This window comes from Lacerta agilis, chromosome 10 (genome assembly GCF_009819535.1).
Source record: "Lacerta agilis isolate rLacAgi1 chromosome 10, rLacAgi1.pri, whole genome shotgun sequence".
NCBI lineage: Eukaryota > Metazoa > Chordata > Lepidosauria > Squamata > Lacertidae > Lacerta > Lacerta agilis.
In genome coordinates this window covers 14597493-14885850 of record NC_046321.1, presented here as the reverse complement: position 1 = coordinate 14885850, position 288358 = coordinate 14597493, and the positions used below count along the sequence as shown (strand labels likewise).

At 45.0% G+C, this 288358-nt stretch overlaps 6 protein-coding genes across 22 annotated transcripts in view; 3 read left to right on the top strand and 3 right to left on the bottom strand.

Annotated features, from left to right (window-relative positions):
* Positions 1–53537: 53537 nt before the first annotated feature.
* CALD1 (caldesmon 1) lies at positions 53538–158705 on the top strand. 13 transcript variants are annotated; one of them, XM_033162832.1, is made up of 15 exons: positions 53538–53580; positions 74787–74901; positions 130201–130347; positions 132152–133331; positions 134081–134164; positions 139688–139848; positions 143064–143325; positions 145659–145799; positions 151028–151071; positions 151164–151242; positions 152399–152536; positions 153787–153882; positions 156186–156266; positions 156718–156751; positions 158563–158705. In XM_033162832.1, the coding sequence occupies exons 2-15, from the start codon at positions 74831–74833 to the stop codon at positions 158592–158594; spliced, it is 2550 nt and encodes an 849-aa protein (XP_033018723.1). In that variant the 5' UTR covers positions 53538–53580; positions 74787–74830; the 3' UTR covers positions 158595–158705. The 13 variants fall into 13 exon arrangements, 12 of the variants coding, with proteins under 12 accessions (XP_033018723.1, XP_033018725.1, XP_033018724.1 ...); XM_033162834.1 differs by having other exon boundaries at positions 53544–53580; positions 74792–74901; XR_004427466.1 differs by lacking the exons at positions 53538–53580; positions 158563–158705 and adding exons at positions 73720–73898; positions 155080–155134 and having other exon boundaries at positions 156718–156731.
* A 2515-nt stretch (positions 158706–161220) lies between these two features.
* On the bottom strand, positions 161221–177928 carry LOC117054222 (aldo-keto reductase family 1 member B7-like). Its single transcript, XM_033162830.1, has 10 exons — positions 177791–177928; positions 171614–171781; positions 170658–170774; positions 170472–170549; positions 167981–168103; positions 167373–167470; positions 166201–166282; positions 165030–165113; positions 163159–163241; positions 161221–162014 (listed from the first exon to the last, which is right to left on the bottom strand). The coding sequence occupies exons 1-10, from the start codon at positions 177854–177856 to the stop codon at positions 161972–161974; spliced, it is 942 nt and encodes a 313-aa protein (XP_033018721.1). The 5' UTR covers positions 177857–177928; the 3' UTR covers positions 161221–161971.
* Positions 177929–180446: 2518 nt separating this feature from the next.
* Positions 180447–197694, bottom strand: LOC117054441 (perilipin-3-like). Of its 4 annotated transcripts, XM_033163264.1 has the most exons (9): positions 197636–197651; positions 197011–197012; positions 196736–196819; positions 192639–192724; positions 191430–191625; positions 189531–189613; positions 187634–187898; positions 185857–186053; positions 180447–181020 (listed from the first exon to the last, which is right to left on the bottom strand). In XM_033163264.1, exons 3-9 carry the CDS (start codon positions 196782–196784, stop codon positions 180586–180588), a joined length of 1311 nt encoding a protein of 436 aa, XP_033019155.1. In that variant the 5' UTR covers positions 196785–196819; positions 197011–197012; positions 197636–197651; the 3' UTR covers positions 180447–180585. The 4 variants fall into 4 exon arrangements, with proteins under 4 accessions (XP_033019155.1, XP_033019153.1, XP_033019154.1 ...); XM_033163262.1 differs by lacking the exon at positions 197011–197012 and having other exon boundaries at positions 197636–197694; XM_033163263.1 differs by lacking the exons at positions 197011–197012; positions 197636–197651 and adding an exon at positions 197590–197633.
* An 11747-nt stretch (positions 197695–209441) lies between these two features.
* Positions 209442–213179, top strand: LOC117054101 (perilipin-3-like). Its single transcript, XM_033162563.1, has 5 exons — positions 209442–209536; positions 210477–210546; positions 211156–211351; positions 212146–212228; positions 213141–213179. Exons 2-5 carry the CDS (start codon positions 210487–210489, stop codon positions 213177–213179), a joined length of 378 nt encoding a protein of 125 aa, XP_033018454.1. The 5' UTR covers positions 209442–209536; positions 210477–210486.
* A 74-nt stretch (positions 213180–213253) lies between these two features.
* LOC117054100 (perilipin-3-like) lies at positions 213254–216228 on the top strand. Its single transcript, XM_033162561.1, has 4 exons — positions 213254–213338; positions 214039–214067; positions 215015–215077; positions 215562–216228. The coding sequence occupies exons 1-4, from the start codon at positions 213254–213256 to the stop codon at positions 215958–215960; spliced, it is 576 nt and encodes a 191-aa protein (XP_033018452.1). The 3' UTR covers positions 215961–216228.
* A 31164-nt stretch (positions 216229–247392) lies between these two features.
* The window catches only part of RERG (RAS like estrogen regulated growth inhibitor), a 96395-nt gene continuing 55429 nt past the window's right edge, over positions 247393–288358 (bottom strand). Inside the window, exons 3-5 of one of the 2 annotated variants that reach the window (XM_033162523.1) lie at positions 257231–257287; positions 250737–250810; positions 247393–247983 (exon numbers count right to left, since the gene is read on the bottom strand). In XM_033162523.1, coding sequence (XP_033018414.1) covers positions 247576–247983; positions 250737–250810; positions 257231–257287 — 539 coding nt within the window. In that variant the 3' untranslated portion in view covers positions 247393–247575. The remainder of the gene's footprint in view (positions 247984–250736; positions 250811–257230; positions 257288–288358) is intronic. The other variant, XM_033162524.1, reaches the window with a different exon arrangement.

The following is a 288358-nucleotide window of genomic DNA, read 5'->3' as shown; positions in this document are numbered from 1 at the left end:
GGGACAGAGTGATGGGGGCGCCTGGGCTGGGCACAGTCTGGTTAGGAGTGCTAGCTAAATGTACTAAAGCTCATGTAATACGTTGACAGTTATTGCATAAATTAACTTCACTAGCAGATTCTGTAATTTTTTTTATTTTTTATTTGTATGGAACATGTTTTCAAGATGGCAGATGAGAAGGGAGAGACCAGCTTCCTCAGAGGTTTAGTGAGGCCAGCAGGCCTCTTCTCAGTGGTGTTTGCTGCCTAGCAAATCCTCCCATTTTAATACTGCTGCTGGGAGAGAAGAAGATTGGAGACACCAGCTGGGTTCACACGTAGCACTAAGTCAAACTGTGGCTTAGTGCAAAGGCAAATTCATGCAGGTTTCAGAGAGGAGACAGTCTCCGCTTAATCTGGTCCTCCTTCTGGCTTGATGCTGCGAGCTAAGACACACTTTGCTTATCTTAGCATTCAAACACTAGGCTCAAGGTTTGTCTGGAAGAGAGAAACCATGAGATCAGATCTGGACGACAAACCATGGGTTACCTCACAACGGTGCTGCAGCATCAGCAGCAAGACTGCAGGAGAGGCAAAGTGGCTGTCATTTCCTCTCTGGAAACCTGCTTGTTTGCCTGCTCATGCGAAGCCACCGTTTGGCTTAGTGGGGTGTTTGGACTGAACCACTGAAAACTAGTAAAGTAGCCAGCAAATATTTTGCAGAAGAGCTGGTGGTGAACGGGAGCAGGATGCTGGGAGGCCATTTCTTCCTATGGTTCTGGGATGTAAAGATCCACAAACATTATTAACTCACTCTGGCGTTTGTTCCTAGCGGTGTTGGGAAATGGAATTTTGAATCTGACATGGGACAGTTCTGGTGCCGTTGGAAGCAACATGCTTTAAATAATAATATAGAGCCTCTTGGGCTTGCTAATCGGAAGGTCGGCGGTTCGAATCCCCGCGACGGGCTGAGCTCCCGTTGCTCTGTCCTGCCAAGCTAGCAGTTCAAAAGCATGCCGGTGCAAGTAGATAAATAGGTACCGCTGTGGCGGGAAGGTAAACGAGATGAGTGCTTTTGACTGTACTTAACCGTCCAGGAGTCCTTTACATTTTTTAATAATAATAATAATAATAATAATAATAATAATAATACCCTGCCCATCTGCCACTTCATATCAGACAAGCACAATCTCTACTGGCTTTTCAGTGCCCATTGAAAGCCTCCCCTTTTCAGCAAACTTTCCAAGTGGAAATTTTAATCCTAGTCCGTCTGCATTAAATTTAATACTGCTTTCATATCTGCTGATATTTCTGTGATTTTTTTTAAATTTGGGTTTAATTGCTTCATAGGAATTTAGGGAGCTGCCTTATACTGAGTCAAACCATTGCTCCATCTAGACCAGCATTGCTTACACTGACTGGCAACAGCTCTCCAAGGTTCCAGGCAGGGGTCTCTCTCAGCCCTCCCTAAGGAACTTGGCACTTTCTGTACACAAAGCAGATGCTTTACCACTGAGCTACATCGGGGTGCTTTTCATAAATAAGATAAATAACCAGAATAAAGCAGTAGTGTTGTTGGCTGTATATTAGAATCATAGAATTGTAGAGTGGGGAGGGACCTCAAGGGTCATTTAGCCCAACCCCCTGCAATGCATGAATCCTTTTTGTCTGAGATGGGGCTCAAACCCATGACCCTGGGATTAAGAGTCTCATGCTCTACCAACTGAGCATTAAAAAAAAATCTACCTGCAACTCTGTGGCGGGGGACCTAGGTTTCTTAGAGAAAATTCAGGATACAAATGTCATGGATGGATAGATGGATGGATGGATGGATGGATGGATAAATAAATAAATAAATAAAAACAGCTGGAGCCTCACAGCTGAACCCTCTGAATGCATCCATCTGAGAATCTTCAAAGCTGTGGTGACAAGAAATGTTTCCATTTCACTCTTAACTTCTGAAGTACTTGCTGGCCTTGGTGAATTACAAAAAAAAAGCAGTCAGTAAGGTAACTTCTTGACTGGTTTCTCTCTTTCGGTTCTAAATAATTGTTTTCACACTATCCTGGCAAAACCCCACTATGAATAATTCTTGCTCTCCCGGAGAAATTTGTCCATCTTGTCATTCAACCCCTACCTGCACTGATACATGCCTTTCAGAGCAAATTTTATAGCTAAGGGTGAAGACATGGAAAAAAGCAGGAAAAACAGGGAGCTGAAATGTAATCGGAAAAATATTTGTGCTTCAAGGCCCACCACAGTTTTCTTGCTAATGCCAGCTTCCCTGAGGATTCCCAGATGCAGGCATCAGTACACAGCCACGCCTCGAGGATACAGCTCTGATAATCTTGGGAAAACTGACTTAAAAGAGACGTGGGTATTGTGTTTTTGTTTTTTAAGCTACAGATCTATGGCTGCCTCAGTACTAAGCTATGCTCATGCTGTGGGGAAAGAAAAAGAAATAGGTGAGCTTGAGCTGCAAATTAGATGTTAGTTAGATGCTGTTATCTGTACTAAATGATGGTCAGATAGAAGAGAGGAATTTGCTCCCTTTGGATTGCTTCATGGCTTCCAAGCAGTGGACATCGCCCTCCGTTAGAAAGGAGTCGTGAATTTCACTGGCCAAAACTGAAACGCTGGACACTCTCTAGACCAGCATCAAAGTGAAACCTGAACTCATGTCATTTGCCAAAGTGAATGCAGATACTTGACAAATGTGTGCCAGCTGTCCAGGTTTCGTGCCAACATACCTGTTTGCTAAGAACCAATTAATGGCAGGCGGCAGTATTCTGGAATCGGTGGTGGGAGACGAGAAGCAGTGGTAACGTACCAGGTAATTGAAATGCAAGGTTTTGAGGGTCAGTTCCTGCTGGGTGCAGCCCATGGGATTATCACAACGAAAGGTACCTGGATATAACCTGTTTTCGCATGATTTCTCCATATGTGCATACCCTTTTTGCAAAGTGAACCTTGTCAGCATCAGATTTAACATTTGAAACAGCCCTAAGGGGTGGAACTGGCAAGGGGACCTTGAAGCTGGTGAGCAACCACAGTCTGTGTGAGCTTGGACCTCACAACCCTCTTCAGGCACAGGAGGACATGTCGTGTCACCCAGTCCAACTGGCAGATGGTATGAAGCCCCTTAGTTGTTCCCGGAGCCCGGGACTTCACAATGACAGCTTCTTGCTACACTTCAGTTTTAGCGTATGTTATCACCCTCTGGCACCCTGAGCTGGGAAGATGTGTTCAGATGTGGTCAACCACAGTCCTGGTTGGGTCTTGAAACTACCCCACTGCTAGCTTGAAACAGAGATTTTGCAGGGTTAGGAAACGTCCATGCACCATTGTATACCTTTGAATACCAGGTGCTGAGAATCACAATTGGGGAGAGTGGCTGCTGGGTTGCGGGCTTCCCATGGGCCTCTGGCTGGCCACTGTGTGAACAGGATGCTGCACTGGTCCAGTGCGGCCAGTCTTATGCACTCAGAGAAGGAGTGGCTCAAACCTCATCTCTTCCTGTCTCCTCCCAGCTCTATCCCCTGCATTGCTAATAGACATGTGGGGCTTTTGGTTTTAACTGGAAAAGCCTTAAAACCAGTTTAGCACTTGGAGTGGTGTCCAGCAATGCTTCCTCTGCATTCCCCTGCTTCTCCAATGCTTTTGCAGAGTTTTTTCAAACTTCTTACTTCTTCTTGCGCAACGGTGAGTGTACCTTTCGTGCCAGCAATTAAACTCCCACAACGTCTGGGTTGTTTGAAAGCAAGTATGCTTTATTACAAGCATATAAATCATAGAGCTTTGTCCGGAGATTGAGAAGACATCTCCGGTTCCTCCAAAAGTGAAAGGAAGACTGACCAGGGAAAAAACGGTGCGTCACATAAATCACAAAGACATTGCATACAGCAGATAACCCGGATGTTGTGACACATCCTCCCTGTGGGAGGAGCGAACTGTTGAGCTTCTTTAACTCTGAAAGCTCCAAACCTCACAAGACATTTCTCCAGGTGCGGAATGGGAGGGAAGGTTTCAATACCTTCTCTCTGATAACTGTGTCTGATCTTCAAACCAGCCCCAAGGGGCTGCTAATTTGCGGAACAAAAAAAGCACAGGGAGGTCCTAATTTTAGATTTCCCAGAGCCTTTTTTTTTGGTGTGGTGCTGGCAGCCACTGGGCAAGCATAGAAAACTGTACTTTGCAGATTGTAGGCCACCTAAGAAGGAGAGGCCACTGAAGCAAGACTTGTCAAATGGCATTAACATCCTCTCCTTTGGCTTCTTGAGTGCTGTCTTGCATTCCTGATTTGTTTGATAAAGCACATACCAGAAATGCAAAGAACCTCCTGTGCAGTGATGACCATAATCCCCCACCTCCGCGATCACTTCCTGTGGTAGCAGCATGAGGGCTCTGGATGGCCTGACCTGGTTTAGGGCATCTATTCTTCGGATGGGAGTTTGGTTTTGGTCATCTGCTGGGTATAGTTGTCTAGGGATGGAGGAGGAATTCTGTTTGCATTTCAGTACAGACCTACCTAATTCACGAGAACTGAAACACAGATATTCTTCAACATCCACCGATCTCTGAATTGTGTGATGCAATTCTTCAAAAAAAAAAAAAAAAGTGTACAACAGCACACATATGAGGGGAAATTTTGTGTGAAAATGAATATATTAGTGAATGTTACAGAAATTTATAAAATTGCATAGAAAAATGCCAACAAATTTTTATGAGGTCTTCCCCCCCCCCTCAAAAAAACCCGCAAGCTGATTAGGCATTTGGATATGCAGACTTCACACTGGAAAAATGAAAAGCTGAGAGAGGCTGAAATTGATCCATCCATTCATAGTTTTGTCTCAGAGGCCAGTTGTGCCTTTTTCCTTGTTTTGGCCTTTTTTGAGTGCAGAGGGATGCAACTGTTTCCTTCTAAGGTACACAAAGAGGGGAAGTAAAATACTGGGTTTTCTGTTAAATACTTGCACGAGGAAAGAAAGAATTCCCTTTTGTTAGTTGAGAGGAAGATCAGAAGAACAAAGACATGTTCTTTGACGTGTGAATTTGTTATCCAGGAATGTTTTGGCTGAGTTGGGGTGGACAGATTTTGGGAATATGGAAGCTGTTGTCATGTCTCCTCTGCCTGCTGTCCAACCATCACACTCAAAACCTGGCAGTATGAAACAGACTACAACTCCACTTTTTATTTTTAATATACTAGATAAACATTGTTCTGTGGTGACCATGGCATCAGTCCAACAGGCCTTATTAAGTCAAAACTCCCCTTGGAGATTTCACTGGGTATATCAAACTCCAAGACTCTTGACAGACTAACATCCCCCCCCCTTTCTGTAATGCAAACAGAAATTTCACACGTTATTCTCACGACAGGATATATGGCAGAAAACTGCACAAAGAACCTCAGCATTCTGTATCCTGTATCAATTCACGGGTAATAATATTTAGAAGTCTTAAAGCCCTCTCTGGGAGGGAGAAAAAAGTAAAATAATTTTGGCTGCCTCTCAGTAAAGTGTAAGTTGATAAAATGCTCAGAAAATATTGTATGTCCGCACATGTATTTTATCTTGACAGGCTCTGTGCAGTGGAGAGTCACACAGCAAAGTCTTGCAGCCAAGTTGGAAGAAAAGAATGTTTTTCTTACAAGATTGTATTTGAGGTGGACTCTGGGGTTCTCCTGGAGAATGCCAGGTTCTGGAATCTTCTTTTCTAGCCCAGACTTTCTGGTGACTTACGTTAGCATAGTATTACAGTGGTTGGTGGAATGAACTTCAGCCTAACCACAATGAAAACGAAATCTTATAGAAATAGCACTTATGGAGACATTTATCACAATTTTTTAAAAGGATGCTCTTGTTCTATCACCCCTTGTGGCTGCTCTGGAGGGGAAGGAAGAGATTGCCCTCCCTTCCCCTCTGAAGTGATGGGACGTCCCTCATGAGAAGGGACGTGCCATTCCTCACATCAGACATCCCCTCACAGGAGAGGACAATGTGTTTGTCCAACGCTGACTGGCTTGGTTTTTGTAGTTTGAGGAAGGTGCGAGGATTGTTATGATCCAGACCAGTATTTACCAATAAGACGAGTGTAGCCTATCTCAGCCACGTGTAGAAACCTTTTCCTATCCGCTTCTGCCCTAACCCCACTGGCCTCTCACAGTGTCTGTAGAGTGAAGACTACTTTAATGATGATAATGAACATAGATGTATGATGAGAAGATATGCATGATTATGAAGAGTGAGATGGAGAAGAACTGGGAAAAACCAGCATCTATGGCAGGTTCTTGGGAGAGATCCACATGCATCTCTGCATTCTGTGTGATCCATGGGGTCCTGTTAACAGAGGCTACCGTTGCCCTCATTTCAGAGACAGGGTCACTTTTGCCCTCTGTAATAGTGATCAAACATGTTGTAGTTTGCCGATGGTAGGTGTTTGCTTGCACGCAGGAAAGCAAAGTTACGTTATCAGGGTCACATGATTGGAATGGGGCCAGAGTTGCCGCTGATTGCCTCGGTTTCTCCCCCCTTTCTCATCAGTGTTCCTATTTGCCAGCCTACCCCATGGCTCAGTGGGACAAACACTGACAACCAAGTCCACTTCCGTTTGCATGGTCCTCCCCAGGGCATTGGTAAGAATGTGAGGATATTGGAGATTGGCATACATATTTATATACCGCTGTCTTACAAAGCATCAGAGTGGTGTAAAGTAGCATAAAAATCCATGGATGGATGGATAGATAGATAGATTGATAGATAAGAGGAGCTTGGATTTGATATCCCGCTTTATCACTACCCGAAGGAGTCTCAAAGCAGCTAACATTCTCCTTTCCCTTCCTCCCCCACAACAAACACTCTGTGAGGTGAGTGGGGCTGAGAGACTTCAGAGAAGTGTGACTAGCCCAAGGTCACCCAGCAGCTGCATGTGGAGGAGCGGAGACGCGAACCCGGTTCACCAGATTACGAGTCTACCGCTCTTAACCACTACACCACACTGGCTAGATAGATGATAGATCCCCTCCTTTGCAAAGGCCACAAAACATAATGTAGGACTGGGTATCCTCTGTATTGCTCTCAGATTCATACACTTTTGTGATCTGTAATGAGGCATGTTCTTTGTGGATGGGAAGAATAGCTTTTCTTCTTTGGTGAGTGTTTTTGGGGTGTGTGTGTAAGAATCTGCCCAGTAGGCCCAGAACTGACTTAACTAATGCAATTCTGTTTCTGAGCTGTCAGTATCAATATAGACTGGATCAGATGTTGTGTGTTATTCCCCCTCCCCATTTGTCTTTTTATTTTTTTTAAAGTGTTCAATAAAACCTGACTTTTGAAATTTGCTTTTTAAGAGATGTTGTTTTCGAATAGCGTAACACTGACTCCCTTTCCCTGTGTCCCTCACCCCACCCTGCCTTTGACAGATGGGGGAAGGAGGCAGCCAGAAGGAGTGAGACATACTGGGCCCAGTTCCAGCAGTTGAAAAGATACCCTGGAACAGGATGTATGTGCAAATACCCACTCAGCAAACATGTAACATATTGATATATTTAAGAGGCTGAAGATTAGGACTGTCCAGCCACCACTGGGAGTGGCTCTGTTTCCCTTTGTTTACAGTTTCAGTCCTATGAGTTGAAAGCTTTAAGGAAAAGTTTATTAGAATTTATGAGCTCTCTCTCTCTCTCTCTCTCTTTGGCTGAAGTACTTTTGGAGGAGTTGACATCTTGAAGTTTGCATGTTTGCTTGTTTGTGTTAGCTTAACAGTTGTCAAAATTATCAAGTGGTCTTATCTGGTACTTTGTCTACTGCTTTTCTTGCTTCCTTAATTTTGCTTCCTAGGAGAATTTATAACAACAAAGTGTCCATCAGGAAATATTTTTTTTTGGTTAGTGGTCTCAAGCCCCATCACTGAATGACATTTCCTGAGGTTTCCTTGCCTGGGAGCCATGGCACAGGCTTGAAATTAGTTTGAATTTATAATGCCGATCTGGTCAGATGATGCTTTTGTGTGAATCCCCACCCATGGTGAAACATTTCCGCTGTGGTGACTTCACAAGCTTTGCCATTTGGTGATTTGCACACTGCACCAGGAACAGTGCTTATGTTGTGTTTAAACTAGGGGCAGGCCCTCTAGAATTTGTGGGATTACAAATCCCATCATCCCCAAGCATTCATCATGCTGGCTTGGACTGATGGGAATGGGAGTCCAACAAGTTTCCCATCATTGATTTAAAGGAGAAGCCTTTAAACTTTAAAGGGTATGAGGGTTTAGTCAAATGATTTGCCTGTTCCCATGAGTCAAAGAGATATCTAAGACACAATTATCCAGAAAGTGATTGGAGCAGCAAGGGAGGTATGTAAAACTTGGAGATGCTGTAAATGTAAACTTGAACTTTGATGGGAAATGGTGGCCATCAACCTTGAGCACTATATATTCCCATATTCCATTGTGCCTCAAAATGCATTTACCGTATTTTTCGCTCCATAGGGCGCACCGGACCATAGGGCACACCTTGTTTTTAGAGGAGGAAACAAGGGAAAAAATATTTTTCTGGTTTTCCTCCTCTATAAGCCCTGTTTTTTTGAGGATCAGCTCAAATTTGTCCAGCTTTTTTGCAAAGGGAAAAGCCCTGTTTTTTGAGGATCAGCTCAAAATTTTGCAGCTTTTTAAAAAGAAAAGGGGAAAAAGCAAAGAGGAAAAGCCCCGTTTTTATGGGGTTCAACTCACATTTCTGCAGCTTCTAAAGGAAAGGGGGCCTCTTCTACAGTTTCCAGACAGATAATCTAATCAGCCAGTCACATGTGGCTGGGGAAACAAACAACCTCCCTCTGCAGCACATTCAACAAAGGAGGGTGGGGCTGAAAGGGAGCCGGGACTCTTATCTCTCTCCCCATCTCTTGCTGATCAGCTGCTGAGCTGGGTCCTTTCAACACCCCCTTTTCTCTTTGTAAAATAAAAAGCATGATCCTCTTTTGGCCCCTGGGCAATTCAGCTCCAGGGACCACCATTCGCTCCATAAGACACACAGATATTTCCCCATACTTTTTAGGAGGAAAAAAGTGCGTCTTATGGAGCGAAAAATACGGTACATTTTAAAAGAAGGATTGCTGTGATTGGCCACTTCTTATTCTAAGCCCCTTTCGTCTGTAAAGCTTGTAGAACTTTAATTAGAATGGACATTTTCAAAAATGTTGATGCAACACCAGCATATTCAGTATGTTGCTAGTTACTAATCTACTGCTTTTGCCAGAGAACCACATTCATTTTACTCCAAACAGATATTTGTGTAGATGTTATGTTTATTACTGAATATCCGGTCTCTCTCTATTACATCTGTTATTGATAAATTGCTTTATGAATGTCCTATATATATAAAACAAAACTGGCCAATTGGCCAAACAGTATAACTGAGGCCTCGTTTTCATAGATAGCAGATTAAATTATAAATCTGGAATGTACTACTTCAGTGGGAATCACATGACTGAATATCATTTGTACAAAATAAAATATATAATATTATATTTAATAGACTATATCTGTGGCAAATGAATACCGTACTTTAAGAACAAAAAGAAAGCAAAAACATTCCAAAACAGTTAAAACATTCTAAGAACAGTTAAAATTAAAAACATCTAAAAGCAGTTACAGTTAAAAACATTGTTGCATGCACTGATATTGAGTATTCTTAAGCCACTTGATGCCTGGGTAAACAGGAATGTTTTCTAATTCCTCCCAAAAGTTAACAATGATGAGGACAGGCACATCTCCCTTGAGAGGGCACTCCACAACTGGGGAACCATCACTGAAAAGGCCGTGTCATGGGTCAGTTCCAACTGGGCAGCCCCTGGTGGTTGTGCCACCAACAAGGCCTCATGTGGCTTAGCTTGGAATAGAGGAGACTGAGAGGAGATATGATAGTCATCTTCAAATATCTAAGTGGCTGTCACATGGAGGATGGAGCAAGCTTCTTTTTTCCTGCTCTGAAGGCTAGGACCCGAACCAATGGATTCAAGTTACAAGAAAGGAGATTCCGACTAAACACGAGGAAGAACTTTCTGACAGTAAGAGCTGTTTGACAATGGAACTGACCCCCTCAGGAAGTTGTGGACTCTCCTACCTTGGAGGTTTTTAAGCAGAGGTTGGATGGCCATCTGTCATAGATGCTTTAATTGATAGTCCTGCATTGCAGGGGGTTGAATTAGGGGACACTCGAGGTCCTTTCCAACTCTACAATTGTAGAATTGTAGAATTCTATGACTCTGTATAAGGCAGCTTCCTAGTATGATAAAAAAAAATGTGGAAAAACTCAGCAAACAATGAAAAAGTGAATACAACCATGGCACTATGTTCCTCGTTCATAGTGGTTATAGAAAGCTGGTACCCATGGTGTATATTGCATTAGATCAGCGTTTTGTTCATAATTATGCCCATTTTTTGTTGATTATAGCTTCAGCTGATGTCCTTGGTAGGGTTGCCATATTTTGAAAAGCAAAGAAGAGGACACATTTGTCGACTTCTACTTTTAACTATGGATCACGATGACGACTCTCATTTTACATATCCATGAAAAAGAGGGCATGTCCTGGAAAAAGAGGACATATGGCAACCCTATATAGCCCACGTATTATATCACCACACCAACGGAGGGAAATAGCAGAACCAAGGTATCCAGGATAGATTCGACTCAAAGTACTCCTGCTAGGTTCTGCTCTAGGGAAAAGTTGTATGCTGCTTTAAGAGATGCCAAGAGTCAGGTTCAAACTGCTATGCAATGTTTTTCAACCCCTTTTAATGCCTTGATGCTGGGTTGATAACACAAAAGGAAAATTCCTGCCAAATACCTGATTTTTCACAGAATGGTATTTCATGGAAGGGAGACCTCTCGGTTGCATTCTGCAAAGTTCACAGACCTCTGCAGTTTATTTTAAGAGATCGGCATTTGTTTGGCCTAGTTTAATGTCAATTATCTAATCAGAAGCAGACACACAACATCTTAGGCTGTGAAAGATACCAAGGAATGTACTAAGAACTTCAAAGGGGAAAGTAAGAGTTCAGTACCCATCTTAACCGTGAGACCCCTTACAACCCATCTCCCCCTTCCCTACTTAATTGGGTTTTGATTTTTTTTAAAATCAGTTTAGCAGCAGCAATATTTCTTCTGAGAGAATAATATGGAGCGGCACGGCTAACAGAATTGCAGTAAAACCAGCTTTGCTTATACCAAGAGAATCAACGTTAAGAGGTATTGCCATCCCCTCCGTTTCTGATGTTTAGCAGTCAGTGCTGATGCATACGTAGTGAATAATGTCTGTGCACAAGAGGGAGATATCAGCAGGCACGGACAAAACCTCTTTAGGAGAAAACCCTAAAGTGGTTGGGAAAGCAATCCAACGAGGACCGAGCATGCTCAGTGGCCATGGGGCAGAGGCAGGGGATCCCAGGATACTGAGTGGGAGGGGCAATGCAATGGAGCACCTGGAGGAGGGTGTGTCTGGCCAATGGAGACAGTGGACAGGTGCATTCTGCATGACAACCTGTTGCTGCAGGTCCCACTTTTATTCACAGGCATTGGACGAAGCAGCATTGGTTATGCTGGACAGAAACCAACCACCATTCCCCCCCCCCCCTAGTCTCAGACTGAGGACTCTAGGACACTGGGGTTTCAGACACATCATGCACCTGCCGTTATGTAACCCTGCCACCCAGTGAGCTTTGTGGTTGATTTCAACATGGATCTTACCAGTCTGACAGTCCAACCCAGTGTTTCCCAAACTTGGGTTTCCAGCTGTTTTTGGACTACAATTTCCACCATCCCTGACCACTGGTTTTGCTAGGGATGATGGGAGTTGTAGTCCCCCCCCCAAAAAAAAACAGCCGGAGACCCAAGTCTAACCTCACTGACCTTATCTATTTAAAAAGCTGGCCCAGTCTGAACATGAAAACTCTGGATCTGGCCAAAGGCCATCTAGTCCGGCATCTTGTTCTTGCAGTGGCCGGCCAGATGCCTATAGGAAGCCCACAAGCATGACTTGCCTGCAGCAATGCTCTCTCTCCCCACTTGTGATTCCCAGCAGCAGGTATTTAGAGGTATACTGCCTCTGACCATGGAGATATATCTTGACTAGTAACGTGCTTTTGGAAAGTGATTGGCTTTGATGTGCCTTTGGAATGGTGGGGCTGGAGTGCTCTGGATTACAAAAAACAAAATCAGTGAAATGTGCCAAAACAAAACCACACACACACACCTTAATTTCTGTTTGGGTGTCTCGGATAGAAGGTTGCCCTGTGCTTTCTAAGTTCCACCACATCTGCAGGATCCAGATCAGCACCTATTGAAGTTGCCTTGGGAATTCCAGACATTTCCTGTGCACCTGCCAAGTTCTCTATACATTCATTGTATTATTTTCACTGGGACAGACACATTCACACTGAGCGGAAAGTGCCTGCTGTCCTGGAATTCTGTTTGTTACCCTGCAAGGTAAATTTTACTGAAATAATATGATGTTCTCTTGAGGAGAGAACACACACACACACACACACACACACACACTTCCTCCCTCCCTTAAGAGGCAAGAGGAGCCCTTGTGATCTAGGATTGTATTTCTTTCTTTTGGTGGAATATCTCAGAAATCAGCAGGACAGGACTGTAGTAGTGTTACGAAAGAAGAAAAATAAGACAAAGTCGTCATGGCGCCCTGGAATATGGAAAATTCCGATAATAGTTTGGCTTCCATGTTGACAAAGAGGGTTGCTGTTGGCTTGAAAACGACCCTCTATAAACCAAGGAATTGTCTACATCTCCTCTTTAAAGACATTAAGGAGATCAAAATCCTGCCTTTTATTGGACCACATTGTGAGTAAGTATTTGACACGATAAGGAAGGTTTCACGTCATGCAGAGTCCTCCGTTGGGCTAATGCCGAGACAGATAATTTATTAACTCAGCTTGTAGCTGGGCTGTATCCTTGGACACTGGATTGGACAGGGAGAAGATTTGACTGCCATAAAAAAGGAAATGGTTGGGAAACCAAAGCCTATAGCCTGTAGTGATGAGATTGTGCTGTGCAAGGTATAGAATTCACTAGCATTTCAAAGGACTGACCCTGGCAGCTTGGAAAGGAGAAAATGATAGATCCAGGGGGAGAGTGGATGGGAAAAGTCATGTTTGCCCTGTCACTAGGAATGGACTGAAATATTCAGCTCGGTAATTTGGGGAGGTGCTAAAAAATAAAAAAGACCCCGAAGACTAGCTTGATTTTCAGGAGGCAGGCAAATTCTAAGGAACTTTGGGTAATGGGGAACTTACCTTAAATGGTGTTTCCATGTGCTGTGGCACCTGTCACGGTGTCCTGTGTGCCAGAGGCGGTTTAGTCATGGTGGCCACATGACCAGGAAAAGCTGTTCGCGGACAAAGGCTAGCTCCCTCGGCCTGAAAGTGGAAATGAGTGCCACATCCCATATTCGACTGGACTTAAAAAATGAGGTTCCTATGTTCTCTTGAAGAGAAGAGCACAACTGGATTGAGCCAATGGCTCATCTAGACCAGCATTGTGTTTGCATGATAGCCACCCAGATGCAAGTGGGAAGCTGTAAGCAGGAAGCTTGGGGTGGGTCAACTGCAGCTCTTTTGGGGGGACAGGGGTTCTTAAAAGTAGATTATCCTACCACACAAATTCCCCACCAGACACCGCCCCCTCCACAAAAAGCTGAACAAAGTGTGCTTTGCTCCTTGCTGATGCTTACAAATGATGATGATGATGATGATGATGATGATGATATTTGTATCCCACCCATCTGACTGGGTTGCCCCAGCCATTCTGGCAGTTTTTCCATAGGAGTCAGCCTTATTTAATATCTGCTATATAGCAATGATTCATGTAGCAATATGCTTCATTAACTAGCAGACACAAAAAGGGAGTATTTGAAGGGTATTTACTATTTAAGGGTGTGCTGAAGCTTAACCTGTCCGAAGAGGAAGGTGAAGTAGAGGAGGTTTCGGCCCCAAAAGGGAAGTGTTTTCTTTCTTTCTTTCTTTCTTTCTTTCTTTCTTTCTTTCTTTCTTTCTTTCTTTCTTTCTTGGAAACTGAACTCATTCTACCCTGATATAATTTGTGTACATACTGTCCCTTACATTGCCTGTCATTTAAGTGCTTAATAGACGCATATGCCTTATGTGTCTTATTCCTCCTCCACTTTTCAAACTGCACATTATCATGTTTCCAAATGCAAATACTTTTTACTGCTCTGTGTTTTGTGTCCAACTGCACACACAAAAATAATACCTTGCTTCGGGAAAGGGTTCTCTTTGGGGGAAAAGCTGTAGCTCAGTGGTAGAGCACACAAGTTCCATGAAAAAGGTCCCAGGTTGCACCCCAAACATCTCTAAGTTGGACTGTGAGTGTCTCCTGGCTGTGTCTTCTGTTTGAAGCCCTAGGCAGCTGCTACCAGTCACTGTTGACAGTACTGAACTAGGCAGATCAACGATCTGACTGGGTATATATATATAAGACAGTTCCCTGTTTTCCTAGGTTGTTTCTTTCTTTTTCTTTTTGCCGAAAACAGAATTCAAAAGCCACATTGCACATGAACAACAGTACATATAATGTTGTTCTCAGGCGTGTTCCGGTGGAGAGGGGAGATGGGTGCCTCACTGGTAGTTTTTGCAGCAACAATGAATAGGTTGGATGCAGAGGAAGTTAGTTATAACTTAGACCCACTGGAATCAATGGGACGTATCATCATAGCTGTGTGACTAACTTGCCCCATGGATTTCAGTAAGGATGTCCAACTTGCTATGTATTCAATTCAGCTTGTTTTGTACTCCTTCCCCCATCCAACTGAGCACCTGTAATTAGCTACTCTTGGGCTTGGGGTAGCCTTTGCCAACCTGGTGCCCTCCAGATGTTTAAGACAATGGCTCCCCTTGGGCTGAACATCTGGAGGGCACCAGGTTGAAGATGGATGGCATAAGGAGAAGAAGGATTACCATTTCACAGAAACCAGACAAGCTTAACCCTTGGAATTTCTCGTTATGGAACATAAAACACAGCACACCAGGCAAATGCACTCAGAAGTTTTGGTTAGGCTTATTTCTGTAACATTTTCATCTATCAGCAGAAGCACACCTCAGTGGAGCGTAACCCTTTTTTTGCCCGAGACTTATACATTTCATTTTATAGCCTTTGCCAAACTTTTAAAATCTCTTTTTCTAAAGTGGAACAACCCCTGCCCCCCCTTTTTATGAAGTACAAGCACATATTTTACATTTATTTTCATAACTTCCACTTGAAAACAATCCTTTGGGGGGCTGTAGTTGGGTTAATAAAGCTGAGCAGTTACAGAGTGTGGAAGGAGCCTTCGAGGCCTGTTCTGCACCAGGAGACAATGTTGGCTGAGGGACAGAAATTAAAGATGCAAGGACACGGTCTGGCAGCCTTTCTCCAAAGCAGGACTCAGATCCAAGGGCTTCGTCCCAAGTGCACAGAAGTTAAAGGAACGATTCCGACAGTGCTTTCCACAAGATCACTTTAATGCAGATTAGCTGTTCTTTAACACCATTGCTGTGGGTTTCTTGGCAAACACAGGGGGAAAGCCAACACACAGGACCGGTGCTAGGGCTTCTTGTGCCCTAGGCAAACCACCTTCTGGCGCCCCCCGCCTGCCCCCCGCCCAAGCCTGCTTTAGCGGGAGGTGGGGTGTGTGTGGAGAGGCAGCAGTTTCTCCGCTGTAGGGGAGAAGCTGATGCTCGCCCGCCCCGCCCCCCGCCAAAGCCTGCTTTAGCGGGAGCCGGGGTGGTGGTGTAGGGGGCAAGCAGCACCTCTCCGCTACAGCGGAGAAGCTGCTGCTAGCCTGTCCAGCCCCCCTGCCCAAGCCTGGCCAGCGCCCCCCCCTCCATTTTGGCGCCCTAGGCAATTGCCTAGTTCACCTAAATGGACGCGCCGGCCCTGCCAACACAGTACTAAGTGAAATTTTTGCCAGCATGAGCGATCTTGCTTGCGCTACAGAATCTTCTCCCCCTACACCCCACTAAAACTGTGATAAGGGTTCCCCCAATTCTCTAGAACAGATTTGGGGAGGGTGGAGGGAAATCCTTGCACAGGTAGGATGGGTAGGTTGAATACTGCCCAGGAATTTCCCACATTCTTCTGGAACATTTTACAGGCTGGAGGGTGTTGACCCATCCTAACCACTGTTTTTTTTTTTAGCCCCATGGGCACATTTGAGTTTTTGAGTAAGGGCCATGGCGATGATGGAAGCAATCGCATGTGCTCCGGTAGAGTAAGCAAGGAAGTTTGCTTCAAGCAAAATTTGAGAGCAAACTGGAGGTTTCTGCTTGGACAAAGCATCTGAGGAATTTTGATGGAAGTTATGCACTTTGGTGAAATGTGTACATAAGTGACAACTTTTTTTTTAAAAAAAAGAACTTACCACTTAAAAAAATTGAAATTAGCACACAGGGTGCATGTGTGTGTGTGGCATTAAAAGGTAGGGGGTAAACTCCAGCAGGAAACGGGTATGGGACTCTCACCCAGATTGGGAACATGATCAAGAATGGGTCCCCACAGCTGTTTTTCTTCAAAATAAGAGTGGCAACTTGAATCACGTGGCTCCCCCTCCCCCACCTCCACAAAGTGTTTGGGCCAAAGTCAGGCTTGAAAAGAACAAAACATCGAGTTTTCTATTTTGCAGCTTGATAAAAGCCAAGTTCTAATTAGTGCTTGTACAAGCAGAACCTGGAACAAAGTATTGTAGCTCCCGTTCAAAGTAGTAGCCAGCCAGCTAGCTGTGTCCTCCCCCAGGATACTCCATTGCATCCCCCCATCTAGTTTCCCCCCTTCCCTCAACAGCCGGTCAGCAAATCAGTGACCACTGAGCATGTGCAGTCCTCATTGATTTGCTTTCACCACCCTACAATAAAGGTTTTTTGTTGTCGCAGTTTTGCAAACCTCCAAGTTCCCCTATGTATGCTGATATATCTCTCTTATGCGTGGAGGGTGCTGTTTCAATATCCAGTGGTCCTTCCCCCCCCCCCCCGGACAACAACACACTTTCTGTATAATAAGTAGATTTATAATCCACCCTACCGCCCACTTCCCCCCCCCCTTTTAACTGGATTTTCATTATGAGACGTTAGTGATATAAAACAAAATGTATGGAATGCTGAACACGTCCTTGGGATGGCTGCAGAGCAAATCTGCCTTCTGCAAAAGCCAAAGGCACAGTGGGAACCAATAATGTGGCATCTCCCCTCCGCCTCCCTCCGCACAATGATTCATTTCATTTTTCATAATTCCTCTGAAACGTTTCGGCTGGAGATTTGCAAAACAAACATGGCGTGATATCTACCCCTTTGATATCTTGCCTTCTAGCCAATCTATCACCCTTCCCACCCGCAAGACACACTCTTTAAAGTCCCCCCCCCCCGATCTTTCCAACTTTTACGTACATCCTACAGGTCGCACTCTGGTTTACTGTAGATCTTTTAGCAATACAACAAGTCTCAGTCTTCAGTATGCCACATTGCCACATGAAAAAATAAAAATAAACACAAGAAGCTGCTCACCAATTCAGTCAAGTCGCCAGTGTTCCTAAGGGCCATGGCCCGTGAAAGTGTGAGGGGAAGAGGACTGCTATTATTATGATTATTTTACTATTAGTCTGTCGGTCAGTATGCTTTCTACTAGGTTTTTGTTATGTTTTTGTCCTCGATGTTTCGTAATGCATTACTAATGTTGTGCACCGCCCTGACATCTTTTGATAAAGGGCAGTATATAAAATGAATTAATAATACTAATACTAATACTGTTTGGGACGCGGGTGGCGCTGTGGTCTAAACCACAGAGCCTAGGGCTTGCCGATCAGAAGGTCGGCAGTTCGAATCCCTGCAACGGGGTGAGCTCCTGTGGTTCAGTCCCTGCTCCTGCCAACCTAGCAGTTCGAAAGCACGTCAAGTGCAAGTAGATAAATAGGTACCGCTCCGGCGGGAAGATAAATACGGCATTTCCGTGTGCTGCTCTGGTTTCGCCAGAAGCGGCTTAGCCATGGGGACCTTTATATGTCCAGCTGTCCTTTGTCAACAACAAATTGTCGCTGCTTTTTGTGTTGAATATATGCTATATGGTCATTTATGGACCTAATAGTTATCTATAATAGTTTAATTTGGGGGGGGGCAAGAGAGTGGGGCCCTAAACTATAGCTTGTTTAGCTTATACGTCAATCCGGCACTGGGTCAGTATTGTCTACGCTGATTGGCAGTCGGAGGTGGATTTTTAGGGGAGCGCAACCAATTCTGTCACACTGGGTGCGGGGGCCCTGCAACTATGTTGTAAGGCAAAAGGCAAGGAGGGCATCGGATTTTGGAATTTCACAGGGCACCGCTGTAGTTTGAGACCCCAAGGTCTCATGGTTTGTAACAGAGGATCTCCAAGAGGACACCCCCAGCCCTAGTTGGAAGTGCTGAGGACTGAACTTTGGACCTCCTGCATGGAAAGCAGATGCTCTGCCACTGAGCTATGGCCCTCTGTGCTCAACTCCCTAAATTATGTGTTGTGCAAAGTACTTCCGTTTCATAGGTCTTGAATCTGCTACTAATCCGTTTCCTTGGATCATGCTAAGTTCTACTAAGAGAGGGAGACATGCTCCTCTCTGTTCACTTTCTCCACACCAAACATCATTTTACGAACTTTGATCATGCTGCCCTTAACCGAAAGAGACCCAAACATTGTTGTATTTTCCCATAGGATCATGCACACCTGAGACACGCAGAATGATAGCTCATGGTGCAGAATCTCCAGCTTGGAATGGCAATTCAGTGCTGATTCAGTGGTGTAGAAGCAGTGGTTTTTGAACTCCAGAAGGCAGGTGTGAACATAGGTTAAACATCAGAGGGAATTACCTGGCGGTAAGACCAATTCTGCTTCCCAACGCTATAGCAGAATATCCTAACCTTGATAGGTTTCCAAGGAATAGATGCTTTTGGTATGAAGACACAGCTTTTGGTACTTAGACAAAGGGTCCAGGGGAAAAATATATGCAAGTAACGAACAATCCTATAGCATGTAAGTGTCCTAAAGAGGCAGAGACTAACATTGACAGACCTGCAAAAGTGGAAAGGTGTGACTGAGACTGTTTCCAGGCTATTGGTATTTTGCAAGTGGGGTTCAAACATATACCTGCACAATTAAAATGGATTTGGGGCTCTTGCACAAGCAAGCAACCTGCCTCCCACAACCAAATTAGAGTTTTTGCAGTAAGGAAAGTGAAAGGAAAATGAACTGAAAAGTATAGGTAACCATCACTTCATGTAACCTCTGTACAGAATAAGAATGAATGCTCAATAAACAGCAGATGTCATTTGATTTCAGTGCAAATATTGTGAACACAAATCAGGATGAATGCTCAATAAACAGGCCATATGGAAATCCTCTAAGTCTCAACCTATGCTATGGGCACACCGTTAATCAAATTTTTCCTCAAAAGATCTGAAAGGGGGGGCAGTTTTTGTTGCTATGGAATGCTTTTGAGAAAAAAACACACCCACCCCTTTTGATTCAACCCTATTCTAGCACCATCACTGAGGTAACTTTGCAAGTGATTAGTGTAACTGTCAAAGAGTAACGAAATAAGCATTGATCCTGAAGCAAGTTAGCGAAGTCAGTGGGATGACACTTGTATAGCTTGTTTCAGGATTGGTGCTAATGCTTTACACTTCAACGATTATGTTGATAGGTCACAAATTTACCTCAGTCTCACCTGATGCCCTTTCACCCTTGGTTCAAGCCTATGACTTGCCTGTCTTTCCCAATCTCTTCATGGATGTCCAGTTCCCTCACTTAGGAAAACATGAAACTTTTGATCTCTTTAACCTTGCTCTCCTAGTCCCATTGAAGCGTGTACACACACACACACCCTTCAGTATATTTAAGCTTTATTATTATTATTATTATTATTATTATTATTTTATTTTATTTTATTTTATTTTAAAAAGGTTGTGTGAACCTTTCATGAACCCGGGCTTAACTTTTTAAAAGATTGGTTATGCAGCTTGGACCCAGGAGATTTTCACATGTTTTGGATTTTATTCTGAGCATTAGAGCTTTTCTGGGCTGTCCGTCTCCCAAGTGTTAAATGAAGAAAACCCAACACCGATTAAGAACTTGTATTTTCAACTATAATATTTTAATGGGCAGCTGAAATGCAGAGCCAGTCCTGTTGGGACTTGTAAGTATGTACTGAAAAAGGATAGTTATTCAAAACTAGAGTGCCACATGCATCCCTGTGGCACGGGAATTTAAACAGATGATGTTTATGGGAAAGAGTTAGTGAGTTCCACAATGGATATGTATGTTTCTTATAATTTTTTTTGGCTGCGGCCTGCACTTCTTCCTGAGTGTGAGCAACAGAAGCATTGGCCCTCCCTTTGAAGGAAACTATATACCGGTAGTTCTGTGGTGAAAAAACAGCAATACATGGTGGATGGTAGACGAGGGAATGAAATACCTAAATGGGTGACTTGGCATCTTCTGCATAGGACCAGCCCAAGACATTTTGACACCTGAAGCGGATCCCAAAATGGCAGCCTGCTCCCCACAAGAAAAGAAGGAATAAGGGAAGATCTACATCAGGACCAAGGGGGAAAAGAAAGGTCAACATTTGATCTGCTGTCCTGGTGGATCTTGTGGCAACTTTGCCTTGCCTCATGGGTGGGCCTGCCCTGAATAAAGATCTACATTGGGATCTGCTGCCCATGAGGATTTTGCCACCTGAGGCAGTCACCTCACCACCTCATGAGTGGGCCAGCCCTGAATTACAACTCCTGTTGGCCATGGTGACACAACAGCATCTGGAGGGCCACAGGTTCCCCTTTCCTGACCTAGAGCTTGGGTGTGTGGCTTAGGTTCATCCTGGTCGCAGCCTATGAGGAAGAGGCATGAGAGAAGCCCTTGGATGGGGGGAAGTCCTCAATGAAACAATCTCAATCTGAGCGCCATAGAGCAAGAGAAAGATTTGTCAACTCCCCCCAAGGAGTCAGATCAGTTGGTCCATCTAGCTCAGTATTGCCAGTGCTGACTGGTAGCCACTGCAGGATTTCAGACAGGGAGTCTCTCCCAGCCCTGTCTGGAGATGCCTGGGATTGAGCTTGGGATCTTCTGCATGTAAGGCAAATGCTCTTTCACTTAACAGTGGTCTTTCCCCCGTGCAAGAAAAGAGCAAATACATGCATTGCCAAAACAGAGGACACAGGTTGGCTTCAGATTTGCATATGCTAATTTGTATGCATAGGCTCAGATTTAGATTTCTGTCACCAGATTCTTCTGTTTTCAAAAGTTATAAATGCACTGTTTATGTTGGCTCGTGGGCTAGATGTTTGCCGCAGGCTGTTGTCCCACAAAAATGTATTGGAAGCCTTGCCAATGAAACTATGTAAAAATAGGCCTAAAGTATTAAAATAACTCCTAAAGAGGTTCTCCCCCCCCCCACCCTGCAAAAACAACAACATGCCAGGTTTTTGATGTCACTCTGGTTAAGACTGCAGTCATACAGGATTATTTGAGAGCAAGCTCTACCTAATGCTGTGAGACATATGTGCAAGGGGGCAGCCAGTTGAGAGGTTCAGTGTAGGCAAATGGTAGGCTGGTTGGCCTAATAATGTCTAGTTTGGGCCTCCAGATTCCTATCTAACTGTTATGAAACATCTGTAGTTGTAGGAGTTGTAGTTCAGCAACATCTGGAAGGCCACAGTTTCCCCGCCGCTGGCATACACAAGTCCTCTCAGTGTGACAGATTCCCCCCACCCCTTCTAAAAGCTGTGCTAAGAAAACGAACCACCCTATGGAAGATTTTTGATTTAAAAATAAATCAAAGTATTCCCTCCTCCCGTAGTCCTCCTCTGTCTCTTTTTCATTCAACTGCTGTTTTTCCTCTCTCCTCCAAACTGGCACAGCTACTTACCTCCAGCAGATATTTCCTGTTCAAAACCTGCTCCAGACAGGATGCACGAACCATAATGCAACCCAGGAGACAGTATGGTGAGCCCTGCAGTGAATAGCAACAGAAAAGAGTGTGGTTGTCTTAACCACATGAGCTTTCATGCGTAAGCAGACTCTGAGAAGTAATAGCTGATGAAGCAATCCATTTGCTTGGAAAAGTGAGGTGTTACCGTTAAGGGTGTTATGACCCAGGAGACTATGGTTTCAATTCCCACTCAGCCATGAAGTTCTTCTCTAGGCGCCCTTGAGCCAGTCACTGACTAACCTACCTCACAGGGTTGTTGTGAGGGTAAAATGGGGAGGGAAGAACTGTGTACAATACCATGAGTATTTTTGGGGGGAGGGGGAGGAAATGGCAGATTATGAGAGATTGCTGTATTTGGTTGCTTCCTTTCTTGGGGGGTACAAATTAGGTGGGGTCATATTAAAATGCAAATGTAACAGATATTCCCCTATTGCTGACATCACCCACCCTCCTCACTCTTGCTACTCATTGGCGGGTTTGCTGGCCAGCAGTGGCACTGTAATGGGCCAGAAACCAAGTGAGAGCCAGTGTGGTGTAGTGGTTATGAGCGGTAGACTCATAATCTGGGGAACCGGGTTCGCGTCTCCGCTCCTCCACATGCAGCTGCTGGGTGACCTTGGGCTAGTCACACTTCTTTGAAGTCTCTCAGCCCCACTCACCTCACAGAGTGTTTGTTGTGGGGGAGGAAGGGAAAGGAGAATGTTAGCTGCTTTGAGACTCCTTCGGGTAGTGAAAAGCAGGATATCAAATCCAAACTCCTCCTCCTCCTCCTCCTCCTCCTCCTCCTCCTCCTCCTCCTCCTCTTCTTCTTCTTCTGCTCAGATTCTGGCTCATTGCCCTTCTGTTACCAGGTAAACTCTCAAGAAAGTGTGAGTGGTAGGGTAAGGCCGGCCACTGCAGAGAGGTTACTACCCGGGGGCCCAGATGGCACAGGATCTTGGAGGTCATAGAATTGTAGACCCCAAGGTTCGTCGAGTCCAAGCCCCTGCACTGCAGAAATCTCAGCTAAAGCATCCATGACAGATGACCATCCAACCTGTGCTTAAAAACCTCCAAGGAAGGAGAGTCCACAACCTCAAACAGCTCTTCCTGTCACAAAAGTTCTTCCTGATGTCTAATCAAAATCTCATTTCTTGTAACTTGAAGCCATTGAGTCAAGCCCTGCCCCCCAGAGCAGGAGAAAACAAGCTTGCACCATCTTCCATGTGACGGCACTTGAAATATTTGAAGATGGCTATCATATCTCCTGTTGTCTTTGTCCATGGAGTTTTCTTGGCAGGGATACTGGAGTGGCTTGCCAGTTCCTTCTCCAGGTGGATCACATTTAGTCTAAACTCTCAGCTGTGACCTGTCCATCTTGGGTGGCCCTGCATGGCATAGCTCATAGCTTCCCCTTCGCCACGACAAGGCAGTGATCCATGAAGGAGACTCTTGAGAGTCCCATGGACTGCAAAAAGATCAAACTTATCCATCCTTAAAGAAATCAGCCCTGAGTGCTCACTGGAAGGGCAGATCCTGAAGTTGAGGCTCCAATACTTTGGCCACCTCATGAGAAGAGAAGACTCCCTGGAAAAGACCCTGATGTTGGGAAAGATGGAGGGCACAAGGAGAAGGGAGCGACCGAGGACGAGATGGTTGGACAGTGTCCTCGAAGCGACTGGTATGAGTTTGGCCAAACTGCGAGAGGCAGTGGAGGATAGGGGTGCCTGGCGTGCTCTGGTCCATGGGGTCACGAAGAGTCGGACACGACTGAACAACAACAACAACAAATCATATCTCCTCTCACTCTCCTTTTATTCAGGTCCTGGTCAGTTCTGGCTTGGTAAGCTGTGGGGAAACAGCCTATCGTCCACCCCTGCCCCAATCTGGAGCCATGTCTTCCAACAAGAAGCAAAGGCAGTGGGGGTTTCCTCCCATCCTTTCATGACCGTAGCCAGCCTTGAATCCTTTGAGATTGGAAGGAGTTCCAGGTCTTGCTTCTACGCAGCTCCTTTCATTTAATGTATTTCTGTTGCCTAGTAATCCATGTCTGCAACCACACAGAAGATTTCTCCTGCTTCAGTCAAATAGGAACTCCATCACACTGCCCATGTGGGCATGTGGGCAGAGATTTTGGTGGTGGTGGGGATCACTGGTAGCCCCCTGAACATTTTCTAGGCCCTGGCAAATTTCTTGACTTTGCCCACTGCTGATGCCAGCCATACCTCAGCTGCTACACTGAGTGGGGGGAAATGTTCCATGTCTGCCCCACAAGCCCCAGCTACTTATACTACTGGGTAAGAGCTCTTGATGGTTTTGAACCTGGATAGGCACATCCCAGAACAAAAGTGAATTGGATTCTCCCTTCATGCATGGGTATACATACATCTTCCAATAAATAATTAGTTTAATTAAGCCCCAATTCCCTTTGGCCCAAGACATTGGTTCACAACAAAGAACCAAACTTGGACATTCTCTCTCCACTCCTTGCCTTCAATGTCTTTGTTCCAAGCCTGCTTTTTCTGTACATACGGTAAGGAGCAAAATGACCAATTTTCAGAAAACAATCAATCCACAATGCATTAGTATGACATTTCTGAGCAATTCCTTGCGTTTCATGTAACTTGACCGCTACGGTACGCATGCCGAGCGCTGTGGGTTATTATTTTGGCACGCAATGGAAAGCTTTGTTGAAATGGTGTGTGTGGGTGTGTGGGTGGCCATTGTCTCTCATCTGTGTTGCTTCTTGGCATAAAAGAATGTGGTTGAAAAATCTGCTTTCTATGACGGGGGGTGGGGGGTGGAATTGGGCACAGATGAGAAACTTGGAGCTAATTTCTGCAATTGTGGAATCCTTTTCCCATGAGGCTTTAGAAGATCCTGGAAATGTATTGTAAACAAATGTTGTAAGCAAAGGATGGATTCGGAGGTGTGTGAGCCACATCCCGTTGGCTCATGAAGCTCTTTTAGATGGCAGGCTGCGAGGTTCCGGAATATTTCTGCTTCCATCTACTTTCCCCCCTTCCATTTTCTTTCCTTCCTTTCCAAATGTCACACTGGGCTTGAGCAGGAGAAAGTCTCAGGAAAAACCCATCCGGCTTCAATTGCCTTAGTTGCTCTGGCGTGAGCAGGGAAGTATTTTGCTCAGGACTTCAGCAAGGGAGAAGAGGATTAAATCTCTGCTCTGTGTCTGATTCTGTTCATCGGGGTGGCTAACCCTTTGCAGCCCAGGGGCCACATATTCCGGGGTCACATTTCGGGAGTGGGAGGGGCCTGAGGCAAAAGTTGGTAGAGCAGTAAAATGTAATTGTTACCTTTGGACATTTTGCATGTTTCTGCACACACTCAAACATCCTTCTCCATTCAGGAAAACATCCTTCTCCAAACATTCTTCTCCATTCAGGAAAACAAGCAGGAGGTGAAAAAATCCAGCCAGGCATAAAAATTCATGGGTGCAACTAGAAAGGAGCTGTGGCCTGGGGAGAGTTCTGTGGGCCAGACACTTCTGGGGGCCGCATTTCCACTTCCTCATCCTGAGGTTTCTCACCCCTGCTGGAAATGACCAGCCTCACCCCTATTGGTGCAAATTAATTCTTCTTTTCAAGTGCATTAAATCGAAACACGTTTTAATATCATGTACCGCTGGGCTTTTATTCCTTTTGAACTCTGTGTTTGACCATGTGAGCAGAGGTGGAGCTAGCTGCTCCGCCACCTGGAGTAGCACACATGCTGTGCACCCAGGGGCGGGGCCATTGGGGCAGGGTGAGCGTCCCAGGGGGCGAGACGAGCATCCCAGGGGGTGAGACACCCATGGGGGCAGAGTGAGCTGCCCATGGGGATTGGAGCCAGCTGCCCATGGCAGGCTGCTTTCTGGGCGGCGGAGGGGGGGGGGAGGGAGGGAGCCACTCCGCTTTGCCAGCAGCCTTCCTCCCTTCCCTCTTCCTTTTGACAGCTTAGGTGAGGCTCCCCCCCCCCAGAAACAGCCCGGGAGCACAGGGCAACAACGCGCCGCCTGCCCATGACTCCCAAGCCTCCCCATAGCTGTCAAAATGAAGGAGGAAGGGGGGAAGGCCGCCAGCAGCTCTGCTCCTTTCCCCGACGGCTCTGGGGTAGGCTTCGGAGTCGCGGGCAGGCAGTGCGCCGAATGTCACCCCCCTCAGTGATGACACCAAGGTGAACTGCCCCCACCGCCCCCTTCCTCTGTCCCTGCATGTGACCACCCACACTTGAATTCTTGCGCACAGAACTGAGGCTGGGCAGACATGCAAACAGACTCTCATGCCTCAGTTCTGCTCAATTCTGTTTACAGTCTCTTTTTCATCAACTGGCAGGCTCCAAAGTGGCTGGGTGGGGGACCACTTCTCCTTTGGGGACAGGAATGTAGGAACAGTTGATAGCAAGCTCCCTTGAAGGCAAGAAGAGACCCTTCCCCAACTTCAGGCTAAGTGCTGGAACCACAGCAATACTTCCAGTGGGGAAAACGGGGGGGGGGGGAGGAGCTCAGTGAGTCTCTCCCATTGCTTCCTCTGCTGACTGCTACCCTGCCCAGTAAATACAAAAAAGGGAAATATTTTATCCTTCACAAATTATTATGACGTCTTTATTCCACCTAGTAGTGGCTGATGTCTATTGGAACTGGCAGGGGTGTAAGGTAGGAGGCCAACAGTAGGTGGAGCTAAAGGTGTCAAGCACATCTTCCTTTTGTGTTCTGCAAAGGCAACACTTGAGGCTAAGGAGGAGGTAGCTGATAGCCCGTGCAACCCCCTGGACTGGTTGTAAGGAGATAGGCAGGTGGAGGCTATACCGGCATTGGTAGACCAGTTGCCCATCAACCCAAGTGGACCAGGCTCTGCTGATTCCATCCTCCAAACAAATTCACACAGTGGTGCACATGGCATTTCTCCCCATGCCCACAACAACTCTGTAAGGTTTGGGCTGAGAGGTGTTTATTGGCCCCAACAGGCTTCCTGATGGGGGCGGAGGGGAAGGTTTGAACCCGGGCCTTCCTGGTCATAGCCCTGCATTCTCGCCGCTGCCACAGGCTGGCTGTCTTTTAAGTCAAGCTGTGTTGACATCTCCCTTTCCTCCGAAACGTGTCTTGGCTCCACTCTTCCTCCTCCTCCTCCTCCTCTCTTGCTTCCCCCCCTGTCCCTTTTTGACCTCCTCTAGTTACACACAGGCAGGCAGGCAAGCGCAGAGGCAGTAATTAGAGTTCAATAGTCACCATTGTTTCTCTGCGGAAAGTTATGACTATGACGGCTGCTGCCACAGACCATTATAATAATGATATTGTTGGGCATGTAGCAAAGCCAGCAATTCTCAGTTTTCTACGCCCTCGGGCTAGCCTGAGTTGGCTGCGGAAAGCAGAAGGAATCCTTTCCAAGGCTTTTTCTCTCAGCTGCCAGGTGGAAGAGTTTGCCACAACAGTGAGTGACTTCCAGCAGGTTGCTGTGTCAGCACTTGATGCAAATCTCCCCTCCCTTCCTCTCTCTTAAATAGCTACTAGGGTTCCTCCCCCCCCCCGGTCACCCCTTTTCATTTCACGATTGCACTTTGGCAGCAACCCTTTAGAATTGAGGGATGTCACGATGACATGTACCTGCTTTGGAGACAGGCGCAGATTAAACAAACGTGTGGGATTTGCATTACTGCAGATGTTCAGAAAGGGAGGCAGCAGCTGGGGAGGGAGATCAATGATACATACAGGGATGCAACATGCACTCCAGCTATCCCTGTTTACTAGGGGTGTGGCTTATTTCCATGGACCTTGTTAAATCAGTTTCCTATTTCATCCTTGGTTGTTGTTGTTGTTTTTATTTGTGGGTTGGGGGACGACGATAACGACGCTTTGCTAGGCTGCTTCCAGACAGTTGCTATTTTGTAGGTTGGAGAGATTTCACTTTCTTGGGTTCCATGATCACTGCAGATGGTGACAGCAGTCACGAAATTAGAAGACGTCTGCTTCTTGGGAGAAAAGCAATGACAAACCTAGACAGCATCTTAAAAAGCAAAGACATCACCTTGCCGACCAAGGTCCGTATAGTTAAAGCTATGGTTTTCCCAGTAGTAATGTACGGAAGTGAGAGCTGGACCATCAAGAAGGCTGATCTCCGAAGAATTGATGCTTTTGAATTATGGTGCTGGAGGAGACTCTTGAGAGTCCCATGGACTGCAAGAAGATCAAACCTATCCATTCTTAAAGAAATCAGCCCTGAGTGCTCACTAGAAGGACAGATCCTGAAGTTGAGGCTCCAGTACTTTGGCCACCTCATGAGAAGAGAAGACTCCCTAGAAAAGACCCTGATGTTGGGAAAGATGGAGGGCACAAGGAGAAGGGGACGACAGAGGACGAGATGGTTGGACAGTGTTCTCGAAGCTACTAACATGAGTTTGGCCAAACTACGAGAGGCAGTGAAGGATAGGCGTGCCTGGCGTGCTCTGGTCCATGGGGTCACGAAGAGTCGGACACGACTGAACGACTGAACAAGGTTGGATTAAACTGCATACCAGCAAATTTAGGCGGCCCAGTTAAAGTGGTCCTGGTGCTCTTACACAAAAACAACCCACTTCCAAACAAACAGCAAAGAGAGTGTTGGGAAAATGCACTGGAAAGTTTGTTAGCAAATCAGGGAGAATGCTTAGTATACAGGTTGTCTGGAAGCAGCTCTAGTCTGATTTGCTGCAAATGTCAGCCTTCAGATATGACGGACTGGTTGATTTCATTTTTACCCTGCTGTTCCTCTGAAATCTTTAACAATCCTATGTGCGCTGATCTGGGAATAAGTCCTGGTTGCTTATCTCCGAGCAGACAGGTGTAGACTTGCACTGTTCACCTCCTACCCCAGGGCTGTGGAAATCAGGGCGGTTCACACCATGAAAATGAAACGAGAATCAAGACAAGTTAGTGAAGGAAAGCACAAAGCAGTGGGTGAAAAGCAGCAAAAGCAACACCCTTAAATTACAAAAGCCTGCCTCCGAAAACTGGGTAAAATAGGTGCCAGGCAAGGCTTCCCGGATTAAAATGTTCCAGAAACATGGTGCCACCCCTGAGAAGGCCCCCTCCTCAGTCACCCTTACCATGCTCCTCATGGTAGGGGCACTCCCTTGATCTCAGCACACAGACTGGCTGATGTGGAGGCAGGTGTTCCTTCTGCTATCCCGCTCCCAGACTATTTACTCAAATGCAGACACATGTCAACACACACCCATGAACATTAGAGCTGCTTTCTCTTTCACTCACTTGCCAGAGAACCCCATTCTGATAAGATTGCAGGACACTTTCAGCTGTATTCCTCCTTTTGTGGTTCCCATCACAAGAGGGAGAGTGTGTACGCCAGCCAGCCAGCCAGCCTCCTTCCCCCCTCTCTCACATTTCTTGAGACCTTGTCATGTGTTGGGGCTGAATATCTGCAGCGCAGAATGAACCCCACACCTGGAGGCTCCCTGCACCAGCATTGGGAACCATGCAAGGATCATCCACAAGTACAGCTGCCTTTCCACTGCAGATGTTTGCCCTCCAGGGCAAGGAAGGCAATGGAGTCAGCAAAGGCACTGTGACATGAGGCAGGGCTAACAAGCATGGTCCTGCCTGGAAGTGCATTATTGTGTGTGTGTGAGAGAGAGAGGGGGGGGGAAGAGAGAGAGAGAGAGAGAGAGAGAGAGAGAGAGAGAGAGAGAGAGAGAATAGGGCTAATGTTTTTCTGGCATAATTTTTTTTTAAACCACATTGGCTTTTGAAACAGCACAGAACAGGCAACTGCAAAGGGAATGTAGTGGGTGGCTTGGAGCCTTCAGTAGGGCATAATGCAGGAGGTGAAGCTTGGGGGCAGTGATGCTTTGTGTTAGAAGTGTGTCCCTGTTTTCATCTGTGAAATGCTAGTGTCCCACAAGACAGAAGGCATCAGGTCTGCACTGCAGAAAAGAAGGCTGTGTATCAGCCTTCCATCGCCTTTTCTGTAATCTTCGGTTCCAAGGAGCTGCCCATTTCCCTGGACTAGGGGTGGACTGGAGGAAGCGCACTGCGCTAGCTTAGCAAATGCATGACATGCTTCCTGATGCCAACCCAACCATTAAGCAGATGCAGGTGATCACCCCAGGAAATGGATGCTGGGGCCCGGTGAATGGCAGATAAATGTTGGAGTTCTCTGTGTGTGCATGCCCTCTAAGCAAGCTTGCTACCCGCAGATGTGGTTTTTGGATGTTGTCCCAGCATTGAAATAAGCTTCACCTGCCAGTCAGGTCCACTTCTGCCCATGGAATGATAGAGGGCGCCATCTTTTCCTTTGCCTCAGGTAGAGAAATGTCTTGGGTTGGCCCTGATGCTTCTGTGGCCACTGTTTTCATGGCCATCCAAAAGAGGCTGGGGAATGCACATACATCGAGACTGATAGGCCATTGTTGTCAAGTGCTTTCTTCATTACTTCCTGTGAACTGAATAAAAACAGCCCTGGCCCAACAATGTGATGTACCGTATTTTTCGCTCCATAAGACACACTTTTTTCCTCCTAAAAAGTAAGGGGAAATACCTGTGTGTCTTATGGAGCGAATGGTGGTCCCTGGAGCTGAATTGCCCAGGGGCCAAAAGAGGATCATGCTTTTTATTTTACAAAGAGAAAAGGGGGTGTTGAAAGGACCCCGCTCAGCAGCTGATCAGCAAGAGATGGGGAGAGAGATAAGAGTCCAGGCTCCCTTTCAGCCCCGCCCTCCTTTGTTGAATGTGCTGCAGAGGGAGGTTGTTTGTTTCCCCAGCCACATGTGACTGGCTGATTAGCTTATCTGTCTGGAAACTGTAGAAGAGGCTCCCTTTCCTTTAGAAGCTGCAGAAATGTGAGTTGAACCCCATAAAAATGGGGCTTTTCCTCTTTGCTTTTCCCCCTTTGCAAAAGAAGCTTTGCTTTTTCCCCTTTGCAAAAAAAAGCTGCAACATTTTGAGCTGATCCTCAAAAAACCAGGGCTTTTCCCTTTGCAAAAAAGCTGCAAAACTTTTAGCTGATCCTCAAAAAAACAGGGTTTTTCCCTTTGCAAAAAAAGTTGCTAAACTTTTAGCTGATCCTCAAAAAACAGGGGTTTTAGAGGAGGGCAAACCAGGGAAAAAAGATTCTGGGTTTCCTCCTCTAAAAACGAGGTGCGCCCTATGGAGCGAAAAATACAGTAATGATAAAAGAAAAGAATGAACATATGACCACTCTTGATACTCTCAAGGTGGGAAACATGTGACCCTCCAGATGTTGTCGGGCTCCAACAGCCCAATGAGCATGCTCATTGACCAGGGATGATGGGAGCTGTAGTCCTGCAACATCTGGGGGCCATGGGCTCCCCATTCAGATCTACTCTGACAGACAGTAGCATCAAGTTTCCCACGGTGTCTAGCCAGATGCCTCTGAGAAGACCACAAGCTGGACATGAAGGCAATTCTCCCCTCCCATCATTTCTCCCCAGCAGCTGATGCTGCTGCTGGCACTAGAAGAGACCCACACATAGGGGCGACAAAAATTCTGGTATCCTAGGCCGGTGGGAATTTTTGACATACTTAAAATTTGCTGGGACTTCTGAGCATTCCAGCCATTTCAGAATGTTATTTCCAAAGCAGATTATTGCAATGCTTCCCATGGAACAGATAAGAGGAGAAACATTCTGAATGTCAAGGTATTTGCATGGTCTGTTGTTTTTATAGGGGGGGTGTCAAGAGTCAGCTAGTCCAAAGGGAAATTCCCAACTATCAGAACTAATTTTGCACTGTGATCTTCGCAGTTCATACAGTAGGGATGCTTGGGCATTCAATAGGAACTTCGGAAGCTGCCCTATACTGAGTTAGAGCACCGATCCATCTCACTCAGTATTGTCTACACTGCCTGGCAGCCGTGGTTCAGGATTTCAGGCAAGGGACACTCCCAGCCCTCCCTAGTGTGGGACCAGGGATGGAACCAGGGGAAACTTCTGCACGCAGAGCAGATGCTCTGTCAGGGAGTTATAGCCCTTCTTCAGCAAATTACAAAGACGTGGGTCATGCGAGACTATTTTCATCTTTTATAACTTGAAAACCGTTTCCCCATCCTTCTGCTGAGTAAAGGCTGAGCAAAAATGGCCTCTCAGAATTCTTGGGGGAGGAATGAAGAGATCTTGCTGAATATTCTCAGGGGCAGAGGACAAAATTCTCCCGTAGTTTCTTAAAAGTGGCAAGAAGCAGCACAGCTTCTTTCTTCTCCTCTCTGCCCCCCACCCCCACCCCACTGCTGGAAGTAAGACGTGCGGAGTACCTGGGTTGGCATGGTCACCATTTCATATTCCCTGTCATCCTGGGCATTAGTGGTGGTAATGGTGGCAAGCTGCTGAGAATAACCAGCAAATATTCTGCAGAAGTGTCCTCTTTTTCAGAAGGGTTCTTTAAAAAAAAACAACCCAAAACCAAAGATGTCTCAGAGAATTCTTTTCGTGATAATTTTATTTGCTTGTCTCAAAGTGAAATAGTTTACTATCTACTCTCCTTTTTGACCAAAGCTGCAGGCAGGCATTTTACTGCATTTTGGTTCAATGTGGCCCCATAAAACTCCCGTGGGGGCTAAATTTGGCCCGAGAGCCACCTGATCTCAGGAGCACCCTAGATGTCCTTCCTTTCTTTATATAGTCCAAGGCAGTCAAGCAGCTTTTAACTCTGCACTCCTTCTATGGTAAATGATGTTTACTGTTGCATTTCACTGATGGCAGGGAGAATACCAAGCTATCTGCTTTCTGTAACGCAGAACCACTGGCGGGCTTCGGTCAAGTTATCTGCTCCGTGCTGCAATTTCCCTGAGCCTAAGCAGAGGGCTCCTTGGCATTCTGCTTAGTTGTTAAATTTGGCCCTTGCCCGTGCACTCGCTTCCAGTCAAACATTTTGCTAACCATATTAGGCAATATGGACACCAGCCAGCCAGCAAAGAGCTGGTTGAGTTGCTTACTTTTCGTGAAGCGCTTCTTAACATTTCCTAAACTCCCTCGTTTTCGTTCAGCACATCTATGGGTTCCTTCTGAGAAATAAAAAGGAAAGCGCTAGTTTACTGTGTTACATGGCGGGTGGGGTGGGGGGTGGGGAGCCATGAAGCGGAGGCAGATATTTTAGATGACAAGTCTCAAGCCTGTTTGGAACTCTTTTGGTCCCTAATTGCGGATGTGGTTACAGTCGCTCATGGATAAGGAAAGGGCATTCTGCACATGGTCAGAAAAACACTTTGCATCCCTTATTTCCATGTTACTCATACTGAATTTTTAAAGCAAAATATTCTAGATCAGGGGTTCCCAAGCTGTGGGCTGCGAGCTTCATTCAGCTGGTCCATGGCATGTCCACATTTAACGCTCATATTGATTTTTTAATTTTTGTTGCTTGTTATTTCTTATATTGTATTTAAACTCTCGATTTTAATTGCTTTTTATGCCCTTTATTGAATTTAGATTCGAATTCCATAGGATGCCATTTGTGATACAATATGAGAAATAAATGAAGCACTAAGAATACTATTAAAAATTGTGCAGCATCTAGCACAGTGCATTGATAATTGCTATTACAGGCAGAAAAAATAAATAGATGGTGTACCAAGACCACCAGTGATTTGCAAGTGGTCCATGGGGGGGGGAGAATCTGAAAATAACTGGTCTACATCTCAAATTGGCCTAGACGCCCTAGACAAACATCTTTCCCCTAATCAGATACAGGGGTTGGGTGGGTTGTTAATGAATGGTGAACAGAAGGCACGGCACTCTGTCATGACGAAAGGCTAATTCTTCTGCATAGGAGTAAAACACACATATTTCTGAGCGTTAATATCGTGTGTCTTAAATGACAAGCATTTCACATGCTGAAACCTGTTGATTTATGCTGCTTGGTTTTGTAGCTGTGTGCTTAACTTGCAATATTATGCTAATATTAGGCAAATCTGTCTCCTCTTTGTTCTCAGTATTTGGTAATGCATTTCCCACCCACCCACCCACAAAACAATGCATAAGTGGCCAACCTATAAGCAAACTGATTACATTTTGCACCATTTCTCTACAAAATTGGCATTGAACATCGCGTGCATGGCACACCACAGAACATCGCATTGTCTGGAGGAAGCTGAGTGCTCTTTCAGAGCCAGTCACTGAACCTGACAGCATGCAAGACATGTTTTGTGCGTGATGTTACATGCACATGATGTGCACCAGGCCCCTCAACATGGAGGTCTCTCGGCCCCCTTCCAACAAATATTGAGGGGGCCAAGGTGTCTTTGGGCCCCCTAGAATTGGCACATCTAGGTAGGGTAGAGCTGTCTATCTTGGGAAGCAGATTTTGGAGGGTTGGAGATGTCATCTGGATTTTCTGCCTCGTGCACCAAAAAGTCTTGGGCGCTCTCTGTGCTACAGGTAAAAAATGACCACTGTGGAAAGAGGTCCCCCTTCCTAGGAAAGGGTTTGCAAAGTAAAAATACCCATGTACATGCACTTGTGAATGGACCTGTGATTTATATTTCTGTTAAACAAGATTCTCTTTGGGAGTGAGAGGCTGGAGCTTCTCAAAGATAAGTTTGGTCAAAGAAAGGAATTCCCCTATAAGATATTTCTCATGTTTCCTGCATGCAGTCACTGATACGGTGCTTCTGAGAGATTAGATTGCACGGGCATCAGAATGAGGAGGGGATTAAGCCTTTGGAGGGGTAGGGGAAGTTTACACAAAGACATTGCTCAAGATGAAGCATTCTGCCATGTGATGGATGCACATTATGAAGAATGCAAGGAAGGAGTGGACTAGATCAGAAGGGATCAAGGAAGATAATTTATGGCCTTCAGCAATGTGAAGAACCAATCTTAAGTCTCTAGGTGAAACACATGAGTGATTCCCCATGGTGATTGTTTTTTACCTTCTTGTGTTCATTGTCGATGAAAGCCAGCTCATATCAAATTGGGCCATTATTCTGTCTAGCTCACTACTGTTTACTCTGACTGGAAGCAGCTTCACAGATTCTACTTAATAACGTAAGAGTCAGGGCCACAAAATGATGCAGGCATGCCCCACATCAGCTCTTCCATCAAGGGGGAAAGGGCACCCGCAGTAGCCACCACTTCGTTCACTCATGGAGAGAGGTTCTTTGCATATCTCCTCTGTTCAGAGGAGAAGTGTCCAGTCCTGGCATCCAGTGAGCTGTGGGTTTGTTTAAGGGTGCATCTTGAATGTAGGAGAGGCTGAGGCAGTGGAAACAAGAACTGAGTAGGAAGAGCCAACATTGTGCATTGTGGATTTTCGAAGGGATATTTGGTGAGACCTTTTGTGGGCACCTGAGTAGATGCTGATAGACAGGCTGGTCCCATAATGTCTATTTACAGTATCTCCACAAGACAAGCTTTGGCAATCCCCTTGTGGCTATGAGAAGCAGAAGCTTGCACGAACAGAAGACTGCACCCAAAGCCCTAAGAAGGACCACTTAAAACACATGCAAACATGTGGAGTGGAAGCTGCATCTTGTCATCATTTCCCCCCTATGCTACATCCGTGTGTGTGTGTGTGTGTGTGTGTGTGTGTGTGAAACAAACAACTCTGGTGAAAGACCTGGTAATTCTGTTTTATAGCTTCAGAGGACTTCACTGTAATTTATGAATGGTTCTACCATCCAAAGCTACTACCCAACTCACCCCCGGTGGAGAGCAAAATGTGCTCTTTGTACTGTTGTGCTTTCTGCCGTTCCAATCTTTTTAGCAAATCAAATCAAATCCTTGGCAAGGCACTAAGATAATTTAGGTACGAAGGAAGATTTGGTTTTACAGCTATTAATTGAGCGTGCAGCTACACATGGGGAGATAACGGTAATTGAATCTCATGCTCTAAAGAAAAGGCAGATTTGCTGATGGCTTAGAATGTCAGTCTGCTAACCGACCCTGCTTTTTGCTGGCCACAGTCATCTGTGTATGATAAGGAGCCTGCAGCAAAAGCCCAGGTGGTGATATGGAGACTCAAGTTTGCCCTGCACCTGAGATCCCCTCTTGACCTTATAGGTTGAATCAAAAGGAAGCCCTAGATCTCAGCACTCTCATTTGCAAAATGCAAATATTAGTGTTTCACGAGTTTGTTTCAAGGATGAACGGAACACTTACATTAAAAAACATCATATTTAAAATTAATGGTTGAAGGTCATAGCATGAGATTCATGTGGGACAAAAGGACAGTGTGGGGTGGTGGTGGTGCAAGGGAGCAGCATTGCAGTGGCAAACTCTGACACAAAGAACTTATTTAGAGTTTCCATAGAACTTATTTAGAGTTTTGAAGCATCAAAAGTAGTTTTAAAAGAATAAATTAACAAGGTAAAATGAAGCAACTTCAAAAACAAAACAAAAACCACCTGATTCTGCTGAGTGAAAGGGCATTAAAATGGTGTTATGGGACTCCTGTTGCAATACGTAGAGTTACTATTTGCTTTGCTTTGTGTGGGATGGAGGGAGAGAACTCCCACTTAGATTTTCAGTGAAATCACAGTTTGCTAAATAAAAGGGTGCGCGCGCAGAAAAGGATTGGAATTAACATAAACATAAAAAACCTTAATATAAAACATAAGCGCATAACAAGAGTATGAAATGCTGGCATATCTTCCCCTCGTTGTTGTTGTTCAGTCGTTCAGTCGTGTCCGACTCTTCGTGACCCCATGGACCAGAGCACGCCAGGCACGCCTATCTTTCACTGCCACCCGCAGTTTGGCCAAACTCATGCTAGTCGCTTTGAGAACACTGCCCAACCATCTCATCCTCTGTCGTCCCCTCCTCCTTGTGCCATCCATCTTTCCCAACATCAGGGTCTTTTGCAGGGAGTCTTCTCTTCTCATGAGGTGGCCAAAATACTGGAGCCTCAACTTCAGGATCTGTCCTTCTAGTGAGCATTCAGGGCTGATTTCCTTAAGAATGTATAGGTTTGATCTTTTTGCAGTCCATGGGACTCTCAAGAGTCTCCTCCAGCACCATAATTCAAAAGCACCAATTCTTCGGCAACCTTCCTTCCTTATGGTCCAGCTCTCACTTCCATACATTACTACTGGGAAAACCATAGCTTTAACTATACGGACCTTTGTCGGCAAGGTGATGGCTCTGCTTTTTAAGATGCTGTCTAGGTTTGTCATTGCTTTCCTCCCAAGAAGCAGGCGTCTTCTAATTTCGTGACTGCTGTCACCATCTGCAGTGATCATGGAGCCCAAGAAAGTAAAATCTTTCACTGCCTCCATTTCTTCCCCTTCTGTTTGCTAGGAGGTGATGGGACCAGTGGCCATGACCTTAGTTTTTTTGATGTTGAGCTTCAGACCATATTTTGCGCTCTCCTCTTTCACCCTCGTTAAAAGGTTCTTTAATTCCTCCTCACTTTCTGCCATCAGCATATCTGAGGTTGTTGATATTTCTTCCAGCAATCTTAATTCCGGCTTGGGATTCATCCAGTCCAGCCTTTCGCATGATGAATTCTGCATATAAGTTAAATATGGTTCTTGAGGATGTGGTGGCCAAGTTAGTGAACAACAGGCTGGATGGCTGTGTGGATGAATGGGGCAACTGTCCATGGTGCCAGCACAGAGAACATGTTCAGCAGAAAGTGGCTGTGTGCAGCCTCCCTTTACCATAGGGGACAAATCATAGCTCAGTGGTAGAGTAAATGCTTTGCATGTGGAAGGTTCGATCCCTAGTATTTCCAGTTTAAAGGGCTAGGTAGCAGATGATGGGAAAGACCCTTTGCCGGGGTCTTGGAGAATTACTGTCAGCCAGGGTAGACAATACTGGGCTAGAAAAGGACAGTTTTAGGGCGGCCTCCTGCAGTTCATGATGCAGACACAGAACCAAGCTAAACGCTGGTGAAAATGAGGAAGCTCTGAGTATATATTGGAGCTGCAAGGAGCACTGGATCATAGTATTTTACTGGCTCCAAAGCTGTCATCCTCCTCGCCATATCCTCATTGCAAGGACACTAATTACCAAGGACTCCATACTTTTTCATTAGCTCATGCCTCACGCTTGATCTTTGTCAGTCAGATCTGGATCAGCCCTGCCACCTCTCTGTGGCTTGCCCCAGTGAATCTGGTCAAGAAGGAGCCCAGACCTTTTGCTCTTGTTATGCAGAAAATATGTGGTGCGGTGTGGTATGCCACAAAAGGGGAGGAATGCTTAGGTTGCAGACAATGCCTGTCTTTCACAGGGCAGGCCTAAGCAAAGTTTTCAGAAGGGATGGGGAGGAGGCATCTGCCTCAGCTGCCAAAATGACTTGACTGACCTTGGGTACAATCTAGCATAACAAGAGCCCTGCTAGATCAGACCAAACGCCCATCTAGACATGAATGCAACCGTCCTCTACCCAGTTGTGATTCCCAGCAATTGGTATTCACTCAGAGGCATTCCCACACAGCCATCGTGGCTACTATTCATTGATAGCCTTTTCTTCCATGTTGAAAGCTTTCCATGTTGGTGGCTATTACTATGTCCTGTGGGAACAAGTTCCAAAACTATGGGCTATGTGGTGTTTAACTTTGCACTGTGTGAAGACGCACCACAACCACTGCCTCCTCTTACCAGGCTATCTAGATGATGTGTGACATCTGCAACCTTTGCACCATGCAGGCAAATCACCATGTGGTCTGCTTACTCATCATTAACCCACCTATATATGTCCCTAATGATTGAGGAGCATCCTTGGTGTGAGAGGATATCTCTTCATCTCCCAAGGAATGGGTACCTTTCTTACTAGGAGCCCCAATTTCAAATCCAAAAATGAAAAGAAAAACTATATAAACACATAAAAAACAAAGCTCCACCTCGAAAATCGTCACAAAGAGTGTGTGTTGTCCCACACTCTGCATTTTCCCATCAGTTTCCTTATTGGGAAAAAGTGGGGTTCCCGGGCAAAACCTCCCCATCAGCTTTAACTGCACAGCCTGAATTTGCTGGTATGTAATTGAATCCCTCCCCACAAAAAGTGTCTGTCTGGAAGCACCCAATAAGTGAACCCCATGGAGACATATCTCCTCATTTCCTGAGGCATGTGGAATGTGGAATTTCCAGGGTTTGCTTGTGGCTTGTAGAAGTGGGGGTGCTGAATTCATTCCATTCCTCCACTGCCCAAATGAAAGCATATCTGCACTCTCCGAGGACCTGGCCACCCTTCAAGGATTCCAAGCTCCGCCTGCCTACAGATGGAACTTGGAAAGCAAAAAACAAAAAAACCCATAGGCTTACAGAGTGTGTGTAGATACCCTGTGGTTCTTTATAGTTTACATAACAACAAATATTTAACTATTCAGGAAAATTCAAAACCCTAGGAAAGAAAAGTCATGTCCAAAACCCCAAGGGCAATCCAGAGTGAACGAACCAAGTAGAAACATGTGGAGCACGTCTCGTCTCTATGTGTGCAAGAACAAAGCTAGTGACCACAGCAAATCCTGCTATGTCTGTCAACCCCCCCCCCATGGCCATGTTTTCAGGCCGCGTGTATTATTTTACTTATCAATTTAAAGTTTGCTTTATATTTACTCCAGGAATGCAGTGCTCACAGGAATGTAGGAAGTTGCCCTAGGCCAGAAGTAGCCAATGTGGTGCCCTCCAGACAATGATGGACTACAATTCCCATCAGCACTGACCATCAGCCATGGGGGATGGAGCTGATAGGAGCTGTAGTCCAACATCGGCCCCAACCAGTATGGCCAAATGTTGGGAAGGGTGCAAGTGGTAGCCCAACAGCATTTACAAGGCACCACAGAAGCTACTCCTACCAAAGTATTGTCCACTCAACCTAGTATTATCTACTCTGATAGGCAGAAGCTTTCCAGGGTCTCAGGCACGGATTGTTTTCCCCTTCCCCTCCCACCCAATCCTTTTTATCTGGAGAACCAGGGGTTGAACCTAGGAGCCTTCATGAAAAGGGTGCATCTAACACCTAAGTATGGGGTTGCCTACCAGCACAATGGTGTCCTTGAGAACTTCCCCTGGTATCTGCAGAGCCTCTACATCCCTGCACAAGCTTCCTTCATTGTGGTGGTTTCCTCTCCCGCACCCCAAAATGGCATAGAGCTGAGGGAGGAAATTGGAACAGTGGCAGTCTTCCAGCTCGGTGTGATTTTCAAGGTACAGGTTGGTACAGCTGAGAAGGTGAGGAACACAGGGAGATCAACAGGATGGAGGGGGAAAGAGGAGTGACCCTGAATATTGGGGGAAGGGAAACAGAAGTTATCAGGGAGAGGTGGGGCGAGGGGAGAAAGTGAGGGTGCTAGAGGTCTCAGAAGGGAAAGAGAAAAAGAGCATTTACACACAAGTTGGATCAAAGAAAAGAGAACCTATTGAAATTGCATGTTTTTTTCATTCGTTCCCCCTCAAATCACAGATCACATGTGTCTCCATTGACGGAACTCTAAAAATCATGGATCCTGCACTTTTTAACATTGCCATGGCAAAAAGACATGGATCCAAGGCATGGGCCCTTATGAGGCCGCATAATTTTCACAAGAATATCCTGAAAACCACCATGAAACCTCTCTGTCTGCAGATGTCTTCTGTTGGTCTTGTTGTCATCTCATGCCTTGGCTCAATAGTTTTATGGTGCTGGCAAGCCCTAGTTATGTGGGTTTTTTTTTGGTTTTTTTTTTTAGTGCAGTCACCAATTAAAGTTTCAGTTTGATTTGGCGAGTGTGAAGGTTGCATGGAAAAATCATGCAAATCCATTTTAATTCTACTGGATTTGAGTCTAACCTTGACCCCCCCCCCCCGGAAAAGCAAAGTGTTGAATCCAACTATAGGCACTATCTAGAGCAGAACCATTGAAATGGAGCAAATTTAGTAACGTCGATTGATTTCAATGAATCTGCTTTGAGCATGGCTAACATGGGACAGAACCCTGTGTGTGTGTGTGTGTATGTGCGCGCGCGCAACGGCAAAAGTTTTCTTTCTGTCTGGGGTAGGTGGGGAGGGTGGGAATGTGGTGCAGGGAAGGGAGAAGGAGAAGGAAACCCATAAGTGCCCATGGGTCCAGAGACTGGCAACCCCTGCACTAAGTCTTGGCCTCTCCCCCAGAAGTACTAGAAGAGTTCAACAACTTATTGTGAAGTACTGAGCACCTTGTCCAGCCAGGACTCTGGCTTCTAAATATAAACTGCTAAATGTCCATATGTGGTGGGCTGTTCTGGGCAATCTTGATTCATTCTGAAGGTATGTCCCAATGAGGCAATCCTTTGGCTGTTTACTTGGGCACCAACAAAACCCATAATGATCGAAACCCATTTTTATGGACCGTAGCAGAAGCCAGGTAGTTTCTCAAGGGAAATTTATGGGTTTGAACGAACAGCAAGATTCATGGGGCAAACTAGCAGCGTTATTTATAGCATAGGATAAAATTTAGGTTTACCACTAATTGCAGTTTTTTTTTTAATTTAAAAAAATTTAATACTTGCAAAAAAGAGACATGCGTGATTTATATGGAAATATGTTACGAAGTTTCCATAGTGAAACAGAGTGGGATAGAAAAAGGGTTGTCTGTGTCTTATTATTTTCTAATGGCTGTCACAAGCAATTAATTCATTGGGCTCGTTCATTAATTTGAGTTTGTTGCAAAATAATGTATGGATTTTAATTCGTGTTTTTGCTTGCGTATTTATTTTTAAGAACTGAGTTTAAGTGCTCTTCTGAAACTGAAACCTTAATAGGCTCCTCGCATAACACATTCTTTCAGTTTCAGTCCATTGGTCCAAGGAGAAGCAGGAAATCCCAGGCCAATAGCTTGAAATGGCAGGCTTTACCTACGATGCAAATATTTATTTACTTATTTTACACAAAATATTTATAGACATTTTTTAAAATTAACGTAACATTGAAAGTGAGCACTTCAAAAAGAGGAAAATGTATGGGAGCTTTCTTGTTAGCATGAGAGCTCAGAGATTAATGCAGAAATCTCCTTTGTTCAGTTTCCCTCCTGTTCATGTTAATGGAGGAAGGGCTAGGCTACTAGAAACCTTGGCAATCCCAGTGCCATCAAAGATGAGGATATGCTGGGGATTGATCTGCTGGGCCTTCTTCATGTGATCAAAAGAACATATGGAAGCATAAAGTGGATGTTGAGGCCTTCGGTCTCAACTCCAAGTAGGGATGGACTTGTTTGTTTGTTTCCAATCTTGAGTTCTGTGTCAGCTTGCAAACTTACCCCTCCAAACATCGTCTTGAAAACTGGTGCTCATTTTTTGGTGTGGTTTAATTGCCGGAAAAAATATCAACAACCTCAGATATGCTGATGATACTACCTTGATGGCAGAAAGTGAGGAAGAATTAAAGAACCTTTTAATGAGGGTGAAAGAAGAGAGCGCAAAATATGGTCTGAAGCTCAACATCAAAAAAACTAAGATCATGGCCACTGGTCCCATCACCTCCTGGCAAATAGAAGGGGAAGAAATGGAGGCAGTGAGAGATTTCACTTTCTTGGGTTCCATGATCACTGCAGATGGTGACAGCAGTCACGAAATTAGAAGACGCCTGCTTCTTGGGAGAAAAGCAATGACAAACCTAGACAGCATCTTAAAAAGCAAAGACATCACCTTGCCGACAAAGGTCCGTATAGTTAAAGCGATGGTTTTCCCAGTAGTAATGTACGGAAGTGAGAGCTGGACCATAAAGAAGGCTGATCGCCGAAGAATTGATGCTTTTGAATTATGGTGCTGGAGGAGACTCTTGAGAGTCCCATGGACTGCAAGAAGATCAAACCTATCCATTCTCAAAGAAATCAGCCCTGAGTGCTCACTAGAAGGACAGATCCTGAAGTTGAGGCTCCAGTACTTTGGCCACCTCATGAGAAGAGAAGACTCTCTAGAAAAGACCCTGATGCTGGGAAAGATGGAGGGCACAAGGAGAAGGGGACGACAGAGGATGAGATGGTTGGACAGTGTTCTCGAAGCTACTAACATGAGTTTGGTCAAACTGCGAGAGGCAGTGAAGGATAGGCGTGCCTGGCGTGCTCTGGTCCATGGGGTCACGAAGAGTCGGACACGACTGAACGACTGAACAACAACAAATCCTAACATACACATATTTTTTTTGCACATTGTTTTCACATGTCCTACTTTACAAAGGGCAATCGTCTTCTTGAAATTGCCCTCTGCTTGAAGGGCAGGGCTGCCCCTATCATTCGCTGGAGTGAGGCAGCTGCCTTAGACGGCAGGTGCTGTGGGACAAGGGGTGGCAGCCAGGTTTTAGAGGACAGAGATCTATGTGCCATGCAGTCTGCTCCCTCCATGCTAACCTTGTGCCTCTGGGAGTACCGTCCCATCACCAGTGTTGGAAGTGAGACTCAACTTCCAGTCCAGTTGGCTTCTGTAAATGGATTGGGCTGCGAAGTGCCATCTTGCTTTTTGACCCAGGGACTGAACAGTCTTGAACTGGCCCAGTTGAAGGGCTGTCTAGTCCGAATCCAGTTTGAAGCTAAAGAACTTTAAAAGAGGAGAGCAGGAAGGACCATGAAGTTGCCCACCAGCAACTTCACCAACCACCAGTTAGCATCACCTGGGCAGCAAACTGGGCAGACACACCACTCCCTGGATCATAGCATTTATCTCCCCATATGGTGAAAGGTATCCTGTTTCTGTTTAATAATATAATTATTTCTAAATGTGTAATCCAATTGCAGTGATTGTTTCTAAATCTGTGTATGTAAACGTTAGCATAATGCACATTTGATGCAAATTGCTGCCCTCTCTTTTTTGGGGTGGTGTATTCCAACTTTTGGGGTGACACGTAAATGGCCACCTTATCAAGCAGCAGAACCAGGAGCCCCCTGAAAGCAGCAGTGGGGTCCACAGGTTGTTGGGGGGGGTGCCTAATGTTGCCAACCTCTGACCTTGGCCCTGCATGGGTTCCTTCCTGATGCTCGGTTGTTTAGCAAAAGCAGCAAGAAGTACTGCCGTGCTTTCCCTCGCCCCTCCTCTGTTCCAGAGACGAAAGCTTAAAAGACAACCAGCAGTGGATCTTCGTAGGAAGAAAGAACTATGAGCAGCACCCTGTTCCCAAATTCTAAGCATGTGCCTGTGCTGGTGGCATTTGGCACCTGCTCTGGTTGGTGGATCTTGGTGGGTCTGCCCAACCCTAGCTTAGAGAAGTCTGTGCAAGGTCTGTCTCAGAATATGTTAGCCTCTCCCATATATACTACGGTCTCTCTCTCTCTCTAGCCCTGTGTTGCTAGCTTCCTTGCTTGGATCAGGGGTTACAGTGAGAGGCAGGCCATATCTGTTGTTTTGCATCTTCCCCATTTGTCCTTGGAATGCGTTTGCTATTCTTGGCATATCGAGAGATGTTGTTGGGAATTGACTAAGCTGCTTCAAGGTCTCTTGGCTCAGTTGGCGCTTTTACTTTCTTGACATTCCATTTTGTTGAGGGGTTTTTGTTTTGCTCCCCCTCCCCCCCAATGCAAAAAAAGGGGGCTAGCGATTCAGAGGCCTTCAAGGCTGATTGCACCAGAGGAATAAATTTCCGATGAGGGTTGTTAATGCTCTTGCCTTCCCAGGGCATATTTATAAGGCAACGGTTGGAGAGGGGAAGGGACTGCAGGTTGCTGAGGAGAGAAGACTGCATAGAGGCTTCACCTGCTCTGTTTGCAGCTGACTGAGGGCCATGAACATGAGATTCTTAATCTGAGAGTTGTAGGTTCAAGCCTCACCTTGGGCACAAGATTCCTGCATTGCAGGGGGTTGGACTAGATGGCCCCTGTGGTCCCTTCCAACTCTACAATTCTGTGATTTTGTGAAAACTAGGTTGAGCAATGACAAACACAGACACTTGATCCATACTCCCCATTTCCTGGAGAAGTAGAGAGTTCTAGGAGCAGCTGTTTACAGAAGGGGTGGGGAACCTTTTCTAGTCAGTGGGCCAGATCCTTATTTCCTCACTTCTAGGAGACCAAATTTGACACCAAAGGTGTCAATCACCTGATGTCATCACTTGAAGCTGCGCTTTGAAGCCCCAGTGGTTGGAACATCAAAGCACAGAGTGAAGCTGTTTGAAAGCCCTTTTCCAAACAACGGTATGCTGGTCTTTGAAGCTCTGAAAACCATAGCTTTGGAGAGCAGTGTGGATCTGTTTGCAAAAGGGCTTTCAAACAGACCCACACTATGCTTTGGCCGCATGCAATCAAATGGAGCAGGGTTGAAGCCTCTGCTCAACAGCTGATGAGCAAAGGGTTCAATTTTGTTGGTAGCAGTGGCCTACTTCACCAGCACATTCCCTGCCCCACTCATATCACCCAGTGATTTCAGCTGATTGACAGATGTGTGTGGTTTGGGGGAAATGGCTTCAGGGGTTGGAGATTGCTTACCCCGGGTTTACTGGGTCATTTCCAGTACTGTATTGAGACATAGCAAATTAACTATGCTCTTCCTCCTCAAACCCAATCCAGCCTGCAAACTGACTCCTTTTCTTCTGTGAGAAAACCGCTGGTCCCTCTTTGATTAATACATCTGTACCCTGCTGCCTGCACAGGAACTGCACCACCATGAAAGAAATGCAAACTCTTGATTTATTTTTGCTCGTAGTTTCAAGTTGTATTGCTGTAAAAATGATGAATGAATCTCCTTTCAAGGTTCATGGCTATGACCTGTGTCAGATGTGCAAGAATCTCAGTCTTCCCTAACGGCAGTAGAAAGTTTTTTAGTTTTGCTCATCCAAAAATGGAACAAATGCTCTCTATGCCAAAAAAAAGGCAGAGATATTGGACTCACTCCAGCCAAAATAGCTTCGTTCCAGTGAAAACAGGAATCAGATGTACAGTCCTTATGATAGACTAATAGCACAGTGCTATTTGCCATATGTTAATTGCAGTGACATTAGACCCATATTTTCTCATATGCAATTGCCTTAATTGTTACCATCAGTGGCCTGCAATGTCAGGCAGGAATGTCATTTGAAGAAATTGCTATTGCAGAAGACATTTTGGTTCAGCTTGGGCATTCCTGAAAGTCGTTTGAAAAGAGGGAAGCCGTGTTTGCATCTGTACAGTCAATCCGGCAGGTAGCGAAAACAGATGTGACTCTATTTGGTGTCTCTGTCGGGTGGGAAAACCTGTGATGTTCCAGATGTGTACTTATTTCTTATATTTATATCCCACCATTTCTCCAAGGAACTCAAGGTGACGTGCAGACTTTGCTGCCTCTCCATTTTATCCCCCTTCACTGTCAGGAGCTGGAGTCAGGTGCAGGTCAGATATAAAAAAAAACATGGTGCCAGTGAAGTCCACTCTTCATACAAAGAAACAAAAACAGCTCAGGCCTCGTGATTCCAGCAACTCTTCCCAGTAGGTCTTGCCCCAGTGAGGCAGTTGTGAGGACTGATGGTCCTTCCTACAGCTGCCTAAGTCCCCTCCTCTCCAGGGTTCCCCCCCCAAGCAATTGGAGACTGTGCCTGTGTGCAACCAATCTCTCCTCTGCCCTTTTCATTTCTCTGTGTGTTCTTGGAGACCGGTTGTGGGGTGGGTAGAGATGGTTGCAACAGGAGGGGGAGACTCCCTGGATTCTTCAGCAGCCGGCCTAATCTCTGTCTCCTGACCCTTCTCCTCCTCTCCAGCCTTTGAATTAGGAATTCTCTCTGCCATAGCTCCTTCCTGCTAACTAAACCCTGTTGCCTCTTCTACTTCTGACACATCCTCCTCCTCCCAGTCTGGAGGTGCTGTTGGTAAAGCAGGAGGTAGCTTGATTGCAGGCAAGTAGGCAGCTTGTATGATGCAACTGGATTTCTATATACAAACAAGTTGCTCAGACTGCAGAGGTAGGCTAAGGTCTGTGGATTTATGCAACACCGCTAGAGGCTTAGGTCACCCAAAAGTGCCAAGTCAGCATACTGCAGTACCTCCTTCTGGCCATCTGGCTGGGTAGTGCCCAAGAGCAATTTTCAGTAGCTCCCTCTTCTGGCAAAACTGCTACTGTGATACAGGACTGACTCCTAGAGTTCCTGGTGCTAGATACTGCTGCTTGCATGTTGTGGCCAAAGGGGGCTTGTGGAAGTAGTATATAATCTCAATTTCTTGCTCCCAAATTAACATGCAAATAGAAGTGGAGTCAAGGTTGTTTTTGTTCTTCTAGAACATTCATAGGAAACCCATGGCCTTTCAGATGTCGACTCCAGGAGAGACAGACAATTATGGAGGTTGGATTCTAATAACGTCTGGAGGGCCATGGGCTCTCCCATCTGTTGCCTAGAGGGTGCCTGTTTGCATGAACCCAGGCCGAGATTTAGGGAAAGGAAACCTTCAGTGCAGGGCTGGTCCACCCACGAGGCGAGGGGAGGCAACTGCCTCAGGCAGTAGATCCACCAGGGCAGCAGAACCTGATGTCAATCTCCCCCCCCCCATTCCTAATGTAGATTCTCCCTCACCCCTTCTTCCTTGACAAGGTGGGGGGGGAATATGTCATTTTGGGATGTGCCTCAGATGCCAAAATGTCTTGGACCAGCTCTGCTGCAGTGTAATAAACAAGCATTCATTGCTCTAGCTCTTGTAAATGAACAGAAAGCGTATGTGTTTGATTCAACTCCGGTATTAATTTCAAGCCAAATAAATCTGTAACTGGAGATCCAGTTGACGCCGAGGCACCATTAAAAGCGAGAAAAGAAGGGGAGGAGCAGCCTTTTATCTCCGCCGTATCCCTTGCCAGGCGAGTGGATGTGACACATTGTCACATACAGACATCATTTCTGCAGTTCAGAGGAAGAATTCAAAGCATTTTGCTGCGCTATTGAAGTGGATGGGAAAAAGTCAAAGGGGGACTATTTGGAAACTTTCAGTCAGGCATTCCAAATTCCTGCGAAGGCATCCCAGAGCGATCATCATTCTGGAGAACTTCTGCTGAACAGCACTCGCGAGACAGAGAGAAATATGAGAGAGAGGGTGTGTGTGTGTGGCTTGCCTTGAGAATAATAATGCCATTGTTTGCCTGATGATAACTTTGAGACTTCATTCAGTGGTGTGTGTTGGCATTCAAGAAATAGACGCTGCATAGGTCCGGAGCTTAGAATCCCAGCTCCTGAACTACTTCCTGCTATAGGTTTTTGAAAGGGCAGAAGGGTACCCAGGGGAGGAGCCATAGCTCAGCAGTATGGCTGAAGGTCCCAGGTTTAATCTCTGTCACCTCCAGGTAGGGCTGGGAGAGACCACCTGCCTGCCGGTCAGTGTGGGCAATACTGAGTTAGATAGCTCAATGGCCTGGCTCGATATAAAGCGGCATCTTTCAATCTTCCTATGCTCCTAATCCATTCCTGTGAGTTTGGGAACATAGCGCCTGGGTTTCAAGGGATGTTTGGGTGTGCTGAACTCAGCCAAAGAAGTGATAATGGTGGTGTAATATCTGCCGATGTGAAACTGGGGGGGGGGATCTAAATTAGGGATGGGGAACTTATTGGGACTCTAACTCACATCAGCCCCAGCCAGCCTGGCCTGTTGGAGCCCAATGACCTCTGAAGGGCCACTGGTTCCTCATCCTGACCTATTTAGTAGTAATTTAAATTAGGTTGGTTTTTTATTATTTTACATTGCCTAGTGCCTTCATATAAAGCAAGAACACACCTGCGAGTTTCTAGGAATGCCCCCCCCCCCAAGTAATAAGTTTTATTTATTTGTTTACTTTTTAAAACCACAACAGCAACACATAAAAGAATAGCAGTGGGGAACCTGTGGCCCCCTGGATACTGCTGGGCTGCATCTGCCCCAGCCCCCATAGCCAGGGATGCTGGGAACTGTAGTCCAGCAACACCACAGGTTCTTTGTTCCTCCTGTAAAGGGTCAGGCAAGACTCAACTCTGTGCTAATTGGGGCGGATGGGGCACAGTCCAGCACAAGCTGGCAAAGAGTGTTCTAACCACCACACCACACTGTCTCCCAGGCATTAAAAGGTGTTTGGCATCCTTCACTTATGAACTTGAGTATGAGCATATCCTGGGAAGCAGAGAAGAGATGTCTAGCTCTCCCCCCCCCCCCCCCGTCCACACTCCCCACTTCCGTTCTTCTTCCTTCCTTGCATTTTTCTCCCCAAGGAGCAATGGAAAGACATTTCGGTGGACGGCAGCGGGCTGTGCAGTTCATAGACTTGAGTGCAGTCTTGAGAACGTTTAAGAGCTAACAGTCAGTAACGAGTAAGTTTCCCATGAGAAGCGCAAAAATAATGGAATGCCATAAATAGCTAATACTATTTGTGTTTCCTGCAGACAAAGAGGGGGGAAATCGGCTGGTTTTAAGCATCTGTCACAGTCATATTGAGGCATCTGGCTATGTTTTCGCAGTGCCCATCTCACAGTCCTTTGCCCTGCGAGGCAGAGGGACAAAGGCCCCATCTGCGCTACACATTTAAAGCAGTGTATCATACCACTTTAAATGGTTGTGTCTTTCCCCCCAAAGAATCCTGGGAAATGTGGTTAGTTAAGGGGGCTGAGAGTTGCTTGCTAGGAGACCCCTATTCCCATCCCAGGACCCTAATTCCTAGAGAGGTTTAACAATCAGTGGCTCTTCCCAGGGAATGCTGGGAACTGTAGCTCTGTGATGGGGAATAAGGGGCCTTCTAGCAACTCACAGCACCCTTAACAAACTACCATTCCCAGGACCCTTGGGGGGGGGAAGACACGGCTGTTTAAAGTGGTGTGATACTGATTTAAATGTATAGTGCAGATGGAGCCAAAGAACCCTTTGCCACTCATTCAGTTTGATGAAAAGAGTCTATTTCCTGATTATTATTTCCTGAGATAATCAATCAAAGGCCGACAAACAGAAGGGAAAAACAAGCGAAAATTCACATCATAAGTAAACTACTTGTGGGTATAGAGGAATGCAGCATTGATTGGAAGTATTATGTATTGTCCACAGGAGGGAAATGGACTCCCGTGCAGTGGTGTTTCTGAAGTGCCCTGCATGAAAGGAGTCTGTTGTATGTTATATTGCATGCTCACCTAGCTTTATGAGTGTGGGGTGCACTCTGCACAATTTTCGATAAGAAGAATATGAAACAAAAAAACACACACAAAACCCTCACCCTTCCCTTCCCTCTAAGATGGAATGCTAACCAATCCCCTTATGGCAAATGCAGTGTTTATTTTTAATTAAAAAATAACAGAGCTGAGTTGACCTCAGTTTTCCCAGCTGCTATTCTTCCATCATAGCAGCTCATTGGTTGGTTTTCCCTTGCTGATTTCTGTCATTATTTGCACTGAGCCTGTATGTGATATATATATATATTCACATTGCCTCCCATTTATTTAGCAGTACAGCTGGCCAATTGTTCACTAAGGGGTAATGCAATATTCAATGTTTTGGGTCATGCAGGCTGGCATCAGCTGTTGCATCCCTAGGCAGCTCTTGAGGACTCCAGGACCTTAGTGGAGCCCACCTATGAATGCCTGCCAGCTTACCCATTAGGTGGCTAGGTCTGAGCTGCCCGTTTAGTTTCCCTCAATGCCCTGGAGCAGTGCTAAGTATGGGGCATTGTGGGGAATTAAAATGGTGGCTCCATAGTCCCTGGCATGGACTGCAGTGCAGCGGCTGCCACTAGGGCACTCTTAGGGGCCCCTCAAACCTGGAGGTAACCCTGAGGCTACCTGTGGCTATATTTTGTCTGTGTTGCAAAGATTTTAGGTTGCATTACCACAGCATTTGTGGCTATATCTCTACCCAGCCCCAGTACAGCGAAACTTTGGTTCCCGAACGGCTTAGCTGCCGGACAAATCGGCTCCTGAACGCCACAAACCTGGAAGTAAGTGTTCCGGTTTGTGAACGTTTTTTGGACGCCAAATGTCCAAAGCTTGAGTGCAGCCAATTGGAAGCCGTGCCTTTGTTTTCGAATGGTTTCAGGAGTCGAACAGACTTCCAGAATGGATTAAGTTTGAGAAACAAGGTACTACTGTACTCAAATAACAATGGCCCAGAGAGATGCTGCTCTGGGGCTGGAGCCTATTGAGAAGTTAAAATGGCAGCTGTAAGGCATGCAGTATGAGGGATTCAGGAAACTAACTGGCACCAAAGAGGGCTACGCTGGGATGCTGGAGCTTGGACAACTTTCCCAAAGATTTCACATACTGATCCTGTGTTTGTCCATTCAAGGAGCAGACTGTTCAACCAGGCTGGGAACATTAAATCTGCCATGTGGCAATCCCTTGCAGACAGCTGCAGCACCTGGAGGCAGTCAAGTCAGATCATGTATCCACAGCAGTGACCAGAGGAGGAATGACTGCCAGGAGGAAGGCAGAAAGCATAAATGCCATAGTACACCTGCATCAGCACAACCAGATGCCTTCATCTGCCCCAGCTGTAACGAAACATGTCTCTCTTGTATTTGTCTCTAAAGCCATAGCAGGTGCTGTAACTCTCCAAAAATTTTGACCCACCCTCAAAGGCGCACTCTTCCTTTGTCTCCTGAGACAGGTGGATGCCAGCAATTAGCAGGATGAGTGTGTTTTAGGGGTGTTGGAGAATTCCAAGGAAAGCTGAAACGGGAGCAGAAATTGCCGGTGTCTGCTTATTTGCTCCATGACCAAAATGGAAATCAATTCAGCAAATAAGATTGGTATTTGCTGCAGCTGTTGTTTTCAGTCTGAAAATACGCAATTGATTATGTGACCCTCCCTGCTTTTGCATTGTGTTTCCTTCACATTGAAATGAATGGAATGGAATAACGTAATGACAACGCGAATCACACAATTTATGTAATTAATTGTGTGATTTATGCAATTTCGCTACAGCAGAGAGTGAAACGAATAATGTAGAAGGCGAACTGCAGCCTGTTGGAAACAGTGCTGCAACACACTGTGAAATGGAAAGCAGTGCTCCCAGAGATATATCACAGCCCATGCTAACACTGTTAACACTTCCTATATAACACCCAACCAATTCCACACTCCTTTTTGGTCAAGTATAAGAACAAAAACAAAACAAAATGTCTTGGGTTGCTGCTCTGCCTCTCCATTTTGAAGTAATTCTGCTCTCTGCCAGCTAGGGTAGTGTGAGCGGCTGCCAAGCGATGCTTCGAATGAGTCAGTTTCTATTTGCCTCTTGTCCCAACAGCTATTTCCTGTCTCCTTATGGCGCTAATTCTGTGCGCATATTAAAACTTGGATAGGAAAAACCCAGAAAAAGCACTTCTTCAGCTTTTCCAGAAAGGCACAATGAACTCCACATCCTGCTGTCATTAGAGCTCTTGGTAGCAGAGCTTTTGAAGCTAGACGGCAAACGGAATGTCTAGGGAAATGCAGAGGAGTAAGTAATTTTTATTAACAGCAGTAAACAGATCGCTCCGGCAGGGGTATTCTGTTGCAGAAACGCCTCTCTCCAATGGCCTGTGTCGTTCCTACATGCGAATATTTGCAAAGAGATGCATGGGCTGTTTTGACTAAGACTCGATTTGGACAATATGCCTTTCATGTGGAGCTCACTGGAAGCTGCCTCCATGGAACCACTGCTCCCTGTGGCAAGCTGCACACTTTAGGCTTTTTGTTAAATGCACATAGGGCTGGAATCATACCAGACAACTTTATGCAGGCATGGGGTATGTGTGTGTGTGCAAGCCTAAGACCGAGTTCCACAATGTTTTAAAGTTAAAAGTGCACACAGAAAAAGCTGCTCAGTTTTAACTGTGGTGGGATCCCAAGTCAGTAGCCATAATTCCGTTAATTATTTTTCTTCAAATTACCCATGACCATAAACAGCTCCTAATCTTTCTGGCTGAGAGGAAATAGCAATATCTTTTAATGAAAGTAAGATGACTTGAATAAGTGACATCCTCGACAAAGCAGTAGCTGCGCTCCTTTGGCTGTTGGAGCCGATGAGATGAAAGGGATGGGGAAGATGCTCAAGCTGATATTGTGCAGAGGTTTGGCAGGAAAGGTGAGCACTTTCTTCCAGAAAGGCTAGCTGCCAATATCAGGTAGTTTAAGGCCTCTGGGTTATCTTCTTCCTGTTCTCTTCAGAGCTTGCAGGACATGTGGAGGTGATCGGGTTAAGGGATCACAAGTCCTGCCATCCTTCACAGCCCAGATTTTCTGTCAGGGACCTGGATCATGGCCATTCTAGTCACTGGAGGTTGGATTAATTTGACATCAGCAGAAATGAAGATCTTGGTTTGGACCAATGTGGCCACTTATACCTTGTAAAAAAGAGAGATATGGCCACCCTATTTTGGAAGAGGGTTTTGGGTGACGGGAAAATTGTTTCTCACCTGACTTTGGTGGTTTTTGTAGTGGTTTCCACTTTGTCTATGAGTACTAGAAACTGTGTTTTGAATTAAATTCGAGATTTATTTGAGTTTGTTATTGGTATGAGCTTTTGTGTGCATGCACATGAAAGCTCATATCAATAACAAACTTAGTTGGTCTCTAAGGTGCTACTGGAAGTATTTTTTAAAATATTGTTTTGACTACAGCAGACCAACACGGCTACCTACCTGTAACTAATAAAATGACAGTGTTATGGTGTTTTCGTCCCTCTTCAACGGAGTTGTGCAATAACACAGATATGCTCTGTGTGGACTGTATCCCTCACCTCTTGAATTCTTTTCTTTCCACAGCAATAGTCTACTCAGGCTGCAGAGCCATCTCTGTCATCTAACCTCAAGCCACACGACTGACCAGCTTTGACGTGCTTACCCAGCTGAGTCGATGTGAGTATGATGGATGACCTTTTGAAATTTATGCCATTTGTGCACTGGTTTTTTTTTTTGGGGGGGGGACACACATTCTCACTTACTTAAAAACACAACACAGCAGCAACAAACCATTGTAGGAAAACTGACCTTTCATGGGTATTTGTACTCTGCTTGGTAAGAAGATAAATTCAAATTCTGTGCTGAGAAAACCTCCATTTCCCCTTCCTCTAGGATAAATGATGGAAATCCAGGGGCTTTGAATGGTAGAATCAGAATAATTCTAATACAGGTGAAACTCGAAAAATTAGAATATCGTGGAAAAGTTCATTTATGTAAGGAATTGTTTTCATTAGCTACTGGAATTTAATATATGAGATAGACTCATGACATGCAAAGCGAGATATGTCAAGCCTTTGTTTGTTATAATTGTGATGATTATGGTGTACAGCTGATGAAAACCCCAAAGTTGAGATGTTAATTTGGGGTTCTCATCAGCTGTACACCATAATCATCACAATTATAACAAATAAAGGCTTGACATATCTCGCTTTGCATGTCATGAGTCTATCTCATATATTAGTTTCACCTTTTAAGTTGAATTACTGAAAGAAACGAACCTTTCCACGATATTCTAATTTTTCGAGTTTCACCTATATATTACATTGGGCTCTTGACATAGGTGCAAAACCTTTGCTCTATTAGCAGAATTAGCTTCTTGAATGACAAAGGGTCTCCAAATGCAGCTTTCATCAACCTGGTGCTCTCCAGATATTTTGGACTACAAATCAGGAGAAATTTTTATTTAGTTTGCATTTAAAGGTGAACCTACCTAATTTGCTTTTTCCATAACAATAGATCAACTGGAAACAGTCTTCAAAATCCACAATTCCCTGAATTTTGCAGTGCTGTTCTCCAACCAAGTAACGTGTAACAAAATGCAAATACTATGCATAAATATACATATATTAGTGAAATTAGCATGTAAAATTGTCTATAAACGTGTATATTAGTAGAAATCTGCACTAAAATGCTGATGAATTTACATGAGGACTTTTTTAAATAATTGCAAACTGTTGTGGAAATGTGAAAACCCGAACTTAAGATTGGAAAAGTCAGCATTATAATCAAAAGAGAACAGAGGATTTTCACCACATTATTAAGATTCCCACTTCATTATTATAAAAGATTCCCTTGTTGGGTCTTTTGAAGCTGTTTTCTGGGGATGAGAAAAGCTGTCATGCATCACCCACCATTAAGCTAACCTTGAGAAGTTTGATTCAAAGCAAGACTGACTCTTGGAACAGGCATGATTCAAATGAAATGTGACGTTACAATACCAGCTGCTCCGCTGTCAGGCAAAAGAGGCACATAGCTTGAATAGCACCTTTCGCTGAAGATGGTCTAAGCTTTTTTCAAATATCTGAGCCTTGGGCGAAACATTTTAGCCTTCCTTGGGAATGTTAAGTTTGTAGTCAGGTGCAGAATTGTGGGGTCTGGAATCTAAGGTTTGATCATAAGACAGGGATGGTCAATGTGGTGCCCTCTAGATTTTGTGGGACTCCAGCTCCAATCAGCTGCAGCCAACATGGCCAAACCAATGGCATGAGCACTACTCAAAAGTGCTCCTTGCTTTGGTAAAGCCTGGGAAATGGGGTTCCCAGTGCTCCATCTAGTACACAGACTGATACCTTCCCTGCCTGCAGACTGTCTCACCTGAGTAGTGCATGCTCTAGTTATCTCCCACTTGGACTACTGCAATGCGCTCTACATGGAGCTACCTTTGAAGGTGACTCGGAAACTGCAATTAATCCAGAATGCTGCAGCAAGACTGGTGACTGGGAGTGGCCGCCGAGACCACATAACACCGGTCCTGAAAGACCTACATTGGCTCCCAGAACGTTTCCGAGCACAATTCAAAGTGTTGGTGCTGACTTTTAAAGCCCTCAATGGCCTTGGCCCAGTATACCTGAAGGAGCATCTCCACCTCCATTGTTCAGCCTGGACACTGAGGTCCAGCTCCAAGGGCCTTCTGCGAGATGTGAGGTTACGGGGAACCAGGCAGATGGCCTTCTTGGTAGTGGTGCCCGCCCTGTGGAACATCCTCCCATCATATGTCAAGGAAATAAACTTTTAGAAGATATCTGAAGGAAGCCCTATTTAGGGAAGGTTTTATTGTTTGGTGTTTTATCGTGTTTTTAATATTTTGTTGGGAACCGCCAAAAGCGACTGGGGGAAATCAGCCAGATGGGCGGGGTATAAATAATAAATTATCATCATCATCATCATCATCGACTTGAATTGGGAGAAAATAGGAAATTCTTTCCAGTATCTGAAGAAGTGTGCATGCACACGAAAGTTCATACCAAGAACAAACTCAGTTGGTCTCTAAGGTGCTACTGGAAAGAATTTCCTATTTTGTTTCGACTATGGCAGACCAACACGGCTACCCACCTGTAACTTGAATTGGGAGAGGTGCCAAAAACCTCCACTGCCCATGTTTCCTCTCCTCCCCAGAAACCACTTCATTTCAGCTCCACTTTTTATCCCAGTGGGGTACTGAGCCTAGCAGTAACCCCCAGTGGGAGATGGCTGAGGGGGGAGTTTTTTTTGGGGGGGGGACATCATTTGCAGAGGAAGGTTGATTGCCCCCACTTCGCTTCCCTTGTGCTACGCCTTAAATTGACCCCCACCCTTCCACATTGTGGGAAATTGGGACAACCTGCATTATGACACATGGGGGTCATGCCTCCTTTGCCCCTGACATCTGCTTCTGAAATTATGTGATACGCTTATTTAAATGAGTTTTGCCAAGAAATCCAGAATGCCTCAACATCTTGTTTTCATAAATGGTTCAGGACGGGGAGCGGGGCGGCGTATGTCAACAAACAAAAGATCTGTGTACAACATCCAGAGCATGCAAACTGACCACAAATCCACATTTTGAATGGATTTTAAAAACGTGACGTAAACGCTCCAAGCTTGGTTGGTCCTGCCGGTCACAGGAATTAAGAGGCGGGGAGCAGAATGCCATAGTGGTCAGGATTTGCCTGTATTCTTTCTTAGCACAGAGCAGGAAGAGTTGGTGGCAGGAATTCTGTCGTACGTGTGCTTTTGGAACTCTGCATTTATTAATCTTCTTTAAAATAACATTTATTCTAAATGAAGAACAACTTCATGGAATGAGAATACAGTGAGATAGTAGACAACATTGCCAGAAAACCTGCCAGGGCCATCAGGGCCGTCTTAAGCATATGCAGCACTGGGGTGCAAAGATCCGCCCGGCACCCCTAGGTTGCCCAGAGTTCTTGACGACCTTTTTTTAGTCAGAATCTCCTTTCTTCTGACTTGAAGCCATTGGTTCGAATCCTACCCTCCAGAACAGGAGAAAACAAGCTGGTTCCCTCCTCCATGTGATAGCCCTTGAGATATTTGAACATCATATCTCCTCTCAGTCTCCTCTTTTGCAGGCTAAACATACCCACCTCCTTCAACCGCTCCTCATAAGGGCTTGGTTTCCAGACCCTTGATCATCTTGGTTGACCTCCCCTGCACACGTTCCAACTTGCCAACATCTTTCTTAAATTGTGGTGCCCAGAACTGGACACGGTATTCCAGGTGTGGTCTGACCAAGGCAGAATAGAGTGGGACTATTATTTCCCTTGATCTGGACATTATACTTTTGTCAGGGGTGTAGCATGTGTGTGTGTGTGTGTGTGTGTGTGTGTGTGTCTTCTGGGGCAATTGCCCCAGCCTCAGGGGGGGGGGCTCTGCTCATGCTGCCCTCCCCGAGCCAGGCAGCAAAATGTCCTGAAGTCAGGTGAAGAGTTTAACCCAGCATTTAAAGCATTCCATAGCCTTTGATGGCTAAGTTTTGGAATGCCTTAATTATTATTTCAGCTCTGCTTCCTTTGCTAGTCGCTACTATAGTAGTACTCAGTCGCAGCCTTGGAAGGAGTTACAAAGGAATAAGGCACTGTTGCTTTACAAACAGGGAAACTGAAACTGAGGAGAGTGGAAGACATACAATGAAATTCTGAGTTCTCGTGTCCCAGAACCAATGTAGCTGTGACAGTGACGAAGTTTCCGCCATCCTGTCTAGTTTGGCTCTTTGTCTAATGCTGCAGCCACTAATCCACATCACCCTTTATCTAGGGTTCATCTCAGTTTTTGCAGAGTGCATTCCAACAAGAAACAAAGGCAATGGAGGGGCTGCTTCAAAGCAAATGCCCTGTTTAAGGAGATAAAGGTTGCATTTTTTCCTCGGCAAAGTTAGTCCTCTCATGATAGGCCTATAATCAGCGGTTCGGCTCACAAGTGATAAGCGTGTGGGAGAACTGAGCAGCAAACCTTGCCTTGCTTTGCTTTTAAGGCTTTGCTAGAGGGAGTTGAAATCCCTCTACTTAAATGTTCTCTATTTCCAAGCAGGATGAACCATGCAGCACAACGACTGCACAGCTGCTGGGATGTTGTGTTTGGAATACATACACACATACATGTGTTTGCTCTTCTTTGTTGAGGAAAATGCCACAGGTCAGCTCTGTTCTCTGCAGATATAATTCAGACAGGTCCGTTGTTATATGCAAATAGGATTAGAAGGACCCCTAAATGGACCGATTTTGCTCATCCAAGAGTGGAGCCTCGTTCTAAATTAAGTCAAAATATTTTAATCCCCCCAGAGTTCCTTTATCCTCTGCATCTGTCTTACACTGGAGATACATTTTTAAGATTTCTTTGTGAAAATTACTTTTCTCTCTCTCCCCCCCCCTCTCCAACCCCCATCCACCTCCCGCTTCCTCCAACTGTACTGCGGTGGGGTCAACAGAGTATGGTTTTACTCAGGCTGAGAAACATCTGAGATTAATCACGTACCCGCAAGCCGGAGAAAACCATCACAGAGGGTCTAATGAATCTTGACTGTTAGTCAGGCTGGAGAATCCCCTTACAGACAGTGCGTGCGTTCAAAATTAAAACAAAGCAAAATACCTCTTGCACACTCTGGCTCTGGTTCCATTTCACGACCGTTCAAAACATGGAGGGGTTAAAAGGGAGCCGGTCCCTGCTGGTGGCCAGGATTTTCAAGGTCCAGCCCTTCACAACACTTGCTCTCTGGTGGGCAAAGATGCCGTTGGCTCCTTCCATGCTGAGCATTGTGGCTCTGCAACTTATAAATGCTAAGAGTCTGTGCAGCCACCATGGAGCAAGGAGCCTGTGTCTTCCTGTGTTTCAGGGCCCAGGCTAGAGCTGAGGGCAACCTAGATCAAGGTTTTGAGGTCGTGCTCTGCAGCTCAGGCTCCCTGAGGGCTGGGATTGCCCGATTCAAAGCAGGAGAGAACATTCAGTATATACGTTTTGCACGGTATGGGAAAAGCTAAGGCTGCAGCAACTTCTCCTGGCAGTTCCTTCCTTGTCCCTGTCTTCCATTCCTCCCCCAACGCTGCTGTGATTGACCAGGGCTCCATGCGTGCCACACAGCAAGCAGGAGCGAGGAAGTGAAGGACAGAGCCAGGGAGAGAATGGGAAGGGGGCACCGTGGCTGCCTCAACTCCTGTTATAGCGTGAGATTTAAAAGTCTATGTGTGTTCTGTGGCATTGGGCAACCCCGCTGAGGTCAGTTGCTAGAATCGGAAACTCCATTGGTAACTTTATCCTCCACGAATAGGTCTAATCCCCATTCAAAGCCATCCAAGTTGGTAACATCACTGCATCTTGTGGGAGCAAATTCCATTTGCTGCATGAGGAAGTATTTTCTTTTGTCTGTCATGAATCATCCATAATTCATCTTCATTTGATGTCCCTGAGTTCTAGGGGATTTTTTTTTGGGGGGGGGAGGAGACTTTTTCCCCCTACCCACTTTCTCTATATCATGCATAATTTTATACATGTCTATCATGTCACCTCTTACTTGAATTTTCAAAAAGCCTCAAATGCTGTAACTTTTCCTTACAGGGCAGTTGCTCCATCCCCTTGATTGTTTTGGCTGCCCTGAACCTTTTCCAACTCTACAGTATCCCTCATGAGGGGAGGCGACCAGAATTGTGTACCTAGCGTTCCAACTGAGGTTGCGCCATAGACATGGCAATGTCAGAGTTTATATCTTAGAGGTATCCAGACCACTAAGTATTAAGAAGTTGGTAATGTGAGGACTTGCCCTAAGGTCACATGATGCAGACAGTTCCAGTGACCTATCCATTGCTGCATGTTTATCTTGGGGAAGGGCTGCAGCTCAGAGGTAGACAATGCTGGGTAGACAAAGCTGAGCTAGATGGGCCAGAGGCCTGACTCCATATAAGGCAGATTCCTGTGTTCCTGGATCCTGGATGCTCTAGAGTCAAGCTGTTTCAAGCCGTTCCCCCTTCTTCTAATCTGCCTCTGAAGCATCACAGGCATGGTACAGTCACCTCAGAATGCATGTAGTGTGTGCAAGCAGAACAAAAGAGAACCAAACTCCCCAAAACGATTTCAACTTGGCTATGCCATGCTAAAACCTCTCTCCTTAGCAGGCAAAGTTTCCGCAGGCAGAGATTCTGGGATTCCTTTCATTGGCCTTCTGATCTTTAGTCTTTAGTGTACACACAGGCTATGCTTTTGATCTTTCCTCCAGAAAAAAGAAACCACGAGACTCAGAAACTTCTTGTGTGTGTGCATATTTATTTTTTAAACAAAAGTTGGGGTTTCTGACCATGAATGCTGAAGCTTCAAGCAAACCTACCAATACCATGAGGCCTGCAATAAAACAGCTCAGGTTGGCAAAATGACTGATGTAATAAACAGAAGCGGGCTTGTTTATTCAGACTGTTGGGCATCAGCTGAGGGTAATTTGCTGTCATGCCTGAAGAGCACAGCCTTTGCTGAACAGAAACTTGTGGGAAAGGCTGTCGTTTGCTCCTGAAAAGTCTCATTTAATTCATACTTTAGACAATTTTCGGTGGTACGTGCCTCATTGTTAGTCCTCGAAATTTTGCAGTGCAATTCTCCAACCAAAAAAATGTGTACAAAACTGCATATCGGAGGAAAAAGAGTGTCAAAATGCATGTATTTGTGAAAACAACAAACAAAATGTATTATGTTAGGGTGAATTGTTTGCAGTCGTATCTTGGATCCCAAACGCCCTGGAACACGGACGTTTGGGCTCCTGAATGCCGCAAACCCAGAAGTGATTGTTCCAGTTTGCAAATGTTCTTTGGGAACCCGAACGTCTGACGGGGCTTCCATGGGGCTTCCGACTGGCTGCAGGAACTTCCTGCAGCCAATCGGAAGCCGCAACTTGGTTTTTGAATGTTTTGGAAATCGAACAGACTTCCGGAACGGATTCCATTCAACTTACAAGGTACGACTGTGTGTTAATCAAAATGCCTGGCAAAAAGTTTTTTATTAGGAGAATTTTGCACAGAAAGGCTTATGGGTTTTCTTTAAAATTGGGAATTGATTTGGAAATGTGGAGAACTGAATTTAAGATTGGAAAAACAAGAAAGGGACTGATCTGAACACAATAATATTCTAAGGGAGCAGTTCCCCGGGGGTGTGGCAGCTGTCACGTGCTTACAGCTTCTAGGAGCCACAGATGAGAGCTGAATGCAAGGTGGAGATCAAAGGTGCACAAACGACCCCAGAAGGAGCAGGATATGTCCCTCACCAGAGGTACTACGCTGTCCCTAACACCTGGAGTGGAGTCCCTAAGGCCTTGCACACCTCTTCCTAGCAACTCCTGCAGCCAAGCTGGTGCCAAACATCTTGCTCTGCTTATCTTTGCACACATCAACAAGGTTCAGAGGGGTGGGTGTGTGTCTGGTCATCTGGGCAGCCCAGGACCTCCATTCATCCTGTCCGGGCTTGTGCCTCAGAGAGGTCACTTCGGTGCTGCTAACACAGCAGTTTGACTTCACCCCTGAATGCGCAGAAAGACGGATGCCAACAATTCTCAGAGGAATACACCTATATGAAGGAAGTTGTGGCAAAAAAAAAATGTGTGAATTTTCAAAATGGGCCTCTCAATGGTCCCTTTCCCACTTTAATTGTGTGAATGGGACACCATGCAGGTTCTGGGAGTAGGGCATTGTTGGATGTTGGGAAGTTCTGAGGTAGTTTCCTTAGAAGGTGGATGTTATTATTATTTTATTGGGGGAACATTCACCCTTACCTCCCCATCAGCAACCTGTCATTTTTGTTTTCTAGGCCATGGTCTCCTAATGAAACCATGTGTTTATGCTCAGTTTCCCTTGCTATAAATGAATGTCAAGTTTGCTGCTTTGGTCTGCCCATATTCTTGAGTTATTTCTAAAGTTGCTATTAAAACTGAAAGAATGCCTAAACCAAACACAATTTCTTCTAGTATGGGAAGTTATTTTTGAACCATTACTGTCCTTGGAGCCATGGAAATAAATTCCATTGCCAGTGGGGTGACCAACAGTGATGGGGGGAAGAGACATTAGACATTGAAGACATTTCTCTTAACCTCTTTCTCTAGTTTCTGTGCGACCATAAAATAATACCTCTGATTCTAATGCTACAGAGGAGGGGTTCACAAACTTTCTATTCCCATGATCCACTTGAGAGGGCTGAAAATTACTGAGGGCTGCCCATCGCAACATGGGTTGGATATACACACAGGAAAAACCCACTATAAGTAAGTCATAAATTAAGTTGTTATAACAAAGGAGGGAAACCCTATGTGTTGCATGTTTACAGTGCATTTAAAACGCTGTTTTCTGACTAATGTAGCTGAGTCCATGGAGCCAATTACAAAAAGGTGGAAGGTGGAGGTGGAGATCGGCACAATCAGCTCACAACTACAGATATCATTTTCTATTGATATCTATTCCCTCTTCAGAAACTGCTAAATTCTTTACCATAGTGATTTCCTTGTTGCAAAGCGTCCAACAACTTTAGCTTTCCTCAGGCTAAGTACAGATACTGGCTCTGGAGGTTTTGTGACTTATCCTGTTTTAGGCAGAATTTGCTGATCCAGAGGCTCTAAAGTGAAGAAGTCCTTTTACTTTATTTTTTGCCCTCCCTCCCTCCCTCCCTCCCTCCCTCCCTCCCTCCCTTCCTCCTCCTCCTCCTCCTCCTCCTCCTCCTCCTCCTCCTCCTCCTCCTCCTCCTCCTTCTTCTTCTTCTTCTTCTTCTTCTTCTTCAAAACAACAACAACAACAACAACAACTAATCTCCTAATGTCTTCTCCTATTCTCTTATCCCCAGTATATTATTATTTTAAACAAACATCACATTTATCTCTCTTTCTAATTTATTCTCATCATAATTTCCCTCAACACTTCCTTTGCTCCTTTCCCCTCAGAGGAGGGACACCACCTCCTTTCCATCTGCTTCCTTCCTGAACTACCCTTTCTCCTTTGGCACCTTTACTTAGTGTGTGGGGAATTGCTGGAGCTGTCCTTGGTCCATGCAAAAGGCTAAGGTTCACCCAGGGGACAGGGCTGGTGAGCAAGGAGGCGCTGAGCAGGATGTGACTCCGAGGCACACCTGAAAGTGGCCTGAGATGACATACACACACAGAGTGCTTGTTTTTCCCTAGAAAAAGAGGTGAAGGAACTCCCACCTTTTTGGGATAGACAACCCTAAGTTGTTGAGCTTCTTGGAAGCAAAGCTGATGCTAAACTGTAGAAACTTTTAATAATAACCCTCAGAATGCTTAGTCATCTCCACAATCATTTTCGTCTGCTTTAACATTTTGCAATGTGCAAAGGGGGAACCATATGTTCTCTGAGCAACAAGATGGATGGTATCCATTCAGACTTCCGGGTAAGTCTGCATTCGATATGTATGCATGTGTGTGTGTGTGTGTGTGTGTGTCTATGCTCTGATTAGCAGCACCTGTTTCATCCCCTAACCCCCCCCCATGGTCTTCCCCGTAAAATAGTTTACTTTCGGAACAAGTCTCCCGAACGCCCCTTAGATGAAAAAGCTTGCCATGAGCCATGAATGATCCACAAAGCTCCAGAGGGTGGTTTCATTTGAAAGCAGGTGGAATCCCAAATTGTTGAGATGATTTGGTTGTTGTTGTTGTTGTTGTTGTTGTTGTTGTTGTTGTTGTTTTTAATGTCTGTCTTGGTGGAGGAGAAAACCAGGTTTTCCAGTTGCACAGAAGCATTTGTGAGGCAGAGGATCAATCAATCAATCAATCAATCAGAGCATAAGAACAAGAAGAGCCTGCTGGGAAAATGGCCCATCTAGTCCAGCATCCTGTTTTCAGAGTGGCCAGCCAGATTCCTGTGACAAACCCACAAGCAGGATCTGAGCCCAAGAGCACACACCCCCCCCCCCGTGCAGTTTCCAGCGACTGGTACTGTATTTCAAAGCATTTCTGCCCCCATGGCCGGTAGCCATTGAAAAGCCTGGCCCACTATGAATTCATCTAATCTTCTTTGAAAACCATCCAAGTTGGTCCTCACTGCTTCCTGTGGGAGGGAGTTCCACCGTTTAACTACGTGCTGCGTGATATCTGTCCCGAATCTTCCAACATACAGCTTCATTGGAGGTCCACGAGTTCTGTTGTTATGAGAGAGGGAGAAAAAACCTGAATTGGAGTGGAGGTTGGGTAAATATTTTGGAGAAGGGTGAATCTCGAAAGATGACTGCGCAGTCCAGGAAGGGCGAAGTGCATAGGTTTGCCTCTAAATGAGAACGGAACCAATCCCCCCCCCATTCCTGCGCCATGCCTTCTGGCGCATTAGAGGATACTCTCTAGGTAGGTTCCCAGCCGCTGCTGTGACCATCACCACTACCAGGTAAGCGCTTCTGGATCCCTGAGACTGCCACCAACCTGTGCTCCAGAGCTTCAAGTCCATACCTTTGAGGTTGTCCTCCAGTTGGCTTTCTGGAGAATTCTAAAAGAGTAAAAACTATACGTGTGGTTGGGAGTGTCTGAAGCGGTGAGCCTGCTCTCTGCCGGCTCCTTGTGCGATGTAGGACCCTGCACAATGCCCTTTCTAAATCACAGGGGGAGCCTCTGCGTGTAGAGCAGGATCTATGCTTCAGACCTCGTCCTCAAGAATGCAAGTGGTGGAGATGCTTGGTGGTGGCGCAGCTACACACTCCCACTGAAGGCCCAAATAAGGCTCACGCTGCTGTCTTTCCCATTCCACATGAAGGCATTATTAATTCATTTTAAACAAAGGCATTATTAGTCCCCACCCCACCCCCCAAAAATTAAATATCTGATGAGATTTTAGTATTGATTTTTGTATCCTGGTTTGATCATGTTCCCCACCCCAGCCATTTTAACTTTAAAAAACGTATTTTTAAAACTGTAAACTGCCCTAATGTTTTCTGCAGAAGGGTAGCATATATGTTTAACAACAACTTTGATTTGTTTAGCCTCACGTTGGGCCAAAGGGAGGGGGGTGGACTCTATGTCCCTCATGGTCCCTTCCAATTCTATGAGAGAGAGAGAGAGAGAGAGAGAGAGAGAGAGAGAGAACTAACTGAAGCCTCACTGAACCCAGTGGCACTTACATACAACAAGATTGTACTGGTGAACTCTTTAAATGTTAGTTATTAAATAGGAATTCTGTCCCTGTTTGTATCTGGCCACCCTAACTCTGAACAATCCCCGCACCCGTCCTCAAAGATATTGTAGGCTGCTGACTGCGTCGCATGGAATTACTATTTTCCAGAACCTCCCCCCCCCCCCGAGTGAAAGGTTAGCTCAGAGGATCATTGTTTGTCTTGTAAAATATACTGCTGAAAGCATGCAGCTAGCTGAATTAATTAGTGTTCCTGCTGGAATTTTACCTTTTGCATTTCCTGGCTTCTCGTGACTGTCCTTGCGCGTGACCTTAATGTTTTGTTTAGTGCGGAGTTCTGCAAGATGCGAGCAAAAAGAGAGGGAAAGAAGGAGGGGAGGGTGTTGGCTGAGTGATAAAAGCATTCATAAAACAAGCTCATTCACAGGTGATTAAGGCTTTTATATAGCATTTTAATTAAAAACCCAGAAGCGGGTTTAGTACTGCCATGGGAGAGGGCCATTAAAACAAGCTGTCAAGTGCAGTATACATAGGGTATGTTCAGACACAACACCTATCCATGGATTTTTGTTACATGAATGTACACTGAGGGGCCTGTGTCCTGTGGCTCTTTCTTTTCCCCAGCATGGCAAGATACCTTCTTTCCAATCCTTACTTGTCGCAAACCATAGTTTACAGTTTTGTCCAAATGGGCAGAATATGGTCAGGGCTTGCTTATGAACCAGGAGGGAATCTTGATGAACGTGGGGAGGGAGGTGAGGGGTGTGTGTGCCATGAGCCCAAGGTTCCTGAGTGCTTGCTCACAGAATGCCAAACCACGGCTTGGTGTTGCGTCCAAACATCTCCACAGATATGCACAAATTTATGTCTGTTTCAGAGTGGGAAGCCCGTTCGGGCAATCACTTGAAAGCTTATTTATAATTTCAATTAAGAAAGCCGGACTGAATTTTCTGGAAACAGTCAGGAAAGAGTGGGGGAGGGGGTAGATGCAAGGCAGGCCTCCTGCACCTTTAATAGCTGGATAGAAGAAGGATTTCAGCAATTACTCAAGGTGCAGGGGTCCTTTTTTTTTTGCATCTGGCTGCTGTGCAATATTCTGGATTTGCTGCATTGATCTGTTCTCAACAGAGCAGAAAAGGAATCTTAAAGGCCACCGGGGTTGAAAGTGGTTTCTCTCTTATAAGATGTGAAGGTTGGAGTGAGTATGAGTTTGTATCTTACCAGCTTTGCCCAATGCACAGTGAGTTCGCTCCACAGCCCTGGTTTTCCAGCAAACAGGCCCATGTAAAACTATATCGAGTTGAATGGCATTTAGGGTTGTTGGGGTTTTTTTTTTTTGCCTGGGATTGCCATGCCTTGAAAGTCTTTAAGAACGAAGGGATGGGCTGAATTCAAACAAAACTTGTATGTTCACATGAGCTAATGTGTTTATTTTATTTTTTTTTTTATAAGAATTTATTGACATTTTTACTTATAACAACATACAACCTTAACCACACCTACATTTATACACATACAAAACAAATACAATTACACATCTTATACAAACATTGCCATGATTTTTCTTCTTAATTAGACATCTACAAAAAAAAAATTTCTTTTTCCAATCTTGACAGTTGACTTCCCCTGCCTTTTCACCTTCGAGTTTATATCCATAATCTACTTTTTAACCTCTTCCTTTAAAAAACATTAAACTTAATTATATATATAAAGTAAAACATTCATCTTAATCTTCATCTTAGTCTTAATCATCTTAATCTATAAACTTAAACCACTTAAAATGACTTCTTTTATACTAAATCCTCATAAATCCTCACAAATCATCCTCATCAAATCTATCTCTTCTATCCTTTGAACTGCTGCTAATAACATAAAAACTTGCAATATCTCTTTTCATGTTCAAACAAATAATAAAACAAACTATTGTTGACAGTGTTCACCCTCCGATTTCAAAATACCATAACAGATTGCTTTAGATTTTACTTAATACTTCACCCCACACCCCCTCTGTCCATTCTTCTTCTCCTGGTGGCATCAGCACTGAACTTCCATGCAACTTCCCTCTCCCAACGTCCACAGATCCAGGCACAGTCCAAAGCTCTCCTTGCCACGAGCTCCGAGGTGTCCAACTCTCCCTCTCTCAGCTTCTCCGGTTCTTTGTAGCATTCCTTTTCTTCTTGTAAATACCTTAATTCTCTGTCCCTGGCCCCCGAGCTCACACCTCGGGGACTGGATATAGCAAATCTTAACATCGCCTTGGGGCTGCCACCCCCAACAAGCGAATTTCTTCTCCGAAGAAGCTCATTCATTTCTTCCCATCTTTCCATCCATCCTCTCAGCTCTTTGACAAGATTTCCTTCCAAAGTGTCAAAAGTTTTGTTAGCCTCCTCTGTGGGCAGTTGGTTCCATTTCAGACCCCCACACAAGACTTTGACTTTTCTGTAAATTAGTTCCACCTTCAAGGCAGTGAGCCTTTGTTCATCTGTTAGTCCAGAGTTCAATACCAGTTCAAGGACGAAACCCAGCATACTGGCAGAGGAGGAGGAAGTGGGTATCATATTTCTTCTCCTGTCTCTTTGTTCGTCGCCATTTTCCTAAGCTGGAGCGCAGACACCGCAACTTTAAATAGAGATATTTTCCGCTAGTTAGCTTCCCAAGAAAAAAGTTTGCCAGTCTCATGTATCGATTTTAGATACTTTATAACCAGTTCTGTGGCAGCAATCCCTCAAATTGGTTAATTTCTTAGGCTCGAAGGGAGGGAGGCAGGCTGCCTTTCTCCTTCCCCCCGGATCGTTCCAAAAACACGATTTCTGCCAAGATTATTTACTCACGACCACCGGGTTCCTTTAGCTCCATTCTTCACAGGTAGAACTTGGACGCTCACCGCGGGCTTTGCCGCCGCATTTGCATCCCGGTTGGGGCATATCCCCGTAAGCCCGGCTCCGTTGTCCCTTCACCCCCACTCCCCCTTTACAGGGGGGTAGGGGAAGGGTTCGGAGCCTCCGCGGGCACAGCCGGGGAGCCCAGGGTGCGGGACGCTCTTCCCGCACCCCAACCGGAGCCGCGCGCTGCGGTAGCGCGGCTCCTAACCCCCGGGATGGATCGGGCGCCTCGCAGCCGAAGCAGCCCCGACCACCCGCTATGGCGTCGCCAGCCGGAAGTCCTAATGTGTTTATTTTAACTGGCGTCCCAAATGAGCTGTTCTGTTTGGGAAGAAGCAAGCTGCTGGATACATATTCTTTTTTCTTTTCTTTTTTAAATGTGGTGTACAAGTTCAGTATCTTCAATGAACATGGAAACACAGTCAGGTTTACAGTAAGGACTGCATACATGGTTACATGAAAGGAACACGGAGGGAGAAGTCAGTCCAGAACAACCTTAAATGGAGGGGTTTCTCCAGATAGAATCATAGATGCTGCCATTTTGTCTTGATTCCGAATGTCCCTTTTGCAATGCAGTTGTGGGTTTTTGACTGATAAACCACCACGTCACAGTCAATTTCATTCATGAAAGTGGGTGTGGTATGACACAACAAGGATTGTCAATGGACGTGTTATCACTCCCCTACCCTTTTCCAACCATGCATGCTTCTGTTCCCCTATGATTCACTGTGTGGTATGCCAAAATACTGCCGAATATTTCATTATGTGAGCAAAGCACCCACAGTATGGGTTTCTAGGGCTGCAAATGGTTTTGTTTTTTTTGTGTGTGTGTTTTATGGGAATGATTAGCACAGAAACGAGCACTAAACTTCCACTACATTCTGCAAGATTTCCAGAGGCACATTTTTGTGTGTGCTATTTTACCTAATATATTCATTTTTGTAAGCAATTTCCCTTGTTTGGGGGTGCTTTTTGTGTTATTTTCAGTAATATATGCATTTTTGTTCCTGCTTGAGTCTAAAATGCGCAGTCTGTATGCATTTTCTGACTGGAGGACTGCATCACAAAATGAGGAGAGCTGTGAGTTTTGAAGGACAGCTGAATTTCAGCTTGTGCGTAGGTCTCAAAAGTGTGAGCTGGGTAGGTTTTCATTAACATTTAGACCAAGCTAATATCTCCCCCCTGGTTTACATGTAGCATGCCAGTGGGTTAAACAGGTGCCTCTGAGTGGTTTCAGCCTCTTCTCAGTTTCTGCAAAACTTGTCCCTGTTTATAGCAGGTCTGAACAATGGCCAATGACCCTCCCTCCCTTGTAGTCTTTTGGAGAATTTTTCACTTCCAAATATTTCTGAACAGGTTTTGATAGAAAACAGATTTATTTGTTTTCCTTCCAGACGGACTAAGAATATCTAATTCTTTTAGATATTGCAGAAGAATGCTTGACATAGCTATAAATTCAGGGTGCCAGTTTAAACAACCTAAGCTCGAGTCAGGATTGCTGCTAGTTTGCTAGACTTTTCAGATGGTGGAGGGGGGTGGGGAGGGGAGAATTGGAATTGCTCGCCTGTCTTCTTCCCTGGGGTCGCTTGCTTGTGGTTCAGCAGATGCCGTAGCATACACGCAACTGGAGCAATACATTTTATACCCTCAAAGCCCAGAATGTACAGTGCGCTTGGAATTAGCCATTTCACATCCTAGACGAGGCTATGCATACGAACAGACCCAGCCAGTCTCATGCCTCCACTAATAGCAGCTGCTAAAAGAGTTGGTGACCTTCAGCTGTGGCCACTTTAACCTCCATCATCATCCCTCAATTTTTCTAAGCTGTTTTTGGGCACTGTGAATTGTTTACAATATGTGTCCACTTCCTCCAGATCTTTTCTGCAGCCTCCTTAAGCTTTGCGTATCGAGGACCTCAAGTCACCCCCCCCCCCAATGAATTGACACAGGAGACATAATTTTTGTTTGGGTTTTTGGCAATAATTTAGGCCACAACTTTATTTAAATACAAATTTGGTGAGTGGTTGCATAGGCATTGGTTCAGACTACTGTCCTACCGGGACAGAGGCTGGCCTAAAACCAGCAATTGGGAGAATGCCGCTGAGGAGAGTTAAGGAGCGGGGGGTATACATGCTTCCCTCTCCCCATGGTCCCGGGGACTCGGCCACGGCCCTAACCCCTACCGGGGGCTCGGACGAAGCATAAGAGTCGCCGGATTCCTTTAACGGAATTCCCAGCATCATCATTGTTATGTATTGAAGTTCTCACCCTAGGCCACTAGGGGTGTGTATATATAGTTCATTCTGCTGCAGTTTTCACTCAGGTCCGCATATGCAAATGAAGGATTGTAAACTGACGTTCAGGGATTGGGTAACTACAGAAAGTTGTTACTGTTGCATTGTAGCTGAGTTCTATATAAGCAGGTTGCTGAGCCCTTCAGCTCACTTCTGTTCCAGCCTGAGAATAAACAAGAGCTGTTTGGAAATCACTGTGTCGTCTGCTGTGTCCACCCACAACTTAACAATCATGATTCTGGATGGGTACCACCCATACCAGCAATCCACACGGGAACCAATGCCTAACCGCCAACCTTACAAGTTGTGACAAGTTGCTACTGCAGTAGGCAAAACCAAATGGCAACAGCCAATCAGCCAGATGGACAAATTCCTACTGGGCCTCTGCCCCAAAAGCAGACGACCCCATGACAGGCAGTTGCAAGGTCAAGCGCAGAGGCCTAATAAAAAGAGGGGGGGCGGGATGGGTGATCAGAAGCTTGAAGCCAAGAGAAATATCACCCTGCGTGCAGAGGAATATATAGGACGCTAAGCTGTCCATCACAAATTGCTACCTCTAGCTTTGCCCAGCAACACCTCTCTGCCCTATAGCTGCTAAGGCCGGCTGCCGGCCCCACCCCCACAGGAAGGGATGTGTCTTGCCAGGTCCCAATCGCAACACGTGCTCTTACTCAAGGTAGAACCCGATTTGTAGTATTGCAGACCACAACTCTAGCTTGTATCACCTTAATGAAATGTTGCATGCTCTTACATTACAACTTTTGGGGGGGGGTGAGCAGCATGCCTTCCCTGTGCGCTGATTTCATTATTTCCAATAAGCATTTAAGGCTACTGTAGAGACTAGAATTCTGTTTAAAAAAAAAAAAAAAACACATCTTGTTTCCCCCCCCTCCCTGTTTTGTACCTTTCATATTAAAATTTTGCTACTTAAAAAGAAGCCCAGTAAAAGAAAATGAGTGGTGTGGTGTCATTCCACTCCACTCTGCTGTATCCTCCACTCAGAATCATCAATTTGGCTTTCGGGGGGCAAGGGGAAGGTTGACTGAGATGTCTTCCATACTGTATATTATGCTGGAAGTTACCAAGTCTATGGCGGGTGGGGGGATTGGGACATGAGTCAGCAGCCTGCATTCGGGATGGGGGGAGACATTTGATGCAGTTCACATTTAATGGTGAGCTGCCCCAATCTGCACTTTGTGAAAAAGATACACAAGCCAAAATGCAGTCATACTCTGAGATTTGCACACTTCTTTGCAGAATAAACCAATTGCTATACATTTGGTAAGATTGCTTGTTCACTATGCATTTGGATGCCTCTTAATTGATCAAAAAGAAATGTTACTTTCCAAGATCAAGGCGAAGGCTTTTGTCTATGTTTGGATACAACTGGGCCCCATTTTGAATCAAGATGGTGGACCGAGCCTTTCAAAACCGCACTGATTTTAATCACTGATTTCATAACTGTGCCAATGTTTTGGTTTCTTAGAATCCCCAAGCAATGCTAGGCATGAGGCTGCTTGTATAGTATATAGCAGAACAGACCCTTAAACAATGAATAATGGGGGGTGGGCGGGCGATGTGGACTGTGATCCTTGAATGAGCATTGAAAGTGCTGCAAGCATATACAGTGGTACCTCGCAAGACGAATGCCTCGCTAGACGAAAAACTCGCTAGACGAAAGGCATTCGCTAACGAAAGGGTGACTCGCAAGACGAATTTCCCTATGGGCGCGACTCGCAAGACGAAAAGTTTTCGCGTTTTTTTTCTTTTCGTCAAACCGCGCTTCCCCCGTCCGTGCTTCGCAAGACGAAATTTTCGCTAGACGACAGCATTCGCAGAACGAATTAATTTAGTCTTGCGAGGCACCACTGTATCTATTTTCATGTGTACAACATGACAGCGCATGGGTGCTTGGATGCTGGTAGGTTGGCACAGCTCCACATCACTGATATGTTGGCCGTAGAACGCTGCTTTGAAGGAAAGGAAGGCATCTAGTCCACCCACCCTGCTCCTAGCAGCTTCTGCGGCGTAGAGAGCAGCTACAACATCCTGAAAGAACGGACCCTTAGCCTCTGCTTAAATAACCCCAGTCAGAGTTGATTGTTTTCCTCCCATGCCTGCATTCAGTGTCTCTGCATCTGAGTGCCAGAAACTGAGTTTTCCTCCTGCATTTGTCATCATTTGGCCATTAGGAACTTTCAGCATTTGTCTCCATCGTTTGCCGCTCCTTACTTTGGCTGAAACAAGCTCAAAACGGTTGCTGCTGTTTCCAGATCTAGCTGAGCACAATAGGTTTGCCAAATGCTGAGATAGTGTGTGATTTTTTTGTACTGGGTGAGAGCTTTGGGGGGTGGAGCTCTCCGCCAGAGGGCAGAGCCTACAGCAGTCTTTGCCAACCTGGTGCTCTTCTGGTATTTTGGACCGCAACTGCAGCCAGAGAGTTACAGTTCCCAGAACTCCCTTGCGAAGAAGAGTGATTAGTTGTTAAACCACTCGGGGAATTGTAGTTCCAGGAATGGAATAGGAACCTCATAATTACTCTCAGCACCCTTAAGAAACTACAGCTCCCATAATTCTTTGGGGAAAGCCGTGACTGTTTAAAGGGGTATCATGGTGCTTTAAATGCCTTGTGTGCAGACTGCCAGGCCCAAACAGAGGGGGGGGGGTCATATTTGGGGTCTGATTCCAAAGGGGTCCTCGGTCAGCATATTCACAATCGCTCACCATTATTTAAATGTAAATACTTAAAATAATCCTTTTCCCTATGTATTTTTTTTAAAAAAGCACTATTGTATATCTATATTTTCCATTTTTTCTTTATATGCAGATACAGTTCAAGCCTTGAAATAAAATTTTAAAAAGGGCCACATTATCAACCTGGCCCAGGCCTCTGCCTGGCTCTGCAAGGGTCTGCAGACTGCAATTGTTTTTCTGTAACAGGAAAATATTTGATGGTTGTCCAGCTCCCCTCCTCCACCTTCGTGAGATGTGCCCTTCAACTCGATAAGCGTGGCAACAGTCTTCCTGTTCAAATATTAAGGAAGGCATCTGCAAAGGTCTCCCCTCCTCCTCTGTCTCACTTCCACCAAGTAATCATACGTGAGCAAGCCCTATATATACATATAATCAGCAGGCAAGCTTTAACTAATTCCAGTTTTCTTTCGGTCTCCTTAAAAGTGCACTGTGCATCAACCCCGTGTGTGTGTGTGTGTGTGTGTGTGTGTCCCTTCTCTTTCCTTTTTCCTTCATTGCAAATGCCTGAACTTGGAGTAAAGGGTTGGAAATTTTGCACGAAGGAGGGGGGGGGAGGACTCTTTTTCCCTCTCTCCCTTTTAAATAAAAAAAAGCACCCTGAGTGCAGAGTCTAGGCTAGAATTCCAGAGGAAGTTGAGGGCCTCCTGTTCTGCACAGGAAGCAATCTTGGAGCAGGCCTTAAATGCCAGATTCCAGGCAGAGTTTAACTACCCACTGACAGCTCTGTAAACAAAGCCGAAACAAAAAAAAAAAAACGAGAGCAGCTTTCCCTTTTCTGGTAGTCATTTTTTAGTTTGGGGCCTGCAGGAGAATTCTCCTATATTTGTCTCGATAGGATATAAACCAAAGGCTGAGAGGGCTTTGCATATGAAGGAGCTATAGGAGAGAGCAAATATTTCATGGAGTAAACCCTCAGGAGGAAGGTAGGTGCCTGTTTAAATCGCAGGGATCAAGCTCTGTCTCTTTCTCCCCTCCCCGCCCTTCTTCCCCAAAACCCAGCAAAAATGTGCCAACCTCCAGCTTTGCTTTCTGCAAGAAGGATTTATACCAAAATTGTCTTTGACTGGATGATGTTTTAAAACACTAGGTTCTCTCTCTCCACCCCCTCCTATCCACCCCTTAATGCCACCTTTAATCTTCCCCAAATTCCTCCTTTTAGTAGTGCGGCTAGCAAGGCAAAACATCTTTCAAGTTCAGGGTAGCGTTTTGCTGGGAAAAAGTTGGTTGATTTCTTTAGTTACAGTTCCCCCCCTCCTCTTTCTCTCTCCCCCCCCAAAGTCTGTGATTGTATAATTGTGATGTTACAAATTAACTAACGTTTCATTCACAGTTCCAGTAACCAAGCTAATGTTAAAATGCATACATTGCTCGTGTTTATTATACCCAGACTGTGGTTAAATAATATATACTGTGCAGTAGTTGTTTTGTCAACTGTTGTGCAATATTAAGGAATAATAAAATTGTTTATATTTTTTGTTTTTTTGTTTTAAAAAAGACTGTTCCCTCGGCACAAAAAAGCCTTCTTACAACAAATAGAAAGTGTTCTTGTTTACTTTTAAAACATCTTAATTTCTAGTTAGGGAGCTGAATTCCAAAATGTGTTGCATCTAAATTTTTTAAATTTTTATCTCGGTGACTCTTTGGGGATCCGGTTTACCCTGAAGGGGAATGTGACAGAGAACTGAATTTGGAGCTGAATTTAAAAGGCGAACAAAAATTTAATGTAACCCAGTTAATTAAAGGCATCCTTTCATTTCCATGTGTTGTTCTAAGCAACTTTCGCCTCTCTCTCTCTCTCTTTCTCCCTGAAGTTCAGTCTGATTTGGGGGGGTTTATCCAAGTCTGAGTGCACGCCATGGACGACTTTGAGCGTCGCAGAGAGCTCAGGAGGCAAAAACGAGAGGAGATGCGCCTGGAAGCAGAGAGGTGAGTAATTAAATTTTATTTGGAAATGCTGTCTGCAGTTTTATTTACTTTTTTTTAAAAAAGCATTGTCTCTGAGACTTCCTCCCATTAAAATGAACCAAAGAGACATGGTTCAACAGACCGTGCTGCCTGGAAGTTTAAGAAAAGCAAACTTTCTTTCTTTCTTTCTTTCTTTCTTTCTTTCTTTCTTTCTTTCTTTGCATAGTATGAACGCAGCAGTTCCTCAACCACTAGGCCCTTCTGTGAATTCCATTTGCCACCTTTTGTGCCCTGGGAGGGGATTACCTGAAGGAGAGGGGAGGCAGAAGACAGTTTATAGGCCTTATTAGAAGGGAGCAGAAGAAGCTGGTAATAGCCATGTTTAAAGTGCCTAATTACTGTCAAGTCGGCGCAGTCCTGTTTGAGAGCCTACAATGAAATTACAGGGTGTTTGAGTAGAAGCTGGTAGGGAACATTTTTAATGTGTCCTATAACAGTATAACAGTAAATACCGTTGCTTATTAATAGTGGACAGAGTGTCTAATTCTAACGCATCCTTTTGGACTATATCCTCTGGAACGATTTCTTGGCTTGTTCCCTTTGTATGGTGCTGATGGAGAACAAAGCTTGGGTCTAAGGTATTCAAGCCCAGGATAGGGAACCAGTAGCCCGTGGGCCAAATTCACCACCTTCTGGCCCTTAGATAAGCACCTAATCCCAAGTGCTCAACCACTGTTCCCTGAGCTCAGACCCAGGCAAAGGGCTCTTTAACCACTTATCTGCCTAGTATGAACTGCAACAGAAGTTATTCTGCGTGCTTCCTTTTACACCCTACTGGCGTGTGAGCCAAATGAGAGCTGAGGTGTATACGGCAAGAAGTCTAAACACACACAAACATCAGCAGCCCCCCAACGGACTGCTGTTATTAGTTCTGCGAAAGAGGGCTTAGTGGAGCTATTTGCATACCGTCCTTTTTAAAAAAAATATTGTGAGAGAAGGCGGCCATTTTGATTGCTGTGATCTCACTCCGTTTCGTGTTTCCCCCCGAAGAAGCACTTTTTGCATGGCTGCAATCTCATGCAGCACCCCAAAATGTGTGTTTCTGGGCGTGAAGCCCTAATAATTGCTTTTTGGAGGGGGGGTGGTGGAACCGCAGCGTGAAATCATGCAAGATCACAGCAACCAAAATGGCTGCTGTGCTCTAGTGATAAAAACCAGGAAGATGGCGTCCCAAATATTGGCTTCAAACTGTTGGAGGGTATGCATTTTCGCGTGTTTTAGTTGGCATGGGAATAAGCCAAGTGGGAGGAGCAAAAGCAGTTCGCCTTTCATCCTCATTCAGTTCAGAATATGAGTCTTGTCGAAGAAGACTTGGTGTCCAGGGATTTTCACTGTAAGGAGCTGTTTTGAAACGCTACATGTAACGCCCGTTCCACTGTTCACATGTATGAGACTGCCGACTCCTCATTTAGGCCAGCTTGTGTGTGAATGCAAAATGGAGGGTGCACGAAAACTCCCAGCTACTTTTGGGAAGGTCCTTGGGCAAGATGATCTCTGTGATTTGGGCTTCCCACTCTGAGCAGGCACACTGCTGTTGCCATTGCCTCTCCCTCTGGACCCAGTTGGCACCACCTCCCAGGGAGACAGGACAAAGCCATTGGAGATTACTGCTGCTTCTCCCCACTCTCCTCAGTTCTTCTGAGATGGTATGTGAACCGGAAGCCACACCAAGCAAGAAGGTTAGGGGGCTCCAAGGAGTGAGGCCATGACTATAGGGTGGGACTCAGCTAGTGCCCAACCATGCCTGCCTTGACGTTGACCTTGCTTCCAGTATTGAGCTGGTTCTCCCTAATCCCAGTTATTGAAGGTGGCACGATAGGACACTGTTGCCTCCTACTATATGTGTGTATTCATCTCCCTACAGGTCTGCAGGCAGAGTTTTGTGGGTTTCTATACCCAGAGGTGTAGCAAGGTCAGGTGGTACCCAGTGCGATTTTTTTTTTGTCGACCCCCCCCCCCATCAATGGTTCAGGGTAGGCTTGGGAGTTGCAGGCGGGCGGCACGCTGAATGTCACCCCCAGGCGCACTGCCCGCCTGTGCCACCCAAGCCTCCCCTGAGCTGTCAAAATGAAGGCAAAGTGGCACAGCTCCTCCCTTCCCCCGACGGCTCAGGGTAGGCTTGGGAGTTGTGGGCAGGCGGTGCGCTGAATGTCACCCCCCAGGCGTGCCGCCCACCCGCAACTCCCAAGTCTCCCCTGAGCTGTTGAAACGAAGGGGGAAGGCCGCCGGCAAAGCTGCGCCACTTTGCCGGCACCACTTTGCTGCGCCGCTTTGCCAGCGGCCTTCCCCCTTCATTTTGACAGATTGGGGGAAGCTCGGGAATCGCAGGCACGCGGTGTGCTGAATGTCACCCCCCTCAGTGATGACACCCGGTGCTGTCCGCCCCTGCCCCCTTCCTACGCCTCTGTCTATACCGCTTTAAAATCAGCAGAATTTTCACAATTGGGAAAACATTGGAGAGAAATGGCCCTAGGGTGATGTTATGTCAGGGCATAGCATTGTTTGAAGTGAGGCATTATGGGAGAACATGGCAGCCCTTCAGGCCACTGAGAGAAAAATTACTCCTGCTGTTTGCACACTGAATTTTTAACAACGAAAAGAAGCGGGGGGGAGCTGCTACTTGTTCCCAGTAAGCTCCTTGCCTCTGTCAATGTGGAAATATTTTTGTCCACCCTACCTAGAAATTGGGTGGGTGGGAGATCCATCCCATTTTCACAGCTGCCAGAAGGGCTGGGGGAGTGCAGCAGCAGTTTTGGCTCGGCTTCTTTCTGGTACAGCTGGGCTAGAACATCTCTCCTAATGTTACTGTTACCTTTTCACCCCCATCTCCATGGTAATATGGGATATAATACAACTGCATGGCATGACCTCATGGTGTCTCTGCTCCTGTCCCACCTCACTGGCTGACTGTGGAAAGGAGATGCACCATGCCACATCGGATGCTGTGCTCTGCTCTACACCAGAGAGTGAAGGAAACCGTGACGCTCCAAATGTGGCTGAACTCCAACTCCCATAAGTCCAAGCCAGCATGGCCAGTGGTCAGGGATGATGGGAGTAGTAGTCCAATGACATTTGGAGGACGACTGCTTCCTTACGCTGTTCCAGATGTTACCACATTGCAGTGGTGGTAGCCCTATTTGCCCTGCAATGCCTAGTTATTCAATATACTTTAGATTTGAGCTTTAGAAATAAAGTAAAGCATCTATTTAGGTTAGAGGTTTTAAAAAGTGCATTCTGTTTGCATTTCTGCAAAACGTCTGAAAGAAATTTGCTGAGCCTTCCGAGGAATATATCCGTGGAGAAGTCAAGCATGAAGTCTGTGACCTGAAATGGCGTATGGATGGGGAAATGTGTATGTTAAATCCATCAACTGATTGAAGATTGATTAGCTGTGCTGTTGTAACTAATTAAACAAAAGGCCTAAAACCCACAGTATTTCCAGGTTTTAAAACACTCTAGGGATATCACCGAACACTTGCACCATTCAGATCTGGGTTGAATTATACTGGTATCAGTATTTCTCTCTTCCTTCCCCCATATATCCAGCTGAATCCACCTGATTTGGCAGGGACTTGGGGCAAGCTCATGGAACTTTTGAATTCCTCTCTATACGTGTGGCCAACATCCAAGGTGGCTGTCTGGGTAACAGTCTGTGGATGTGGGCATCTTGCTAGGGTGGCTGTTGGGTTGGAGGATTTCATCTTAGGTGCATTGTCTAGGAGAACTCCTAGATTCATCTTTGTCACTGGAGGCCCAAGTGGCCTTGGGGGCATGGAGTCTTTGGACCAGCTTCAACCATTCCCAGACAAGGATAGCTTGACCTCAGTCATCCATGATCTGCTAAGTTATCGGCTGGGTGACTACAATCCTTAAACATGACAGGGAGGCTGCAACTTGCTGCATAATGTGGTGGCAAATATGCTGGGCAGAACATCTTATAGGAACCACATAACACTGGTCCTCAAATAAGTCCACCAGCTGCCATTATGCTCTGAACTGATTTCAAGGCACTAGATATGCTCTGAGTGGTTTGAGACTTGGCTACTTGGAATAATGTCTTTCCCCATATTGCCGTGCCTGACCTTTAAGACCCACCTTGGGGAGCAGGGCACTCCTTGACACCACCCTTTTGGGAGCTATACATTATGTGGGGTGTGAGACAGGTCTTCTGCACTGCAGCAGCTTGATTACGTAATGCCAATGGAGGTTACTTTTTGGTGCTAAAATAAAACCTCTTTCTGTAAGCATTTGGGTTGGGCTCTTGGGACTGTTTCAGTATGACTTGTCTGCTGGTTTCTTCCTATTGATTAGGAGTGGGTGATTTTGTCAACTGCAACTTCTCATTTTTTGAGTCTTCAGTTTAGTTCTCCACATTAGCTTGCATTTAAAAAGAAACCCTCATGAATATTCTCCAGCATTTTAGAGTGAATTTCTCCTGATGGACACATTTTGGCAAAGTGGTCTTCCCTAATATAACACATTTGTGCATGCTACTTTCACTAAAATGTCACATTTTTGCACCCTAGTATATGCATTTTTGTAAACATTACTCGGCTGGAGGACTGTAATGGGAGAAGTGTGACTTTCAAAGGGTGGCCGTGTTTCGGTTTTTCATATTGTTTCAGAAAGTGTGAATTACCGTAAGTACTGTAGATTCTTTAAATAGAAACTGAACCAAATTTCTCCCCTATCCCTACTATTGATGGATCATGTTTCTCTGCTCTCACCTTTTAGTATATGTGTTATAACTGTTAGGAAGTTGTGCTCCAGCCTAAAATATTCATTGAAATAAACTTAAATGAATAAAACTGGCCTTCCCAACTAAAGTTATGGGTATGAAGCATAGCTTGAACTTGGGCTTACTGCACCCTCTATGGTTAACCACCATTTTGTGGTGGGGATGGATTGAGGAAATATTGTGCTGCGCTGGACTTTCAGAAATAGTAATGTTTGTTCAAGGACTGTGTTGTTGCTTAGTGCTTTTTAAAAAGAAGTCTCTTGTGTTCTTGTCTTTTGAACAAAACCAAATCCCAGAAGCTAGCACGTTCTCCTGCTTTCCCAACTTCCCTGAGCGATGAGGTGTTACAGAGCTAGGGCTGCCATACATCTGGGTTTGCCCGGGCATATCCGGGATTGGGCCCTCAGAAATTGCATCCGGGGGGAATTTCTGGTAAGTGGTGAAATACCCGGGAAAACCCAGACGTATGGCAACCCAGTGCAGCCTCCCCAACAGCTCCAGTCATAGATGCAGCAGCAAAAGGGAGGCAGAAAAGGAAGCAAATGGCGGACAGGCCTTCCTTGCCAGCTGCCTCACTGGCCCAGGAGCAGGCAGCCCGAGAGGCCCATTGACCCTCCCTGTGGGGCCACTGAGAGCACCCCAGCTGCCCTTCCTGTGTCCGGTGCACTGCCTGTTGTGCGCCAGACTCAGCCACGCACCTGGCGGGAAGCACAGCGAGGCAACTCGGGGAGGAGCACAGAGGCCTGTGATTGGCTGGAAATGGCGTCCCCTGCCTCCCCAAACAGCTGGAGGCTCCGGTGAGCTGTGGTCACCCCACGCCGTGCATGTGCCGGCAGCTCTGGAGCAAAGAGGGCACTGCAGCCTTGACACCTCGGATTGCCTCTGCACAGGACGCAAGTCAAAAGCTAGATTTTCATCTTTTGAAACATGGCAACCCTATCTAGAGCCAGAGATTTTGGTTTCCATTGCCTAAGAGAACCTGGGAGAGTTGGTAATTTTTGCTTTATACATACAGGTAGAGCACAGGTGGGCATAGACAGCAGGTACTCATATCCATTGCACTTTTTAAATCTACATTGATAGGCATAGTTCTCTTGGGATCCAGATGAAGGTCTTTTCCAGGTCTACCTGAAGCCGATGGTCTTAGTATGAATTCCCATCCATTTGCAAAGCTTGGGGCATGGCCCTTCCTCCAGTATTGTCCATCTAGTCCAGGGGTCAGCAAACCTTTTCAGCAGGGGGCTGGTCCACTGTCCCTCAGACCTTGTCGGGGGCCAGACTATATTTTTTGGGGGGGAGGGAATGAACGGATTCCTATGCCCCACAATAAGCCAGAGATGCATTTTAAATAAAAGCACACATGAGACACCAGGCAGCTCCACAAATACCCCAGAGATGCATTTTAAGTAAAAGGACACATTCTACTCATGTAAAAACACGCTGATTCCCGGACCGTCCGTGGGCCGGATTTAGAAGGCAATTGGGCCGGATCCGGCCCCCAGGCCTTAGTTTGCCTACCCATGAATTCTAGTCCAATATTGTCTACTCTGACTGAACAGCAGTTCGTCGGGGTCTCCTATAGAGTTCTTTACCCTCATCGCATCGTGTAAGTGGAGATGTCTAGGACTGAACCTAGGACCTTCTTCGTGCAAATTACGGCCTTTACCATTGAGCTGTGTCCCTCCCTGTGGGTTCAAAACGAGAGAACGACTCAGAATGAAATGTCTTTGCGAGAACCTCCTCGGGGCATACGTAAACCACACAACTTTACAGCTATGAGATTTATTTTCCATGTTACAGCTGTGGGCTCCCAATGCTGCTGTTATAGCTGAAAAAGGCATTTTCATTAAAGGACTTTGTTGTTTATGACCGTAATTTTCATCTGCTGATTTACAACAGCAATGTAAAGAGACCCTTAAGTGAGTGTAAGTAGTGTAACTATTTAAGAAAATATTTACACTCTCTTAAAAAGCTACTTTTTGAAGCTATTTTCCTCCGGGCTAAAAGTCCAAGGACCCAGGGAGACTGTGTTCTTGCACCTATGTGCTTGTGGGACGACTCTCCTTCGTTATTCTGAAGATGCTGAAGTTTCTTAAAACCTTATATTCATTCCCTTTTTAAATTCTGAAGGTATCTCACACTTCATAGATGACAGGGATGTTTGTAAAGTGTTTTGTTTCCTAAATAGAAACTTTGGTGTGCTTGTGCTGTGAGTCTATTTTCTGAATTCACTAGGGTATAAAAGAATACATCAGAACTGCTTTGGGCTAATAATGAAATACGGTCATTAGTTTTCCTAAGTGAAGACTATGGTGTCATTAAAAAGAAAAAGCCAAATATTGTAGCAACAACAAAACAATAGAATAGCCTCCTTCAGCAGTTCCCCTGCCTATATAATAGCACAGATTAGACAAAACAAAATAAAATCTGTTACAGGTAGGTAGCCGTGTTGGTCTGCCATAGTCAAAACAAAACAAAATAAAAAATTCCTTCCAGTAGCACCTTAGGGACCAGCTAAGTTTGTTCTTGGTATGAGCTTTCGTGTGCATGCACACTTCTTCAGATACGAAAGCTCATACCAATAACAAACTTAGCTGGTCTCTAAGGTGCTACTGGAAGGAATTTTTTATTTTATTTTGTTTTGACTATGGCAGACCAACACGGCTACCTACCTGTAACACAGATTAGAGTTCATGTCAAAGAACTGCATGCAATTCAAAGGAAGCTAAGTAAATGTTTCGGTAGCAGATTTTGCTTAATGTGATCATATCAGAGTATTGTTCCAAAATTGCAGGCAAATGTACTAAAACCTGCAGCTTTTACATTGTAACCTGTTGTGGGGAGAACTATTGGCCACACAGCGTCCCATGGGGAAGAAGGATTGATGATTAAAAACTGTAGATCTTTGTGGGGAACTGGGGTCTCCTAAAAACTCACAACACCCAAGACAAACTGCAATTCCCAGCATACCTTGGAGGAAGCCTAAGCTGTTTTAAAGTGGTATGATACTGCTTTAAATGTATAGTGCAGATGGGGCCGAAGTTGCTGCCCTTTAAAATAAAGGCCGGCATCTCTTACGGGAGCACTAGTCGTGAGCTAGGGAAGATATTCTTCCTTAAGTCTGTCTGCAAGAGACTTTGCTATCATTTTTCAATGGCTACTGCTCCATGGCAGCAAACGGAGACAAAAACGGAAAGCGTGCTCGCTAAGACTCCACTCTTGGTTTTTGTGCGTGAAATCTCAATGAAGGCAATGTGGTTACGTGCGTGCAACTATGGGTTGCGGGGTTTGGCGTACCATCCCTTATTACGGCCAAACGCTGTGCAATTTGTGTGGCATTTCAGATCTTCGTGGAGATGGCTCTGTTTGCAAATATAGGGGCTGCAAATGCTGCAGATGCGGTGACGTGTCTAATCCAAATGTTCCTAAAAGGAATCTCCGTATCTGTAAGCAAAGAGGCCCTTCCACAAACAAACCAAGTTTTGTTATCTCAGCTGCTTCTTGAAGCCGAATATTCAGCAGCTGGAGACGTGGGGACCAAATCCAGCCCTACTGAGGGGTGGGTATCCCCAAAAAACCAATTACCGTACTTTTCCGTGTATAATACCACCCCCCCATGTATAAGACACCCCCTATTTTGGGGGGCTAAAATTTAAGAAAATGGGGGGAGGTGGCACATACAGTGGTACCCCGTGTTACGCATGCGATCCGTTCCGGATCGTGCTACGTATCACGGGGGTGCTTAACACGAACGCCCCCCCAAACCCAGAAGTTCACATGTTTTTGTGCTTCTGCGCATGCACGAAGTGTGCAGAACGCATTTGCGCACCTGCACATTACGCGTGCTCCGGGAAGGACTTTCGGGTCGTGGAGGTCCGTAATTTGAACGTACGCAACATGGAGCGTACGCAACTCGAGGTATGACTGTACTTGTTGAGCTTTTTTGGGGGAGGTTGCCCAGAGTTGTTGAGCTTTTTGGGGAGGGGGATGCAGACAATTACTCACCTCCATGTGCCGCTAGATCTGCCTCTCGTATGTCACCCTCGCCAACAGAAGCTGCCAATTGCCCGCCCAATTGCTGCAGCGTCCGCCAATCAACACCCACCCATTGACGCAGAGACCAATAACACACACAATGGCAGCAACCAATCAAATGTCCACTCTATAAGATGATCCCCACTTTTTAGCATGATTTTTAAAGGAAAAAACCTAGTCTTATACACGGAAAAGTACGGTATTTTATTTCTTTATTACAAGTGTTTATATTCTGTGAGTTGTGCCCAATATAACTATAAATAATGCAAAAAACCATCACAAGGTATGTGGTGTTTCTGGGGAAATTTTGGTTTCATTTGGCGAACTTTGCATAGGAAAAAAAAATCATTTTGCGTTGAAAATTTTTCTGCCGCCTTACAGAGTGATCTATTTTAGCACATTTATTTTACTTGAAGGTTTATGTTTGTTAAATTTATATATCACTTCACAGTAAAAAAAAAAGGTAACTTATAAGTATTTATTTATTTATTTATTTTACAAAAAATGAAATTACAAAAGAAGATTTAACAATATAATATAATATCATTGCTGTCCAAAAGCCTGGGAAAACAAAAATCCTTTCCTGACTTGGAAACAATGCCAAGGTTGGTGACATGCAGCCTCCCTAGGAAGAGCACTCCAGAAATAGTTAGGCTTACCTGCATTTAGTACAAGGGTGGGCGTTTGCTTAGGCCTGTACATAAATGTTTGTAACATCTGCATAAGTGATTACTAATAAAAACGATCACATTGGACATATATTCTGTTCTGTATTAATGCCAAATGTGCTAATAAAACCCAAGGACCTTAGGAAGTAACCTCATGCCAAATATCATATTTATTGCTCATTTGCTTTGAATGATATTTCATGCAAACAAAAAGGTTCCTGTAAATGCTGATATCCTGTCCATTTCTGTTTTGGTTCCAACAATCCTGGATACCAGTCATATTTCCGATCCTGTCCTCAAACGAACATGCAGACTGTGGCAATTTCTGCTCCTGTTTCCAATGGAATTCTCCAGAATTCCTTCCCGTAGCCAAAACGCTTCTACTGCAAGGATGTTGAAAGTGTGGTGCTCTGAATTTTGTTGGACCCCCCTAGTCCCGCCATCCCTGAATATTCTCCATGCTGGCTGGAGCTAATGGAAATCTGTAGTGCTGCGGGTTCTCTGCCCCTGCAGAATAACTTTCCTTTGCGAAGGAGCAGTTTCTCCTCCTGTTTAGAGGCTGCTTAGATGTAGCACCTGCGGCCTGTTCCTCACCTTCAGCCTACCTGCTCAGGTGGTAATGGTACACTGTAGATGTTGCAGTACCAGAGGAGAGGCCTGAGTTGAGACATCAGGCAGTGGCTGTACTACAAATGCAGCTTCATCCCGAGTGAATGCCTCAATATGCAGGCAGGGCTACGACATCCAAAACATGTGCAGTGAGAGAGTTGGATTCTACGGTGGCCCGTGCAAGGCCAAAATTTGGCAGCCCCTCCCCAGACCTCACACTACCTTCCCAAAGGCAGATAAGGAGGCATCTGACTTTGGGAAGGAGGCGTGAGGGCACTGACAGGTCCAAGAGTCCTCCTACCTCCTTCCTGAAGCTGGCAAAGCACTGACTAGTTTTTGGGAAAGAGGAGAGAGGACTTTAGGACCCTGCCTCCATCCCAAAGCCCAGTGCCTCACCTACCAGGCTTTGAGACAGCACCACCTCGGCTCAGTGCCCATTGCATGCTCACTTGCTTGCACAGCCCAAAATCCACTCCTGATGTGTGAACTAAGAAGCAATAGTAAATCTGCTCTTTTCAGTTTTTTTTAGGGTGTTTTTTTTTGTTTTGTTTTTTGCTTTGCTTTGTTTATCTCTGGCAACTGTGGAAGCGGATAAAATATTTGCTTGTCCAGTAAAAATCTACCTGGGTGGCAACTCTGCTCAGGTCCATATTTGTAGAAGCCACTAAAACGTCTGTTTCAAGATGTCAGGTCCCTCCAGTTCCCCACCCCCCACTCCCCAGCAATAATCTATGCTAGCAAATTAATGGGCAGGACTGCACACTTGGTCTGTGAATAGTTCATTTGCAGCCCATGTGACATGACCGCTTCTTCTGGTCTCGGTTAGTGAGAACATTCCAAAGATTCTCCCTCTGAACTGTCACTTGAATGTCTTAATAAGGCAGCAGCGTGTAGCTGTAAAACAGATGGGTGTTGCCCTTTTCTAAATACTGGTTGCCTGCAGATTCCATTTATGGCAAGGCTCGCAAACCTGGTATTCCATTGAAGGTCAGCAACACAGATAACAGTGCATTTCTCGCTGCAGTGCTGAGTTGGGTCTGATTGCAGGCGCCACGCCTTCGAACGAAGGATTGCCTTAGGGCAGAGAAATAGGGTGAAAAAAGCAGAAAGATATGGGGCAGTTTGTGATGCCTCTGGGTTAAGGCGCCAGAATGTGGGGGCTGCCAAAACGCACGATATTCATATGTTTTTACATGTGGGGAGATGGGAGAAGGTGCTTGGGGAATTCGTTCTTTGCAAATTCTGATTGAACTTATCCGATCAAAACCTCCCAGGCTATTTTGCATATTTTAGGATAAGATGCACTTAGAAATGTGTATTTCATAAGAAACATCATTCAAAATCCGTATTTAAAATATGTATTTAAATTTAGATTTTCATGCTCTTTTTTTAAAAAAATAAAAAATAAACAAAGAGCTGGGGTTTTATACTAGATGCTGTTCACTTCTTACCATGATGGTGAAGAGAAGCAACAGCTAGGATCCGAACAACCGTGCAGGAAGTCCTGTGTGCCCTCAAGACCTTTAGGGGGCAAAACTAGAATTAACTGGCTCTACCCATCATTGGTTCTGGGTCCCCCTATTGTTGACCTCCCTGCCTTCTGCCTTACCACTTCCAAAGAGCACAAGCCACCACTGTTTGCAGTCAGTTGAGCTTTGTCATCTATGGCTATATGAGATACTGGTGCAGATTGGTTGAGTGGTTTCGGATAGAGAAATTGTGGGCAGGGATATTGGAGGGATGAAGGGAAATCTCTCAATAGTTTCTTGTTTGTTTGTGTTTGTGTGTGTGTGTGGTGTTGGGGGGACACTTTGCATCCTCCACTCTTCCTTGGACTTACTGTTGTTCCAGGACAGTGTGGGAGGACAGGTGGTGGAGCATATATGGGGAGAATTCTGCAAAGTGGACTTCTTTTTCTGAATCCCTCGCCCCCCCACTGAAAAAAATATCTTCTGGGAAAATTTGGCTCTACTCTAGCCTCAGATTTCTTTCCCAGAAATAAATGAGGTGCTTATTTAGATAGAACACAAGTGTGTCTTCTCTCATTCTCATGCACGTACACAGGCATACAAAGTCCTTGCCTTTGGACGGGCTGTATTTGGGGCAGATGTTCCCAGATGCTAGAAAAGGCTTCCTCAAACTCAGCCCTCCAGATGTTTTGGGCCTACAACTCCCATGATCCCTAGCTAGCAGGACCAGTGGTCAGGGATGATGGGAATTGTAGTCTCAAAACATCTGGAGGGCCGAGTTTGAGGAAGCCTGTGCTAGAACATAAGTCCATCAGAACAGCCCTGCTGGATCAGGCCAATGCCTCATCTCGTCCAGCATCCTGTTCTAACAGTGGCCAACTAGATGCCCATGAAAAACCTGAGGCATTCAGTGCAAGTAGTGCTTCTCAACTTAAACTGAACACCATCAAAGGCAAATCAGAGATGCAGAAGATGAAAGAAGTTATATCTATTAAATAGTGGGTGGACATAGCAGAAGACACAGCGATTTTCAAGCAGCTCTTTTTATTCTCAGGCTGGAACAGAACTGAACTGAAGGGCTGAGCCAGCCTGCTTATATAGTATTCAGTAACATGCAACAGTAACGACTCTCTCTCTAGCTACCCAATCCATGAGCGGCAATCTCAATCCTTCATTTGCATGTGCGGACCTGAGTGAGAGCTGCAGCCACGGTAGGCAGAGTGAAACTATATACACAACACCCCTAGTGGCCTAGGGTGAGAACTTCAATACATAACAATATCTGCAGAAATTAAGCTCAATTTATTTATTTAAGATTTATAGCCAGCCCCATTTTCTTACTTCATTCATCCTCAGCCCAGTGACCCAGGTCACCAAATTTTAATGATAGGGTATTGAGGCCTGGGGGTAGTGAATTGCAGAAGGCCACCCAGCAGGTTTTTGTAGCTGAGATTTGCACTTTCACCTCTCAGGTAGAAGACCAACAATCATAGAATCATAGAGTTGGAAGAGACCACAGGGGCCATCCAGTCCAACCCCCTGCCAAGCAGGAAACACCATCAAAGCATTCCTGACAGATGGCTGTCAAGCCTCCGCTTAAAGACCTCCAAAGAAGGAGACTCCACCACACTCCTTGGCAGCAAATTCCTGCCTCTTACTGTCAGGAAGTTCTTCCTAATGTTTAGGTGGAATCTTCTTTCTTGTAGTTTGAATCAATGATCAAATGCCCTTGTGTTTTCCCTTGCTCTAAGGAGGTTCTGCATGTTCACAAAATCCACAAACAAAACAAAACGTGATCACGCCTGTCTCCACATTTTCAAGGCATGTGCAGTTTGTGTGAATCAGGGTGGACATTTCAGGAGGACCTCTCTAGAACATTTGGAACGGCATGTTTCTAAATCCACAGTATCTGGGAAGCCCTTGGTCTTCCAAGGGTGGTGCTGACTGAACCAAAGCAGATGACAGCAGTGGTGGTGTCTCCATTTTCTGTAGTGGTTGTTGTATTCACAATTTTATTTGTTTAGCTGCAAGCCAAGAAAGACGTTCAGAGTTGAGTTGAAAATCTGGTTATTAATTTCCTGACAACCAATGCAAACAGAGAAACATGCAGGCATTCAGGTGGTCTGTTTTTTTCTTTTTTTCTTTCTTCCATAGTGGTAATTTTTCTTCATTGACAATGTTTATTTTTTGACCATAAAAAATGTTACTTGACAAAATGTTTAAAAAGCAAACCAACAAAACCAGACAACCAAAACATGGATGAAGCCTAGAAAATATCAAGGAATGGATAGTTAACATATCAGTCAAAGAAACACTGTCCCATTATAAACCTGCTTGCTTTATATATTGCATCTATAAAAAGCAAACCAACAAAACCAGACAACCAAAACATGGATGAAGCCTAGAAAATATAAAGGAATGGATAGTTAACATATCAGTCAAAGAAACGCTGTCCCATTATAAACCTGCTTGCTTTATATATTGCATCTATAGTTTGTATTTAGCCCAGCTAAACTAAATGAGACTTTGTCTCAAATAAATGTGTACAGTCGTAATGTCTGAATATTACAACTCTTTTAATAGGGCCCTGTTCTTTCTGCTCTGTATACTGGGGAACTACTAAGGCCAATTCAGCTTCTCGCTCAAGGCAACCCCACAAAGTTCACGATGGGGGAGGGCGATAGACACTTGAGCTGAGATTTCCTGGATTCAAGGGCAGCGCCGCATTCACAGGAGGGGACACTGACTTTCCTTGAAGCCTCCAGGGCATGTACATAAAAAGAAGATAAAGAGGGAAGGAGAATCTGAAGAATGTACAGCAGGAAATGGCACAAAGCGTGAGCAAACTTGTTTGTTTACAGTGTTCTGTGCCTGCAAACAAAGAAAATGTAACATTTTCATTAGCAAAAGGAAGAATCGGGTCCAGATAGCTCCCCAGCCATTCATCGCTGAGTGCCAGACGCTTGGCGATTTCCCACCCTGTTTGTGTGTGTTTGTGGAAGGGGTGTCAGTCCCTGGAGGAAGGCAGAAAAACCAGGAGGTTTATTCAGCCATGGATGTTGAGCTGTGATGAGCTACAAGCCGAAGTGCAATATAAGCTGCCTGGCTAGTTTTTTGTTCTTTGGCTAGTTATCAGAATGACATGTGGAGGTTACCAGTCGGTTGGCTGGGTGTCTTGGTGGCAGACCTAAATGGAAGGAAGAACTATTGCTCTCATCCAAAGAGCCCAATAAAAGAATGAATATCAGATGTACGAAAGCCTGTTGAGCCACCAAGGGGAGAACAGGATGTCACAGCCTTAACCAGCCACAGCCCTCTGCGTATCCCATACCTAATAAATCCATATACTGTGACTGAAATATGGATGTCAGAGTGTTAAACTACTGGTGTGGTCTCTTGCAGCCTACTTTGCTTCGTGTGGAATATATTAAACCACCGGTTAGACTTAAGCCATCTAACTCTGCTGTATTAACTCACTTCTCCCTCTAGAGAAATGGGAAGGAAGTCTTAATGACACCCATGGAAAACCAGCTATTTATTTATCCTAGTGATATGAGTCCCATCACTGAAGGGACTGAACAATGAATAGCACTCAGGTGCTGGAAATAGGTCCATAGGGTACATGTTGTAACATGGGACTCTCTCTTACACCAGGAAATGCTCTAGTGCAGTGGTTTCCAGAGCTTATTTGTCCATGCCCCACCTAAGCACCTCTAAAATCCTGGTGTCCCCCCCCCCCCCCGTGACATATAAGTCTTATTATTCAAAAAGTGAACTCCTATTCACATGGAGGAAGCCTAAAAGGCCATTAACTTGGTCTAACTCATTCTTGAATTGCCCCCCCCCTTAAAAATCAAATTGTCCCCCCATGGGGCGTGTGCCCCATGTTGTGGACCACGGGTCTAGTGGCTGAACTTCATTGGACTTCAGATCTGGGTGACCTAAATTCAAATCTCTGCTGAGTCCAAAAGCTTAGGTGATGCTGGGCCATTCACATTCTTCCAACCTAACTTATCTCACCGGTTGTTTAGAGGGAGAAAATGTTGGGTGGATGTGTGTCACGAATAAAGGGAGGGTATTAAAAATGTAATAGTTGTTTTAGGATTATAGTGCTTGGAGGCTTTTTGCCTTGGATAGGCCCATTGTGAGTAAATGCTGTGCATGCAAGCCACACGAGAGGAGTTTTTGGTGTACAGCCTTTACCCATGAGCTTTTGTGTACGTCCCGTGTGACTAGATGCGATAGCCCAGATGGATTTAGATTTAGACGGAGCCAGTAATTTAGTGTTCTTTCCCAAGTCCGTGTTTCAACAGATGGAAGGCTGGCCTCAAGGCGTAGAGCCGCATTTGGTGCGCATGGTGGAACGGCAAAGATCTGTCTTAGAAATTTTGATTGGACCATTTCCAGGATGCTACACTGATTCCCCGTCCAAATTGGAGCCCCGTAGAGTAATTGCGCCAGAGGTTTTGCTTGGAATACCTCTAAGGCTGCTGGGATATACCTGCCTCCCTTTGTATAGAAAAAGCGCGACAGAATCTTAGCGCTTTGGAATGCTTTTTCACTGACATATTTTTGATGTGCCACCCACGACCCTGTTGACTGGAAGACGATTCCCAGGTATTTGAAGACCTTGACCTGCTCTATTATCTGATCATCCATTGGAGTGCTTGGAGAAGGATACACATTAGGGCTGGAAGATATATTGTCCAAAACTGGTTTGAAGCCCATATCATGATATCGGTTTCATAATTTTTGACCTGGCACTGTATCACGAATCATGGTGTGTGTGTGCTATGCAAAAATCACAATGTGGGAAAAACCATGAAGCCAACCAATGTTTCTCTCGATTCCTGCAGTCCCTGTTAACTCTGCTGGCTCAGCTCTCCCCAGCCTCCTACACAGGACAGCGAATCACAAGAGCAGGCTTCTGCAAAAATGAAGATGCAGGGAAAACCATGAAACAAGTCAGCGCCACTACATAGCTCCATCCTTATTTCAGACGTCACAATATATCAATATATCGTGATGTTTAACTGGTGATTTATCGTGATGTTGAAAACCAGATATTAATCTGCCCTGTTAGACATTTTCCCCTCTTTAACCTTGTGTTTTTCCTAGTACAGTGGTACCTCGAGTTAAGAACTTAATTCGTTCTGGAGGTCCGTTCTTAACCTGAAACTGTTCTTAACCTGAGGTACCACTTTAGCTAATGGGGCCTCCCTCTGCCGCCGCGCTGCTGCTGCACGATTTCTGCTCTCATCCTGAAGCAAAGTTCTTAATTGAGGTACTATTTCTGGGTTAGTGGAGTCTGTAACCTGAAGTGTCTATAACCTGAAGCATCTGTAACCCGAGGTACCACTGTACCTTGACCGACAGAAATTAAATAGGCAAAGCTTTCTCATCTCTTCATCTACATGTCAGAAAATGCTTCCTTTAGCAATGGAGTAGGGTTCCATATCTTGCCAGAACTTGGACTAGAATTCTAGTGCTCCCCCCTGGGGAAAACCGCTCAGTCGGAGCAAATGGCAAGAGGCTTTCCTGCAGATCATCGTTTGTTCTGATTTAGAGCTAAAGAGCGGGTTTTCCTGGGGAGGGAGTGGTTCAAGCAGAAAACTGCTCAGACGCCATGGGAGAAGTGGAAGTGTGTATGAGCCTTTAATTTCCATTTTAGAAAAAAGAGTTATTAAAGCTTCATACAGCAGCTATTGTTGCTGTAAAAATATTTGACATTGCTACCTAATACTGGACCATAAAGAAGGCTGATCGCCGAAGAGTTGATGCTTTTGAATTATGGTGCTGGAGGAGACTCTTGAGAGTCCCATGGACTGCAAGAAGATCAAACCTATCCATTCTGAAGGAAATCAGCCCTAAGTGCTCACTGGAAGGACTGATCCTGAAGCTGAGGCTCCAGTACTTTGGCCACCTCATGAGAAGAGAAGACTCCCTGGAAAAGACCCTGATGCTGGGAAAGATGGAGGGCACAAGGAGAAGGGGACGACAGAGAACAAGATGGTTGGACAGTGTTCTCGAGGCTACCAACATGAGTCTGACCAAACTGCGGGAGGCAGTGAAAGATAGGCGTGCCTGGCGTGCTCTGGTCCATGGGGTCACGAAGAGTCGGACATGACTGAACAACAACACCCAATACATACAAATAATATGTGTTTAGTTCCAGGGTAGATTTCAAGCAAAAGTATTTTAAACCACAAACATGGTTTAGAGTAGGAAACTCTTCTCTGTTTTCCATTCTGTGTTGTTGGCTCTCCCCCCCCCCCACTTCACTTTCAGCCTCTCCCTGCAAGATTCAAGATAATAGCTGACCTGCTATTATGAGAGGCAGACTTGAATGTGTGTCTGTGCGCCTGCAATCCAGACTTGCTAATTTTGGCTCTTTGCAACCCTGTGGGAATTTAGAACAATTTCTGGAGTTTATTGGAATGTGAACAAGATCTCTTGCAGTGTCTCACTATGGGTCAGATAAGTTGGCTCAGGACAATTTGATTTGCAAAATGGTCTATGGCAATAGCCTTCAACCTTTCCAGACCCAGGACCGAAACATAGCTTTGGGGACCCATTTCTTAATCTTTCACCATATATTACCATGATGGTAGTTCTCAAGTTGCAGCCCACCTCACGACTCACCAGTTGAAGACTAGTGACATTGAGATGGTTTACTTGCTGCTGCTTTGAGATAATTTCATGGTTTTGTTACGCTCTGTTATGTACTTGGCAGTGTGATTTGTGAACTGCCCCAGGTTTTTGAAATTAAGAGTGGTATATGAATGAATTTAATAAATGAGTACAGAATGAATGCTCTATAAGTGCATAGATCATCAGATGAAAGAATGTGCCCCTTAGAATAACGGTACCTATTTTATACAGGCTCAGAAAATATTCTTCTTTTTTTCCCTTCTGACAACTTTGTGTGAACTGCTGATGGGGCTAAACATTTGCCGCTGCACCATCCTGCTGGAATGTACTTTCACACTGAAGCAAAAAGCAAGAACCCAAATTCGGAGAGATAAGTTGACATCTGACGGGAAGGCATTCCACAGGGCGGGCGTGACTACTGAGAAGGCCCTCTGCCTGGTTCAGTATAGCTTCACATCTCGCAGTGAGGGAACTGCCAGAGGGCCCCTAGAGCTGGACCTCAGTGTCCGGGCTAAACAATGGGGGTGGAGAAGCTCCTTTGGGTATACAGGGTGCAGGTCGTTTAAGATCAACACTAACACTTTGAATTGAAGCCTGTATATATAACGACTGTTGCAGATACCTTTAGCTCTCATGGCAGAAGCCTGCAGATATTGGTAGGAGGGCATAAGACAGCCTTGAAATTGTGCAAGTGGGAATTCGCTTCCAAGGAAGCATTGATTTCCTCTTCCTGTTTTTCAAGAACTTTATGTGGGGTAAGGGGGGGGAAGACTTCTGCTGCATACACATTGTAGGGAACACAGTTGGGACTCTGAACACAAACGCTTTGTCAGTCCTTAAAGGATCTGTGTTAAGCTTTCGCTTCCTTTTGGGGGGGGGGGCTCCCATTAGAAGAATCTGTACTTAGACCAAGGCCACATTCATTTTAGTGGAGGATACAGTCAGAAAGATTATGGTATAATCTCATCTTTCCTTTTCAACACATGTGCACCATATGTCCTTGCGCACGCCTCCTATGGCAAATAGCATTCCTGAATGCCTCTAGTCGCATGGAAGTGTCTTGCAGAGCTAGTTTCCATTCTGCACGGCTGAGAGAATTGCCAGCTGAGTTTCTGTCGCATAATCGCTGGTCTGGTTCCGAAATCCATTTGCTAACAACTGTCTTCAAGCTCAGCCGTGGTTTGAATGCTCTTCTGAGACAGAAGCATGATGCACAAATCTGCCCAGGTGTGATCTGGACTCTTGGGTTGTGTCAGCTGCACCATCCATTGAAGCAACTAGGATCATGGCAGAAGCCACTTTGAACAGCATCTGGTCAGCAGTGGACTGTGAGCAAGTCCTGTAACCAAGGGGAGAAATTTGATATGCAGTAGTTGAAAGTTCAAGGTGAACCTGCCCAGTTTGAATCTTCCAAAACAATACAATAACCCATTTATTGGGCTATTTTTTTCTAGAAAAAGAGGTGCTGGAACTCCTTTGTCCTCTTATAATGGCAATGACAACCACCTGAGAGGTGCCGGCCCTGCAATAACCAAAACACAGTCCCTTGAAAACTTCTCTGATTTTTGTATTGCAGCTCTCTACCCAAGTAATGTGTACAGAAATGTATATGCTACTGCAAAAGGGTACATACAAATGCACAGATTAGCAAAAACAACATTAAAATGCATTGTATCGGGCAGAATTGCTTTGCAAAAAATATGTATGTTAGGCGGAATTGCATACAAAAGTGTATGCATTTGGAGAAATTCACACCGAAGTGATGGTGAATTTTCACGAGGACTTTGCAAGTTGATGTGGAAATGTGGGAAAGTGAACTTCAAAAAGACTGGAGAAATTAGAAACAGAGAATAACTAAAATGGACAGATTCACCAATCGCCACTGTTATCACAACTACCAGGCTTTCCACTCACTGCTCTTGCCTCAGGGTGGGCAACTGAAAGGTGACACAAGCTGGCATTTCCCTCTGGGATCTCCAGTTGCTGACCCCTCATTTAAATGAGTGGGGCAGATCTTTTGTTGTTCAGTCATTCAGTCGTGTCCGACTCTTCGTGACCCCATGGACCAGAGCACACCAGGCACGCCTATCCTTCACCACCTCTCGCAGTTTGGCCAAACTCATGTTAGTAGCTTCGAGAACACTGTCCAACCATCTCATCCTCTGTCGTCCCCTTCTCCTTGTGCCCTCCATCTTTCCCAACATCAGGGTCTTTTCCAGGGAGTCTTTTCTTCTCATGAGGTGGCCAAAGTACTGGAGCCTGAACTTCAGGATCTGTCTTTCTAGTGAGCACTCAGGGCTGATTTCTTTAAGAATGGATAGGTTTGATCTTCTTGCAGTCCATGGGACTCTCAAGAGTCTCCTCCAGCACCATAATTCAAAAGCATCAATTCTTCGGCGATCAGCCTTCTTTATGGTCCACTTCCATACATTACTACTGGGAAAACCATAGCTTTAACTATACGGACCTTTGTCGGCAAGGTGATGTCTTTGCTTTTTAAGATGCTGTCTAGGTTTGTCATTGCTTTTCTCCCAAGAAGCAGGCGTCTTCTAATTTCGTGACTGCTGTCACCATCTGCAGTGATCATGGAGCCCAAGAAAGTGAAATCTCTCACTGCCTCCATTTCTTCCCCTTCTATTTGCCAGGAGGTGATGGGACCAGTGGCCATGATCTTAGTTTTTTTTTGAAGTTGAGCTTCAGACCATATTTTGCGCTCTCTTCTTTCACCCTCATTAAAAGGTTCTTTAATTCCTCCTCACTTTCTGCCATCAAGGTTGTATCATCAGCATACCTGAGGTTGTTGATATTTTTTCCTGCAATCTTAATTCCGGTTTGGGATTCATCCAGCCCAGCCTTCCGCATGATGAATTCTGCATATAAGTTAAATAAGCAGGGAGACAATATACAGCCTTGTCGTACTCCTTTCCCAATTTTCTCAACCTGGAGAAGGAACTGGCAAGCCACTCCAGTATCCCTGCCAAGAAAACTCCATGGACAAAGACAACAGGCAGATCTTTTAGGCGTAGGCAAACTTGATAGATTATAGATAATTGATTGCCACCCTGAGGTGTGTGCATGCACCAAACCTGATCACACACCCAAGCTTTCTCATGCATAGCACAGTCAACCCTCTCTTATATTTATCAAGGCTTCAACAAGGGTTGGATCTGCTGTAGGTATATTCAAAAAGCCTTGAGGAAGCTCTGAATAGAAACTATTTTTAAATTTTCTACCGGCTTTCAAAAGGAAAGGAAAGCATCATCTCCTGTCTTCAATTAACTCTGTTAATGATTCCCAGAGCCTTACAGTATGTGTGGTGGTATTTAATTAAATCAGAGGAGACATGATTTGAACAAGACTTTAGTTTCACTTTGAAAGTTATTAAATAAACTGATATGGTTTTGTTCCACTAAGGTTCCTGGGAGCATCCGGCTAAATTTTAATCATGAGCAGCTAGTCAAATAGTGGCCCTCCCAAAAAAAACCTGAGGATAATAACTAGATATTTAAAAAAGATGGTATGTAAGATCATATCTAGCAACTTTAAACCCGGCACCCATCTGAACAGAGTGTACAACTTTTGCCCAACTAAACGAAGCTAACGATCATCTCACAGAGGCCGGCTTCATGTGTTAGGTTGCAATCCCAAACATGTCTACTCAGCAGTTAAGTCCCATTGAATTCAGTGGGGCTTACTCCCAGAGAAGTGGGGTTGAGACTGAAGCTGTAGATGCTTGCTAACATTCCATTGACAAAATAGTGGCTGGATATTGAGTGGGCAGAGCTGGTGATTCTAGAAGGTTCTGCTCCACATGCAGCTGCTGGGTGACCTTGGGCTAGTCACACTTCTCTGAAGTCTCTCAGCCCCACTCACCTCACAGAGTGTTTGTTGTGGGGGAGGAAGGGAAGGGAGATTGTTAGCCGCTTTGAGACTCCTTCGGGTAGTGAAAAGCGGGATATCAAATCCAAACTCTTCTTCTTCTTCTTCTTCTGCTATGATCATTCCACTGCATAGTACTGTACAGTAGTTTCCAAACTGTTTGTGCTTTAGGAACATTTTTCACCTTGAACAGGCAGCTGAGAGACTCTCCTTGCATCTGCTATGCAATCCCATATGCACCACAGGAAATTTTGCATGCATTCTAGTAATAATATTGTGGCAGGTAGAGAGTAGCTAGCCTGTCTTTCTTTGTCTGACTTTTCCTACGGCATCTAGTCTGTTTCACCCTTGTATACAAGGCAATAGAGAGGGTGTTAAATCACCCTGAGTGACGCTTTTCTAGTTACAGGCTTGACAGGAAGACTATCCCCTGACCACACTCCCGGGCACACCCATGCTTCCTTGCAACACAAGCGTTTGCAACCCTGCAGCAGGTCCAGAGGGTGGCAACTCGAGAACGGGGCCTTTTCTGCAGTGACTCCCCAGTTGTGGAATGCTCTTCCCAGGGAGGTTTGGTTGGCACCTTAGAATCATAGAATCATAGAATTGTAGAGTTGGGTGGGACCCCAAGGGCTATCGAGTCCAACCTCCTGAAATGGAAAAATCTTAAGTAAGGCATCCATGACAGATGGCCATCCAACCTCTGCTTAATGACCTCCGATGATGGAGAGTCCACAACCTTCAGAAGGAGCCCATTCCACTGTCAAACATCTCTAGCCTTCATTATGTACACCTTTAGGTGCCAGGCAGAAACGTTCTTCTTCTACCAAGCCTTTGACTAGTTAACATCCTTTACCCTTTTAAATGTGTTTGTGGGAGGGGATAGAGGTGGGGGGGGTATTGGTTTGCATTGTCCCTGTTTTTATTATGTATTTTGTGTTGTTCATCTGGAATTTTAAGTTGTGAGGTCTGTGGATGAAAGAAGGTATACAGATTTAAACTACAACACAGTTTATTTCCACGCACTTTAATTTTACTATTCATCTCCAAACCCAAGGTCTCCAGGATATTTTTAGAAGGAGGGTTTTTGTTCTACCTGTTAAGCCAAAGTGACTTCGTACAGTGCTTTTTTCTGGGGGGATGCAGGGGTATGCATACCCCTAAACATTTTGTGAATCTAAGTTTGGCCTCATTGAGGAGCAGTATTTCAATTTCAGTTGGAAAATGAGAATACCCCTAAACATTTTTTAAGAAAAAAAGCACTGACCACTTATATTCAAGCAGCAGAATCAGCAAACCTTACGAGTTTTGCAAAGGGTGCAAAATTGTATTGGCAATTCATTCCACTCCATGAAGAGTGGGCTTTGGTTTCACATGGTGAAATGCTCCTGTTATTCTTAGCTCTGCTCATTTTTTTTATCTTTTAATAACAATCATGCTATCAAAATGCCTTTATAGAAGCAACATGTTGTCAGAAACAAAGGAAATTTCTCTTTCTCTGATAATACTCAGCTACATCTTAGACACCAGAATCCTTTCCCCTCTGTGATGTCTGTGTAAAATTGGTATATTTTTGGTGTGTGGGAACATTTTAAGAAAAACAGACAAATGTATCCACCCAAACAGACTGTGGTATTTATGCTGGAGCTCTCTGCGCAGATCTGTTTCATATGTACTTAAGTTGGCAGAGTTGATCCTGACCTGGTTAATGAGGCTGGAGCTAGACATTAGGGCAGATGCATGATGGCTGTTGCCAAGATCAGCAGTCCTGTGTCTCATTCTTCTCTCCTTGGTAACATCAAGCAATGCAAAATTTATCAGTTTCATTTTTATCCCTCCCAAGAAGGTCAGTGCAGTGCAAGGATGGGCAAATATGTCAATCTGCCGCTATTTTACCAGGTACTTTCACTGGAGTGATGATGTGCTAGGCTATGGAAATGCTGGTTTCAGTTTCTCTTTAATTATCATTTTCCTAATGTTAACATTTGGCTCTCCTCATTTCCACATTCGTTTGCAATTTATTGTTGTTGTTGTTGTTGTTGTTGTTGTTGTTGTTGTTATTGTTATTGTTATTGTTATTATTATTATTATTATTATTTTAAAGGACGAATTGACATTTATCAGCATTTTGGTGCAAATTTCTCCTAACATACACATTTTTGTATGCAATCTTTCCTAATACGAACATTTATGCAAAGCATTTTCCCAGGATATAAGGCATTTTGGATGTTACTTTCACTATGAGATGCATTTATCTGCACACTTTACTCTAGTACAGTGGTACCTTGGTTTTTGAACGTCTCTGTTGACGAACATTTTGTTTTTCGAACGTTGTAAACCCAGAAGTAAATGCTTTGGTTTTTGAACAAGCCTCAGAAGTTGAACATGCCATGCAGCTCCCGTATTGAGGTTTCCATTTTGAGGCTTCTGTTTTGAGTTTTTTGTTTTGGAATGTTTTGGAACTCGAACGGTCTTCCGGAATGGATTACGTTCAAAAACCGAGGTACCACTGTATACCTATTTTTGTATGCATTACTTTGCTGGAGGACAGCATTGCAAAATTTGTAGAAGGGGGAATTTTGAAGGATGGCAGTGTTTTGATTTGTGTGTTGTGTCAGAAAAGATGAATTCAGAAATTTTGCCTTTGAATGCGAGCTGAATTGAATTTTCTCCCCATCCCCAACATAGTTGTCAGGAAACCCCCCTCACCGCAGCAGGTAGCATTCCCGGGTCATTTGCAGTACAGGGAACCACCCTCTCCAGTTCGTAGTTCGTCCTCCTCCTCCCCGAGCGGAGGAAGCGATCAATCCTCCAGTGGGGAGGGGGAGATGGAAGCAGGAAGTCGGGGCAGGGGCTGTGACAGGATCAGAGAGCCTCAGCACCAAGCAGGAAGCGGGGAACAGGGACCTTTTCCCGCGCCCCGATTTCTCAGGGAGGAAGGACATGGAAGGGGGAGGCGGGGGTTCAGGATCCCGCGCCTCTTATGCTGGACCAAGAACCGGAAGCGGACATTCCTGGACTCTGCAGAGGAATGAGCTGGACGTTTTTACTGTAACTCCACTGTAAATATCTGCACAATAAAGAACTTAGTTTGTAGAAGCTCGGAGTCAGCCTGCTTCCTCATGAGCCACCACTGAGAGTCCTTACAATAGTGTACACAATTCTCTTCCCTAACCCATTTTATCAACCCTGTTAAGTAAGCTAGGCTCAGAGAGAGCAGCTGGCCCAAGATCATTACTAAACAGGGATTTGAACCCAACGTCCTTGTCCACCGTCCCTCCCTCCTTTGAACTGTAACTTGCATGAGCACCAGCCAGCAAGTCCAATGGTCAGGGGTAATGGGAGTTGTAGTCCAAAAACCTATGGAGGGCAACAGGTTGGAGAAAGCTGCTCTAGTCACTATACCATGCTAGACCTTGATGTACGTGTCGTGAAGTCTGCACACTCTGCAACAAGTGGTGGGCTGCATGCACAAGTGTTGTGCATGCAGTGCAGTAGAGCAGTGTTTTTCAACCACTGTTCTGTGGCACACTAGTGTGCCGCGAGATGTTGCCTGGTGTGCCGTGGGAAAAATTGAAAAATTACTTTATATATAGTCAATATAGGCACAGAGTTAATTTTTTTTAACATTTTCTAATGGTGGTGTGCCTCGTGATTTTTTTCATGAAACAAGTGTGCCTTTGCCCAAAAAAGGTTGAAAAACACTGCAGTAGAGTGTCATATCGCATGTTTTTGAAACACAAGGCATTAGAGGAAGGAGAGTCAGAGAGTCGGGGCTATTGTCTTCAAGACCACCATGCATCTGCTGCAGTATCTGCTTCCAGTCTGAGGATGCAACTAGCCAAGTGTGATTGCATCATGACTGCCATTTTGTTTACTATTTGTTTGCATATGAATATGGCAAATTGCTTTTTTCCCCTACAGTGCATTTAGTGCGAGTTATAGTGTAAAATGCAAACCGAAGATAAAATTCCTATCATAATAACACTAAAGCGAAGCGAGACATTAGACATGATCCAGCCAAGTCAAACACTTTTTAAGTCCCATTAATTTCGCTGACAGAGTTAAACATTATTTTAAATTTCTCTCAGTGAGAAGCATTTGAACTTTAAAAGTACTTAATTTGGACTGGATTGTTCCCATAATAGACAGCAGCAGCAAAAGCACTTTTAAAAAATCCAGCTGCCAGAAGATTCAAAATGCCACAGCAGCTAAAAATAACCCAAGAGAGAAAGCTTAAAAAAAAAAAAAGTACACAGGACAGGTCTGTTGGCAGGGAGCTTTGTCACATAGATGCCACTTGTAAAAAATAAAAAATAAAATAAAAAGGCTTGCCAATATGACCCAACAGTGTCTGCTTCCAGGTGAAGTATATATTGAAGCACCAATTGCCCTGATTTGCTTTCACAAAAATTGCATGTAGGTCATATTACAGTGGTACCTCAGGTTACATACGCTTCAGGTTACAAACTCCGCTAACCCAGAAATAACGCTTCAGGTTAAGAACTTTGCTTCAGGATAGGAACAGAAATTGTGCTTTGGCAGCACAGCGGCAGTGGGAGGCCCCATTAGCTAATGTGGTGCTTCAGGTTAAGAACAGTTTCAGGTTAAGAACAAATTAAGTACTTAACCAGAGGTACCACTGTACTTCTCTCTCAAGTATTGTGCACTCTTGGCCAATTTTCTTTCACTTTTCTCATTGCATAAAGTCTTTTTTTTTCTTTTCTTGAGTGGATTTATTGTGCAAGGGCTCTGCTTAGCTATTGCTTTTTTATTGCACTGTATCCACTTCCTTTGTGGGATATGAAGGTACATTCTTACTGCGCAAAGGGAAACGCATTTGCGTTGAGAGTTGGTGTGCAGTGGCGGTTAAGAGTGTTGGGCCAGGACCTTGAGGCTGCAGTTCAAATCCTCGCTCAGCCATCAAGTTCACTGGTTGACCTTGGGCCAGCCACCATCCCTCATCCCTCAACCTAATCTACCTCGCAGGGCTGTTGTGAGGGTAAAATTGAGAGGGTGGAGAACCATGTATCCCACCTTGAGCTCCTTGGAGGAAAGGTACAATAGAAATGTAGTAATAAATAAACAAATGTTTACTTAAGCCACCTGGAGACCTTTTAGGTAAGAAGTGACTAATCAGTTTACAGAATAATAAAAAATATACCTGCACCCAAACATGGGAGAGATTTATGCAAACTGTGACAGTCTGGAAGCTCCCCAGAAAAAAATATATTTCAAGGCGGATTCTGTCCCCATCCTGAAGATACTATTCATTTGCTTATTTTGAATACTTAAGGAAATCATAGAATCATAGGGCTGGAACGGGCCCTGAGGATAATCTATTCCAACCCCATGCCATGCAGGAATATGCAGTTGCGTGTCGAGGTCCCCAAACCACCCCTCAAATGAAACACACTTCACACAGAAATTTAAGTTTAAGGTTTTTGGCCACAACTTTATTAAAATACAAAATATGTGAGTGGTTGCTTAGGCATTGGTTCAGACTATCTGTCCCGCTGGGGACAGAACTGACATCCACCTGCCTGTGGAGTCAGTAAAGGGGAAAACAGTTTGGGGAGAGAATGTGCGCCCGTTCTCCCCTAATGCTCCCAGGGGCTCTTGCGTGGGCCCTGGCCCCCGACCGGGGGATACGGACAAGCATGGTGAGCCCCTGGATTCCTTTAACGGAATTCCCCGTGCAGCAGCAGCATTGAAGGGGCAACCACAGCCAACCTGCCCCTTTGCAGCATAGGAGGGGCAACCACAGCCAACTCTGCCCCTCCACCAACCAATTAATAACCAATGCCTAACCGCCAACCTTACAAGTTGTGACTAATTGCTACGCAGTACGCGAAAACCAGATGGCACCAGCCAATCAGCCAAATGGAAAAATTCCTACCAGGCCCCTGCCCCAAAAGCAGACGACCCCATGACAGGCATATCAAGGTTATACACAGAGGCCTAATAATAGGGAGGGGCGGTGATCCGATGAACGCAGCAAAGAGATATATCACACTGCAAGCCAAGCAATATATAGTCACTGGGCTGTCCATCAACAATTGCAACATAGAAATCTCCCCAACGACACCCAGAGCCCAATCACAGCAGTGGCCATCTATACAATCCCGCCCAGCATCAGAGGGGTGACTTGCTGGCCCCCACCGCAACACGTGCTCTCCATGAAGGAGAACCTGCTCTGCCCCATACAGGAATTGATCCTGCAGCACTGGGCATCATCAGCACCATGCAACCAACTGAGCTGCATCAAAGAAGCATTGTTATATCACCGTAGCCCTAAGAAGCTCTCAAAGATTAGAAAAGATCCTCAGAATAAAACCATGCTCAAACCTAATACAGGAGCAGAAATGGCGCGGTATCCATATGGAACCAGCTCTTCCTGTCCCTCCTCCTGGTGTCATAGATTGAGAAGCCAAGCAGCTGGGTCCTGCTCAACCATACATTTATAGTCTTGTGGTGCCACTTCAAACAGCGATGTCTTCCCCAAAGAATTATGGGAGGCTGTGTTTTGTTAACGGTGCTGAGAGTTGTCAGGCAATCCCTATTCCCCTCCCAGAGCTACGGATCCCAGAGTTTCCTGTGAAGAGGGGTTGACTGTTAAACCACTCTGGGAATTGTAGCTCTGGGAGTGGTGTTGGGGTTTTCTAATAGCCCCCGTAACGAACTCAGCTTCCATCAGCACTAGCTAGCATGGCCAGGAATAATGAAAGTTTCACAACATCCAGAGGGCCACCAGTTCCCCATCCTTTCCACCACATGGGATCTGGATGTGGAAGCTACAGTATTTCTTGAGGGATGCTTCAGGCCACCACTCATTGTAATAAGCTTTGATTTCACCCAATGGCTTCCACTTACTGATTTTAAAATCAGTATCTCTATGCTGTATTGATATAGCTCTGGTAAAGGAGCATGGCTCTATAGTACATTGTTGGAAGGCCTCTGAATTAACTGACCGCCAGACATGACAAGGAGATCATTGTTCTAGGCTTTGTATAATGTACCCCACCACCAATGGTACAGCAGTAAAAACAACTCAAGGAAACACTTGGATGGAAATAGCCTTCCTTTCCATCACAGATTTATAAAATGTTATGCTCCTTTGTTGCTGGATTTTGCATCACTTTGCGGACTGCTGACATGGAAGTTGGTCCTAGGAAATGTGGTTTTCTAATCAAGTTTCAGTTTGCAGTGAGAGAGGGAGCCGATATGACATCTTGCTACTCCTTTCTTACAAAGGAGAGCTGCCAGAAGGCAAAAATGTGGAAAACTCCATTTTCTGAAATCTCTAGTGGAATGCTGTTCCGGTAGAACAGGGCTCCATTATGTTCTATGAGGGTATTATGTTTTGGAAGAAGGGAGAGTTTTTTTAAAAATAACAACAACAACAACAACAACAACAGGTACATAGACTGTTCCACGTGAAACCTATCTAGATATTTCTTCAGGTGTTTAAGAACCGTTAATGTCCTAAACATTGTGTACCAGTAACTGAGCGAAAGCCTGTACTTCGGATTAAATTCCACTTTGCCCTTCAGATTTTAGTTGCGTTCAACATTTATTTATAAGTCACTTTCCCAATAAAACCACCCGAAGCTGCATACAGGGAGTTAACACTATTCAGCAACAATCTTGAAATGGAGAATGTGAACCAATAAAAGCAGCAACCATAAGCAAAAACCTGGTAATCTGTTCCAAGGCAGTAAACTAAGCTCATGGGCTGTGATTTTTTTACTTGATGGCTTCAACTTTATGTTTTAAAACAGTGACCAAGCTGCACTGATATATCTCCACTAAAGGAGATGCATCCATTTTTGATCTGGTGCTGTAAGGCAGGGAACAAGGAAGCCTACTTCCTTGTTATGGGCTTCCACAGGGCAATCTTTTGATGGAATTGGGGCTAACACTAAAAAGGCCCTGTCCTGTACTTTTGGCAGATTTCCCTTTATACACTGAAAGGCACGTGGAGCAGACCGCCTCTAGATACCCCAAGAGACTAGGGTGGTTGAATTGGAATACAAGCATGGAGATACTGATGTAGTCATCCTTTCCAGACCCTCCCCCATCTACCATAGACACACGGGCTACTAACCTCTAGTGAAAACATTGTCCTCCACCGATCAGTCTTGTTGAGGAGGGAGAGAGCCAGTCTTCGGTGTTTCTGTGCTGTCTGTGGAACAAAGGGTTTCCCTTCCTCAGAGCCAGCATGGTAACTAAATGACATATGAGGAATGGAGAGATCTGCTCCTGCTTCTATCAATCTGCTTATTTGCCTGCCAAGAATTCTCTGTTGTCTGTGCCTCTATGCCCACTATGCATTGCAGGGGGTTGGACTAGATGACTCTGGGGGTCCCTTCCAACCCAACTATTCTGCTTCTATACCAGGCAAGGCTGGTCAGTAGCATGTAGTTCTATCCCCCCCCCATGCAACTAGCAACAAGGGGGGGTTGTTTGGAGGAAATGACATGGAGGGAGGAGGTTCAAAACTCTTCCCTTTTGCTGTTTCTCTGATCAGCTCTCCATACCAATATTTCCTTAAAAAAAACAACCCTCTGGTGTTTTATTCAGAGATCTCCCATATAGCATGCAGTTTAGCTTACAAATTAAATGGGATTGTAATTGCCACTGAACCTCAAATTACTTCCAATTGCTTTGAATATGCAGGTGCTTTCCCTGCTGCCTATTCCCTGTTTAATTAACCAGATAAGAATCTGCCGCTCCTTGCAATACCCAGAATTAAAGGGCTAAAGAAAGCTCTCTTAAAAAAAAAAGCATTTGAATGGGACTCAATACAGAAGGCTGGGTTAGCAATGTATGTTATAAAGGCAGAGTTACTGTGTATTCTGCAACAACAACAAAAAGTTGTTTGTGACAATCTTGCCTTTCCCAGGTAGTGAAGAGTTAATATTATTATTTAAGCAATGAGCAGATGTTAATGTCATTATGCTGGATTTTAAACAACAAACACATTTCTTTTTCCTGCACAGCGCCAATAGCTTTGTGAAGCTTTTTGGCAAATAAGGCTGTTTTCTGAGAAGTGGTACATGGCTGGAGTTTGTGTGACTGTTGGAGAAGCTGGCATCTCTGAAATTTGTATTTGTATCTATTTCCCCCTTCCATCTTCAGTGCAAAGTTGAACGGAGGATAAATACCATGTTTACCAGGAGGTGAAAAATAACAACTTTTTCTTTAAAAACAACACGTTTACCTAAGTAAGCTACGATATTTGAGATTCCTGGCACTTTGCATCTTTTCTCTCCAACAGACCCTGTGAAAGCATGTGAGGACTGAGCTGGTATTCAGACGTGAAATGTTGTTAAACACATGTACCAGAGTTCATTTGGAGAAACTGTTGAAGGAGAAATGGTGCTACAGATGTACAAATAAATGCCAATGAAAGCAAAAGTTTCCCTTTTATATCAGCCAATTTTCTGGTTTTAAAAATAAATTAAAGCCATTTAGCAATATTCAGTGTGAAAATCTTGTCCTGATCCAGAGAGAGCAACTGGTGCTCAGTTCCCCTGTTTAGACTTTGAATTGCACATGCAAAAAAATAAATAAATAAAAATGTGAGGTTTTTATGCTGTTCCCTTTCCTGAATTCCTCCATGTAATACCAGGGTTATTGGCGCAGTTCCCATCTCTGGAGCGAGGCTTCAAATACAGTGCAAAACAGATGCTTGATGCTATCAGCTGCCCCTCACTGCTGAAGGTAAAGTCAGGAGATTAAATCTAGGCCCGCCCTCCCCTTTTGGAAGGTGATTGGTTCTGCCACCTTTGACGCTGCCAGACATTTGTTGGGTGGACGTTCATGCTGCCTGCTAATACATGCAGAAAGAGTTCCCATTTCGTTTTAAAAGAGGAAACACAGCTTGCATGTGTATGAAATCAATGCACTGTCTCTGCTGCATTTCCTACTGTGGCCTGACATTATGTTGCATAACTACTATTGCAGATAATTTGCTGAGCGTGCCGACTCTTAATGACTGTGGTGGAACATACCCAACCCGATAGCTTCCTTAAAAAGGCAAAGGGGGCCATTCCCTCAAACAGGACAAGACTATGAGTTCAAGAGACCACATTGGCTGTGATTCCTGGAAGACCTGCTCTCTGCCTTGCAGGTCATTTCCCCCAGACCTGGGAGGGTGGGGCCTGGACTGACTCCATCTGCAAAAACTGAAGTTGATTAACAGATTCTGGGGCTGGGGTATTTAGTGGATTTTGTTGGTAGGCAGTTGTTGCTGTTTTTTTTTTTTAAATACATTTTATATCTTATTATGATTTATGTGGAAATTACTCAATTTGATTGTGTGCTCTTTGATATTTCATTCTTTATGACTACTTTTGTTATGATTTTAATTATGTGATTTTTGTTTCATGTTGTAAGCTGCCTTGAGCATGTTTTGAACTACGGAAAGGCAGCAGACAAATGAAATGATGTACGTATGTAAGTTCTGTATGTCACCGTAAAGAACTATGTCAAGATCCCTTGGGGCAAAACTATATTTAAGTTGTAACTTAGCTCCTGGAAAATCCTCATTTCCATAAAGGATCAAACTAGAGATGCCAACAAAGAGGTGCTCAGATGTGAACTTTTGGGCTTGTAAAATCAGTCTCACATGAGTGATGAGCTTTCTAATTCTAATAACAATAAATTATTACTACTGCTACTACTACTACTACTACTCTGGGCGGCTTCCAACAAAGATGGCATTAAACATCAGTCATTAAAACATTAAAACATTAAAACATCAGTCATTAAAACTGACTGCCTAAACAGGGCTGCCTTCAGATGTCTTCTAAATGTCAGATAGTTGTTTATCTCTTTGACATCTGATGGGAGGGCGTTCCACAGGGCAGGAGCCACTACCAAGAAAGCCCTCTGCCTGGTTCCCTGTAACTTGGCTTCTCGCAGCGAGGGAACCGCCAGAAGGCCCTCGGTGCTGGACCTCAGTGTCTGGGCTGAACGATGGGGGTGGAGACGCTCCTTCAGGTATACTGGGCTGAGGTCATTTATTCTAAATTCTTCTTCAGCTCAGATCAAAATCAGAGCTAGAAAAGTATTCCTGATGCTTACTGAAGGGGCATAGTTTAGGGGTAGAGAATCTTTTTTGTATGCAGAAAGTGCCAATTTCAGCCCCCAGCATCTTCAAGTAGGCTTGGGAATGTTCCCTAAAACTGGGTGGGGTTCAACTGAAAAGCAGTGGTTCCCAATTAGCTAAATACTGAACAACCCCTGTATTTCAAAAGCCAAGCCATAAACCTCCTACTTTTGAAAATTTGGTATGTCTATGGTAGTTCTTGCTGTGTGAATTGTGCCACGGGCCCCCTGTGTGGGTTACGCTGACTCCTTGGGGTCTGCAGACCACCAATTGGGAACCACCAAACTAACAAGTCCCGTCCGTGGAAGCCCAGTGCAAGGAATCAAGTTTGTGCAACAGGATTCGCCCCTCCTCTGCCCACCCCTCACAGGCTCCCTTGCCCCCCAAATTGGCTCTGTGGGGGTGGGGGAGAACCCAGAGGGTGGAGAAGGGAGGATTGCTCTGTTTGGCAAAACAAAATGCTTGCCTTGACATAACTATCGCCTTGGTGCAACATAAAATTAGGCACAATTGCATGCAGAATATTAGCAGACATTTATTGGTGAATTTCCATAAGGATTATAAAAAAGAAAAGAAAAACACCCCACAAACTGATACAGAAATGTGGAAAAATGAACTTGAGACTGGAAAAGGAGAAACTGAAATTGACAGATTTGCTTATCCCTAATTCACAGTCTATGTTGAAGAGAGAGAATCTATACCCATGCATAACTGAAAAGAGTATCTTACACATCTGGTGAAGTATTCTGTGTCCCACAAAAGCTCCTTTCACAAGAAAATTTTTGTTTTTAAGATGCCATGGGCCTTGTGCTTCTGCGTGTTTGCTGTTCAGACATGCTTTTGACCTGAAGCCCTGCTGTTCACAAACATGCTGGCTTACCTGGAACTCGGCTCCTGCTGCAAAAAGGGCATTTGCAAGTAAACAAACACCTTTGCATTGTGTTTCATGTCCCAGCAGCTCAGTGCTCCCTGCAGGCAAACCCAAACCGAAGAAACCTCTATGCAGCAGACCGGTATCTGCTTACCGGTGACATCACAGCGGAGCAGCTGGGAGAAACCTGTAGGATCCTTTCCAGTGTTTGCAAAAGAATGGGCCTGAGCTTTGCAAATGGGGCTCTATTAGAGAGAATGCAGTAGAGAGTGCTGGGGTGGGGGGAGCTTGGGATCATATGATCACAGTGCAGAGGGGACTAAGTGGGTTGGAAGATTCAGGCGAGAGAGAGTCGGTAGAACAGAGGGCACAATCCATATAATACACCAAAGGGTCTTTCCAGAGCAGTTAGGTAGCTGACAGGGGAGGGAGCGAAAGCAGCCAATATCTTCTCTGGCTGCCTGAAGGCAACAGGAATATTTCTGCTCCCTCCTTCCACACCCTGCTCATTCTTTCAGCTGCTCCCTCCGAGGCTGTCAGCCGGCAAAGCACCGTTCTCTAATCCCTACTTCCAGGGATGATCAGCGGAGCCTATTGCAGGACAAACCTATTAGGTCTTACCATGTGAGTTCCTGATTTTTGATGCTGTATGTGTGTGGGGGGGGGAGTGAGTTTCTAACTTTTTGATTTGTGGGGTTTGCCTCGTAAAGTTGGAGAGAAATTGGCTCTGATGGTTCGAAGAAGTAGAATAGGTTGCAACATGTTGAGAGAGCTGTGAGCCAATGCTTATCAATTGCCTGATTCTGTCCCTGCCCCCTTCCACCCTCTTTTGCTGTAGTCAATTTTTTGCTTTCTTGTAAAAATGGCCACAACTCTGTATGCATTCAGAGAAGATCTAGCAATCAAATTTCAAATGAAAATTGGCTGCTTAGTTGTTATAGAAGTCGCTTTCGTCTGTGCGAAATTTGGAGGCTGCTTAATCTCCAGGTAAATACTAGACACTGATTAACTCAAGGGGCATAGAAAGTGATGTGGTATCTGGTGGTATGATATTGAGAGAGGAGTTGGATCATTGCACTGCATGTATTAATTGCTGCGTTGTCCCCCCCCCCCCCCCCGGTTAAAGGCATTGTGTCCCAGTCTGCTATTGGTGAAGTGCTCTTTTGGTTTTAGAAATTTGCAGAAATGTTTTATGGGGGTACTAAGCAGGGTACATCAGACCCCAGCAATCAAATAAAAAACTGGGGATAGTTTAGAAAGCCTGTTTTCATGATGACAACAATGTGACCCACATGACTGCAGAGAGATGAACATTGTATCCCTTAAACATTCAGAAATAATCAAACCCTCAAAGGATCCAAATGTTTCAGTTTTAGTTAGAATGGTTATTTATTTATCATTTATAACAGTATTTGTATACCGCTGTATCATAAAAATATATCACAGCGGTTTATGGCGGTTTACATAAAACCAGACAATAAAATCACAAAAGTTGAAAACAAGTTTAAAGCAAAAAGAAACTAAAAACCAAACAACGTTAGGCCATTGTGGGAGGTGTGCTCTTAACTGCACACATAGGCCTGATGGAATAGAAGAATTTTCAGCAGGCCTTTAAAAGTTGGCACAGAAAAGTGCCCACTGAATCTCTAGTGGCAGGGTGTTCCAGAGGACTGGGCTGATAACACTAAAAGCCCCATTTCTTAGTTTTTTTAATTCACGGTGGATTCTATGACATGATTCATAATATGAAAATCTGCAGAGGTAATTATACGATTTCCCTCCAAAAGGAGACTTGAGAAGATTACATACACTTAATCTGAATAAATTGATGCATAGCGGTAGATATTTCTTCCAGCTGAATGAGATGAGTGGGAAACGACGGCGGCACCACGTAGACAGTTAACCACAGGGGCTCGTTTTTGTCTTGCTAAAGTCAGCCCAATTTTGGCGTTTCCACATAATTCTGTGATTCTTCCAGCATATCTCCAGCTATCAGCTCAACCCTTCCCACTCATTCATCACTCAGCTTTGTCAGAAGGTGACACATGCTCATGTCATGACTGAGGGTCATCAGGCTGTCTGACTCAGAGCCTCCCAGTGTCTCTTCCCTGTTAAAGGGATAAAGGCTTAGACAGGTATCTAGACAGTGATTTTGTTATCACACAGAAACTGGACTCGGGCAGCAGACAGAAAACGAAGTAAATATTAAACATTCCTTCGATACTTACATGTCCCACAACATTGCACCAGCGAGCTTCCCAAGTTACTCAACCTTTTGTGAATCATAGGTAATAAAAAACTTACTCAAGCGAGTCAGATTTGCAGCAGGACCTAGCAGACTCAGTGGCTCCAAACCCCTGACAGATCGAGTGAATCCAACCAAATTCCTCGATTCTGGATACTTAGATTCATATCAAACTGCTGGGTTTTCTTTGGTTTTGTTTTAACAGAGCTGAAGTCAGCTGAAGCTGCTGTGTCAAGCAAAGGTTATGTATGCAACAGATCAACTCGGTACTGCAACCTATTAAATGATAACCTGATGTTAAATGCAAAAATGCATATATGGCAGATTTGGCCTTTTCTGTGTGAGAACCGAGCCCAAAACGGCCCCGGGAAGGGGTTCTTTGGGAACTCTTTTTAGTATGTAACGGGACTTGCGGAAAATAAAAATGCAAAATAAAGTTGCAAGGTAGAGTGCTCCTGCTCAGCAGGCCGGCCAGCCAGTCATGCCTACTTTCGGGATGTTCCATTCCGTTTCACATTCAAGATGGTTTTCCGCTTTCCACCCAGCAGTCTTCCAGCATGATGTAGTCACTGGGCATGCTCAGACCTCATTGAGGGTCTTGGCCCCCACCCCCTTAGGGCTTTTGTGGTACTGCAGACCTTGGGGTTCTCTCCTCAGCCTGCAGGTACCCCCTTGTTATGCATGGATGGTGCCATGTTGGCTGCGTAAGAATTGACCCTCTACTGGCATTTGTTATTAAAATATAGGATAATATACAGCATATATCTAGTGGTTTTATGAGTGCTTTTAGCACCTCACTTACGTTGCATTTTCACAACAGTTTTGCACGGTGGGTCATTATTATTATTATTATCGTCCCTATAATTAGAGATGGAGGGCTGAGGATAAGCACGATGGCTTCTTGAATGTGCTGTAGTAGAGTTTGGCTTGGACTGGGGAGAGCCAGGTGGATAATCCAGGAAGCTCACGGAGGGTCCTTGGGCCACTCACTATCTCTCAGACCTGACCTACCCCACAGGATTGTCATGAAGACAAAACTGAGGTGGGTGGGAACAGGACTTTGCGCAGCAGCCTGAGTTCCTTCGAGGAAGGGAATAAGAAATGTAATGTTGCCCACTGAGCAGAGGCACCGATACACTGCATAGCCCTTACTGGGGAACAGCAGCAGGGCAGGGTTATTGCCCCCTTGACCTGTCTGTGGGACTCCCACAGACGGCTGGCATGGGAAAGAAGATTGGGAACAAAGTTGAAATTTGGGGGTCCCGTGGGGAATCTTCTTATGTCCTTAGAAAAAAGACAAGTTAGAGGTGACATGGAGTTTTCTTGGCAGGGATACTGGAGTGGGTTGCCAGTTCCTCCTCCAGGTGAGAGCTGGACCATCAGGAAGGCTGATCACCGAAGAATTGATGCTTTTGAATTATGGTGCTGGAGGAGACTCTTGAGAGTCCCATGGACTGCAAGAAGATCAAACCTATCCATTCTCAAGGAAATCGGCCCTGAGTGCTCACTAGAAGGACAGATCCTGAAGTTGAGGCTCCAATACTTTGGCCACCTCATGAGAAGAGAAGACTCCCTGGAAAAGACCCTGATGTTGGGAAAGATGGAGGGCACAAGGAGAAGGGGACGACAGAGGATGAGATGGTTGGACAGTGTTCTCGAAGCTACTAACATGAGTTTGGCCCAACTGCGAGAGGCAGTGAAGGATAGGCGTGCCTGGTGTGCTCTGGTCCATGGGGTCACGAAGAGTCGGACACGACTGAACGACTGAACAACAACAGAGGCGACATGGCAGAAGTGTACAAAAAAAGTATGGATGGAAAGTGGATAGAGAACTGCTTTCCTCCCTCTCTCATGACACGAGAACTCATGGCCATCGGATGAAGCAGAAGGTTGGAGGGCAGAAAGCACTTCTTCATGCAGCGCACGGTTAAACTGCGGAACTCGCTGCCACAAGAGGCAGGGATGGCCCTCGGCTTGGATGGCTTTGAAAAACAATTGAACGGTTCCCGGGAGGATAAGGCTACTATCCCCGATCTCCACGTTCTGCCTCTGCCATTGGAGGCACTATGCTTCTGATTAACGGTTGCTGAGAACTGCAGAAGGGGAGGGTTGCTGTTGTGCTCAGGCCCTGTTTGCAGGCTTCCTGTCCTCACAGCATCTGGTTGGTTGCAGTGAGGACAGGATGATGGAGTCGATGGGGCTCTGGCCTGATCCAGCAGAGCTGTTTCTCAGTTCTTAGAAATGAGTATTGAACGGGGAACTCCTGAGCCCTAAAACGCAGTCTCTTAACCATCATTTCCATTAACTCTCACTACAGCATATTATTAGCAGTAGTAGGCTGTTTGTTAAATACTCCCCATTCTCCCCAAATGAGTTTATTGATAGCTATATCCCTAAAAACAGAACAAGCTAGCTTGTCACCACTGCCTTTTGTAGCCAGAGGGGCTATCAGTACAGTGAATGAAAACTATTTCCATTCAGGGTGATATATTTGTGTATGTGCCGGTTTCCACTGGTCCCTCTAGAGGTTTATCTCTCTCCTGATTGAAATAATAATAATATTTCCATACAGAAGTATTTGGTTGTTTGTGCGTGCGCTTTGCATTCATGTGTTTGTGTGTTCCTAGTTTTCCACCACTGTAAAAAATATTTTCTCATTTTAAAGGTGTTGTTTTCCCTTACCTACTACCTAACTTTTTCCGTGCCATTTTTGGATGTCTCCCCCCCCCCCCAATCCAATTGGCTCTCAAAAGGATGGAGTTTCATAGTCTTAGACTTTGCCTACGTTCTCATTGGAGCTTCTTGTGTATTGATATATATATATATATATATATATATATATATATATATATATATATATATTCGCTTTTAAATGGCTTCCAAGTGTCTTTTCAACAAAATTTCTTTCACAGTAGTAATCAGTTCACTCATGAGAGTCCTACCTTCTTTGGAAGGAATGGAGGGATAGACATTTGGCAAATACATACGCACAAGGGTTTTACAATGCATCAAGGAAGGCAAAACCCGCAGAGCAGGGAAAATTCCTCCCCGGCTCCGAATAGCAGGGGTAGCCAACTCCCAAGAGACTGCAATCTACTCACAGAGTTAAAAACTGGCAGTGATCTACCCCCCTTTTGTGGGGTTCAGGTTAGGAAGGAGGAAGGCCCATTTTGGGGGGAGTTTGGGTCAAAGTTGTTGAGTTTTTTCAGGGAGGAGGTAAAATGTTGAGCTTTTTTTAGGGGAGCCACAGTTGTCCAGCTTCTTTGGGGGGAGCCAATGATCTACCACAGACGTCCAGTGATCTAGATCTACCTGTTGGACATGCCTGGAATACAGCAACCCTTACAAACCATAGCAAAGCCCACAAAACATCCTGGAAGAAAAGGTTAGGACACCAACACAAAGGCAATAATGAGCAGCGGGTGGGTGATGCTCCCGGCCAAATGTACTGCCAAGAGCAGCGCCAGCCGCATTATATAGGCTGGGAGCGGACCTGAATGAAGACTGCTGCACTCAGGTCCACTCCCCAAGCCCCGCCCCCCAGGCCGCCGCGGATTGGAGGATATTTCAAATCAGGTCTGCTGGGAAACTGTGATGCTCCGCAGTGGCCGGGGAGGAAGCAAACAGTTGTCTGCACTATGGCGTTGCTCTGTGGGGTAGTGGAGCTGCCGTGACAGGTCACAACCACCGCCCACCCTGAACTGGTAAGCGGCGATTTCTGTCACAATTGAATATTGATCCTTCTGGATACTTTGCTTGCGTTTACTACGGCTTTCAAAGAATCCTGGCTTAGCGTTGAATCGGTTTAAAGCAACCCCCAGTCAGCATATAAGCAAGCCAACTTCAAGCTATGTGTAATGAATTTAATACAGTTCAGTCCATAAAATGAGAGGTGCAGGGTTCAAACTTGCCTAAGCACCAACTAAGAGTTTGCTTCCTTGGTAATCAGGCAAATGCACTCAGTATGTGCTTAGAGGCACTCTGTATTTTACATGTTACAGGATGCAGAGCTGAGTCCTTGCTAAAATTATCAAGAAGATAAGATTACTCTTTTTTAAGAAAAGCAAAATCTTTTTTTTTCTCTTTAATTGGTCACAAATTCTGATGCATTTGCGCAAACCCAAGTGAACTCCCCGGCTTTTATTCCTTCCCTGCTCCTTTTAATTTCCGATGCATGCCTCATTTTATTTTGCTTTTTATTGCTGATGTGCAGCGTATGTTCGCAAAGTAAACTTTAGGGCCCAGAGGTTGATGACCGAGATTGTCCTAATAAGGGCAAATAAAAAATGCACAGCTTTTATTGGCGAGGTCAAAGAAACGAGGCAGTGCATATATTAACTCCCTCTCTCACTGAGGAGGATAAGGTGTGGTTTGGCCTGCGCAGCGGTGGTTTGGCTTAGCTGGTCACGAGTCAGTTTGTTCCACTGTAGAGTCGATGGTCATGACATTATAGCCTTCCTTCCTTCCTTCCTTCCTTCTCTTCATTATATTTTATGTATCTGCTCAATGAGTCACTCACCGGTGCAGTGAACAAAGCTGAAATACCTGGAGCCAGAAGATGGTGCCAGAAAAACTGTTGTCCCACTGTGAATTGGGGGCTCATCCCCATTTATTGAGCATTCACCGTGATTTGCTTGCACAAAGCTTACGTGGAGTTTACACCTGGACTTTATTGAGGATGTGCGGGGAAGCTATATGACAATACTGTAATAATAATTCAACCTCTATCTGCCCTGATTTGCTTGCATGATGCTTATACACCACAGATCCATTATATCCTCACAAACAACCCTGCGAGGTAGGTTAGGCTGAGAGAGAGTGACTAGCCCACCCAAGGTGACCCAGTGAGATCCATGGTTGATTGGGGATTTGAACCAGGATCTCCCCAGTCCTTCTTTCTAACCACAGCACCACGCTGATAATATGCCCGTTTTCACAGAAGCAGAGGTGTGTGCTGTGAAGGTCAGAACTATCAGCGCATAATGCTCTCCCCCATTCATTTTTGATGTGCAGAAAGTTACTTTTACACATCATTACTGAGTGGTGTGCAGATCGACATCTTCAGCTGAAGCAAAGCCTAGGTTTGTGCCTCTGTACTAGCACATCTTAACCATCATCCCGGTCCCTTTCATTCCTCTGTTTCTCCTTTTCCTCTGGAGTTTTGCGCGCTGCTGAAATTCAGTGCCAGAGTGGAATGCAAGCTGGGAGATTGTGTGTGTGTGGGGTGTGTGTGTGTGTGTGTGTGTGTGCATAGGGGCCCTTCCATCTGTGCTTCTCAGAAGATCAGCCACCCTGCTTTTAAGGCAAGGATGTGCCCTGCCAGATATTGTTGGATTCCCATCAGCCCTGACCATGCTCTCTGAGGCTGGCGGGAGTTCGAAGCCTAAAAGCATCAGGCTCCCACTTCTGTCTTTGAAAGGTAGGGCAAATCTGGTCCATGGCTCCTCTTTGCTGCTATTCTGCTGATCGCTGTCAACTGGACTTCTTCTGACCATCCTCCACCCCCTGCCCTTTCCCTCAGTTGTTCCTCCTGGAAAATAGCTGGAGTGTGAGGGAAAGTTTTCAGATGGATGTCACAGCAGAAAGGGAACGCAAAATGTTAAAAATGTATTCCGCTTGTTTTTGGTGCTTTGAAAGTGCCCGTCGGTAGCACAGGAAGGAGGAGGAGGAGGGTGTTTTTAAGAGTGCCAAGTGGAACAAAACAGACGGCGAAGAATCTTCCCTGTCTGCTGTAGCACTTGCAGTGAAGAAACAACACCACATTCTTTTAGTGCTATCTCCTCCTTTTTGCTGCTGGGATGGATCGGTGAGGATCTATGGAGCATGTTTAGTTGGCTTGGTTTCTCAGATTTGAAGACTCAGCGGTTCTAGTTTTAAAAGCTGTTCTCTGAAACCATGAGAGCTAGAAACTTAGCAGGAGTGTAGATAAACGGATAGACGAATGTAACCTGCTGTTTATGTATTTCTTCACCTTTTTAAAACTACCTGAATGGGGAAGAACTAGAGCGTTCCTTGTGGAAGCAGCAGATCTTCCATATGGCCAGGAAATGCTTCTGCCCTACCTGGAATCTAGAGTCAGGATTCTGATTTGGGCAGAGCTCTGCTTCATGCTCACTTTAAGCCTGAACTGCAAGACCTGTTTGCCAGAACTTGGAATAAAAACAATGTTTTCTTTGTTCCAAACGGCAAAGATCTTGTGTAGAGTTCTGCTTTGATCTTTCACCCGAGGTTCTACAAACCCTTCTAAAGTGTGCGTTCTTTCGACACAGCGTGAGTCATTTGCAAGTGTGCTGCAAAGTGCTTTGCAAAGTGCTCGTTAGCTTTAAACGGACCTGAGCTGTGCTGTGCAGTCTTCTGCGCTGATTTAGCAGCTGGACTCAGAGACTTAACAGTTGATAGCATTGTCTAGAAAAACTCCCGCGGAGTTAACAGTGACCAAAGGAAGAGCGAGAACGTCAGATCAGAGTTCGTTGTGGGAGAATAGACTTAGCATTGAGAAATTCCCACCTGACAAGTCTATATACATCGCAGCCAAATAGGAAGACTCGCCCTAAGTGGCGTTCCTACAGTTGGTCACCGCTGCCAACTTGCGTGTGGCTAGAATAGGCAAATAACACAGTGCCCACTTGCTACAGTTCTATACCATGTCCAAGCTACCAATTTCTCCCAGAGCGTTGAGCATATTGTTGAGAAATGGGAGGCATGGGGGTGGATTTCAGGCAAATTCCTCTGAGTGGTTTTATCCCACGCCTCTGCAGAAAACGAACCACATTTTGTTCTGCTTCTCAGTTTTCCAGAGGTGTTTTAGAAATAATAATAATAATAATAATAATAATAATAATAATAATAGTAATAATAATAATATGCTGTTGTTTGTTTTTTATATAAAACTATTCTTGCAAAGAATGAGAAAACAGGAATTACAGCTTTCCACAGCGCATGGTTGAACTGTGGAATTTGCTACCACAAGATATAGTCATGGCTCCCAAATTTGTGTCTTTAAATGGAGATTAAAGAAGCACTAATGGAGGATAAGGCTTTTCAGCAATTGTTTGCAATAAGGGTAATACACCAGCTCCAATATCAGAGGCAGCATGCCTCCTTGAATGCCTGTTGCTGGGGGTCATGAGATGGAGAGAGGTATGGTGCTCATCTCTTGCTTGTGGGCTTCTCATGGGTGTCTGGTTGGCCACTCTGAGAAGTGTTTTCATGGATCTATTCTCGAAGGCATTTCCAGGCCCGAAGAGCAGCAAGGGAGAAATTGTGGGATCCCTGGAGAGCTTTCTCCAATGCAGGGTTCTCAGAAGTTGTCGGGCTATGAGCTCTGTAATGCAGCCAGCATGGCCAATGGCCAGGAATGATAGAACTGCAGTTGAGCTGCATGGAGAGATCCAAGGTTGGGGAGGTTGGTGTTAAAGGAAGCAAGAGATCTTCAGGAGCCTCAAGGTGGTGAAGCTATAAGACAATGGTGGAGTTCTCATTCTACTTCCTAACATACACAGAATGGTTGATAAACATAAAGAGGGCAAATCAGGAATGCACCAGGAAAGGAGAAATAGGCTTGTGCATGAACTCAAGGCAGACACTCGTATGACACCCCCTCCCCCATGGTTCCTTATTACAACATTTTTTTGAACTTTGGTAAAAGGCATCATCGCTTTCATTCATCGGGTGGCTCATTAGCGACATTAAGCAACCAACGCCTTGTAAGTCTAGCAGCAACCAAAGCTAAGCAGTCTTCCTTGTGTTATCTTTGGAACAGTTTTTGGCCGCCTTGCACTGCTTTTTCACTTAACTAGAGGCAAAGATGAGCAGATCAACATGTGCATAGGAACGTTTTGTGCAATTGAAGTCAAATTGGATGAAACCACAGATTAAATGTAAGAGGTGACTGCAGACTCCGAACTCAGCCCTTTTTCTGTAGCTCGTTCTTTGGCTCTCTGACAAGCCCTTTTAAGGTACAGTGGTACCTCAGGTTACAGATGCTTCAGGTTAAAATAACGCTTCAGGTTAAGAACTTTGCTTCAGGATAAGAACAGAAATTGTGCTCTTGCGGCGCAGCAGTAGCGGGAGGCCCCATTAGCTAAAGTGGTGCTTCAGGTTAAGAACAGTTTCAGGTTAAGAACGGACCTGCGGAACGAATTAAGTTCTTAACCCGAGGTACAACTGTAGCTGGGTTGTGAATCTAAAACAAAATACAGTATATCTATTTTAGATAGAATATATCTATTTATCCCCTGCCATAGTAAGCTACAGTTTTCCCCCTTTCTGAAGAATCTGACACTCGGGATGGCGTGCCTTTAAGTTAAAAGCCCTGAAATAATTGTGCCTGCGAACACCTGATACAGAGCCTTGGCTTTTGTTTGGCTCAGTGTAGCCAAATTGCCTACAGGCTTTTAGCCATAAAACATATCACTCATGCTGTGTGTAGGCCTGAAGCCTCTTAAGCATAATTACAGCAGAACTTTGCAGCGCCAGAAATGTTAAATATCTTGGCGGTGAACTTCTCTTTGTAAGAAGCTTACCCAGGGCCAGATCTATAGGAGGTCAACTAGGATTGTGAGGGTTAAGAAACCTGCTTTGTATCTTCATTTTTGTGAACTATTATTTTACACTTCTTCATATTTATACCCTGCTTTCCTTTCACTGCGGTACTCAAGATGGCATAGATATGGTTCCCAGGTGGCCTTAACATCCAGGCACTGAGCCGACTCAGGCCTGCTGGTTTCAGCCAGATGGTGACCGAGTGCCTCATCATAATCAGAAGAAATAGTTTCTTTGGGCACAAAAGCTGGTTAAACCAGGAAAAATTTGGGTTAAATCTGCCTTTTCAGAACCACAATAGTGACATTGCTATACTGGTTTTGTCTACAAAGGCACTCCCAATATTTTCAATATCCTTGGACGTACTGCTTTCCTCATGCTTATCTGCAGGGAAAGATAAGCTCCTTTGTATATGAGGGATAGGTTAAAGGTGATCGGTTTTGTGTCACTGTATGTTTCCAAACTGTTTGATCATGCCTGGCGCTGAGTGTAATCCAAATAACGCAAATATTTCTGTTATTCTCAGAATACGTTCAGAACTTTCAGAATTTCAGGACATTTTTACACGGCAATCTTCCCAGTTTATTGCTTATTCCTTATGCACCTTTTGATCATAAAACACTTCAAAGCCATTTACAAGAAGTTGGAGCAAAGACCATCGGTCTTAGCCACTTTATGAAGTGGGAACAGGGATGGGCTGAAGGGAGGAAGTCAAATGGTTTTGAAGTTGGGGTGTGTGGAAAGGAGGTGAGACTCACAGCTGTCCATGGAGGCACAGATCAATTCTGTGTCCAGGGCAGCTGGTACGCAGGCTGAAACCCTACCTGCCTACGGACTGTCTCAAAAGAGTGGTGCATGCTCTAGTTATCACACGCTTGGACTACTGCAATGCACTCTATGTGGGGCTACCTTTGAAGGTGACCCAGAAACTATAACTAATCCAGAATGCAACAGACTGGTGACTGGGAGCGGCTGCCGAGACCACATAACACCGGTCTTGAAAGACCTACATTGGCTCCCAGTACGTTTCCGAGCACAATTCAAGTGTTGGTGCTGACCTTTAAAGCCCTAAACGGCCTCGGCTCAATATACATGAAGGAGTGTCTCTCCACCCCCATCATTTGGCCCGGACACTGAGGTCCAGCACCGAGGGCCTTCTGGCGGTTCCCTCACTGCGAGAAGCAAAGTTACACGGAACCAGGCAGAAGGCCTTCTCAGTAGTGGCTCCCACCCTGTGGAACACCCTCCCATCAGAAGTCAAAGGAATAAACAACTATCTGATGTTTTAATGTATTTTTAATCTCCTGTTGGAAGCCACGGGGTATAAGTAAATTATTATTATTATTATTATTATTATTATTATTATTATTATTATTTATTAATAGACCTGCATTATTCATGGCTACAATGGTATTGTGAGGTTTGCAAGCTGAGAGGTTTTACTGAGGCCGAGAGGTGGTGTCTTGCCTCATAGAAAATGATAGTTTGGTTTCCATCGATAGAAAGGAAGTTCAGCAGCATATTTTAAAATTGTACAAAAGTGCTTGGCCAAAGTATGCTGCAAGTCCCCCACTTTGAAGAAAGATCCTTTCTACCGTGCATGGTATCTATCCATCCAGCAAGTATATGGAAAGGTTGGTGAAGTAGGAATGTGGGGCATCTGATTCTTGTTAGCTCTGTTCTCCACATGCCACACAGCTCAGCACGGCACATCTTTGGGAAGCTAGGTCTCCCCTCCCTCCAAATCAGCACAGTTTATTTCAATTAATGTGAAATTTCACAGTCAGCTCTTGTTTGGTGTGGCTCCCTTTCTTTCACACGCATGGCTTTCTGGTTGCTAGCAATAGTTAGTCCACTAGCTGGAAAAAGGGGCAAGGAAACACTTCATGGGTACGTATCATCTGTGAAATGGATGCAGAGCACTTCCCTGTTGGTTGGGAAGCCTGCTCTCTGGTAGCCACCACAATGGGGACATTTCTCACCTCTCTTATTAGAATACGGATATAGCTGTGCAATGAAATTTGAGCACAACCTACTAGAACATAGGATTATGAAGAAAAGCCCTGGTGAATCAGGCCCGTCTAGTCCAGCATCCTGGACCACTGGCCAATCAGATGCCAATCAGAAGCCTGCAAGCAGGACCGTGGTGCAATGCATACAGGGGTGTTACATCCCAGTTTTTCCTCTCGGGGTGAAATGAGAAGTGCTGCCCCACTCTGCCTCCCTTTTGCTGGGCCACTCACCTCCTCTGGCCCCACTGCACCGCCTCTGCCAGTGGTGGAGAAGTGGCCCCGCCATAGGCACCGATTTTCTGCCAGATCTCATTTCTCGTGCTCCATAAGGTCTCACGAGATCTGGCATGAGAATTTGGCACAGAATTTGGTGCTGCTTCACTGACAGCAGTTGGGCGGCTGCTTCACCCTACTTCCTGGGTGGGCTGGCCCTGAATTAATACATTATGGAACAAACTCCGTTGACCACATGTCTTGCTTTACAGAGGATAGTCCTCTGTTTGAAGGGCTGTCTGGTCCAAGTCAGCTTAAAGATAAATAACTCGAAGATGGAACAAAATTAAAAATTAAAAAATTCCTTCCAGTAGCACCTTAGAGACCAACTAAGTTTGTTCTTGGTATGAGCTTTCATATCTGAAGAAGTGTGCATGCACACGAAAGCTCATACCAAGAACAAACTTAGTTGGTCTCTAAAGTGCTACTGGATGGATTTTTTTATTTTTTATTTTGTTTTGACTATGGCAGACCAACATGGCTACCTACCTGTAACTGAATCTAAGAAGGAAGAGCAGGGGGTCCTTTGTAGCAACACATCAACCCCGAGAGACTAAGCAGGCACACAGTCACCTGGTCACAATCTTCCCCACTGCGTGGAGATGAATTTCTTTTTGAATGAAACTAAATGTTTCTAAATTTGCCTCTGTTCATATGAAATCACATTTGCAAATTTTATGCAAGTGTCTATCTTTTTGTCCTTTTTTGTGGTGGGGGGAGAGTGATTAACTTTCTCTTTTGGCAGTGTGTGACTGGCTACCCTAGCCTCAAAATTTATTCCATTCCAAGCGAGGTACATACTCCATAACTTCCATGTTTAGTTTCTTTTGTTTTGCCAGTTCCTGTGATTTCCAGTTCTAAATTCTCCCATTGAAGACAGTGATGGGATTTACAATACCTGGCCAAAGAGATTTTCGGTGCTGCCACTATGTTTTGTATGACTGTGCACAATGCAAACTAACATGGAGAACTGAAATTTGAGATTGGGAAAATGAGAAATTGAGAGAAGCTGAAAATGGCGGATTTGCCATCCGTAAAAGACAGGAGTGTGATATGCCACCTTTGGACATGTGTATCTTCTGGGTGGTCTGTGGCAGAGGTTAAAAAAGGCTGCCCTCCCAGAGCACTGAGTCTCAGACCCATCAAAGATGCAGCAACCCAGCAAACCATTGTAGACTTCGCATATTGAGCACATTACTCGCTTTGGTTTTGGGATGCTTCCAGCAAAGCCCTTTTATCTTTTCGTTGGAGGCAAATTTAACATTGTTTCAGTAGCTGAAGGTTTTATTTTTTCTCTCTCTTTATAGGCTGCCTTGCCTGCAGTTCTTCCTGAGGTATAAGCAGGAGGCAATTTATAGACTTGCTGCAGATGTGTTTCGTAGAATCAATTTGCTTGCGTTTCATGCTATGAAGCAAATGATCAGTCTTTCTACCATCTTAAAAAAAAATAGGGGCTGCCTATAGATATTGGTGGACAAAGTAGCCTATAAATACATAAAGGAAATGTAAAATTTAAAGTTGAATTTTGTACACAGCAAGGTGGTGATGTTTAGAAGAAAAGTTCAGATTTAAGGTCTCTAGAAATGCTCAGAAGTGGGTCCCCGTGTGAAATCTTCTTTGGTGTTCCTCTTGAAGGTGCTAGCTGCGTGGGTTCGTTCTTCACACTTTAGATATTTCTACCTCACAGACTGGTACATGTAACACATCTCTTTATCTATTAGAGGTGGATGCATAAGCCAATTCCTGTTCCGTGTCAGTTTTCCATGTGCTCAGTCATAGCTCTGTATCGCCCTATCTTTTTTGTTCAAGTTATGTATGCATATTTGTATGCATTTTCTTGCTTGATCACACATTTTTGTATGCTTTGCTTCCCCCCACTAAAATACCTAGGACCGTTGTACACAATTTTAAATTTATGTGTGCAGCTTTGCACTACAACTTCATTGCAGAAATCGAATAAGTGCTTAACCCAACAGGTAGCTATGTTTTAAGCCACATGAGAAGAACTCTGCTAGATCAGACCAAAGACCCGCCTGGACCAGCATCTTGTTCTCACATTGGCCAATAAGGGAAACTTTCAGGTAGAACATGAGCACAGCAGCACTCTTCCCCGCCACTAGTGGTTCTTGGAAACTGTTGTGCAAAGGTCTACGGTCTCTAATACTGGAGAATCTATAAGGCACAAACCAGCAAATTACCTAGGTTGGTTTGCTTTAAAATGCAGAACGAACTAATTTCTCTTTCATTGCTATTAGCAAGAGCTCTCCAGGCAGGGCCGGCCCACCCATTAGGCAACCTCCTCAGATGGCGGGATTGCCAGGGGCAGCAGATCCCGATGTCAGTTTTTCTTCCCCTCTTGTTCCTGATGTAGATCTTCACTCACCTCTTCCCTGGTGGGCAAGGGTGTGCTATTTTGGGCCAAACTGACTCACGCCAGCCCTGTCTCCAGGCTTGGGGCAAGGGTTTCTCCCAATTATGTTACCAGGCTTTAAAGTCAAGATGTTACGTGTTCAATTTGGAACTTCCTGCATGCAATGCATGTGCTCTACTGTTGTGCTCTCATAGGGAGAATGGACAAGTCTTCACATTATAATTCACGGTGTGCGTCTGAACTCATGCAATTGGGGGCCCTTGAATATGGTCCATTCAGACTTCAATTCAGCCCTTAGTCTGTGATTCCCCAGGAGATATTCTCCATTTCCTAGCTGCTTTGCCAGGCTTCAACTTCTCTGAGCGATATGTTTGCCAAGATGTATTTTTAGATAGGAAGAGATGAATTAAATTTTAAGAATAGATTTGTAAACAATCCAGCTCTGCATCCAATTAATCCACCAAGTTGCATGTTTTCTCCTCCCCCCCTCTTTTTTTTTGCAATCTGGTTTGCGTATGTAATACTTGCGCATGAAATTATTTGGAAACAAAACCTGCAACTTCTCCGTGCTGTACCTACCTCGGCAGTCTGGATTGAGGCATTTTGGAGCTTCCCTAAGACAAATGAATACTATTAAGTGTAAATGAAGCTGATGGGAACAGACAGCTCAAAAGAGAGAACAAGCAGCATCAAATCACAGAGCCTTGATGGGCAGTCAGAGCAAAAACCCACGGCTCCGAGTGGAAATAGCTGAAATGTCGAGAAATTTTGTCGCAAGTGGCCAAAACCATAATGCCTCTTGAGGGAGGAGATTGATAGCTGGTGGTGTATCCCATTTTATTTTTAGCAGGGTGTAAATGCAGATATTAAGGGCAGCTAAAAACTCCAACCACTTCCTTGGCTGGCTGTGTACATCATAGAAAATTCTTTCCAGTAGCACCTTAGAGACCAACTGAGTTTGTTCTTGGTATGAGCTTTCGTGTGCATGCACACGAAAGCTCATACCAAGAACAAACTCAGTTGGTCTCTAAGGTGCTACTGGAAAGAATTTTCTATTTTGTTTCGACTATGGCAGACCAACACGGCTACCCACCTGTAACTGTGTACATCACATTAGCAAGCTTAGCAAGAGAAAGGGCTCCTCTTTCCCAGCGAACGTTTTCTATGTGTACATACTACAATGACTTTGTCATTTGATGTCGGACTATAGCAACACAACAACTGCCTCACTTGGAACAGTCTAAGGCCCTTCATGACCTGCAAACATTTTCTCATAGGCACTGGAACAAGCAGACAGAGATGTGAACTTACCCGATTCCCACTTCCTGAACCAATACATGAGCTGAACTATAGCTCTCCTTCAAAATCTACATTTCAGATTTGGTGACAGGAGTTCTCCACACACACACCCAATATCTCTGTGTGTAAAAATACTAGGGTCAAAATGTTGAAGTCATGAAATAGAGTATCTGGAGGCACTTCTGGAAGGAGAGAGGAATTATGGTAAAAGAGGGCATACCTGTCTTCTCAGTCCCTTGGGTGGAGGAGATGACATCAAGGTGTGTGCAAGATGGAAAGCAAACCATAGGCTGGTAGGTTTAGACTGAATTAAGAAAGGGACCATCTCATCATACGTGGCTCATCTTGCGTACAGCTTATGCAAGACAAGCTGCCTGACCCTATTATCTGGACCTGTTTATCTGCTTGACAAGCAAGCAAGCATTCAAAGGGCTTCACGCACATTATCTCTGTAGTTCTTTCAAAGGGCTCAAGCAGGGCTTTGGTTGATGAAACCAAGGGCCCACCTAGTCCAGCATCCTGTTTCTCACAGTGGCTGTCCAGATGTCTCTGGGAAAACCCAAGAGCAGGACATGAAGTCCACAGGCTTCTCCTGCCGTCGCTCCCCAGGAACCGGCCTAAGCTGCGTCTGAACATGGAGATTCAGAGGCGAACGGCATGTTTATGCTTAATGCCTTGCATGCTGTTATACATCCTCTGTTTTTCTGTAATTAATTACACGAGGGGCATGGCATGTGTGTGTACGTGTCTATGTCCCCAGTACGCTAAGAAGGGAGGGGTTATTCCTTCCCCAGCCACAACCCCTCTCTGAACCCCCTGGTATGGCATATTAAAAATGACTATATAGAAAGGAGAGCCAGACAACCAGGGTGATGTAAACACAAAAGTGCAGTGGCAGAGGGCCTTTAGAGTTATTCCAGCTAGGCAAGGAATAAGGCAAGGTTGGGGGTGAGATTTTCAGGAGGAGATGCTTCTCAATACTAGATAGAGCCTCTGCTATGCATACGGTGTGGGAATGTTTAGGAGTGTGGATGAGTATATATTATTTATATATCTCAATCCCAGCTTGTGTGAGCAAGCTCCAAACTTAGCAGAGTTACATTCCCTTCTAAAACACAGCAGAAAACGGTTGCATAGGCTTGCTAAAGCCTCTATAAGAAATATATATTCCTGGTATATTCCCCTTCTTCCCTCTTAAAAGCAAAGACACAATACAGTACTGATTATAAGATATAAAAGTTTACTTAAGTCATCATCTATGAGATACAGTACAGGCTCAAAGAGGCAGATAAGCTTAGATAAATCTATTTACATGTGGTGAAGCTGCTTCCATAGGGGAACAGGCTTCACCTCTGCTTCTCTCAGCTGCAAGCTGAGAGAGAGCATCCTGCTTGTTCAAACGACGAGGCAAAATGGGGAGTCTTCTTTGGGATCTTGTTCCCAGGTAAGACCACACCTACTTCTGGTTCCTGTAACTCAGTCCAGGTAAACAGGAAGTTAAGCCTGGAGGACTGAGTTACCTTCATGTCCACTCTAGCAGTGTTGTGTATGGCTGCTCTGTGTTTACATCCCACATACGGAAGGTGCATCTTCAGGCAGGACTGGGAAAGACCCCTTGTCTGAAATCCAGGAGAGCTGCTGGCCACCAGTGTAGACAATATTGAGCTAGATCAAGTGTTCCCCAAATTTGGGTCTGCAGCTGCTTATGGACTACAATTCCCATCATCCCTGACCACTGGTCTTGCTAGCTAGGGATGATGAGAGTTGCAGTCCAAAAACAGCTGGATACCCAAGTTTGGGAAACACTGAGCTAGATGGATCAGTGGATTTGACTCCGTAGAAGGCAGCTTGCTGTGATCCCATCATCCCTGACCATGGGCTCTGCCGATTGGGGCTGATGGGAGTTGGAGTTCGGCAACGTTCAGAGGCACCCTGTGATCTACCTCTGGTTTAACGAAGCAGTGCACTTCCTGTTCCCGGTTGCACCGTATATGGAAAATGCCCTGAGCAAAGAGCGAAAGAGAGAAGAGTGCTCTTATCTCACTACATCCTCCTTTCAGCTGAATATTTAATGAGACATATCAGATGGTCAGGAGCGCAGAGAAACCTATCATTATGGAGCTGTTTTCCCAGCGGCGACAAAATAGCTTGCAGCAAGCAGATGTTCAACCAGGGAAAAGGTTGGTTAAGAGACATGCTGCAGGTAGAGAGAACGTTATCTCAGTGCGGATTGTGTAAGTTGCATTCCGGAGAAGGGCATTGTTGATTTGACATACTGGGTTGCTTAGAAAGGAGGCAGAAATGAATGTTTGCCCTGGCTGGGGAATATCTCACTTGCATGGAATGTTGCAGGGGTCCATAGCATGCATTATGGAGCCCTGGTGGATCCCAGCTTCATGGTGTTTGGTAACAAGTGCCTGCCTTTTGCAGTTCATGTGTTTGTTAAGAGAAACACACATGTAGCAACGGTCTGGATGTGGCAGGCACAGTGAGCCAGGCAAAGTATGACGTGTCTGTCAGGACCAAATTAAGCATTACCTTTTATTGATTGACCTTTATTTTATTTATCTCTTGCATTTCTTCACTAGACCTAAAACTTAAGTGCATGGCTGGCAGATGTTCATACCTTTCCTTCTGTAATGTCGGGGGTGGGTGAAATGCAAAATGCTGCGGTGCCAGGACATCTAAGTTGAATTAGAACTCTTTTTGGGGGGTTGCAGAACTGTTTTGCGAAATTCTGGGAAGCGTGACTATTGAAGGACAGGTGTATTTTGGTTTGTGTGTTGTTTCGGGAAGTGCAAATTAGATAGGATTGTATTAATATGCAAACCCAACCCAATTCCTTCCCCGTGGTATTCCTTTTCCTCTAGCTGGCAACATCACCTATCAGGGCCAGATTTAGGTTTGATGAGGCCCTAAGCTACTGAAGGTAATGGGGCCCTTTATATGTCCAGCTGTCCTTTGTCAACAGCAAATTGTCGCTGTTTTTTGTGTTGAATATATGCTATATGGTAATTTATGGACCTAATAGGTATCTAAAGCCATTTGCACAGAACAAAATATGTATTTTATCAAAGTAATGGTTAAACATGCAACCAGTCCATGCAGAATGTAGGCACCCTTTATATAGAAATGAGCAAACCAGTGATATTTTAGGGAGCAGGCTAGCAGGCGGGGTGCATGACTTACATCATAGCAGCTTACACAACACAAAACATTGTTGCTGTACGTAGGTTTTATTGTATTTGTCTTTTATCTTATATTTTGGAAATGTACATCCAGGTTTTCTTTCCTTTAATTTTTTTTGGGGGCCCCCGAAGAGAGTAGTGCCCCCTGCTATAGCTTGTTTAGCTTATACGTAAATCCGACAATGGGTGGGAAACTTTTATGCATGGCTTCCAGGGTTCTAAATTTTTAAGTAAAGCAGATTCCCTGCTGCAGATGCTCACCCTCCGAGGTGGGACTTGCAACAGAGTGGGTGCCTCATTGTTTTGAATGCCAGGATAGGGCCCTGCTTTATCCCTTATTCGTACCAGATCTTTCTCATTTAGGGTCAAGGCTTTCTGCTTTGTCTCTGCTTTGAACTCTTCCAACCGCAAGGGCCGCCCTGCTGACACATGCCTCCTCCCACTTCTTCTCTTTTTCTGGCAAGGTCTCACCAGCAAGATTAAAAGAAACAGTTGTGGTGGAACAAGGGGCAGGGGCAAACCAACCACAACAAAAGCTTGCGGGGACCGCGGTGCCAAAGCCAAGAAACGCAGCATGGGAGCATGGCTTCCACTCCAGCTCTGGCACTTTAACAGCGACATTGGCTTTTAAGTTTCTTTTGGAACTCGTAAAGCCAGGGTGTGAAATGTTCTGCTGATACAGCCTTTTCTCCCTTTCTCACTCCTCCCCCTTCATGTGTTTTCCTCCTCCTCCTCCTCCTAAGGGCAGCTTCCAACATGATGACTCCACGTTCCTCCATGAAAAAGGTATTTTTGCATCAAGCTGTTGAGAAACAGCCACTTGGGTTCATTTTGGAACTTACAAGGCCCTTGATGCCCCTCAGCGCCTGAACATCCCTCCTGGAGCACCTCCCCCCCCCTAAAGCCTTTCACTTAACCCTTTGGTTCTCGCCTCCAACAGAAACAAAACCTGGGAACGTTAATTGCATGCAACTCCTGCCAATCCCCTCTTGCTTTGCCACCCTGGTCCTTTCCCTTCCCTTCCCTCTTCTTGTAGACTTCCCACTCTGGCCAAATTTCAGATTGTAGTCTTGCTGGGTACAGAGACCTGCCTTCTTTCTCTTCTTTTCTGTTTTGCTTCCTCTGCACATACGTTGGTGGTGTTGTACAATAGTAGAAACTCTATAACTTTAGAAACAGTCGTAATGTCAATGCGCCACTGAATGAACAACAGCAAAGTGGCTTGCAGGCTCACAGTCGCTCCAGAATGGATTGAATAAAAGCTCTGACCTCTCCCAAATGGTCTTTTGCAGGTTAGCCTACCAAAGAAATGACGACGACGAGGAAGAGGCTGCCAGAGAACGGCGCAGGCGGGCCCGGCAAGAAAGGCTGCGGCAAAAGGAAGATGATGACTTCACAGGGCAGGTGATAGAGAAGCCTGAAGTCAATGCCCAAAACAAGTAAGACTCTACTCTATGACTCTGTTCTCAGATTGCCTGACAAATCAGGGCAGAGAAGTGTCGAGTGAAGTAATAGCTCCTGCTCAGGGGTGACCTGTCCTGTTTCACCACCTGAGGCGAAAGGCGAATATGCCGCCTTCTGCTGCTGTGCCCCTGAGGCGGCTGCTTCACCCGGCATAATAGGTGGGCCAGCTCTGTTTATGCTGTTTAACCCAATGTTCTATATCAGACACCCCCAAAATTGGCCCTCCAGATGTTTTGGGACTACAACTCCCATCATCCCTAACTAACAGGAACAGTGGTCAAGGATGATGGGAGTTGTAGTCTCAAAACATCTGGAGGGCCGAGTTTGGGGATGCCTGTTTCTATATCATCTACTCTCCCAACTGAAATAAGTGTTTAGTGTAATGGGGGCACCAGTAATCTGGAACACAAAGTGTATTTTTAAAAACAAACATTTGATTGAAAGTTTTAACTTTGCCAACAATGCGGAAGAGAAGAGGGCTTCAGATTGAGCAGCCCTGGTAAGTACAGCCAGCAAAAGCATTCAAAGCAAAGATACAGTAAGAATTGCAAACATTGGGTTCTTGATTAGGAAACAAACATAGGTTTGGTTTGCATAATCACATTTGTAAATAGGTCCTCCTCCCAAAAGGAAGCCTGGGTGAAAGGAGGAGGAGGAGGAGGAGTGAGATACATAACTCACTAAGAGGGAACCAAAGTTTGTCAAATTTATCACATCTGGCAACACTTCCCCTAACTGAAATCAAACAGGCACCTACAGTTCTGATATTTAACAACATAAGAAGTGTCTGCTGGATCAGGCCAGTGGCCCATCTAGTCCAGTGTCCAACCAGAGGCCTGCGGGGAATCCTGCAAGCAGGACCTGAGCTCAAGGGCATTATTCTGTCCTGCTCTTTCCAAAACCTGGTATGCAGAAGCCTCTAGCTGTGGAGGCAGAGCATAGCAGTCATGGCCTATAGCAGGCATGGCCAAACTCGGCCCTCCAGATGTTTTGGGACTACAATTCCCATCATCCCTGACCCACTTGTCCTGTTAGCTAGGGATGGTGGGAGTTGTAGTCCCAAAAACATCTGGAGGGCCGAGCTTGGCCATGCCTGGCCTATAGTCATGAATATCCCTCTCCTTCATGAATTTGCCTAATCCTCTTCCAAAGCCATCTAAATTTGGTGGCCATCACTGCCTCCTACGGGATATAGAAGTACTTTCTTTTATCTGTCCTGAATCTTTCAACATTCAGCTTAATGGAATGTCCAACCATTCTAACATTTGCCGCCGCTGAAAACATTCTTATTTCTCCAAATGATTTCAGAGAATTCATTTGATTCAGTGTCGGTCATTTGTCCTGTACAGTAGTACCTTGGTTTGTGAACGGCTTAGTTGTGGAACAAATCGGCTCCCGAACGCTGCAAAAACCGGAAGTGAGTGTTCTGGTTTGCGAATGATTTTCAGAAGCTGAACGTCCGACGCGGCTTCCGCTTGAGTGCAGGAAGCTCCTGCAGCCAATCGGGAGCCAGGACTTTGTTTTTTAACAGTTTTGGGAGTCGAACGGACACCCGGAACGGATTAAGTTTGAGAACCAAGGTACCACTGTATTTTATGATTTTTTTTATTTATTTTTTGCTTTTATGATGTTTTACTGATTTCATTGTGCTCCTCTATGAGTTGGTGGCTTATAAATATTATGATAAAGAAAATTAATGTAATAGTTGACAAAAAAACCAAAGCACTTTGTTGTGGCTGAAGGCTCACCAGGGTATCGCTAATTTTGTGTCTTATGTAGCATTGCAGAAGAAGAGACCAAAAGTACTATGACAACAGTTACCACCGTTACAAATACCCAAGGGGATGGGGATGATGATTCCGTGTTCTTGGAGAGGCTGGCTAGGAGAGAAGAAAGGCGCCAGAAACGTCTCCAAGAAGCCATGGAACGCCAGAAGGAGTTTGACCCGACAATTACTGACGAGAGCCTGTCATTCACAAGCAAAAAGGAGATGAACAATGTGGAAGAAAATGAGACCCCGGAGAAAGATGAAAAAGTGGACACCCATAGGAGACGCTATGAGGTGGAGGAAACTGAAACCATCACCAAATCGTACCAGAGGAACAGCTTGAGACAGGACGAGGAAGACGAGAAGAAAGATGAGGAGGACAAGGAAGAGCCTCAAGACGAGAAGCCAAAGCAAAGAACCATAGAGGATAATCAGGTAGAAGTAACATTAGAAAAGGAAACAGTAGACAATGCAGAAGCAGCTGTGGTGGTAGAAATAAAACATTTTGAGGTAAACGCAGGTGAGCGAAAAGTAGAAAATGGCACCGATGCCCTAGCAGCTGAGGAGGAAACAGGGAGTGGGGAGGTAATAAATATTACCGTAGCCTTAGATCAAAAGAGAGATGAAGAAGATGAAACGGAGGAAGCGGAAAAGAAAAAAACAGAGGAGAAAGAAAGGCTCGAGAGAGAGGAAATGGAGAGGGCTAAAGCAGAGGCAGAAAGGAGGGCTGAGGAGGAAAGAGAGAGGCTTGAAGCAGAGAAAAGGGCAGCTGAGGAGAAAGAGAGGTTAGAGGCAGAGGAAAGGGAAAGGATCAAAGCAGAGGAAGAACGGAAAGCGGAGGAAGAGAGGAAGAGGATTGAGGCAGAGGAGAGAAGGGCTGCCCAGGAGAAAGAGAGGCGTGAAGCTGAGGAGAGGGAAAGGGCTAAGGCGGCTGAAGAGAAGAAAGCTGCCGAGGAAAAGGCGAAGGAACAGGCAAAGAGGGAGACTGAGGAACGGGAGAGGGCGAAGAAGGCAGCGGAAGACAAGGCTAAGCTAGAAGAGGAAAGGTTGAAGGCAAAGCAAAAGGCTGAGGAGACCAAGGTAGATCAGGCAAAAGGGAGGAAGGGAGAAGAGAAGAAAATAGAAGACAAACAGGTAAAAGAGAAGAAAGTGCAAGAGGAAAAAGGCCCGGCAGCTTCCCTGAGCAAACAGGTACAGTAAACATTTTGCACTCAGCCAACTTACTACACTTGTGTTTCGTGGGAAATGTAATGCATTTTACCAAAACAAAACAAAAAAATGGCTGGATTGCGACTTGCTCACAGTCATCCCTCTGCACTTTTGACCACTAACTCTTGCAAAAAAAAGAGGAAAATCTCTATTTCTTTATTATTATTATTATTATTATTATTATTATTATTATTATTAGTCTTTGTTCCTTAAACTTATTGCTTCCAACTCTTGCTAACATAGTGCATGATGGTGCATGTCTGTTTGTTCCCTTCTTGGCTCCCAGATCTTCCTGTGGGATTTTGTGCATGCTCTGAAACCCTCACCGTCTCCCTTGCCTTCTCTTTCCGCGGCTGCCAGTCGGCCAGGGGCAATAGCCGGGCGCATATGCAAGGTACAAAGGCACGGCATGGGCGGGCTGCGGACGAGCACCCAGCAAACGTGCCAAATAAGCACCCTTGAGTATTAGAACCATGCACAGACCGAGCTCTGCTGGGCTATGCGCAGACACCGGGCACTCCAGAATGGAGGGAAGAGAGCACGAGTATGCAGGAGGGATGTGGAAGTCACGGTGCTACCACCCGGAGGGAGTTGTGTGCACGGCGGCAGCAGTGGCAGCAGTGGCACGGAACAAGGGGGTATGTGAGCACAAGCTTGGTTGACGCCGTGGCAGGTGGGGCAGGGTTTGCCATGGAAATTGATATTTTCGTCTTGCGGAAACATTGCAAAAGGGGGAAGAGAAAGAGGCTAAAGTGGCAGCTAAAAAGGAAAAGCCTCAAGATGACAAACTCCGGCCGGCCTTCAAAAAAGAGGAGGTAACTAACCTGTTGCTTTGGGGGGGGGAGGGTGTGTGGGAAGCGGAACAGAGGCCCAGACATTCGTAAAATAAGCTCAGAGGAGAGTCACTCAGCAAAAGTCAAAGCCATTGAATGCGCCTTCTGAGTGTAGGAGCAGCTTGACTTCAGAGCACCTTTTCCCACTGGAGGAAAGGAAAGGAAGGTCGCAAGAAGATAACGGCCAATATAGCAAGACGTGAGCTGAGTCAAAGCTTTGTGAAACTGGGTGTGTGTGGTAAAACAGGCATAAGGCTAGTTTAGCATGCCCCAGCCTTAGCTTGCATCCAGGTGTATGATGAAACAATCACATTCCCATTTTACCAATGAACCAGCTTCAGTCAACCTCAGCCCACATCCCTGTACAGAGTGCAGGATGTGGTCATTGGTGGTCCTGTATTTTTAGTAGGTTAAGGGAGCATTTGGTGTTGGGGTTCTGGACTGGCACCGACTAACCTTACGTTTCTCAATTTCTCCCTCCATTTCCTCATAACTTCTCTTCCTGGAATTGGTAAATTTATTCTATTAATGATGGATACCTCCAAGAAAACTTTAGCTCCTTAGTCTGAACTTAACTAATGATTTTCCAATATGCAGACTCCAGCTTCTTCCCCCTTGTTCAAAAAACAAATAAATACACTTTTTACAAAATACAGTGCATTGCATTTCTGCTGTAAACACAGGAGCTGGTGCCATAGTGTTTCACTGTATGGTAAGTAAAGAATATTGGGCCCCAGAGCATCATTCCCAAGCTCAGGGTCTGGCTCACTTATGCAAGAACTATAATGTAGCTTTCGTTTGAGTGAATCTTTCCATTTCAGTTTCTTGTCCGTCCGTCCCCAGCCTTTAGTCTAATTTGCATTTATTTTTAAGTCCTCATAATTCTGAATTTATCCCAATAACCAAATTTTTTTGTATTTAATTTTGCCTGACATACGCATTCTTGCAAACAATTTCCCCACCAATCTACGCCTCTTTATGCAGTTGTTTGCCCGAGCATATCCATTTTTCAACACATTACTTGAGTGGTGAACTACACTGCAAAATTCGGAGAAAGGATTGTTGCGTTTCGGTTCACCTGCGAATTGGGTAGATTTGACTTGTAAAGTAAATTGACTTTCTCCCCCATCCCTCTTCACTACCCATGGTCCCAGTTCCACGAGGATCAAACTGGCAAGTGTGATCTGTTGCCTGACCCATAAAATGAAGGATTTACCTGTGTACTTCTAAAGCAAGCTGAGAAAAGGCTATATTTTGGCCAGTTCCTGTCCTTAAATGATAAATGAAGTGCTATGTGTTGTTGGCAATTAAGTGATGAGCTTGACCATTCGTCAGTTTCTCGGGGAAAAGCAAAACTGTGAAAACGAGAAGAGATTCCAGTTCACAAGGGCGACCATCGTTCTGTATCCAATTCAGTTTACATCCTAGAGTCAGTTTGCTTCTCTAGACTACCTTAAAATTCTGGGTGTGCAGAGCTGGCCTGCAAACGTCGTACTGAAGCAAGCTTTCTCATGACATGATATTTGTGGTATTTCCTGCTTCCAATTTGGCTAGACATGCTGCATGAACCACATTTTATTTCCCTTTTCTTTTTTATTTGCAGAGTCTCCACCCCCCTTTTTTCTTTTTAAAATGCATTTATGTTTACAAGAGGATAAGCTCTTAGTCTAAATTGTGGTTAAAACAAAATCGAAAATTCTTTCTAGTAGCACCTTAGAGACCAACTGAGTTTGTTCCTGGTATGAGCTTTCGTGTGCATGCACACTTCTTCAGATACGAACCACTTCTTCAGATACGAACCACTTCTTCAGATACTATCTGAAGAAGTGTGCATGCACACGAAAGCTCATACCAGGAACAAACTCAGTTGGTCTCTAAGGTGCTACTAGAAAGAATTTTCGATTTTGTTTTGACTATGGCAGACCAACACGGCTACCCACCTGTAAATTGTGGTTGTAAAAGGCTCGCAACTTTCTTTGGAGAATTTTGATCTTGAAATCCAGAGTCAGGATTTGGATTGTCCAAAAGAAGTATTCGAGAGATCCAAATTAAAACACCACGCGTTATATATTCCTTCTAAGTCAGCTGGTTGCCAGTCAACTGATTAAGGAGCTGTTGGTAAATTATCTACATCTTAACTGAAAATTAAGTGATCAGAATTAAATGAGTTTGCAGGATATCAAAAACTTGTCTAGGTGTCTTTGGGGGCACGAATATTAGAGGAAGTGTGAATCTGAAAGAGCAATGATATATATATATATATATATATATATATATATATATATATATATATATATATATATACCTACTCATAAGTAAGTGCCATTGAGTTCATTATTCCTGTAAAGTGTTATAGAATTGCAGCCCCAAACTTACAAACTTACAAAAGCTACCATGTGTTATTAGATTTGGGTTGACGTTCTGCTCTCCATGATGGAATCTCAGTTTCTGATGGGGACAGGAGCATTTCTGAAGTGGTTCACTCTGTTCCCTGGAAGGTTTATTTTATTAACTATTTTTAATTTTTATTATATATATTTTAGGAGGGCTTTAGAGGATATTGCAGCCTGGTGGTGGTTGGTTAGCGGCATCAGTGAAGTGCTTCCAGCATTTGTATTTATATTTTGGCTGGGTCCTTTTTCTCTTAATTGATTTTTTTTTAAATGTTACTGTTTATTTTTTGCAAGCATATTGAATATCAATATTGAGAGAAAGCTGGGGAAACATTCTAACTCCCCCCCCCCCCCAAATGATGCAACTGCTATGATGCAACAGTTGAAACACTATGTTGTAGTATGTCTGGGTTTTGTTTCTACCCTGAAATTGGAATAAATGTGTAGTAGAGCCATCTTGACATATCCTCCCCCCTACAAATATATTTGGCAATCTCCAAAATTCCTTTCTCAAAGACTTTAGCATTTGTGCATGGTGAAGGTTGCTTGGTTTTTGTCAAGGGAGAACATTTGCATTTTTGCTCACTGCCATTTCAGGTTTGCTTTGGCTGCTAGTTTAACTGATGTTCTTCCTGAGAATACAATTTCTCTTATGTGTCAGAAGAGGGTTGTTGGTTTTTTTTTTTATGCTGCACGGTTCCAGTGAGCATCCAGGCATGATGACTCAGTGTGCTGTAGGGTCAGGCTGTCAGCCATGGACATAAATGATGCTAATCCCAAATGATGTCGTTTGGGGTGGGAAGGACTTTGCAAGGATGTTGCATCTGGCTGAGAATATCACTAGGCCAAGAATTGCGCAGCGAAAAGGAAGAACTCCACTTGGCTTGCCTTTGGCATCGGAGCTCAACCTGAGCAGTAGAACTACTTATATGCTTGCGCAAAGCATATGGGAAGGACTGCAGCTCAGGCTACCTGGTTTGCTTGAACAAAGTCTCAGGTTCATTCTCTGGCACCTCCAGGTAGGACAGGGAAGGAGAGACCCCTGTCTGAAATCCAGGAAAGGCCCTGGCAGTGAGCTAGATAGACCAATTGTCTTGACTTGATATAAAGCGACTTTCTGTGGTCCTATAGGCATGGTGGAGTCATGTCTGCACCTACATGCGCCTGAAGCCATTAAAACCCATAACCTGCGCATGGCACAGGGAACAGAAGTTAGTGGCTCACCTTGACAGGAGCAGGACGTCCAAGTTGTGGCAATGAGCACAGGTGGCTAACCCACAGAGCAAGAACCATCACCATCCCTAGAGGCCCTTCTTTGTGTGCCTCTTCCACAAGAGGTCTGGAGGGTGGCAACACGAGAACAGGCCTTTTCTGCAGTGGCTCCCTGTTTGTGGAATGCTCTCCCCAGGGAGGCTCACCTGGTGCCTTCATTGTATATCTTTAGGTGCCAGCCGAAAACGTTCCTCTTCTCCCATCCTGTGACCTTTTAGATGTGTTTGTGGGAGGTGGGATTATTGGTTTATTTTTGCTTTGTTTCATTAGCTATCTTATGTTCTCATTTTGTATTTCTTTTCTTTTGTGAACCACCCTGGATGGTATACAAATTAAATAAATAATAGAATAATAAGCAGGGACCGGTTATTGTTGCAAGGGGTGTGCGTGACAAAAAGCCTCTCCCCCCCCCATCCTTTTCGCACAGAGCAAAGTTGGGGCTGGCATTTCCGTAATTATTTTTTTTTGACGGGTTGTAGCATTATCATGAAGCCAGTTATAGTGAATTCAGTGCTTCCTGCCCTTTCCTCAGAGAATGCTGGGAGGAAAAAAAAATGTGGCAAGCAGCAGCTGAGGCTGTGGAGTTGGTTATTATTGCTCCCACCAGAAGTATAAAATACATGGTGGTGCTGGTGGGAAAAATTGGGTCAAGGTGCAGTTTTGTGACACCTGCTCTGAATTTTGCAGGGTTGGGGAGAACTTTCAACACTGCCTAAGTTGACTTGTACAGGAACAGGATTGTCCATGGCCAATAGTGGGGGGGGGGGGGTTTGATCTTCCTGCCAGTTTCTCCAGCTTGGTAGACTTGTGATGAATCCCTGTTGTTGAAGTACAGTTCCTCTCATCCCCACCCAGCGGGGCCAATGACCTGGGATGCTGAGATTTGTAGTTTGTTAAATAAATTTGAGTTCTTGTTATTAAATATACCAAGAAAAAAGTGCACCAAGAACTCTGGCCAGTAAATTTCAATGGTAGGAATAAATCCTACTCACAAGTCAAAAATAAAACAAAAGTATGTATTCTGAAAAGAATTACAAACTTAAACAAAGATACAGACTTAAAGATTACAGCTTCAAACTCACAATAATATGTGTGGCACAATAATTGGTTACAGTATAAGAATACAAAAGTTTTTAAGTAACAACAAATTCATGTAAGTCCATGCTCAAAATAGCCGTTTCATGTATTGAGCCGAAGTTCAGAGTCGATTCTGAGTTGAAAACCAGGACAGGGCCCTGTTTTGATGTGGACACCTTCGTCAGCTGGTAATATCAAACAATACATAAAATTACATTCGAATTCTAAATTGTCATAAATTATAAGTTTTATATACAGCATTATGCAACGTTTGGTTCCTTACCTAGCTGTAATCTTTAAATTTGTATTCTTTGTTTAAGTTTGTAATTCTTTTCAGAATACATACTTTTGTTTTATTTTTGACTTGTGAGTAGGATTTATTCCCACCATTGAAATTTACTGGCCAGAGTTCTTGGTGCACTTTTTTCTTGAGATTTGTAGTTCGGCAGCATCTGGAGGGCCCTGGGTTCCCCACACCTGGTGTAAGAGCCGCTGCAAAACATGGATCAGGAAACTGTGGCCCTTGAAATGTTGTTGGATTATAACTCTCATCAACCCTGACCATTGGCTGTGGCTGGATGAGGCTGATTGGAGCCCAACAACATCTGGCAGACCACAAGTTCTCTGTCCCATCCCTGTTGCAAAACATCTGCAGAAGATTAATGGCCCATCATCTGCTTGCTGACAGCAGGAGAGGGATGCCTCTCCCTACCCCTCCGCGGTGCTAGGATGTAATTGGTTCATTTTCGCAACGTCTCTCTAGCAGATAAAAGACAGCAAGCTGATCAGGGACAAAGCACCCAAGGAAGATGCTAAGCCTGGCTGGGATCGCAAGAAGGGAATTCCAGACTCAAAGCCACAGAATGGGGAGCGTTTCCAGGAACTCCCTGCCCACAAACTTAAGCATACGGAGAATGCTTTTAGGTAAGAGATACACTCGTAAGGGGGCAATGTTTTATACTTGGGCCTGGTGTTGCTTTTAATGGGTCTTGGCTGCAACAGGATGAGCTGTGCCGTAGGAAAGACAGAAGCCATTTTTACACGGGAGGCATAAAAGGGTTTCTCGCTAACCTGTTAATCTGCAATTTGTACATAAATCCTATGTTGGCTAGAGTTCCCGTTCTCGTTACCCATGATTTCTCTGCCCCATTGGCAACAAGTACAGCAGTTAGGTCAAAAGTGCAGTGAAATGCCCAGAAGTCTAGCCTCCTGCATGGCCTTAGCTGAGTCCTGAAAAGTTTAATCTTGCACAGTTTACTCTGTGAAGCACTGGGCAATTTGCATAGGGCAGCGGCGTTGGCGTGGTGATTCTGACTGCAATGTTTATCCTTTAGGAAATTAAAAGGTAAGCAGTGAGTTAGCTATAAGAGCTGGCGACTGCCAGTGTGGCGAACCAGTTCGAGTGTTAGATTAGGACCAGATAGGCCCATCCAGTTGTGAAGCTTGCGGCATAACCTAGAGCCAGTCGCTGCCTCTTAGCCTAACCTCAGCCACAGGGTTGTTTTGAGGATAAAATGGGGAGGGGGAAGCATATATGCTAACTTGAGTTCCTTGGAGGAAAGGTGGGGTGCAAGGTCTACCTCTCACAATATAAACCGACCTGGACTCTGTATTTATCATCTGAGGCCTTTGTTTGTGTGGCTCCTCCACAAGAGATCTGGAAGGTGGCAAGGAGAGCCAGTGTGGTATAGTGGTTAAGAGCGGTAGACTTTGTTGTGGGGGAGGAAGGGCAAGGAGAATGTGAGCCGCTTTGAGACTCCTTCGGGTAGTGAAAAGCGGGATATCAAATCCAAACTACTCCTCCTCCTCCTCCTCTTCTTTTCTGCAGTGGCTGCCCGTTTGTTTAATGCTCTCCCCAGGGAGGTTTACTTGGCACCTTCACTGTATATCTTTAGGTGCCAGGTGAAAATGTTCCTCTCCGATCAGGCCTTTGTCCGATTAATATTCTACAGCCTTTTAAGTGTGTTTCTGTTCCAGCTATTTATTTGTGCTTTTATCTCGTGTTTTTACCTTGTGAACTGCCCCGACATCATTTGATGAAGGGTGGCATATAAATCAAGTAAAATTCAATATAAATAAATAAATAAGGTAATAATAAACAATTAAACGTTGCAACAAATGCCCCAGATTTGGTGTAGGTTGACATTCTCATGATCTGAATGTCGGCAGGATTTTGCTGGGAGGGGAATTTCGCTGGCCTCGTTCTCTGTCCCCTGGCTAGCATGAACGTTCTCTAGAGAAACTTGCCTCGGGACTGGGCCACTTCGGACAACAGGGCGAGAGAGCTCACTTTGAACCACGTAAGAAACACAGCTCAAGAGCCAGCGGCAGAACCTCGTTTCTCTTGCTCTTGCGATCTGCCCAGATTCACCGCATGTTCTCAGATGCCTCTTGCAGCCCCATCTCAGTGTGGCCCTGGGAAATCAACACTGCTCTACTTACTGTAGAGGTTGGATTCGCCAGCTGTTTTGTTTTAATCTCCCGCTCATTTCCCCTGTGGCCCTTTCAGAAGATGAGATGATATTGTAAACGCCGCTCACAAGCCTCCATTTCTGTAAAGCTGAAGCTATTTAGGGTTGTAAAGATGACCCCCGAAGCTGCATATGTCTGCAAACCTAAACCATGCGTGTTTGAGCCATATAAAGATACAGTGTGAAGGGCAGTCCTGAGAGGCTCAAAGAATATTGATTGATTTGCTGCATTTGGTTCCCCATTGACACTTGCAGTGTACACTATTTTTTTAAAGTAATAATAAAACAATACGCAATAAAACTGTGTGTGTATGTGTGTGTTATGCATTAAATATATAAAGTACAGCAAACACACAAGTGCAATGAAATGGTTATATATTTTCTCCGAATCCCCGACAAACAAATACCCAAGGCAGCTTGCAAAAAACAAATAATTCAGAAGTGTAATGAGAGCAATTAAAAACATGCATAGACTATATTAAAAGCAGCAAATCTAAGGAGGGCAGCATAAGCACAACAGGTAAGGATAAAAGGCCTGATAAAGATAATTTTTGCCGGGTGCCGAAGTGACACCAAAATAGGTGCTGGGTGCTGCTGCCTGCGAAGACCATTCCAAAGTCAAGGCCGCCATCACTGAAAAGGAATTTTCCTCAGGAGCCACATGCTTCAGAGAGCAACAGGGAAAATATCATGCTATGATTCCCTGATGCTTAAGTGAGGACCAGTCTTCCCATTAAAACAGAATGAGCTGGTGGAATTCTGGATTCTACCAAATAATAATAATTATAATAATTAATAAATATATTTATACCCCTCCCATCTGGCTGGGTTTCCCCAGCCACTCTGGGTGGCTCACAACAGAATATTTATAGTAATAATAATAAAAACCGATAAAACATCAAACATTAAAAACTTCCCTAAACAGAGAAGACATCCCTTCAGATGTCTTCTAAAAGTCAGGCAGTCGTTTATTTCCTTTACATCTGATGGGAGGGTATTCCACAGGGCGGGCGCCACCACTGAGAAGACCCTTTGCCTGGTTCCCTGTAGCTTTACTTCTCGCAGTGAGGGAACCGCTAGAAGGCCCTCGGAGCTGGAACTCAGTGTCCGGACTTCAGACTGCAAGTGGCAGAGTTTTATTTATAGTGCTCTCCCATGTGAAAAGTGCATAGTATACTTTCAGTGCAAGTAGACAAATAGGGACCGCTCCGGTTGGAAGGTAAACAGTGTTTCCGTGCGCTGCTCTGGTTCGCCAGAAGCGGCTTTTGTGATGCTGGCCACATGACCCGGAAGCTGTCTGTGGACAAACGCCGGCTCCCTTGGCCTATAGAGCAAGATGAGCGCCGCAACCCCAGAGTCGGACACAACTGGACCTAACGGTCAGGGGCCCCTTTACCTTTATACTTTCATACTGGGGAGAGAGCTAGGCAAGAACCACTCTCCTTGATGTGCTAGTTTATTATATTGAGGGAGTTTTTTTAAAAAAATGTAGAAGAGAATTGAAAGTTACGACACCCCATTCTTCACTCTGAAGTGGTCCAGTTCAGGGTGCAGTGGTCTCTGCCATCCATTTCATTTTGCATCATTTCTAGATTGATCCTCACAGTGCCAGTCCTGAAAAGCCACAGAAAACTCTTCCTCACTGTCACTTGCTTCTTTCTTTCCCAGCCGCCCAGGCCTCAAAACCACCCCAGATTCTGAAGAAGCCAAGCCAGTGTCCCACGTGGAGGCTGGCAAGCGGGTGGAGGAGCTGCGCCGTCGCCGAGGTGAAAACGAGAGCGAAGAGTTCGAGAAGATGAAACAGAAACAACAGGAGGCAGCCGTGGAGCTGGAGGAGCTGAAGAAGAAGCGCGAAGAGCGCCGGAAGATTCTGGAAGAAGAGGAGCAGAGGAAGAAGAAGGAGGAGGCAGAAAGGAAAACTCGGGAGGAGGTAATAGCTGCTTGATGTATTCCAGGCTTCCTCAACCTCGGCCCTCCAGATGTTTTTGGCCTACAACTCCCATGATCCCTAGCTAGCAGGACCAGTGGTCAGGGATGATGGGAACTGTAGTCTCAAAACATCTGAAGGGCCGAGGTTGAGGAAGCCTGATGTATTCAGAACAAGACATTGTTGTGGTTGATGGAGGAAACTGCCTCATACAAAGAGATTCCACTGGTGCATCTAGATAAGTTTTGTCTACAATGATTGGCAGGGAAAGGGTAGGCACTTTGACCCTCTGTGTGCATGGGTGTCTTTGTAGAGCAGTGGCATTGCACACTATATCCCGAGCATGGTGAGGGACGAATCACCCAGCTTCCTACCATAAGAACAGGATCATTGCTTTGGGTAAATATCTAAATTGAACCTAAGAATTGTGCCTAGCTTCTGGTTGTACATCTCTGAATTGGGTTGCTCTTTTCCTTTGGCAAAGATCCTTCTGGTGGTGTTGTGACTCAGAATTACTTTAATGGAAAAATCTGGTTTAGAATAAGCTCTTTAAACGGAGGGTAATTGCCTTTTAAAACTGAGCGCCTAGCTCCTAAAGCCCTATGCCTTTAACGAAAGACAGCAGCACATTCCAAAAAAGGAGGCAACCAGTGACTAATATTGAAATACACTTTAAGGGAAATACTCCTCTCAAGAGATACCGGCAATTGTATTGTACGAGGTGGTCTTTCAAAGCTTGCAATATTGTTGGTTTGTTTTATTACTTATTTCACCAAATTTACACACCGCTTGGTTGTAAGCAACAGCAACAACTTCTTCAAAGCAGCTTACAAAAATAATAAACAATGAAACGAGTTCTTCTCTTCCTAAATTCTACTTGCAAAAGTAGCTTCCGTTTATGGATTATCCTGCCATTTTTTACTGTTGTGGCATAGGACGGTCAGGAATTCTGTCCCCTTGCTACAGTTCTAGCTGGGTGTGGGGAAGATACAGAAATTTACCACATGGGTAGGAACTGATAGATCCCAGTTGTTTGCTTTTAAATTGAAAAACTGCTCTGTTGAGAATCATAGCATCATAGAATCGTAGAGTTGTCCTTAGTTCTTAATTTTTATTGTGTATGAGTGATTGCAACAATATTAAAGGAAGTGCAGTTTCCACTGTAGATTGACTCCTGTCTTCATGCGCTAGTATAGAAATGCCACCACTTTTTCTTCCAATTTCCACCACTTTTTCTTCCAATTTCTTCATAACTGTAGCCTTGTTCACTTAATAGTACTATATTTGTTGGAAAAGCCTCAAAACCAGTTTAGCACTTGGAAATGGTGTCCAGCTGCGCTTCCTGCTGCGCTTCCCTGCTTCTCCAGTGCTTTTGCAGAGTTCTTCAAACTTCTTCTTACGCAACGGTGTGTGTGCCTTTCTTGCCAGCAAATAAACTCCCACAAAGTCTAGCTTGTTTTAAGCAAGCACGCTTTATTTACAAGCATAAATAACGGAGCTTCTCTCCCGGGCTTACGGAAGACATGTCTGCACTCCGGTCAAAAGAGAAACCAGGACTGAACAGAAAAAAACAGTGCGTCACAAATCACATAGACATCCTGTATACAGCAGATACCCTGGATGTTGTGACACATCTTCCCTGTGGGAGGGGCATACTGTTGAGCTTATTTAACCCTGAAAGCTCCAAACCTCACAATATTACATCACTTTCTGGGTGACCAGTCAACTCTTTGTGCCATTTCTTTAATTTTATTATGTTATACAAGCTCACTAAATGAAAGAACACAAAAAACTCCCAACCAACTTGATAGCAATCACATAACAGACTGACAAATGTCCTCCTCTCAGCTCCGTACCTAACATCAGTAACTGAATCCTACTGTGACCTATTTGGATGACACCTGATTGGCTCTCTAAACAGTCGTGCTCATTGGCTACATTCAAATGAAGGAAAGCTGCTGCATATCAACCTAAGCAAGTTGTGCTTCCTTTTTCTGGTTATTTGGATATAACTTTTGATAAAATACAGATAATTGAACAAACATGGTTGCATTACATTCTTCATTAAATTATCTTTCCATTGATAAATAGATTTATGGTATTACTCCAAAAGAAAGTGGTGTTATGAGCCATCAAACCTCAGAAATACACTTTTCCCAAAAGGTTTCCACAATTTTGGCCACTAGTGTATACTCTAGTGGTGGCTTTGCTGAAGCAGCCGTGAAACTGCTGTTGCTCGCTACCTGTCCTGAATTTGGTGTGGGGGGTGGGGGGGTGACGTAAACATGAAAATGAGCTACAAGCTACTCATTCACTACATATTGTGAGTTTGGTAGGAAGAGAAGAGGCGGCTGAAGGAAGAAATTGAGAGGAGAAGGGCAGAAGCTGCTGAGAAACGCCAGAAGATGCCCGAGGAAGCCCAGAGTGAAGACAAGAAGCCATTCAAATGTTTCACCCCAAAGGGTTCCTCTCTCAAGGTAAGGCGTCCTTGGGTCCATGTGGAGGGTTAATTGCAGGTCAAGAAGGAATTTCAACTGGCTTCTAGTGTCCGTACCATTTTAATCCAGGTTTGATTAAATATGCCCCCTGTTTCAAGGGATGTGGGTGGAGCTGTGGTCTAAACCACAGAGCCTAGGGCTTTGCTGATCAGAAGGTCAGTGGTTCGAATCCCTGCGATGGGGGGAGCTCCCGTTGCTCAGTCCCTGCTCCTGCCAACCTAACAGTTTGAAAGCACGTCAAAGTGCAAGTAGATAAATAGGTACTGCTCCAGCGGGAAGGTAAACAGCGTTTCCGTGCAGTGCTCTGGTTTGCCAGAAGTGGCTTAGTCATGCTGGCCACATGACCCAAAAGCTGTACGCCGGCTCCCTCGGCCAGTAAAGCGAGATGAATGCCATAACCCCAGAGTCATCCGCGACTGGACCTAACGTTCAGGGGTCCCTTTACCTTATCCCTTATTTCATGGTGACTGGTTCTGCTGATAGCATCTAAAAATTCTAATTGCTATACAAAAATTCAAAGCAACAGGCCTTGCCTATTGGCTCACTCCAACATGATGGTCAGATCATGCTTAAAGCACTTTCAACACATTTAAAGCACATAGCTTCCTTCTGCCACATCCTGGGAACTGTAGTTTTCTCCTCACGGGCCTATATGATTGTCAGCACTTTTAACAAGTTACAGTTCCCGCAATTCTTTGGAGGAAGCAAGGTGCTTTAAATGTTCGCTGAATGTGCTTTGAAGACAGGTGCACCGACCCCTGAAGGCAGAGCGGTCTTTGGCCCCCTCAAGATCTGCTGGTAGGGTGCCGAGCCCCCTTGATGTTGAGGGGGCCGAGGAGGCTGAGTGCAGAACAGTTCAATGGGTGGCTCCTCCTGAGCACAACAGAGGAAGCTACATCACGCTGGGCTCCCCACTCAGCCGCTCCCAACGATGTGACACCATGCGCTCGCCAAACCCCCTCCCCCCCTAATCTTGGGCGCAAGACACCGCCTCTGTTTAAAGGGATGGTTTGGCTGTGGCCCGCCTCCCTTTTTTAGTTTTTGGAGGGAGTGTCCAGGCCACATTCAAATACATGCTCTATAACTGTGCAAAGTTTTTACAGAACTCAATCCTCCGTGAATAAGGTTACCAGCTTTTCATGTGTCTGTTTTGGTGCTCTGTGCTTTGTGACCAAAATGATACCAAGTATTCTCCCCACACCATCAACAGCAACAGCATGCGGGGTGTTATATATTAAGCTTGGATCCTAGAACAATAGGCAGGTAGGGTCCTAGAATGCAACAACTGATTGGGCTGCTCCCGCAGGCTCCAGGAGGGAAGCTGAATCAGCCAAACGGATGCAACCCATTGTGTAACTAATGTATATAAAGCCAGAGGGTTTTTTGGGGTGGGGGGTGGGGGTTCATTCACTCTTTTACGAGCTGCAATAAAGAGCATGAAATCACTACGCGACTCTGACTATATTTCATGGATGTAGCAATGTGAAGAAGAAAAGCTTTGCTTACCGAATTTGCTACCCTGTTACGGGTCAATGCCAACTGGGCAGCCGCTCATGGCAGCACCACCTACAAGGCCTCATCAGACAATCGTAAGAGATCATAGCTCAGTGGCGGAGGACGTGCTTTTCATGCAGAAGGTCTCAGTCCCTGCTATCTCCAGTTTCTCAAGCTTAGAAGCAGCAGTGGGAAGCAGGGTTGGGCTATGCCACTCACCCGACCTTACGCCAGCTGAGTTGCTGCTGCTTACCAGGATATAGAGGGCGAGGTCGGGGCTGTGCAAACGGGATGGCAGAGCCAAACCAGCACTCCTGCTGGCAGGTTTGCACTGCACCCACTGCATGTTTGCCTCGCCCTCCATGCCAGTTTGTAGCAGCCTCTCAGCCAGAAGGCGGTCAGGGGCGTGGTGCACCATGTCATCTGCAACTGCTTTAAAGGATCTGATAGCAGGTGTTGGGTGGGATTCTGTGTGCAAGACCCTGCAGAGCTGTTTTAATTGAAATGGACGATGCTCATCTAGATGGGCTCTCGTAAGTACTGTTTGTAGATTCCGACAAATTTGGAAAAGAGGTTTCACCCTTCCCTGACTAGTTCTCTTCATTCCCAGCTTGATCCACATCTGGAGTTGAATTTGGGCTAATAATAACAATAATAATAGGAAGCTGCAGAGTGGGTTTTGCTGTTACTGTTGTTCTTTTTCATTGCTTATGCTTCCCAGAAGAAGATTCTTATGTGCTGCCTTGCGAATCCTGGTGTGTGTGTGTGTGTGTGTGTTGCTTGCACTCAAACCAGAGATCTGTCTCTGCTGTGCAGAACCATTAACAGCAACAAGAGTTTTGCCGCTGATTTTAAAAGGACAGTGTATTGCACCCTATTGTTTTAGATTGAACAGGATGTAAAATTCAGACTGAGAGAGAGAGAAACAGGCTGGGTTAGGAATTCGGATTTAGAGAGATCATAACACCTTCTGCTTTTGATGTCATGTTTTACAGATTGCTGCTTGTTTTTACAGATCTCTCCTGCTTTCTGTCTTGTTTTGCAGATCTGTTTTGTAATTCTGTTTACCGTATGTGCCCAAAAGGTTTCTAAGTCGTGAGCATGCTAGTGTTGTGCAGTGATATCTGTTTTCCTGTGAATAATCTTGTGCTCAGCTTGATCAACTCCTTCAAATGCATTTTCTTTCTCCCATTTTTTGTAGGCTGGGGGGGCAGTCAATGCAGTTCCCTCCAGAGGTTGTCAGGCTCCCAACTCCCATCAGCCCCACCCAACATGGCCCATGTTTGGGGTGGGGAGGCCAGGGGTTCTAGTCCAGCAACATCTGGAGGGCACCAGAGGGCAAAGCAATTTTAAATTTGTTCCTTTGTTCATCCCATTCATCAGCCAACCATTAAAACCACATGCAAAAATATACACAATACAAACCAAAAAAGGCAAAGAGCATAAAACACCAACAGCAGGTAGAGATACAAACCAATTTAAAAAGTTATGTGAAAATGCAGCATCACGACACTACTGGGCAGATAAAACAGTGTTTCCCTGAAGCCAAAAACTTGGGGTGCTGCAACTAAAAAGGCCCTCTCATGCGTTACTGACACCCATCATACTTCTTAAAGTAAGAGCCCTGGAGAAAACCTTAGCAGTTCGTGTGAATAGAAGCCTTGCAGTCTCTTGACAATTTTTTTGTGTGTGTGCTCAACTTGGGGCTTGAACCCACGACCCTGAGATTAAGAGTCTCATGCCCTACCAACTGAGCTATTGCTAAAACGTGAGCCTAAGGCTTGCCAATCGGAAGGTCGGCGGTTTGAATCCCCGCGACGGGGTGAGCTCCTGTTGCTCGGTCCCTGCTCCTGCCAACCTACGGTAGTGCAAGTAGATAAATAGGTACTGCTCTGGCGGGAAGGTGAACGGCGTTTCCGTGCGTTGCTCTGGTTTCACCAGAAGCGGCTTAGTCATGCTGGCCACATGACCCGGAAAAACTGTCTGCGGACAAACGCCGGCTCCCTTGGCCAGTAAAGCAAGATGAGAGCCGCAACCGCATAGTCGTTTGCAACTAGACTTAACTGTCAGGGGTCCTTTACCTTTACCTTTAACCTACTGTACCAAGGTGGAGATTCAAATCTGCTGCTCTGTTAATACTTGGCTCTGCTTCCTCTACCTGCATGCGGCCCCCCAGAAAGTTCCTCACAAGGAAATGTGGCCCTCAGGGAGGAAAAGGGTTCCCACGCCATGCTTGACCCGTGACCTTCCGTGTGCTGCTGAACTACAACTCCCAGCAGCCTCAGCCAGCATAGCCTATGATTTGTGACAGCGGGAATTGTTCATTCAGCTACATCTGGAGATGGATCACAGGTTATCCACCTCTGGAATAGAGTTAGATTTAATCCATTGGCTTCCAGTCCATTTTACTTTTGCATGCACTCACTCACAAGTCTGTTCTGTCTTGTTTCCGCCTTAAGCTATTATTATTTTTAAATGCACGGAAACGTGCATTTTGCTGATTATTTTAAATGCATTTTCTCTCAGAAAGTGTTTTCTCTGAAATTGCACATTTAAAAACTTGGAGTGTGTGCGTGTTTGTGGTTGTGATGAGACAATATGGGACATCCATAGAGTAAAAGAATCAGATGGATTGCTAAATTCCAATCTGCAAATTAATCTGGGATGTGCAGTGAGGTCCGTTCATACCAGAATTATTGGATTCTTCAAGAATCCCTATAAACTGGGTGGGCTGACAGAAAAGCATACTGCCATGTTTATCATTCTCCAAGCAGGTATCTCTTAGTGGTTCTCAGTTAAAGAAAAACATGAATATATAGGCGCAGAGGGCGGCAAATATACTAGCCAGACAAGAAGATGAAAGTGGCTGGCCATTTCAGATGTGATCGATTTCCTCACAGGAAGTGCCCATAGAGATATTGCTGTAGATACAAAAAGCACTGAGAGTGTGTAAATTAGTGTTATGTTCTGATTGCATATGCAAATGTTTCTCTGCATTCAGCCATGGCTTTCTAGCGCATACATGTGGATTAAAAACAAGTAACTATATGTGGTTGCTAGACATGTGGCTTGTATGTCCTCCTCCCCCCACGTTGAAATACTATTATCCGTGTTGGAAACACGTGGTTTTTGAAACAACCCTGAGACAGTTTGAAAGAGGGAGAGAATTGAGGGATTTGTAGGGGGATTGTGTCCTTCTCTGTGTGTTACGTTGCCATCTTGTGGCGGTGAAAAGCACACTGCGTTTGTGGCCACCTGCAACCCCAAACTTCCAATCTGAGGGCGCTCTGATTCTGCAGTCAAGACATTATCATGCAAGTGAATAAAAATCCCTCCCTGCCTCCTTGCACAGTGGATTATTTGGCACAAAGATCCCAGATATCTCCTTTTAAATGTGCTTGTGGGAGGGAGTTGCTGGGTTTGTTTGGGTTTGTTTTATTGTGTATTTCAATTGTCCCTTCCAGCTCTACAATTATGAGATTCTAAGAGACTCTCATTCTTACAGAATTGCAGAATCCACAGCAGGCCCTAACTAGCCATGACTTCCTTCCCCTCCATGGTCACCTCATCTTGTGGTGTTGTTGTTGTGTGTTGTGCTACTGTTTTATTTAGTACATCTTTGCTGATCACTCAGCTTCTTCTCTTTTCACCAGGCTCTGTTGCCTTAGTAAACCATGAATTTTATTTTACTTGACTTTTCTTTTCTTTTCTAGATAGAAGAACGTGCAGAGTTCTTGAACAAATCTGCCCAAAAGAGGTAAAATATCCTTGCTGTAGCAACAAGAGCATTGTAAAAATTCGGTGCCCAGCAATAGGGACTAACATTATTCCTTTTTTTTTTTTACATAGTGGAATGAAACCTACCCACACAACTCCAGTCGTCTCCAAGATAGACAGCAGGTTGGAGCAGTACACTAGTGCAATTGAGGTGAGCTTATTGCAGCTTCAGGATGTATTGGGTTCCTCTGGTTGGCTGCTGGCAAGGCCCAGAAAATGTACTTGAGGCTCCAGGCCCAGCTAAGAGTAAACTTGGATGTAACACAAAACCATGGTTTGCTTAGTGAAATTGGTTAAACATTTGCCTACAAAGTCTGCCTACAAACCCATGTGTTTAGTGTCAATGAACCCAAAACAGAAATCTCAGTCTGAAGCTGGTTTGTAAAGAACAGCTTGAACTAACTACAATTTGATGAAGAATCTGAATCTACAGATTATTGAAAGCCAGAGTTAGGGCCAATGCTCAGCCTCCAGAGGCTGCTACACCATGAAGATGGGAGTGGACTTCAGAATTTGTGTGCTGAGCGAATGGGAAACAAAGGCAGGCCAGCAGCTCACAGCCATAGTTTTTCTATTGTTTGTTTGGAAGAACCAACCATGGTGTGGGTTCTTAACTATGGTTAGCACAATCCACGGTTTTATGTTATGTCTGAACCCAGCCACTCCCTCCCAGTCCCTTTTGTTAAAATCTTGGTTCTTCTCTGAGTGTTTGCATACCGTAACTTTAAGCTGGAAAGGAAGAACCGAAAGCATCCTTAGAGGAAGAATCTTTGCAGCAGCTGCAGCAGCTTCAATTCTTTTTGAATTCAAGCGGTGACTGCAAAGGAAGGACCAAAAGCATGCTTAGAGCATGCTCTCGGTTCTCCCTTTGCAGCCTCAGCAAGTGAATTTGAATCGCATGATGTCCGGTGATTGGCAGCCGGACACTCCCATACACCCGACCCTATGGCTGGATGCAGTTCCCTCCATCTGCATCCCTACCTCCAGACACTAAGCAAGCAACTGTACAGCTTTGCCTGACACAAATGGCACAGCAAAACAGAAGTGGGTGTTGTCCACATACTGATGCCATTTCGCCCCAAATCCCTGGATGACCACTCAGAGTGGATCAAATCTTTCTCTCGCCAGCTGCATTCACAGCCAAGTGCTCCCCCAACATGGCTATGGTGCTTAGGGAAAACCCCTCCCACTGGTGCACCATAGATCCCTCTGCAAATGGAATTAAATAAGGAAAAATAATAGCTGCTCACTACGCAACTGAAGCAACATCTGATTTGGCCTCGAGACTGACTGGCTTCTTCCTGCAGGGCACCAAAGCTGCAAAGGCCGCCAAGCCAGCAGCCTCTGACCTCCCAGTTCCTGCCGAGGGAGTCCGAAACATAAAAAGCATGTGGGAAAAAGGCAACGTGTTCTCGTCACCTTCTGGCACAGGGACGCCCAATAAGGTATGTGTTCCCCCCTCTAAAATCACGCACACGTTTAAGGGCCTCTGCTCTCATTCCAGATAGCGGTCAGGGCAAGGGAGGAATGGATGCTTAGCTCCACTTTTTGCAGGGCTTGGGGTAGCAGAAACCTTCGCCGGTCCATGTCTATTAGGCATTGCTGATGGATGGAGAATCACAAGTGGGAAGACGGGTGTTGCATTCAGGTCCTGCTTGCAGGATTCCCAGGGGCACCTGGCTGCTGACCACCGTGATAACAGGATGCTGGACTAGATGGGCCACTGGCTTAATTCAGCAGGACTCTCCCTTATGATCTTAATCTGCACTCTGCGTCTAAATGGCAATGGGGCTCTCCACTGCACAGCCCCCTAGACTAGAGCATCTGCTCTACGTTTTGAGGACACATCATTCAAAGCCCGCCACTTCCGTGAAGCTACGAAACACAGGCTTGAGATATGACTTATTGTATTTCTATGCTGCTCTTCATTGGAAGGAATCCCAAAGTGGCTTACAGACAAGAAGTAACATCACAGAACATCACAAACACAGCATAAATCATGTAGAATAATTAACGAATCTTCAGTAGAACAATTGCAATCTATAAAAGACTCTTTAACAAGGCTGCAACTAAGAAATAAGCTAAATATTACAATTAAAGCAAAGGTCATATTGGGTTACTAGCAAATCGGCACAGCTTTTGTAATCTATAAAACAACATTAACAAAATAGCACCAATTTAAAAAATAAGCTAAGCATCACAATAAAAGCAAGTCATATTGTGATAAACAAATCAGTGCAGCATTCATAATCTATAGAACATTATTAACAAAATAGCAGCAAAAAAACAACTAAGCACTGTTCAGTTCATACAGAAACTCTCCACATTCCCATGCCTCATAATCTTTCACTCTGTTCAGCTCATTAAAATAAGAGTACACTTTATGCCCGTGGCAGCAGTTCCCTTGTGCAGGGTTCCTTGGGCTGGAAGTGGGGCAGCACAGGTGAAACCAGACACCCCTGATGGCAAGCAGATTATCTCTCAGCTCGCTGTTGTTCTTCTGGAAACTGCTCCCTTATGGGGGCTCCTAGGGCTGGAGGGTGGGGCAAGGCAGGTGGAGAAAGCTGGCCAACTCAGTGTCTCTCTCCCCTCACTTTGGTTTCACTCCCAAATCCTTACCACCACCACCCTGCTCCTTTTATAATTCATCCTTACATGCAACCTGTAATCACATTGGGAAATGAATGTTCTGCAGGAAACAGCTGGGCTAAAGGTCGGCGTCTCCAGTCGCATCAACGAATGGTTGACCAAGACCCCAGAAAACAGCAAATCGCCTGCTCCAAAACCATCGGTGAGTGCTTGCCCTTCTGTTTACAGTACCTTCGTCCTTTGGCCATCAAACAGCTCCAGTTTAACACAGCAAGGTGAAATGCCGGTAACTTCCTGCAGAAGCGAGTCCAGAAAAGAACAAATTCTGCACACAGTGGGAAGAAGAACGAACTCTGGTACTATTTAAGTAGACGTTACTGGCTTCGTATTTTGGTGGTGGTAGAGTTGCTTGATCCTCATTTATGGAGTCAGTTTCTCCTCCTCCTCCTCCTCCTCCTTCTCCTCCTTGCCATCACCACATACCCATGGCTTGTGAGCATGGGGACGGTGCCTTGTACTGTGAATGGCCGGAGCAAGGAAGGAACCAGTGCAAGATAGAGGCTGCTGTGCATGAAGGCTGTAGGGGATCAAGTAGGCTAATTCATGGACCCTGCAATTAAGAAGGGCCATTAATCATCATAGTGGGACCTTTACGTTTGGAATGAGTGTCTCCCCAGTTACCAGATGCTAGAGGGGAGAAATAGGCGATGGTAGCAACCACCATTAGTTCCTGGTGGCCAGTTTCCCTAGAACAGAGATGGGGAATCATAGAATTGTAGAGTTGGAAGGTGGTAACCCCAAGGGTCATCTAGTCAAACCCCCTGCAATGCAGGGCACCAAATGAGGCCCTTCAGGTCTGTCTGTACCCAGCCCTTTACCAGTCCCTGTCCTTCTCTATGCTGTCCTCGAGCTCTTCTGCCTGCCTGGAATGTGTCCTTGAATTGTGGAAATGCCTCTTGCTTGCGAGGATGTAGGAGCCTCTGACTTTTGCATGGCTGGAATATAGCTTACTGAGCAAAGGTATAAAGTCACACCTGTTGCTCCACCCACTTTTGCCTATGGCCCCGCCCACTACTGGCATACGCAGCCCTCGCCCCCCAAGGAAGGTTGCCCGTGATGCAATGCAGCCCTTGGGCTGGAAAGGGCTCCCCATTTTCGGTCAACCTGTATGCTCTTCTCCATCTCTGGTCAAAACTCCTTGCTGGATGTTTGCAAGTACACAGAGAAGTAAATTTCATGCATCATAAATCGGCACTGCAATTAGTCAGTTGGCATGTGCAAGAGCAACAGAAGTGGATCAAGACTAACCTGTCCTTTTCTCCAATTCATTCTCTCTTTCTCAGTTGATTTCTCTATTCTCTTCTCTCTTTTCACCATCATCTCCTTGGCTGGATTCCAGATACCTGCTGTTCTATTCTTCTCTTGGACTGGCTGTTTTCTGTTAAACTAGTCAGGTAAATCTCTCTCTGAGCTACCATCGTGCTAAGCCGCAAAACCGTAATCCTGCAGATCCAGTCGTAACCAGGCTTCCATTCATACAAGTCCTGTTTATGTCAGTGGGGCTGTTTTCAATAAACGAAAGACCCGTGGCAATATACGTATATGAAATTGGTCTTAAGGGGTCTAAATAAGACACAACTTGTGTTTGGATCTAACAATGCCATTGCTTGAATCATGAGTAAACAAACAAACCCCTGTGTTGCAAAATGTGAGTCAGCAATATCAAAAGCAACATGATGACCAGAAACAAATACAATATGAAAAACTTCATGGAATGATTCAAAACTAACAAACTGAAGTCTCTGAAAGTCCTTAAATGAATCTTTACCCAGCGGAGAACAAGCTGTGAAGCTTTGTATAATCAGCAAATGAGAAATACTCTGGAACAGTGCTAATGCAATTATGTAGTCAGCAGTGACTGCATAATTGCATGAGCACTCTTCCAGAGTATTTTTCATTTTCATGTATATTATATCTATTCGGGGGAAAAGATTGGTTAATGAAGAAATTTCATATCTTTCCACTAACGAGTGTTGAACTAATTCGCTGGTGAAGAATTCAACGAAACAGTAGTTGTTATCAGGAAACACTGCTCAGAGTTGGACATCAGAATTGGACACTTGCCGATTATACAAAGCTTCACAGCTTGTTCTCCGCCGGGTAAAGTCTGGCATTGTGATTCATTTAAGGACTTTCAGAGACTTCAGTTTGTTAGTTTTGAATCATTCCATAAAGCTTTTCATATTGTATGTTTCTGGTCATCATGTTGCTTTTGATATTGCTTGAATCATGGCATATGGCCCCTCTCCCTTCCCCTGAGCATCCCACCCCAATCTGCCTTGGGGTTCCCCCAGCCTGCTAGAGCAGATTTTTTTGGGGGGGGGGCGAAGGAGGGAGGAAAAGTTCTGTTGCACAAATGGCAGTCTTTCCACTTGTGTGGTGACTTAATTGCTTTCTCTTTTTCAAACTTCTCGCTTTGTTTCCCCGTCTCCTTCTTTGAACTAGGACTTAAAACCTGGAGACGTATCCGGAAAACGTAACCTCTGGGAGAAGCAGTCAGTTGAAAAAGTCACTTCCCCCACAAAGGTAAGAGGTCGCAAAGAGCCACCTCTGAAAGCTCGGTATTTTTCATCTCTTTATACCTTTCTTCTGAACAGTATCTAGCAATCTATTGGGAAATAAACACTATGTTGTTTATAGTGTTTATAGTAGAGAGCCAGTGTGGTGTAGTGGTTAAGAGTGGTAGACTCGTAATCTGGGGAACCGGGTTCATGTCTCCGCTCCTCCACATGCAGCTGCTGGGTGACCTTGGGCTAGTCACACTTCTTTGAAGTCTCTCAGCCCCACTCACCTCACAGAGTGCTTGTTGTGGGGGAGGAAGGGAAAGGAGAATGTTAGCCGCTTTGAGACTCCTTCGGGCAGTGAAAAGCGGGATATCAAATCCAAACTCTTCTTCTTCTTCTTATGTTATTATTATATGTGCACAGAAATAACCTGACCTGACCTTTAAAATTTGTGCTCTTCTTCTGTAATTCAGGCGACAGCGGCCGGCAAAAAGTCAGAGACCAATGGTAAGTGAAACCGCAATTTTATTTTATTTTAAATTTTTTTTGGTGTTCATGGTGTGAGTAAGCTTCCGGGGTGACTCTAGTTTGAGAAGTGGATTCCAGGAATGGTGGCATAAGTGAGGGAGCAGGGTTTGCTATTTAAGATTAGTTTGGGTGAGAAACAACATTCCGTATTAGAGAAATAGCCCCAATAGCCTTTCTCCGATAGTGGAGGGAGGTGTTTGGTTACAAGAGTCCAGATTAACAGAGTACTATAGAAGTATGTTTGCCATCTAGTTTTAGGTGCTTCGGAGTTGAGGTCCTCAACCAATTTTTTTAAAAAATTGAGGTGGTGTATTTCTCTTTCCTTTTTAATGAGGGCTTGGTTGAGTGGGGAAGTTGCTGCTATGAGGGGAGTGGGACCTATGGTTTCAGTGTGGTGGATCCTCTTCTTTCTCCTTCAAGTCTTTTTCCGCATTATTGGCTTAAAACAAGAGGTGGGGAACCTGTGGCACTCCAGATTTTAAGACTTCCAACTTGCACTGTAAGCAGGGCCAGTGGTCAGGGATGACCAGCACTTAAAATTTTAACGTTCCTCATTCCTTAAGTGTTCGTGCTTTACCCTTTTGATAATCAGTTAGCAGGTAAACCAGGGGTCAGCAACCTTTTCCAGCTGTGGGCCAGTCCACCGTCCCTCAGACCATGTGGTGGGCCGGACTATATATATATTTGGGGGGGGGATGAACGAATTCTTATACCCCAAAAATAACCCAGAGATGCATTTTAAATAAAAGCACACATTCTACTCATGTGAAAACACGCTGATTCCTGGACTGTCCACGGGCCAGATTGAGAAGGCAATTGGGCCACATCAGGCCCACGGGCCTTAGGTTGCCTACCCCTGAGGTAAACAATACAGTGGATATTAGTTACATAGCGGCAGATGGAGTGCAGAAGTGATTGCAAACCACTTCTAGACCTTAAGAGCAGAGGTCTTCAAACTACGGTCTGCGGGCCAGATATGGCCCGAGGGACTGAGTTATCTGGCCAGCGGCAACCCCCACTGCCTGCTCTTACCGGTGCGGTGCAGCTGCCCACTTCCGGGTCGGAGGAGCACCGGAAATAGCTTGAGCGCACGCATGCACCATTTCCGGTGCACTTCCGGGTTGGAGGAGGCCCATGTGCATGCGCACAAGCTATTTCCGGTGCTCCTCTGACCCGGAAGTGCGCCCGAAATAGGCACTGGCCTGAGGCCCAGTAAGTTTGCTGACCCCTGCCTTAGAGTGAGCGAAGGGGTATTGCAAATACCTGGGCTCTTTGCAGACTTTGCCGATTCAGCATCAGAACGCTGAATCAGCATGATGGATGGGGGTGATTCAAGTTGCATTTAGAGGCTGCTAATCAACCTAATCCAAACTTTTTTAAAAAAACAACAACAACATGTCAACCAAAACACAGCCACACTTCAGAATTTGTTCTCTGAATTTTGCAGGGCAGTTTGCCAGCCAGGTAATAATGTGCACAAAAATGCATTATATCAGGAAAAATATAAATATTAGAGAAAATATGCTTTGCAAAAGAAAGTGTGTATTGAGTCATTTGCACTAAAGTGCTGCTGAATTTTCATGGGGAGTTTTTTTTTTTTTTTAAGCCCCAATGTGGAGAACTGAACTTAAAAACTGAGAAACTACAAGAAACCAAAGCTTAACAGATTCACCCATGCCGTGTATCAGCAGTCTTTGTCACAATTTAGGATTTCTTGGTTATGGCAAATAGGTCAGAGGAATGGCTTTTTTGGTGAATTTATGCTACCCCCGAACTTCTCTTTCTTTCAGCAGGTTTGAGACAATTTGAAAAGGAACCCTAAGAAACTCACCAACGATGCTGGACCAACTCGGTTTTTAATAACGGAAGTGCTAAATTTGTTCCTTTCCTTTTATATATATTTATGTTTGTTTACCAAAGGGCCTTCGGGGGTGGGAGGGAGGGAGGGCATTGGGGGGTCCGTTGTGTTTTTTGGTGCATTATCCCATTTTTTAAAAAAAAAAGCAAACAAAACAAAAGACACCATGTATATTAGCACTGTATTTAATAATCAGCCTTAAAGCATTCATCCTAATAGTAGTGCCTTTGAACAAGAGCTTTATTCTTAAAAAGAAATCCATGCTGTGAAATGAGAGACACTTCTACTGAGCTCTAACCAACTGTGTGTCTGAGCAAGGCTGTGTTTGTGCCGTAAAAAGGGAGCGCCCTCTAGTGTATACACCTCCCAAATGCAGTCCTAGTTCAACGGAATGATGCTTAGGAATAGGACTGGATGAGTCCGGACCATTGAGGGGGCAAAAAAACATTAAAAGCATTTGATAAGTGGCTTTTAACAGCAGAGGTGTAAACGGCCTATTTGCTGCCGGCTACATACTGAACACAGATGGGTTTGGTGTTAATTCCCTGTTGCATTCTCCCTCGGAAGCCCGCGATTGGTGCATCTTTCTTGGGATGTAATCGCATATGGCATGGGTACGTCACACCGATGCTGTGTTGCAACAGTGCCTGGTCCATTAACAGCATTTAAAAAAAAGTATTGTTTTGCAGCAGGGCCAGGGGAAATGTGGCATGAGGTCAACCGCACGGCAGGAGATGAGGCAAAATGCGAAAACGAATGCCACTGGAGAGACCACAGCAAACAGGCCTCCCTCTGTGGATCCCCCACAAATTCTACCCACTTCCACAGCTGGATTGAGCCGTTATTTTTTTTTCTTTCTGCACTTTAGACTGAGGCATGGAAGAAATACCTTTTGCTGACTATACTTTCCTGTACTTTGCCCATGTCAAATCGGCACCAAGTTGAAACTTGCTCTGTACTTTAAGGTATCGTTCCTTTTCCCGTTTAAAGTTAATAACCTAAATTTGGGTGATTGCAGTTGACAGCGGTACTGATAGCTTTTATCTCTCTCTCTCTCTCTCCTTGTTGTTGTTGTTGTCATTTTGGTTACTTGCAATTTTAGAATATATGCATATAGCTTTATAAAAAATTAGCTGTAAGGCACTACTAATGGTAGAAGGCTTTTAATACCTGCTAGAGTACTATATTTAGTTATAAACGTACATAACTAGCCAATATCACAACTTTTTTGTTTCTACAAAAAAAATTACACTTTTTATATTAAGATTTCATAATTGCCATTAAGCACGTGGCAAGAGAAATATTAGATTTTTTTTTAAAGAAAGTATCAGATGCCTTTTAATGGGCAATTAAAAGTATAGTTTTAAAGAGGGAGGGGGTGGAAAGGGTATTAAGCGTCACTTGTATAAAACAATGTAGCTAATTTATATAAAACTACCGTAATTAACTCACATGAGACACGCATACACATTGCTGGCAACACACTATTTCTAACTTACCGCACGCTAGATTTGTCCTTTATCAGGTCTGTATGCATCTTGGTCTCTTTTAAAATAGGCAGTCCAGCCACTTGTAGATGCAGCTATATGCATCCAACACCTCTGTCCTTCCTCCCCCTGGCCCTTGGTCAGAGGTGTAGTGCCATAGAAGGGCCCAAGCACACCTCAGGCTGAATGCTCCAGTTATCTGTACTGCAGGGTCAAAGGCCAGCTGGGTTGTGGGGATGAAAGGGGCTCCATTGAACCCTGTGGGGACGTTCTCTCCCAAAGAACTGCAGCTGCACTGGGTGCATTTTGGGAGTGGAAGGGGATGCTCACGCCCCCGACGCTTCCTCCCAAAATTCCTTACTTACAGCCATATTATTTGACTTGTATATATATATGTAGCAGCCACAAGGGTGACAAAGTTAGGTTTGAATTTACATATCGCACAAGGTTCTGCTTATACACCATAAATTAAGACGGGTGGAGTAAAAATAGGCAACTCAGTTTATAGTTGTTCAGGTTTTCTGGCCCACTTCTCAGATGCAAATTATAGCCTGGGAACGGTTATTGCCTCGTTACTGCTTTTCGTTTTTGTTGCCTCCATCTGCCCTATTTTTATTTTAAAAGTTAAGATTCTGTGGCACTATCCAAAGGACAGTTCCAGTACTTTCCCCTAAAACCTTCTTGTTTACATATTGAATTTCACTTGGGCTTTCAGAATGAAATCATGCAGTGAATGGCTTTTGGATCCGTCTGTTACTGTTTGGTGGTGGTTTGTTGTTTTTAATACACTTTCTGGACTCTTTACATTCGAGTATCTGCAATAAAACCAGTATGTTGAACCTGCAATTCACAATAAATGCAGTATGTCTACCAGGTGGTTGGGTATTCTCTTCCCCCGCCAAATAATTTACGGTACTGATGGGATCAGGCTGTGTGTGTGTGTGTGTCATTAGCCCATTTCTATGTAGCCACAGGGTCTGCTGTGCATACCTGTTGACAAGGTCACAGGCAAGAAGCTCCTCCCAGTGTTCACTGGATGAGGATAGACAGAATGCAATGGGCAGAAGATCTTAAACAGGTGGCATGAATCAGGTTACCCAAGTGTTGGTGTGGGAATTATTTTTATTGTCTCCAAAAGGTACACACCACTCATTAACAAAACAGGTAAGGTGTTTGGACTTCATTGGCCCAGAACGCACAATTGCATAATACTCACCTTAAATTTAAGGCAAGCATTAGGACTCAAAAATTCTTCTCTGGCTCAGATTTTAATCTGAACTGGAGAAGAAAATTCCTCCTTCTCCCATGATGTTCACAAACTGGTCCAAATAAATCAGGTGGGGGAGCCTATGGGTCTCTGGATGCTGTTTGGACTACAATTCCCATAGCCCCTGAGCGCTGGCTGTGCTGGGCTCATGGGAGTCCCAACAACACCTGAAAGGCCACAGGTTCCCCATCCCCAGAATAAACCAAGCTTTTCTCTCAAGCCCACTTACAAATTGAACTTTGTGGGGGGGGGGTTCACCCATCGTGAGTGATGTTGCAAAAGCATCACAGCCAACAGGAACCCTCTAGCTGGGTCCTTGATCAACACTCAATACTTGGCCAACTTCTATCAGTAGATGGGGCGAGGGGGAGAGACAGATGAAGAAGGCAGCCTTTTACAAAATCATCTACTTGTGTTGCATCTGTGGAGTCCTCTCTGGTTCTTCATTCCACTTGGCCTGAATATTTCTCCTCTTCTTTCGGATGAAAGACCCGAAGTGGTTGGGCTAAGAATAGGTACCTGCACTAGAGCTTCACGACACAGGAATCCCAAAGGCAATAATTCTATATCCGGAGCAGCTTCGGTTCTTAGTAATCGGCTTTGAAAGGGTAGTCTTTGTGATTGACACAACTGCAAGAAACAGGACATGGAAAAAGCTCCATGAGTTTGAATTCATGAAAGGTGAAAACCATTATCATCATCGATTTGTTACTCGCCCTTCACCCTAAGGTCCTTGGGTGGGTTGCGGCAATTCAAATACAATGCTAGGAGTGGTTCAACACAACTTTGTATGCTACCTAGTCCAAACCCATCTCAAAGCAGAAAATGCAGAGTTATGGCATCCCACAATTTGTCCACAAGAATGTATCCATTAAAGGAAATCCCACTGTCCCTCTGATAACCAGTACCATTGTCCAACAGCCCTTGCCCTTAAGTTACTTCTACAGTTCGACCAAAATCTACCCCGCTGTGATGTCAGCCCATTAGCTCTAGGCCCCTCCTTCTGTGTGTGACAGCTCTCATTGAAGAAGAGGAAGAGTTTGGATTTGATATTCTGCTTTATCACTACCCTAAGGAGTCTCAAAGCAGCTAACATTCTCCTTTCCCTTCCTCCCCCACAACAAACACTCTGTGAGGTGAGTGGGGCTGAGAGACTTCAGAGAAGTGTGACTAGCCCAAGGTCACCCAGCAGCTGCAGGGACGCGAACCCGGTTCACCATATTACAAGTCTACCACTCTTAACCACTACACCACACTGGCCCCCACTATTGCCTATAGTCAAGCATTTTTCAGGCAAAATTCCACAGCATATGCTTAGCAGGATGTCAAGGCAGCAGGGAAAGGGTTACTTTTTAATTACAGTGGTGCCCCGCTAGACGAAAATAATTCGTTCTGCGAAAATTCTCGTCTAGCGGGTTTTTCGTCTAGCGAAGTGGCAATGACAGCCACGCTTTCGCTAGACGGAAAAAAAAGACGAAATTTTTTCGTCTTGCGAGGCAGCCCCAGACTTTTTCGTCTAGCGGGGCAGCCTCCCGCTAGACGAATGCCTTCGTCTAGCTAGTTTTTCGTCTAGCGAGGCATTCGTCTAGCGGAGCACCACTGTATATTTGATCGAGGAGGCGCTTTGTGTTTTTAAGAAAAGTTGGAAAGAATTTGGAACAACAACTACTGGTGGCTGTGAGTGCGCTACAGAAATAAAAAATGATTTATAACCCTTCCTAAACCTCCAACTAAGAGAGAGAGAGAGAGAAGAGCACAGAAGTTTTAAGCTTACTGAACCATCACACAATCTCTCCAGTTTTTGTTCAAGCTGAGGAGAGTCGCCATATCTTCTTTAGTCAATTCAAAGTCAAAGACCTGTAATTAAAAAAATGAATGAAAAAAGTGAGGTACATTCCCCCTGCCCACAGGGTGAATAAGGAAATGTCAAGGTAACCAGGGTGGGGTGTGTGTGTGTGAGGTTGGGAGAGAAAGGGTGCCCAGTTTTGAAACTGAGAGCATTAACATTCCTACTGAGGAAGGTGTTTTAAGTGTGCATAGTAAGTGAGTAAGAGTAGTTGCTCCTGTGTGCATGGAAACCTCCAGAATGCCAGTTATTGTCATTTTATCACAGCCTTCTACCAAGGAACGCAGGGTGGCCTCCTCTGTAAGGATGTTCGGCAGATGTTGAGTTTCATGGCTGAGCCAGGAGTTGAGCCCAGGTCTCCCTGGTCAGAAGTTCCAACACTGCACCACTCTGGCACACACCATTGCCTCAGATGCAGTAAATTGTTAATTAAGCAATTAATTAGACTACTTGTCTCACCACAAGGGCGCAGGGTAGATTACAGCAATTTAGGAATACAATATTAAGATGCACCTATGTGTGAAAACCATTCCATAAATTAGGGACAGCCACAAATAATCATTTCTCTCAAGCTGGCCCCCCAAACCTTTGTGGGCGGCAGAAGTACCCAAATGGGTTCCCTCTGCCAATCTTAACATCTAAGACTTGACACGTGGACTACTGCAATGCGCTCTATGTGGGGCTACCTTTGAAGGTGACCCGGAAACTGCAATCAATCCAGAATGCGGCAGCTAGACTGGTGACTGGGAGTGGCCGCCGGGACCACATAACACTGGTCCTGAGAGATCTACATTGGCTCCCAGTGCGTTTCCGAGCACAATTCAAAGTGTTGGTGCTGACCTTTAAAGCCCTAAATAGCCTTGGCCCAGTATACCTGAAGGAGCGTCTCCACCCCCTTCATTCAGCCCGGACACTGAGATCCAGCGCCGAGGGCCTTCTGGCGGTTCCCTCACTGAGAGAAGCAAAGCTACAGGGAACCAGGCAGAGGGCCTTCTCGGTAGTGGCGCCCGCCCTGTGGAACGCCCTCCCATCACAGGTCAAGGAAATAAACAACTACCTGACATTCAGAAAATACCTGAAGGCAGCCCTTTTTAGGGAAGTTTTTAATGTGTGATATTTTTGTATTTGATTTCTGTTGGAAGCCGCCCAGAGTAGCTGGGGAAATCCAGCCAGATGGGCGGGGTACAAATAATAAATATTATCATTATTATTATTATTACTAAGAGAGCTGGTGGGGAAGGAGGTGGTCTTTCAGATTTTGGGGGCCTGAATTGTTTAGAGCTCTAAATCCCAAGGTGAGCACATTGGATTAGTGCAGCTGTTTGAAAAGTGGGTCTAGATGGAACCCTAGCCAGCAATCTGGCCACTGCATTTTGGACAAGTTGAATTTCCAAAGGCAGTCCCACATAGAGTGCATTGCAAATGCAAGCTAGAAAGCAATGACTGGGATGTTCAGAGGGGGCCACGCACTCCATGCTCTTTGATTGTGGGAACACAGATTATACTCTCAGATTATGGGTTTGGTGTTGGGAGCTGGCAGCCAGCAGGGTGGCTGGACAAACCTATTAGCCACTCGGCTCCTCAGAATCCTTTTCATACTACATCAGACCGCTGTATCATCCACTGTGACTAGCGACAGAACTCCAGGATACCAAGACTTGAACCGGGGTCCTTCTAAATGCACAGCGTATGCTCTCCACACCACTGGACTACAGCCTTTCCCAAACTGCTATTTGATTCAGGTGAGTGGTAAATCCACATGGCTGCATTAAGAACGGGGCGGGGAGATTCTCCTTTACCTTAAAATTCTCTTCCAGGCGGTGTGGTTTGTCTGACTTGGGAATGACAGCCACGTTCCTCTGGATGTGAAACCTGATCAGAACCTGCAGGGGCAAATCAAGACTTGTTTCCAACAAGGGTGGACCAGATTTCCAATGAACTCAGAAACAGCTGTGGCAATAATAATAATAATCTGTCTCCCTATCTCCCCCACCCCTTTAATAATCTTGCCATGGGGATTGGCTGAAAGGCTTAATTCATGGCAAGAGTCAAAACTACGCATCTCATTCGCATCTTTGTTTGCACGAACAGCAAACAGCCTCCTCAGAAGGAGAAAGTAAGCAGTCCTTCCAAGCCCAGATGGGAATCAACCGCTGTGAAAAGCAGCATTCTGCAATGATCCTAACGCAATATTCCTCTTGGTTCAATTACGCCACCACCAGCGATCAGCCCCTTCTGGCGGGCTGATTTGCAAATGCAAATACGGGAATGGCTATATGCCTGGGATGAGCTGAATCTGCACGCCTCACCCCACAATTACTACACAGATGCACCATAGTACAGCGGCACCTCGGTTTTTGAGCGTCTCGTTCGGCTTTCAAACGCTGAATACCCGGAAATGCATGCTTCAGTTTTCGAACAGTCTTCTGGAATGGATTACGTTCAAAAACCAAGGTTCCACTGTATTTTCAGCAGAGAAGCTCCCGTGTTGACTGAGGCTTCCCTCAGCTTTTCCACAGCACTATCTGCATGCAAGAGACGCAGGTGGAGCTGTGGTCTAAAGCACAGAGCCTAGGGCTTGCCGATCAGAAGGTCGGCGGTTCTAATCCCCATGACGGGGTGAGCTCCCGTCGCTCAGTCCCAGCTCCTGCCAACCTAGCAGTTCGAAAGCACGTCAAAGTACAAGTAGATAAATAGGTACTGCTCCGGCGGGAAGGTAAACAGTGTTTCAGTGCACTGCTCTGGTTCACTAGAAGCGGCTTAGTCATGCTGGCCACATGACCCAGAAGCTGTACGCTGGCTCCCTTGGCCAGTAAAGTGAGATGAGCACCACAACCCCAGAGTCGGACACGACTGGACCTAATGGTCAGGGGTCCCTTTACCCTTTACCTATCTGCATGCAAAAATGAGGCACCATCCAAGCTCAGGTTGACTGCCTTGTTATTCACTCTTTGTCTTCAGCATATTTACCTGTGCGACGCTCTTGTTGTGCCTTTTAGCAATCTCTTTAACCGTTGGGTCCTCCAACAGGATAGGGTCCCCCGGCTTGACACTACAAAATAAGGTCAATACGCCCATTAACAGTGTGATTCCATGCCTGTGTATTCAGAAGGAAAGGCCCACTGTGTTCAGTGGGGCTTCTAGCTAAGTGCTGGATTGAAACTTTAAAGAGTTATCCTCTTATTTCTTTGGCAAATGAGACACTGAGCAGAAAACCTAGATTTTCTACATAGAACTGCAGCAGTAGCTGTCTTGCAGGAGGCAAAACTACTTCCAAGTAATTCTCATTATTATTCCCACAGAATTTTGGGTGTTGGAAGGGAGCTTGGAAATAATCTCATCCAACTCTTTGCTCAGTTCAAGGTCTGCTGTGCAGTTTGCAACTACAACACCCCTGACAGGTAGCTTAAGTTAGCCTCTGCTTAAAACACCCCCCAACAAAGGTGAGCCCATCACCTCCACTGAACAGCTCTGGCCATTGGGAAGTTTCGTCAGATGCTTACAAACGAGTCGCTGTCTTCTAATTATTTAGAGGGTTGTCACCTAAGAAGTTGGAGCAGACTGGTTTTCTGTTGCTCCAGGCCAAGGACTAGAACCAATGGCACTTCCTCAATGTTAGAAAAAAAAACTTCCAAGTGAGAAGAGCTGTGGAACATCCTTTAAGGACTTAAGAAGACCCCTTCTACATCAGGTCAAAAGGCCTATCCAGTCCAGGATCCTGTTCTCACACCATCTGATCAGATGCCTACGGGAAGCCTGCAAGCAGGACAAGAGCACAACAGTCCTTTGCATTCAGTAGTTTGTATTTAGAGGCATACTGCTTCTGACAACACAGGCAGAGCAAAGCCATCATAACTAGTAGCTGCCGACCTTGGAAGGTGAGAGATTTTCCTTTGCCGGAGGCATTTAAGCAGAGTCTTGGCTTAGGGATTCTTTATTTGCAAGAATACTGTGTCATGTAATATGAGAACCAGGTAATACATAAGTAAATACAACAGTAAGATTAACTAGATAAGCTCCACCGACCCATCAATGACTCCATGGCCATATACACTTGATAACACAACATAAACAGAGAAAGCAAACAATCTGGACAATGAATGTTCTCATCCCGCCAAAAGTTTAATTCCAAGCAGTCTTACGTATGGGCGCCGAAAGGTCGGTAAGCAGTCACAGAGATCCCTTTGGATTGGCAGTAGTGGATCAGCTTCTCCTGGGTAAGGTACGGGTGGCACTCAATCTGCAAGCCCAAGAAAACTCTGGATTACTCAACTAGCAGGCACTGACACACGCCTTCGAGCAAATGTCCTATTTTAGGGGAGACAAAACATTTGCGAACTCACCTCCCGCTCTACAGACACATATGCACACGCACACATTATCTAAGAAGGTGATAAATAGTCAATCCCTCTTCGCAGGAAACTCAAGAGAGGGGAACAGGGGTCTCCTAACAACATCACCCTCAACGAAGCACAGCTCCCAGAATGCTTTGGGGGAAGCCATAACTACAGAAAGTGGTAGAGTGCTTTAAAATGCTTGGTGTGGATGCAGCCTAGGTGAGGAAGGCACCACAGCTAAGGATTTTCAAACACAGGCCAGTGACCAGCTTCAAGATGTCCACATCCATGAAAGCAGGGAAGCTCAACTGTGTTGAGGGAGCTCGCAAGGTAGGATTGTGGAGGGGCAGTTACTGAGGAGCTTCAACGCAGTCACATTTCCAGGAGCTGGCAGAGATGCTAGCCCTACTCACCTGGTGGTTGACGGGCTTGTGCTTCAGGCCAGGTTTCTGCAAGAGCCTCTCGATCTGATCGTGGTTGAAATTGGAGATCCCAATGGCTTTCACCAGCCCACAATCCACCAGTTCCTCCATTGCCTAAGGGGAGAGTGGGAAGGCAGATGAGGTTCGGGGCATCACCTTGGTCCTATGTGCTGGAACAAACTTTCACGCCCGAGCTATAACCACAGGTGGGAAGAGCACAGCATCCCTGGCTAAGTGAACCATTTAGATGGGTGGAATATCACCAGCATCTCAAAGGCCACAATTAAGCTATGACGACATGCAGCTGGAGATGTGATAAGGAAAATGCTTCTACGAAACTCATGTTTATGCAATGTCCGACACTTAGAAATTTTTGGAAATACTATTATGGGGGAAATTTAAAACTGTCTGATAATCGCATCACTTCAAACTATATACCGACTATACAGGGTTTGACAATGGGTCAATGCACCCTTACTTCTGCCAAAACGCAGATATTGATTCATTGGAAAGATAATACCATGGCCCCCTCTGATCAATGGATAGAAGACATGACAACTCTTGCAACATACAAACAGATTGCTTTTAGATGCAGATTGTGTCTGAATAAATATAACAATATTTGGGACCCATTTATAAAAAGCATAATGATGTGTTAATGATAATTTTACATTTGCTGAAATAACTGTACTACTTATACACCCATATATTATATTGTATCACAATTTCAATGTTTTGTTTTTGCTTTTTTCACTTTATTTTCTCAATGAAAAATCTCAAAAATGCATACATACATACATACATACATCTATGTTTAACCCAAAGGGGTTTAGGTTGCAGATGATGGGGCTGAAGCCAAACCCAGTTAACCTTCTAACCTCCCACATAAGTGCTTCTCAATGATGCTCAACTCTGGCTGGAAATCCCTATACTTGACTGGAATTGGGAGTGCCTGTGCTTGACTGGAATATGATTCAATTAGTGCACTAGTATTTCTCACCATTAGAGCACTCGGGAGGTGAGGAGACCTACTGTTCGGTTGGGGGGGATGGGACTGTTGCTCTTTGGCAGAGTATTTGCTTTGCCTTCAAAAGATCTCAGGTTCAATCCCTGGCATGTGCAGGTAGGACTTGAGAAGATCCCTGGGTGGTCACTGCCAGTCAGTGTACAGCAGGGGTGGCCAACTATCAGTACGCCTGGTCCAGCCCACGCCTTAAGCGCTTGCATGGGCTAGGCGACTGAAGCACCTTCACCGACCTTCCGATTGTGGGATGTAAAAAAGGACAGGAGCAGTCAAACACAACTTTTGCTAGAGTAGACATAAAGCTTGTCTCAGTCCTCCAGCCGGAACTTCCTGCCTTCCTGGACTGAGACAAAACTTCCTTGTATGTAACTTAAGATGGATGCGGCCTCTCCTTGAAGAACCACAGGCCGGGCCTCCATTTTGTCTCTTCAGTCTTCTCTCTCTCATTGCCATCTTAGCAGCAGCATTACTAAGATGCACCCTTGGCTCTAGGCCAAGAGAAGAAAAAGGGGACTTTCTCCCATAAGGAGATAGTCACATGTATACTGTTTAGTAACTTTTAAGTCTGCCTCTGGGATCCTTTGTGTGAACAGATGATTTCTTGTGAGTAAACATTTTATACTTTACTGAAGACTGTGTAGTGTCTTATTAAAAGAGGGATTAAAAGGGGAAGATGCCAGGACAATATTTCTAATGACTCTAGCGAGTCTGTGCAAGCTGTCTGCTGTGTGTGTGCTAAAAAGGGAATGTTAACTCTGCAGATATTTTAGAACTTGTAAACACAAGTTGGGACAGGATATCTTAAACAATATATCCTCCCCCACATCCCTTAACATTCCCACACTGATCACAGGAACACTCCCGGATAACAGGTCCTGGTGCAGTGGACTCACAACTGCTCATTGTGAGCACCAGACTTTACCAGAGTATAAACACGGAAACAAGCTGTGGAGGTTTTGAAGCATACCTAGTTTATTGCTAATAGTTATTACAAACACTACAACTTTCTGTGTCAGGGACGGAAGAACAGAAGAGCAGTTTCCGCCCCCTCCTTTCTCATAACATAAGATCACCAGATTCTTGCAATGGAAGGGGTGAAAATGCCAACACCAACATGGGGCACTCCAAATGCTGGGACTCCAACCACCATCAAGTCAGCACGGCCGAAGGGCATGGATGATAGGAATTGTAGTCCAGCAACATCTAGAAGGCATTGTGATTGCTGCCTCCAGTGCTGATGGGACAAGTTAGGCATCTTCCTGTGTTTGCGCTTATATAAAAAAAATATGGCCTCCGTGTTCATCGTCTCAGATTGAAAAAAGATTTCAGGGAACAGAGCTGCAAATGTCCAAGATCTTAGTGGGCTGCTTCAAGTTCTGCTGTATCCCCGATTTTCCTGCTCAACCACAAGATGGAATTCATTGAAGCACCTTAAAAATGAGCTCAAGTCAAGCTTACCTCCCAAGTGCCCAGATAATCCGTGCTGCTGGGGATGACCATACCCTTCTCGTCACGGGGAGATAAATCCTCTCCAGCCTGATGGAGAGAAAAGCGCAATTGTTATGTTTCTGTCTGTTGGCCACCTCCCAATGTCTGAGAATCTTCCTGCAACATCCAAGGTCCTTTGAGGGGCTTCGCTGTTACCTTGAATCCCATGGGAAAGTGCATGAGATAGAGATCCAAGTAGTCCAGCTTCAACGCAGAGAGAGAATCCTGGAATGATGCCTTCACCAAGTGCTTCTCATGGAAAGTGCACCACAGCTGTGCAGGGGGAGAAGAAGAAGAAGAAATCCACCAGCACATTGACCAGTCTCCTCTGCGGAGTTGGAAGAAAACATCACCAAGGAACCGTTGCAGGCCCTAGGCCAGGGAAAGCCAACATGGGGACCTCTAGATGTTGTTGGACTACAACTCCCATAAGCGTCAGCCAGAATGTCTAGTGGGATGATGGGAATTGTATTCCAATTTTCTTCACTTAAGAAGTATAGCAAGCCCTCTCTGTTACATTTTTGACATTAGTCGAACTTTTCCTCTCTCCCAACCCTTCCCAAATTGGTCTGTTTCTGCACTTTTCAATTCTAATCGGGGTTTGCATGCAAATGCTGTTTTATGCTCCGTATTATTATTTCTGCACACTGCTTGGGTATTCTCTGAATGCAGAGCGGTTTGCACATTTTTAAATAAATACTGTATATAAAATCTTGGGAGCAAACTAGTTTAGGACAGACATGCTAGTTTTCCTTGCGTCTTTCTTCACGGTGGCCCTTCCCTTACCCTCACCATGAAGCAGCATTCAGACATGCACCTCACAGCACACACACACCCCTCTCTCTCTCTCACACACACACACACCTGTAGCAGAAAGGGATAACAGTATAGGAAAATAATATTCTGTTGATTGTACTCAGGACCAATCTATACATTGTTGGCCATGCTTTTTATTTTAAGCACTCAAACCAACCATGTTTATTTTGAAGGCGGGGGAGGGGGGAGGAGCCGGGGCCCAATCCAGAATGTGCTCCCAAGACGGTTTCTCACTGAAAATCAACAACCTCAGGCAGGGGCTCAGAGGACTCTTCTTGCTGCAATAACAACCTTACCTTGCTAACAACGAAAAGTTCTTCCCGTTTCACAGCCCCTTCCTTGATTTTCTGCTGGAGGGCACTTCCAATCTCATCCTCATTCTTGTAGTAGTGGGCGCAGTCGAAGTGGCGGTATCCGAGGTCAATGGCAAATTTAATGACTTCGCCTACTTTTCCAACAGGTGCCTGAAATACAAAATTTGTATATATATATTTTTCAAGCACCAAAACAAGCACTGCCAGCCTTTGAAATGTACCAAATTGCCTTTTTTTTCTAAAACAAACAAACACCCCCAATTCGAATAAACGTCAGATATATTACCAACTGGATTTATTAAACGTTTTCAAACATTACCACAAAAATAAAAACCAAAATATTACCACATACAACCCTGCCCTCCCACTCCGAAAACGTAAATATTTCCACAATAAATGAGCAATGTGATTTACAATTTGGAAAACAAATTTCAGGGAAGAATGAAAAGGATGGCCAAGTTGCTAGCTTCAAAAAGCTTGCACAAAACTAGTTCCAAGTAGGTGAAACAATCTGACACTGGAACGCTGGAATTGTTTGCTGGGGCCCTTTAGATTTCAGTTATGCTAACCGGAGTATAGAGTTGATATGACAAAATGTTAATCTGGGTCAAATATTCCAAACTTCCACCCCACACATCTGGTGCTTTGCAGAGCGGGGACAGGCAAAAGGGCAGATTCCCCTGTTCCAAAGACTTGCAATCTACCGGTAAATCAGCATTTCCCAGCTTGGTGCCCTCCAAATGTTTTGGACTACAATTCCCATCACTCATTCTGAGGGCTCCTGGCCAGGGAAGGCTGATCCACATGGTTCTGCTTCTAACTCTGAGTCAGCAAAACCATGTTGGCCAAACTTCGCCTAGACCAGTGCTTCTCATAGAGCGGTGGTGGGACCCATCGGATTTAGAACTCAGGGAATTAAATCAGTCAGGAAGATTTCATCCGTAGAACCGGCTCCCCATTTTCAGAAGTTATGCCTAAGAACGGCAATGGTGGGAGGAGTCGCCGGACCACCCCACAACCCCATTCCCCCTCCCCCCATGCTTGCCTCATTGGTGCAAGTGGTGCCCGAATAGGGTTTGTGGCTTTGGGGGGGGCAAGCAGATCTTTCTGCCTCATTTCGCAAAAAAAAAAAAGGAATTAAGATGCCGATGCCCTTAATAAAAGATGAAAAATGGGGAGAAGATGTTGCGTCAGGGGTCTTAGGTGGCAGAGGAAGTTCAGGCCGCCTTATGACAGGAGGAGACAGAAACATGTTCCACTTCTTTATGTTTCTAGAATTGTTCCCATTACTTTTATGAGGCTGAACAAACAGATTTTATGTTTCTAGAATTGTTTCCATTACTTTTATGAGGCTGAACAAACAGTTTTGATTCCACAAAATGAGAAAGGCAACGTTTTCCTCTTGGCTGTGCTTCCGCAACAACGCCATGGGGAAAGAAACTTGTGATGCTGACAAATTACCGTGAAACAACTCTTAGGCTTCCAAAAACTGGATGATTCTAAGTACGAATTCTCTACGAAATATAAATTGAGAGGTGTTGTTTGCAGGCGATGTGGCCTTGGCAGGGCACTCCAAGGAAGCTCTGCGGAGACTTATCAACTGTTTTGCCTATCTGAGTTTCACCATAATCAGCTCCATTGACGCTGAGCTGGACAAGCGTATTGGCAATGCAGCTACTTCGATGGCTCGCCTCTCCAAAAGGGTATGGGAAAACATGATGCTAACTCCCAGTACCAAGATGGCCTTGCGTGTTGTGCACACTGCTTTATGGAAATGAGTCATGGTCAACTGACAACCAACAGGAGCGACGCCTCGACGCCTTCCACATGCGCTGCGTCAGGAAGGTTTGGGGCAGCACATGGCAGCACAGAGTCTTAAACAAAGATGTGCTCTCCCAAGCCCACATTCCCAGACTGTCTCAACGAAGTCTACTCTGGCTTAGTCACGTCCACAGAATGGGAGATGGTAGAATCCCCAAGGACATGCTCTATGGAGAGCTGGCTTCAGGCAGCAGGCCCGTTGGCAGACCAACTCTGGGTAATAAATATGTCTGCAGTTGCGACATGAAGGCTGGCAACATCAACCCCGCTGTGTGGGTGCAGCAGCACAACCAGATGCAGGTGCTGCAACAGTTTGACTTCACCCCCAAAGGCACACTCCTCCACTGTCTCCCGAGACAGACGGATGCCAAGAACAACAGCAGTATACTGAGCCAGACCCATTGGTCCACCCAGCTCAATATTGTCCACACTGCCTGTCAGCAGCAATCCAGGGTTTCAGGCAGGGAATCTCTCCCACTCCTACCTGGAGCTGCCGGGGATTGAACCTGGGAACTTCTGCATGCAAGACAGAAGCTCTACCACTGGCCTATACTAGGTCATTGTACTTTTGATAGGGATCTGGGGGCTGTCATCCAACTGCCTGTTCAACATTACTAGCAGTCTTTGCCGACCTTTGGAAGCGTACACATCGTGATAACTTCTATAGCCTACGTTTTGAGCTTTTCTTAATACTGTAAAAGTCAGTACAAATTAAATTTGATCCTTGCCCCTTTTGGGGTTTCTACAAGCTTAGGTTTTCAAACCTCTTCTGAGTTTTACAGACAATTGTTACAAGTATTCATACCATGAGAATTTTCACAACCTAAGTTTTGAGTCCTTGTATATCAAGAGAATCTTTACAGCCTTAGTTTCGAATTTTTTCAAGGAGCGTCTGCACAGCTTAAGTTTGAATTTGTCTCTTCCTTAAGAGCGTCTATAGTTTAGACTTATTAATTTTCAATTCTCCCTTGAGTCCAAAAGATTTCGTCTGAAGCTTTTGTGTTAAGAGAATTTTTATAGCTTAAGGGTTTCCTTTTCAAGCAAGTTCCCCCCCCCCGAAGTGAGATTGTGCAGCCTGGGTCAGAATCACTGACCAGTATTTGATTTTTACAACTGAGGTTTCCAACCCTTTGTCTTTGGGCTCTTATAACTTAGGTTCTTATACCTTTTCTCAAGTTTAATTTCCTTTGAGGCAGGGTGGAGTTACTAGTTACTAGTGACTAGTTACTAGTCAGTAAGGCTTGACTTAAATCATTGTTTTCTACATAAAGACTAATTCTTGCTGGTATAACTTTAATATGCAAATAGATGAAGATTTTTAGAATAACAACTTTTCATATTACTGTAGTTTTTTTATCCCCAGTTTAACAGGTTAATCATTCATATTTGGACAACTTTTCTGTTGTACTTAGGAAGGAGAAAAATAATCATTACCTTAATAATAACAATTTAAATAGATTTATTAGATCCACTCCACTCCAAACAATCAGAAAAATATTGTTTCTATTCTATTCACTGAACTTCTTGAAACTTAGCACTGAAGGGGTTGATTCTGTATTCATAAGTTTGTAGAACAATAGGATTAAGGTCTTTTTCTCAACTCTGTTCATGTTATAACATATCTTGTAGGCAGAGAAACTGCTCAATAATCTTACAAAAACCTCTGGAAGAGCATGACATTGTGAATGGATTAATGGATTAATGGAATTTATTTACCCAAAAAAAAACTCCATATACAACCTTATTCTACATAATTAAAAAAAACTAATCTTTAGGCTATTTCATGATGGAATAACCTTTGGATGGTAATATATTTTCCTCAAAAAGCATTTTATTTTTTAAAAAAATCCGATTTAAATAAAAAAAAATCCGATTTTTTTTAATTAATTTTTTTTAAATCATTGATTAAATGATTGCTTTGAGGAAACTGATAGTCTCAGTGAAACTGGATTTGTTTAGCCGGCAACCCATCAGGTTTATTTTCTTTCAAGAAAATATTTATTTAGGTTCTAAAATCCTTATTTAGGCTCTATGTATTTTTCTGTCAGGCAATTTATGTTAAGTTGTTGTATTTTCCTTATATTGAACTATATATTATAACTACACATTCTAGAGATTTTCATGGCTTTAGTTTACTCTGTCTCTGTTCAACATTACAGCATCCCTGACAGATGGCCGGCCAGCCTCTGTTCAAACACCGGCCAGCTTCTGTTCAAAGGTATTTCCCATCATTTCCCAAAGCAGCCTAGTCTACTGTTGAACACCTCTTATTACACTGCTCCTAATGTCTAACCGAAATCTGCTCCTTTGCCATTTCTACCCGTGAATTCCTCTGCAGCAACAATGAGCAAAGTCTGCTGTGTGTGTGTGTGTGTGTGTGTGCGTGAATGCGAGACGGGTAATTTGCCAGTGCTTTACTTTTTCGTAAATTCGTTAGTTCAATGGATGGGTGCCAACTGCAAACCCAGTGTTAGTCAAGCTTCAAAGCATTTAGCTTTTCTTTTTTAAAAATTACCATTAAAAAATTATATCCTGCTTTTCACTGTCTAAGTCGCAAAGCGGCTTACAATGCCAGAAATTATACAATGTAAAGAAATTCAAAAGGTAAATTGAACCTCATCATTCAAAACCCTCAGAAATTTTAAGCATTTTAAAATTTCAATCAAACACTATTTACCGCATTCTTTCCAGTAGCACCTTAGAGACCAACTGAGTTTGTTCTTGGTATGAGCTTTCGTGTGCATGCACACGAAAGCTCATACCAAGAACAAACTCAGTTGGTCTCGAAGGTGCTACTGGAAAGAATTTTCTATTTTGTTTCGACTATGGCAGACCAACACGGCTACCCACCTGTAACTGGAACTATTTACCACAAATACTAAGCACATTTAGGATTTGTCTACTGAATGCAAATATAATATGTGGGCTATATTGGATCACTGGAAAAAAATTCTCATGCCCAGTGCAACGTCCACAGAGGAAAATTGTTTTGAATTGGAAAATGGTAGCGGGAACATTTTCAAGTTAAAAATTTACCAGGAATTCCACATAGCTGGTGAATGTTCGAGAAGAGTAAAGCCAGGAGTGAACTGCCTTGGCTTACAAATTCTGCCACTAAACTGGACACTGAGAGGCCGTCCTAATGGGCTTGCTGTTCATTTGGGGTCATCGGTACAAGAGATGCTTTTGTACCTCACTTGATGACTATGAACTTGGAAGACTGGAAACTGCATGGGAACTGACTCCTCTGAAAAGCATTGTGAGCGAGTTGATGAGAGGAAAAAGGAAAGCGCTTTCTCTCTCTCTGGTATGAATTCTGCATTGGCCATTCACACACGCAAGTCACCAGGTCCAGCAAAACACTTCAGAAGTCATGTCTGGCAGCAAAACGTCTGAACTGACAACTGAAAACCACCTGGATCTGAGAGGCTACGAGGCAACAAGAGGAAACGAGTTGTATTTGTAGGGATGCTGACAACGGCCCCATCCACAAATGCAAATTATCACTGGGAGCGGCAGGTAGGCATATACGAACGTGTATCATGCATGCACGAAGTACGATTTTCTTCTCTCCCCCTCTCGTATACTAGATCTCGTGTCCATCCAATGAAATTGGCTGCCACCTTATTCAAGACAATATTATTATTATTATTATTATTATTATTAAAAAACCTAACAAAACTTTCGATATCGCGGCACAGAATAAAACTTGCGGGACGCGCAGACCTAAAATAATGGCAACAACCCCTGCCTTGGATTGCTTAAAAATGGAACCAAGGCAACTTTGGGGAGAACAGGCCTCTCAACTGCTAATAAGCAAAATGGGACCTGCAGCTGCTTTGATAACTCTCAAGCGCCGCGGAGTTCTCACGTGCAGGCACTCCGAGAAAACGATCTGCACGTGAGAAAGAGGCTTGTGCGTTTCTTTCGGGCCGAAGTAGCACAATTCAAAGGAAACATTCGTCCTAGAAACGCACCCGGTTTGGGAAGAACCTTCTATTACCCGAATCGAGCTGAATATAGGCAATAAAAAGCAGAGAATGGAAAGAGTTGCATATAGAAGTCGCTCCGAAGCCGATCTCCTTTCCCGGCTGCGCAGAGCAAACGTGCGCAAAGGCACGGCCAAGCGCTCCGCCGAGCAAGCGGGTCACGCGCAGACACCGCGGGTCCAGCCGTGCAATGAAAAGAAATAAATGGGGGAAAGGCTTAAAAGGAGCCAGGCGCGCAACTCCCGCCTGCAGCCCGGGCAGCTTTTAAGGCGCCGCGCTGCAAAGGGCAAACTGCAAATGCTGCAGTAGCAGCCGGGTGGTCCGCCGCGCCCGCTTTGCCCCCCAGTACCTGCCAAGTGCCCAGCCCGAAGATGGGCATCCTCGCCTTGGTGCTCAGCTCCAGGAACGCAGCCATGGCTCTCGCCCTCGGTGCCTCTTCCTTCCCCCGGGAACAAGCCGCCGTTGTGCGGGTCTCTCTTCCCCGTGACCAGCCTGGCTCCGCCCCGGCTCGGCAGGAGAGCGCGGAAGCGCGTCGCGTCTCGGGAGCGGAGGGCGGGCCGGAGACGCACTTGCTTAAGCGCGTGTGGTGCGGGCGTGGTCCGGGCAGGATCCATGCAAACGCCTGATTTGTTCTGTGTACTATGAACCCCCCCCCAAAAAAAAAAAGTTTTCATTGCAATGGAAGAAACGGGTTTAGAAAGGGAAGTTGTCTGGGGGAAAGTGCGAGCATACAGACTTTTAAAATAGACTTTGGCCTTTCTCTGGTTGCTATAAAGAAGCGCCGGGATTTCTTAATCTGTCTTTGAGTAACCCAGGGCAGTAAACGTGCCTCTCTTCATTACAGTATTGTATCTTTTTTTTCTTGACCCTCCCACCAAGGTCACCTAGAAAGTCCACACACATCCCGACAGAATGTGGTGGCAAATCTGCGGCTTTGACTGGTTGTGGATTGTGCATTCATTGCTAGGTGAAGATTTGAACACACGCCCATCCGGTTAAGCCCTAGAATCATAGACTTCAGAGTTGCAAGGGACCTTGAGGGTCATCTAGCCCAACCCCCTCCTGCAATGGAGCAATGTCAACACGTGGTGCCCCATCCGGTTTGAAACGATTCTGAACCCTGCTTAGCTTTTTGCAAATAAAAAAATGTGTTAGCAGTTTTATTGCTGCATCATAATACTTTATCCACACCTGACAAACTTCCTTGCCTGCAGGGAGTTTGTACGTAACACACTAGCAAGTAACCTCAGATGTGGGGGCCTCATTGCCAAATGTGACCCTCCTGGCCTCTATCTGGCCCTTGAGACTCTTTCCCCCTGAGAGCCAGTGTGGTGTAGTGGTTAAGAGTGGTAGACTCGTAATCTGGTGAACCGGGTTCGCATCTCCGCTCCTCCACATGCAGCTGCTGGGTGACCTTGGGCTAGTCACACTTCTTTGAAGTCTCTCAGCCCCACTCACCTCACAGAGTGTTTGTTGTGGGGGAGGAAGGGAAAGGAGAATGTTAGCCGCTTTGAGACTCCTTCGGGTAGTGATAAAGCAGCATATCAAATCCAAACTCTTCCTCCTCCTCTTCTTCTTCTTCCCAGGCCACACCTACCACCAGTCTAACTTTGCACCCTTTCCTGAGTAGTTTTGGCCTGACTGGAAAGTGTCCTTGGAGATAGGTGTGCAAGTCTGTATAGGTAATGCAATTGGGTTACTCTAGAAAGCAACATTTACATGTGTTGCCTCAACCATTTGTGCCTCTGGCCCTTGGAAGCCTGCCCCAAAGGGAATGTGGCCCTCCATATTGGGAAGCAGACAAGGGTGTGCCCACCAAGTTCAACTCGACTCTGTTTTGCTACTTCATGAATAAATCTTCCCATCAACAGCTGATATGAACAAGGGGAACAGCCTCTTCTCCTCGCCAGTAGTGCAGCAGGAAATGCAGAAGTGCAGGGTCCCGTCATGAGAGCCACAGCCACACATCTTCTAAGATTGCGCAAGGTTGTATGATAAACTTCTGCAATAATAATAATAATAATTAGGAGCGCATTGCAATGATAAATGAAAATCTCCATGTGTTGCCTTTCAGCTAGATCTGGGCACATACATGGGCAGATGATTTGGAGTTCCCCAATACCTTCTTTTGGAGTGGCTTGAGTTGTGAAGTATTAAGGGAAGTAACAGAACTTACACATAGGTCTATTGAAATGGAAGCGCCTTGTGTTTTCAGTGTTCCTAAATGCTTAGCCTTGGTGCATGGAGTGGCAAAAAAAGCTCTCCTTTTGGGCTGATAGCGTGTGTCTCTAGGGCCCTGGAGACAGGGAGGCTGCTGCAATGTTTTGGACCCCCTGGACCGCTCCCTCCACCTCTGCTCCCCTCCCACCGGATGATACTTTTAGGGCAGGTCTAGGGAAGCTGCGGCTCATTAGACTCCAACTCCCACCAGCTCCAGCCAGCATGGCCAGTGGTTAGGCATGATGGGAGTTGTAGTCCAACATCTTCCAGAAGGTCACAGCTTCCCTGTCCCACTTTTGAGGGTGCTCATGCCACCCTTTTCAGGAACTGGAACTGCAGGGTTATAGGAAAAGGTGATGGCGCAGGGTCCTCAGACGAGGCTCGGGAACTTGTGGTCCTACCGGTGTTTTTGGACTCCCGACAGTCTCAGCCAACAGTCCAGAGTGATGGGAGCTGCAGCCTAACCTCTGGAGGCTCTCCATCTTTGCCACAGAAGGATGTTCTGAAGCAGCTCCCCACCCTTAAAGGAATGTTGGATGGCTGCCTGTTATAGAAATCTTTCCTACAGGATATGCTGCAGCCCGTATAATGCTAAGCATGAGCCCTCTCACTGAGCTATCCCGTGACTTCGGAAGGAGGTGGACTGGGATATGTATACTGCATATTTTTAGCTTGACAACGTAACCGGGTCTTTTGGGATCCTAGAACAAGGACTTGAGAACAAGAGCGAGAGAGAGTTTCCTTGGCTTTCTGAGACACGAGAAAAACACACATGCACACAAAGGTCTAATTCACTCATTTACTGCCAGGCTGCTGTTTGCCTAGGATTTAATCTAAGAACCAAGCCCTTTTAAAAATGCCCTCAAGTCCACGTTGCACACTTTCCCCCTCTGCCTTCTACAGGTGAACAAGACCCAGGAGGGCTCAGGTGGTTGGGGTTGCTGCTGCCAGGAAGCTGATCCTGGATTCCTGCCGCCCAGAAAGGGTGCCTCGAGACGCCTGCCCGCTCCGCGCGATCTTGAGGGCCCTTATGGCGCTGCCCGGGCAGGTCCTGCATTTGCAGCTGTTTGTGAAGAAGCAAAAGGGCAGGGACTGCGACACGTAGTTCAAAAGCGCATTCAGGTTTTCCTCCTCCGACATTCTCTCCCACACTCGGGTGAAGATTCTTCGGCAGAGATCCTGCAGGCATTCCAGGGCGGAGAGTGCCATCTTGAGTTCTTCGAGGGCGTAAGAGGCCTGGGGGACATTCTCCTGAAACTGGGAGGATAATTCTTCCACGCTGAAGAGGATGATCAGGTAGATGGTTCTCAGAGGGAGTGTGACTGTATAGTACAAGGCGGCCAGCCAAGCCTTCCATTCCTGAAATGCAGACATCCATTGGGGAATGAATGAATATATATATATATATATATATATATATATATATATATATATACACACACACACACACACACACACACACACACACACACACAAAATGTGATAGAACTGTATTTATGTATGCCACAACAGCAGCAAGAATTTTGATAGCTAAAAACTGGAAGACAGAGGAACTACCAACGATTGAAGAATGGCAGATGAAAACGATGGACTATATGTGTCATAGATATGTGCTGAGATGACCGGGAATCTCCGTGACCAGAGGGACGACACGGTGGGAGAAGAATGGAAGAAATTTAAAGTGTACAGTGGTGCCCCGCTAGACGAATGCCTCGCTAGACGAAAAACTCGCTAGACGAAGGCATTCATCTAGCGGAAGGCTGCCCCGCTAGACGAAAAAGTCTATGGGGCTGCCTCGCAAGACGAAAAATTTTTGTCTTTTTTTTTCTTCATTTTGCGGAGCGCGGCTGCCATTGCCGCTCCGCAAGACGAAAAACCCGATAGATGAAAATTTTCGCAGAACGAATTATTTTCGTCTAGCGGGCACCACTGTATTAAAAAATATATAGTAAGATTGAAATGTAGAAGGAACTTGGGAGAAAAGTTTAGACTGCAGATTTAGATTAGGTTAAGTGTTAAAGAAATGGAAAATAATGAACTAAGATGATAGTTAAAGAAATGGATAGGATTATTATTTTTTGGAAAATAAGGTTTATACAATGTAAAGAAATTACTAAAGATGAATGATAATGAATGCAGGAAGGGCAGACGTGAGGAAGTCTATTTATAATGTTTAGGAAAGAATTAGCTTTTAAATGAAGGGTTTTTTGTTTTTTGCTTTTGTAGTATGTTTGTAACAGTTTTTATTTTTATTTCTTTTTTGTAGTTTGTATTAGTATATGTTTGTTGTGTGTATTTTGTTGATGTTTCAAAAAAATAATAATAAATATATTATAAAAAAATAAAATAAAAAACAATATCATACAACTCCCATCATCCCTAGCAATGCGCTCTATGTGGGGCTACCTTTGAAGGTGACCCGGAAACTGCAATTAATCCAGAATGCGGCAGCTAGACTGGTGACTGGGAGGGGCCGCCGGGACCACATAACACCGGTCCTGAGAGATCTACATTGGCTCCCAGTACGTTTCCGAGCACAATTCAAAGTGTTGGTGCTGACCTTTAAAGCCCTAAACGGCCTCGGTCCTGTATACCTGAAGGAGCGTCTCCACCCCCATCATTCAGCCCTGACACTGAGATCCAGTGCCGAGGGCCTTCTGTCGGTTCCCTCACTGCGAGAAGCAAAGCTACAGGGAACCAGGCAGAGGGCCTTCTCGGTAGTGAAGTCAAGGGAATAGACAACTACCTGACATTCAGAAAATACCTGAAGGCAGCCCTGTTTAGGGAAGTTTTTAAACTGTGATATTTTAAATGTATTTTAATGTTTGGTGGAAGCCGCCCAGAGTGGTTGGGAAGACCCAGCCAGATGGGCGGGGTACAAATAATAAATTATTATTATTATTATTATTATTATTATTATTATTATTATTATTATTATTATAGCTAGCAGGACCAGTGCTGCATCAGGGATGATGGGAATTGTTGCGCAACATCTGCGGACCCAAGGTTGAGAAAGGCTGGATTAGACTACAATTTAAGAAGGATATTGACAAGCTGGAACGTGTGCAGAGGAGGGCAACCAAGATGATCAAAGTTCTGGAAACCAAGCCTTATGAGGTTGTGTTTTTTTTTTTTTTTAAGCAGAGGTTGAATAGTCACCTGTCAAGGATGCTTTTACTGAGATTCCTGCATTGCAGGGGTTTGGACTAGATGACTCTTGGGATCCCTTCCAGCTCTTAAGATTCCACAATTCTAGAGTGTTGAACAAAGACCTGGGAGATGGGGCTTCTGTTATTCCCCACTCAGTCACAAAGCTCATTGGGTGACCTTGGGCCAGTAAACCTACCTGACAGAGTTGTACTGTAATAATAATAATAATAAATTTATTATTTATACCCCACCCATCTGGCTGGGTTTCCCCAGCCACTCTTGGTGGCTTCCAACAAAATATTAAAATACAGTAGTCCAAACATTAAAAGCTTCCCTAAATGGCAGCCTTCAGATGTCTTCTAAAAGTCTGGTAGTTATTGTTCTCTTTGACATCTGGTGGGTGTTCCACAGGGTGGGTGCCACTACCGAGAAGGCCCTCTGCCTGGTTCCTTGTAACAGCTTCTCGCAGTAAGGGAACCGCCAGAAGGCCCTCGGTGTTGAACCTCAGTGTCTGGGTAGAACGATGGGGGTGGAACGATGGGGGTGGAGACGCTCCTTCAGGTATACTGGACCAAGGCCGTTTAGGGCTTTCAGGGTCAGCACCAACACTTTGAATTGTGCTTGGAAATGTACTGGGAGCCAATGTAGGTCTTTCAAGACTGGTGTTATGTGGCCTTGGCGGCCACTCCCAATCACCAGTCTAGCTGTGATATTCTGGATTAGTTGTAGTTTCCAGGTCACCTTCAAAGGTAGCCCCACATACAGCGCATCGCAGTAGTCCAAGCGAGAGATAACCAGAGCATGCACCACTCTGGTGAGACATTTCGCGGGCAGGTAGGGTCTCAGCCTGCGTACCAGACGGAGCTGGAAAACAGCTGCCCTGGACACAGAATTGACCTGCGCCTCCATGGACAGCTGCGAGTCCAAAATGACTCCCAGGCTGTTCACCTGGTCCTTCAGGGGCATAGTTTACCCCATTCAGGACCAGGGAGTCCTCCACACCTGCCTGCCTCCTGTCCCCCAAAAGCAGTACTTCTGTCTTGTCAGCATTCAACCTCAATCTGTTAGCCACCACCCATCCTCCAACCGCCTCCAGACACACACAGGACCTTCACCGCCTTCACTGGTTCTGATTTAAATGAGAGATAGAGCTGGGTATCATCCGCATATTGATGAACACCCAGCCCAAACCCCCTGATGATCTCTCCTAGCGGCTGCATATAGATGTTAAAAAGCATGGGGGAGAGGACAGAACCCTGAGGCACCCCACAAGTGAGAGCCCAGGGGTCTGAACACTCATCCCCCACCACCACTTTCTGAACACGCCACAGGAGGAAGGAGCGGAACCAATAAATAACAGTGCCCCCAGCTCCCAGCCCCTCTAGACGGCCCAGAAGGATGTTATGGTTGATGGTATCAAAAGCCGCCGAGAGATCCAGCAGAACTAGGAAACAGCTCTCACTTTTGTCCCTAGCCCGCCAGAGATCATCGACCTGATTGTTGTGAGGATAAAATGGGAAAAGGTTAGATCCATGTGACCACCTTGAAAAAAGGTTTTACATAAATGTAATAATAATAATAATAATAATAATAATAATAATAATAATAATAATAGGTAATAGCTGTGCACTGGCTGGCATTGGCTCTCCAGAGTTTCAGGCAGGACTCTTTGCTAGCCTTATCTCAAGATGCCAGGACTCGAACCTGCAACGTTCTGTATGCAAAGCATTTCTCCTGCTACTGAGCTGTGGCCTCTCCACACTTAAAGAGATATTTTGACATGGCGGGTGTGACGTAATAAAAGGATGAAGTTGCCAACTTTTCCACCAGCCCTTGCTCCTAATGCTTTTTTTTTACTGTGGATCAGCTTACAGGGAGGTGTTATCACTTAACTTTGTGCTGTGAACTTTGTGCTGTGAACCTGCTGAACTCTGTGGATCATGCTGCTGACGTACCCAGGAGCTGGCCAGCATGTGCATATTGTGTGCCAAACGCAAGCCAGGCTCAAATCCACCCGGGAATCCACTGAACCCGAACAGTGCCAAATGCAGGCTACACACTTGCAGTGGGGAAATCAGGAGTGCACTGTTAGTGTCCTGGTCACCCTTCCCCAGCACAGCTTGCATTTAGTGCTGTTTAAATTTGGAGCATAAATTCCCTTTCCCATGCATTTACTTTAGTTTGTGGACTCAGTGGTCTTATGTTCTCCTCTCTCTCTCTTTACATGGCAGTGTACTTCTCATTCTGCCATGTATAAACAAGAGCTTTCCAAACATTGCTGTGTCGGTTGCAGTGTGTAGGTGTGTCGTGTGAATGCTCCCCATGCTGTTTCCAGGGCTAGAAAGGGGTTAGTTTAACCTCTGGACATGGGTGGCGCTGTGGTCTAAACCACTGAGCCTCTTGGGCTTGCCGATCGGAAGGTCGGCAGTTCGAGTCCACCCAACAGGGTGAGCTCCTGTTGCTCTGTCCCAGCTCCTGCCAACCTAGCAGTTCGAAATCATGCCAGTGCAAGTAGATAAATAGGTACCACTGTGGCAGAAGGTAAACTGTTTCCATATGCTCTGGTTTCCATCACCGTGTCCCGTTGTGCCAAAAGCGGTTTAGTCCTGCTGGCCACATGACCCAGAAAGCTGTCTTTGGACAAACGCCGGCTCTCTCGGCCCGAAAGCGAGATGAGCACCACAATGCCATAGTAGCCTTTGACTGGACTTAACCGTCCAGGGGTCCTTTACCTTTTACCTTCCTTTAGTTTAACCTCTAGTTTGCTAGTAAACTGAATTACCGTGTCACTAAATGATGCATATCTAAAAAGTGTGTCACGAATATGAAAAGTTTGGAAAGTTCTGGTGTAGAATTTGACCTTGATGACACAGTTGTCCCCCCTTCCCCCGCCCTCTCTCACACACACACCATCTTTGGGGCTAATCTAAGAAACATTTCACCCTCACTGAAACTTTTTTATTTTCAAGGGAGATGTGATTGTTTTCTCCCAGCCCGGAGAGACATGGGAAGGGGAAAGAAGAGGCAGGGGAAATGTGCTCTTACCGCATAGCAGTTTTCCGTGACCCTTTGGAGGCTCTGGCACGTGTGGCTGATGCGGCGCTGAGACTGCATCGAAGCATAGTGTTGGAATTTGTTCAGCAAGGAAAGCAAGCAGACCATGTACCCTTCGCACCTGATCTGCGCCTGCACTTCCTCCCCAGAACCCCCCACTCCACATTCAGAACATGGCCGAGTCACATCTGAAACGAAAGAAACATCACTGTGTGATCGTAAAGGGAGACAGAAGGTTGAAGCAGGAGATTTCAGCAGCCCCGTGTTCAAGGTGGCCCTAGTTATTTTTGTGATGTGTTGGGATCCTTGGCCAGGAGACCTCTCCATGAGCCAGTTGCCATGTGCACAGTGTTTCCCTACGCCAGGGATTAACCATGTTGGCATTCTTGGGGACCGTTTTATAAGTGAAATTGTCATCACATTTTATGCCCGAATGGTGGAGCCATTGTTTAAAGCTTTTCATGCAACCATAGTGGGTCCATTGATTTCTGTGGGTCGTATGTGTTTTTCCCACTGCAGCTGAAAACATGTGTGGGGGTGAAAGAGGGTGAAGTGCCTTACTTTCCCCAGTCACCACTCCCCAGAAAATCTCTGGGACCTGCCAGTTAGTCTGGCTGCCATTCCTCCCCCCACACACCTGCAGAGATGTCCTGGGAATTATGCTATTTCATCACTTATCTTTCAAGATGACTTTGGGAAGTGAGGTTGGCGGGGGTGGGGTGATGGTGCCTGCCAGCCACCAGGCAAACCTCTCCTTGCTGCCAAGGCTGCCCCCCCCTCCAATATGCCCCTCATTTCACCACATTGCCTGTCCCCTTTGCAAAATTTCTGAAATCTCTCTTCCCATTTTGCTACCTACAGAGAGGACAGTGAGCTGGGGAGGGATCATTTTGTCTAGGGCCTAATATTTTCACAGACGCTGACCCCCCTCGTGAGTGGTCAGGCTCCATAATAAATTTGGCACATCTAAGTGATAGAGGCTTCACAGTTAATGGAACATGTATACACATTTGTTTGTTTGTATTTAAATCCAACAGGAGGAGCATAAAGTTGTGGAAAGATGTTCGTGGAGCTAACCCAGCCTTAGACATTTATGTTTTGTCTAAATCAGGAGCATGGAATCTCAGGCTCGGGGGATAAATATGGCCCTCTAGTCCTCTCTATGTGGCCCTCAGGGCTATCCTTATGCCACAATCCTCTCCCCAAGGCACACCCCTCACTCTGCCTGCGCAGAATGCGTCCTTGAGGTCTGGTATTGCCTCTTGCTTGCCTAGATATGTGCAGCGATTTTTATCAAGAAAAATTGGTGCCAGAACTCACCATGAAATTATAAGTCGCCGGGCAACATGGGGCAGCCCCGAACAGCTGTTTGACAACAGCAGCATTCACCGCTAAAAACTACAGAGTCATAGATCTTTAAAAAAAAGTGTAGACCTCGCGTACACTGGCCAACTTCTGTTATGACTTGAAATGTTTGTTTGGGGCTTCAAGGAAGTACATAAAGGCAAGAAGCAGGCGGGGGGAATGCCAGCCCGCAGTGGTGCCCACCTGAGTCTACTGTCCAAAGGGGTACTTTGCCTCTGTACCTGCCCCCCCACCGGGCATGGGACCGCCAGAATTTGCCCAGAAAGGAATGCGGCACTTGAGCTGAAAGGGTTCTCCCACCCCAGGTCTAAATCTTGGTGGTACTTTGTCTGCACGTATCTTTAAGATTAAAAACCACTCTATACCATACAGGTAGGGGGCAAGCACTGTAGGGAGCCCTTACTCATATCTTCATCGGCAACCAGGAGATAGTGATCTATAAATGCATGGGACCTGCCCAGCACGGTGTCCACGCCGGTCTTGGCCATCTGGCCAACTCTCGTCCCCATCAACAGGCTCATACTACCGGTCACCATGGACGTTGTGGTCCTTACGCTACCCTGGACAGCATCTCTGGTCATGTCCACCATCCCTGATAGCCTGCGGGTCATGGCGCTCTTTGCACATGTGACTTTAGAAGACATCATCTCCTTCGTACCACAGACAACCTGCAAGAGTCAGAAGACACACCCTGGTGGAAATATTGGAAACTAGCTTTTGTCTTGGGGACTGTGAATTGGAGCTCTGGGACGGGCAAACTGTAGTGCCCTGGCTTCTTTGCAAGAAAGACATGTGCTCTAAATTTATGGTGCATGGGATGCGACCTGAGTTTACCTCTGTGTTTTTTTTAAATTATTTAATTAAAAAATTATTTATGATTTTCAATTTTATACATTTCAATAATTTTATGATCATTTTAACATTTCAAAAGTTGGCTTCCTGCCCCTTCTTTCTGCAGTTCCTTAAATTTATTTTTAATATTCTCTGCATATCCGCATTAACTTAATTTGCTCATTTATTCATCTACTTTAAATATATACGCTTATAAAGCTGCAGGTTATTACAATAATCCTGTTTACAGTTTATTTGTAAATATTCAGTAAACCATTTCCATTCTTTTATACAAAGTTTGTTATCTTGATTTCTTATTTTTCTGCTAGGTATCGCCATTTCTGCATATTCCATAAGCTTTTGTACCCATTCTTCTTTTGCTGGGACTCCTTCTTCCTTCCATTTTTGGGCGAGTAACATTCTTGCCGCTGTAGCAGCACACATGAATAAATTTCTAGACAGTTTGAGTAGTTCTGTCCTTATAATTCCCAAATGGAAAGCTGCTGGGGTTGTTCCCCCCCAAATGTTATTTTAAACACCATTTCCCAGTAAGCTTTAGCCTTACTACAAGACCACCACGTATGATAAAAAGAACCTTCTTTCGATTTACATTTCCAACACTTATTTGATTTGGATTTATACATTTTTGCCAACTTCCATGGGTGTACCCAGAGAAGGGCGAAGCAATTTTTTAAAAAATGGTTATAAAGTGAAGAAACAAAACAAAATTAGGTAGGGCGATGGCGAATAATCAGTTGTTTACCACACTGAAATGGTGTAAAAACCGAGAAGTATCTAGAGCCACCTAGCGACTGGTAGAGGGATCTATGTCAGCCAGCCAGTGGGATTCAAGGGAGGGAGAGGTCTCTAGCGGGCTCTAGCAGAGAGAAGAGGGAATCTTCTAGAGGGGTCTAGTGAGTTCCGTGTCACTATATAAACTGAGCCACACACCGTTAGTTGATCAGTATTTTAGTTGAATGCGAGGCATTAGTTCAAGCAAATCATTGTAATAACTACCGTAATAAAGCACTGCTATAATTATATATAATTTTCTTAAGATTTTGGTTTCATTCGCCTTTTCCGTGCTGAAATGTCACAACCTGAACGACCATGGCTTGCCCCCCCCCCCCAAGTTTTGATCCTGGGTACGCCCCTGTTAGGTACCATCGATATATCATTTTCTGTTAGAGCAATGACATGCTGTAAATTTTATGTCTGTATTCCACAGTCGTTCCCATGCTTCCATATCTATATTATGACCAATATCTTTTGTCCAATGTATCTGCCCTCTGTGTTTCAAGAGGACCATCTTTTCTCTTGGTTTTGGGCTGCTTTGAACTGTGGGTCTATTGTGGCATTTCTTCACCTCTATTTGCGATGTTTTTAAGATGTTGCAAAGTGCCCAGAGACTTATTCGAAATGACCTAAATAAATGTTTACAATCTTCTGGCAGGCAGACAACTGCTCACCTGATCAGCCGTCTGCTGAAGGATGGGCATCCTCTCTTCCACTGTATCTAAGCCCCGACAGGCGTACCTATTTGCTGTTGCAACTAAGGAGACACAGAGAGGAAGACACTTAGGTTTTTGTTATGGTTGCTGTCATGAGTCTCTTTCAGTCTCACTAAAACAATTGAGCTTTGACTTATTTGTAACAAAAATATCATACCAAGAAATCACACAAGGAACTTTGGCACCGGTTACAAAATACTGGTAGGGTGAAAATCTATCAATTGTTCTTTCTCTCAGTCCCTCATTTTTCCAATGTCCTTTTTATTTTTCTATGGGCTTATCCACTCTTACCTTTTCTTCGCGCTTTCCAGGCATGGTCCACACTTTAAAGCTCCGTGTCCAAGCATCCTTTATTTTTATTTTATTTTTTACTCCAGAGCTTTTCCCCATGAAAACCCGCTCTTTAAAGGCACAGGCTCCGCTGTCCCTCATTCCAAAGGAAACATGAACCCTGAGTCAGTGCCTGGAACCCCTGGAATTTCACATCCCTCAAAGATTGCAACAATAACAACAGCAGTAAATCAATTAATCTAACAGCACACAGTTAAATAGCCAAGTGACTGAGGGCAGGCCTATGTTCATAAAAGGAAATCAGGAAAACATCAACCACATTTCTAACCTGGAAGAAATTACCCAACACGACTTTTGTACAGGATTTTGAACTCGGTTCCCCTGTAATTTCTTACTGCCGTTTGAACAAACCTTTACTTTTTCCACCACTGGTGTGATTATTTGGCTGGTCAGTTTTGGATTTCTGTCTGTAACAACCAAATTCAGCAGCAGATCCCCGTTTTTTCTTGGTGGACTACTGAGCAAAGTAGAAAAGGGACTTACTAGAATCAGTGGCGTAGGAAGGGGGTGCGGGCCGCCCCGGGTGTCATCGATGAGGGGGGTGACAAAATGGCACGCACGCCTCCCGGCACTACCATCCTGGACAGGGGGTGGCTGGCACCAGCTTGGGGAGCCGTGGGGAGGGGGGGTGAAGCCTGACTCCATCCCACTGGAGATATGGGGCGGGGGTGAACTTGAAAGCGGAACCTTCTGCAGGAAAACACAGCACGCACAAACAGGCGCCCTGCAGCAGTGAGTGTCCTTCAAAACGCAAGCAAAGTAACCGAGCCAGGTGACTTTCGTTTGCGCTGTCTCCCCACACTGAGCAGCCTTGCAAAGCTCAGATCTGGGGAGGGGAGTGCCAGAAGGGCACAACAGCCTCTGCTCGGGGCTGGGGTTGCCCCAGCGGCAGTGGGGGTTGGTTGCGTGATGCCTTAGTTCTCTGCCGCTTGCTCCGCCCCCTTGCGTTGGTGGGTGCCCGTCCCCTCCCACCCCGGGCGTGTTGGAGTCACGCTTCGCCGCTGACTAGAATCCGTTTACTGGTCTACAGGGTTCCAAGGAAGTTCCTGCACTGTGCTGGACCTCATTTCCAATGTAGGAAGGACTCCTAAACCTAGAGAAGCTTGAATAGAAGAGTTTGGATTTGATATCCCGCTTTTCACTACCCGAAGGAGTCTCAAAGCGGCTAACATTCTCCTTTCCCTTCCTCCCCCACAACAAACACTCTGTGAGGTGAGTGAGGCTGAGAGACTTCAGAGAAGTGTGACTAGCCCAAGGTCACCCAGCAGCTGCATGTGGAGGAACGGGGAGGCGAACCCGGTCCACCAGATTACGAGACTACCGCTCTTAAGCACTACACCACACTGGCTCTCAAATAGATTGTTGTGTGTGTTGATAGCAGTGGAATTTTAGGGCAATTGTGGGCTAGCTTGGCAAGAAATGCTCGTTGCAATCTCTTCGGCCAATTCTAGCTTGTTGCATTTAGTGTGCACACAAAATACAGCCCTCTGCCTCAGTTTTACTCACTCTGAGGTTCAAGTGTAGTCAGCAGTGGCTGTGCCTTGTTCATGGCAGCTCCAGTGATGGTCTTCATGCCTTTCTCTGCCCCGCCACACACTGTCTGAAGGTAGGAGCTTTTTCTCTTGATGGAGGTGTAGTTTGAAGAAACCAAGTCGCAGACAGAGCACACCAAGGGGAGGCTGCCAACTCTCTTCAAGACATTCTGACACGGAAACCGAAGCCAGATCTTTGTCATTTAAGCCATCAGTTGTACAATAAATAAATAAAACCATTCAGAGCACAGTTCAAAAAAAAACAACACGCCCACACGACGGCAGTACCAATAAACAATAGCATATCACAAAAGAAGCAGAGGCCACGATTTGTAATGCAAGTCAATACTATAACCCGAAGCTAGCAACCCTCCGTGTTTGGGTGGACTTTATCATTTTATTTTAAACATTTATTACATTTATTAGTCACTTGCTTTTCAAAAATGAAACTCAAAGTGACTTCCAAAAAACAACAACATTTAAAACGAAGACAAAACAACTTAAAATACACAAGTTTAGAACAAGTTTGTGCTCTGAGATCTGCTGAGATTCTCTCAGTGCCCTGCCTTTCATACTGTGGTTCTTAGATTCCGTAGCAAGTGAGGGATGGACAGATCATTCACTTTTACTGATGCTCGATCATGGGGCCATTCCATCATGTCTTTACAGACTTTCCAAAGGAATGCCCCACCCCCCAAAATCTACATGTAAACTTTACACATTTTGTACATACTTTGCTTGTAAAACACACATTTTTTTTTCGGTGCATCCTCCCCTTAAAACATGCATTTTGTATGAGGTTCTTTCAAAAACAAAACACACCTTTATTTCTGCACCTTTGGGGGATTGAGATGGCATTGCAAAACTTGGAGAGATGGATAATCTGATCGTTGAGGAGACAATAAGAAAGCGAAAGGGAGTGTAGCCCAGCAAAAAAAACAGGAGGAAGAAAAGAACAGTCGGAACATCTTTAGACAGAAACAAAGTGGGAAGTATTCATCTAAACACTTGTGGTAATGCAACAGCTTTGAGCTGTGCCATCTAATTTCCCCTCCGTGGACTGCCCCCCAACTGCTTTGGAGAGTTGGGGGGGGGAAGGTTGGGAAAGTTACATTGCACAGTTAAAAATTGTTTTTGTTGGATGCCACCCATGGTATGCAAACGAGCTTGAATACACAACTACCTCATCCCCGAGACTTTCGTCAGAGGTCTCTGAAGACGTAGAAGTCGGTTCTGGCTTCGTAGTAGACATGATGCGTTCCGTGGTCACTGGAAGTGCAGAGAACAGAAAGCAATTGCGTCGGGGGCAATCATGGCCCAATTAACGGCCACAAATACTGTAGCTCCGTCGCCTCGTTGCTGCCAGTGGAAGCAGAAGATGGGAAACTCAGGTTCAAGTCCCCATTCAACCATGAAACTCAGTGGGTGGCCCTGGACCTGTAACTATCATTCAGGCTGACCTACACCACAGGGGTGTCGTGAGGATGTAATGTTTACGTGTGGGGAGGGGGAGAGCCCAGCATACCACTCTCAGAAGGAAGGTAGAATATAAGTGCAGCAAGTAAATCAGTAAAAAAACAGGCTATGCGTTTTCATACTGGGAAGCTTCTCCATTGATAATGAGGCTTGAAAGCATTCACACTGTCTCAATTTTTTAAAAAAGCAACAAGACTTTTATTCTTTATACCCTGCCCATTCAACTAGGTTGCCCCAGCCACTCTGGGCAGCTTCCACCATATATAGAGGCATGATAAAACATTAAACATTAAAAAACTACAGAGCTGTCTTCTAAAGGTTGTATGGCTACTTATCTCCTTGGCTCGGGGGGTCACATAACTCCATAGCCTCCAACATTTTTCTGATGAAAATAGAAACGTCTTAAGGAAAAGCGGGACATTTCGGGATCAAATCAGAAACCGGGACGGCTTTTGTAAATCCAGGACTGTCCCTTGAAAATAGGGACATTTGGAGGGTCTGCTTTCTGGAACCCACTGATGTTGAAATGTCTGCTATAGCCTCCTTCCCTCCAAATGTTAAAGATGAGCAGTCTGTGTTGTGATGGAGCGGCTATATGCCCACTCAAATGAAGCTCACTGGGTGACCTTGAGCCTGCACTATTTCTCAGGTTATTTCACCAGGTTGTCATGATTTAAAAAAAGAGGGGAGGGAGCCCTGCATTTTATTTTATTTTCACAATCGAGAGGTATATAATTTTCATGCAGTAAGTTGTGAAATAAGTAAAATGTATGTTGTGCCGAGCTCTTCGGAGGAAGGGCAGAATATAAGCTTAACAAAACTGATAAATGACATACCACCCAAGTCGATCCAGCGGCAAACAGATGTGGGCATTAGAATTTCTGGGATACAAACACCCATTGTGAGGTGGGAGTGGCCATGATCCAAAGCTCTGTATACCCCCCCCTCCTCAAAGCGGCCTTTTGGGAAAACTAGTGGCTAACCCTGTTCTTAAATCAAGCATTGTTGTCTCTATGGAACGAACTGCCTCTCCCCCACCCACCCCCCAGCGTTTACCCAGACTCACCAGAAGGCGACCCTTATTACCGTTTTCCTCCCAGAGCAACAACTACTTTGGACTTGGAGGAGGCAGACTGGATCATTCCATTGGGCTTATTCTTCACGCAGACGACTTGCTATGTTAACATATTGGGCATTTCCCATTAGAGGAGGACTACATTGGCTCTCAGGAAGAGGCCTCCGCTGCCATGGTTTCAAAACTTCATCCCCAGGGTGAATGAGGATGGATTCAGGAAAGATGGCGGCGTTTTGCCACTGTCTAAGACGGGTCAATGGGGGTGGGGGGCAACCACCAGGGTGGCAAGTGATGGGAGTTCCCATTGTTTCTTCAGCCCGGCAAGCACTGAAGTAGAGAGCAGTGCCAACCAATCAGGCTGTACATGCAAATTAGTTTCATTATGATTGCTTGTCCAATTGGATCCAGCAGCTATTAAGGCCCTATGAAAAACTTGCTTGGGACTTCAGCAAGTGGTGGTGGAAGAGGGGTGATGTAGGGGTGGACCACCCCGGGTGTCACCACTAGGGGTGACAAAATGCCAGGCAGCACTCACTGCGGGGCTCGGGTGCGAGCAGGCTCCACGCTGCCCAAACGGTCCCCCCGCTGCCTTCCCCCAGCTGTAAGGCGGCTGAGTGGGAGGAGGCAGGCAGACTCCAGAGGCCCCATGGTGCGCCCAACCCTCACCCCTATGGGCGGTTCACCCCACCCCTGGATGCGCCACCCCACGTGCCCGAGCGGTTTCCTCTGCCGCTGACTTTAGCCCCGTTGAATCCAGTGGGGCTTATTGCAAAGAAGGTTTGAGCCCTACTAGATCAGACCAAGAGACCTGCCTAGTCTGCTGTCTTGTTTCTCATATAAGAAGCAGGACATGACTGCAATAGCTCTTTCTTGGGGCACTTCCACATGCCAGTTTAGTGTGGACTTGGTGCTGTTCCTGCACATAAGTCACTTTAGCTGCATAAACCCTAATATTTCTGTAGGCATTTGAATCCCTCCTGCAAAACTCTGACGGCCTCAAGGCAATCTTTGGCCAATTTTGAGAACTTTCAGATTGCTTGTATTCATTGTGTATTATGTTTTGAGGTTCCTTGGATGGACCATGCCCCCAAATATTTTCATAAATAAGTGTGTTGCGGAAGTGGTATTCAGTCAGTACGGTTGACCCTTTGCCCATCAGCGTATTTAAATTTTATTACAGCATGTTGTAGCTCATAAAATGCCACCAGAGGGCCATAGAACCATGTTTGCTTTTAAAAGCTTACTCCGTACATTAACTCTGGGAATTCTCAAAAACTCCTAAGAAGTATAAATGATCACTTGAGTCCACTGAATCTTCTTTTATGTCTTTTGTTCAGTTTAGAATGCAACACATGCATTTTTATTTTTATTTTGGCTTGAAACCACATGGGTTTCTGATGTCAGCAACACCTCAGTTTCAAAGGGTTCCCCCATCCTAAAGGAAAACTTACTCTATTACCTTGTGGAACTCATAACCACAAGTTATAATGATGATGTCCAAAAGTTTACATGGCGGGGAGGCAGGGATTAGACAAAATAATGGAGGATGTCTGTATTCAGAAGTCCTGCCCATCTACCAAACACAGGGGACAGACAACAGGATAAGACTGTTTTCTTTAAACCATAACTTGCTTCTGATTTTTCATAAGGCATGTGTTGTCTGCTGGTGGAAGCGAAATGCTGGGACAAACTGACTTTTGTCTGATCCAGCATACTGAATTCTCCACATGGCCTAGTAAGTGACTTTAGGATTGCAACAATAGTTATCTGACAATAGTGGGGTTAAAGATAGTACACCATAGTGACCCTGTTTGCATCTGCTAAATTGCCAGGAAGTAGGACAAAACTCTGAATTTCACATAATCACATTGTTGGAAGGAGCCTTGTAGACTATTTCCATCTAATTCTCTGCTCAGGGTGGAAACTCTAGAGCTACAAGCATCCTCAATAGATGAATTTGCAGCCCACCACTCCTCTAAGTCATTAACTTCAATACTGAACTGTTCTTACTGTCTAGAGCAGACATCCCCAAACTCGGCCCTCCAGCTGTTTTGGGACTACAACTCCCATCATCCCTAGCTAACAGGACGAGTGGTCAGGGATGATGGGAATTGTAGTCCCAAAACATCTGGAGGGCCGAGTTTGGGGATGCCTGGTCTAGAAGTTCCTCCTAATGTCCAACCAAAATCTAACTTCTTTGTAATTGAAGCCCATTGGAACTACTTTTTTTTTTTTAGTTTTCACCCTGCCTCTTAGCTTTAGAAAAGCTTCTTTGTCACCTTGCAAATTCAAAGGCATGATAATGAAAAGCACGTAATAAAAAATATAAAGAGTGTGCAAATGCAGGAGAGCAGATAAAATAAATAAACAGTAAAACCAGCAGACAGCTTTCATCAGAATGAGAAGAGCTTGAGAAATATTTTTTTAAAATGGTTTTCAAAGCTGCATAAAAAAGCCACTCAGGCTGTGTACACCCATCAAGTATTTAAAGCACCCCTTTCAAGAATCCTGGGAACTGTAGTTTCGTAAAGGTGCTGGGAATTGTAGCGCTGTGGGTGGATTCTTTGGAGGCAACTATGATTTGAACATCCATTATGTACATAGCCTCCATTGCATGATGATAAAGTATTCTGCAAATAGGATACCACAACTTAAAAGTGTTTTCCTACAGGTGTGTTTGACAGTGGGGCCTCCATCTTAATAATGTAAATGATCTTTATGTTGCTTACCTGATGGGGAGCTAATGGAGTGAGTAAAATTCTCAGGATAAATCATCATAGCAAGAGCCCGGCGCAGTTTATGTAGCTTCTTTCCTAGATTAAAAGATTGCAGAGGGGGGCAAACTGGTTATCTGTATTCTGAAAAGTTTGCGCTGACAAATTTGCAGAACATTTGAACATATCCACAGATGTCCCACACAAAATAAAAGCCAAACCAAACTGAAGATGGGGTTTTTTTTTCCCTTCGCACCAAATTCTTACGAAAGAGAAAGCTTGTTTCTTACTTCTGTTTATGAGGATAGGACAAAAAGAGTCGGATGCAGAATTACCAATGTTTGGGTACAAAAATTATGGTCCACGAGGCAGGGGCACAAACAGAACAGGATCCAGCAAACAGGATCAACACAATATGGTGGGCCTTGGCCAAACCAGGGGTTTATTTTACCTCCTTTGCAGATCATAATACAGTGGTGCCTCTGCTTACGTACTTAATTCGTTCCGGAGGTCCATTCTTAACCTGAAACTGTTCTTAACCTGAGGTACCACTTTAGCTAATGGGGCCTCCCGCTGCCACCACGCCACCAGAGCATGATTTCTGTTCTTATCCTGAAGCAAAGTTCATAACCTGAAGCCTTATTTCTGGGTTAGCGGAGTCTGTAACCTGAAGCGTATGTAACCCGAGGTACCGCTGTACTGCTTAACTTAACAGGAGGACGTGTTTTTAGTTGTTGCAAAGAGACAGAGTTGGCAACCACTGGTGTACATTTCGCAAATATTAATCGAAAGAGAAGTGCTGTCTTGATGATTGCACACCCACCCCACCCCAGGGGATCGATCAATATGGCAAGAATAGTAAGGCTTACAAGATATGTAAGGTGAGTAGCAACAGAAATACAAATTCCGTCTCACTTTTTTTCCAGAACTTCTGCAGCTTCTCTGAGATGTCACACTCCTTTACCTTCCCTCGAAGAGGCATTTCCCTTATAGAGAGTAAGGGCTGTCATTCATAGGGTTCTCAAAACCTCCATTCCTCTGTCACCCCCACAGAGAAACGCATCAACAATTGCCCGGATTGCTGCCTTAGAATACGGAAGCCCTTTGTGGGAGGACATTCCGTTCGCCACATTCAGAACTCTCCACCGGGTGGTCTCTCTCTTTTATGCCACTGATGGATCGTGAAGTGTCCCTTGAAATGCTTTCGAGCAATTAAAATTTCACAGAAGACTGGGAAACTCATGGTGGCATCAGGGACGAGGGCATAAACCTACTAGGACGAGTGCCTTAAATTTCCAGGCTAGCAGACCATGCAATTCATGATGGAGGTCGCAGCCCAGATTATGGGCCACCCCGTCTGAAGGGCTCCATTGCCATAAATATCTGCAATCCGCGTGCATTTGTGTTTGATTAATTGCCACAGCGTAGTAACAATGCTCTGCAGTGGTTCAGAGCTTTCAAATGCTTCAGAGGTCATCGGATACACTTTTGCTTCTCTCTGCGAGCGTGTATATATGTCGTAAGCAGTAATAGGGCCTCAAGCCTGTCTTGAAGCAATGAGCTTTCATACCCTCCAAGTGTCAGGATTTTCCAGGGACAGTCCTGGAATTACGAAAGCCACTCCAGCTTCTGATTTGATCCTGGAATGTGGCTCTTTACCCTGCTGTTGCCGAGCTCAGGGAAGAGGATAAACCAGCACTTGTTCTAAGCAGTGGTGGTGGCAGCTGCGAAAGGACCCCCCCCCCGTGTCTCTATTTTCCAGGGGTGTCCCTGATTTAGAGAAGCCACCCCGGTTTCTGACTTGCTCCTGGAATGCCCCGCTTTCCCTTAGGATGTCCCTATTTTCATTAGAGAAATGTTGGAGGGTATGGGTTTATGTGACACCTGAGCCAAGGAGATATGTAACTCCTTACATCTGAAGGCATCTGAAGGCAGCCCTGCACGGCAAAGTTTTTAAATGTGTACTTTTTCTGTTTTTATATATGTTGGAAGTCACCCAGAGTGGTTGGGGCAACCCAGTCAGATGGGTGGGGTATAAATATATTTATTATTATTATTATTATTGAATAGGATGTCCCTATTTGGAGAAATGTTGGAGGGTATGGGATACTGACTTGGGGACACTCCTCACCAAATGCACAAGATACTGTTACACAGCTGTCAACTTTTCCCTTTTCTTGCAAGGAATCCTATTCGGAATAAGGGAATTTTCCTTGTAAAAAAGGGAAAAGTTGACAGCTATGCTGCTAGCACACATCGTTCAGGTAATGCATAATCAGGCAGATGATGCTGTATACCAGATGTGGGGAACCTGTGGCGCTCTGGATGTTGCTGGACTTCAACTCCCATCATCTCTGACCATTGGTCATGCTGGCTGGGGCTGAAGGGAGTTGAAGTCCACCAACAAGCTCTGGCAGGCCACCGGACCCCCCCAGCCGCTACTGCTCTATATCCTGAGAGCAGACTCCCTCACCAAATTTGTGGACCTAAAGCCATCCCGCCTATGAGTGATTCTTGTCTGCAAAGTGGGTGGCACACTTGTCACAGCAGTCGGCATTTATTTGTGATTCAAAGGAGAGTCAACTGAGTGTAGAGATCTACAGCACATAATGTTGGGAAACTGTCTATTTAGAGATCTAGCCAAGATCTGACCCAAAGTGGGGGAAATTAAACTTGACAGATGGACCATTTCACACAGCTCAGCGCTTTGCAGTATATGCAAACTATTTTTGAACACAGCTGCTCAGAAAGAGCTTGTAACATTTTCTTAGACGTCATAGGCACCTGGAAAAACAACAACTGGTAATCGGCTGAAATTGAGGCTTGCTAATATTATCTGGGCTCACTGAGTTTTGGATCGCACTGCCAACACACACACTCTCTCATGACTTTTAGCATCTGAAAGACTAGCTGTATTTCTACATAGATATAGATATCTCAGTCACACACACAAAGTGAAAAAGCGCTTAATTTTAAATATTACAGTCACATCTTTATCTTATTTAGAAAATGTATTCATTTTTCTATTGAGCTATGCAATTTGTAAGTTCAAGTTTGTGGCTCCTTTGTTCCATGGTACAGCATCATTTTCAAAATCAATCTTAACAAGCAAGCTACTACAAAATAAGGAAGCTGATTATATTCAGCTACAAGCCAAGCTATAGTTAAAGCTATGGTTTTCCCAGTAGTGATGCATGGAAGTGAGAGCTGGACCATAAAGAAGGCTGATCGCCTAAGAATTGATGCTTTTGAATTATGGTGCTGGAGGAGACTCTTGAGAGTCCCATGGACTGCAAGAAGATCAAACCTATCCATTCTGAAGGAAATCAGCCCTGAGTGCTCACTGGAAGGACAGATCCTGAAGCTGAGGCTCCAATACTTTGGCCACCTCATGAGAAGGGAAGACTCCCTGGAAAAGACCCTGATGTTGGGAAAGATGGAGGGCACAAGGAGAAGGGGACGACAAAGGATGAGATAGTTAGACAGTGTTCTCGAAGCTACTAACATGAGTTTGACCAAACTGCAGGAGGCAGTGGAAGACAGGAGTGCCTGGCATGCTCTGGTCCATGGGGTCATGAAGAGTTGGACACGACAAGCCAATTGCAAATGACCAATAATTACCTTGTGGGCTGCAGGTTTGATGAGGGCTTTCAGCAAGTTTTGATAGATGCTACTAAGATGGCCAAGGAGCTAAAAAATACTACCAAACTTTGAGAAAGAGCAAGTTAGAAGGAGGAGAAAGAAATGACTGTTTGAGGATGAGGCACCACAAGATTCCAAAGCAAAATTTCAAAGGAGGTTTCCACTATGCTGTCTTAGACATGGCCATGCAATCTGTTGAAGAGAGATTCCAAGAGCTACAACAATATAAATCCCCGTTTGACTTCCAGAATGATATATACAGTAAATAATGTCAGACTACTGAAGGTCTGCAAGAATTTGGGAAAAAATCATTGATGCACAATAGAAACAAAATATATTGATGCTAAAGATCTGTGCTTATAGTAATAGCTCGAAGACTTCCGAAGTCCATGCCGCACAGGAAGTCATTCTCTTCACGCCACAACAAAAACCCCTGGTGTCAGTGTCAATTGGTGAATGCAGGTTCTCAAAACTCAAATTTATTAGAACTTCCATACGCTTTGTTGAAAAATAGACTAGCTGGCTTGGAAACTTTATCAATGGAACATGCCCAGACATCAGCACTTGACCTGAAGGAATCAGTGACAAAATTCACAAAGGAAAAGGCATGCGAGTGAGATTTTGATGTCCCTGAGACTGAAACTTTAAAGGGACTTCAATTTTAACACCACAGTTCACAAGATTATTCAAAATGATTTGTGTGCTAAAATGTTTGGTTGTGGTTTTTTTGTATTTGAGAAGGATAAACAGATATGGTTCTATTTGTATTCTTGCAATATAAAGTAAATTTAACAGTTTCTAGTTTGTGCTTTTCATTTTTTTCGACAAGACATCTGTTTTTGAAAATTGAAATTAGCAGAGAGAGAGAGAGAGAGAGAGAGAGGAAAAAATGGGATGAGGGAAGCAAGCAAGCAAGCAAGCAGTTAACCTTGCCTAGGGGGCACAAAATATTGTGGCACCAGCACTGCTCCTAACAACTCTTCACACCCTTAACAACCTACAGTTCCCGGGAACTATAGTTCTCTGAGGGAAGCCAGGACCATTTGAAGTGCTATGACACAGCTCTAAAGATGTAGCCACACTCTCTAGCCCTTAAAGTTCTCATCTGATGTCTGTATCTGAAGGATTTTACAGTGTTCCTGCACTTCATGGTTCATTCTGTAGCCCGCATTAAGCTGTGAGTCATCTACTTAGGTTTCTGGTTGGGGGGGGGGGAGAAAAGGAGGAGGAATAAATACATAACCTTGCAGCAGGAGCAGCAGCTTCAAGATGGAAATGCTCAGAATTTTGTTCTCCAGGAGAGCAAAAAGAATAAAAGCAATCAGGTGTAATGGCAAATGGGAAGCAGGAAATATTTCTTCCTTTTTATTCCTAACACTTATGCAGTTGTGGGTGGCAGAATAACTTTGAATTGCAAGCAATTCTTCTAAATAGACTTGGTAGAATTCAGTTCCCCTTTTAGGATTACTATGGTGTAATTTGGGGGCGGGGGTGGGGGGTGAAATTGAAGTTGTTCCTAGCCACCCATCAGCTTCTATGCTTCCGGCTATTCATTTTATTAATACAGTTTTCCCCAGCTCACCCTGCATGCAAGGATTTATTTGCTCACGTTGGGATTTATATATCACATCCTGTATTATGACTCCAACAAGCCTGCAGCTTTGGGGTTCGTGTATGTGCCTCAGCGATACTGACCTTTGCAAAGAAAAAAGAAAAAAAAAGGGGTAGTGATAAAAGTCTAGTTGCAGCATAAATTCTGCAACAGTATACTGGGGTACACTCATGATTAGAGGCATTCCACACATTATGTTGTTACAAATGGGGTTTGGCCAATGTGTGTGCATTGCAGAGGGACCTGCAGCTGATCCTGGCTTCCCCCAGTGAGCGTCCCTGCATCAGGCACGGATTTGCAAATGTTTGCTTCTCATATTCACAATTTACATGCTTTTTAGGTGACCACTTAAGAAACGTTAACATATGAGGGTGGAGGATGGCTCAGTCGGTAAAGCACGAGACTCTTAAACTCAGGGTCATGGGTTTGAGCACCATGGACTAGATGATCCTCGTGGTCCCTTCCAACTCTACAATTCTAGACAAATTCAAAGACATCACCTTGCCGACAAAGGTCCGTATAGTTAAAGCTATGGTTTTCCCAGTAGTAATGTACGGAAGTGAGAGCTGGACCATAAAGAAGGCTGATCGCCGAAGAATTGATGCATTTGAATTATGGTGCTGGACGAGACTCCTGAGAGTCCCATCAAACCTGCAAGAAGATCAAACCTATCCATTCTCAAGGAAATCGGCCCTGAGTGCTCACTAGAAGGACAGATCCTGAAGTTGAGGCTGCAGTACTTTGGCCACCTCATGAGAAGAGAAGACTCCCTAGAAAAGACCCTGATGTTGGGAAAGATGGAGGGCACAAGGAGAAGGGGACGACAGAGGATGAGATGGTTGGACAGTGTTCTCGAAGCTACTAACATGAGTTTGGCCAAACTGCGAGAGGCAGTGAAGGATAGGCGTGCCTGGCGTGCTCTGGTCCATGGGGTCACAAAGAGTCGGACACGACTGAACGACTGAACAACAAGACATTCTCGAGCCAAGTAATGCATATAAAATGTAAGAATGCATGTATCTGGCTAAGGTGTGCATAAAAATGTGACGATTAGTGAAAGATGCATTATACAAAAGGGAAAGATGCATTGGGAAAGTTAATACAACAACGTGTATAATAGGAGAAATTCACACAAACATGCATGTAAATTTTCATGAGGATATAAAAATACGTAAGTAAAACAATGCTAACTGTTGCGGAGAGCCAGTGTGGTGCAGTGGTTAGAGTGTCAGACTAGGACCTGGGAGACCAGGGTTCAAATCTCCACTTGGCCATGAAGCTTGCTTGGTTACCTTGGGCTAGTTAGGCCTCTTAGCCTGACTTACCTCACAGGGTTTTGGTGGGAATTAAATGAGGAGGAGGAGAACCATGTAGACCACCTTGAGCTCCTTGGGAAAGGGGTGAAATATAAGTGCAATAAATAAATAAATGTGGAGAACCATATTGAAGACCGGGGGTGGTGGGGTGGTGGACAGAATAGTACTGAAATTGATAGATTTACCCACCCCTACCCGGGAGTTGCACATCCTATTCTGAAACTAAACTTTATGAGGATTATGACGAGTGAAGAAAGAATGAAGTGTGCCTACAACTGTAAATTTTTAAAAGTATGCCAGCTCTCAGAAATTTGGGAGATCTCATGCATTGCCTTCCAGAATCGCTAACTGTCCAGATCTCATTTCCCAGGATTCTTTGGGAGAAGCCATGACAATTCAGCTGACAGATAATAAATCCAATGTCAGTTTGTAGTTAGGATCAGCTGTGAATGATGCCCAACCTCCCTACAATATGTCTCCATGGTAACCTTTGCTCAGAAAGCACTGGAGATGTTTAGTGTCATGCCAAAAAGGTCAGCATCTTGCAAACAGAAATAAATTAAGGGAAATTGTTGTGACTCAGAGGCAAAAAGTCTACTTCAGGGTGGCTGGACATCTAAAGCTATGAAGCACCTTCTTTCATTTGATTACCTCTTGAAGTAGAGAAGTGAATATATAAAGATATGGGATGCCGGGTCGTAGATTTCACTACGTCTCTTTGAGCGTAGCTACATGTAACAAGCATGTTTATTTGTTTTCTTGTTTCAGGAAACATATCCTGAAACTCTCAGGGTATTTATTCTATTCATTATTGAATACATATACTGCCCTGTATCTGCAGGTCTCAGGGCGTTTCGCAGACTAAAGGGTAGCTTACAATTAAAAATAAGATAAAACAAACAACTTCAGAGAGAGAGAGAGAGAGAGAGAGAGAGAGAGAGAGAGAGAGAGAGAACAATTTAAAGACTGGATAAATCAGTACTGTACTAAGGTAATAATGTACGGAAGTGAGAGCTGGACCATAAAGAAGGCTGATCGCCGAAGAATTGATGCTTTTGAATTATGGTGCTGCAGGAGACTCTTGAGAGTCCCATGAACTGCAAGAAGATCAAACCTATCCATTCTCAAAGAAATCAGCCCTGAGTGCTCACTAGAAGGACAGATCCTGAAGTTGAGGCTCCAGTACTTTGGCCACCTCATGAGAAGAGAAGACTCCCTAGAAAAGACCCTGATGTTGGGAAAGTTGGAGGGCACAAGGAGAAGGGGACGACAGAGGATGAGATGGTTGGACAGTGTTCTCGAAGCTACTAACATGAGTTTGGCCAAACTGCGAGAGGCAGTGAAGGATAGGCGTGCCTGGCGTGCTCTGGTCCATGGGGTCACGAAGAGTCGGACACGACTGAACGACTGAACAACAACAACAACAACAACAACAACAACAACAACAACAACAACTAAGGTAAATCTCTCTGAGAAGGAAATACTAAAGGCAGAGCACCACAACTGCTGAGATTCTTTCTCAGGTAGTTCCCTACATTCAGCCACCACCCATTTGCAGTTAATGATGATGATGATGATGATGACATACCCATTATCTTTCCCCTAGTTTGCAGGGTGGTCAGGATGCAGGCATCCACAGGGACAATTTTCAGCAGAAAAATGGCAGGAGGGTGGGAGTTAAGAAGTCTCTCTCCTCCCTCCTTTCTGAGAACCCCCTTCTCTTCCCAACTTCTCACTACAGTGGAACCTTCCTGTCTGTGTGGCACTAAGAAGAGAAAGAGACAGAATAAGAATTATGGCATAAATAAGCACAAATGTGGACAGTTCATCTCAGTATTGTCTATTCCAGGAGGTGGCTCTCCAAGGTGTCTCCAGAGGCAGATTTAGGGCTGCATGACCAGTTCTGCTGCACTGGGTGGTGATTCTACTGGGTGCTGCAGGGTGCTGCAACTATGACATAGTGAATTGAGCAGAACAGAAGGCGAGAGTCGGGGACGGGCAAATTTTGGCCTTGCACAGGGTGCTGCTGAAATCTGAAAGACCAACGTCTGCCCCTGGTGTCTCCCATCCACCACCTCAGCTTTATAAGCAGGACAAAACCCAAGACTCTCTGCTTCCAAAAATGTGCTCCAGCATTGCACCACGGTGCCTGCCCACCCCCCTCCTAGGCTTTTGTATGGAACAAAGCAAATGCCAAGCCTCTTTCATGGATTCTTTTCTCTGCCAGCTTCATTTCCTATGAACTTTAGAATTGTTCAGACCAGATCTTAAGAGAAGATTGTGTCATCGTGCTTCGTACTTTGGAAGCTTTCTGCTTGCACTTAACCAAATCAAAGCCATGGGAAATCATTTCCCTTTGCAAAGCAACTGAGTATCTTGACATTTATCGAAAAGCTGCTTAGGAGGATTCTAAAACTCCATTTTTGTTAAAAGCTGTTATATAAATGTTCCGCATTTTAGCATCTGGGCAGGGTGTCTTCAGAAGGCAGGTACACACTGGGCTTATTTTCTCTGTATTAGCCGACTCTACACACATATATAAAATAGCAAGAAGAAAGGAGAGGTTTGTGGTGGCTTTAGCTGGTTTGAGAAGCTCTTGGAAATCTAGATTCGCCAACTTTCGTATGAGCCCTGCAGCTTTTAGCAGAAATCATTCAACAGGAACTTTCATTCAATGGAAAGATGACGATTAGATAAACCTGAAACATATGAATAGGCAGAGCCTGGAAAGCTCATTTTGAAAAGCAACTAGTTCAAGATGTCCAAAAAGGAACCACCTCCTGTTCGTCCCTTTACAAAACAGACTAGTTTGGTTCACATTCAGATCACAGTTCAAATCAAGTCATTGGTGGTTCCAGAGGAGAGGCAGGAGGGCAAACACCCTCCTAAACAAGCATCTCACCCCCCACTTGCCCACCTCATTTCTGAACTCTCGTCATTATCATATACGGTTATTTTTCTTTCTTGCCCACCTAGAAATATACTTTGCCCCTTCTGTGCCCTCCTATAATTCGTTTTTTTCTGGTGTTGCCACTGGCTCAAATTCATTCAAACAATCCTCAGCATCCCCCTGCCACAGTATTTAGAACGTCACAAGATGCTGCGCTGAACTATAAAACAGCCTTAAGCAGACTAAGGAAACGGTAAATGGCGTATGCAGTCGAATGTGAATTGCTTATTTCCCCCAGCAGTTATGATCTTCAAGTTTAAAAGTCAAAGTGTCTAAGTAGTATTAAAAAACAACAACACTGGTCGGTAAAGCATGAGATTCTTAATCTCAGGGTCGTGGGTTTGATCCCCCACATTGGGCAAAAGGATTCCTGCATTGCAGGGGGATGGACTAGATGAGCCTCATAGTCCCTTCCAACTTTATAATTCTATGAACTAATGAAAAAAATGTATTTTAATGTTTAAATGTATTTTAATGTTTGATGGAAGCGGCCCAGAGTGGCTGGGGAGACCCAGCCAGATGGGCGGGGTACAAATAATAAATTATTATTTATTATTATTATGAACTAGAAATCCTTCAAAGTTCTACTTTGAAAATGAACTTAATCCATGATCAGTTCACTTGACAATTATGGGAATGACTTTTGAGGTTAGTTCAAAGATATTTGAACACATTTGATGACCTTAATTAAACCTAACTAGCCCATTCCAAGTAGTTTGCATACAGTTGCCAACTTTTGCACTGGACGCTGTCAGCTGCAGGTGATCAACATCATCAGCCCTGTTCTCAGGTATCACTTGTAAGAGTAACCAATTTGCAACAGTCCCTTCCTTATTTTTTGTGAGAATGGAAGAGAGTACTCACAGTGCAAATGTACATTCAACTTGCCTTCCCCAATGCGAAGGAACTCTCCAACATTTAGGAGCAACAAGCCATTTAGACTTGCTATACAGAATTGTCCAACATACCTAACCAGTTCTAACTGGATTGTGAAGGAAACCACATCCATTCAAATCAGAAGGGAACTGCTGTTAGGGATTGGGGGAGAAATCTGACTTGCATTCACATTTAAAGCCAACTCTACCCAACAAATAAAAATAATACCTAATTGGCAGTTTCCTAAATAATACACAAACTGAAATGCAACCATCCTTCAAAATTCACACGACTCCAAATTTTGCAATGCAATTCTCCAGCTAAATAATTTTTACCAACATGCACATACTGGGGCAAAATGAGAATATAAATGCATACATTAGTGAAAAGAACATACAAAAATGTATTTCATTTGGGAAGGCTGCCTGGTGATATTAGGAGAATATACCTTAGAATTTCCACGAGGTGGTTTTTTTTCCATTTAAAAAAATCAAAGTTTTGTGAAAATGTGGCAAACTAAAGTTAATAAAGGAAATATATTCACCCTCAGCTGTTGTTATAATCTAGGCATGTCTCTTAAAGAGATAGGTCACACATTTTGCTGAGTAGGTCCTTTGTCTCATTGCAAAGGAGACAGAAACAGCAAAAAAACTTACACAGCTACATTAATTGGAGATGATCTCAACCATGGAATGTTACAGAGAGAAGCAAGTGGGTAAACTCAAAGTAAAACTGGAAATTCAGTAAAGGCACCCAGCAGCCCACTCTCAGATATATTAACCCATTGGGGGACTTTCCTATCTGAATACAGTGGATTTTAATTAAATGGTTTTGCCTAGTCCAACAATGCATACTTCAGTATCACCATAAGAAGACTCCTGCTGGATCGGGCTGAAAGTCCCATCACACTTCAGCATCCTGTTCTCACAGTGGTGAACCAGATTCACTGTGGGAAGCTTGTGCAGCAGTGCTCTCCCCACCAGCAATTGGTCATGGAGGCCTTCTGCTTCTATCATACAACCACTGTGGCTGGTAGCCACAGATGACTTTGGATATCCTTAGGGTGGAAGGCTACATCACCTTATTGCTTCATATATACTGCCATTAGAGACAAAGAGTAGGCCGGACAATATTTCCTCTTTGTTAATTGGCTCCTGTAGCAACAAATTATATGTTAGGTAAGTTTGTACCTGTGAATTATCATTCAGGTTGTTCTTGCTGCTGTTGTAAATAGATTGCCAGAGCAGCCGCCACCCAGTACTGTCAGGATCCTGATGTGTGTGTTGTGATCCAGATCAGATCCCTGGCACTGGGAGTTTGCATTGGATTGGGGCCATAGCAGGAGCCAAAGGGTAAAGTCTACACCCACCCACCCACCCTACATTAGGGGCCTGATCTAGAATCCAGACTCCTTGGGTGGAATGCAATGTACAGTACATTCTGTCTGAACAAGCATTTCAGCTTGCCAAATGGAATGATCCCCCCTCCCCTCCAGGCTGTTCAAAGGGATCCCCTGACTACCCCCCCCCCCGAAGCCATTTTGAGATGCATGGAATGTGTGTGTGTGGTGGGGTGATGTAGAAGTTGGGGAAGCCCCATGCACAAGTAGAAGTCTTTGTGGAGGCCTTCCTGCTGATGGATCTCAGTAGGTGAATCCTGCCCCCCCCCCATGTTGGAAATTTGGGTAGAAAAATAAAACAATTTACTGAGAATTTGCAGCTATGGAATCTGGCCCTGCCATCACAGCCACATGCAGAACATTCTGCAGGTGTTCCTAAGCTATTAAGCAATTAAAGAAGTTGCTCTCTATTCATGCTATCCCAAACCATCTACAAGAGATGGCAGTTGCCTCACTCACCCTGTCTAAATACGCAACGGTAGACCAGGCTATTTTGTCAGCTGACTACCTTAAGCATACTAAGAGCAACCACTGCTAAGCCATTAGAGGCTGAAAGTTCTGCAGGTGTTTCCATTAGAGGCCGTTAAGTGTTTACAGGGTTAGGTCCTAATTAACAGACCACTATCTTCTTCACTTAGCTCAATACCTTATTCCTGAGTTGCTGCACATACAATAGTGAACCATTTATAAAACCTGAGCAAAAAGTGGCTTCTTCAAGAAAAATCCATATCCCAGGTCATCTGCAATCGGAGACCTAGGCCACTGATTGCAATACCTAGAGAGGTTGACCTCTCTGCAAAGGTCCCTCCCATATTCCTGCCAACACCCTCTTATTCTTTAGGAGATAACATGCCCCTTTCTCTTTGGTTCCTCGAACTGTCAGTGTGATGGCTTCCTTCCCCACCTGATATATAAATCAGCTGAAGAGGGTTGTGGGAGCTATTATAGAAGTGCTTGGCTAAGTAAGGGGCTTGTGTGGGTTAATTAGAGAACATCTTTGGACTTTAGCTGCAAAAAATGTAAGTTTTTTCTGATTTGCTTGTTGTGTTGCTGACAAAGGTGTGGATATGTATCTGTCCTACTTACGATGCTGCCTACTATGAAGTGAGCTGAGAAAGGCTTTGGAGTCCTTAAGATTGGGGTAGCTTGTCTATCTCCCTTTTTGAATGCTTATAGGCTTATTTTGGCTACTTCATAAATTTCAGGTTCTCATGTTCTTTCTGCCTTATTTCCGGAAGGCCTGTAATTTGGGGGCTTGTTCACCTAGCTTTCTCCTCTTAGGGCAAGTCTCTGCAAGTCCTTCCAATATCTCTTCTCTGTTCCTTTTTATCGTGGAGTGAAAGAATGGCTAATGCAGAACTGTGCTGTAACCCTTTTAAAAAGACCTTCTTTTTAAAATATGTATTATCCACCCCCCCAAAAACCCCTCTGACTAACAATAAAGCAAGACTGCATCTCTAAGCTGGGGGAGAGCTGCACCTGTTGAAATGCTACCTGTTAGGTTGCTGTTCAAAGCTTTTCCTGTTGGGAGTGAAAGTGGGCAAAATATTAATGAGGAAGGGGGGAGGACCAAAGGTGTACATCTATTTTTATTCAACCACTGACTGGGAGAAAGTGGGGATGTGTTTGGGGGTATGTTTTGCAATGTGGGGTTGGAATAGTTACAAACTTCCATGAAAAACGGCGGTGCAGAGTAATAATGCTGCTGCCAGTAGGTGGCGGCAATGGGGCCTTGTCTTCAGGCCTTGCATCATTATTAAACTCAAGAAGACGCTGTTGGAAGCCTTGCTTGGCTTTTGGGACTCTGAAGCACTTCCCTGTCTGGATGCCAAGCCAAGCTAGAACAAAGGGAATAAACTGCCTTCCTCATAAAGGCTTTAGGATGAACTTCTGGCTTGTGTTGGGATGTCTTTTTGTGTGAAACGGGCACAAATGGATTTATATTTCTGGTCTTCCAGGTCCAGACCAACAATGACTTCTAAAAGTCAAGAAAGCATTCCAGCTCCTGAGACTAAAGAAGAAGTACAGCAGGTATGTTTCTCCTATCAGGTCCTACTACCTTTACGTACACAACACACACACACACACACACACACAGCCTTGAACTTTTGGTTAGCAGGCATCTTGTTGGCATTTGGTGTGCCGGGGTTCTGGTGTTCTGGTGTCCTGGCACAGCTCCCCTCCATGCCTGGACTCTTTAGCCAGAAAGCTCCAGCCTGAATCCCTGGCATTTCCAGCCATCCTATACATTAGCTGACAAAATATGCCTTCCATGATACCCCGGAGAGCTACTGCTAGGACAACATTTTTTTGGGCAAACTATTGTCCTGACTTTCTATAAGCACTAAAGAAGTTGTGTCCTGAAGTACAAAACACGTGCCTCTCATATTGAGCTATGGCAGCGTTGAATATCTAACAACTGAAAAAAAAAAAAAAATAGGCAAGGTAACTTGAAACTTGGTGCATGGATTAATCCTAGCGTAGAACTGCTACATTTTTAAAGTTTGGAATTTAGTCCATCTCGACACTAGCTATACTGTGATTTGTCTAGTTAGGTACAGGCCATTGGTAGAACAAGTGTGTCCAGAATATAACAGGCCACTGAGGTACTTTACTGATGTTCTCTTACCACACCTCTAGGATGTCCTCAAGAGAGCTACCAGTCTGCCTCTGGTAAGCTCCACCTATGATCTGGCTGCCTCCGCTTATGCCTCAACCAAAGAGAACCACCCCTATGTGAAAGCTGTTCTGGATTTGGCCGAGAAAGGTGTGAAGCATGTCTCTGATATTGCTGTGAGCGGTGCCCAGCCTCTTCTCAATAAGCTTGAACCACAGGGTAAGTAGGCTGCATTGGAAATGTTCCGATCTTTTTCTTTTTAAATAACTTTTTCCTCCATACATACAAAATTAAACCCAAATGAAACCAGTGTAAAAAAAGCATAAAAATATCAGAGATGACAAAGGGACCCATTTATCCATTCTTTGTCAAGAAAATTGGAGGCACCTATTACTAGACACATTAAAATGTCTATTTTCACCACACTGCAGTGCCAGAGAGGTCCTGGGAGGTTAGTTGTATTGGTATAAAATGATAAATGTCCCACCACACAATATAATAATGTTCTGGATCTTCTAAGCTTCTGGAAATTTGTATATTGTGGGTTATCTTTCCTGTGATTGCGAAGTTCTGTACATTTTTATACCACAAATAAATTGCAGTGCCTGCAAATTCTTCCATTTTTGTGCGCCATGCATAGCCTAGCTGCTGCCAGAAACCATAGTACAAATTCTTTAGATTGCAATCTTTGAGGATGACCACCCATATATATTTAGAAGTTAATGCTGTGGGGTCATCTGCACAGGAGTCCTTGACGGCAGTAGATACTGCCTTGACACACATTAGACCTGAAACTTTTTACCAGTGGGCATTCCCAGCCATGAATGGGGGGGGAGGTTGCTCACATCTCTACCAGCAAAGTGTGTCACATATGATGCCACCTATGTGACATACTCTGCTCTCAATGTCCTCATTAGTATGTGGTGCTAGATCAATGACAAGTGTGTAGGCTACAATAAGCTCCCCTTCCACAATTCATGTGTGCACCGCAACTAAAGGAATCCTCTCTGTAGTTGCAGCAGCAAGCCACTATGCCTCAAAGGGCTTGGACAAGCTAGAGGAGAAGCTTCCCATCCTTCATCAGACAGCTGACCAGGTAGATTGCAACCTGCTCACACCTTTTCTTATGTCCAAGCATTTATTTAACTCTACTGTTGGAATATTGCGGGTGGCGCTGTGGGCTAAACAACAGAGCCTAGGGCTTGCTGATCAGAAGGTTGGCGGTTTGAATCCCCGCACAGGGTGAAGCTCCCGTTGCTCGGTCCCAGCTCCTGCCCACCTAGCAGTTTTGAAAGCATGTCAAAGTGCAAGTAGATAAATAGGTACGCTCCGGCGGGAAGGTAAACGGTGTTTCCATGCAGTGCTCTGGTTTGCCAGAAGCGGCTTATCATGCTCGCCACATGACCCGGAAGCTGAACGCCGGCTCCCTCGGCCAGTAAAGCGAGATGAATGCCACAACCCAGAGTCGTCTGTGACTGGACCTATCGTTCAGGGGTCCCTTTACCTTATCCCTTATTTCACTGGCAAAGTAGGTATGGAAATAATGCCTCCTCCTCTTCCTTCGTGGTGACTGGTTCTGCTGATAGCATCTAAAAATTCTACTTTATTGTTGGAATATTGCTCTTCATGCATTCCTGAACTTTGGGGAACAGATTCACAGCAAACTTGGATAAGAGGTTGCTTACCTAGTCACAACAATTCTGGTGGGTGGAGAGTGGTCACAGCAGTAAAATTTACTACATGGTAGGAGGTGATGAATAAAGCTGTTTTGTTTGATGGTCTGGCTTTAGGTTCAGTTACAGGTGGGTAGCCGTGTTGGTCTGCCATAGTCAAAACAAAATCGAAAATTCTTTCTAGTAGCACCTTAGAGACCAACTGAGTTTGTTCCTGGTATGAGCTTTCGTGTGCATGCACACTTCTTCATGCACACGAAAGCTCATACCAGGAACAACTCAGTTGGTCTCTAAGGTGCTACTAGAAAGAATTTTCGATTTTGTTTTGGCTTTAGGTTAGTTCTGATACGCAAGACTGGTGTCGTCGAAAGTAGCAGACGCAAAAGAAGCGGTGGCCAAAGCTGTGCAGGATGGCAAAGAGATGGTGGTAGAGACAAGAATGGGCAAGATGGCCCTCAGTGGAGCAGAGGCAGTGCTGGAGAAATATGAGGAGCTGCTGGACCACTACCTTCCAATGACTGATGAAGAACTGGGTAAGCAAAGAATAGCAGCCTGATCTATTGTGATCCATGCTATGCTCGCAGCCTCCAGTCCTCTTTGGTGTCTACATTATCCTTAAGATCAGGAGGCCTACTGGGAAACAAACTACCTTGTTTGAACTGTGGGACAACCATGTTTATTTGGATAGTCTCCAGGACTCTACTCCAGATGTGAGCACCTTCTGAAATTTAAGCAGGTAGCAACCAGACATGAGAGGCTGCCCTGAGAGAGGTGCCTGATTTTTGTCACGTTCTTCCTAGGTGGGTGCAACATCTTTCAAAGGCCTTGCTTTGAGTGAAAACTACCTCATACTTCATGAATCTTCCTTCTGATTATGGGGTTTTGAAAGGTGGTATGCTGTGATCTTTCCTGGTGTGTGTGTGCATGTGTGTGTTGTGTTTTAAGTCAGCTAGGGTAGAAACTTTGAAAGTAACAACAATATTTAAATGCGCTCTTTAGCCAAAGTTGCAGAAGCTACACCAGAAGGAGTGGGTGCGCCCCTCGAGACTCAGGGGTAACTTTGTGCGTCTTGGTTCTCTGTCAACCAAGCTCCAGCATCGTGCTTATCAGTATGCTGTAGCCAAGATTGAAAGCTGCCAGAGAAGACATCAGAGAGACTTTCATTCAGCTCCGTCAAGCCATTGGGCAGGTAGGCACTTCACTTCTCCAGTGCGTACTCTTTATTAACCACAGGAAAAAAGATGCCTGCTTCCTATTTACCGGTAAGCTTTTGTAAATATCTGTGTTCCTTGTTAACCAGTTATGACTGGCAACTGAAAGACTTGATTGCATGGGAATCTAAGCATTTGGTCTCCATAGGCTGCTTCTAGGAGGGAGGCATGGAGTGGGGCAGGGGGCTTAGGACCATGACACAAATTTGCAAATGGAGATTGGTGCCATGGGCCTGTCCCCGTCCCCTTGCCCCCAACACCCCAGGCAGTCAATACTGTAACTGAAAAGGCTCCTGCCCCAACACTATACACAAAATGTGCCCCAGAATCTTTGGGAAATTTCAGGGTTTTCTGGGCAGACAAATATAGTAGTCTCTGCTCATTGGGAAAACTGGAAAACCCGGAGATGGAGCATGATTTGCATAATTTAAAGATGTTGAACTGTTGAGGATATAGCAATGGCTGGTAGGCAATTGGTCACAGGATGCTGTGTTTTGATCTCTGGACCACAAGGAAGCCCCACACAGCAGCAAGATGCGAAACTGCAGAATAGCAAATACCTGGCTTTAAGAGCGAGATGATTCATAAGATGTGTGTAAAAGTGTCACATTTAGACAGTCAAAGCAAATTGCTGGCACTAGTTAAATATTGATGGTTGCTTATGAGCACCAGTGGAAAGCTAGGAGGGTAATTGTATGGTGGTGTAAAATCAGGTATCAGTGTTTGAGGATGAACAATGTTGATACCAACATGGCAAGCTATGAGAGAAGGAAATCTTATTTGTACAAGAAGCTCAACATGCATGTGCTTGCTTATGAAAACTTGTACAGTATCTAATTGAGAGAGATCTTGCCCATCTCTCTCAATGCACTGGGGCCTCAAAGGGGTCAATACTTATCTGACAGGTATGATAACAAAATGTGTAGCAATTACAAGGTTTGTCTTGGCTTTAATTTATTCCAAGCTGCTCTGTTGACTTTTGTTTGTTTCCTCTCTAGATAGAGGAAACAAAGGAAGGTGTTCAGCAGAAACTCCAGGAAAGCCAGGAGAGGCTTCATCAGGTATGGTTATACTACTGATTTAATGGTGGTAGAATCAGAGTTGGGAAGGACCCCATGGATCTAGTCCAGGGGTAGGCAACCTAAGGCCCAGGGGCCAAATGTGGCCAAATCGCCTTCTCAATCTGGCCCGCGGACAGGAATCGGCGTGCTTTTACATAAGTATAATATGTGCTTTTATTTAGAATGCATCTCTGGATTATTTGTGGGACATAGGAAATTGTTTATTCCCCCCCAAAAAAATAGTCCGGCCCCCCACAAGATCTGAGGGACGGTGGACCGGCCCACGGCTTTAAAAGGTTGTTGACCCCTGATCTAGTCTAACCCCCTGCAGTGCAGGAATATGCACCCATGCAAACCCATAACCTTGGCACTATTAGCACCATGCTCTAACCAATGGAGCTAACTGTTGGTGCTTGACATGGCTTGACCCATGCATGTAGATCCCTGGTTGAGGGATCTGTTGACTTCTTCCTTCTAATTGCAGATAGAATCTCAGACCTTGGCCATGTCCTACCACATCACCCAGCAGTTGCAAGCAGCCTACAAGAACCTGATTGCCAGCATCCAAGGCCTGCCAGCTAACTTCCAGCAGAACATCCAGCTGGCCTATCACAACATAGAAGAGCTTCATACCTACTTCACCAGTGCTCACTCTTTCAAAGACCTCCCCAACAGCATTCTAAGCCAAAGCCAAGAGAAGGCCCTCAAAGCCCAGGAGTATGTGGACGACATCTTGGACTACGTCTTACACAATGCTCCAATGTCTTGGCTGGTGGGCCCATTCTCCCCTTCACCTCAGAAACCCGATGATGTGAAGCCCACAAAGCCTGACGATCCAAACAAGGAGGACATGAAAGCAGCAGTGCCAAAAGAGAGTTTGTGACCTGTAGCTCATTCTAGAGGCTGGGATTCTGTGTCTCCGGGCACTGATGGAGCTTGAAAGAGCACTTGAGCCTGCTTTTGAATTTGTTGGGAGAGCTGAAATGAATGTGACTAAGCTAACATGACAGGACTATGCCCCTGGAACTTATGGTAGGATGGGAGACTTGACCATTATTGGAAAAATCAGTTGCTAGCCCCTAGGAGCTTCAGACTCTACAAGTACAACAAAAACAAAAAAATCTGACTTGTATTTAGTCATTTGCTGTGAATGAATGAATGTATGCAGCTGATAGTATCTGCAAGCTCAATCTGCAAACTGGCTTTGAAATATGATTGGAATAAATTGTTGCACTCGGTTACTTGTCTGTGTAAAGTCTTAAGCAGTAACTTGGCCTAAGTATGTTTCAGCTGATGGTGGAAGCACTCCATGATACTAGGGAAAAGCTTTTCCCAGAACAAACTAGCATAATTTATGTTGTTGTTAAAAGGTTGCCTAGATGATGGGTTCACCATGCTGGGAAGCAGAGTTGCAGCATGAAGCGATGAGGGGAAAAGGCTGTAGTGTGGAACTCAAACGCGGCATGCAAAAGGTTCCATGTTTTCCCTGGCAAGGTCCTAGGTTCAATCTTTGGCTTTGGTAATGTTCCTGCCAGAAGATTGGCCTTTGGACTGACCCAGCAGGGTTTTGATCACTTCAGCATCAGAAGCAGTCTTTCTGAATACCAGCTGTTGGGGTGCTATTGTGCTCCATCTTGCTTGTGGGCTTTCTAGAGGCAGCTGACTGCTGAGGACAAAATGCTGGAGACCAACCTTTGGTCTCATGGAACAGAATGACTGCTGCAAAACAAAGCACACTAACTTCACCATGGGGGTGAGCCTTCTTAAAACAACTAATTACCTGATTATAAAGTTGGAGGGCAAATTTAAAAACCCAACCCAAAACTGTCACCCCTATAGCTGTGCAAGGTTCTTAAGCATAAAGAAACAGGGTGAGAATTGCAGAAGGAACTTGAGTGAAGGCCAGTCATGATAGATGTACTGAGAGTTTGGGTAACAGAAGAAGCTCTAGTTGCTGCATCTTGGCCTCGGTAGTCTTTACCTGGCCTGCTTATGAGGCAAGACCTTCAAGTTGGTGAGGCCTTTTCAAACTGAGGTGTGCATCAATGACAAGATTTCATTTGGACCCTCCCTATGAAGAAGACTGAGATCCATTCTGAACTGAATTGGAGAGCATATGAAATGCTTCAGATTCCAATTCCGAATCCTGTTTTGAAGCTTCATGTCCCTCATGTCTGGAATCTTGGAAGAGAGATAACAAAGGCTTTGGGTGACCCATTTCCTGTCAAGGTGGGAAGTGATGACCCAGACTAAGCCTGGCAGGACAGCTTACTCTCTGGTGTAACCGCTTCATGCACTAATTAGATTCATGTTTGCAGGATATTATTTCTCCAGATGTTAGTGACATTAAATATGCCCATTTGTGTGTGCACGCTGGGCACTATTCAAATTTGATGTTGTCCCCCAATTTCCCTCAAAGGATGAAATTTTCAGGCAAGGTATAGCCCCTTCTGAAAGTGAGAAATGAGAATTTCTGGACGTAAGCTGCAGAGCTTTTTTCTGCAAGGAAATCCTTTACAAATTTTGTGTGTGTGTGTTGAAAAGGATTCACTTAATCTGTTTTATATGCAATGTGAATGAATATTGCATGTACAAGAGAAGGGAAGCCCTGGGTAAGAAACCTGTCAAATTGCAGCAAATATGCCTTGGGGCCTTTGTGCTAGGTGACTTTTAAATTGACCTTTTTGGGGGAGAGGATGAAAATGGGATTTGCTTCCTTCACGGTGGTTTTTGTGGGTGACTATACAAATGGCATACAGCCATATATCATAGAGGTGCCCCTAGCAAGGTAACCTGCAAAATTTCTGAAGGCTGGAGATACAGGATATGAGTGTGCCATTTGTTTAAAGGCTTGTGCTGCCTGCGGATCCAGTATAATGATCTATCGGGACGTGAAGTTCAATGACAGGTCTATGTCCCCCAGACCTAGCTCAGTGCTTACTTTTCCTGTACACTCCCCACCTTATCCACAGAGCCATCTCTTGAGAGTAGCATGCATCTCATGCAAGAAAATTATTCACAATTAGAAACAGCATGCTAAAAAGACATCTGGCCTCAGACGCATCCGCCCCCAGGATGGTTGTGACAGACAAAAGGCATAGATAGAGAATATGAGGGAAATGTGAGTCACACTGTCAGACAAATTATAATGAGCTGAGAAAACTGTTCTCACATAATACTATACAGTAGCTGGTCACAACAATTTCTGTAGTAAGTTCCCAGGCTGTTTTGGAGAAGCTTCAGGTTCTTAGAAGGTGGTCAGTGTTTCTAACAGAAGTTTTATTTATTTCACTTATACTGATATCCTACCTTTCTTACAAGGAGTTCCTTGGTTCTGCAGACTGAGAGAGTGGCTGGCCCAAGGCCACCCAGTGAGCTTAATGCCTGGGTTGCCTTAGTTGTAGTCTGATAGTCAAATGACAATGGCTGCCAATATCACTAAAATGGTAACTAAGCTTTCTTGAAAGAGTGCCTGCCTGATACTAGGTGAGTCCAATGGCCTGGCTTATATAGGACTGGTAGCCTGATACCTGGCGTTGCTTGGAATTCTAAGAAACAAAAACATCAGTTTTGAAAGGTGGTCCGCCATCTTGATTCAAAACAGTGTCCACTTGGGGCCAAACCTAGAGGAAAACCTCTTCCTTGATCTTGGGAACCTCTTCATTACACAAATGTATGTATTAGGAGAAACTGGCATTGAAGTGCTGACGATTTCCCCCAAGGACTTAGCTTGGCATTAAAAACATGTGGAACGGTGGAGAACAGAACTTAAGAATGGAATAATAATAATAATTTATACCCTGCCCATCTGGCCGGGTTTCCCCAGCCACTCTGGGTGGCTTCCAACAGAATGTTAAAATACAATAATCTATTAAACATTAAAAGCTTCCCTAAACAGGGTTGCTTTCAGATGTCTTCTAAAAGTCTGGTAGTTGTTTTCCATGAGACACCCAAACTGACAGATTTACTCATCCCCAGGCACACATAATTCTGTTAACCAACAGAGGGAAGCTTGTCTGTTGGGGCTGAGGGAGAGCAACTGTAGAGGCTACATGTTCTGCCTGAGGTGACTGTCTCACTAATACTAATGGTAGGGTCAGCTCTCCTTGCAGCAGCCTTTCACTTGCTCACTTTGCACCAGGATTTGGGGCCAGTGGAGAGAGATGAAGAAGAGGGGCTGCTGTGGGGCAAAGGAGTGGAACCCCCACACCTGAGATGGCTCAGGTCTCCCCTGCCTGTACTGGAGGCAGTACCCTTCCATGGCAACTGGTCATGGTTTGGTAGTCCAACTATCAGGATGAGGCCTTGGTAGCTGCCCACACTGTCCCTGTTTTTGTGCTTTTCAAGCTAGGCGATGCAGGCAGAAATTCAATAGGTGCGTGTCATGAAACTGCCTCCACAAGGAAAGTTAGCTTTGCCTCTTTTGTCTCGAAAGTCACGGGGGGGGGGGGTCTTTGACAGGTGACAAATCTATCTACAGTCTTCCCCAAAGAGTCTCCCTGAAGTTCACGGAAATCTTGTTTATTTCCTCAAGATGCAGTTCTGGATGTTCTGAACTTGCTTTTAGAAGAACGGTTCCCCAACCGCACGAAAGCTAAACAGATTTGAGGAAATGTAACCCAGCCAGCTGTGGGTTGCTGCTGCTTATCCAATACTAAATGAAATGCCTTTCAAAATACATCTACATCTTGATATTGGAAACGGCACTTTCTTGGCAAGAAGAGCTGCTCCGGGGAGGCAATGTGACAGAAATGTCTCTCCCAATGTGCTTATGTCAGCAATTTGCCAAACTGTGTGCCAGTTCACAACAGTAGGCTGCAGCCCAGCTATTAGTAGACCATAAGAAATCATTAAACGTTCCTGTGAGCTGAGAGCACCTACTCGCTGCTGCTCTGTGTGGTGATGGATAGCTCTGTTCTGTTTCTCTGCCCATAAATGTAATAAATCAGTAACTGTGTTGCACAAGGAGTGATGGTGATGGAGAAACAACGTTCTTATTTTCATTTAGCACTTCAGTGTATATTGCAGGGATGGGGAATTTGTGGCCCACCACATGACATTAGACTCCAGCTTCCATCAACCCCACCAGTGTGGATGATGCTGTATAGAGTCGTACAGGATAACATAAGCAAAGGATTAGGGTCTTTGCCCTGAGGCGCTTACAGTCCAAATTTGATCGGGAGAAGGAAGGCAAGAGAAATAAGGGGGTAGGTATTAGCAAATGCTGCTGCTTTGGTGTCAGCTGGGGATGAGGGTTGAGAAACATTAGGGAATGGAAATTGGTATATGTCAGGGGAGATGTCTCTTTCCACCGGCTCCCTGGTGTTCTGAATATTTCTGAAATGAATTCTGACAACACCAGAACTGGAAGAAGTAAAAATGTGAGACAGAGCCTGCCATTTCAAAAACAAAATAGAAACAATTCCAATGACTGAGCACAATATATTGGATATTGTGGATCTCTCTTGTGGACCAAATTGGGAGGGGTGGCTAATACCCCATAGGACGGATCACACTTCAAAATGACCTTAACAGATTAGACAACTGGGCGAAAGCAAACAAGATGAATTTTAACAAGGCGAAATGTAAAGTACTACACTTGGGCAAAAAAAAATGAAAGGCACAAATACAGGATGGGTGACACCTGTCTTGAGAGCAGTACATGTGAAAAGGATCTAGGAGTCTTGGTAGACCACAAACTTGACATGAGTCAACAGTGTGATGCAGCAGCTAAAAAAGCCAATTGCAATTCTGGGCTGCATCAATAGGAGTATAGCATCTAGATCAAGGGAAGTAATAGTACCACTATATTCTGCTTCTGGTCAGACCTCACCCGGAATACTGTGTCCAGTTCTGGGCACCACAGTTCAAGAAGGATACTGATAAGCTGGAACCGTGTCCAAGAAGAGGGCAACCAAAATGGTCAAAGGCCTGGAAAACGATGCCTTATGAGGAACGGCTTAGGGAGCTGGGTATGTTTAGCCTGGAGAAGAGAAGGTTAAGGGGTGATATGATAGACATGTTCAAATATATAAAAGAATGTCATATGGAGGAGGGAGAAAGGTTGTTTTCTGCTGCTCCAGAGTAGCGGACACGGGGCAATGGACTCAACTACAAGGAAGAAGATTCCACCACATTAGGAAGAACTTCCTGACAGTAAGAGCTGTTGGACAGTGGAATTTGCTGCCAAGGAGTGTGGTGGAGTCTCCTTCTTTGAGGTCTTTAAGCAGAGGCTTGACAGCCATCTGTCAGAATGCTTTGATGGTGTTTCCTGCTTGGCAGGGGTTGGACTACTAGATGGCCCTTGTGGTCTCTTCCAACTCTGATTCTATGATTCTCTGGATCTTCTACTGCACCTTTCTGCTAGTGTCTGTCTGTAGCAAAAATACTTTAAGTTGTCACTATGATTTGATGAACAACATATCGTTATGGTCAAGCTGCCAATTCCAATAATTGTTTTGTGACTATTTGGTGACTGTTTTCTTCCCTTTCCTCTTTTTTTTTGGGGGGGGGGGAGGTTAAGGAGGAAAAATTCTCTGCATTCCTTGTTGATCTGTGAAAAAAATCATCTGTATTTTTCATGTGTTGGTTTGCAAAACTTGTTTTTTTATTCATTTTTTTAATTTGTTTTTCAGAGAAGGAAGGGGAGGGGAAGCCAGCCAAGCTGAATATCTTACTATATTATACGGCGTATAAGCCTGGTATCCCAGGCTGCCAAAAATTTCTAGCTGGCACCTTTCTGAAATAACAAACTGTTAATATCAGACGGTTTGCTCACAAAGTGTCTGCACTCTAGGAGAACCGCAAACTGTTACCATATGTATGCCTGTTGTCACAAAATCCTGCCAAACAGTGCAATCATTGAAAACACACACACACACACACACACACACACACACCTACACCTACACCTCCCTTCTTAGGCCCTGTGTAGCTGTGCTGCTTGTTTGCCATGGCAAAGAAACACTGCTACAGGCTTTGTCCTTTGCAGTTCAAGACTCATAAGCCAGATTCAGAATTTATTACGTTTATATCCCACTTTTTCTCTAAGGGGCTCAAGACAGAATGCGTGAACCTGCCCCCTTTATCCTCACAAAAACCCCATGAGCTGGGTCAGGCAGCAAAAATGTTCCAAGGTCACCAAGTGAGGGGCATGGCTGTGTGGGAATCTGATCCTGGATTTCTTCAGCACTAGTGTGATGCTTTTAAGTGCAGCACTATGCTGGCTACCATTCTTACAACAGGATGTTGTGTGCACAGAACCCCCCTGTATGAGCAAGATTTCCTCATTCGTTGCAAAGGAAGGTGGCATATTCTTAAGAGCACAATAAGAACCTGCTGGATCAGGCCAAGTGGCCCCTTTAGTCCAGCATCCTGTTCTCACGGTGGCCAAACAGATGCCTGTGGGAAGCCCACAAGCAGAACTTGAGCACAACAGCACTCTCCCTGCCTGTGGTTTCTAGCAACCGGGATTCAGAAGTTCTGATGGCTGGAATTGTGGAAGCAGAGCACAGCCCTCATGGCTAGTGGCCATCGATAGCCCTCTCCTCCAGCAACCCTAGCAGACAATATGAAACCCTTAAACTGGCCAAGCCTGGTATAAATTCTAGGAGTGGGGTGGACACATGTTCTTGTGAGGAAAATATGAGGGAAGATTTAGATGTAAAAACCACTGTTCTGTTGCCTAAACTGTTTGGTGTGTAAATAATTATAATAAGGGAGAAAAAGACATAGGGATTGTCCACACTTCCTAGAAAGCATGGGTCTTGAGTAGTTTCCCCCTTGTCTAGGCATTGTTCCGAGCAGTTCTGTGTTTGGACTGGCAGCTTTCTCCTGGAAAACACACAATTTACTGCTGAATTGAAAAAAAAAAATTGCAATCTGCAGAAAACACGCTTGCTAGTTGTTGTGATTCAGTGCTTAAATGCAGGTTTTCCCAGTGGAAAGCAGCGGGGCCCGAACTGATCCAGGAAGGCACAATGTATGAGGGTTTTTGAGTGGGCAGTTTGCAAACAAGCAGCTAGGCCGATGCCGTTGTTAAACCATGCGCTGTTAGGTTTTCCGTTATGGCAGTTGACAGCGGAACATGGCTTTTATAAGCATTGGTGTAATCCTAAAGCTGCGATAGGTCCTTTAGTGAGTATTCCGTTTGAACTCATTGGTCCTTAGCTATAGTCCAATGGGCCACAGGATTTTCAGAGGGAACTTTGTGATTGGTTACAGGGCTCTGGCTGAAGAGAATAAAATTGCAGGCACAGGCATTTTCGAGGAACTGCAGGCAGCAGTTCCGTCAGGGCAGGACTTTGGGGGTGAAATCCAGAGCCCCACTCAACAGAATGAGCAGGGTGCCCCTCCCCGAAGCTCAGCAGGCCTAGCTTACCACTTTTAAAAAATAAATAAAGTAACACACGTTACCCTCCAGAGTACTCCCCCCGAAGCTGTGACATCATTAGGTCCAGAGTCTAAAATTTCCTTATCACCGAATGTATGGGGGTTGAAACCAGTCAGGGTTTCCGTTCTGCACACTGACGGGCTTTCTGAATGCTACTGAGTGCCGTGGGATTATAGCAGCCTCCAGGCCTGCAGGACTTACTTGAAATTAAAACTCAAAAGAATGCCCCATGCATCATATTTCAAAGCTTGTTTCCCCATTCCAGAATAATAGCGGGCAAGAGATCGATGGCAGTTTGCTTGATCAATATTACCTCCCACGTTGCCAGCTCTCCCTCCGAGATTTTTAAGTGGAAGCAAGTTTGACTAGCCTTCTTGTTGAATTTAACAGGCCAGCGGTGAAACGAAACCACAATCAATCCGCTGCGTGGGAAGGTATCAGGAGGATATGAATCCTGCTCAAGCAAAGCTGTATTTTCAGAATAATGAAAGGGTTGAGGGTTTCTTATCAGCTGTCAAAGCTTGTTGGGAAATGCGCTTGAGTCAAATAACAAATATGAATTATTGCTGCTGTTACACACACACACACACATAAACACACCTTTCAATGAGCTGCATTATTACATTACAGGCGATTCTCAACCTACTGTGTTTGAAACTTCTGTACCTGGTCTGTGGATCGTTACCTGCAAACATGCAATCCTTCTGGTGCATGGTGGGGCAGGCTATGTAACTGGAACGTTAAAGCCTGTCCCAAAGGCCGATTCTCAACCGCTGCCTAATAGATCAAAATGTTCAGTGCAGGCTGCTTTAAAAGGAAGCCTTTGATCATCAAATCAATATGAGAAAGGGAACATGCATGACAGGGGGAGGGGAGAATTGGGTACATGCCACACACACAGGCTTCAAGGGGAGAATTGTCCTGCCAAGTCTCACAATTAAAGCTTCGCCAGAGATGGGGGAAAGTTTGGCATTGAGAGAATCCCCAAATACTTTCCAGATTCTCTTCTTATTGCATATAGTCTAGGACAGGAGGTCGGGCAGCAGAGAGTTGGGGGGGAGAAGAAGAAGAAGAAGAAGAAGAAGAAGAAGAAGAAGAAGAAGAAGAAGAAGAAGAGAGTTACTTTTATATAAATGCAAAGTGCTCTCCTTGGAATATGTCGGATGTCAGTTACCTTGTTCAGTATCTCTGCAAATAATCGAAAACAAGATATTGCACGTAAAATAAATTGAATTGTGACAGTTCGGCTCACATGGAAGTAAATGCAAATGTCCCATTGAATTTGAACAAGAGCTGGATATCATGCCGTGCTTCAGGGGGTTGTTGTCAGTCTTAATCTGCAAAGCTGCAGAAGGGTTGGTTGTTGTTTTTTATTAAGCATTTGCAGCATAAAGAACAACTAAGGGTTTTGTTTGGAACGAACTGGCATCAGTTTGCACATAATATAATAGGCAAGTTATATTGTTTGTATGTGTGTCTCCTACCAGTTCCCCCCCTCCCCTTCAAGAAAATGTTGGGCTCAATCCTGCTAAAGTGAGGCGCTTTTAAATGCCAGGAATTTCAAAGGAAGTGAGCAGTAAGCCCTTGACTAACTCCTTGTGATTTAAAAACACATGCTTAATTTTGGACGGACCATAGCCTGTAAAAGCAGTGGTGGCTGGCAAAAAAAAAAAGCATAATAGAAAAATGATAAAACACAGGGCAGAGTTACAGCACAATCCTCACCAGATCTATTTAGAAGTAGGGTCCAATTGAATTCAGTGGGGCTTACTCCCAGCCAGGTAAGTGGGGGTTGGGACTGCCATCAGAGGTGTTTTCAAATCCTATGGATTTCATGAAGCAAAGGTTAGGCATGAATTTAGTTCTCTTACAAAGGAATCAGTGGGGCTTCAAAGTGCTTAACTTTGGCTGGATAATGTTGTTTATTGTTGAGCAGATGCATTGCCCTTTATAGAACCAGTGTTTTTCAACAACTGTTCCGCGGCACACTAGTGTGCCGCGAGATGTTGCCTGGTGTGCCGTGGGAAAAATTGAAAAATTCAAGAGAATTACTTTATATATAGTCAATATAGGTACAGAGTTAAATTTTTTAACATTTTTAATGGTGGTGTGCCTTGTGATTTTTTTCATGAAACAAGTGTGGCCTTTGCCCAAAAAAGGTTGAAAAACACTGTTATAGACAAAAGAACCAGCTTTTCTCATCTGATCGTGTTGGGGGTGTGTGTATTATCCTTCGAAAAGATTGTTCTTTTATTGTTGTATCGGTGGTAGCCCAAGATTATCTTCATTTCCTTACAAGTCAGACCCAAGAAGCTCAAATAAGGCTGCAGTCCTCTGCACATTTACATGGGAGTAAATGTCATTCAATTCAATGGGGTATTGTACCACATTCCAGTTGTGTTGCCTAAATACAACACTGGGAACTTGGGCTGACATTCACAGAGTTCTCTAAGAAGAGGGATTGATTGTTAAACCACTCTGGGAACTGTAGTTCTGTAAAGGGGATAGGGGTCTCCTAACAACTCTCGGCGCCTTTAACAACTACAGGTAATTTCCCCACCACAACCTACTATTTTGTACTATATTAAGGGAAATGGCTTGTCAAAATATGTCTATTAGACAAAATGTGTATGGGTTTTTCTTTTTTTAATCACAAAGTGATCTTAAGACTAGGGAAAGTGAGAAACTGAAATTGAGAGATTTCATCCTACCAGTGTTGCATTTTTCAGTTCCTACCACAAGGGGAAAGCGAGCATGAAAGAATATTTTTGAAGTGGGGTGGGTTTGTACCAGGTTTCTGCAAAAGCCGGTCTTTTCAGGTTGAAGAGTTTTATTCCGAAAGCATAACCCCTTTTGGATTCTTGTTCTATTCTAGTCTCAATAGGTAACTCATCAGGCAGCTTGTCTAAAGAAATCAGAGATTGTCCATGCTCATTAAAACCCCAGTGGGGACCTTCACTGCGGAGTTACACTCACGGCAACATCTTTAGCTTCTGTGATGCCACAGCTTCACTGCAATTTGAGCATTTGCTTACATAAAAAAGCACACCTCTGGCTTCCTACCCTTTCCTCTCTTATGAATGCTAATGACAACAACCTTGAAGGCTGTTTCCTATGGAGAACAGAATCCATCTACTATGTGCTTCGCATTCTATATGCCAGGAATGACTAATGGTCAGAGATTTTGTGTGTGAGAGAGAAAGAGAAAGAGGTGAGACTGAGAGCTCTGTTGCAGTAGCCACTCCTATAACTACCTAACATTTGGGGAGAGGGAGCGTAGGAACCAAAGGTGGAACCAGGACTGGTGCTAGGGCTTCTTGCGCCCTAGGCGAACCACCTTCTGGTGCCCCACCCCCCCCTGCCAAAGCCTGCTTTAGCAGGAGTGGGGGGTGGTGGAGAGGCAAGCAGCAGTTTCTCAGCTGTAGCGAGAAGCTGCTGCTAGCCCCCCCCCCCACCCCGCCCAAGCCTGGCCAGCGCCCCCTCCATTTTGGCACCCTAGGCAATTGCCTATTCGCCTAAATGGACCGTGCCGGCCCTGAGTGGAACCCTTCTGGATCAACCAAAGGTCCATCTAACCCAGTGTGATGTTTTCCTATTGTGCCCAACCAGATGCCTCTGGGAAGGCCCATCACCAGGACATGAAGGCATTTGTCCTCTCCCCACCTTTGCCTCCAGAGCAACTGGTATTCAGGGATGTTCTGCTTCTGAACATGGTTGCACATATCTAGAGCAAATGGTACAATCTTCAATAATACATGGTGTGGGGCAAGCCAGTTGTTTCTTGTTCACTCGCTGAATTTAGAATAGAACAAGTATGACAAAATGTTTCAGTTGGGGGGGGGGAGCGGGGAGGCGCTAATGTCCAGGACACCAGGGTTTGCAAAAGTGACAGCTCTCTCCCCTGGAGACTGGAAATAAAGGGAATGGTTTTTTAAACCTGCTGCTTTTATGCCGCATCGTTTTCCCTGTAATTTTGGTGGGATTGATGATCTGTGACTTTAGAAATAATGAGGCATCGGGGTTCCCTTTTAACCAAGCACGTAACAAATGATAATTGTGGGAAGCTGGGTAGAGCACACAGCGTCTCTCATGTTCGTTTTATTTGGGAACGTTTCTGAAGGCCCTTTTTGGTACTGAATCCCATCTGTAAACAAGAGCACCAGCCAGCACTAACAAAACCAGCCTATTTTAAGAATGTGGAGATTGTACTTGGTAAGTCGCGGTGGGGTGACTTGCAGTCTAATCAAGCAGTAGGGGAACTAATTGGTCCGGGGGCTGAAGGTGGCGCAACATCGAGGCGAAGAATGTGTGCTGCCGAACTGTGAATACCTTACATAGTTCCAGTTACAGGTAGGTAGCCGTGTTGGTCTGCCATAGTCAAAACAAAACAAAATAAAAATTCCTTCCAGCAGCACCTTAGAGACCAACTAAGTTTGTTCTTGGTATGAGCTTTCGTGTGCATGCACACTTCTTCAGATACGATGCATGCACACTTCTTCAGATACGGTATCTGAAGAAGTGTGCATGCACATGAAAGCTCATACCAAGAACAAACTTAGTTGGTCTCTAAGGTGCTACTGGAAGGTATTTTGTATTTTATTTTGTTGTGAATACCTTAGTTCACATTTTGCTCTAGGCAGGCTGCTATTCTCTCAGCCTGATACAGAGTTAACTATTTTTTGCCTACCTCACAAGGCTGTAGTAAGGATTGCGAAAAGATCTTTGAACACACAAAAGGGTCTGCATAAATGCCCAGTACATAAAAACTAACCCTGGGGCAGCCTCATTCTGATATCCACACATCTTTCGAACCTGCCCATGCAACTGCTGTCCCATGCCTTTGACTGCTGCTGCCATATCACATGGCTGCTGCTAGATAACTACAGGACAGTGATGCAATCGTGTCCCTACTTCCATCTGTCAAGTGTATGAGCTTGAGATTTACCCAAGTTATCCAGTAAGACATGTGGTTTAGCTAGACTTCAACAGGACGCCCCCTGGGTCTTAGCCTGCATGCTTTATCTGCTGGTGTTAAAATGTTTGGTTTGTTTTTTGCTGTGGTGGGGAGGAGATGCTGCTGCTGTTGGGTGACACAATGTACCAGTACAGAAACTTGGCCTGGACAGCCAGGCTGACACACTTCCTTGCAAAATGGTGCAATAAATTCAAAAGTGACAAGCCTGCATGAAACGTACCCTGTGCTTCATCTTTTGCAAGAGAGAGAAAAATTACAAATAAGAGAGGTACAAAAGAGGTCGAGGGAGACGATTTGTTATGTTAACTACCCGTTGTGCAAAGGCCGTGTGCCCGTTGTCAGTGGAAGGGAGTGTGGATGAACACAGAAATGTAGCCGGCCTTAAGAAACAGATTGCTTAAAAACTTCCAAAGCCATTCATCTAATCGCTTGCACAGTTTAAGCTCAGCTCTCTCTCTCTCGCATAGTCACAGTGGGGGGAGCAATAGAGTTGCCAGATGCAAAGGAGGCCAGGTGTTCCTGCAGCTTTAACAGCAACTGGAATCCACGCCTCTGCACAACTATTAAAGGTACAGGAGCTCTGGCTGCTATTGCATTTACATTTCATGGAGGATATTGTGCAATTTCCTTTGAGACCCTCTATTGCGGCCCATAAAGAAGGCTGATCGCCGAAGAATTGATGCTTTTGAATTATGGTGCTGGAGGAAACTCTTGAGAGTCCCATGGACTGCAAGAAGATCAAACCTATCCATTCTCAAAGAAATCAGCCCTGAGTGCTCACTAGAAGGACAGATCCTGAAGTTGAGGCTCCAGTACTTTGGCCACCTCATGAGAAGAGAAGACTCCCTGGAAAAGACCTTGATGTTGGGAAAGATGGAGGGCACAAGGAGAAGGGGACGACAGAGGATGAGATGGTTGGACAGTGTTCTCGAAGCTACTAACATGAGTTTGGCCAAACTGCGGGAGGCAGTGAGGATAGGCGTGCCTGGCGTGCTCTGGTCCATGGGGTCACGAAGAGTCGGACACGACTGAACGACTGAACAACAACAACAACAACAATTGCGGCCCATCAATTGAGAGGATGGGTCCTTGTTTCTCCACCCGACAGCTTTCAGGTACAGTATCAGGAACCATCTCAAGCAACAGCATTATAAAGAGTTGGCAACTCTTGAACCAGACCATGTAGTCATCCCTTCAACATCATTCGGATCTCCAGCAATTAGTGGCTGGGGATGTTTAGATACCTGCAAGGAGAAGCTTAAGTTGCCTGATTTCTCTTTAACAAGCCTCTGTTAAAGGCAGCGGCAAAGCTGCATGCTCCGGTACTGGGGGCGAAGAGCAGGCGGGGACGTGGCTGGTGCGCGTTCCGGGGGCGTGATGCGTGTGCCACGGGGGTGTGGCGTGTGGCACTGCCCGCAAGGGTATGGTGTCTGGCACAGTGGGGGTGCGTGGTGTGTGTCCGGGGGCGGCCGCGATGGCACCCCCCCTCGGCGATGGTGCCGGGGGCGGTGCACTCCCTGTGCCAGTGGTTAAAGGCAGTGCAGCAGAGCGGCCTTTATTTGTGGGGTTGGAGTGGGGATTATGGAACCATGGTGCAGAAGCAACCCCCTTTAGCGCTGTTCCTGTTTGTTTATATTTCACAGCATTTATTATACAGTGGAACCTTGGTTCTCGAATGGTTAGTTGTCAAACAAATCGGCTCCTGAACGCTGCAAACTCGGAAGTGAGTTTTCCGGTTTGCGAACATTTTTTGGCGGGATCCAAATGTCCGATGCGGCTTCTGATTGAGTGCAGGAAGCTCCTGCAGCCAATCGGAAGCCGCGCCTTGGTTTTCGAATGGTTTCGAGAGCCGAACGGACTCCCGGAATGGATTACGTTTGACAACCAAGGTACCACTGTATACCATTTGATTGCAACAAAACCCTAAAGTGATTTGCAGGAAGAATTAAATGACAACCGTTATCAGATGTCATCGTTTTTTTAAGGGAGAGTTAATAACGAGTATTTAAAATGTTCCAAAAAATAATAATCCGAATCAACAACTGGCTGAAACCAGATTAAAACGCATGATGGTGTTTACATGTCCTCATTTACCCTGTCTCCTGTAGCTGCTATTATTAATGGGAGGGAGACGACGCATTAAGTGCAGTTCCATTTAATGCCATGCCTGTTATGGTCCTTCATTCGTCTCATTTGCTGTCAGGATCTATTACTTTGAATGCATCTCTCCCCCCTTGCATATTCTCATGATTGTTAATGTGGGAATGCGCTCATTGACCTTGGGGTTGTGATGGCTCACAGTGAATTAACGCTTGTGCGACAGACAGCTTCAAAATTCTGGGCTCTCACTTAACCTTTCCACATGTAAACCATGATGTGCTCTTCAAAGGCATTTTGAAAATTTCTAGACGTTTTTGTGCATATGGTTTTCCAGTTCTAAGCCTTAAACGCTTCTCAAACAGCAAGGTTGAAACAAACAAACAAAAAAAACCCCTCATATCTCTCAGCTGCCTCTGAAGCAAATGAGATCCAGCGGTGTGGAATTGACTTGGCCGACTAGTATGTGCTATGTACCAGTGCTTGGAATGAACTTGTTTTGTTCAACAATGTTCACTGAATTAGTTCAAAACTTTATGAACTGCACCTGAAAGTAGTTCCCATAACTGCTAGGTGAACTAAGTTCATTCCGGGATAAAACTCTGATTTCCAGTTCAAATTCATACCCTTGTTTCATTTGTGTCCCCCCCCTTCCTCCAGTTTATTTATTTATTTTGCTGAGGGTCATTTGGATGAACTTGAACTGAACGTGAACCATACTAGTTCATTTATAAAGGGACAAACGTGAACTAGAATTGGTTCCTTTCGGGACACGTTGAACTAGAAAGTAGAGCCAGTTCCGTTTAAAAGTGAATTTTCCAAGATTTATACTATATGATTTAATTTTTGTTAAAAAAAAATATTCCTTGCACAATATTAACACAAAAATGATACTATTGATCACATTTCTGCTTGCCATTCATCTCGACTGTAGCAATTCCCTGCTCTGCTCAGAGCTTTGCCACACAGAGAACGACCTTGTCTATTGTGCCAAACCATTATTGAACGACGCATTCTCCACTCCCGTAGAGACTACACATTGATCTCATTTCTTTTCGAGAATCAGGTGACATTTACAGCCAATGGGGACTTTCCCAATCATCATTCTTTTGTCACCCACATGTGTTTGGAGAGCAGTTCCTATGGTGATGCATTTTGCTTTATGCAATCCACGTTTGGAGCTAATGGTTATAATACTGTAAGTTTGTGTTTTTGTAGCATCCATCTTCATTCCAAATTCACGGGGAAAGCTGGAACCCTCCCTTATTCTCAATTATCAGCAAATTGCTTTCCCAGATTGTTTTGATGAGCTCTATCTCTTATGGGGCATCAGCCACATTGTAAGATAATAAGAGTCCAATGAAGCAATGTTTGGGATGACAGCATGCAGCAGTGCAACATGTACAAGCACACAGAATGAAATTGAATCCTGGTAAGGCAGAGACTCTGTGGGTGGGTGGATCCGAGGTCTGGGAGTTGGGGTATTTACTTTTATTTACCTTGCACTTCCTCTGAAGGAACAGATATGTAATTTTGGGATGCTCCTAGAACTGGCTTTGTCCTTAGAGGCTCAAGGAACCACCGTGGCAAGGAGGGTCTACTACCAACTTCAAAGGTAAGGGACACGGGTGGTGCTGTGGTCTAAACCACTGAGCCTCTTGGGCTTGCCGATCAGAAGGTCGGCGGTTCGAATCCCTGTGATGGAGTGGAGCTCCCGTTGCTCTGTCCCAGCTCCTGCCAACCTAGCAGTTCGAAAGCATGTAGATAAATAGGTTCTGCTGTGGCGGGAAGGTAAATGGCGTTTCTGTTCAGTCTGGTTTGCACCAGAAGCGGTTTGCACCAGAAGCCACATGACCCTGAAAGCTGTCTGTGGACAAATGCCAGCTCCCTGGGCCTGAAAGCGAGATGAGCACCACAACCCCATAGTCGCCTTTGACTGGACTTAACCATCCAGGGGTCCTTTACCTTTTACCTGCCAACTTCAGCTGGTACACTGGCTACACCCTTTATTTAATAGGGATAAATTTATTTATTTATTTATTTATTTATTTATTTATTATTATTATTATTATTTTATTATTATTATTATTTTATTATTTCTATACCGCTGTAAGGATGTTCAGTGGTTGCTCATGAGAAATCAGCCAAACACAGAACTTCTAAAAACTAAGTTCTTTATTGTGCAGATATTTTCAGTGGAGCAAAAGTACAAACGTCCATCTCATCCCTCCGCAGAGTCCGGGAATGAACCCTTCCGGTTCTTTGTCCAGCAAAAGAGGCGTGGGATCCTGAACCCCCGCCTCCCCCTTCCACGTCTTTCCTGTCTGCGAACTTGGGGCGCGGGAAACTGTCCCTGTTCCCCGCTTCCCCCTTGGTGCTCAGGCTCTGCGATCTCTTCACAGCCCCTGTGCCGACTTCCTGCCTCTAACTCCCCCTCCCCACTGGAGGAATGGTCGCTGTCTCCTGAGGAGGGGGACGACAAACTGGTAAACAAAGGGGGTGGTTCCCTGTACTGCTACCTGTCGTGGGGAGGGGGGTTTCCTGACAAACGGCCTACACCCAGAGGTCTCAGGGCGGTTCATGAATAAAACCAAAACATAAAACGACAAAATGCACCTTCAAAATAAAAACAACAACCCAATAACTTCCCCCCCCAAACCCCAACATTTTAAAAGGGCATGGGATTAATAGAAGTGCAAGTCTCAAAGGACGGCTGTGTTTTGGTCTGTGCATTGTTTCAGAGAGAGCAAATCGGCTAGGTTTTCTTTTAAATGAGAATTGAATTGAATTTGCCTCCCATGCCTGAGGAGACTGCGGAGGAGCTTCATAAAACAGTGATGGAATTTGAAGAGCATGCCCCCCTTTTGTACTGCTTCTCACTCTTCCTCACCCCCCTCCATTCTTTCCATTCTTTCTTATCAATGTTATTATACCACTAGCATTTTGCTTATTAACTTCGGAATCCGTCTGACTCCATAATAACCACAGGAGAGCGATTGTTGTTTAAAACGAAAGCGCACGGTGGATCTTGTCAGGCGACATCCGCTGTGATTATTTCAAATATTAGAAAAATGAAAAGGAAGAGGAAGGCGCATGTCTCGCTATTAAGGAATCTCATATATATGTTAATATTGGCAGAACGCCTGCATCCGCCAATTTACTCGGTCCCATTCAGGCAACCTCGTCTCCTTGGTGTTTTCTGAGCAGGGGGGGGGGGGGAAGAAATGGCATGTTGTAAAACTCTACTCATCTCATATTGATCAAAACATCTGCTGCTTGCAGATTTCAGCCTTGGAACGCTGCTGTGCGCGAACACTTCAGGCCACACCTGCTGCCACTCTAAGGAAGAACGGAAGGGCTTGAAGGGAAGCTCATTACACCTTCAAAATGGGAAACAAAAGCAGAGCTTCGTCTTTCCCTGGCTGAGCAGTGCTGTCCCGAGTTGATCCTAGGCCTGCAGACACATTCTAGGACCTGAATGTGACCCTCAAGGCTCCTCCATCTGGCCCTCGGGTCTCTCTCCACCAAGGCACACCCCCTCTCTGTAGGCCACTCTTCTCACTGTGGAAAGGTTATATTTACTTCCATCGCTCTTCTCGATTTTGCTTTATTCCCCCCCCCCACGCTGGTATGTGGCCCCCAGAAAGTTGCCCAGAAGGAATACGGCCCTTGGAGTGGCAAATGCTCTCCATCCCTGTTCTATAGCTTGGCTTTGACTTATTCTTGTTGTGATGATATAGATAAGGCACGCCAACTCTAGGGGCAAGAAGTGTCATCAGCACCCTCAGTGTTCCTTAGCAAGGGGCTCATCCACCCAATATTGAGGGGGCGGAGCATAAAAGGCAGGCTCTTCCTGACGGCGAGAGAGGAGGCGCTGCGGCCACTGAAGCTGTGCGATGCTGGGCAAGGCTTTCTGAGAGCCAGTTTGGTGTAGTGGTTAAGAGCGGCAGACTCGTAATCTGGGGAACCGGGTTTGTGTCTGCACTCCTCCACATGCAGCTGCTGGGAGACCTTGGGCTAGTCACACTTCTCTGAAGTCTCTCAGCCCCACTCACCTCACAGAGTGTTTGTTGTGGGGGAGGAAGGGAAAGGAGAATGTTAGCCGCTTTGAGACTCCTTCGGGTAGTAAAAAGCGGGATATCAAATCCAAACTCTTCTTCTTCTTCTTCTTCTTCTTCTTCTTCTTCTTCTTCTTCTTCTTCTTCTTCTTCTTCTTCTTCTTCTTCTCCCAACAGTGTCATATTTTGAAGAGCAAAAAAGAGGACACATTTGCCGACTTATACTTCTAACTATGGATCGCTATGATGACTCTACCCATGAAAAAGAGGACATGTCCTGGAAAAAGAGGACACAGGGCAACCCTAATTGCAACATATGACTTGTTAACTGAGTGGGACACTTTCAGAGGTCCCTGTGAAGAAGGAGTAGTTGTTAAACCACTCTGGGAATTGTAGGGCCGTGAACAGAATGGAGGTCTACTAACAACTCTGAGCAACCTTAATAAACCACAGTTCCTTGTATTTTTTTGGGGGGGGGGGAGCCATGACTGTTTAATGTGGTATCGTGCTTTAAATATATGGTGTGAATGTGACTCTACTCCTCTTTCATCTAGTTCTTCTTCAACTTTAAACCTGACTCAGGCCTGACAGCCCTTAATATAAAGATAGCCTCCTAGTCGAGATTGGACATCAAATGCTACTTTAGCCTGAGAGAACCTCTGCTTTGGGCTGATCTTGGAATAGTGTTTGGTCCTAAGAGTAAAACCAAGTATTCCTTGCATGAGCAAAGCTGTCTACTGTGTGAATTGTAATTCAGTTTTAGAAAAAATTATCAGCTACAAACAATGTTGAGTTATAACCCTGGGAATCTGCCCAGAAAATCAATTAAGAGAAAAATAAACCACAAAGCCATCAAGCCACGGGATATGCAAATATTATTGCTAAGGCTAGTCACACGGGGTTGAGATTTGTAATTCAAAACCCGGTTGATGGTGTCCAAGTCTGGATTTCAGTATGGCATTTAATTTATTGACTATTTAGTCTCCCAAGATTAGTTTCCAGTACATCATGAAGTGTTGTCATCTAAGCAATCGTCAAGGCCGTAATGGCAACTGGCTTATCCTTAATGCCATATCATGCTTAATTAGTTCTCCGTGTCTAACAGGGGTTACGACAAAGGAATGGCATGCAACTTGCCCTACAAACCTAAGGATTTAGTCGAGCTAGACATATACATTGCAGCTGACACTGTGCATTATGCTTTGGAGCAAAACGAGGTATCTTGGGCTTGAAAGCTCTGTGGTGCTAATGCAAAAGTTATCTTTCTCTTTGGGAAGAAACATTCAGCCCATTCTGCAGCTTGTCCCAGGCTGATGCAGCTGCACATCTCACATATTGCATTTTAAGGCCTCCGGCAATGGAACCCCAATGTCCGATGGGTTGCAGCACCCTGCTAGACCCAGCAGGAAAAAAAGCGATTGCAGTGTCTTTTCTCTCTGTAACCATCTGAATGGTTTTGGCCCCTACCCTGAAAACCATCCATTTTGCAAATGTGGGTGGCAGTTCATCCAGTCCTAGGTACATTGAATAAAATATAGCAACAAGAATTAAGAAATCACCCCAGTCCTGATGGTGCCAGACCACTGTTGTCCCGATGTGTGCATTGATAAAACACTCCAAGCAGGGGCGTAGCAAGGTAAATTGGTACCCGGGGGCAAAAAAATTTTGTCGCCCCCCCCCCGAGGCATGGGAAGGTCAGGTGGTACCCGGTGCGGAGAATTTATTGTCAACTCCCCCATTGATCTCCCCCCCCCCCCGCAAAAATGGTTTTACGTTATTTCATATTTTCTTACAAAGGAATAATAAGTAATAATAATAATAAAAACTTTTATTTATATCCCACCCTCCCCAGCCGAAGTTGGGCTCAGGGTGGCTAACATCAGATGCATAACATTGGTATAAAATCAAACAATAATTAAATTACCTCCTAAAAACATCTCAAAATCAAATTAAAGTCTAATTAGATGGCTTTCCACAGGGTTAGGGTTGGGAACAGTAAGTGCTCCACTGAACTGAAATTTCAGCCTTCACGACATAGGAAAACAGCCAAGTAAACAAATATTTTGGTGGAGGAGGGTCAAGATATTAACCGATATGCATGAAATTTCATATGTAGCTATATAATCCCTAGTATAGTAAGATAAGACCTTCGGAGCAGCATTTTCAAAAAAATAATTTAAAAAAATTGTTCCATGATAATTTGTCACCCCCTCCATTATGGAACATGGGGCGGATTGCCCCCCCGCCCCCCTTGGTACGCCCCTGACTCCAAGAAAGCAACCTCAATGTGATTGTAACCCGTCTTCTTATGGTGGCTTAAGATAGAGGTGGCTGTGTGGTGCTTTACCTACTGATCAAGAGTGCATGCATGCAATCATTGAGACATTTCACAAAAGGAATCTTGATGCAACGGCACGTAATGTCGAGATGGCTGTTTTGCAGTGTTTAATCAATGCACGTATGGGCATCAGCGGGAACTCCTGACTGGGGCACCCCTCTCATTCCATCTTCTCACTCTGAGCATCTTTGAAATCAGGCACTGATTGAGCTGACCACCCCCACCCCACCCCCGACAATGATCTTAAATCTAGCTTCTACATACCGTATATGGTAACAGCACTGGAAGACTCCGCGTGGAGTCTCCTTTACAGATTGCATGGCTCCCAGAATGCAACTGTATTGGACAATCCAGGACCATTAGAGCAAGCTTGGGGAACTTCAGCCCTGGGATCCAACTATGACCCTCCTGGTCTATCTGGCTCTTGAAACTTTCTGCAGGCCACATCCCTCATCAGCTTTGCTTTGCGCCCCCCACCTCCGAGTACTTTTCAAGGAATGTGTCCTTGGATTCTGATTGTGCTTTTGCTTGCCTAGAGGACAGAGAGATGTGTGAGAGGTTTCCAAACAGTATACAAAGGTAAAGTTTATATTTGTTGCTCTAGCCTCATTTGCCTCTGACCTTACTCAGCTCTGCCATATGGCCCCCAGAAAGTTGCCATGACGGGAATGTGGCCCTCAGTCAGAAAATGTTTCCTTATCCCGACATTAGACTGAGGAGTGTTTGGACTGTGATTTCAGTGTGAAGTAGATAAACACCACTTGTTTGTACTCTTCAGCCCAAGTTGAAGATCGTCCCAAGAGCTCATGGCAGGTTGGCAATGACCTTCTGTTTCCTTTCCTGTAGATCTTTTACTTTAGTGGAAATTGTCTGGAACAGCGACGCATCTTCCATGCTCTACGAATGGAGTTGTGACTGGGATGTGAAAGGAGACTGGGGAGAATTCCCCCGCAGCAGTTATGCAAGCTCGATTTGTCTTTGTCTTCTCCGAGGTACTTTGTGTTAATGGGTTCATTTAAATGAGCCAGACTGAAACGCGGGGGAAGAATTGCTACCAGAGGGAGGCTGATTCATGAAGTGATGCTCTCAAAACTACTTCAGGTCCCCACAGGACACAAGACAAGCCTGCAGCCTCAGGCCAATGGCCCACCGAGTCCAGCATCCTGTTCTCACAACAGCCAACTAGATACATAGCTGTCAACTTTCCCTTTTTTGTGGGAAATTCCCTTATTCCAGCGCCGTTTCCCATTGCAAAAAAAGGGGAAAGTTGACAGCTCTGACCAGATATCTTTTGGGAAGCCTGCAAACAGGACATGGGTACAACAACACTCTGCCCACCTGTCAAAGGCATTGGTAAAGACCATGCAAAGTTTTCTCCAGTGGCTACAGCCAGTTACCGGCTTTTGCCAGAAATCACTCTACTACAGCCTATCGAAGGAGAAGCAGCAGAGAGGCTGAAGAACTGCTTTTCTGCTGGGGTTATTGAGGTCCAGGAAATCAAAGGTATTTTGTACCTCCTCCCTTTCGAGGACTCTGTGACCCTCCAGAAGCTGAAAAGGATCTAGGAGTCTTGGTAGACCATAAACTTGACATGAGTCAACAGTGTGATGCAGCAGCTAAAAAAGCCAATACAATTCTGAGCTGCATCAATAGGAGCCTAGATCAAGGGAAGTAATAGTATCACTGTAGTCAGACCTCACCTGGAATACTGTGTCCAGTTCTGGGCACCACAGTTCAAGAAGGATACTGACAAGCTGGAACGTGTCCAGAGGAGGGCAACCAAAATGGTCAAAGGCCTGGAAACGATGCCTTATGAGGAACGGCTTAGGGAGCTGGGTATGTTTAGCCTGGAGAAGAGAAGGTTAAGGGGTGATATGATAGCCATGTTCAAATATATAAAAGGATGTCATATAGAGGAGGGAGAAAGGTTGTTTTCTGCTGCTCCAGAGAAGCGGACACGGGGCAATGGACTCAAACTACAAGAAAGAAGATTCCACCTAAACATTAGGAAGAACTTCCTGACAGTAAGAGCTGTTCGGCAGTGGAATTTGCTGCCAAGGAGTGTGGTGGAGTCTCCTCCTTTGGAGGTCTTTAAGTGGAGGCTTGACAGCCATCTGTCAGGAATGCTTTGATGGTGTTTCCTGCTTGGCAGGGGGTTGGACTGGATGGCCCTTGTGGTCTCTTCCAACTCTATGATTCTATGTTAGATCCCCAGCATCTGTTGGTGGTGCTCCTGCTGGTGTCAGCCCACAGCAGATGCCTGTTCATGCTGACCCTCAGCACATGCTTGACCAAGGAGGGATAAGGGAGAAACAGGCTGACCTCATGCAGCAGTGATTGGTAGGTACTGCTCCCAAACTAAGCCACGGCTCTTGGGAGTTGTTGCCACTCAGGAGCTAGGGTGAATTGAGAGACGGTGGCAGCAGTAAGTGAGAAGTGTCACAGGTTAGCGTTGTCTTAAGGCCACTGGCTTCATAGTGTGAATATCCGGGGTGGGGGTTCACTTTATTTAGGTGTGTGGTGGTAGGCCTCAATCCTGCTACAGGTGGTCACAAAAAAGTCCCAAGTAGATAAGTCATTATGTACTATGTTCCAAGTCTTAGTCAGGGCTGGCCCTAGAATTAGGCAGTACGAGATGGCTTCCTCAGGCGCAGATGCTGGGGAACAGCAGGCAGCAGGGTGTTGGAGGGCAGATCTCTGTGTGCCACACAGCTTGCCCTCAGGTGACAGGAAACTGTCAGCAGCCAGTCTGGTCAAACTGGGTATATGGAATAATAGAGGGTGCTATTTTGGAATGGAATGAGGGACATTATCTTGTCCTTCACCTCAGTCAGCATAATGTCTTGGGGTGGTCTTAGTCTTGGGCTGCCTACACACTACAAATTTAAAGCACATAACTTCCTGCAAATCATCCCAAGAACTGCATCTTACCCCTCACTCAGCTACAATTCCCAGCCTCCTTGACAAATGAGTTGCGTGTTTAGACCTTTTACCCTGACCCTAGGAATAAATTCAGACATGACTCAAATTTTGGTTTGGTTTTTGGCAGAATTAAGGCCACAACTTTATTGATTACAATCAAATAAATGGTTGCATAGGCTCTGGTTCGACTAGCTCCCTGCACCGTTGCAGGCAGCGCTGACCCAGAGCTCTATCGTAGGTCAGCCTTGGGTAAACGCCAAGGCCGGAGGACGGGGGTTACCCAGATATTCCGCTGCCCTGGCGAGCCCTGGATTCCGATACGGGCACAACCCCTTTCAGGGTTCGCCAAACCATTGAATCCTCGGATTCCTTTACCGGAATACCCTTGGCATAGGGATGGCCAGACCGTTCTGCCACCCCTATCTCTTGAACCAGAGCCTATCCGCCAACCTTACAAGTTGTGACGATTTGCTACGCGGCAGGCAAAACCCAAGTGGCACCAGCCAATCAGCCAAGTGGGGAAAATTCCTGCCATGCCCCTGCCTCAACAACAGGCGACACACGGCGGCATAGCAAGGTCAAGCGCAAGCCCTAAATGTAGGGAGAGTTGGTTGGGTGTTCCGATGCACTAGCCCCAAAGAGGAAGCTCAGGATCATGTGCATGGGCTTAAATAGGTCCCTCGATGTCCTTTACTTGTGTCCCATAGGTTGGATTGAACCCAGCAACGAGGGACCTACCAATAGGGTGTTGTGGCTATCCAATGATCCCACCCACAACACACAGGGTCTGGTGGCCAGGTCGCACCGCAACACGTGCCCTCTTTGAGGGAGGACCCGATTTCCCAAACTGCAGTTCCCAGGATTCTTTGGGGGAAGTTATGTGCTTTAAATGTACGGCGCATACACAGCCATCCTCACAGTTAACTGTTGGGCCTATAATCTTCCATCTCCGTCATCACGGAACAAGATGACTGAAATGTTACATTTAACTTCTGGCATAGAAGGTGGAAACAGCATCCAAAAGCCGAGAGCTTTTAAAATGACACTTTTATTATAGATTAATGTTTTCAAGGAAAATAAAGTCAGCTATGCCAAATAACCAAGGAATACTGTTCAGTTAAAGCCTCTATATTTTACAAATGCATTCGTTTCCTTTCTGAAAAGATATGTGAATACCTCAAGCCATTAAAAACAAAATAATTGAGGGTGGGGACAAAAACCAGCCAAACTCAATGTCCATCTGGCAAAAATCATTTAGGTCCCTTCTCCTCCAGTACAAAGTATGACAATGTTGAAACGATGCCCTTCAAATCAAGAAAAGATTAGTTGAGGCTAATCATTGATAGAAAAATATATATGAATAATTTGGGTTTCAAAGACATTTCCTTTCTGGCTGCCTTCCACAAGTTTTGTGTAATGCTAAACCGTTGAAAATATGACCGATCGTGTATTGACTTGGAACAGAACCAAAATGGTGAGCAGAGCACAAGGTACCATCTGCAGCACTTCAAATAAATTTCTGCCTGCCGTTTGCTTGTTTGAAAAAGCCCCCGTGCCACTATTAGTTACAAAGTCAGCACATCACGTTGAAGGCAGGCCCAGGAACTTCCCTGAAGTGCTGGCTTGCCACATGTAAGGGGATCTGAGTACAAAGGGTACATTCAGACCTGGAATGTTCCCGCCTGGAAAAAGTGAGATGATACACTCCTCTCCCCCCCCCATGCAACATCTCCATCAGCTTGACCTCCAACTTGTCCAGGCCAAAAATCAGGACACACGTCTTTCAGGACATGCTCCCATGTGAGTCACATGACTCGTGCGAGAGCACAGAGCCCCCAAATGTGGATTTTTGGGTGCCGTGCTCTCACATATTTTGGTCAACAACCAATTAACCCCTGTGTTGCAAACCCTTTGTTGTTGTTGTTGTTCAGTCGTGTCCGACTCTTCGTGACCCCATGGACTAGAGCACGCCAGGCACGCCTATCCTTCACTGCCTCTCGCAGTTCGGCCATGAAAGGCAACACGTAGACCAATAAACAAACAAGGCACTAATTCATTAAACACAACAAACAACCCATAATACAGGACCACATACTTTTGTAAATATGGTTCCTAATATTTTGGGGCTGCTGTGTGAGAGCATGGCCCTAAAAACGCGATGTCCCGATTTTATCGGGACAGTTGAGGGGTGGCATCATTTCTCAAACCTTGGCACACAATATAGTGAACAGAGATTATATAACAATACACTGTGGCACTTGGACCTTGGGAATCCTTACAGCAATCCTGCCAGGTAGATTAGAAATATATATCGGAAGCAGTCTTCTACCAAGTTAGACCATTCGTCTGTCTTAAGACGGGTACTTTCCCAGAGCTACCTGGAGATACTTGGAGTTGAATCTGGGACTTTTTCCACGTAGATGCTCTACTACACAGCTACAGCCCTTCACACATAAGGGGGTCTCAAAATACGGCATGCAGACCTCTAGCAGCCCGCTACCTCCATTCAGATTCAGCTGGTTTGCTGAAATGTTGTAGAACAGTTGAGAACATCTGTGCCTGGCCCTGCACTTTTTGTTGTTGTCGGTGATGCGTTTTTTCCTCTTCTGACCAAGGCCAAGTAATCAATCAGGGTCACAACAACTGGGCCTGCGGTTTTCTTAATACTGTACTGGTGCAGTCTACCAATTTCTCCCAAAAACAATTACCAGTTTAAGGGGATCTTCCCAAGGCACCTAGGCTAGAGCCCACGATTAACATAATACAATTCTGGCTCTTGCGATGCTGCCACTGGAGGAAAGATGTTATTAAAATATGAGTTATGCCTGTGCTGTGGAAGTTCATTAAGTGGTCTGCTGAGGCCGCCAGCCATTTTCAAGCGGTCTGTGAACAAACGTTTGGGAATTGCTGCCTTAGCCGGGCAACATCCTTAACCTGCTCTGGGTTGCGCCTCCTGGATTCAAGAACCAGACTTCTTTTAAACTTCAAGATTTGGCACCCATTTATAAATAAATGTGTGTAAGATCGAGCTGTTGCTGCTACATATCCTTCCCATTAGCTAATGCAACCCTGGCTTAAAACCACTTTCACTACAGGCAGAACTCCAGACCCTCCAAGTGTCTCTATTTTCCAGGGACAGTCCCGGATTTACAGAAGCCATCCCAGTTTCTGATTTCACCCCACTTTTCCTTAGGACATCCCTGTTTTCATTTGAGAAACATTGGAGGGTATGGAGCTATTTGACCCCTGAGCCATCTGAAAGCAGCATCGTATGGGGAAATTTTTCGGTGTTTAATGTTACGTTATGTTGGAAGCCACCCAGGATGGCTGGGGCAACCTAGTCAGATAGGTGGAGCATAAATAGAATAGAATAATAATAATAATAATAATAATAATAATAATAATAATAATGTAAAGGGACCCCTGACCGTTAGGTTCAATCGCAGACGACTCTGGGGTTGCGGCGCTCATCTCGCTTTACTGGCCGAGGGAGCTGGCGTACAGTTTCCGGGTCATGTGGCCAGTATGACTAAGCCGCGCACGGAAACGCCATTTACCTTCCCGCCGGAGTGGTACCTATTTATCTACTTGCACTTTGACGTGCTTTTGAACTGCTAGGTTGGCAGGATCTGGGACCGAGCAACGGGAGCTCACCCCGTTGCGGGGATTTGAACCGCCGACCTTCTGATCGGCAAGCCCTAGGCTCAGTGGTTTAGACCACAGCACCACCCGCGTCCTAATAATAATAATAATAATAATAATTAATAATAGGATGTCCCTATTTTCATTGAAGATATGTGGGAGGGTATGGAACTCTTGTGTTTAATAGAATCCATGTTTCCTGACTTGATATCCTCCCACCAGTTTTAACCAAACGATGCCCATTGTAGGCCTCTGTACAACTCAACCACAGATGCTACTACACTCACTGCCTCCAGTTAGTGCAGCAAAACATGCATATGTCGATCAGATGGCTAGTATGGTAAACGATGTCAGCTTCAGATTTTGAGGGGCTCTGTGCAAGCTGCCCTCAGTCCCCCCCCCCCAGCACTGACCGGACACCAGTAGTGGTGGTTCCTTAGCCTTTAGCATGCTGAACACCCCCATAACATGCTTCTGAGCTCACCTAGTTGCATGCTTGCTCATGGACTTACCTGGTGGTGGTCCACTCATGGAGCCATTCAGCACATGACAGCTGTTAGATAAGCAGCAGGAAGTTGTTGGAAGTAGCTGCCAGCCTTCCTTTCACACGTGCAAGCGGGCTAACATTATTTTATATACCACTGATATTAAGAAAAATAGCTCACGGCAGTGAAAGGCATAAAATCAACAATAAAATTACATTAGTAGAACAAGCTCATTGTTGCCAGGTAAGCATGCTTGAAAACAGGGTGGGAAGGGGGTGGCAGCACAACCACCAGGGGGCAGCAGGTGAGGGGGCACAGAGGTGAGTCAGCCAGGCAAGGGGTCAGCCTTGGTGGGCCCAGGATGGTGGGTGCAGCCTCCAGGCCTGAAACTAAGGGCTGTCCAGCAGAATATGGCAGAGAGCATGAAAGCAAAGCTAGGGAATTGGAGCGGTGGTGCCGGCAGAAAGAACTCAAGGTAAAGAAAGTAATAGGGGCTATTTCAACCCTGCTACTTTCTGCTGCTGGAAGCCCAGTTGAAAGGGGGTCATGTTACATTGGCTCCTTTCAACACGGCTGCCAAAACTGAAAGACTTCTGGAAGCAAAGCTTTAATATACTTCAACACTTTTCGAAAGCGGTACCCTGGGCTCTGGGCAGGAGCGCACTGCAATAAAACAGTCGGCTGTAACACTTTGACGGCTGAATCGCCAGGCTAAAGGAAACATAACCCATCCTTTCAGATTATTATTTTAACAGCACAGTGGGAAATAACCTCCTGAAATCTTGACTGTTTATGATAGCAGTAGCCAGACTTGTTGGGGAACTCAAGTGTGCTGATTCCTATAGATGCCTCTGTGTTGGTCACACCATAAACTTCTTGGGTACCTAATAAACTTGGGAGGGATACAGGGGTGGGGATCAGAGATATCAGATGTTCCTCTACATCACAGACAGGGAGCTTTTTTTTTTTATGTAAAGGACTTTATCCCCGCTTTTCTCTTTCTGATAACCCTTTCTCTCTCCCACCCCCGCACCCATGCAGCTGATCTGAACTGTTTGCTTGGAGATAGCTTTTCCTTGCTCCTTCTCTCATCACTACATCAACTTCTGCTTTTCCCCACTGAAGGTGGGTGCAAAGCCAGGCTGATAAGAGGGGCAGCTGGAGAGGGCGTGTGTGGCCTGGTGATAACCCCAAAGGCCAGATGAAGGGGTCTGAAGGGCCACATTTAACATCCAGGCAAGATTCCCCATAGCTGAGGCAGACTGAGGCAGTTGCATCAAGGCAGCTGATTTGGGGTGTCCCATGAAAGGACAGCACACTTTTAGTCATTTACCAGTAATTGGTTGTTGTTGTGTTTTTATTGCCAGGGACAGGGAGAGGCACTTGTTATATTTTCTGCCTCAGACACCAAATCAACTTGACCACCACTGGATACTTTGTGCCTCGACTGGCCGGCAGAAATATGTCTCCTAGAAGGAAATTCAGATGCTCATATATTCCAGCCCTTGCACAAATCAAACTCCACCCAACCTGGAATCAGCTCCAGTACTGAGCTCATATTGTAGACAAATACAGCTCTTGATCAGCACAAATGGGGCTTGTCAACCCCAATAATAAGTAGGAGCTAAGATGCACCCACTATCAGTTGGGACCTGCCAAAGAGGTTTCTTTAGAGCCCGTTCCAATTAAAAGTAGAAATGGATCTACCAGTTAGGAAGCAGAACAAGAAAAAAGCCAAACCTTTGTGAAAGAAATGAGTATTATTTCCTGTCTAACTCTGCAGGGCTTACAAACATAGATACACAGCCAAGCGTATAGTGTGCCATTTTCATACAATCTCTTGGTAACTGATATTTTATTTTTTAAAACTTTTTATTTTTTGCATTTTCACTTTTCTGTACTACTTTTTTTTTGGGGGGGGGGGGCTTTAGGAACCGAAAAGTGGCATAAAAATAAACTTTTAACATAACGTAACAAATCCAGTTGAGCCTACCAACTCGTCGAAGAGTTTCCGCTAGCTGAGTTTACAAAGATATCCTACTAAAATGTAGGCATTATAAAGGTTCAGGAAAAGTGACACAAGGAAAGAGGCGGTTTTGTTCTTAAGAAAAATTGACCATGCATTAATATAGTGTCGTGAAATGTGTGAAATCCATCTCATACCCTCCATAGGTTGACAGCAAGATATATAGCATTCTCCTAACCCAGAGACTGCCTTATGTGTTGTGTAGATATGTAGATAGCAACAGGCCACTTTGCCCACAATGAGCAAGTTGGACCACCTTCCCCAACCAGGTGCTTTTTGGGGCTGCTGGAAGTTGTGGTCCAAAACATCCTGGTGGTGGGAAGGCTGATGCCGACACTTGCTAAGCTGCCCACTTGCAATAGGCCAGTAAGCACACTGGAGGAATTAGGTGACAATTCCTCTTCTTTCTTAGATTATGGATGGGGTTTAGACACCCGACTGAAAAAGTGAATGTTTTTGATCAATGCTATATGAATCGGCAACATGCAGATTAACGCTGTGTACACACTAACCAGGCCTGGCCCACCCATGAGATGGGTCTCTGCCCCTGGTGGAGAAGCTCTGGCCTCAGTGCCGATTTCCAGCAAGGTATTGCGAGACCTTATCAAAATCTCATGAGATCTTGCCAGATTTCAGCAAGACCTTGCTGGAAATCAGCATTGATGTAGTCTCCACTTCTCATTCTTGCTCATCCTCAACATGCTCAACCATTCTCGCTCATTCTCAACATGCCTTCAAACTAGATTGATTCTAGAGCCTGCTGTCCACAAGAGTGGGTGTGGTTACTCAGTACAGATTTGAAAACCCTCCCCTCGATTAGGTTAGCCACACCTTTTCCTCCCTGCACATGCATCAAGGTGAATGAAGGAGGAAGCGATGATTCCTTCATCAAAGCCATTGAGCAGGTGTGGATGCAACCCTCACTGCTGGGACCACCTGCATCTGCTCTCAAGTGGACACACTGTGGGGGCAATGCAGAATCAACTTGCAAGGAGCTTTTATTTTCTGAATGAAACCAGTTTCTCAAGAAGCATTTTTCAGGGCCCCAAAAATGAATAAAAAATGCACTAGATCTAGCCTGTGTGTGGACTACGCAGGAAAAAACAAATACTGCATTCATACTCCTTTGATTCTAGAATAAAATGTTGTGTGTACACAGCCTAAGTTGCCAGTAGTAAAGGACCCAATGAAAGAATATATCACCCAGTAAAACTGGACTGGAGAATCAGTTACCTATTGGCCACTGATAAGTCATCAAATAATAGTGAGAGGTGAACATGCTGTGTTGTAGCGGAAGCAGTAACTGATCTGGTACATTCTTCCATGTTCCCCATTCTCTAAGTTACCCTGTGATTTTTTATTTTTTATTTTTAAATTCAATTTGGTAATTGCTCCAACTCCAAAAACCTGTTTTGCTTCTCTTAATTTCAGGAAGAGTGATGTGATGGTTTTGGGGGTGTAGGGAAGAGCAAAGCTTTGACCATCTTGTTGATTGCCTACAACCCGGCATTCTCACCCCACCTCAGTTGAGATGTTCTATATTAACGAAACAAGCGAATTATTTTAGCTGCTGATTTTGGTGAGCATCTTGTTGATTGCTTGCTTGACGTGAGTGGTGGAGCTCCGTCTCCGGGTCTTGCCCTGGACCATCTTCCGGCGCCGCACTTCCCGGCAAAGCTCATAAAAGGCCTCCATGATGTTGCCTTCCCCTGTACAAGCAGAGCACTCGTAAAATGCACAGGCTAGATCGGTGGCCAGCTTTTCCCCTTCTTCGGTGCTGACCTGCCTCGAGTGGTCCAGGTCTGCTTTGTTTCCAACTAGGATCAAGGTAACATTCTTGGGTTTTTTAACTTCGTCCAGCAAGTTCTTAAGTGGCAGGACTTCTTCAAAGCTCCCTCTGTCGGTGATGTCATAGACCAGCACAAAGCCCTCGCCCCATCGCACATGGCCTTCCTTCTGAATGGCATCCTCCTGTTTCGAAAGAAAGAGGCAGGAAGAATGGGTGTGGTAAAAAGACACAAACAGGTATCAAGGGGGTGTCCGTATTTTGGACCGCAGAGGACTCTGTTCTCATTTAGTGTTGCTGTGCTATGGCTTTTGTTTACGATCTATAAAAGTGTCCATTCTCCAGGGCGAGACACTAAATGTGCAAGTCCTAGCACAGCAACACTAGCAGAAAGCATTACTACCATGCATTCCTTCAATGGTTTTATGGTACCTTGATGCTACGTTCAAATGAACAAGGCAGCATGAAAAATAGGAGCAGTAGTAAAACAGGGACTTCTAACCGTGTGTGTGTGCTGATTTCTGGTCCATTTAGATCACTCTAAATGCCCTGTTATGCAATGGAGACCTTTCTTTAAGCTTCAGTATGATCAAAACAAAATCGAAAATTCTTTCTAGTAGCACCTTCTTCAGTATCTGAAGAAGTGTGCATGCACACGAAAGCTCATACCAGGAACAAACTCAGTTGGTCTCTAAGGTGCTACTAGAAAGAATTTTCGATTTTGTTTTGACTATGGCAGACCAACACGGCTACCCACCTGTAACTTCAGTATGATGACACTGAGGGGACGCGGGTGGCGCTGTGGTCTAAACTGCTAAGCCTCTTGGGCTTGCCGATTAGGAGGTTGGCGGTTCGAATCCCCACAACGGGGTGAGCTCCCGTTGCTCGGTCCCAGCTCCTGCCAACCTAGCAGTTCGAAAGCACCCCCCAAAATGCAAGTAGATAAATAGGTACCACTCCAGCAGGAAGGTAAACGGCGTTTCTCTGCGCTGCTGTGGTTTCAGTGTTCTGTTGCGCCAGAAGCGGCTTAGTCATGCTGGCCACATGACCCGGAAAAACTGTCTGCAGAGTGGACAAACGCCGGCTCCCTCAGCCTGTAAAGCGAGATAAGCGCCGCAACCTCAGAGTGGTTTGCGACTGGACTTAACTGTCAGGGGTCCTTTACCTTATTATGACATTGATCTCAGATGATGCCATGCTAAGGAGAACCAGTGTGGTGAAGACACCCAGATTCAACTCACCAACTCAGCCATAAAGCTCACATGGTATTCTTGGGCCAATCGCTGTGTCTCAGCCTAACCTACATCACAAGGTCATTGTGGACAAAATGGGGAGCAGGAGAGCCGTATCTGCCACCTTGTACAGACTGGAGGAAAGGTGGGATATAAATGTAACAACCATAGGCAGTTGTTCTAAGCACCAGGAACATAAACCTCGCCCGCCCCTTTGTAACTAAGGTGCTTGGTTCAGCTAGGACTCTGCACATGCCTCAAAACTCATTGACTCTGTTAGCTTCGTTCAACAAGTTGCTGTGTAATGAGCACAGGGTTTCCCCCCCCTCTTTCTTTGGTAGAGAAAAAAAGTTATGTTGGGTGTTGCGAGAACGAGATGCTCTTGGGTAGAGAGAAAAAGGGAGAGAAGGATATGTATTGGGGGGAGGAATTCTCCACTACAAAAGACACCGGAGGTGCAGATGAGAAGAGCGGCTTGGATTGCAAAAGGTTCTGATCTCTTCTGACCAAAACAACAACAAGAACACACCCAGTCAGGGGCATAGCAAGGGGCAGATCTCCCCATGTTCCATAATGGAGGGGGTGACAAATTATCAAGGAACAATTACTGCCTTACTAGGGTGGTTCATTAAAAAAACTTTTTAAAAAAATGCCTGCTCCAAATGTCTTATCTTACTATACTAGGGATTATATAGCTATATATGAAATTTCATGCATATCGGTTAATATCTTGACCCTCCTCCACCAAAATAGCTGTTCACTTGGCTGTTTTCCTATGTCGTGAAGGCTGAAATTTCAGTTCAGCGGAGCACTTACTGTTCCCAACCCTAACCCTGCGGAAAGCCATCTAATTAGACTTTAATTTGATTTTGAGATGTTTTGAGGAGGTAATTTAATTATTGTTTGATTTTATACCAATGTTATGTATCGGATGTTAGCCACCCTGAGCCCGACTTTGGCCAGGGAGGGCGGGATATAAATAAAAGTTTATTATTATTATTACTTGTTATTATTCCTTTGTAAGAAAATATGAAATAATGTAAAACCATTTTTGCAGGGGGGGGAATCAATGGGGGGGTGACAAGAAATTTTCCGCACCAGGTACCACCTGACCTTCCTACGCCTCTGCACCCAGTGAAATATGAACCGTGCCGGATGTCGCGATCATCAGCTGTGGCCCTTCTTCATATGCCTCCTCAATGAGAGGTGCAGAGGGTGGTAAGACAAGAGTGGGCCTTTCCTCTTGTGGCTCCTCGTTTGTGGAATGATTTCCCCATTAAGACTCACCAGGCACCTTCATTACATATCTTTAGGCCCCAGGCAAAAACGTTTCTCTTCAACCGGGCCTTTTTGTCTGATGAATGTTATATGTCCTTTAAATATGTTTGTGGGAGCAGGGTTATCAGCTTGTTCCTGTTTTTATTATGTATTTTGTGTTCTCATTTTGCAATTTCAGTATACAAATTTAATAACAACAACAACAACAACAACAACAACAATAATAATTACAATTACAGGCAAGGAAAATAAGATGTCACCTCCCTACCCATTTGGCCCATTGTCTTTTGGCATGTCCCCTTTTGCCTCTTGAATGCTTTTAGCGTCTAACGTTCGGCTTAGCAATGCTTCACAACCTTCCTCTGAAGTTACTAACAGTTCTCTGGCCTTCGGTTTCTGTTGTAGGGATCTGTAGAGTTCTGACTCACCTGCCCAGCTGTGTCTAGTATTTCCATAGAAACAACTTCATCGTCAATTGTGGCCTGATGACGGTAAGTGGACTCTTAAAAGAAACATGAGAGAGAGAAAATTAAATAAAAAACTAAAAAAACAAACAGTTTTGGGTGCAGCTGCTCGCAACACATCTATATACCGGTATATCTGGTTGATTATGCCTCAGGACCCCTCCTCCCCCCTCCCTATTCCAACAGATATGTGCTATGATCCCAACCAGTGTGAGACAGTGTGGTGTACTGGCTAGGAATGGTCACCATCTCTCAGCCTAACCTGCCTTGTGAGGATAACATGAGGAGGGGAGAACCATATATGCCCCTTTTTGCTCCTTGGAGGAAAGGTAGAATAGAGATCTAATAATAACTACAAAAACTGGATCAGGAAGTCATGGGTGCTCTGAACCCACACTCTGGCTTTAAACCTGAGGGAGCCTGTCAGTTGAATCCCCTTGAGCCAGAGACCCCCAAAATGGGTTTCAGAAGACGGCAACCCTCCCCTCCCCCTGAGCCACGTTCTCCTGACAGACCAGCCTGCTTTATACCAGGAGTCTCACTGCTCCCAACATCTGTTCACCGACTCAGGCAATGCAAATGGTGGGGAGGTGATGGGGTGTTATGCTCCAGGCAACCGGTCTACCCCTTTAAGAGTCTCCACTCTTCAGAAAGAGGGTGGAGCTTGGGAGGGGTGGCCTGGCTCAAGAAGGATAAAAGGTCTCAGCCGAGTACCAGACCTTTCCACCATTTTGAGAATTCAGATCCTTCACACGATAAGAAGAAGAAGAAGAAGAAGAAGAAGAAGAAGAAGAGTTTGGATTTGATATCCCGCTTTTCCCGAAGTGGTCTCAAACGGGCTAACATTCTCCTTTCCCTTCCTGCCCCACAACAAACACTCTGTGAGGTGAGTGGGGCTGAGAGACTTCAAAGAAGTGCGACTAGCCCAAGGTCACCCAGCAGCTGCATGTGGAGGAGTGGAGACGCGAACCCGGTTCCCCAGATTACGAGTCTACTGCTTTTAACCACTACACCACACTGGTTCTCAGGAGGAGGAGAGCAGAGGACTAGCATGCTAGCTCTGTCTTTTGTCTCCCTGCCCTCATGGCTCCTCGTGAGCTGGAAGACTGAATGTCTGCCATGTTTAAGAGTGACAGACTTACGACCAGGGTGACCCATCTTTTAAGTCCACACTCAGCCATGAGACGTTCGCCAGGTAACTTGGGTCCAGGTACAATCTCTCCATGTAACCTCCCTCAAAGGGATGTTGTGAGGTTAAAAGGAAGGAGCAAGAGGAATTTAACATCACCCAACGCCTCGGAGAAAGGGCAGAATATAGATGTAAAAATTCATAGCCACAAAACACGATGTTAATCCATTTTACATGCTACTGGCATAACCTTGGATCTTTTCCCATCGTCATTAATCCGATGGCTGGTTTGTTAATTGGTTCTGTCTCCTGTCATGTTCTGTTCCCTGACTGGATTGAAAGCCAAGATTTTGAGATATGCAAAACTCACGCTTTAAATATTTAGATCCATGCTTGAGATATTAGTTCGGTTCAGCTTTCATTTTAAAAACAGCAACAATGGGGGCTACGGAATATTGGCAGAGCCAGGCACTTGCATTCCTTCCCACCCCATGTTGCCCAATTCAATTTACTTTTAAATTGCCAGAGACACAAAGTTCTTATAAAGGAGATGCAGCGAGAAGAAGAAAAAAGGGAAAAAAAGAGAAAGCAGATTGAAAAAAACCCTCTCCTGGGTTGATTTGTGCCATAGAGTTAATGAGTACGCTAGAAAATATGGAATCAGAATGTAGAGTCTCTGGTGTTAGGTGAAACTCATATACCCACTACACAAACTCCTAACTCAGGAACGGGAAACCTCAGGCTTGGGGGGGGGGCAAATGCTTCTCTTACTGGCCCTTGGGACTCTTCCCAGACCACACCCCTTCTCCCCAGGCCATATCCCTCACCAGCCCCGCTTTGCACCCTCCCTGAGTGTTTTTTTATCACACTGCGACGTGTCTTTGAACTCTGTTGGTGCCTCTTGCTTGCCTGGATGGAGGACAGAGAAGGACGTGTGAGATGTGTGTGTAGAAACAAGCCTACTATTCAAAACTAAAATTTACATACTGTCATGGACTGGCTGGATTCAGAGGAATGGGGGGCACCAGCTGGGGAACCCCCAAGTGAAGAAGGCTCAGAGCCCGGGAACGGTGGTGGGATGGCGATGTGGGGTCAGACTAGGGGGAAGTGTCAGAAGCTGCGGAGGTAAAAGGGCTTAGTGAGCTGGGGGAGTCTGTGGCAAAGAGAAGTCCAGAATCAGAACCAGAAATCCAGAATCAGAATCAGAAAGAAGGCCAAGAAGCAGAGATGAATCAGGTTGGTGATGAAGCCATGGTGTCTCTCTCCCCTCCCCTGGATCTCCTATGACCAGGAGAGGTATGAAGTGGGAGAAGCAAAGGGAAGCATGTTGGCATACCCTCAGATTGCTTGGGAATGACCCGGAAGAATAAGAGACACCGGCAGCTGTGGGAAGGCCTTCAGTCTCAGCAAGTGCTTCCTAAACCAAAACCCACCACAGAAGAGTTGCTGTGCTCATTAGCCAGGGACTCTTGAGCAGACCTCGTTTCTTCTAATAAAGAGTTAACTTCACTTATCCCCATGTGATTTATTGCTGGCTCACTCCTGGTACATACATTACTCTGCCCACTGTTGCCTCTGGCCTTACCCACCACTTTCATGTGGCCCCCAAAAGGTTGCCCAGAAGGAAAAGGTACACTATCCTGCCTAACACTTTGGTGGTAGAGTCTCCTATTGGGGCTTGCTAGAGGTGGGCAGAGCTGTGGGAGAGAATGAGTGTGAGGGAGAAGTGGTAGTTCTGGCCACATGGATTGTGAGTCCACCCCTTCACTGACTTTTCCTGTGAGTCATTGGCCCTCCCTAGAAAAGAAACTTCCTACACACCCCTGTAGGAAACCATGTACTGTGGACACCACTCACTGGAAATTTCAGACAAAAAGGAGCAGGAACACACCCCGCCCCACAATAAAACTCATATTTATTTATAACTGTTTGGGGCACAAACTATGGCTCAACATATTGCAGTGCACTGCCTTGCATTATTTAGTCCTGCATGGCATTTGGGGATATAGGATGCATGGGGAAATCTATCTGGGAGCCCAGATTTCAGTTCTGCTGCGCAAATGATGTGGAAGAAGAGCCCAAAGCCCTATTCGTCCACGTTCCTCGCTATGTCAGTGGAGAGGAGAGAAGGGAGCTGGCAACAGAAGGCATATTAAATTTGTATGAAGTCAAGCGAATTGAATATTCTGCTCTCCCTTTTGGCAACTGGAAATGATGTCTTTGCGGGGTGGGAACCTGTCAAGGTAGCCTTGAGAATGATAACACATTATGATGCGCTTTAGCTGTGAAAATCTAGATAAGAAAACAGCTCCCCAAACAAGGCATGCCACGAATTAAACAGGGGACAGACTACACTCTGATACAGAATTCAGTGCCACCTTCTCCTTTGGAGAATAGCAAGGCCACCTTTCTTCACTATCCCCCCCCCCAAAAAAAAAGAGTATCAGCAATTTTTGATGAGTTCATTTTGCACAAGGTTGCTGCTTCTAGACGGCTGCTATTTTGCAGGTGGGATTCAACTGCAGACTGGCAAATGCAGTTTGTGCAGTTGAAGAAGCGGACCGGGCACTCTTGCACAACTTTCATTTTTAAAAAAACAACATCCCCCACTCCCTCCCCCCCCCCAAAAAAACTTGTGGACTTTGTTCAGTAAGGAAATTGAAAGGGGAAATGCACTGGAAAGAGCAGGATAAGGATTGCTTGGGATAATAACATAAACCTCTCCACGAACTAATTGCAATGAAGGCTCAGTTACAGGTGGGTAGCCGTGATGGTCTGCCATAGTCGAAACATAATAGAAAATTCTTTCCAGTAGCACCTTAGAGACCAACTGAGTTTGTTCTTGGTATGAGCTTTTGTGTGCATGCACACTTCTTCAGATACACTGAAACAGAAGTCACCAGATCCTTAAATATAGTGAGGGAGTGGGGAGGGGTATTACTCAGAAGGGTGGTGGGAATGGGTGATCAGCTGATAGGTGTGGAAAACCTGTTGACGACTCTTAACGGCTGCAATTAGTCTTGCAGGGAAAGGCAAGGGGTGCACACGAAAGCTCATACCAAGAACAAACTCAGTTGGTCTCTAAGGTGCTACTGGAAAGAATTTTCTATTTTGTTTCAATGAAGGCTCAGTAAGCAGCACCTTCCTCACAAACAGAGCTTGGGAAATGGCATTAACTGTTAAACCACTCTAGGATTTGTAGTTCTGTGAGGGGAATAGGGGGTCTCCTAACAACTTTCAGCACCCTTAATGAACTACAGCTCCCAGGATTCTTTGGGGGAGGGGGGGCAGGAGAGACGGCTGTTTAAATTGGTATGATGCTACTTTAAACACACAGTGCACGTAAGAGCCGTTAATGATCATGTGACTTATCTATTTTTGAAATCTCCTCGAGCTAAGCATTATGGTAAGTAACTCCATACTTACTCCATACTTACACACTGGCGTAAAAAGATTTTAGAGAACAATCCTATGTTTAAAAGCCAACCCGCCTATTCCTTTCCCTTCCAGTGGTTTTTTAGAAATAAAATGTCCAAGTCATCTGCGCTGGCAAGAGTCCCAAACATCTTCCCCCCCCCCCAACACCGCAAGTCATACCCATTCTGTGTATCTCATTGCCTGACATAACTGCTCTCTACTCAAAGGCCACAAGGGAGCATTTAGAAGGTGGTAGTGGTGGGGGAGGAAGATGTTCCAAAAGCACTGTTAAGAATGAACATATTCATTGGCAAGAGAGCCACTTATTTGATTTTGCACGGGCTTCTTTTTAGAGGACCTGGCAGCCGTCCACAGATCATTTAAATTGTCCTTGGTCTGCAGAGTATGCGACTGCAATGCCATATGCTTGAGTCGAAATGGGCTGCCAGAAATAGGATCGCACAAATTCTGACTTCGCATGAACGCTCCACGTTTGGAGCAGACCACAGTTGGAAGGCCGGATCATTTGGGTTTTTTAGAATAGCTTGGAGAATTTGAATCATGAAGAAAAGACCTTTCAAGAAGCCAAGATTCTCTCCACCGCCCCCCCCAAACCTTGGGAATGCTTAATGGGCTGGTTTTGTATCGTGCTCCAAATCTAACTTTAATTGCCTTGTTGGGGGCCGAATCAGATCCAAGTCCTATTGCCTGGTGTATTGGCAGGGAAGAGTGCTCTTTACAGTGCATGGCTTGGCTCTTCTGCACAGCTATCAGAGCGGTTTTCATTACACCTTCAGCTTGAGGTACTGCTAGTGTCATGACCTTTGAACATTTGTATACTCTGCACTTGGGGGGGGGGGAGGAATGAGCAAAACCCTGTGCCAAGCCAACTCGAAAACCACGTCAACAAATGCCGAATTCTTCACAATTTATATAAACACACCCACGTTCGCATAAACTAGGAGTGGGCCAAATTCCCCGCTCCATTTTTGTAGGATCATTCTGCCACCACCTGCAAAAATGGAGAGCGAATTGCATTTTTGGGGGGGGGGGTATTCAAATTCCCAAAAGAAGGCTTTTATTTGACTTTTATTTCATTTAGCGAAATGTATATATCGCTTCCTTGCAGCAGAACTTCTAAGGGGCTTGTGAGAAATATCAAAATTATTAATAAAAACTTTTAAAATTACAGTGGTACCTCGAGTTACAAACGTCTCAGGTTACAAACGCTTCAGGTTACAAACTCCGCTAACCCGGAAGAGTTACCTCGAGTTGAGAACTTTGCCCCAGGATGAGAACGGAAATCGTGTGCCGGCGGCACAGCGGCAGCAAGAGGCCCCATTAGTGAAAGCACACCTCTAGTTAAGAACAGTTTCAGGTTAAGAATGGACCTCTGGAACGAATTAAGTTTTGTAACTAGAGGTACCACTGCAACAGTAAAATGCATCAACATTGATGGGTCTGGATAAACCTGCCTAAGTAAAAATGTTTCAAGCAGGTGCTGAAAAAACGTGCAGAGTAAAGATTACATCAAGAGTAAGCTCTACCTGGTGCATTGGATCAATGACCACTGGGGTTTTTCTTGGGGTGGTGGTGGTTATCATTGCAATAACAATGCTAGGATTGTTTCCTTGCTGATCTTGAAAGTGACTGGAAGTTAGAAGGTTGTGGAGAGGGAGAGGTACTACAAATCAGTCAAGTACTACAAATCGTCTTTCCAACCGGCTCTGCGGCATCCCATGGTTACAGGCAACAGAACAGAACAGGCATAGGCAAACTCGGCCCTCCAGATGTTTTGGGACTACAACTCCCATCATCCCTAGCTAACAGGACCAGTCATCAGGGATGATGGGAGTTGTAGTCCCAAAACATCTGGAGGGCCGAGTTTGCCTATGCCCGGAATAGAACTTACCAAGAGTTGGATCGTACTCCCATATGAACCGTTTGGTCAGAAAACGCACCACAAGAGCTATGGAGAAAGAAAAAAATGGAAGTTAGATTCAGAAGAGTACAAATCTTTTGTTCAGGAACATTCGCTAGGTGAAGAGCCTGCAGCTTCTGGATGCTACCGGACTACAACTTCCATCATCCTTCACCACTGGCAATACTTGGCAAAGGCCACAGGTTCCTCATCCATATTCTAGACACCTGCTGTATTTTAGGGCTGAATGGCACAATAAAGACCTTATTGACCTGAACAGTCTCTCTTGCAAGACGCAGCAGATTCACACAACCAAATTAGCATGTTGAGAATTTGGCTTGAATGGATTCCACACTGAATTCACCATATGGGGGGCCCTCAGTCTCTTAGCTACAATACTGCAGCTCTGTACAAGAGTCTCGTAGGACGAGGACATTCAAGCAGGATTTCTTCATTATTTAGTGTCATGTAACATCAGGTGCCCTAGGTACAGAAAGTGCTCGAATACTGACCTCAGACTGCAGCATGTGTCTGCAGTGAGTGTAATTTGGGGAAGTAAATTCAGTCAGTCTCTGAGGGCCACATTACATCATGGTGATCCTTTCAGGGGCCACACCCCAGTGGTGTGGTCAGAGGCAAAAGTCAGGTTTTTTGTTTTTTTGTTTTAAAAAAATACACACATACACACTTCTACTGGACCAAAAATCTGCATTTTTTTCAACCACTCTCCATCAATTAATGAAAAGAGAAATGGAATACAGAAAAAAATGTCCAAAGGGAGGAAGAAGAAGAAGAAGAGTTTGGATTTGATATCCCGCTTTACCACTACCCGAAGGAGTCTCAAAGCGGCTAACATTCTCCTTTCCCTTCCTGCCCTACAACAAACACTCTGTGAGGTGAGTGGGGCTGAGAGACTTCAAAGAAGTGCGACTAACCCAAGGTCACCCAGCAGCTGCATGTGGAGGAGCGGGGACGCGAACCCGGGTCACCAGATTACAAGTCTACCGCTCTTAACCACTACACTACACTGGCTCTCTCAAAGGGAGGGGGGAAATTGTGATATTCTCACTCTTATACCACTAACAGTCATGGTTTCCCCAAAGAATCCTGGGAACTATAGTTTGTTCAGGATGCTGAGAGTTATGAGGCCCCTGTTCCCCTAACAGAGCTACAATTCCCAGAGTTATCTGGGCTGAGGGATTGCTAAAGTTTGGAAGAATCCTTAGTTATTTTCTGCAATGTATTTCCATAAAACCAATTTGATTTACATGGTGCCATAGAGTACATATGTAAGGTTTTATGAAACAAAGGCTGACATAACTTTTTATTAGCTATTTGCAATGGTTCGTCATTATCACTGGTTCTTTTTAAAGGCACATATTTGCTTTCTGGGTTTGGCTAGCATCAGAGGCACAACCACAAAACTCTTAAGAAAAATGTTTTTCCTTGTGGTATAAACTACCCATCCATTAGCAGGATGGGCTGTTAAATCTTGTGAGAACATCTGCTTTCCTGAATGGATCGGAAGTCTGGAGAAGTTCAGGTAAACACCCTTGACGTTATAATTTGGTGTACATCAAACCTCCCAACATGCTGTGGTTTCTGTAGCACTCCAGCTATAAGGAGATGGACAAAATGTTAAGTTTAGGATCCACATTTTGTTCTGTATTGTGACCTTTCCCTTCCTCTGATCTCCAAATGGGGGCACTTGGCAAGTCCTTCTCCCTCTTCCTTAATAGTGTATATGGAAGATACATTTAAAAGCATTTTGGAAACCAGCTGCATCTAGCTGCATGCTTGGGCCATTTCCTCTTACACTTCCTTGGTTAACAGAAATATGGGTGGAGGTTACATAAACATGTGGTGGACATATGGCTTTCCAAAAATGTCCTCAAATGCATTTTTGAAGCAGAGGGGGCCTTCTTTCTGCTCAGTGTTCGCAAGATGTAAAATGGGCCCAGGCAACTGCCTTACAGCAGGCATCCCCAACCTTCGGGCCTCCACATGTTTTGGACTACAATTCCCATCATCCCTGACCACTGGTCCTGTTAGCTAAGGATCATGGGAGTTGTAGGCCAAAACATCTGGGGGGCTGCAGGTTGAGGATGCCTGCCTTACAGCCAGGGCGGCACATCCTGTTTTGCCGCCTGAGGTGAAAGGGGAATGTGCCGCTGTGCCGCCTTGCTCCCCTCCCTGCCCTGCCTTTACCTGGGAAGCCAAAGAGGCAGTGCCCCTATGGGTGGAAAGTAGAACCGCAGCTCTGCCAGTGGGGCAGGAGGGGTGCCAACTCTTTGGCTTCTGCCACCTGCAGTGCCTATTTAAGCCCACATCCTGGGCAGGGTTACTTGCAGCTAGGGATGAGAGAATATGCCGATTTTGGTTTCTCTCAGCTTCTAATCTTTTTTCTAAACTTAAGTTTAGTTCTCCGCATTTACACAGCTGTCTGTGATTTTTTTTAAAAAAGGAATTCACATGAAAATTCACCAGTATTTTTATGTGAATTTCCTGTAAGAGACCCATGGTGCGTGCAACTTTGTCAAATATAAACCTTTTGGCAAAGCAACTTTCCCTAAAACAATGCAAGTTTGCACATTATCTTCACTAATATGTGCACATTTCAGTATAGTATGTATAGGCATTTTTGTACACAGTGCTTTGCTGGGGATCTGCACTGCAAAATTTTGGTTTAATGCAGGTTTTGAAGGAAGACTGCATTTCAGCTCGTGCACTGTATCAAAACGTGTGAAAAAAGTAACTTTGCCTTTGGTACAAACTGAATCAATTTTCTCCCTCATTCCTATTTAAAGTAGGTATAGCCAACACAGTGCCCTGCCCTCCCTTCTTGAACAATTTTCAAAAATGAATCTTTGCCTGTTGTTCAGCAATTTCCAAAACGTGCATACTTGTTGCCTTACTACACGGGAGTCCTTTTTTGGGGCATAAAAAGATAAGAAGAAGCTGCAAGTCCATCTAGTTCTGCCTTTTTCTTACAGCTGCCAACCAGAGGTCCATGCAAAACCCATAAGCAGAACCTGAGTGTGACATCCATCTCCGCATCTATGATTCACTGAGGTTCGCCATCTGATGAATATATGTTGCTGAAATCCAGACAATGGGTTATATCACGCAGTGCTTGGTCTCAAGTCTTGAGAAGCACCCCCCCCCCCAGGTCTGGATGTTCTGAGATAAGAGATAAGTGCGCTGGGTTACCACAGCAACACCAGCAAGACCTATGACTTGCTGAGTTATTCCTCCTCCCACTGGTCCAGGAATGTAGAGATGGGTATTTCTTTCATTAAGTCCTGTTTCAAATTCTGATGCTGCACTCTTTGTGGGACAGGGCCTGACTCTGAATCTGTGAGACTCAGGGGAAGACAGTGTCAGTTTTACACGTTAGCTAGCATGGCGGCCGTGTTAGTGGACCTTTCTGTACATACGTATCTTTACTTCAGAGACCCGAGGAACTGCATGTGCCCTCACAACACCTCTGTATTTTCTTTTAAATTATGGAGGACATCTGAACCCCTCTTTTCTGTAAGGATGACATTACTGAAGCTGTGATGGGAGAGAAGGTCAGAACAGGGAAGGTGACGAAACCATCGCATAAGGGAAGAAATAAAGCTTTAAACAACAATATTCACTGTTGATAAATATGCTCATCAATGCATTAGGTTAAATCCTGGCAAAACCTCCCCCCCCCTAAAAAAATGCACATTGTGCCTAAATCTCCCACCTTTTGCATATATTTACTCATGTTTACAATCAACACATCTGTTCCTACTGATTGTTTATCACTTAGCGTCTGAAAATCTGCTGTCTATAAAATAGCTATTTCTACGGTAAACATATTTTATTGTCACACATGCACACACAGAGCCTATTTCGCAACCCCATTAAATCACAACCCTTCAGATTAGTCCCACTGAAATAGATAAAATAAAAATGTGAATAGATGCAACCCTGATAGGCCGACGCCAGATCTTTTTCACTAAGCAGAGTGGATGGCATTCCTAAAGGAACATGGCTTCTGGCCTTTTAAGACCACCAAGGGATACAACAGGGATTCTGGTCCAGCTTCTCCCATCAGCTGCTGAACACCACACTCCTTAGCGATGCTTAAAGAACACAGCCAAATCCCACTTGAAATATAGTCTACAAATTTTACTATTATTTAGATATTGCCATCTGTGTACATGGTACGCTGCGGACTAACATAAGCACAGGAAAGGCTCTGCCCCGAGATGTTAATCTCCATTTAGGTCTAGTTCTCAGTGTGATGGTAAATCTGTGTCTGGGTGATGTCAATTCAAACAGCAAGTAAGGACGCGCGGAACGGAACGTTCCTTCCTAAAAACAATTCCTTTCAAACGGAAAGTCAGACGCCAGAGAAAAGCGCTAGCCCAGAAGCCTTCCCCTGGAAATCTAGGGTGGAATTAAACTTCACACTAAGGCAATCGTCATGTCAGCACAAGCGTTTCTGCACAATCATGATCTCCCCTCTCCTCCTCCTGTGTGGTTCTCCCAACTCTGGGGAGGACGTGGGGTGTGCGGCAGAGAGTGGGGGAAAGTCCCGTGGTGCTAGTGGGACTCATTTTGCTGGCTTCTGTTAGTGCAATGACTTAGTTGAATGTGGCCCCTAGTTTTCTATGTGCAGGGATATTCTTTTTGGAACATTCAATCTCGTGAGAGCCCCTCTCTGAAGGCTGGAGCGGCACACCCCAGACACAGGTTGAACACCCCAATGAAGTTAAGGGTCATGCATTCAGGGAACATACGCTAAAGGTATTCTGAACCACTCTCCACTGTTGGAGGGCCATTTGTCTGTAGGAAAAGCAGATTTTCAGCTGCTTTCAAGGGGCCATGGGTGAAGTTTATAGTAATATTTGAGTGTGTTGGGTGGGGGGCATGGGTTATTTTCATTCGGGGTGACCAGTGTGCTGCCTTCCAGATATTGGTTGACTGCAGCTCCCATAATCCACGACCATTGGCTATGTGAGCTGGGGCAGATGGAAGTTGTAATCTAGCAACCTCTGGTAGGTCCCATTAAAGCGGGCATCCCCATCCTTCGGCCCTCCAGATGTTTTGGACTACAATTCCCATCATCCCTGACCACTGGTCCTGTTAGCTAGGGATCATGGGAATTGTAGGCCAAAACATCTGGAGGGCCGCGGGTTGGGGATGCCTGCATTAAAGCAACCCCTGCCTGAATACGATGAGGTGGCCAGGGTGACTTTTGTTAAATGCCACACAGATCCTGGCAGGGATGTGAAGCTCTCTGCAGCCTACCAGCCACATCTCCAGATCTGGAATGTAACCTGGACATGACAATATGTAGGACTTACTTTTAAGTAATACCTACCAGCTTTAAGATGTTTTGGACTACAACTCTTGTCTGTCTGGCTTCAGGGAATCAGCTTCCTCCCCCCCTCACCCTTTGGCAGTAGATAAGCAGAACAAAGGAAAATGAGTCTTCTTACCAGTTAGGAACATTAATGATCACAGTGAGAGAACAAAGAATCCATTTCCTAGGAATGGCGATGCTCCCAATTAAGGGTTCCACCCACGTCCTCCCTAGTCACCCACATCACTACTGCGTCTTGTAACCTGAGCTCGTAACCGCTGTGCTTTCTGTGCTGCCACCTTATCAGCTCTCCTTGACTTTGGGCTGAGCGGATGAATCTGTTAACTCTCTCTCTCTCTCTCCCAGACTCCCAGTGCTTTTTCTCCACCCAGTATTTCCCAGTTTCTGCCTTCTGAACTATGTCCCTCTGCAAACCAATGTTCCAAATCTATACTGTCCTCCTGCTCCTGGAAAGATTCAGGAACTTGATCAGGAGCAAGGGGAGGGGGAGGCTCCCACCATTCCTCCCTGTGCAGCCCTCCTCAGCACGGTCCCTGACATAACCAGCCCCAGGCAGAATGGTCAATGGTCAGGGGTAAAAAGAGTTGTAGTCTATCAAAAAGCACGGAAGGATGACCTGAAAAACCACCAGCCTTCCACAAGCGGACCCAATGGCTGAAAGAGAAAGGTTCTCAAAGTGTGTAAGTGTGGGTGTTCATATAACAGCCAATACAATTGCTTTCTTAAAAAATAAACTGCAAATACAACTGAAATAAATGCACACAATAAAGTTTCTGTAATATGTTATCCTATCACCAATATTCTCTTTATCCAATGTCTCATATTTCCTTTCTACAATCTTGATACAGAGATTTCTGATTCCAGCATAAGCCGAGTTTGCACTGTTGTTCCAGTTATTCATATATAACCCTTTTCCAAATGCTGTTATGCAGGATATTGTGCATCAATATTCTTTGGCATATATCTATTTATCACTCTCCCAAAGACAAAAGTTATTCCCCACTCCATCAATTTATTGTCACTAAAATGCCAGAAACCAATATATTCTCAAATAAGTTTTAAAATACTCAACTGGAACCGAACCAAATCGGAATCAAACCACCCAATCTATCAAGGGAAAAGCACCATAAAATCTACTGGCCAAGGCAACGGTTAGCTGGGGTGGAGGAATTTCCATTGAATTCCCTCCCTTGTTTTGTGTGCATGTCAATGGGGTAAAGAGGTACAGGTTTCTCAATAGATAGCTGGCTGCCATTTTGATTGCTGCCTGATGGGTTTGAAGCCAATGCAATGAGTTCTTTCCCCCCAGCTAACTGATTTTTTTGTTTTGTTACAACTGGTGAAGCTCAGAGCATTTGTTTCTTGACCCTGGAGAGGATCAGTGGGGCAAAATTTGAAATCTACCAGCCTTGCTCTTTTTAACCCTTTTCCTGAAGATTCTTCTCATGTACCTTTAATTCTGCTTTCATCTTACAAGGCCAGTTAAGTGAAAGGTTATTTTTTTTAATCTAGGCGCAATATTTTGATTAATATAGCAAAATGCTGCTTGGAGGATTATGGTTTTTGTGTGTCTCCCCCCGCCCCCATAAATATCAGTGCTGTTGAATAAAACCTACAGCTATACATAATGGATGTTGTAAAACCAACAGGTTATTGGGAGTTTTAGGATCAGGGAGAATTAATACAACATAAAGGTCTTTAATCTCTTGGCAGCCAAGAGGATTCTTCTATCCTGGGCTTGCACAACTTTATTTAATTTATATCTCTATCTCACTTATTGATGTACGAAGTTTCCCAAGGTAACTTGAATTAGACAATAAATTATAATTATCCCCGGGATGGGAATGGGCAAGTCTGACAATTGTGGTTCCTCTCAGTCTTTCACTTTCCTGCTCTTAAGCTCTGTCCTCCACATTTCCACGCCAGCCTTGCTTTTCTTAGAAACTAGTCCTCATGAAAATCCATTAGCATTTTAGTGCTAATTTCTCCTGGTACACATATTTTTGTGTGCAGTTTTGCTTACCATACACGTTTCTGCAAACAATTTCGTCTCGTACAACACATTTTTTTGTACTCTATTTTCACCGACAGATGCATGGTTATGCACACTTGACCCTAATATATTATGCATTTGTGTTCACACTACTTGACTGGAGAATCGCGCTGTGAAATGTTAACAATTGCCAGTTGCAAAAGATGGCTGTTTTGGAATCAGAAATTCCAAAATTTTTGTTGCTGTGTTGCTTTTGAGCAACAAACCTCAAGGAAATATACAACCTTACACATGATTGGGTTCATAGTAAGGTGTGCTATTTTGTCTTAGTTTATTATTTACTGCACGTTTATGATGCAAAATAAAGACCTTTACAAAGAAAGTAGGTAAGTTCATCAATCAAGGCAATCTGGATCAAATAGCAACCCCCAGCCCTAACTATGGCGGTTTCTACCCCTTCTGGTACATATCATTGCTCTGGGATCTTACCACGCAAATCAACACCTTAGATTATGGCTGTCCATTGTCCCATCTTTCTCTCCTAACTGCTGCGCTGCTTTTATGCTGCAAAAGAGAGAAGTGAAAAGAGGGCGACTTCATGACTTCTGCCAGCTGCCTTTGGCATACTCTTAAAGAATCTAAGTGCCCTCCAATTGCAGGGTGACTTAATGATTTAATTGCAGGGGGACTTAATGACTTCTGAATTGTTTGTCAAGGATCTGCTCAGGCAGAAAGTGCTCTGATGTGTATTGCGCACCAGGGCAACAGACACTCTTGTGTTCTCTAGCCTCTTTTGATCCAGTCCATCACTTATAAACACACAGGGCTGCATCCCACTCAGAATCGACCCAATTATGGTATCCGAGATGACTAAGTTAGGATTTTTCATTTAAATGGGTTTGCTCTGAGTATAATGTAGTTGGGTACAACCAACCTTAAATAAGAATTACGATCTATGCAGCTTTGGAAATCAAAAGCTGCCTGGGCCATACCTGATCTAAAGGCCTAATCCAAAACCGGATAGACCAACCTAATCCCCATGGTGCAGTGCAATTTTGAGCATGATATTTGAGTTTGTAACTGAAGGGAGCAACTGACATATTCAGAAATGCAGCTGGTGGGCTTTTCATGGACTAGGAAAATGGAGTTCAAAATGGAAAGCTGGGGTGATTCTAATCTCTTTTAGCATTTTAACTTTTGTATGTTTTAAAGTAATTCTTTCTTGATTTTTACTGTTTAATATTTTGTATAAAACAATTTATACAAAATTGTTTTATATTTTGTTAAAGGTCCGTATAGTTAAAGCTATGGTTTTCCCAGTAGTAATGTATGGAAGTGAGAGCTGGACCATAAAGAAGGCTGATCGCCGTAGAATTGATGCTTTTGAATTATGGTGCTGGAGGAGACTCTTGAGAGTCCCATGGACTGCAAGAAGATCAAACCTATCCATTCTCAAAGAAATCAGCCCTGAGTGCTCACTAGAAGGACAGATCCTGAAGTTGAGGCTCCAGTACTTTGGCCACCTCATGAGAAGAGAAGACTCCCTAGAAAAGACCCTGATGTTGGGAAAGATGGAGGGCACAAGGAGAAGGGGACGACAGAGGATGAGATGGTTGGACAGTATTCTCGAAGCTACTAACATGAGTTTGTCCAAACTGCGGGAGGCAGTGAAGGATAGGCGTGCCTGGCGTGCTCTGGTCCATGGGGTCACGAAGAGTCAGACACGACTGAACGACTGAACAACATTTTGTATTTCGCTTTGAGGTTTCTTTCCCCTTACAATCAAGCAGCGTTTAAATTTTTCTGAAACAGGCAAGCAAGAAAAGAAATAGAACAACACCTGGTGCTCCAACTGCATTCAGTGAGTGAGCTCTAGATGATACAGTATATCATATTTGAAATTTGTGGGGATTTGTCTGCTTCAGTATAATCTGTGCACAGTTATGCAAAGCCATTTATGCATTGCAAGAAGCACCTTTTCCTGCTGAGTCTGCCTCACTCTTCTCTTCTCTTTTAGTGCTTGCTCTTTATCTCGCCAGCCTCCTAAGAAGAATTAGCAGACATGCTGCAGGCAGAGGCTAATGCCTGTGGCCACCACCCCCCTTCCCTGTTAATAATATTTGCTGTTGTGTGCAACCGTCTGGCTTCTGCCTTTCCTCAGCTTGACTTAGCCAGCGACGTGGGTGGGTGGCAGAGCAGGTTAATTGCCTGCCCTTTCTAAAGATCAACAACTCACTGCACACCACAGAAACCGTAAGAGTTGCAGCAGGCATGGAAGAAGAACCGGAGAGGCGGAGCAAAGTACGGTAAGCAGAGAGGTGGTTAAAAAGCACGCCACTTTGTGTACTGAGTAGGGATGAGGGAGAAACTCAGCTCCATTCACATTTCAAGGTGACTCTGCCCAGTTTGCACTACCTGAAACAACCGTCCTTAGAAATCCCGACTCATCTGAATTTTGCAATGCAGGTCTCCATTCAAGTAACATGCATTAATGATGCATAGGCCAAGTTTAATGTGTGCACACGGGAGCAAAAATGCATGCAAAAATGCAATATATTGGGGGAAATCGATTTGCGGAAATGTGCACATTAGGCAAAATTGCCTAGAATGAAGTGTTAGGATAATTTTGCATTAAGATGGGCATGGATTCTCATCAGGCTTCTTCTTAAAAAAAAAAAAAAGAATTGCAAACTGATGTGGAAATGTGGAGAACTGAACTGCAGGAAGGAAAAATGGGAAACCAAGAGAAACCAAAACTGTCCGGATTGCCCATCCCAAGTACTGCATGCCAAGGATCATTGAGCAGTTGCATGATCCATTTCACTCGACTTTTCCCTAGCATTCAGGGCTGGCGCAAGAAAATGGTCTGCCTGAGCTGCTGTCCTCACTCCTCTTCATCTTTATCCTGCCTCTGCTACCCCTCTCACACTACCCCCCTAGGCTCCATTCAACGGTGGAAGACTGGCAATTGAAAATGATAAGACTTTATGGAACTTGCCGAGATGACAGCGAGACTGCGTGACCAGAGGGAGGAAACAGTGCAGGAAGATTGGAATAAATCTGAAGTTTATCTGGAGAAATACTGTAATGTTTGATTTTGCTGAAATTCTAGAGAAGTATTTAGAGGTTCCTAGCAGAATATAGAGTAAAAATGATATTAATTAGTATATAAAGGAAAAGATATGATAAATTAATGGATGTGGAAACTGCTTAAGGAGGATTGACAATGAAAACCAGAAAGAGGAGATTGGGGGAAGCCCACCCAACGATGTTTATGGAAAAAGTGAAAGCGAAGTAAGAATTGTGTGTATTTTGTTTGTGTTTAATGTGTATATTAGCCACCAAAGCAAACCACAGTTGTGGTGTAGGTGCTTTCATGGCCACCCTACCCAGAATGCTTCACTCTGTGGGCCCCCTTAACTCTTGCTAGAGTGAGGCAGGGAGGGAGGAGACAGAGCCCCCTCACCTTGGGACAGTAAGCCAGCAGAGGGAAGCAGCAGGTCTGGCACGGGGCAAGACAAATGTGCCACCCTCTGTGCCTGCCGCCTGAGGCAGTTGCTTTAGTTTGCCTAATGAAAGCACCAACTTTGCCAGCACTCTATTGCGCTGGTTCCACTTCTGCTCCACTTCCGCTTCTGTCTCTACCAGCAGCAATTCCTGCTGGGATTTGAGCAAGGGCGAAGCCCTTCCCCATCTCTACCTTTCACGTGGCTCCCGAGATGTGACTCAGTCCTGGTTGCCATTCTCCCCAGCTTACGACTCCGCTCAAGAGCCTGCTCCACACTCTCCCTACGAGTCAAGGCTTTGTGTATATAAACAGTCTGAACTTCTTAAGCGTTAACAGTTCCCATATTCCCTTTTAAAAGAAAGATACTACAGTGAAGAAGGTCTGGGAAATGCGTCACCGCTGTCAGAAAGTTCAGATACAACACAAGACCCTGAGAGAGCGGCTGTCAGTCAGAGCGGGCTGCCCTTGTGTCTGCTGGGTCAAAAGCAGACGCTCGGCTTAAAAACAAGCTCCAGGAGAAAGTCAAGGGTGCTCCTGTGCTGAAATTGCCCCTCCAATTTCTTTTATGTTTTCTTCCTTTGTGATTTTTGTGCCTCATAGACAGGCATCTTTAGACCTTCTTTGTAATTTCAGTGTGTGCAACGCTGAGCTTGCCTCACCGCTGCTGGTGGCTGTGGGTGGACTGTTTTCAATTCTCTGATCTGAAGAACATTTCCTAATCTGAAAAAGTCGCACAGCAGGAGTTGCCTCATGGTATCTTTGCTTGCACTTCAATTAAACTATAGGGAGCGTCCAATTTACAAGCGTCCAATTGGCGTGCGCCCGTGCACGTTGCTCTGAACCCAGAAGTGACTTTTAAAATAGCAAAAAAATGGCCCTAAAATAGCCCAGAAAGGGCAAAAAAGTGCAAAACCGGCACCTAGCAATCCCACAAACCTTTGCAAGTGCAATCCCAGGAGCCCTTGTACTGACCGTTGAGAATTGGGAGTTTGAGCAAGGAGGTTTGGAGGGAGCAATGGTGGTGGAGTTTGGCATCTGGTAAGTGCTGATGTTTTTTTAAAGGGCTTTTTGAGGGTTTCCAGAGGTTTGGAGGGTGTTTGCAGGCTTTTCCTGTGGTGTTTTAAAATATACGTCATTTCACTGAAATGTGTGGTGCCTCAGAACGTAAATGGGGAGCTGCCTGTACAGATACCAGGGAGGTTGGTGACATAAGGAGAACCCTTTTGGATCAGGCGAAAGGCCCATCTAGTCCAGTATCCTGTTTTCTCAGTGGCCCATCTATGTCCTGCTGCTTGTGTGTTTCACAAGGCATCTTGCGGTCACTGTTGAAAATAGGAAACTGAGTGAAAAGGAACTTTAGTCTGATCCAGCAAGGAAGTCACTCTGTTTTCAACACTAGGGCAATCAACAAACAGTGCATAAAATATTTCAGTGCTCTTCCCTCCCTCTCCCATTCTTCCCTTCTTCTCTCTTCTGTACATTAATTTTTAAATGTCCTTTTATAATTCAGGGTATCTCTTTTCCCAGATGCTTCCTCTCCCTCTTCTTTCAAAAGAGTTGGCTACACAGGGAATTTCTCCGAGCAATCAGCAGATTTGCAGCTGTTTTGAGTTTTATAGGTTGCTGTTGTTTTTAATTAAAACACACGCACACGCACACACACACACCACCAGGAAAGCCAACATGCAAAGGCAAATTCTGAGTCCATTGCCATATTTTTTTTCTCCTTCTGAAGCCAGAAGAAAAAGCATACTTGTTTTTCATGTGGCTATAAAGGGTTCTGTTTCCTTCCCTATCCCACCCCGCTCTTCTGTAATTTGCAGGATGAGATCAGAAATGAAAGTGATGAATTACTAGACTAAGGATGCAGCAGCTAGGCACATTTTACCTGGGATTAAGTTCCGATGAACTCAGCAGGAGATAATTCTGAGCAAACACGCAGAAGATTGCTCTGTAAATGATGCTATTAGATTCTGAGTCAATTCTGAGAAGCAGCTTTGCTCTTAGGACATTAAAAGTATGTCTCTGTTTTAGGGGTGGATGGATCTGTCTATTTAGGAAGGTGTAGTATACTGAATCAAGCCATTTGGTCCATATGGTATTGCCTCACTGGCTGATAATGCCCTTTCAGGCAGGGGTCTTTCCCACTTCCACCCAAAAATTTCAGGGACTGCACCTTCTACATGCAAAGCAGTTTCTCTACCACTGAGCTACACCCATTTGTGAGTTTGCAATGTTCCTTTCATGTTCATTCGCTCCTGCTTCCACTTCAGTTTGCAAATTTTCTTTTCTATGTGTGGAACTTTGCATTATTTTTACCCCCCCCACACACAAAATGCACATTTTGGAACACCATTCTCCTTGGTATTCCATTGCACTCTTACACAGTTACTGGGGTGAGACTTGAAATAAACGTACCATAGGCCAGCACAGCATGCTATTTTTGTTTGCAAAACTAATCGCTTCTATTTTTGTCTGACAAATACTGGAGAGGGTATGCTTTAGTTTAATACACAAATTTGCTGAAGTTCAGAGCGCCATTCCCCCCACCCTTTTGCTTGCCGTGTTCTTTTCTTGTCCTACATAACTGTCAAAAGTATAACTCTGCATAATATTCAAGCTAAAGTAAAACCAGGCGATAGCATGCAGCAAGCGGAGAAAGGAGGAGGTCCAAGAGTGCCAAAGGTTCTTACACACTGGAAGGGTTGGGAAGTCAGTGGGTCCCACATGGATAGATCACTCAAGCATGCAAGAGTTGACCTACATTGCCTGAAATGGTGTGTGATGTAGTGCAGGCCTCCTGAGATTGTACCACTGTGGAATGCAGGTGGGGAACTGCAGATTTGAATGCTCTCGCATTTGCGCACCAAAGAACAGGTTTAGAATGATCTACAGTGGTACCTCGGGTTAAGAACTTAATTCGTTCTGGAGGTCTGTTCTTAACCTGAAACTGTTCTTAACCTGAGGTACCACTTTAGCTAATGGGGCCTCCCGCTGCCCTGTTATCTTGCAATTTCTGTTCTCAACCTGAAGCAAAGTTCTTAACCTGAGGTACTATTTATGGGTTACCGGAGTCTGTAACCTGAAGCGTCTGTAACCTGAAGCGTCTGTAATCCGAGGTACCACTGTACTGCTGTTTAAGGTGTTTTAATGGAGAGGTGCATTTAACTATGGAATCCCTGACCTGCTGCACAGGACTGTTCCACGAGATGTTTCCAAAAGTGAAGCTTTGGCTCCAGTTCCTGCTGGCCACGTATAAGAAGCCAGCAACAAGCAGGAAGCACTTCTAGTTGTGTCAGGACCTGTGGCCCTCCAGAGGTTATGGGATTCCAACTCCCATCATCCCTGGCCACTGGGCGTGTTGGTTTGTTTGTTTGCTTGTTTACAGTGTTGATATACTGCTTTCCCCAAAGATGTCCCGCAAGGCATTGGAAGAAGAAAAGGCTGAGGATTAAACCCTACTCAAATCCAGAGTGGAGTCCCTAAGATGGTTGGATGGTGCCTTGCACGCCTCCTTCCAGCAACTCCTGCAGCCAAGCTGGTGCCAAAACGTATTGCTCTGCTTTCCTTTGGGCCACATCAGCAAGGCAGAGAGGTAGGTCTTGTCTGTATGGGCAGCTCAGGACCTCCATACACACTGCTTAGGCTTGGGCCTCAGGGAGATCACTTTGGCGCTTCTAACACAGCAAAAACAACTCAGGAGGCAACAGTTTTGAGTTACTGGCTTCTGCAGCCACAGCAGGTGCTGTGTTTCTCCAGCCGTTTGACTTCACTCCCAGAGGTGCGCTTCTCTTGCCTCTCGAGAAAGACAGGTGTCAACAGCAACAATACCGCTTTACAGGCAGAACTCACAAAACAGTTTATATGGCATTATTTTAAAAACAAGCATCAAATTAGAAGAAAAAGGTGACAAAGGAATTGAAAGGGCAACTTGTTCCTTTAGAAAAAGCTGCTACTGCTTCTTCTCCCCTCCTCTCAGGGCAAGATGGTCCTTCAGTTCCCCCTGAGGTGGCAGCTGAGGGGAGGGGAGGGCCGCTATCCCTATGCTGGAGCTGTAGTCTCACAACTTGTGGAGGGCCAGAACTCCCCCCATTCCTGTTTTATGAGGCAGAATTATCACCCCGCAAGTGAGAGCGTCAAGTGAGATCGATGGGTTACCAGGGAATGGTGGTTTGAAGACTACAGGTACACAACTATCTGAAATGGAAGCAGCTGCTCTGTGACTTGTTCTCACAGCCAAAGCTGGATTGCTGAACATTTATTCTGCAAGACAACCAAACATTTTCATATTTGGTGGTGGAGTTCGCTTCTTTATTTCCTACCCGCAGAGCGATGCTTATCAGTCATGGATCTCACCCTAGCCTGCCCGCAAGCAGTCGTTCTTCGCCAATCTGTACGGCTTAAGAGTGATGCCGAATGAATGAGTCACACGTTTATTCACAAGATAACACACAGGAGGGAGTTGAGCATAGCAACCGGCGTGCTTATTTTCTGTGGATTTTGTGCGCTACGAAAGCGTTGACTGAGAACACTGTTCCCTGCAGAAAAGTGTGTTTTTAGTGAGAGGGGGCTGGTGAGAGGGGGTTCATAAAATGTTGATGACTTCGACCATAATATTTCTGAAGAGGAACTTGGAGGGAGGTAAACCTCAGAGACAGGCTAGACACACAGCTAGTCTGTACAATAGATTTAGTTGAGGCATTCAAAGACCTTTCTCTGTCAAATTACATTGCATCTGGCATAGAAAGCTGCAAATTTTAACTTTAGCTGTCAGGGATGGCCTAAATTCAGGCAAGCTAGGAACAATGATATCAGGTCAGACTATTTGCATGGCAATGTCCAATGACACAGACACATCATGTAAATTTTAATGGGCGTAAAGGCCACAACTTTATTGGTTACGGATGTTGAGCGGTATTGGCTTAGGCATTGGACCCTATCAGCTATATCCGACCCTAACCCGTGTGTTGGGAGTCAGGAATAGGGCGAGTTTCCTGTCCATCTCTAGCTTAAAGGGACTAGGACACACCCCCAGGCTGACCGGATTGGTCGGCCTGCGGGAGGCGTGGGGATATTTTGCCAATCGTGCAGGGGCTGAGCTCAGCCCCTATGCGCGTGGTCGGGTCGTGACGCCCGCAAGTCCACCTCCGTTCAATGCGGAAGTGGCCTTGCCCAATAACTGTAAACTCTGGTTGGCAACAGATTCCCAAAGTCGCCCCCCCCCTTTGGGGGGCTAGGGACTGCACTTGGGACCTTTAAATGCTCAATGTCACACTTATCTATGCAAAACTCTCTGCAAACAGAATAGAAAAAGCAGGCATTCGCAACAGATTTCGGTGTGAGATTCAACCCTGAATAAATTCTCTTCCTGCTCCCTGAGGGAGTACTTGGCCCTGATGTGTGTGTTGTATTTGACTCTGGTTAAGGGATAAATTTGGAAGTTTCCAAACAGTGGAGCAAAATGATAGGTTACTGTTGCTGGTAATATTTATAACCAGTTAATAATTCTTCTTCACCACCAGTGACTCATCCGTCTCGCCTGACCTCGTTTGGATTAGGCAGCCAGCCAGATTGAGGGGAGCAAAAAAACGAAAGGAAGAAAAAGTGGCCACCGCAACCTCCCTTTAAATAAACTAAGGACAATTCCTCCAGAGCTTTCCCCCCACTCTGGCCTTTGGAGGTTTAAAATATTTAAAGCTCCTCATAAAAGTATGATAATGGGACAAGAAGTCACACACAGAGAGAGTGTATAAAACAGAAGGAACTAAAGGAACGAAATGGAATCCAAATAAAAACCAGCTGGTTTTATAGAAATGAGATCAGTTGATTGCTTCTTTCCAGAGCCTGGACAGATGTCTGATCTATGGGGAAGGGATAGTGGTTAGAGCCATTTCACATATGGAGATGTTGTAGTCCAGTAGCCAGAATGCTGAACTTGGAGGTTTAGGAACAAAACACAACTTTGCCATGAAATTCTCAACGGATGGCCACTCTCTGTCTTGTCTTTCTCACAGGGTTGTTGGGAGGACAGGCTGGGATTAAGCCAGTCTATCCTCACTGCCCCCTGCCCCATTTACTGGCACAAATACGAGAGAGAGAGAGAGAGAGAGAGCGAAAATGCTGAAAATGGTAAATGGTCCTGGCTATTTTACAGGGAAAAGAAAGATAATAATTTCACAGCAAGCTTTAACATGCATAGAACATGAATGAACTAACATAATACTATTTTAGTTCTATTTAGAAAATTTAGACCCTGCCTTTTGTTGTAGTGGTTGGTCAATGAGAACTTCCATTGCTACTGGTCTCCAAACTGCTATGGTACAGTTTTACCGGTAATTCTTATTGGCTGTTTTATTTAAATGCATTACTAATTGAGTTGGCTTATATGTTCAGAAAAACCCTGGGATGACTTATGTGATGAAAGATGGTTGATAAAACTGATGGATGAATACATAAATAGGAAAAACAAGGATTGGAATAGAATAAAATCACATATAACAGACGTTGAATAAGTGAACTTTATTTCCAGGTGAGAGCTCTTTTGTGTGTGGAATAAGGGTTAAGACATAATTAGAGTAGAGGCTCTTGCGTTTATTTCTCCTTCTCCTCCTCCTCCTCCTCCTCCTCCTCCTCCTCCTCCTCCTCCTCCTCTTCTTCTGCTTCTTCCCTATTCATCTTCTTTAGATTAAAGGTAAAGGGACCCCTGACCATTAGGTCCAGTCATGTCCGACTCTAGGGTTGCAGCGCTCATCTCGCGCTACTGGCTGAGGGAGCTGGCGTACAGCTTCCAGGTCATGTGGCCAGCATGACTAAGCCGCTTCTGGTGAACCAGAGCAGCATGCGGAAACGCTGTTTACCTTCCCGCTGGAGCGGTACCTATTTATCTACTTGCACTTTTGACATGCTTTCAAACTGCTAGGTGGGCAGGAGCTGGGACTGAGCAACGGGAGCTCACCCCGTCATGGGGATTCGAACCACCAACCTTCTGATCAGCAAGCCCTAGGCTCTGTGGTTTAACCCACAGAGCCACCCGTGTCCCACCTTCTTTAGATTAGTTTGGCTTTTATTGCATTTTATGTCGAAAACTCTTAATAAGATTGATCTTAAAAGAACGAATGAAAACTAGTTTTCTATTTATAGGGTTTTCATGTTTATGAATGTTTTTGAATTCTTAATCGATATACGACACATCTTGCAGTTCTGCTTCAGTGATAAAAGATATTATATGAACAATACTATTACATTTCTTCCGAAATGAGCTGTTATTTGTTCAGCCAATAAAGAAAGGCAAAATGTGGCTTCTTCTTTTCGTTTGAGCACAAGGTCGCTGCAAATTCTGCTGGTGGCTGAAAGCAGCACTGAAGCAAAAACAATTGCCTTTTTGAATTGTAATCTGATATATGTGGCCAGTCAATGTGGTCTTCATTCTATGCAAAAAAAGTACAGGCTGGTTTTCCACCGTCATGGGCACCGACTGTGACGAGACACTCCTGGAATGGAAGCCTGCTTCAACTGTCACTAAGCAATATCTTTTGCCAGTGAATGTCTTGCTCGCCCTCAGTCCCTCTCAAAGCTGCTGTGGTTATATTCATTTGTTGTTGTTCAGTCGTTCAGTCATGTCCGACTCTTCGTGACCCCATGGACCAGAGCACGCCAGGCACGCCTATCCTTCACTGCCTCTCGCAGTTTGGCCAAACTCATGTTAGTAGCTTCGAGAACACTGTCCAACCATCTCATCCTCTGTCGTCCCCTTCTCCTTGTGCCCTCCATCTTTCCCAACATCAGGGTCTTTTCTAGGGAGTCTTCTCTTCTCATGAGGTGGCCAAAGTACTGGAGCCTCAACTTCAGGATCTGTCCTTCTAGTGAGCACTCAGGGCTGATTTCTTTGAGAATGGATAGGTTTGATCTTCTTGCAGTCCATGGGACTCTCAAGAGTCTCCTCCAGCACCATAATTCAAAAGCATCAATTCTTCGGCGATCAGCCTTCTTTATGGTCCAGCTCTCACTTCCGTACAGTACTACTGGGAAAACCATAGATTTAACTATACGGACCTTTGTCGGCATATTCATACGGGGCATTTATTTATTTATTAGATTTATATACCACTCATCATCGTAAGATCTCAGGGCAGTTCACAGAATAAAATAACAGGATAAAAACACGAAAATAAATAAAACAAAACCGCAAAACAGACCGCAAAAACCTTTCCACAGACACAATTTAAAGGCCGTAGAATATAAATCAGTCCATAGGCCTGGTTGAAGAGCCTAAAAATATATATAATGAAGGCACCAGGCGGACTTCCTTAGGAAGAGCATTCCACAAACAGGGAGCCACTACAGAAAAGGTCCATTCTCGTGTTGCCACTCTCTGGACCTCACGTGGAGGAGGCACATGAGTGAAGAAGGGCCTCAGAAGCTGATCTCAGGGTCCAAGATGGTTTACCTTCTGCCCACCAGTGCTCCACGGTTGGGGGAGGAAGACAACTCTCCCCCCCCGAATGTTCTCTAATGAGGTTCAAAATTATCAACCCAATTCTAAACTCAGAAGGAGCTTGCTTATCACTAGAGGCAGCACTGAGCTAGGTGGCTTGATGGCATGACTCAGTAGAAGGCAATTTCTAGAGATGCTGATGGTTCCATTTCAGACTTCCGACTTTCTTTGGCTTACTGCTCCCCCTGTGAAGCACTTTGTGGATCTGTTATACCTCCCATAGTTAAGAGATAACATGATTTTTGTTTTACAGAGCCTGAGTCACCATCTCTCAGGCGTGTTCCAACAGAGCCATTAATAGTCCGACTACCATTGAACGCTTCCACTCACCACCTACTTAAGCGGTTTGTGACTCAAATATTGTCTTGATTTTTTTTTAATACACCTTGCACAGAAATATTCATAGATGAGCCTCAGATGCGTAATACCGTATTTGGAGCAGAATCCCTGTCCTTTAGTCTAGGCATATTTTGAGCTTAGGAACCTGTTCTCTCACCCACTTGCTTTCCCCCTTCTTTAAAACACACTTGCTTTTATTTCTGTGGCAAGGTTGCTGGAGGTGAAAATGTTAACCAATTTACTGACCCGAACGTTGAATTCACTAGCCACAGTGACAAACAAGCCTGTAGATTCCCCACCCCCCATATCTAAATGTTCCAGATATTTACTTCTTTTTTTAAACAAACAAACAAAAGTAGTTCTAAAAACCAGGTGGCGCTGTGGGAAGGGACCCAGGTGGCGCTGTGGGTTAAACCACAGAGTCTAGGGCTTGCTGATCAGAAGGTCAGCGGTTCGAATCCCTGCCACGGGGTGAGCTCCCGTTGCTCGGTCCCAGCTCCTGCCCACCTAGCAGTTCGAAAGCACATCAAAGTGCAAGTAGATAAATAGGGACCGCTCCAGCGGGAAGGTAAACGGCGTTTCCGTGCGCTGCTCTGGTTCGCCAGAAGCGGCTTTGTCATGCTGGCCACATGACCCGGAAGCTGTCTGCGGACAAACGCCGGCTCCCTTGGCCTATAAAGCGAGATGAGCGCTGCAACCCCAGAGTCGGACACGACTGGACCTGATGGTCAGGGGTCCCTTTACCTTTACCTTTTATTTTGGCAAGCTGTACAAAGCACCCAATCTGGCCATATATAATGAAGAAACTCACGAACAGCATGGGAAAAGCCTACCAACATGCCCAGAAGAAATGCCAATATTAAGTTGCTAAAGTTCATTTACATAATCATCCTACCGCACACCATACAGATATTTACAAAAAAAAAACCCTGCCTGTAAAACAGAAAGCAGAGGAATCTATTATCTGCTGGCGCCATGCACAAATGCAAATCTTTCTTTTTACTAAATCAAATTTTCTGAAACACTTTGTTCTGAACAGTGTGCTATTTAGCAGCCAGTGTTGCCTGGGCTGTTGGGATCTGTACATTTGCCGTTCCTCTGTTCCTGAAAGCAACGTTTTTGTCCTGGGCCTTGAATCTCAGGAACAGCTAGCTGCCAGCCCAATCAGTTTTGCCTAGAAAATATTTGCCCTGTTTCTACAGCCACGCTATGCCACTGCCAGCCGAAGTAAATTACTTCTTTCTTTTAAGCACACCCCTGACTATCTGCATGGTGCCTATTCTCAACACACATTAGAACCAGTCAGAATGGGAAAAGGAAGTAGAGGAAGGAGGGATGTGGAAGTTTCAGGGCAAAAGATGTCTCATACTCCCACTTCCATCACTCCAAGGAATTGTGGCTGGTGAAAGAGACTGGAAGATGGATGCAACTGAAAACACAGTACCGGTAAGCAGCATCCATATAGGAAGTAAGTGCAAATGGAAAGCACACTCAAAGGCGAGTTGTCATTTTTGAGCCCCCTTCTATGTTTGCATGTAGTGGTGGATCCTGAATGGATTTCTGAGTGCTGGATATGCAGCAGGCTCAGCTATGGGTTTTGAGGGCAGGGCCTTAGGGCTAGCTGACCACAAGTTCCCCCCAGTGGTACCATGAGCCACATAGCAGCCCCACTCTCTACCTATTAATTAGTTGTCCTTCACCCCAAGGTCCCAGGGTGGGTTACAACAACAATTTAAAATACAACATTAAAACCAGTTTTGAAAACTTATGGTTACAAGAAATGATATCAGAAAGTAAACAGTGGGTCCTGGAAACATATGAATTGGCTGGTAATCAGGTTGCTTGCTTGCTTGCTTGCATGCCTGCCTTGGGCAAAGCTCCTGGCTTGTACACCTGACCTGTACTTGCTAGTGCAGGTGCCAGGGACTGGTTTGACACAGAGGAATGGTGGGAGGAATCAATGAGGGAAGAAGGCTCAGAGCCTGAGGATTGGTGGTGGGATGACGATGAGTGGTCCTGGGGAGAAGAGTGGCTTAGTGAGCTAGGAGAGTCAGTGGGAAGTCCAGAATCAGAGGTGAAAGCTGGAGCAGGAGAGGGGGATTGGGGAGGCCGAGAGGCAGAGATGAGTCAGGCTGGTGAAGAGTCACAGGTGTCTCCTCCTGCTGCTGTGACAAGCTCTCTCCCCACCCTTGTCTCCCAGAACCAGAAGAGGCATGAAAGGGTTGGAGGAGAGGTTGACTTCACACAGGCGCAGTCTCTGGTTGCTTGAGAAAAAAAGCTGGAGAGGAGGAAACTTAGGCAGCAGTGAGGAAGTGGGAACTTTCATTCTCGACAACTGATCCATGGGGCATGAGCTGCTGTGCTCATTTGACCTGACACTCTGCCAAGTCTGTGCAGATCATGTTCTTGCTAAGAAAGAGTTAACTCCAACTTGCATGGTGTGATTTACTGCCGGCTCACTCCTGACAGCAGGCTTCTGAATCATGCCATCTCCACCATTGAGTTTCATGCTTACCATATGGGTCTGGTCATTCCCCCTTAATCACCACCACTCAACTGAGTCACATCAGCTGTGGTGACAGTGATATCCTGGTAGTGGTGGCCATGGGTCCTTCTGGCAAAATGGCCTTTCCCTGAGTATGTTATGTGCTGTCACTATGCACAACACACAGCCCCACTGAGACTTCATCTTTCTTGCCTTTCCTCACTTGCTGAGTGGGACTGAGAAACCAAACAGAAGAGGTGTCTGGAACTTTGCGACTGTCTTGCCTCAGCTTATTCAAAAACACATCTAGCTCAGGATGTATCAAGCTGCTGTTAAGATCTCCTTAAAAAAAAAAAAAGACTGAAGGGAAACATTCCATTCATTTCCAAATCTCAGGGCTGGACACAAAGCAATTTGTTTCAGCAAAAGAGCTGCTCAATCAGAGTTAAGTACAGACTAGAGCGGACATTTTATTTATGGGGGAACGTCACAGTGCATTAGCCAAGACGATTTGGTCACCACTCATGAAGACAAAGTGCAATGTTTTGATTACTTTTGGAAATCTGCTCATGCAGGAAAGTCAGAGCTCCAACTTCCCGGCTGTTTTTAGCAGCAGGGATTTTGAAAATGGCAATCAGAAGGGATTTAGCAAAGGGTTCACTGTCTCATAGCAATCATTGGAAAAGGTTGCACAATGTAGTTGACCATGTACATCTGCCACCAAATGCAGGTTTCAGATTTTGTCCAGCGCCTTCAAATGGTACTTTGGGGATGTGACAGAAAACTGAATTTTCCGCTCCGTTCCACAACTCCTTTCTGGGAGGAAACATGCCTTGGGGGGCATCTGAAGAGCATGCCAAAAAAGCTGGACATTGAATCGAGGATTTACAATTAACAACAAATCTATTAATGTCAGCAAGATTCTGTATTACTTCTTGCTGAAAATGGTACATTTTTGGAAGGCTGCATGTTTATTCATATATTTATTCAAAGTAATTTTTAATCAGAAGATTCTAGGATAGTGTACAAAACAGTGAAAGCAATTCATGCATTGTGTACACCACCATGCCATGAAACAAGCATACAGAGAGCAAACACAAAAGTAAAGCACAGGACAAAGACACAAAAGTAAGGAATGAAAACAGCACTGGTAAAAATTCTGTCCAAAATGCCCTGACATTTAAGAAAGGCTTAAACTGATGCCAAAAAGATTGTAATGGTCATGATAACATGGTAACATGCAGTTGTTATCATGGCTATTGCAATTTTAAAAAAAGTTGTTATGAAGAGTGTCTGCTAAACTGGAAACCCTATACTGAATTTTGTACAGCTAAGTTGTTAATAGAATAAAAAGGATTTAAGAGCACCCGCACTTGCGCGCACACACAGTTGCACCAAATTCTTTATAAACCTTTACTACAGTCTTTGCCAATCTGCTATGCTGGCTGGAGCTGATATGAGCTGGAGTCCCAAACATCTGTAGGGCACCAGGTTGTCTAAAGCTGTTTTACTAGATCTACCCCCAGGGAACCCCATATTCAACTGCAGGACAATGGCAGGATGGGACTGACCATTGCAACCTTCTATAACTCCTGCAAATATTTCTGGCAGGCTCCATAGGATAGGTGAAGTCAACATGGTGCTCTCTAGATGTAATGGCACCATCCCTGGTCAGTGGCCCTGCTAGCTGGGGCTTCCAGGAACGAATAGTCTGACAGCATTTTAAGGCCACCCCAATGGCTAACCTCCCTACAGGAGATGGAAGATAATGTATTACAGACCCTAGTCCACTATGCTGTTAATATCAGTGGCAATTATGGAAATTATTTAATTTGCCACCATTACGGTGAGCGATTAGGAACACGCTCCTTTGCAACATGGAAATTCTCTTCTCACCATCATCAGCAAAAGGGCAAATATGAATGAATGCCGTTGGTGATATTGACTTATGGAATCCTACAAGCTTAGCTCAGTGAGATCCCTATGAAGCAGGTGAAGGGAATGTTCACGTTACTCAGAACGAACAGAAAGGCTTTAGGCATTGCTGTCTTTAATGGGGTACACAATGTCCTGATTAAAGGGCAGCTAGAGTGTTGTCTTTCTCGTTTGCTTTGCCGCAACTAACGAGAGAATGGAAAACACAGCCATAAAGACTATAAAATGTCCTCCCTAAAAGAAGGGAGGAATTTCCGCTCCCCCCGCCTTCCCAAGATCATACTGACACTTGGGTTTGTTTTTCTAAACCATTTGGCCTGAAATGGATACATCCTTTGACCTATTGCAAAACTAGTGTGGTGAAGTGGTCAGAGTGTTAGATTCGACCGTGGAAGGCCTGGGTTTGAATGTATTTACTTTTTATTTCTTTACCTTTACTTTACTTTCTTCCATCATAGAAAGCAATGCAGTATATCCTGGAGAGACATAATAATTAGTCCGTAAAGTACTTAAGATCATTAGGAAAGGCAAATCTCACATTGTGCTGTGGAGAGGGAGCCCTGTGTGTTTTCATTTGTAGTTTATAAGATAAAATCCGAGTAAACAGGGTAGAATTTTTCAGGATCCCCCTGGAGTCATTTCAGTCTGGATGCCAATGGGGCTTTGGGACAGAAACAGCCTCAGTCTAAAGCCCTGAATAACAAAAATGCCTCTGAATGCCTGGGAAATGCAAGGCAGAGAGAGGGCTGTCATGCCCAGGCCCTGCCTCCCATAGGCATCCGGCTGGCCGCTGTGAGACCAGGATGCTGGTCTAGAAGGGCTTTTGGTCTGATCCAGCAGGGCAGTTCTTACTCATCAGCCCCAGGCAGCACAGTGTGAACTACAACTTCCACATTGCACTGGCTAGATCTGATGGAAGTCGTAGTCTAATGTCTGGAAGGCACCAGTCTGGAAGGCTGACCTAGACTTTTCTATTTCATCTGGCTTTTGACAACTGAATTCTAGACAAGAGTTGATAGAATCATAGACAGAGTTGTAGACAGCCTTACTGGTGCTGCTACCAGGTTGACAGTTGAGAGAGAAGGCCTCACAGAGCTGGTGTTTCAGCAGATCTGATGAAGCAAGTCCTTGAGTTTGTTCTGCTCTTCAGGGAGAAGTCCTGTGCCTTCTCGCCCTTAGTGACATTTGTTTTACGGTGCTCAGTTGGGCTTTTAATTGGCAGCAAGTTCATGAAGAGTAGGACGCCGTGTGTCACTCTTGACTTTAATTATAAGTTGTTTACAGGCTCTGCTGGCAGGAGCTATTAATCCAAAAAATAAGCAACAAAAGTCTCTGAGAAGCTTGCCATATGGATCTGCGAGGGGTACTTCCACGCCACCAACTGGCGTCCCCAGGAAACCGTGAAAAATGCTCCACATTTATCAGGAAGATCCAGAGCAAACCACTCTAGAATTTACACCTGCCAACATGGAGAGTCCACATTCTAAACCTGCCTGCCAAAAGAATATGATCACATGGAAACTGCCCTTTACAGGCCTTACTATCTTGACTCAGCAAAGAACGGATGTCTATGCAATGCTTTACTAACATGTGTTTGCCCAGACACTGCTGAATGCTAAGCATGCTTGCCCCCAACGAGTTGCTTATAGACATAGCATTTTCTAAATACTGCAGATACCTGGAAGGAATGGAGGTCTTTTTATGATTAACGACATATCATGCAAATATTTTGGGACAGTCTGTCAACTGGGGGACAAAACTATGCATTTAATTTGCATGTCGCAAGGTGGCTGCTGTGTTTTAATACAATAATAACAGAGCACTGGAAGCATTGTTTGTGATGCTTTAATTACACCATGATGCATCCAAAAATTATATCTATTTCCAAGCTCCGGTGGATAATTGTCGGTGCTTAAATATTTAATGTCTGTGGCTGCTTTTCATACAAGACCAGACTGTTAATTCAAAACTGCACAGATTGCTGTGAATTGCAACTGTTTATATGCTGGATTTTTAAAAATGGGTTTTTAATGAAAACAGCTTTGATGCTTTGCTAGCAAAGATCTGGTCCATGTGATTGGCAGTGTGTGCATATGGAAGAATTTGTATATAGGAAGACCCCCAAGTCTGTGGCATCTTAGACCTGCTCAGGAATTCACTCTTCATCCCCAAACAGAATAGCACAACAAAGAGAATAGGAACATGCACACTACCCTAATCTCTTCCACTGCTCTCTCAGAGGTTGGTTTTGTCGCCCTCTCAGCATCGGGAGGGGAAACGTCTGTAGAAGGGAACTTACTCTACTTACAAAGTCTCTCTGCACAATTTAGAATGTCAGAGTGCTGGGTTCAAATCATGAAGGGAGCCTTCGCAAATAGGCAGGATCCTATTTCTGGGCTTACCCCTCCAACCCATAGAAGGTGATGGAGTTGAGCAAACATAACGAAGGCGGTGGGACCAAGAACATTCCTACTCTTCCCCCACGCCCAATTCCAGTTGTGAATTTGTGTGAAGACCTGAACTGGGCCCTTATGTCTGTGGCATCTGTGGAAGGAATGTTGAACAGGAGTTGTGGGGGAAGTCTTAGCCCCTTGCTACGCCCCATCTATTGCACACGTAACATTCCAGGTTCTGTTCTGTTTCGAGTCACAGCCTTGGTAGTACAGGAATGAAGTGTGATGAGGCTGAACAGCACCGTGGACAGCTCCATGCAGGTCTCAGGCTGGAGGTTCCATAAGAGCTGGGATGTTGTTTCAGTAGTGGTCATCCTCAAACTGGGAGATGCAGCTCTATCTCAGTAGCCGGCTCTGCCATGAGAGGACCACCGTCACCTGAAGATGCCCAGCCTGCTATAGTGTGATCCTAGCAGGATTTCTGAGCAGCAGTTCTTGGGAGTCAATGGAGGGCAAAGTGACGTTTTCAGGGTGGAATGGAACTGATACAGTCAGGTTCCTCTTGTGCTTCTGATTTATTATGTACATTTGGGGATGGTCCAGAGGCTGATTCTCTCATCCACTCCAAATCCACAGAGCTTGAAGAAGGGGTCACAACAGTTCCTAGCTTTCCCAGTTGAAATAATTTCAAGTAGGAGGAATGGAAAAGACCATAGTCCATGACCAGCAGGATTCATTGGAACTTGCCCTGGGCATCAGGTGGGTATCAGTGCTATGCCAGGCGCTTCAGGATATTATGGGAAATTTACTACTACTGTCCCCAGGGAAGCCTATTGCTGGGGCAGGCTGGCACTGATAGAGAAGGGGCCTCCAGAAGGCTCCTTGGCTAGGCCTCCTCAAACTTGAAGTTGGCCCTTCCTCAGCAGCAGGAGACCCTGGAGAGTCATTTGGTACAGAGAGTACTAAGCTAGATGAGTCAATTGTGTAACATATTCTGCCTTTCCTCTTAAGAAGCACAGCACAACGAACATGGTTGTTTTCCCTGCCACCAGATTTTATCATTCTGCATTGTAGGTTAAGCTCAGGTAGACCTGTTGCTCAAGAGGAGAAGTTCCACTGAGGCAAGATGTCCTTTCTACCCAATGGCTAGGCTGGGCGGAATCATTCTGGAAGGTTCTTCGCTGTGAAGCTGCATGACAAAGCTCACCACATGGAGCAGTGGTCAGCATTCCCTGTCAGCTTGAGTGAGGATTTGAATAGCTCTCTTTGTTCCTAACTCAGATACTCTCTAAGCACTACAGCAGCCCATTTATTCATATTTTGTCACTCATTCATGTAGAAGGCACATATAGCCTGGCAGATTTTGGCCCTGTGGTGCTAAGCTGAGTAGCTATGGAGATATGTGTTGCCAAACTGACTTCCTGTTTTTACCTCATGCATCATTATGGAACTCTATAGGCATGGATTAGGGTACCTCAGGATGTGCTTTTGCTCAGACGGCTGACTTATTATTCTCAGGCTTCCCAGATTCAAGTTGAAAGCACCCAGCCTGCCCCCAACACTTCCTTATTGCCTGTAGTGCCATCAGGAATAGCCCCCACTAATACGTTTCTGCTTTTGACAGTTCCTCAGCAGCTTTACTCAGTTTGGCTTCAAATGCGCACACAACCCCCTGCCTTAAAAAGCAATGTTCTCATCCCAAAGCTTGCTGTTTGCAACTTGCTAAGCCTCTGGAAAGCTTGGAAGTTACATATTTCCTCAGCGGGACATCACCACCGGTTTCATGCTCAAATTAAGAAGTGACAGAATGTCCGCAGCTATCATTCATCAGTCTTAATCATACTCCCTGGTTGGGGAACAGGTTGAAGAGACAGATCCTGAGTTCACCTCCTGTCCCATGGGCTGCTTTGACAGGTGGGCTGGGCCATGCACCGTTCATCACCATGAGGACTGGTGACTTGACTTCAAAGGAAAGAATCAGGGGTGTGCTCCTGATTCTTTCCTTTCTTGGTTTGCAGGAACAGCTTTAATTGAGCTGTGTCTGCAAAAGAAGATGCTGGACGCCAGCCCCACTCGCAGCTGGGATGGGTTTAATTTGCATGCACCGACTGGGCGTTCCCAAGCAGAGTTGATCCCACTGCCCTTACCGGTATATTCAGAGCTGCATTTAAATTCAGTGCTGAACGCAAACCCCACTTGCAGAGGAACAATCATGAGTGTAGTCTAATGTTCCCAATTGTTCCTTTGCAGCCATGGGTTTACCTGCCCCACACCTGGGACAGGTGGCTTTGGCTCGGGGAAATGGCCCCATGGGGCAAATTAGCTGTGGCCTACTTTGGCTGTGGTGCAGAGATTTCCCATGTCTGTATTATTCCTGTCCTATTATTTCCTCACTAGATCCTATTATTATTATTTTGAAAATATATATATATGAATTCTTGAGGTGACTAAGAAATGATCAATCAGCAAATAAAACTTCATCCCAATACTATGAACACTCAGCACAATAAGAAAACAGCGTGAAAAGACAGGCTTGAATTTTCTGAGTTTTACATTTCTTCCAGGAGGAAGGGCTATGGTTATACATACATGGTCATCTAGGGGCTACCAGAGAGAAGGCTCTGCATCTTCCTAGCAAGTTTTCATGTTCTTCACTGTAGAATTTCTCAACAGAGCTCAATGAAAAGACTTTTTTTAAAGTCGGGGGAAGAAAATTATGGGAATGGGGTGACCCTTTCGGGCTTCCATATTCAACTGCCAGTAGAAAACAACTTTCCGCGGTGCCCTCAGAAAGATAGCCAAATAGCAGAAGCTAAATGCAACCTTTGGGGATTTTTCTCTGGGCTATTTTTGACTTCCAGCGTGTTCTGCAGATTGGCAGCCTGCTGTGTATTATTTTAAGAATTTCCCAACCACTCCCTTTCAAATAACATATCCCCTGACAAACAAGTCACTCTTGGGTGAGCTGAACAACCTCGGACCATGAGCCTAGGTAGCATTTCCAGGCAAGCTCCCACAGCTGGTTCCAGCAGAACGCCTGCGACGGAGGGACTGAGAACGGCATTTTTCCCACGCGCGCAGAATGGCGATGGGACGCATGCTAAAGGGCCGGCGGTGAATTCCTTTCCTAGACATGTATGGTAGGAAATGCTACGGGCAGTCTTGCCGAAATGGCCCATAATTGAGTGCTTAATAAAGTGAATGGGGAAGTTACATGGTTGTGGGATTTTGTTTTGTTTTGTTTTTTTGCTATAGACCTCTTTCTCTAGAAACGATTTCTCCTTCTGTAGGTCTCTTCTGTTTGCTCCATTGGGGGAAAAAGATCAGTAGCGCACAGGTGCCTATCTCTTCCCCACCCTCCCCACTGATGCCTAGAGCAGCTTCAGGAATGGGGGAGAATCATTTAAATACCCCACCCCAGTCATCCTCTACTGCAGCATGTCCTTGATGCAATAACTGCAGTTGTGGTGGATTTATAACAGACCATCCACACACCGTTCCACCTTAATAACTTTTTCTGCAATGCCTTCCGCAATGTCACGCGCTATTGACACCAGAATTGAAATCAAGAGACGTTATGTGTGCCTTTGTTACCCGTGAAAATCTTTCAATGAAAACTATTTTTTTTAAAAAAAGCCTAGAAAAAGGCAAATAAAAATCAAATCAAATCAATGAACACAACTAACTTAGATCCCTTAATTTCAATGGGTCTGCTCTGAATAGAATTGGATACAAGCCATTGCACCCCATACATAACAAACAGCAAAAAGAAGAAGAAAAAGACAAGCTATCGTCCACCATCATCCTATTCTCCAAGCCTGTCCTTCATCAAAGGTCAGCAGAGTTCGGCAACCCTGAAAGTGGTGGCAAATAGCTTGCTGGAGGCAGGGCTGAGTGACAATGCACACAACCACCCCATTGCTCAGCCCGGACACCAGGGTCCTCCTACAAGGGTCTTCTGCCTGTTCCCTCACTGCGAGAAGCAAAGTTACAGGGAACCAGGCAGAGGGCCTTCTTGGTAGTGGCACCCTCCCTGCGGAACGCCCTCACTTCAGATGTCAAGGAGATAAAGAATTACACAACTTTTGGAAGACACCTGAAGGCAGCCCTGTATCAGGAGGCTTTTAACGCTTGATGTTTTATGGTTTTAAATATGCTGTAAGCCGCCCTGAGTGGCTGGGGAAACCCACCCACATGGGCGGGGTATAAATATTAAAATTATTATTATTACTATTATTATTATTATTATTATTATACACCAATTGAAGCTTTGCACAATCCACTTGTGCAAATCTGTTCCCTTTAGCAGCTGCTTCTCCTGTAGCATCCCCCGCCCCCCCCCCCCGCGCACACGCTACCACCAGGCAGGCAAATTGTAACTGATGAATAACAAAGGAGGAGGTGCTATTTTTAAATCTCAACCCTGTAACACTCTGGTAGTGATGATGAATTCATAGCTCCTTTTCTTTACTGACAAAGGCTTACCTTTCTAAGGGCATGCGTGGGTGCATTTCATCCAAGGTTGAAATTGTGCTAAACAATTCCCAACAAATGTGGCATTACCCAAGGGTGACATTTGATATTTCAGGGAGAGGGAAGAGGAGGAGGAG

Excerpts from the sequence above, each read along its gene's own strand:
- CALD1 (XM_033162832.1), top strand. The coding sequence starts at position 74,831 with ATGGACGACTTTGAGCGTCGCAGAGAGCTCAGGAGGCAAAAACGAGAG. Across the intron at positions 74,902-130,200 it reads ATGCGCCTGGAAGCAGAGAG|GTTAGCCTACCAAAGAAATG; the intron begins GTGAGTAATTAA and ends GGTCTTTTGCAG. Across the intron at positions 151,243-152,398 it reads AGTACACTAGTGCAATTGAG|GGCACCAAAGCTGCAAAGGC; the intron begins GTGAGCTTATTG and ends TTCTTCCTGCAG.
- LOC117054100 (XM_033162561.1), top strand. The coding sequence starts at position 213,254 with ATGGCCCTCAGTGGAGCAGAGGCAGTGCTGGAGAAATATGAGGAGCTG. Across the intron at positions 213,339-214,038 it reads AATGACTGATGAAGAACTGG|GAAAAAAGATGCCTGCTTCC; the intron begins GTAAGCAAAGAA and ends TATTAACCACAG. Across the intron at positions 214,068-215,014 it reads TGCCTGCTTCCTATTTACCG|ATAGAGGAAACAAAGGAAGG; the intron begins GTAAGCTTTTGT and ends TTTCCTCTCTAG.
- LOC117054441 (XM_033163262.1), bottom strand. The coding sequence starts at position 196,784 with ATGATGATTTATCCTGAGAATTTTACTCACTCCATTAGCTCCCCATCA. Across the intron at positions 186,054-187,633 it reads GGTTGCCGATGAAGATATGA|ATGTGACTCGGCCATGTTCT; the intron begins GTAAGGGCTCCC and ends CTTTCGTTTCAG. Across the intron at positions 181,021-185,856 it reads TCACGGAAAACTGCTATGCG|GAATGGAAGGCTTGGCTGGC; the intron begins GTAAGAGCACAT and ends TCTGCATTTCAG.
- LOC117054101 (XM_033162563.1), top strand. The coding sequence starts at position 210,487 with ATGACTTCTAAAAGTCAAGAAAGCATTCCAGCTCCTGAGACTAAAGAA. Across the intron at positions 211,352-212,145 it reads CAATAAGCTTGAACCACAGG|TTGCAGCAGCAAGCCACTAT; the intron begins GTAAGTAGGCTG and ends TCCTCTCTGTAG. Across the intron at positions 212,229-213,140 it reads TTCATCAGACAGCTGACCAG|GTTAGTTCTGATACGCAAGA; the intron begins GTAGATTGCAAC and ends TTTTGGCTTTAG.
- LOC117054222 (XM_033162830.1), bottom strand. The coding sequence starts at position 177,856 with ATGGCTGCGTTCCTGGAGCTGAGCACCAAGGCGAGGATGCCCATCTTC. Across the intron at positions 168,104-170,471 it reads ATTATCTGGGCACTTGGGAG|GCAATGGAGGAACTGGTGGA; the intron begins GTAAGCTTGACT and ends CTCTCCCCTTAG. Across the intron at positions 163,242-165,029 it reads GCCTGGAAGAGAATTTTAAG|GTCTTTGACTTTGAATTGAC; the intron begins GTAAAGGAGAAT and ends TTTTAATTACAG.